Raw genomic sequence first — 288358 nt, 5'->3', positions numbered from 1 at the left:
TTATCTAAGAGGAAAGAGAAGATGATTAAGAGAAGGGGGGGCCTTGGACAGAGAAATGAGATACATCAACATTTTTGGTTAGCAAGTCACAGAAACCAAGTCAAACCGCTGAAGCATATAAGGAAAAAAAGGAATTTATCAGAAGGATTTGGGGGTATTTCAAGTGACCAGAGGCAAGAACTAGAAAGGATCTTTCATGGACTCTAGATATCCTTCTCTTCTTTTTCTGGCTCCTTCTTTGCCAGGCCCATTTACTTTATTCTTCTCATCGTGAAAAGACCTTTGTATGCTTCTCTCTGTGCATGGCCACCACATAGCTTTTACATTTTCGTGTCTATTCAAGAGAACGTGCTGGTCTTATTGGGAGATTCTCATAGCAATTCTGAATTTACCAGAGAAGATCTGATTGGGTCACATGGGCACCATAGTCAAATAAGCTGTGCCCAGGACGGTCATGGGATTGAAGCATGGCTGCTGGGAGCTTAATCCTGTGGATGAAGATGGGCTTCTCAGAGAAAGGGGGTTCCTGTCAGTTGGGCATTTACTGCCATCATCACCTGGGCCATACAGTCTTGCTTATCTCAACTTTGCACACTCGTCACATGCAGTTCTGATAGCTTCCTCCATAGTTTGTGCTGATTCATGCCGCCATGGCTTTCCTTAAATGGTTGCTTCTGACAGAAAATCCAGGCCCATCACTCTTTGCCCATCTGTCTCAATCTGCTTAGGCTATCATAACAAAATACCATAGACTGGATGGCTTAAACTATAGACATTTATTTTTCACAGTTCTTGAAGCTGGAAAGTTCAAGATCAGAGTGCCAGTGTGGTTGATTTCTGGTGAAGACTCTCTTTCTGGTTTGCAGGCAGACACCTTCTCATTGTGTCCTCACATGATAGGGAGAGAAAGAGAGAGAGCAAGTTCTCTGGTAGCTCTTCTTGTAAAGACACTGATCCCATTGTGAAGGGTTTACCCTCATGACCTCATCTAATCCTTATTACCTCCTGAAGACCCCACCTTCAAATACCATCACATTGACGGTCAGGGCTTCAACATATGATTTGGCGGGGGAGACACAATTCAGTCCATAGTACTGCCTAACTCCTTCCCACCCTTCAGAGTTCAGATCCCCTGCTGCTTCCTCCAGGAAGACTTATTAGATTCTCAGGGCTCAGGTATTGTCCTTTCAGATTCAAAGCACCTGGGACACACATGGATCGAAGCACTTACCATATTATGTTCAAACTCATTGCTTACATCCTGCGTCCCCTCCAGGGCAGGGACTGTGTTAGGTTCATTACTGTATGCCCAGATTCTAGCACACCGGAGGCTTTGAAAATGCTGTTAGAGCTCAAGAAACAGCTAGTTGAGGAGACAACACCAATGAATAAATTATGATACAGTCTGATCAGGAAGCAGGTTCAAGGTGCAGAGAGAAGAGACTATTAATTCACCACTTGGGGTGGGGGATGATTTCTCAGGGGCTGTGATTCTGAGCTGGGATCTGGAGGGTGTTTAGGAACTGGTCCATCAGACTTTGGTGTGTGTGGGGCTGGGGGGGGGGATGGGATAGCCCCTCTAATACTTTTCGTGGTATTGGGAACATAAAGAAAGATCTGTCACAATCCCTGCCTTTGGGAAGTGCATTTTAATTAGGTAGAGGGGAGTGAACTGAATCAGAAAGCAGGGCCGCCAGAGCTAAGTATGGAATTATTTGCTATTTGCTGATAAGAAAACCGGCCAGTAATGCCACAGTGGTTTGCCCCAGAGAAACAAATGTATCTGCAAAATGATTGGTAAGAGGGCTCACCCAGCCTCTTCCCCCTTCCTGCATGAGAAGGCCTAGGAAAGCCTGACCAGGGAAAGGCCTGGACCAGCCAGAGGAGGGTTAAAAAGAGTAGACTCTATGGGCAGGAAATGCTCATTCATATGCTTTTTTGACCATTGGGAGCCATTCGGTAGTAGAACTTTATTCATAAAACACCAGTGGTAATAACATCTCCACCAACCATCACTGTAACTGGGCTTGTTATTTGCACCTGGTAAAGCACACCACACACACTCTGTCACTCAGTCCTCAGGACAGCTGTCAAGGCAGGCAGCTGTTGGTGGGTACCTAGAGAAAATTCTCATTTTCCATCTGGGGAAAATGGGGCTCAGCTAAGGTGAAGGGACTTGGAATTCTCTTTCCCCAACATTCCTGGCTGATCCTGCTCACCTTTCAGCTTCTGCTTAAATGCGATTCCTCAGGGGGGCCTATTCTCACCACTTAGTTTCAAGCCTGAGCTTTCTCAGGGCAGCCTGTGCTTTGCATCGGTTTTCTCTCGCTGTATAACAAATTGCTACAAACTTGCTTAAACCAGCACACGTTTATTACCGCATAGTTTCTGTGAGTCAGAACCGGTTGCCCAAAAGAGCCTGGTACTTAGGTGCCCAGGAAGCACGTATTGATTGAATGAATGCCTTGTTCAGGATCCACTGCTAGTTATCAGGTCAGTCCGTCAGCAAAGCCTCTGATCTTTTCAGTGCAGTCACTCCATCCTATGAGCATAGAAAAAAGATGAAATATTACGTGGAAGGAACCATTGTGCTGCCTGATGAAAGGCACTGGAGACTGTTCTTCTCAAGATTGTCAAGTTAAATTGTTAATTGCTTGGCAGAATGTTGCTTCTGGAGCATGGAGAATTGACTTTGATGGCCACTAATTGATGTAATGAATTTTCTTCAACTTTATTTCTATTTGTCATCATTATAATGGAAAGAGCTCAAATATTTGAAAAAAATTGAAAAAAATTGAGAGAAAATTCTATTGTTTTCATCCTTGCATGAACTTTTAGCCTTAGAAGACGTGAAAGCCAGGCAGGATTTAATAAATAAAATACCTATCATGGTACAGTGGAAAATGTCAGATGGAGTAGGTTTGAACTCTAGTTCCAACTGTAGCTCTGTGACCTTAGGGACATCTCTTATCCTCTCTGGACCTCAATGTTCTCACCTTATAATGCTTCCTACAAGGCAGGGTTGTGGTGGTTTTTAAGAGATAATGTGTTTGAAGCTGCTGATGTTTTCTAGGCTCTCAAAATATGGTAGCTACTTTCTTTTCTCACCATAGACTATAGAAGAGTAAATTAACTAAAATAATGAGAAAATGAAATGTGGAGAGAAGGCAGGGACTATAGCTACCACTTCCCAGTCCTGGGTTAAGGAGAAATATGCCCTAGAGCTCTGGCTTAGGGGTGGGGAGGAAGGGGCAACCTAAGGAATACTACCCTCCGAACATGGAAGGGGGGGTTGCCTTTGGGTCGCTGCTGAGACCAGAGCAGTCCTCAGCTTAGCCAAATTCTTGTTCTGTTATTCACTGGGGCATTCCAGAAGCAAGTGGGGAGAGTGGTCTTCAGCAGAAACCACCAGATCACAGTCAACTGAAGATGATGCTGCATTTTTACTACTCATTCTCTATCAAGCAGCTTGGAGCAGAGTGCCTACATGGCAGGATAAAGTTTGAAACATGAGCTTGTGTTTTGTTCTCCTTGTTTTCTCTCTCTGTTTCAAGAAGGGGATTGAGACTCCAGCTTCCTTTGCTTCCAGGGAAATGTGCTTCAAAGTTGACTGAAGACAGCATGCTATTTTGGCTTTGGTTTTCGGTGGTCTCATCGGGAATTAGAGAGGTGAGTGCCTTTGGGAGCAGGGAGGCCAAATCTCTAAGAGGAGAGGAGAAGTGGACCCAGGACTAGACAGGGACAGGGGATTGGTGGTTTTGTAAGTAGTTAGGACCCGTGTCCTGTGCCTTCACAGTACCTGGGACAGGAGGGGGCAGGACCCCAGAGGAGGGAGGCCATGAGGGGCACAAAGTTTAGGTTTCCAGTTTCAGAGCTTCCAGGCCCAGCCAAGGCTCTCACATCCAAGCCCGGCATGTGAGGCAGATGCTCTTCGTGCTTTGCCTACATCTCCAGACCCCATTGCTTCCCTGTGTTCCTTCAGGCTTCTGTCTGCCAGTATGTACATCTTTTTGGCATAGGTATTTCTCCTGCTCATGGAGGTCTGCTCTGCTCTCCATCAAAGTCAGCCAAAGGTGCCAGAGAATTAACACCTCTGGGAGCAGCCCTCTTCCAATGACTCTAGGGAGCCAGAGTATAAATGCCCCAGCTCCCTCACCTCTTAGTTAGGACACCCTGAGGGGGGTATTTTGCAATGTTTCTCATAATTTTCCTATGGGATTAAGCTCCAGTTGCCCAATAATTTAATTGCCGTCTTTCCCTCCCTGCCTGCCTTCCTTCCTTCCTTCCATACTAGTGGTACCTGTACCTCTTAAATAAAGTACCTTCCCTCAAGTCCTTATCTCTGGGTCTGCTTCTGGAGAACCCAAAATAAAGCATCTGGGAAACAATGGAAGGCCCCTTTCCCTCATAGCACTACCACAAGGACATTGAACACGTCAGCAGTGTGTAGACCAAAGACTGGAGGAGTCTTCCTGAATTTTCTGTTGTGAGATAGATCTCTGCACCTTCCCATAGAGTATAGTGGAGGGGGTAAGGACTCCACCTAAGTGACCATCAGGAAAAATGGTGAAAGACCAAAATGGGCAAAGATGACTCAGTGTTCTGTCTGAATACATCCTTCCTGCTTATCTCCGTCTTTCATTGACTTTGAGTTATTTTATAACTCTGTAAGTTGTAGAAACCTGATGCTAGTGAAAGGATTATTGTTTACAGAAATGCAAGTCAGTTATGCCTGGTGGGATGCAACTGATTATTGCTATATGGACAGATTCATTTTGTATCCATTTGTAAATTCACTTTGGCATTCCTTACCTGTCTAAATAGGTGTCGTCCTTTGATCTCCTCTTTAAACTGGTTCTAACGCCTTATTGGTTCATTATTTAATAAGTTATAATGAAAATTTTAACATGTATTCATTTTATATTTGTATGAAAATCATGATTATACCTGAAAAATTTTTTTCTTTAAAATGATATTAAATTTTCTCCAGCCTAGTGTGTTGGGGGTGGAGTTAGATTTAAGAAGGCCTCTGGGGGGATGCATAGGAGCTTGGTAACACTGATCGTTGCCTTCAGGAAAGGAAACTGGGTGACTGGAGACTGAGGTAGAAGGGGAAAGTTTTGTTCCCTTCGAATTTCGAACCGTTATCTATTCAAATGAATTTAAATTATCAAGGAACTGCTAAATAAATTAAATTAAAATTTAATTTAAAATAAATTTAAAGCTTAAAAGAAAACCCCACCAAGACTTAAAAAAAATTAGTATTTCTAGTGGCCTCTCTGGGTCATGCCTTTGGAATGGAGAGAGGCTGGACAAGTTTTTACTTATTTTGGCTTTTAGGATTTCTTTTGTGGGAAACTTTTAGATGTACTACAAGTATTGAGAGATAGAGAGATTAATACACATATTTTGGACAAGGATAATCTTTGTAGCTGTTCACAAGCGTAGCAGGTAGGAATTCTCCACCAAATCAGGTGTGCCAAACTGTTATTTTAGTTTTTCTTAATCATTTTCCCCATGTTATAGCTTAAAAAGCTTATTTTTCTAAGAGGTAACACATCCAAATAGTGCAAAATTCAAAAGGCATACAAGTTGTAAAGTGAAAAGGAAAGCATTTAAGTAGATGATAGTTTTTTATTTCAAAAGTTATGCAATGTTGTTTGATACATGGTGTAACTGTGCTTGTTTTAGAATAACTGTAATGTCTATTTCCTCCTCAGAAGTTGATGTCCTCGGGTGGGGTCGATTGTGTCTTGTCTTCTCACACCACCTGGCACAGACCTCACCATTCAGGAAGCCACCTTCTTCATTGAGTGTCTAGTATTTTACCTTTGGTGGAAACTAAGTGATTTAGTGAAAGTCATGCAGGCTTTGTTAGCTAATTGGAAAGGAAAACAAAGTTGTTTTAATTTTATTGAAGTTTAAACAATTAACAATAATTTTTTTTTTTTTTGGTCAAGGTTTAATAGTTGAATAACTTATTCAGTGAATGGTTTACTTCCACATTCTGACAATAAAAACAAATTCAATTCCAATTTCAACTCATTACTTGTTGAATGCTTTAAAAATGTAATGTGCTTAGATAAATGCTTAACAGCTATATAATGGGGTGTTGTTTTGGTTTTGTTTTCTTATGAGTAGGGATTCCAATTTTCCTTTTGACTAACTGGGTAAAATAAAGTAATAACATTGATTTTTATTATAGGATGTTAAGTACCTGATGAAAAGGCATGATACTTAAACTAAAATGGTGTATATAGGCTGGATTTTCCCCAATTCTTACTGATGTGTAAAGGCAATTAAAGTGCTTACCAGATTCTGGAACTTGAGTTTTAACCTAGAATACTCATAATTCACCTTCATTTCTATTTTTTTAAATCCAAATAGCCTTACCTTAAATTGCTTAGTTCCTTTTCATTGCATCTTATAGTTCTTTCCTCTAGATAATGACATCACTTTTAAGTTTTTTTGAAAAATAATTTATTCTTTGAAACAGCTAAAGTTGTACCTTGAGTTAGAGCTGCACATATTCACATGTATTTATTTAGTTTAAAATTTTGTGTAAGTACTCATAGATTCAGAAATTCTAACAAACCTAAGCATCTAAGTCTGTTTGTTTGTCTGTAAAATTGGGGTTTAAGTCGCTGCCTCAGAGATTTGTTGAAAGGATAAAATGACATATCTATGTAACATTCTTAGAATATTGCCTGGCACAAAATAATTGCTATATGTATGTGATGATGATAATGATGATGATTATAAGGGGCAGTAGTATAATATTGATTGTACTGGTAAAGGATCAGGATGATGGAAGACTTCTAGAAGGTGATATTTTAATACTGGAGAAAGGAGAGGGAAGGGATAAGTGAAGTGGAGGAAAGGCACAGGAGGGTAAAAACAGCAAAAGGTGTCAACAGTATATGTGGGGCAATGATGGGGCAGAGGGAGATAAGATTAAAAATGAGTTCAGCTAATGCATTTGAAACTTATCTTAAAAATCAAGGGACTCTCAATGCTAAATGAGATAATCAGATACTTGTTAGCATTTATCCTAAAGAAATGATAAAACAGGTGCCTGAAGATGTATGTGCAAGAATGTTCATATGTGTTGCCCGTAATCACAAACAGTTGGAAACCACCTAAATGTTCAGTAATAGAGAATTAATTAAATAGTTTAAGCCAAATTCATGACGATGTTTACATGCTTTCATGTACTAACATGAAAAGCTGTGCATGATATTTTGAGTTAAAAGCAAACAGGTCTTAAAATAGTCATATTCTGGTATTGTTTTGTAAAGATATATGTGTATATATGTGTTGGTATGATGGGAGAAGTCTGGAAAGAATACACCAACGTGTTAATAGCAGTTATCTCTTGACTGTGGAATTCTGGATGATTTAAAACTTTAACAATTTTTATTTTTCTTATCTATTTTTTCCAGTCATTTTATAATGAATATGAATTAGTGACTTGATTGAAATGACAGAAAGGAAAGGAGAGTGCTTATATTCTGTCATACTAATGTTATTCATAAGTGAAGGGGAAAAATTCTTTTGTACCAGAGAGAACAATTTCATGAGCAGTGCTAAGAAAACAGATTGGAGTGAGTGGGAGGTGAGGAAATGGGGAGTCAGCACAACCTCCTAGAATTGAAGGGATGAAAAGAAATGCTGCAGCCCCTCCAAGGAGCCATGGGTCGAGGGAGGACTTTGAGAAGGTGGGGGAGGAGAGGTCTGACAAGCTTACATCCTCCTGCGCTTATTCCTCCCAGAACCCTATTTGCCTTCTCCTCTTCTTGTCAAATCTCCCTCTTGAGACAGGTTCTCAGCTGGCCTGCTGCTAGCATAGTGTTGACCTTCTCACGTACATTGTCCAATTTTGATCAAAGTGTGAGAATGTATTTTTGCTACAACTGCATTTACCATGGCAAGGCCCATAGGGTGGGAGTGGGGTGTTGTGTGACAGTCTAATCTGAACAAATCCATGTTACTTGTGATTTTCTTATACTTAAGTAACAACATCACACACACTAGTCTTCAATCGTGAGATGCAGGTATGGGTTGCATTTGTGTCATTTATTAGCTCTGTTATAATTTTGGGCAAATCCTGGAACCAATAAGAACTTCTGTTTCACTAATGGCGAAATGAGAGTGTGTAAGTAAAAATGCCTATTTTGTAGTTTGAGGTTTAAAAGCCCTATAATGTATGTGAAAGTGTTTAGGAAACCCCAACTCTAACGACTGTTTATGGAGCACCTTATATGTGTTAGGTAATGTTAGCTAACGTGCTGCCTGCTAAAATTGAAGTGACTGACAGATGCGATGATCATATGGAGACTTCTGGGTGCCTGGCACTGCTGATATCCAGTATCTCTCCCACCATGTTATACAATAAGATCATATGGCTTGGGTCTATTTGTGTGCTTTGCAGTTTAAGCCATTGACTCAAACTTTTTTTTTTTTTCTCTCTCTTTACATTTGAAGTTAAGTCATGGAATCATTGAGGTCATAGTTTATAGATTGTTCAGTCATTGAATCCCAGGAACTGAGGCAGTGAGGGTTTGGGGATGAATTTCACAGTGATTTTTCAGAAATAGTGAGGATTTTTATCACTGGCATGTGGATTTTTATGGCCTAGACTTTTTCATGTCTGCCTCTGAGAGGGGATGGTAGAGAAAGATGTCCTGTGAATTGGTGGTGATCATTGAAGGGTTAATACTCATCCAGTGCTTCATTTGCCGGAAAATGCTATTTAGTTATAACACATGGTTCCAGTTTTCACCACCGTCCTCAGGAAGTGGTCATCCTTTCTGTTCGGGGTGACAGAAAGCAGAATGGGAACCTTGACTTGGTGATTTGGGCCGGGCATATGTTGAAGTGTTCTAAAAGCAAACTTCTAGGCTCCTGTTAGAAAGTGAACAGAAGGCTCATTCCACAGTGTACCAGTATCTTTGGATGACAGTTTTGGCTTTTTTAGTGCTTTCACATAATAATAACTACCACTTACGTAAGCACTAACTAACTATATGGCAAGCACCATTCTGAATGCTTTACATCTATTAACCAATTGAATTGTCACAACCACCTTCTGGCATAGGATCTTTGCTTTTTCCTGTTTCAAGTAAGGAATCTGCGGTATGGACAAGTTAAATTACTTGCCCACAGTCATGTAGCTTGTAGGTAGCAGAGGTGGAGTTCGAACCCAGTCAGTCTGGATCGTAAATCCGAGCTTTTAACCTCAATGCCAAGCTGCCTCCTAAATTCAATCTTCCTGGTGGCCCTTGAAATAGTCAAGATAGATATTATTACTGTCTTATTTTTGGATAAGAAACTCAAGTTTCAGGGAACCTAAGTGACTGAATTCAATGAAAGTCAGTGGCCTAGAGCCTGCCAAACCTAGTACAAATCTCTCTTTTCTGCATTAGACCTTGATTAATTCTTTTGATTGTCAGGAGACAGAGGCAATTCAGAGGGCTTTATGCAGACAATGTCAGGCTATAATATCCAGTTATTACCGCCTGCTGGGGGGGGGGTTGTGATCTTCCCATGTCAAGTGTTTCTGAGCCCCAGTGTTGCTCAGCGGCGTGAGGAGGGATTGGGGAGAAGAACATCAGTGGAATCTTGCCTGAAGTCTACAGCCAAAGCCTTGGAGGAACTGGTTCTACAAGGGTAGGGGACATACAGCTGCCTTTAAAATTTTCCCTAGGATCATAAATTGTGAGCCCATGTTGCCATCTGATTGGAACTTACATTTTGCCTTTCGGAGGACATATGTAAGCAAGCCAAATTTCTAAACCAAAGGGCTTTTGAGGCAGGAGATTTGCAGATGGTATTTATTTTCCTCTCTCATTGCAGATATGTAGCCTATCTTTCAGGAGGGGACACCAAGACTTTGGAATTCCCTGCTTTCAAGATCAGTGGTCCCTATCTAGCAAGTGCATACGTGCCTAGGAGAAAGGAAAACGCAACAGTCTCAAAACGTATTGTGGGCCTTTGGAGAGTTTCCCACAACAGTCACAAAACTAGTAAATGATGGGGTCAGGACAGGAGCACAAGCCTTTGAATCTCTTATCTGTTACTGTTTCCGTGACCTCACATGACTCTTTTGAACACTTTGAAGATAGTTTTAGTGTAATTGTTCAAAGTTCTTCTGCTGCAATAGAGTCACCTCAACTATTTCTCCAGCCTGTAGCTTTTCAGTGTTTGGTTTGCCACTGTCAACTCCTTTTATCTCAAGTTTCATCTATAAAATAAAACCCATTTCACGGGATTGCTGTGAAGACTAATGAATTACTATATATGAAACATGTAGTAAGTGCTCAGTAAATACCAGACTTTGCTATTGTTAGAATGGGGAAGAAGACTGGCATGTTTGACTATCTACTGCTACATGGTTTGGGCTCGGCAGCCAAAATTTGTTATATCATTTGACTACCCAGGGCAGTCTTTTGAGGTTGGCACAATTGCTGTTACTTCCTTAGAGTTGAGGAATCAAGTTTAGAGACAGGATGGGTACTTATTACCCATAGTCTGCTGTGTCTGCAAGGGCTGTGTTTCCACTCCTCTCTACCTTCCCTCCATGAAGGTGGTTGTGAGAAGAGGTTGGTAGGAATCCAGATTATGATCCAATTACCCAAACCTTACATTTAAAAAAATATTTGAAGAGTTCGAAGATACCAATTCTGAAGACATGGCAGATGGTATATACATTGATAGATTATCCAATAAGAAAGATATTGTGGAATTTGGAAATGCTTTTTGAAGACCAATTTAAGACTGAAGGTGTTTTGAATTATACTGTGTTGAGGTTCAACAACTGAGAAAAGATTTATTAAAAGGTGTGATGGGTGTAAAGATGGTGTCAAACAATGTACTAGGTGATGCGATAGTCTGAGGTGAGGTAGCTGTAAAATGTCCTCACTCAGGCTTCACTGGAGATTTTCATTTCTGCACCATCTCTCATTTCAGGGCTGTGAGCATTCTTGGCTGTGAAAGCCCTGTTCTTTTTTGTGGGTCTGCTGTAACATGGGGATGCGTACTTGGCTTTGAGAACCGCTCTGAGGAGCGCCCCATGGAAAGTAGTGAATCCACAGAGAAGAAAAAGACTAGAGTTTGTTTCCGATGCCCATGAGTCTGTTTCTGTTTCATATATAGATTCATTTGTATTATTTTTTAGATATTACCAAAGAGGAAAGGGAAGGGGCAAGGGATAAATTAGGAGTATGGGACTAACAGATACACACTACTATACATGAAATAGATAAGCAGCACAGATTTACTGTATAGCACAGGGAACTATATTCAATATCTTGTAATAACCTATAATGGAAAAGAATCTGAAAAAATATACGTATAACTGAATCACTTTACTGTGAAACTAACACAATATTGTAAATCAACTATACTTTAAAAAAAAAGGCTAGAAGCCGTCAGCTCAGGGGATGCTTAACCAACCACCGGGGATGGATTGGGCTGAAGCCAGCAGGTTCCAGCAAGTCTGAGAACAACACTATGACTGGTGCTCCCAGGGGCCTTTCCTCAGCTCCCAGTGTCGATACCCCCTGCATCCAGAGAGCTTGTCCCCACTGCTGTCTGCTGGGATGGTTCTTGACCCAACATAGCAGCAAACTCTGCTGCCAGAGCCCATTTCTCTTACTTATAAACTCAAACCCTCAGGTTCCCTAAGTGTAAGCTCTTCTAGGCCCAGTTCATTTCTTATTACCTCATTTTTCCAAGCGCCCTAGTGAGTAAAAGAATATAGTTCTGTACAAAATAGATGGTATCTTTCCACTCATTTCCTTGTTTCTTCACTGCTTCTTTCTAGGAAAATGTGTTTGAATCCCTTTTGTGTGCCTGATGCTAGGCCCTAGGAGCTCTCCAATTCCTCCTGGGAAGCTGACTGCAGCCCCAAACACAGTAATTGTAGGAATGAAGACAATTGATGACAGAATATTATTGGAAAGGAGGGGGATCAAGTCGGCAGGGGAGGGCACGGAGGAGCCAGTGGCAGGTCAAGGGGTTATCTGACCAGGGATCTCAGAGACTTACTGAGCGAGAGGGAGCAGGATACGGACTCGGAAGGCTTACAGGTGCAGCAGCTTCTCCCAGAGTCAGCTCATTTGGGGTCCATTTGTCCTGGGACAAGTTTGCCTAAAATTCAATGGAAAAAATTTTACCCTCTCACATTCACATTTTTCTTTAACTGAATCATTCGAGAAAAAGTTACAGATGCTGTGTCACAGCCTAATATTCCAGCAGGAGTCTCTCAGAACAAGGACATTCTACACCAACTACAAGACTGTTAGCACACCTTTTTTTTTTTTTTTTAATGCTTTTGCTTACTTTTAAGGAACTTGTTATGCTTTTTAGTCTTTTCAGGATTTTAAAACCAATAAAAATAAAACAAATGAAAGTAAATAAATAGTTTAAATAATAACCAAATTTGCAAGGATGGAGACTGCAGCTTTCAAACGTAAACGAAATAGAGTGCTATATGCATGACAAACAACAAAACAATCTCTTAGTGTAGGAGATGCTGTAAACTGTGAGAGAAATGATCCGGAAATTCAAGTGACAGTTGTTGTGGTCTGAGCTCAGGTGCACCTGCTGCCAGAGTAAAGGCGAGGCTGTGGTGACTGAGGGTGAGCAGGACCCTTGGACGCCTTGCCAAGCAGTTCAGATTTTATCCCGAAGGCAGTGGTGAGAAGCAAGTTTTGAAGAGGTCATGACCTGTTTAAATGTGGATTTTGGAAAGACGCTCTAGCATCTTGGGGGGATGGATTGAGAGGCTGTGGGAAGGGAGTGGGCAGGAGGCATTGGCAATAGCAGGAGGGAGGATAACAGGGCCCTGAACCAGGGTGGGAGGACCCGCCAGGAAAGATGTTACTACTGTGTATCAGAGGAAACCAACCAACTGCTGCCGGCCCTCTGACCTTCGGGAAAATTACTGAATTGTGTCAAAATTACAAAAATAAACCCTGGAGTTCTCAACAGTGCCTTTCCTGCATCATGGAAAGAACTGCTAATCTTGCTTCTGGGTGTGGATCTTATTTTCATATAGGCATATTCCTAGTGATAAAAAGCTCCTGCGGCGTTCCAGGAACATGGACATGTCGCTTGGTTTGCCTTCCCTGCATTCTTGAAATCTATTTTTTGGGGGAGAGTGGGAGTGCTGGCTGAGTTAAAGAGTAGGAATATTATCTATGGCATGCAATTAGCAAATAAATTATGGTGGGATTAGATATTGACTTTTTAAACCATGTATCACAAAAGATACCATTTGTGGAGGCCAGCATATCTTCATACTTATTCAGATAACTCCCAACTCTCAGTTTAAGTAAATAAGAAAATGTCTTGAGGACCAATGGCATTCTTAAGGATACCTTGTATGATTTTGAGATTTCGAACCTGAAAATGTGTTGTAGGTAGACAAGAAATGATCCTCCTTCTTTAATTAATGCTGCTCTAAATTAGCAATTACCATCATTATCAGTGTATTGGTAGCTCATGGAAAGTGTGGAAAACATGTTTGCTCATTACATGCTCTTAGATTCTGTTTTCTGGAGTCCATGCTGCATGGAATATATACCTGGGAGAGTGGGAAGTTCAGGACTGGGATGGGGTGATCTTGGAACTTACCCTGGGAGAGCATGTGGCCGAGAGGAGGAACCTGCAGTGCTTGGTGTTGGAAGGAGAGCCAGTGGTGGAAGACGGGCTGGGGGGAGAGCTGTCATAGGTGCAGGGACTACACAAGGTCACAGTACCTGACCTGACTCCACCGTGGGGAGTGGACTGTAACCTAGTGGTGGGGGGGTGCAGTGGGAGAAACAGAGCCGTCAAGTCAAGAAAATGAACCTGCTTGTTTCTAGTAAGATGCTTACTTTACCATCATGGATGATTCACCCAGCAGAGAGAGTGAAGCAGGTTAGGCATTTATGGGGATTTCCCAAATCGAACAATAGTATAAGCAGGCAATTTTTTTTTTTTTTTGCTTAGCGTATAGGCATCATATATGCATTCATATCCTATGTCACCTTTATCCCTTGTATTTGTTTTCTAGAGCTGCTGTAATTAATTGCCACACATGTGGTAGCTTAACACAGCAAAAATTTATTCTCTCGCTATTCTGGAGGCCAGAATTCTGAAAATAGGGTGTTGGCAGGGCCTGCTCCCTCTGCAGGCTCTGAGGGAGAATCCTTCCTTGTCTTTTCCCACCCTTCGGTAGTTCCCAGCCATCTTCAGCGTTCCTTGGCTTGTAGACACGTCACTTCAATTTCTGCTCCCTCATTACATGGCCTTCTCTCTGTGCATCTCTGTGTGGACTCTCCTCTTCTCATGAGGACACCAGTCATTTAATTTAGGGCCCACTCAAATCCAGGATGATCTCCTTTAGAGAGCCTTAATTACATCTGCAAAGACCCCATTTCCAAATAAGGCCACTCACAGATACAGGGGTTAGGACTTGGACATATCTTTTGAAGGCCACTATTCGACCCAGTATGCTCCTGTTACCAAGAGTAAGCATACGATGCTTTTCATCTATTCAACACGTGTGCTAGACTCTGGGCAAGGAGAAAAGAAGATGCATAAGACACAGGATGTGCCCACAAGCTACTCAGTCTCATGAGCAGGAGGCAGGCAGAGACATGGGCAGGCCCTTCTAATCCAGTGTGGGGAGGCCTGGGGAGGGTGTGGACAAGTCATTAAGGATCCCAAGGGACAAGGCACCTAACGCAGCCTGGGGTGGGGCGGGCATGGACTTGGAAGTGTTCCAGGTGGAAGCTAAGGCAGAAAAGAGATGAACAAGGTGAAGGAGGTGGGGGAAGGCTTTCCAGCAGAAGGTATAGCACATGCAGAGGGGCAGACGGAGGTGAGAGACAGGGTGTGATGCAATCCAGGAGCTGCGGGTCTGATTGGAAAGCAGGGTGTGAGACGGGAGCAGTGAGGGAGGGGCAGCGAGCGAGTCAGGTCAGGAAGAGCCTGGCGTGTCACGAGCAGGGGTTGGGACCCACTTTAGACTTCTGACTTCTGGAACTGTAAGATAATAAATTTGTATTGTTTTAAGCCTTTAAAAAAAAAAAAAAAAGCAAATGGGAAACCAGTGAAGTGCTTTAGAAACTAAAAGTGTTCTAGAAATGTGAATAACAGTTCTAAGGTTTTTTTGGTGTATGCTGGACGTTTGTAGTTAATGTAAGAAATTACATTGGCTGGAAATACGGTTTTGGCACTAGAAAGAAAATATGAGTGTTTTGGTGTTGCTAAGTGACTTTTTCTAATCAGTCTGATATTAAATTTGAGAGGAAAAAATATTTAAGAGGAATGACTGTAAATGATTCCCTTCCCCTTGCCTCCTAGTAGGAGAGAAAATTCAAGAAGGCAGATGGGCAGGTGGGCAGCTGTGGCTCTGTCCAGACAGGGGCACTGGGGCAGGGGCTGGTGAGGTGGGTTAGGCCTCAGGGGATTTCTAAGTCAAGGCAAGGGGCCAGGGTGGGACCCCAGCCCTGAGGAGCAGTGGCCCCTGACAGGGCATCTGGGCTGGTTATGGAGAGAGATCCAAGCTCAAGCCTCTTCTCTGGGCTGGTGGATGTGGCAGGCTGGGCTTCCATTGTTTATGGTCATGACTGTCCACCAACTCAGCCAGACTCAGACAGTAGGAGTCAACCTTTCCTGGAGGCTTCTTCCATCTCTCTCACACCCCACCCCCTGTTGCTTGCTAAGTTTTGTTAATTTTACCTCTGTTCACTGTGTCCATTCCCTGCGGCCACTTGTGTGGCCAGGCACCACCCCCTTTCCCATGGGTGTGGTTGTCTTTTCCTAATCGGTCCTCACGTTGCCAGTCTCTCTTGGCTCCAGTTCACCCTCCATGTAGCAGTCAAAATAGTCTTTCTAGAACATGAATCTAATCCTGTGTCTCCTGTTTATTCTCCACCCCGTGGCCTCTGCCCTCTCTCTGCTCCCAGCTCCCACAGCAATTCCCAGGGCAGCTTGGATCCACACACCCTTGACCTCATCCTGTTCCCAGAGAGAGGCCTGCCCCTTTCAGCATCTGTGCCTGCTGCGCATTCTCTGGCCTCTGCCAAGACTCCATTCATCTTCAGGGACAGCCCAGTTGTCCCTCCTGCAGGAATCTGCACTCTATCCATGCCGTTGTACTCATCTATACCTGGGATGTATAGTCATCACATCTGCGATGTGCTATTGTAATCATCTATCTGGGTTCATCTCTCCCACTGGACGGTGGGCTACCAGAGGGGCAAGAATCCCTTTCTTGCACCTCATCATCTTCAGCCACCAGCCAAGTGCCTGACCAAGGATGATGGCTCAGTGAGCAAATGAGGTGTAAAGGATGAATATTTACTTTCTAAACAGGGGCCTTTGCAGTCCCAACTTTAAAATATGACTATGTGAGAATGTCAAGGTCTAAAGCACATTAGGAGAGATCTCAATGTTGATTCTTCTGTTGCTAGTGTACAGAGCTATGCTGTCCATTTCAGCAGCCACTGGCCACATGTGGCTATTGAGACCTTAAAATGTGGCCAATCTGAAATACAGCTAGTGCTCTAAGTGTAAAATATACCCTAAATTTTTTGAAGATTTAGTACAAAAGAGAGAATATAAAATATCTCACTAATAATTTTACATTGAGCTCACATTCAAATGATAATATTTTGGTATATTGGGTTATACAAAATATATTATTAAAATGAATTTTACTTGTTTCTTTGTACTTTTAAAATTTAAAATTACATATGTGGCTTGCATTATATTCCTGTTGAACGTCAGTGGTATAGAGCCCACCCTGGTAAGAGTAAATATTTAAATTGTTACAGTAACATATTTTTTAACTGGTTATAAACACTTTTGTTCATTGTAAAGCATTTTGAAAGTATAATGATTGAAAATAGAAACCTTCAGCAGTGTCACCTCTCTGAGATGAGCAGATACACGTTTGGGGGATATTTTCTTTTATTATCCTTCATTTATAAAACAAAAGTGAAACCATACTACATATCCTCTTGAACACTAAGCTTTTTTTCCACTTACAATTACATTGTAAATATTTTATCATGTTATTAAATATTGTTAGAAAAAATAATTTTGATGGGCGCAGAGTATTCTGATAGTGATTCAGGGAGCACACATCTTTCCTCTTCCCTGTTTCCAACCAGTGGAATATACACCTAGGGATCCATAGCCAATGATGAATGGTGGACTGTTTTATTAAGTGATGTTCAGGCAGGCTCCCAAGAATCCATCTTTCGTTACCCGGTGAAAGATGGATTGGAGACCATAATTTAGGCTTGAATCTGAATCTGAGACCTGCATGGTGTGTGTGTGTGTGTGTGTGTGTGTGTGTGTGTGTGTGTGTGTGTGTGTGTGTGTGTGTGTGTGTGTGTGTGTGTGTGAGAGAGAGAGAGAGAGAGAGAGAGAGAGAGAGGGAAATGCCTTCCCCAAAGTTCCCCACAGAAGGGAGGATGAAGTGTCTTTTCCTATGGGCTGAATGCAGGTACAGGGGCATAAACATTATTCTACTCCTGACATATTCCAGTAGTATTAGTTCAAGCCGAGCTGTTGCAAACTGTCCTGTCAGTTTGGCTGTTTGTAATTGTCATGTTGCTTTGGTGGATATTGGTTGCCTCCAAGGATCGTAGGTAGCTGAGAGCCATGGTCGCTTCCCCCGTGACCTTGTTACCAGGTGATGTTACCATGAAGTTACAATGAATTCTGCTGCGGTGCAAACATCTATTAGCAAGCAGGGCCCACAGCAGTCATAGCTAGGATCTTGTCATCTTGGTGAAGTTCTAGTTCTCTACCCTTTGATACGCTTAAACGCACCTCGCAAGAAAGGTTTACTGCAGGCAGATGTAGCGATAGTCCGTCTAGAGGTAAGATTAGCCAGCTTTCCAGCTGGATCAGGGAACAGAGTTCTCTATCAAGTATAACTTAGTATTAAAATGAGACCAAGCCAGGGTTTCCCACTGAAGCGGACTGTTGGGCTCCTTAGATTTTTATACTTCGCTTATGCTGTAGTGGAGATACCTGTGTGGTATTTCGAACCAATCTGCGTGTTTGAACACTATTCATTTCAACAATATTTGAAATTATTTCAAATATTCCTTATGCTGAATGAATGAACCCTATATTTTAGATTGGGAATTTGATATTTGAAGTGATTGTCATGGAGCTCCTGGAGTTGGGACTTCTAATTAGGATCTTTCAAATGTTAATTAATACTCCTGGGGTCTATATTTCTGATAAGGGTTCTTCAAATGTTAACTAACCTACCCTATGGGGTAGATTAAAACTAATTTAGACACATGCACGTGCTCGCGCCCTTGTGCGCGTGCACACACACTACACTTCCTACACTGATGTACTTTAAAATAAATTATAGACATTATAACATGAAAAGTCTGAAAATTTTGGAGAACTGCACAATCCTGAACTCACTTTTCAAAGCCTTTAAAATTGAAAAATTGGTCTAGAACCATTGTAAGAACGGGTTTATTAATGAGCTTCTTGGTTCACGCTATGGCTTTGTTGTCAAAATAAAGTAAGCCAAGCTGAAATAGTTTGATGCATAATCCATTTTCTAGCTTTTCTTTCCCCAGCTCATTTTAGTAGTTCGTTTTTTTTTTTTTAAGTGTCAGATACTTGTGGGGCAGGGGTTAAACTATTCAAAAATTTATATTAAAAACACAAAATAAAAATTCCCACGAACACAAAATGAATCAATTAATGGTAGGAATATGAAAAATAAAGTCCACAGTTTCTCTTCCCCAGTGAATTTACTTTGCTGTTTATAGCTGCTGCTGTCCAGACTCTGTCTTTTTGAGGGCTTGCAAGGAAAGCTCACTGCTGTATGCTTCTGCCAACGCAGCTTGATCTGGGATTCCTGGGGTTAGAGTGGGCATACTCTTTTATGAACTGAGTAATTAGGCCATCTGGGTATAGTCTCAGAAAGGTGCTGGGACTGGAGAATTAACCTCAATACGTATTTCACATGTCTGTCATGGGAGTTAAGAGATAAAGTTTATGAAAGTGCTTTGTAAATTGCAAAGAGGTATTTATTTACCGTTATGATGATGACCAATGGCTCATAAACCCTTTCTCTCCACAGTCTGGCTGCTTATGTGCATTTTATTAACAGGGAATATGTATCTATAGACCCTCACATTTTTGAGGTTTGGTTTGAGTCCATCAATAAACACATATTGAACACCTTAGTAGCCCTGGGCTCAGTGAGAGCACCAGCTATGGCTTCTGCCTTTGAGGCCCATTAATACACTTGGAGAAACAAAGCCTACACTGAACATTCAGGGAACAAGGCAGCATCTGCTTAAGTGTCAATTTGCTATTTGGTTTAAATAATTAGAGAAAGGAAATGCTGGAGGCCAGATTAGTGGGCAACAGAGTCCAAGGGGTTCATTTTCATTTAAAACATTTTAAGGAAAGCTGGAAGATGCTTTATTCCACTCCACCTTCCTGCTTCTTGGGAGTTGGAAGTGGACATTTGGGATGTATTTGGAGCTAGATCCACTTTCATTTTCTAGAGTTTTCTCTAAAAATTTTACGTGGGCCCAAGAGCAATGGGGTGTGTGCTGTTTCCTTGATTTATGTCTGCTCTCTCCCTTCCCCCAACACCCCCCTTAGGTCCCGTGATATCCTGTTCAAAGAGTGATTCCTCAGGACAGAACCCTTTGCCTTAATCTGTTACAATCAGCTTCAAATATTTTCCGCTCTGTTGTTTGGTGCTTAGTGAGTCTTCCGGTGATTTAATGACAGCTTTCTGCCCTGTTGAAATCCCTTATGTCTAGAGAGAAGTGTTATGGAAGTTACAGAAAAGTAGGAGATTTTTCTGAATGCATGCTCAAGTGACCCCATAGGTGACCCAGGAAGGGAGGATGGGTGTGAGTGAGTGAGTGTGTGTGTGTGTGTGTGCGCGCACAGTGTTGTGTTGGGAAAGCAGAGGTGAGTCTGAGGTTTTCTCTCCTTTATAGTTTAGATTCTCACTGCACCCTGCCTCAAGTTTCCTAAATCTATTGTACATTCAACTGACTCTAAGGTATTCACTGATGAAACTTTATAAAGATAAAACCTTTATGACTACTAGTGATTTTAAGGCTTTTATTATTCTTCTGGTAAAAAACTGTAACTCACACAAGAAGTAAGCAACAGGTCACCTACGGCCCATTTACAGGAGTCTCTTTCGGGCGGGGATATATGAGTCTCAAAAATCCCTTTACAAGCCTCTTCGGGTGTCTCTTTCCTAACCCACGTCACTTGACGGGAGAAGGAGGGGGGATTATGAGGAAGTGGGAGTCAGCTGGCCCTGCCCAGTGTGGGCATGTCTGCCTTTCCAAGTCTCCCACAGCTTTCTTCTCGAGAATTCTTGGCCTCTTCTAACATTTACCACCAGTGCACGAGCCCTGGAGAAGCTGGACTTTTCCAGATACCTCATCATCGGAGTGCATCTGGACATTCCCTTTTGTCTTTGCCATCACACATCTGAACAATCATCTCAGCAGCCGCCTAGAACCTCCTAGTGTGGCATGATCACAGCTGATATTCTTCTTATTTGTATGATTATTTATTATCTGTCACCCCCACCAGAATGCCAGTTCCTTGAGGTAGGGACCTGCTAGAACAGGGCTTGGACACTCAATAAATTTTAGTCGAATGAATTCCAAATTTATAAAAACCCTGCCTTTCAACCAGGAGGAAGGAAAAGAGCATTCTAAGATGCTCAGTATGTAGGTCTCACTGGGCTGCTCTATTGAGTGGTAAAGAATTGAGAAGGGGCACATGAATCTTGACAAATAGGACTCCGAGGGGTCTCTTGAAGGGTCACATCATTGGCTGGGTCATGGATGTGATCTCTCAGCTAGACAAGCAGAAAGGACGGCAGAAGTGAGGCGGGTGGAGAAGGCACCAAGATGGAGGAGCAAGGTGAGGGCAGAACAAACGGAAGGACGACATGGCCTGAGAAAATGCGTCAGCTTTGGGTGCTACAGGGTCAATATCTTTCAAAAAGACTATTTTATTTTCAGATTGTAAATTAATGCAACCTCATAGTAAAACTAAATAAAAATAATAAGTAGGAAAGAAATCAATGTTAATCTTACCATTTGGTCAATCTTACCATTTGGTCATGAACATTTTGGCAGGTTTCTTCTTGTTTTTTTCTACACTCATACTTCTCTTATTTGGGTTTAAAATAATTGACATGACATGTACCAGTTTTGCACCCTGCCTTTTTTCACTTAATGCCATTTAAAATGCTTTTTTCTCCATTTGGTGTCATTAAAAATATCTTGAAAACGTCATTTTTGATGGTTACATAATCTTTCATTTTCTGGTTACATCATAAGCTCTATTGTATAATTTGCTTCCATTTTTTAAGTAATTAGAGTAAATTAGTGATGGTGATCTTCGTGTATAAATTACTGTCTGCACTGTTTATTTCATTAAGGTACATTGCTAGAAGTGGAATTACTGAACCAAAGGATAGAACATCTTTCACAGACCTTGAAGCATATTGTCACATTACTTTTCAGGACTGTAACAATTTACATGGAGTGTTTCTATCTTAAGACCCTTCCTGGAACAGAGCAGGAATTGCTAGGTCTGGAGAGAACCACTTCTGGCAAAATTTGGATGAGAATTTCATGCTTTGTAAATCAGACTGATTTTAGGTTTCTCTCACCCTCTGTGTTCATTCACCTTCTATTCTCCTGCAGTAATTGTAGGAACAACGCTGGGAAAATTCCAGACTGTCTCCATGGTGCTCAGGGCCGACGGCAAAGGCACTTCTGTGCATGCTTGGGACAGAGCTGCCAAGAGGAGGGGGTGTCATGCCAGGGCTCCGGCCCTCTGATGGCAGGAGGAGACCACATGAGACCCTCAAGGGAGAGATGACACAGCGGGGAAGAGTGGAGATTTGAACTGGACCGAAACCTTAGAGGTTCCAGGTTTTGTTTTAGGGAATGTTGGATATCCTGGTGTTCGTTAAAACAGCACACATGTTGTCTTCGATGGACTTTATCATAAACAGACACTAATCATTTTTTTCTGTTTTATATATATGGTAGGGGTCCACTTTGTTTGGAAGGGGGCTCCTCTGAGGAGCCTTTCTAACATTAGCATTTTCTGGTTCTATAGGCAGGCTTTATTATCCCATCTGATGGATGGATAAATCAAGGCATTCATAGGAAGGTCATGCAGAAAGTTGGCTTTGCACTGTAGTAGTGACTGACCTTGGGCAAGTTAATTTCCCTGAGCTTCCATTAGCTCATTTCTAAGGGGGGAATGATAGTGCTCATTCAGCTGTACTGTTAATAAGGATGGGAACCAAACGCCAACTTTTTCTTTACTTGAGGCTCAGGCTTTGGGAATAAGCATCTAATCCACATTTGCCAAATTCTGACTTCTTCCTTCTCTCCCAGGCTGGCACCACACTTGCCATGATTAATTTAAGGTGCCCTGGTCAGTTTAGACATAGAAAAGGAAAAAAGAAATGTGTGCATTTGGTGTGTACCTAATGGAACTTCGGATCTGTTAGAACACGCACCCTCACTATGGCAATTCTTTTGTAATAGGAATATTTCTTTTGTGGCCTGGGGGAAAAAAACTTTTTTCACTTCCATTAAGGAACTAAAATCCGGTCCCATAGAATCTCTTCCAACCTTTCCTTATACTGCTTCCCAACTTGACCTTAGCATGCTGTGTGACTTTTGGAGCCCCTCTTTACCTCCCTGGACCTCTCCTTCCTATAAAAAGAGGTGGTTGGGTCAGATGACATTAATGGATCTTCCAGCTCCGCAGTTTTTAAATTCTATGAGGATCTGGGAGTAAAAAAACCCTATGTTTCTTTTCCGCAGAAAAAAATTACCATCATTTGAAGTTGGCCACTTGGGGTCGCTAGCGATCTGAGACTGGTTGGTGAAGGACTAAAACATGTGGCACTTCAGCTAACAGATTTGGGGTGGTTTATGAAATTTTCTTTTTGTCTCTTCCTTTAGGTCCAAGATTCATCCGAAGGCGTGATCACATCATTAATGTTGAGTGGGCCATAAGCCCGTGCCAGAGACAGTGTTCTAAGCCGGGCCAGGGCATCCCAATGCCCACACCAAAAGAAAGGAGAAAGAAAAGAAACAATAATCCTGGGATTCAATTGGCCTTCCTTTTCACTCCAACTGAAGTTGCTACGTATTGTGGCCTTGCAATCCCTTGACTTGAAAAGTAGGTTTGGCAAAGTGAAACTGAAGGGCATAAAACTTGCCTTAGATGGTGGAATAAACCTTTGTCTCAGAGAATCGGGATTTATCAAAGGTGGCCGCATGGAAAATTTCCCATTGAAATGCTGATGAGCGTCTGTCTTGTCAGTTTTCCTGGTGGGCTTTGCCGATGTTTGAGGTGTAAGAGGGGCAGGCTTGGAGGTCCCTGTAGAAATCGGGGGGGATTACTGAACAAGAAATAAACAAAAATCTAAAAAGCACAGTATCTACCCCCACTGGGGATAGGGTCCCAGCAGCGTGCTCAGCACAGGCCAGATCCCTCTGTGGAAAGTTGGCTGAACCTTGCCCTTTGGGCACAAAGAAAAGCATCTCTCCTGCTAGGACTGCTGGATAGACACCCTTTTCCTACAGGATCCTGTGGCTTGGGGTTCCAGTGGAGTGCAGGGGAAGTATCCTAATGGAGACAGATTTCAAACTCCTGCTGTCTCTTTTCAGATCATAAATTACTGTTAATTCTGTTTATACCCCTTTTCCTGTCTTAATAGTTACAGAAACAGTCACTGACAACAAAATGAAGGCCCCAAGGGGTGTATGGCAACCCTGCTCCACCAGTGGGGAAGTAGCCAAGTGTTTCCTCATCCTGCACGTCCCTGCAACAAAAGTTCAATATTTATAGACCACGGGTGCCCTTCTTTGCCTCCTACAATATCCTTTTGTAGTTTTGCTGTTAGGGAGCAGTGCAAAAGCTTCGATTTCTATTCAACTGGAAAGGGAAAGCTTTGCTTGTTTTTACGCTTTCTTTCCCTCCTCCAAATCCTGGAGGCTACAGAAGCCAACTCCGTGGGTTGTGAGGCCTGGGGAAGAAGCTGTTGAGAAGTGGACCCCAGGATCTGCATGGTTTCTCCTTGTTCAAGCAACATCTTTCTTTGTAGAGTAAAACCACCTGTGGTGTTTGCCTAAGCCATCCTCGCCTGAGGCGTATGCCCAAGCTGGAAGTTGATCGGGCCTGCGTTTAAATTCTAGGTCAATCCACTTATTTAGCTGTTGACTTAATCTGTTAGAGTCTCAGTGTCCTCATCTGTAAAATGGGGATAATAATAATACTTTCCTAAGAGGGTGATTGGGAAGATTAAATAATGTATAAAAAGTGGCCGAGGACTCATGAGACTTTGATAAATGCCAGTTGTTGTTTTTTTTTTTAATATAAATTTATTTATTTATTTTTGGCTGCGTTGGGTCTTCGTTGCTGTGCGCGGGCTTTCTCCAGTTGCGGGGAGCGGAGGCTACTCTTTGTTGTGGTGCGTGGGCTTCTCATTGCAGTGGCTTCTTTTGTTGTGGAGCACGGGCTCTAAGTGCACGGGCTTCAGTAGTTGTGGCACGTGGGCTCAGTAGTTGTGGCGCACGGGCTTAGTTGCTCCGCGGCATGTGGGATCTTCCCGGACCAGGGCTCAAACCCATGTCGCCTGCATTGGCAGGCAGATTCTTAACCACTGCGCCACCAGGCAAGTCTCTATGCCAGTTCTTTTTTTTAATTTTTTTATTGAAATACAGTTGATTTACAATGTTGTGTTAGTTTCAGATGCACTGCAATGTGGTTCATTTATACATATATATATATATTCTTTTTTAGAATTTTTTCTAAAAGGAGTGGTTCTTTTTCCACTATAGGTTATTACAAGATATTGAGTATAGCTCCTGTGCTATAAAGTAGGTCCTTGTTGTTTATCTATTTTATATATAGTAGTGTGGATCTGTTAATCCCAAACTCCTAATTTATCCCTCCCCCTCCTTTCCCCTTTGGTAACCATAAATTTCTTTTCTATGTCTGTGAGTCTATTTTTGTTTTGTAAATAAGTTCATTTGTATTATTTTTTTAGATTCTGCATATAAGCAATATCATATGATGTTTGTCTTTCTCTGTCTGATTTACTTAACTTAGTATGATAATCTCTAGGTCCATCCATGTTGCTACAAATGGTATTATTTAATTCTTTTTTATGGCTGAGTAATATTCCATTGTATATATGTACCACATCTTCCTTATTCATTCCTCTGTCAATGGACACTTAGGTTGCTTCCGTGTCTTGGCTCTTGTAAATAGTAAATAGTGCTGCTATGTACACTAGGGTATAAATGCCAGTTCTTTTTTCTTTTTTGACCCGTGCTGTCCAAGATGGTAGCCATTAACCACATGTGGCTTTTGAGCACTTGAAATATGGCTACTTGAAACTGAGATGCGTTGGAAGTGTAACATACACATTGGATTTCAAAGACTTTATACAGAAAAAAAGAATTTAAAATATTTCACCAATAATGTTTTATACTGATTACATGTTGATATAATAATAATTACATATAATGGGTTAAATAAATATATTTTTAAAGTTAATTTCCTCTGCTTCTTTTTACTTTTTAAAAATATGGCTATGAGAAAATTTTAAATTATGCACATGGCTTGTGTTTGGGGCCCACATTATATTTCCATCAGACAGCCCTGCTCTAGTCCCTCCTTCATCCATCCCTCTATTCAAATTCATTCCTTCCTTTAAAGCCTAGCTCAAGCTTTCCTGTCCTCATGAGGCAGTAAGGCCAATCTCTTCCTTCTCTGAAATCTCCTGGAGGTTTTGTCAGTGGAGAAAGTCACAATGTGGATGCTTGTAAGCTGAATTCAAGCAGGAAAAGCATGTAAAGTGTTTAGCCCAGTGCTTGGCAAATTATAAACACATAGCTATTGTAATCCTATATTTCTTGTTATTATCAGTGACATCTGGCTACCTAGTTCAGCGCTGGTTATATGCTGTCTCAGATCCTTCTTCAATTTCTTCTTGTGTGTTTAGTCTTGTTGAATATAATATCTCACAGGACAGAGACCACATCATCTATTTCTCCTGGGTGTGTTCTTAACCCATAGGGCAGTGCTAGGTCCAGTGAATTCCCCCCTATGGTCACTCGTGGACAAAGGCAGAGCCTGTTGACCAACTGACTTGGCCTCTTAGAGCCATGGCCATTCTTCCCTTCACTCCACAGATATTTGTTCTTCCTAGGATGCTTTCTCCACCTCCCTTTCTTCACTGAGCTAACTCTTTTGCATCCTGAAAAATGTTAATAGTGGTCAATACGCATAGCACTCACTAAGTGCTCACCCTCCTCTAAATAGTTTACAGCTACCCTGTAAGGTGAGTATTATCATTACTCTCATTTTACATTTGAGGAAACTGAGGCACTGAGAGGTTAAGTGACTCATCCATGTCACACAGCTAGTAAATGGTGGAGGTGGTATTCAAACCCAGGTAGTTTGGTCCCAGAGCCCTTGGGGCTCAGAGTCTCCAGGCTCAATGTCACCTTCACCAGGAGCCCTTCTGGAACACTTCTCCCCAATCTTCCACGTACTTATTCTTTTGCCCTCACCATCACACGTTTGTCATAGCACTTACACCCATGATTGGAATCCCTGGCTTACAAGTCAGTTCCCCTCCTTGGCTTGACATCTCCCCAAGGACCTCAGCACCTGATGCCTCGCGAGCCCTTGGTGAGTGCCCCATGGGAGAGAGAGCATGGCTTCAGGCTGCTGGTGACAAGTTCTGCAAGGATTCAAAGAGGTGGGCCTAACAGAAGATCTTCCTCTTCCATGTCATCATCCTGTTATTTTTTTTCATTCCACTTACAGCGATCTTTAACCATCTTGAGTGTTTTTGTTTACTTGATTAAAAAATATCTTTCCTTCTCCCAAAAATGAAGATGGGCAACTAATCAATTTTGTTCACTGTTCTACTCCAGTGCCTGGAACAGAATGTATATTCAGTAAATATTTGTTGAGTGTATAAATGCATGAATGAATTCATTGAGTGTCTACTCTATGCACCAGGCACTGGGTAAATGTCATGGTTCTTGCCTTCACAGGGTTTATAAGTTTATGGTGTGACGGTGGTGGTGGGGAAGATGGGACCAGAAGCAATAACAGCATAGAGTTAGAGAAAGGACAGGAAAGGACTTGTTTTCAGCATGGGGGGGGGAGTTCAGAAAGAGTTTTTGCGGGAAGTGACAACTGAGAAGAGACCCAAAACATAAATGGGAGATAGGCAAGCTGAGGAAGAAGGAAAAAGATGAATGATGGAGGAGATGGGAGGTGATCCCAGGTAAGGTGAAGGAGATGTGGGAAAGGTATGGCAGTTTGGTTATTGACAATGCCATTGGGTGCAAAGAGTAGAAGCCGTGAGAAATGAATCAGGACACTTCATTGTCCAAGCCCTGGCAGTATTATGCCTTCTCTTCATAGATTCCCTTCTCTACCTCCAGCCACCTTTGTCATCCTTTTCAACTTTGTTTCTTTCTGGTTCGACTAGGTTCAGTAGAATGGTTTCATCAGGCAGAGTTTGCATCTCTCCACTTTTCAGGAAGCTGAAACACTCCTAGCTACCAATTTTATCATAATTCCTTACAGTTTTCTCATGATCTATCCTTTTCTATCTATTTGTGCATGAGTTATCACTTGATCCTACAATAACTAGCTGAGTTATTCTCAGCCTAGACCTAACACTTGTCTATTATCAGTCCCTTACCCTCATCCTACCACGATTCTCATAATTTTATTACTCTTCTTTGCTTGTTCCTACACAGATGCTTGATGTATATCATTTAAGAACCTCCCAAGCCAAAAGTACACTATCTGATGAATACTTAGAAGGTAGTAGGATATAATATTTATACTCAGATCTGTTCTGGGAGGTCAAGGGTATGTGTTGTTAGATTTTTATATTTTGGTATTTCCTTTGTTGTTGAGACAGTCTATTATGTCTTTGGAAAGCTTGTACTATGTAGAAATTTCTTCTCATAATGAGTTTTGATGTGTCTACCTGTGGAGTACATCCCTTGTTCCTGGTTCTACAGTTGGTCCAGTGGGGACAGAATAACAAAGTAACTACGTGCATCTGTGGCATAGTTTTTTCAAGAAGCTACAACTTTCCCTACATTATTAAAACAATATCATAATAGTGTTGATAGTTATAAGAAATAAGTGGTGGTGGCTGTCTTTTTTTTGCAGGGAGAAGGCGTACAAGCGTGGGTGGTATTATGCCCTGGGCATATCCAGTGTGGTCCAGGCTTCTCTCTGGATGATGACCCTGACCAGGAACTTGCTTCTCACCTGTGAGCCATTATTGACAGTCAACAGTGAGGCCAACAGCACATCCACCACTATCCAGGGGTTATTCTTTGGTAAAAACACAGTGGAGAGGCAGAGGAATTGGAACCACTGCCACCAAGAGAATTGGGGGAGAGGGAGAGTATAGCCAAGTCATATGATTCCCTCCCACCCCCATCTCCAAATGCCACAATTCGGGATCTCTTGGAAGGACAACAGGCAAGCTGAGGTGTGACCATCAGATATAGAAAAGGTCTCCTGGAGGGGAAACTGGGGGGAGCTCAGGGGCCTAAGAGACAGGGTCACACTGCTACTCAGACTCCTCAGTGTATGAATTGGGTGCAGTATGAAAATTTTACTGAGATCTGAATCCAGCACCCCTGTACCCTGGCCATTTTAGAACACAAAATGAGGAAGTGAGTTGAGAAAGAGAACGGAATTTCCTTCCCTTTCCCAGCAGAACAGAGATCTCAAAGCACCTAAATTGAAACAAATGAGTTCATTACTTTTCCTTTAAACTCTGTTTACACTTGCTGCATTCAGAATTTAAGCAATGCGGTCTCCTAAAACCCCTTTGTTATGAAAGAAATCTGAATTCAAGATGACAACTGATTTGTGGGGCTTTAGCTAGGGGAAGCTAATCTGGGCAAACAAACCCAGATGCTGTCATTCTATTTGTTAAAAAATTATATTCTGATTCCTGCTTCTATTAGGCTGTTGGGCAAAACAATAGCATATTAAGAACGTCACCTTTGACAGTTTAGCACTCCTTTATTTTTTTCTTTTAACAAAAATAGGAAATTTCCATTTTCATATAGTAATATCAAGATACTCTGCTACATTGAATCAACTGGTAGGTTTTGAAAATAAGCATAACAAACCATATAAAAAAGAAGAAAATCTACTTTTAGGGTTTTAGATTCATGCCGTTTAATTGTTCGTCTACTTCCGTGATAAGGTGAGACCGGTCCTGTGTCACCGGAGGGACTGTATCCTGCTGTTTTTTTCCCATCCTCATTTACAATGATTATGTTATCAGGCTAGCCAGGCAAAAGGGTGGAGCAACTATAATTTCAAAGCAGGATTAGGTTGAAATAACGAGGTCACCAAGTTGTGGTTACCAAGGCAACATCACATCTAAGAATATGGGATGCTTCTAGGAGATGAGGCAAAGCCCGGAGCCTTTTTTCCCTCTTTGCACAAAAATCACTCACTTCCTAGATAAAAACTGCTTATTAATTGCTTTTAAACACATCTATTCTTTATTTTTAGGAAACAGTTTTTAAAATAAAACCTTGATTTAACATTTTTATTATTATTATTATTTTTTAACCAGTAATAAATATCAGAATCATCGATTGGATCATTGTTTTCTTCTCCCTTTTGGGATTTCATGTTTACTTTCTTTTCTTCCAGTTTTTTCCTTTCTTTCTTCCCTTCCTTCCTCCCTCCCTCCCTTCCTTCCTTTCTCTTTTAATATTGAAGGGAAAAGACATGGAACAAAAAGAGAAAATTGAAAGTTGGGTGCTCTGGTCAGATTTTGAGATTATAAAATTGTGATAGGTGATAAACACTATAACCTACACCAGGAATACTAATCTCACCTCCCTCCACCTCCCCCCGCCCACCGAAAATTACTGAGCTCAAGACGGAATAACCTTGGTCTTCACTGTCTTTTCTTAAAATTTCAATCCATCTTTAAAATTGTGGACTATGGAGGCAAAGCAGCCAAGGGGGAGAAGATCCAGCTGGCTGTGTTTTTGATCAATATCAGCTATGGGTCCAAATGATTCCCACCAATTAACCTCTTTTTCCTTTGAATTCATTTCTGTTGTCTGAGTTTCCAGATAATGGCTTCAACTTTCTTCATCTTATTAAAAAGAAAAAAAAAAAAAGCAGGCTTATTTTAATATGAGCTTGTGTTTGTGAAGCACAGATTTTACTTAGGTCTTTTTTTTAAAAAAAAGAACATTTCTGACCCAGTGTTGAATCAGTGGACACAGCGATTGGAACCGTCAGATTCCCTTACATTACAACATGACTGCCCTTTAGGACATGTTAGCTGCTCACCTTTTGCCCTGGCTTTGCATAAGGAGTAGGAAGTATGCTCGCAAACAGAACTCTATTAGTGTGGCGATGTTTCCACCTCCTGGTAATCCATATCAGAGGATTCCCGTTGCCTTCATCAAGTTTCCGATTTGAGCCTGCAGTGATGGAAATCGTGCTGGTTCCAGAGCCTGCCTGATCCCCATTTGAAGTGTTGCTGTGTGACCCTGGACAGGTGAAGTCACCTCTCTGACTTTCTTCCTGGGTGAGGACTGAACAAGATGTCACGGAAACAGCTGTTAGCTCAATGTCTGACACCTGTAGGACCTCAAAATAAACCTCAACATAAATAATAAAGATGTCTATGAAGTTAATCTCTTTCCTTCCCATCTTTCTCCCTCCTTATCTTTACCCTTAGTATCATCAGAAGTTTTCCTAAGATATAAATCAGATTATATCATGTCCCTGCTGTACTCAGTTGAATAGTGTCCTCCCCAAGTTCATGTCTGTGGAATCTTTGACTATGACCTTATTTGGAAATAGAGTCTTTGCTAATGTAATCAAATTAAGATTAAAGTCATCCAGGATCAGGGTGAGCCCTAAATCGAATATGACCAGAGTCCATATATGAAGAGGGACATTTGGGCACAGAGACACAGATGCACAGAGAGGAGAAAGCCACGTGGCAACAGAAGTAGAGATTGGGGTAACGTGTCTACAAGCCAAGGAACACCAAAGATTGCTGGCAACCACCGGAAGTTAGGAAGAGGTTGGGAAGGCACCTCACCTAGAGCATCCAGAGGGAGCATGGTCCCGTGGACACCTGGGTTTCAGACTTTTAGTCTCCAGAACTGTGAGAAAATAAATTTCTGGTTTTTTTTAAGCCACCCAGTTTGTGATCATTTGTTCCAGCAGCTCTAGGAAACTAATACAGATGCTTACAGCCCTGCTGTGGTTCTCCTTGTCATTAGAGTGAGGTCTAGAATTCCTAACCTTGTTCAGGTACACTAGATCTGCCCCTGGATGGTCTCTCCAGCCTCATCACTCCCCATTCTTTCCTCTGAACTTAATGTCTTTCATTCTCTCCAAGCAGAGCTCTCTCTTAGCCGGAGCCATCTCTTAAAGACTGTTTGCCCATCTCTTCTTGGAACAAGCCTTACAAGCCCGGTCACCTGGTTAACTCCTACATATCTTACAGGTGTCAGCTTAAGCCTCCCTTCCTTAGAGGTCTTCCTTGACATGGAGACAGGTGTAAGCCCCTCCACATGTTCCCTCAGTGCTGGTCAACATACATCCAGTTACTTACTTCAAAGGTTGTCTTCCCAGCTAGACCAGGAGCTCGAGGAGGTCAGGACCTGCTTTTGTTCTTGCTTACAGCTGTGTTCCTAAGTCCCAGCACAGGGCCTGGCATAGTGCAGGCCCACAGTATGAACTGAGTGATTCAATAAATGAATGACTGAATAAATGACTGTTTGGCATGAGGTTAAAACTCTAGTAAGATTTGGTGAGATGTTGGCATGTTGCTGATGGGGTCAGAGATAAAATAGTAGCTAATTGAAACTTGAATTGATTACCATGAATTGAAATTGATAGGGATTTTGATTGTTTTCATGACGTATAGACCCAAAGTTTCTCCTTCCTCCCATTTTATTGTCTCCTTTTAACTAAAAATTAATATATGTTCATGGTAAAAAATGAAAACATTTCAGTGAAAAGTAAGTTTTCTTTCCATCTCAAATCCAAGTCTTCTACTGCCTTCCCTAGAAGAAACAATTATCATGAGTTAATAATAATAAATATTAGATAAAAATAATAAATTATTTCGAGTGAAATATTTTAAGCATGTAAAATATATATTATACACAATGTTCTGCAGTTTGCTTTAGTCACTTAAATTATATCTTAGAGTTCATTTAGTGTTGGCATGTGTAATTATATCTCATTCTTTTCTTATTGGCTGCAATTTATTTAATTTATTTAACTAGCCCACAAATGTTGGAGATTTACATGGCTTCCTGCCTTTTGATATTACAAACAATCCTTCTTGTACATGGATCTTTGTGAGAGTACAACTGTAGAATAAGTTTCTGAAGGTGATATTGTTATGCCCCGGAAAACATTATATGGTCAGAGTAACCCAACCACAAATGTATTGGGCCAAGTGATCAACAGCAGAATGAGAATAAGTTTGATTTTAAAAAAACTTTCAAGTATTGATAGAGTGTGAATAGAGGGCGAAATGGCTATTCTGTGGATTATTAAAGGTTAAAGTTTTTTTTTTGTCTTAGAGCTACTCATTTTTTTTTTTTCTAACTTGGGTCAACAGATTCCAAATAAAATGGCACCTTGACAAATTCTGAAATTATTATTCTATTTTTTTTGCTTTTGTCAACCATATGGTTAATTATGATATTGGCTAGATTTTTAATGAAATACATTAAAGAGAAGGATCAAATTAGGTAAAAAAAGGAAGTACTGGCCAAAAATAATTTTACATTTTTAAAAACTAAACACAAGCAAAATCTTACTTGAATTTCAGAGAGATTTAGGTAATCATTGTGAACTTATTATGCTAGTCTGGAGTATGTGTGTTGAGATGCTTTAAAAAACAAAACTTTTACAGAATTAGAAAATTCACAGAACCAAGAGTCTTGTAACATATACAACATGATTTCGAAGACTTGAGATACTTATAAGTCAGGAGAAGAGGGACTTATGATCTAAAAAATCAAGACATATTGCAGCCTTATTAGAAATAGGGGAATAAAAAGTCCAAATAAAAAATGGCAAGTTTTAAGCACTAGGAGTGCTAGGAATTTAATTCAATAGTCATTTATTAAGGACTTACTGTGTGTGTAGTTTTAAAGAGTATTAGAGGGATGACTTTTAACCAAAAGAACTGGAATTTGTAGTCCAAGACAACCATTTCTGAGGACAACACTGCTTTATTCTGTAGAATTTCTCACTGAAAAAAAAAGTGGGAATATGAATTGCTAGAAATCATTTTACTATAAACGTGTGTTTAACCTTTCATCCAGTAATTCTGGTTTTTGAAATTTATCCTAAAAGGAGACAATCCTAGATGTGAGAAATGTTGAGAAAGAGAGATAGGAAGATAGATAGATAGATAGGTAGATAGATAGATAGATAGCTGATAGATAGAGATTGCTCTCCAAAGGTATGTTTTCAGGTTGTTTTTGCAACCAGATGTGAGCTAGCTTCTCCTTCCCCTGCCCCTTGGAGATCAGGATAAAAGTGGGAGATGTTCTGACTGTCTGCCTCCTGATTCCTTCTTTTCACGCAGCTTCTCTTTTCACATGTCAATCCAGACATGAAAACCAGCTCCTACATCAGTTGTGGAGGAAAAAACCACCAAAAATATTACCTAAGAGCCAAGATTCATGGGGACGGCTGCACTACAAACCATGTTCTGTTCTCCAGGGTTTGTTGGGTCACCCTGTGATCAGGGCCCCTCTCGTGGCCACCCAGCACCCGCCATCACATCCTGCCCGCCTCTCTCTCTCTTCGCTCCTCCATTCTTTCCCTTCCACTTGCTCTGTTTCTGTCAGAACAATGAGAAATTCCATCTCCTGTTTCAGTGAGGGCAGTTAATTTCTATTCTTTGAAGTTTTGGGGGCCAGTAGCCATACAACCCTTAGAATATCACTGTACCTCCAAACTCTTACTAAGAGTTTTCCCCTAATAAAGTTTCTCTCCTAAAAGAAATTTTAGCATCAGATGTTTAAATAATATTTTGTTTTTACATCCCTCTATTTTTACCATAGCAGTAAACATTTGAAAACAATCTAAATGGCCAGAAATAGGAGAATGGTTGGATAATTTATAATCATACCTATATTGACTATTATACAGTCCTAAAAATTTTGTTTACAAAGATATTTGTTTGTTCATCCATTTATTCATTCAGCAAGTGTTTACTGAGGGTCTATTATGACTTGAGAGCTGCGTTAGGCATTGGAAATAGAGTAGCGTGAACAGAAGAGACAAAAATCTCTGTTACAGTCTAACAGGAGGATAGATATAAAACAGTTTTATATTAACTAATGAAGTACAGTTGTGACACGTGCTATAAACCAGCAGTACCAAGTGCTGGGAAATTGCAGAAGGGGGCTCCAGAACTGATCTGGAGGAAGTAAACTTTGGAGGTCGTATCTGAAGTCCTGTTATCTAGCCAACTGAAGAGTGAGTGGTGGTGGGAGAATTCCAGGCAGAGGGCACAGCATGTGTAAAGGCCCTGGGGTGGAAAGAAACAGGCTGAGTTTGAAGAACAGAAAAAGAGTCAATTGGGCTGGAGTATAGAGAGCAAAGCAGGGATGATGTGAAATGTATCTGGAGAGGATGCTGGGGTGAGAACATGTAGAACCTTTGGGGCTGCATTAATAAATTTCGACTTTTGTCCTAAAAATAAGAGGAAAACTTTGAATGTTTTAAACAGCAGGGTGACATGAGATTTGGGTTTTAGAAGATCAGTCTGGCTGCAGTGTAGAATGGACTGCTAGAGATCAAGAGTAGATATAATGGAACCCATTAAGAAGCTAGTGAAGGTGTTCTGGCAGGAGATGATGGTGTTTTGCCAATTAGTCAAGCCAGACACCTAGGACTCATCTTTGTCACACACACTCCTTCTCCAGCATCCAATCTATCACCAACTCTTATCAATTCCAATTCCTAAATGTATGTCAAACTCATCTAATTTCCTCCTTCTCCATTGTTCACATGAAAACTTTAGTGGTACTTATACTGCTAGTAGCTAACACAAATGGAGTTTCTAGTATGAATCTGACTGTATTCTAAGTACTTGTTTAAGCAACAACAAAACAACAATAGCACAACTAATATTTGGGTAGGCATTAGAGATACTCAACTGAGATTCACTTCCCCTTTCCTCTGGGCACATGGTAGGATTGTACTTCTTTGTCCTCATGTGGTTGGATGAGGCCATATGCCCACAATGGCCAATGACTTTTCAGTGTAAGTGTGGCATGTCACCTACATTATGGAATATTTACTTGCTGGTGCAAGACCTTCCAGCCTCTCTTTCCCTCTGACATGGCAACCAGCAATGTTCAAGATAATGTTGACAGTCAGCCTGGGTCCTTGAGTGGTGTGATGAACAGAAATCCCTTATAGATCCATTCAATGTGTAGCATGAAGAAGAAATAAATCCTAATTGTTTTAAATCACTGAAACACTGAGGTTGTTTGTTAACACAGCACATCCTAACTTATCCTGACACAAATATTTGTTGAACTCTTGCTGTATCCTAGGAACTTAGGAAGTGCTTTGCATTTGTCATCTTACTTAATTTTTATGGCAAATTTATGAGGTAGGTATGGTTATTGCCTTCATTTTAGATGAGGAAACTGAGACATAGAGCAAGTAACTTGCCCCAGATAACAAGTTAGTGAAAAAGCTGGGATTCGAGCCCAGGAATTCTGGCTCGACTAAGCTGCCACTTTCTAATGGACATTGTGCAAGGCCTTTAGAGATAATAAAAGAAGAATGGAATACAGCTCTTGCCTTTGAAGATATCCTCAATTTATTTGGGAAGAGCAAGGCACATATTTGTGAAAACTTAACTGACAAAATTAGGCACAAGTTTCATATAAATACCAAAGGAAATGTATTGTCAACATGCACTTTGGCAGCAGTGTTCAGAGGAGGGAGAGATAACTGTGAGATTTAGGGACAGAAGAAAACTTCCTGCAGATGGGAACTGATCTGTGATATGAAGGAAAATGGAAGTTTGGAAAGGAATTGAATAGGCAAAATTTTTAGTTGAGATTCTCTAGAAATATAAGTTCCAAGAGGATATAGACTATAGTTTTTACTCTCTCTGAATACTTGTCAAAATTTCTAAACATTTGAGGAACTAAATAAGTCATAAGAACCCATTACAAATGAAATTTCCTAACCAGATCAATATTCCCCATTCTTCACTGGACATCAGTGCTTGACTTCCCCTTGGCATCTCAAACCCAATCTGTCCAAACCTGATCCTTCTTGATTAATGATGTCAATTTCCACCTAACCATTCAAGATAAAAATCTTATCATCCATTTCTCCTCTCCTCCTTTATTCTCCCTATTTAATTGGCCAATGTTTTCTATAATTCTAAATCAGAAATGTCTATCTGATTGACTCCTCTTTATTCCTGTTGCTAATACTTCAAATTAGGCCAGCATCTTCTCCAACTTAGACAATTACAAAAGCTTCCATAAATGTTTTTCTCCCCTTTCTCTCATCCTCCACACAGCCCCCAGCGATCCAATCTACTTTATTGCTCCCCTGACTTAAAATTTCCATTGGCTTTCCACTTCATCTCTAGGAAAATGCCATCCTCCTTAACATGGTAAATAAGATCCTGAGAACCTGTCCTTCTCTACCTTTCTGGCTTCATCTTGTGTTTGCACTCCCATACTGCTTACTATTCAGAGACCTGGGCTGCACTCTGCCCTCGGATACCTTGATGCCTTTGCGATGCTGTTTCCTTATGACAGAATATCCTTCCTTTGCTTCTCCAGCTGACCAATTCTTTCTGTCATTTATAACCCAAGCCAATGACACTTTTCCAGGGAGGCTTCCATAACTTCTTTGTAGGGGTTGTGGATCCCTTTTTCATGTCATGTAGCACTTTTCATTTATCTGAGTGTAACACCGATATATCTAATTATTTGTTTCCAGATCTTCCTTCCTTATTAAGCTGCATGATGTCTTCTTATTCTTTTAGGGAGGCGCTTACCCCTGTGCCTTTATGTAGGTCCTAAATACAAGTCCTTATGTTGCTACTGTGAGGGATGAAGCTATTGTCTTGATTTGATCTTATTGGTGAGAAGAAAGGAAGATGCCTACTCTGTGGATTTCTCTTTAAGTCTTCCTAGTCACTGGGAAGATTTCATGGCCATGGACAAAGGGAATCAGTACTTGAATGCTTTTCTCTGCTCTCAGCAGCAGAATCAGACCTTGTGTCCTTCACCAACAAGCATGAGACCAAGAAAGTCTTGGCCAGAGTGTTCCAGCTAGGAACACCCCCAGAATTACAGAGGTTCCCAGATTGAAGTTTCAGGGGGGCAGTCAGAAATCCTTGGTGTGTACTTTCCTTCCACTTGTTGAAGCCTTCTTTGGTACAAGAAGTGAGGTGTTCACAAGGAGAAAATAGTGGGTTCTAGGCTCCTCCCCTTGCTTTTTAGTTTCCTCTTTTTAAAAAAAAAAAGAAGTATAGTTGACGTACAGTGTTGTGTTAGTTTTAGGTGTACAGCAAAGCGATTCGGATATATATATGTGTATATATATATATACATATATATATGTTTTCAGATTTTTTTCTTCTTAGTTTCCTCTTAAATGAAGGTATCCTGCAGTCAGCTGATCATCCACCCCTTAGTAAAAAGGCCCATTTTACATGTATATAACGTATCTTGAATGTTTGCTGTGTGTTGACTATGCATGGCTTGGATAATTTAGACATGGAACAATATCTCAATTGAAAAATAAACACACACACACACACACACACACACAGGCCAAAGGATCATTTCACCTGGATGTGCCTAGAATTTCCTGGGTTGTCAGGTGAGCAAAGTTCATCACCTAGACTAATGGCTAAACTTCAGTGTTGGTTCATTATCATTTTCCGTTCAAATTAGTTTATGCATGAATATAATATAGAAGATCCAACTTGAATTTGTATCCAAATTCTACTGCCCAAATCAGCAGTGTAAACATGGCCCAAGGTTCCAGCCTCCCTCCCCAGTTGGGAATTCTTGGGAAATGTTGCCTTTGCTTCTCTAGGCATCACCATCCCTTGCTTCTCTGATAAAATTGATTTTCCTCAGGATGAACCTCTCCCCTGTACTTACTCAGAGTCTTGTGGATGGAAAAACACATTATACATTCCATGTGGAAAATAGCTCCCTGGGTATGATTATTTTTAACCATGTGGAGTTTCATGAAATATACAACCGTTTTGAACAGAATTTTGAGATAGAGCAGGTGTTGTACTTTGTGACTGAGCCTCCAAAAGCGTTCAGTCTGGTGGTTATCTGTCCTAAAGGCAACCAAGTTCTCTTTCCTCATTCCTCTTCTGCCACCTTCTCCTCCTCACCCCAGATTTTCAAGGGTTTGGTCCCAGCTCAGATGTGCAAGCTAGGGGAATCTAGTGGAAGAAATAAACTGAGGGGCCATTGGTGCAAGTAAGTTCAGCAAAATGTCAGAAAGATATACAGCATCAATAGCTTTTAAAAATATACCAGTAATAAGCTATGTAAATAAATATTTTTTATAGCTGTCTATAATAGGAAAACAGTCTTATTTAGTAAGAAGATATTTTTATTAGTTTGACTCCACCTAATATATATATTTAAAAAACAGCAGTGTATCTGAGAAAAATTTAATAATTTGGCATTAATGACTAGTCACTGGGTATTTTAAATAACTCCATAGAGAAGTGTAGACCCTTTCTTTATGAACTTTTGTCACATGACATTATGATGTTACTGCAGAATAGATTAAAAACAGCACCTAATTTCTGTTCAGCCACAATTAGAGGTGAGGTTACAGCCCGGTTCATTAATCTTTCAGATAAGAAATAAACTTGTTTTCCCTAAACTGTTACAAGATTGATACCCTTACTCCTGTTGCGTTTTGTTTATTTGGCAGGTAAACTGTCTGGGCTTGTGGGCACTGTACTTGATTTGTCACCTCAGGATAAGATAATTTGGGATCTTTCACATTTCCAAATTATGTCACGCTGAAGCAGTTGAACCAGCTGACAAATGAGATGTGCCTGCAGTGCAGCTCCAGAGGGGGAACGCTGCGAGAGGGTGGCCGTGTGAGTGGTGTGTTGGTTTATTAACAGACCCGTTTGATTCTGGAGGTTAATGCTTTTGCGCATGAGAATATTACGCAGCACACAGTCTGCATCCCGGAAACAGACGCAGAGCTGCCGGGAGGTGGGTCGGGCCGCCAGCAGCTTGGTCTCTGAAGTTCTGCTGTGGTGAGGTGGCTTCATGGGAAGTGGCATAGTCATGTTTCCCGCAAGTTCATGCTCCTGGCTTTCTAGAACTGGACTCTTTTTAGCCGTTGTGGTTTGTCTGTCTGTTTTCATTTCCCTGTTGCCTACGGAAGACTTTTTTTTTTAATTTGGGAACCCTGCCAGCCTATGCAAACTGTTGCACGGTCCCTAGTCCAGCACTGAATCATGTCGTTGTTTCAGTTATTCACAATTATATATCAGATAATAGTAGTAAAAATAACTAACATTCATTGAAGTGATTGCCTTACACCAGGCACTGCTCCAAAGGTTTTCATGGATAAACTGATTTCATCCTCACATCAAGATGAGGTGAGTACTATTACTTTCATCATATTGTAGACAAGGAAACAAGCACAGAGTAATTTGTCCAAGGTCATTACTTAAGGGGAGAATCTCAACAAATGCCCTTTCAACCCAAATAAAAGCAGCTGCAGAGCCGCATGCGGTGTGGCTGTCACTCTGAGTTATGGTGACATGTGGCTCACTTAGGTAGGGATGACCTCATTCGGGGGCCATTCAGATTTCTTCATTTGTCCCACTGGGCCCTAGAGTCTGGCATTTAATATGAACACCTGTTGAGATAGCCTCCTTTGACAACACACAAAAATGGTTCCTTGACCCCTAGCAGAAAGGTGTCTACCCTGAATCAAGGCTTTTATACCAGAGGCTGAGAATTCTTGGTCTTTTTCTCTGCAATTACTCCATGAATCCTTGCTCACTGGATTTCTGTAAGGCTGGGTTCCCCTGATAGCTACTACACAGGTTTGTGTAACAAGACCGTAATGGCATCCTTTCCTTTCCTCCTTCTCTTCCTCCCTGCCTCCTCTGCCTTCTTTTCCTCCTCCTTCTCCATTATGCTTTCTGTTAAAGGGCCATTGAACTTGGAACACTGTCTCATGGATTCTGCTGTTCACTTGGTCTGTGCTTTTTCCTGTAAAGATGGGAGTCCAGCAATGCTCTTCTGGAAAAAAGATGGCAGCCAACTTGACTACAGTCTGAGAAAGATTCCTGCATGCCCCGAAGTCATTGAAAAAAAAACAAACAAACCCTGTTTTTTACAAATCAGCTTTATTGAGGTATAATTTTTATACAGTGAAATTCACTAATTTTGAGTACAATTTGATTTCTTTTGAAAAATGTATATAACTGCATGCATTCTTCTGTTTGCTCATCAGTATAGTTTTGTCTTTTCTAGAATGTGACTTAAATAGAATCAAACAGTATATAAAAAAAAGAAACATCTCCCTGATTCTATTTGTCTCCCTCCCTCCTACATTTGGCCATTATCCGTTTCCTGTCTGCGCTGGGTGGGTGACACCATAGTAGAGCACAACTGCTGCCATCTCTCAATTCTAAGATGCACGTGTCTCCCGCACATTTCAACAGCTCTGAAGTTGGGGTGTGTCTTACAATCAATGGTGCACAAGGTTTAAATGGCAACATCTTTTCTTTCTTAGAGATACATAAAATAATAGTGAATCACAATAATTTATGATAACTTCAGTTCAATGAAATGACCTATTACGTATTTGAGGACTAGGGGAAAAGTTTCTTTTCACACTTATATTTGTCGAAATCCTGCTGGAAGCCAGACCTTTGCCAAATGTTGGGGAGGCAAACATGAACAAGGCATGATCCCTACTCTGAAGGAGTCCAGAGCCGCTAATTTGACAGGAACAATAACAGGTTTAAGAAGTCAGGACTGGGATGCAGTAGTGCATGCAAAAGGGTTTTATAAAGTTTAAAACAATCGATCAGTATTAAGGTATTATTATTATTTCCTGAGTTTTATAATATTAAAAATGCCTGCAGAATTACAGTCAGGACTGTCACCCTTCAAGGCTGTCAGTGTGCTTCCTTGATGGAACATTTTTCTGACAGAAATCTGACAGGAGTTGACATGTCCTCGGAGCTTTTACTCTTGGAGTTTCTCTCAGCCTACGGAGGAATCCTTTATCTTAATTAGGTTTAAAGATATCTTCTTTTGACCCTAATCAACCTCTAGTGTAGAGCTGTGAATTTCTTAGACTTTTTTTTTTTTTTTTGGTCATCTTTTGGTTGGCTTTTCTTAGTAAATTCTTTCAGTAAACTGCCGCCTTTAGAAAATGAACAAGTGGTGAGGCATAGGAGAGAGAGAAACAAAATTCTATGGAATGTGCTCTGGGTAGCCATTCTCCTCAGCGCCTTGAGTCCTTGCTACTCTGAGCGAGGTCCACAGACCAGAAGCACCAGCAGCATCTGCAAACTTTTCAGAAATGCTGCATCCCAGGCCCCACCCCTGACCTGCTGAACTAGAATCTGCATTTTAACAAGAATTTCAAGGGATTTTCTAGCACCTGTGCTATTATTTACCGATAGTTGTTCTTTAAGAGTAGCCCCCTCTAAGTACCAATATTGGTGAAATTATGGCTTAGATGTGTTTGTTATATCTGAAAATTTGTCTGCTTGAGTAAATCATCATTTATATCTGGACCAGTAGCACACTTTAGAAATCTTGCCTTGATGCCATATTGTCCATTTAAAAACAAACTTTATATCTGGAAATAGATTTAAACTGATAGAAAATTTGCAAGAATAGTACATGAACTTCTATATACCCTCCACTACATATTATAACATTTATCAGTCTCATGAAATCAGAAATTTTAGTATTAGTACAGTATTACTGTTTAATCTACAGTCATTCAGATTCTACCCCAATTCAAATTGTCCTCAAAATATTCTTCAGATAGCATTTTGAAGATTCTGATCAAGATCTAAACCAGTTATCACATATTATATTTGCTTTTCGTGTCCCTTTAGTCTCCTTTCCTCTGCCTTTCTGAGCATTGACATTTTTGGAGAGGGCAGGCCTCTTGTTTCATAGAAGACCCTCAATTTTAATTTGTCCAATGTTTCCTCACAATTAGATTTACCATATGCGTGCTTGGTTGGAATACCACAAAAATGATGCTGGGTCCTTCTCAGTTTTCAAATACTGTCCCGTACCCACTAAGAGGAATGAAGGCTCCTCAGGGAAATGTCTGATTCCAGGGTTGGGCAGGGAAGTACAGAGAAGCCTGGAATATTTTGTTGCCCATAAAGACATGCTTAAAAGTCTCCAGGAGCCAGTTTGAAGGGGCTACCTCTGCTCAAATACGGGACAAGATGAGCATTAAAATTAAATCATAGTAATGGATCAGTCACCCACTGAATAAAGTAAGTATCCATACTCAATCAATGGGAGAGTTCTTCCCTATAGTAAAATCCCAACTAATAAATGTAGAAAAGAACGAGGAAGAAATAATATATCCTAACTGATATAGAGAAAAAAATAGTAAATGCCAACTAGTAAATATAGGAGTTAGAAAAATCACCATTTTGCAACCATGATAGTAATAATTGGTTCAGGTAAGGCTCATCCATGGATGCTAAAACTAGGCAGTAAAACTTGAAGGAGACACAGGATATTTACATAACTTCGTAGTAGCTCACCACATTGTCTATTGTAACCAAATATATTTTTATTAGAAATAATTTAACACTGAAATGGGCTAGCTGAAAATGAAGATTTTGGGTCTGCCATGCCAGGCTCATCGAATCAGAATGTCTGGAATGGATCCCAAGAATCAACCTTTTTTTTTTTTTTTTTTAGAGCTCTATTTTTTTTTTTTTAAACATCTTTGTTGGAGTATAATTGCTTTACAATGGTGTGTTAGTTTCTGCTTTATAACAAACCTTTTAATAAGCATATTACAGCGTCGTAACCACTGACTTACTGCTTCCAATCTTTGGGTTGACGAGAACTCCACCCTTGTTCTCATACTCTGTCCTGGGTGGGCCGGGAGGGGGCTGATGGTATCAGAATCACCAATTTCATTTCCTTTTGATTCTGATTTTGATTGGATTATTTCAGACCGGGATGCAATGCTCTATTAATTGGGGCCCTTGTGCTTGCTGCAAAGCATCTTCCTTTTTTTTTTTTTTTTGCCAATCCAGCAACAAAAAATTCAGGTTACTAAACAAACAGTGTTCTACTTGTTATCCATGTGGTTTTAATTAAGTTTTAACTAATTCCCTTTATCTTGTCATAGTTATTATGACCCTCCAAGTCATGTCACATTAATATGTGAAAACAGCTCCCTGGCATGTCGGCCAAGGAACAAAGCCGTTTTGACCTGTCTTGCTAAATTAAAGTGGGGAGATTGATCAACTTGAGTTTTGCTATCTTCTTTGATAATTGACACTAAAGGTGAGCAAAGGAATAAAGGAAACAATGCATTTCAGCCTATCACCCCTGCAGCAAATCCAATGTATAAAACTATTGTAGACTTTTACCATTTACATACATCACCAGAGAGATGAAAAATGAGGTGGCACATTTCAGGGAAGCTATTGAATTGATCTATTCCAACTCAAACTTTTAGGAGGATTTACGTCTCTGTCATGACCCTGTTTTCCCTAATAGGAAGTTGGCACATCTGACAATGGATTTCCCCCCGCCAGTTCATGAATTTGTTTAAAAGAAAGGTTTTGTAAACAAAAGGAAACATATTTATCCAATTGCTATTTATTGACAAGAATGAAATGGAAATTCACGTGGGAAAATCTGGGAATAGAATCACTGTAGGTGGGAACTACATTTTGGGTAAAGCAAGACAAGGTAGCTTGGAAAAGACAGTGCATGGTCCCGCTGCTGCAAACAATTGCTGACAGCTCTGGGTGTGTTTAATGCAAGCACTTTCCAAGCCTCTTGCTGTGCAAACTCTCAAGTTACCTTACAGGACAGGACCACTAAGCCTTATTAAATCCTTCTGCTGATAGAGATTTTGGCGCTTACTCACCAAGTGGCTTGTGTGTGCAGTTTAAGAGATCCTGAATTTAAAAAATACTCATTGATTAATCTTTATATCTAGCTATCATTAACTGAGCACCTGTGATAGGCCATGCACCATGCTGAGTCCTATACTAGACACTAACTTAATCCAAATAGTAAGCCCGGAAGGTAAGTATCACTGTCCCTCTACGTGACGAAGGTACCGAGCTCATAGCGGTTAAATAACTTACTCAACTTATCGGAGGTAGAGTAAGGATTTGAACCCAGGTCTCTGATTTCCAAACCCATGGTGTCTGGTCCATTCTAGTGCTCTTACAAGACCCTTGCAAGAGTGATTGATGAATCTTGGTCATGCTGTCAACCCATCTGTTCTGGCTTTCCAGCCATTTGCCCTCTCATTCTGTGAGCAGGACTTTATTCTGTGGTCCCTGCACCAGGTCAGCCACAATTCCTCCCTGTTTTGGTCCCATGCCTCATTTATTTTCTTTATCATAACAAACATCACACCTAATTAGTGCTACACATTAAATGTTTCTATTCACACTAGATTGTAAGCTCCATGAGGACAGGAGCTGTGCCTCTATTGGTCACAACTATATTTAGTTTATCTCACGGCACATAGTAGGTGCCCAGCAAACACTGAAGAAGCAAGTGAATGAGTGTTGTACTAAAATCATCACTGAGTTCCTGTCCTAGAGGAGAGTCTTTTCTTCTGACTTGAGATGGCTCCCTTGTACCCATTATACCTTTTCTTTCTCTCCTACCTTTTTGTCCTATCAGAACATGTAGCAAGTAGAAGAGCCAAGGCTCAGATACGAGCCTTCCTTATTTTGGTGTTCCCATCCTTTCCTTCACCCTACACTGTGTTTACAAGTGTAAAGGAAGCGTCTGGCTGTGGCTCCTATCAAACCATCAGATGGTTTTCCTTTTGTTTCTTATTTTCTACCCCTAACACTAATATTTAACTGGCTGCAGCACCATAGCTGGAAAGCACCACCCTTGAATGTCCTGCTTACTCAGCTGAAAGCAGCAGCTGTTCCAATAAGCAATTTGATGTTCAACACCTGAGATTGGCTCCCTCCTTCCAGCAAGACTGCAAGCTCAACAGAATGTAGGAAAGCATGAAAAAGTTTCCTAGCCCGTTTCTCTTAATGCAGCAAGGAGAGCAGCACAGTTTCAAGAAGGATATTTGCCTCTGGGCAAGAAGACCCGGCTCCCACATGTACAGTTTCACCTGAACTTCTTTTGATGGGGTCCTGGGAATTAAGAATGATTTGTTTATCAAAGGCTATGAAAAAAAGACTGTCTAAGAGATGGTTTTGTTATGATTCCTATTGTCTGTCCCAAGTGGTGTACTGGTAAATGTGGTTTTCCCTCCAACAAAGCCCTGGTTTGTTGTGTTTGCCAATTTCTGTGGTGTAAATACTCCCATGGTGGCTAATTTCAAGCTAACAACATGATGTCATTGAATGTATAACAGAGAGGTGACACACATGACTGGCCCTGCTAAACCATGACAAGCTGACCTAGCACACCACAGGCTGTCTTGATCCCATTAGCCCCTACATGGACACAGAGTGGTGGTTTACGTCCTGACCCAGTTCTGAAGTTTCCCAAGGGCCAGGCTAGTGCCTGTGGCAGACAAACAAGGCCCATGAGCTAGAGAGGATGTAGGCAAACATCCCATCTGGTGGATCAGGGTGGGCAGTGCATTGGGAGTCAAGGTAGGGGTCTCAAACCCAAAAGTTTAGCACCAGAGGCAGATGGATCTAGAGTGGAAACAATGGTGACACCATTGACCATCTAGTTGACTTGAACATGTTACTGAAAATCTCCATGCTTCAGTTTCTTTAGCTCTAAAGTAAGGATATATAATAATAGTTCTTACCTTAAAGAGTTTTAGTGATGATGGATTATTATGATATATGTAAAGTACTTAGCATGGTGCCTGGCACAGAACAGGTGCTCAATGTATAGAAGTCATTAAAATTAGGCTGGAGGGCGTAAGAATGGCAGGGGCTTCCTAAGAAATGATCTCAAACACCAGGTGTTTGCAGCTCATCTTCAAGGACTGGTGGTAGGTCTGTGTGGGTCAGCTGTCCAAAACATGTCAAGCCAGAGGTGGATTGTTCAGTGTAACTGTTGGTGAGAAAAAGCATCAAAATATTTTTTTTTTTGATAATTGGCTACATTTTTTTGTTCAAAAAAAAATCTCATTCTTCCTTTTGTGGCAGATTGTGCAAAAAATCTTTAAAATGGATTTGAAGTGGTTCATGAAAAACAAAAGAGTGCATTCTCATGTTGAAATCATGTTTAAAGAGAGGTTAGAAACTGTGTATATAGAAAAAGAGATGAGGTGAGAAAATTACTGCAGTAGAACCTAAAATCTAGTTTGGAGCTTCCTGGTGGTTGAGAGAGACAGTATCTATGTACAGGCATGTAATGCATTACATAGCTCTCATTACGCACAGCAGTGCTTCATGCAAGAGAGTCTTTTCTTTTTCTTTGTTTGTTTGCTTTTTGTTTTTGTGGTCTTTAAATTTCAGTAGATTGCTTTAGTCATTGGGAGCCTGAAGTACCAGGGCCACCAGTCTTTCTGATTTTCAGAGTCTGTAAACTTGAGAAAAGCAACGACTGAGAATTTATTGTGCCTTTTCTACAAAGTACAATGTGTCCTTCTAATAGGCCTCAGCTGTTACTCCTGCCCCCAATCTATTCTTCAAACAATGTAAAGAGTGATCTTAAATCTATAAGTTGGACTATGTCATTTGCAGCTTAAACCCTGAATGCCCTGGGAATTGAACCAAACTCTTTACTGTAGACCATGTCACCTCTTACAATCTGACTCCAACATCATGCCTGTGCTCCGTCCTGCTCCTGACCTCATAGTTCCACAGCTTCCTCTTTTCTGCCTCAGGGCCTTTGCACATAACCTTCCCTCAGCATGGAAGGAAGGGAAATGATCTTTCTTCTCTTTACAGAGATGACTCCTTCTCCCCATCTCTGTTGCCTCTTCAGCCTTCCCTGATGGCAGTTTCTAAAGCAGATTTCATCCCTGTTTGTCTCCCTCTCAGCTTCTTTTTTGCTTCTCTAGCTGACTTTGGAACAAGCTATATTTGGTAAGATAAGATCAGAAAATAACTTTATTTTTCACCTACCACAGCTTCAAACCTGCTTGGCAAGGTTTTGCCAAGGATGATATTGCAAGCAGATTCCGTGGCTTTTATGATAATTTTTGAGTCTTAAAATCATCTTGTTTTTAGATATGAAATAGTCCAGTCTAATTTAATGTCAAAACCTTAGTTCCTCGTCCAATTTAAGGAGTTTTCTGTTCTCCTGGGCTCAAAGTTAACTTAAGGTCCTATTGACCAGAAGCAGGAAGGAGCACTGTGGTCTGATCTTCCACTTTTCACCTTCTTCCTCTAGACCCCACTGGACCTCTACGGCATGTTCAGAGTCAGGCTGAAGAGAAGGGATGAGGAAGGAATGAGAGGCATAAGAAGACCTTCTTGGGCAGCTGGTGCTGTTAGCAGTTCTCTCTTGACTGTCCAATGTCCTCTGTCAGCGTAGATAAACAATTGCTCATTTTTCCTCCAGACCAGACCTCCCGCTGAAGGCTTCCCTCCTGCCATCCTCTGCCCCAGGTGCGCTTCTGAGAAGCCTGGTCCCACAGTTCCTTCTCTGATGCTTTACCACACGTCACCTCTGTCTGCTAGCGTGGTCTCACTCCACTGGGCAGTCCTTTCAAGATGACAAATGCCAGGCGGCTCTGTGCAGTGTACACTCTGCCCACTGGGAGCATCAGGCATCTTGCCCTGTGACACTCCAGAAGGACAGGCCCCTCCCTGTGCTCCAACATCAACAGCAGCTCCAGCCAGCCTCTCACCTTTGGACTCTTTCTCTGGTCTCTGCACCAGGGTACTGGAAAGCTCCACCAGGAAGTCTGTTGTCACGCTCTGCTCTGGTGCTATGGCAGCACTGGGGACAAGAGGGCCCTTCGCCACCCACCTGTGACTCCACTCCGACTCTCCAGGCCGGGGACACAGGTGGGCTGTGGGTCACAGGTCCACAGACTGCTTTGCCTGCCTCTTAGGACATGGTGACTGGGTGTTCTACCCCCCGTACCTTTTGTTAGAGTTTGCAGGGGAGTGGAGTGGGTTTTCTTTATCACCTATTGTTCTCAGCTTTGGGCTTTTGCCCAAATTCTAAGACAACACCAGAAATTCCATTTGATATTTTATTTCATTCTGTGTAATTACTTTATTTATTTCAGGGGCTTAGCAGAGCTGGGGAGAGTGCTGAGCTGCCAGGTATAGGAGCTGCCGATGAAAGCCTCAAGGAGCCAACACGAAAGTAACAGGGGAGCCTGCCATGATGGCATAAGGGAGAGGCTGAACCAGAGAAAGAAATGATCCTCTCCCCCTCCCGCCACCATGGAGTGGTGTCCTCATGGAGGGGTGGATAGATCAGCACAGACTTGAGGGTTGTCTGGTAGTTGAGGGAACTTTGAATGAAAGGCTCCAGCAGTTTTATGGACCTGGGGTGGAGAGGGAGGGGAGAGGAGGATGGCTGAAGGTGGAAAAATAATGGGTACTCAGAGTGGAAAAACCTGCCTTCAGGGTTTCCTTTTTCCTCCATTAAGGGGGTTTTGGCAGAGGTGCCTGAAGATCTCTGCCCAAGGCCTCGGATAAAGAGACTTAGGAATAAAGATGCTGGCTAGGAATGCACACATGGGAAGAACGTGACCAGTCGGTGGAGGGGTTCAGTCCTTGACCACAACTCCTCCAGAGCCTGCAATGCCCTGGCTGCACCGAGCCTGGGGTGCTGGGACTGGGCAGCTGGACACAGAAAGAAGAACTTCTTGTGGCCTTTGAGGAGCCACATCTGTCAATGATGAAGCCAAGTCATAATGCCTACAGGGCAGCCCAGGCTTAGCCTCCAAGAGTCATTTATTCTTTTTAGAGAAAAGCAAGATTACCATGATCGAGGACCCAAGAGAGACTTCAAAGGTGGGCGTGGCTTGAGTTTGTGGGTCTGTTCTGGTTGGCATCTGGAGAGGTGGAAATCAGCAAATGGCATTTGGATCATAAACTTGACGTCGAGCTCACCCACACTTACCAGAGCGTCTGCCTTGATACCTCCCCCTTTCCCAGTGGGAACACTCAGAGCCGCAAAGATGTGCTGGTGCCTGTTCATGGCTCCCCACCGGCACCAAACTGGGAGGAAAAGGGGAGGGTGGGATTTGGAGACCCAAGTCCTGAATCTCGTTAGTCCCCTTCTTTTTCTGGCGTGGACATTTTACTCCCTTGGACTGTAGATCATTGCTTATATCTTTTTCCTGCAAATCATTTTTTACTCTCTTTCATCCTCTGTCACTGCTTCATGCTTCTACTGGATTTGAAGCTTCCGTTCATTGAATAGGGATGCGCGTATATTCAGGTTTGTACAAATGCACAAAGAAAGGAGATTTACAAATGTACGACAGTCATCACTGTATCCTAGAAACCCTGATCCACACAATCTGTGAAACTTAACCCTCCCGTACATGACTCTGAGGGGTGGTGGTGGGGTTTGTGTTCCTTGTTTCTTAAGCCTTTAGTCATCTGAGCAAAACCGCAGACTCATGGACTCCCAGAGACTGAGAAGACCTTGTATGTATATATGTATGCAAGCACGTATGTATTTATTTTATTGACATATAGTTGATTTACAATGTTGTGCGAATTTCTGGTGTGTAGCAAAGTGATTCAGTTTCTACACAGTGTTTGTATCTGCCAATCCCAAACTCCTAATTTATCCCTCCGCCACCCCGTTCCTCTCTCCTTTGGTAACCACAAGTTTGTCCTCCATAAGAGAAGGCCTTTTAAATTCCACCATATATTAAAGGAAAAATTTATCTCTTGGGTAGATGAGTCTAGAGTTTAGGGAAATTCCTTGATAGGCCTTTTCATTGAAAAAGGCAAGCCTCTCTTCCTGCTTTCCCACCCCATCTTGTAGGCGTACTTTGTATGGGTAAAGATGAGGACAATGGAAACCGGAATATACTTGTGCAGTAAAAAAAGGCAGACTTTTGAATATCCAGCTGCAGTCAAGACAAGAATTTATCAGGGGCCCTGGCGTGTGGTGGAGGGCCGGAGAAGGAAGCTGAGTGACTCTGCAGGACGCTGAGGCAAAGCGGGGAGCCACGAAGCCAGAAGTCATTCTTTGTGGCAGGGAATGGAAAATATCTTTCTAGGGGGTTGATATCTGATTTTTAATTTGAAGTTGCTTTCTATTCTATGCTCTAAATCCCCTCTGCTACCCCTACTTCAGTAAAACCTGCCTCACACGATTGTCTTGTTTTAGTGACATTCTGGGGAGTAAACACAGAGTGGAGTTCTGGAAGCCAGAGGGTCCACATGGCACAGGTGAGGATGCAAGCAAGAGGGCGAACTGGCACAAAGGCAGATTTGAAGGAAGAAGGAAACTGCAGAACCATTTCATTTATAAGAGAAAGGTGGCCCTTGAAGGGGAGTTGGAAGAATGTGATTCTGAGTTCACCTTATCTATGAATTCCATCTTTGAAAAACTCATACATCTGTGAAATGCTTTCTTGATTGTCATTCAAATCATCGATGCAGAGCAGTAACAGGTCTGGAAGAGGCTGCTGGTCCACAGGGCTGTAACACCAGAGGCTGCCTTTAGAGATCCACAGCTCGGTGCCAATCAGGATTCTTGTGTCTCAGCAATCAACTAGTTACAAACTGTCCGAGCTGTACATTCATCAGGGCCTTGCCTCTCCAATTTCCCCAGAAGGACACTTTGATGTGTTTTGTCAGATGGATCTGGAAACCAGATATCCCACGTCTGATGGCTTTCCTTTACTTTCTCAACTAGGAACATCATTTGAAATGGGAATAGATCAATCAGATGTGACTGATTTTTCATAAACATGCTGCTTCCCTTTGGCTGTATTTGGTGTGCTAAATTTTCACCAACCTGTTTTCTAATAGACTTCTCCTCGTCTGTCAGGGCTGGAAACGACTTTGGTGATGGATCATCTAATCCCACAGCCTCATTTCTCAGAAGACCCTGAGCCTCAGCTTGGCCAAGGTCACTGGCTGGTAAAAAGCAGGGGATTGAATTTAGCTTGTAATAAACATCTCCTTCCCCGGTTTTCTACTACATGCTTGTTGGTGGGGGTTGGAGGGAATGTGTATGTACTTTGTAGCTCAAATGAAGTCTTTTTTATTTTAGCTTTTAAAATGTGCTTATACTCATACCAACTAGAGGGTAGAATTCTCTAAGAACTGGTACACTTTAATTATCTGGACCAGAGGCCAGGGATGCTGCTAAACATCCTACAGCGCACACGACTCTGCCCTACCACAAAGGATTATTTGATCCCAAACTCCTCTAAGAACAGGTCTATTATCATTTGTAATGTAGTTCCTCTTTGTATCCTGCACCAAAGGCCTCTGCAGAAAACATTCAGTCTTGTGTACCTACAGTGAACTAAAATTATTTAAGATGTTACTCCCAGGTGACTATAACTCTTGAGTTCTGCAATGCTGAACTAGGTCATTTCAAGATCAATGTTTTTGCTGAGAACTAGAAAAGTGAACAAATAACTATAAGAAGGTACTGTAGGGGCTCCCAAGGCAGGGAGAATCTGTGGGTCCCAATCCTTTGAGAGGAGAGGCCCAGGAGAGGTGAGCTCTCTATCAGGAGAGGCTTTCTCCTCAACCCAATGTGGCAACAAAGAGGCTGAGAAGTGAGTGGGGCTTTGACAGTCTCAGGGGCTGGAGACTTTTGGGGATCCTGTAGGGCTACAACCTAGGACAGTAGTTCTCAGTGTGGGTGCTTTTGCCCCTTCAAGGGGCCTTGGACAATGTCTGGAGACATTTTTGGTTGTCACAACTGGGTAGGCAACTAGTAGACTGGTACCCTCTAGTGGGTAGGGGCCAGGGATGCTGCTTAACATCCTACAACGCACAGATAGCTCCCCCATGACAAAGAATAATCTGATCTAAAATGTCAGTGCTGAGGTTAAGACACCCCAGTAAGAAATTTTTACCAGGAGTGAAGGAGAACCAGAAATAAACCAGCTCTCACAAAGACTGAAGCCCAGCTTCAAATCGCCCAAATCTCTGAAAATCTCTGGTTGGATTTTCAGCCTAAGTTCCTGGCAGAAGCAAATCTGAACCCTTCCTGGAGCAGGATAACATAACCCAGAACCTCAAATATATACCAAACACCACACATAATGTGGGAGGGGGGAAATGTATTGAAGTCAAGGATTCTAAATTTCTTGCATTGTCCACTGGTAAAATGCTCATTTATGTTAGACTTTAATCAAATAAGGATGCATGTGGTAATCTTTAGAGTAACCACTGAAAGAATGATGCTACATATAAAATATATATAATAAATTATATATGTAAATTACATGCGTTTAGAATATATATTATATACTGTACATATATAAATATATATATTTAACAGAGGAGGAAATTAAACACTTAATATATCCAAAAGGAAGCAGGAGTTCAAAAGAAATGGAAAAAATAACAGTATGGTACAATTAATCCCAACTATATATAGGTAATACATTAAATGAAATTTACTATTCCCATTAGAAGGCAAAGATGATCAAACTGAGTAAAAGAAACAAAAGACTGATTCTTTTCAAACTTCCTGATTCTGAATAGGAAAACTGTCACAGAAGAATACTATTTATAGTGGCTAACATTACAATGAGTAATTTCTCTTTAAGCCCTTTATATCTGTTTTGTCATTTAACCCTTGAGGTTGATCCTATTATTTTCATCTTCTTGTAGATGAGGAAACTGTGGCACACTTGCTTAAGGTCACATGGCTAGTACATGACAGGGTGAGGCCCTCTGACCCCAGGACTCATGTTCTTATCAAACTGCAAAAGCAACTGAGATATTAGGACCATTCTGTGTTTTGTAGCATTTCTAGGAGAGTCTCAACTGATGGTATTTTTTCCTCCAAAGAATTAAACGATATTTTTTCAGAACATGTTCCCTTATTATTTTGTTCAGATAATATATAATACCTTTCACTGTCCCTATACTTAAAAAAACAACAACAACAATAGGATTTATTTCACTCAGAAGTCTACAGACCACCTGGGTAGTCCTGCTGCTTTGGGATGAGCTTAGCTGATCTTGGCTGGACTCACGGGTGGATCCTCAGTCATCAGGAAGGTCAGCTGGCAGCTCCAGTCTAGTGTGGCCTCAGGTAGTATATCTCTTGTCTGATTCTTCGATTAAGCAGACTAGCCCAGCCTCATTCTCCTGGAGCAGGCTGGGATCCAAGAAAGCAAGTGGACGCACCCAAGGCCTCTTGGGGTCCACGTTCAGAATGGGCACATCCTCACTTCTGCTGCATTTTGTTGGCCAAAGCAAGTCACAAGGCCAGCCCAGTTTCAAGGGTGTGGAAATAGACTCTACCTTTTTATAAGAGATGCTAAAATTTCACATTGTCAGGAGACTGTTGATGAAGGGGTCAAAAATCAATGTCTTTAGAGCAATCAACCTATCACACCAAAATCTTGGCAAAAGAGAATTGATTCTGTAAGTCAGAAGAACTTGATTAAAGGCAATGTGCTATCCTGGGAGAACGACAGTGCTTGGTAAGTGGTACCAAAGCAGCTGGCAGATTTTTCCTTTTTAGCTACATTTTCACTCAGGATTCTTTGGTTGCAGGCAGCAGAAATGAACTCTTCTTACCTTAAGCAAAAAGGAAATTTGCTGAAAGGGCATGGAAGAGTTCAAGTAGGCTCAGGAGCCAAGGCATTTATGGAGGAGGTTGCGGGTATAGAGGTGGCAAGAACAATGTAACAGTCTTATTTGGAAATTGCACTGGAATGTAAGAGCTCCCTTCCTTCCTTCCTTCCTTCCTTCTTTCCTCTCTCTTTTCTGTCACTTTATTCCAGGCTCAAATTTCAGCAAAGGTGCATCCAAGTGGCCTAACTTGCTCAGATTCCCTCCCCAGTGGTTGGGGGAGCATAGGACATTCTAAGTGGAATTTTCACCAGGTATATTCAATGAAAAGTAATACCTCAAATATAATATAGGCACAATTATCAAAGGAAGGTGAAACAGATGCTGGGCAGCCAAGCATAACCCATATATATATATATAATCCAATATGTTCTTTGAAAAAATTTCCAAGTAGCTCTACTATGATTACTGATTTTTTAGGAAAGAAATTTAACAATGGAAGAGTGTATATATAGGGATGAAAAGACTGGGAAGATTTATAAGATATAAATAATTTTCTTTGGGTTGTGGGACAATGGTTGGTTCCATTTTTCTTCTGTTGTTTTTTCCTATAGTGTGCATTTATGATTTTTTTAACTAAAAAATAAGCTTTGTATTTTAAGATGAATGAAATGAGGGAGAAGTGTCCCTTTTGATGGTCTGAGGACATATTCACTAGTTACTCTATATTAATATCAGACCCATATGTTCCTCTTGAAATGCAACAAGGGTCTTATATATTAAACTCTAAACAGAAACAAAAAGGACAACAAAAAGAATCCCACCCAATTTGGAAAGGACTTGCACTTGTGGGTTGGGTGCAGAAGGAAGTAATTTCCCTCCATTTTCTGCCTGAGCCATCCTTTTGCACTTTGATATTTCTTTCACTAATAAGGTGTTTCATTATTTCTCCCACATAAAGAGCCCATGCTGTTATGAGATGCTGTTGAAGACTCTGGTTTGCCCAGATGCATGTCAATGAAAACAGCCTTTCTGTGAAGAGAATGAGACTTCTGAGGATGAATGGACCTGTGGGAAAAGGAGATCCTTTTGCAGAGTTTGGAAAAAGAAAAAATAAAGCCATTTGCCCTGCAGGGATGACAGAACACATTCTTTCCTAATCAGTGGGTCACCACCTCTGTGCTATGTTGGGGGAGGCATCATCTAATTCCAAGCCTAAGGCTGGGTCATCAGATACACTGTCTTCTCTGGACCCTTCTCTGAGCTTCCTGTACCAGTTTTCATCAACAGATTTCTCTGCTCCCTTGGACCAGCTGAAAAGAAGTTATGAGCTCTCTCCATCATTTGCCAAACTCCTAGGCCCTTCCTCCTTTGAAATTTTCTTATTTGGGGTCTTTTTTTCCTTTCCATGTTTCTTCTCCTTTCTCCACAACCTTTTTACCTCTGGAGAGTTCTGTCTGTGCCTCTGGGCCTCCCTCTTTCTATTTAGTTTTCAGAACCCATTCTGGGATTCTATTTTAGTCCATCCATCTCTCCAACTGACCATGGTTGAAACCAGGGAGCATAATCAGTCCCAGCTGCTGGAGGCGTCGGCTTTGGTTCTGCCCCACATCATCACCTCATTTGTGGGCTGATATTTTCTGTTTCCCATAATGCTCCAGGAGAACTGCCTGTTCAGAGCTCAGATTGTGCTTTTTCTCCTCCTGCCAAGGAGCCATGCTTTCAAAACCCAGATTAGAAAAGATGGGACCTTAAAAAAAAATGAATTTGTACTATCTCAGCATTTCCATTTCCAATAGTAGAGTTCTCATGCTTTGATAATTCCAGAGTGAGAACACAAATTGTTAAGTGGATTGTGAGGGAGGGTTCTAGTTGGAGATAAAGCTTCTCTCCTTCGAGGTCTCTTGCTGCTCCCTGCACCCCCCTCCTAGATCTTCTCACTCTGTACTGATATGGTCTGTTTACATGACCCTGTTTCACCCTCCAGTCAGAGGGCTTGAAGCACAGGGACTCTGGCTCCCAGGCTGCCAGCCCCATAGGTGATCAACATGTATATGGATTAAAGATCTTCTTCTCCTCCTGATGATTTGTCTTCAAGCTGAGCCACACACTGAATATGTCTTGAGATCCTGGGTGGTTTCAACGGATTCCAGCTGAGAAGAGCCTTGCTGAGGGGGAGGCAAGCAGAGAAGGAAGATGTAGGATGGAAGGGGGAGGGCAGCAGAGCGTGGCCCCAGAAGTCAGGACTGGAGTGAATGCTGCTGAAATGGAACCAGAGGGAAGGATCCCTTTGGTCCTCCCATCTCAGAGGACCTGACTGTTTCCTTCAAATCTCCCCATTTTCAGGGAGAATAAAATTGATAATGAAGATGATAATAGTGGTGAATAACTGATACTGATACTACCTTGCAGGAACTGTTCTAAATGCTTTACCTTTACTAACTCATTTTGTCCTCACAATAATCCTAAGATGTGTCCTATTCTTGCCACCCTCGTTTAAGATGAGGAAATGGAGGCTGAGAAACTTGCCCAAGGTCACATTGCTAGTAAGTGGTGGACCAGAAATCGTGAGTCCAGGTAGGTGGCTCCAGGGCTTGGTCTCGAAACCACCACACTCTCTGATGATTGTGGTGATCATCAGAGAAAAGGTTGATCTCCAGGACAGGCTTGTCTCCTGAGGGTCTACTGACTGCAGCCTCTCTGGGATGACTACATGCTAGGACACTGAGGTCCTATATTTGCGCTCCTCTGAGGTCATCTAGAACTGCTCAGGGATGAAAGAGAATAAGGACCTGGGAAGATGGGGGAAGGAAGGAAGGAATGGGGAGCCCCTTAGGCAAACCTTCTTCTCCTCCTCCCCTACCTCCAGCAAATGGTAGCTCCTTGCAACCAACCTAGGAACCAAGGAGCCTGTGAATTTCTTTGTGCTTCCTCTGCCCTCCCTGTATCACCAGGACTTGCTCCTCTGGCCTCCTAATGCTACTCACACCCTCCCCTGACACCACCACCCACCTTTGGGTCCACCCATCACTCTCTAGGGCCCCTGCAGCAGCATCCTGATGGATGTCCCTGCCAACTAGACCAGTGTCTAACCCAATGCTCCCCACACTTGTTAAAGCAGAGACTGCTGGGCCCCTGCCCCGATTCTGGTTCACTGGGCCTGAGAATTTGCATTCCCAACAGGTTCTCAGGTGACTATGGTACTGCTGGTTGGGGGCTGACTGCTCTTGGAGAACCACCATGCTAACCTGTTCTCTACACAGCCTCCAGAGAAATCAGCTCAAACCAGGGGATGCCCATGCTTTGAACCTGCCATGTTTCCCCATTGCCTCCAGGTGAAGGTCCAAACTGCCTAGTGCAGGCAACAGACTACTTACCTCTGCAGCCTCACCCTGCCTGGTGGGTTATTAGACTGCTTCAGTGAAAAGCTGCTCCTGACACTGCGCCCACACCCCCAAGACTGTGCTGTTCCCCAGTGCCCCCAACCCCATTTCCCACAGCACTGGGAACACAATACATGACAGCTACTGTTCTTGTAGGGTCAGAGCTGATGTCTGCAGAGACGCTATTGCTGGCAGTGTCTGAATCTTCCTTTAGGTTCCAGCCCTGACTGTCCCCTCGCATGGCCTAGCTGCTGCTACTACTCCCACAGGCAGAGTTTGCTCCTTGGTTTCCCCCTCCCCCTTGCCCAGGCTGGGCTAGCCCCCTCTTTCTCCCTGGCCCTTTGCTCTTTGGATCTGACTTTACAAGTGCACATGGGGCCATCTGAGATGGATGAAATGCCAGCTTTGCGGTGGGCAGCTTCTTTCCTGGGACTCCTGCTAATGATACTATTGATCCAGCAAGCAATCTTGTCTGGATAGGATCTGTGTCTCTGCAGCATGTGTCCCAGCCCCTTCCAGGGGGAACTCCCTGCTAATTTCCCAAGAGATTATTATCATCACTCTCTCATGTGCTCTTTTGCTGCCAAACCAGTGGAAAAAGGAAATGCTGAACTGGGAGAAGACTCACGGTGCTTTTGAAGAAACTGCAGTTAATGTGTTGTTTCCTGATTTGCTCTTATCTTAGGATCCAGGTAAATATTCTACACTTTGGAATGGATCTAAAATTCCCAAAGACGCCTGGATGACTTCACTGATTAAATTCTTCCCCCCTCCCTCCAAGCCATTGGGCAAGTCCTAGCATTTCCCCAGAGACTCCTGTTCCCTCTTCCATGGAATAAGAACTTTGGAGTAATGAACACTAAGGACTTGTCCTTAAAAGTCCTGACTCCTGTCACTGTGGGAATTTTGCCTGTTCCTAATTAACCCTGACCTTGTTCTCCCCGTAACCTCAGGCTAAGCCTGTGCCTTGAGCTCAAAAACTCCATGATGCATTAGAGCTGGGTAAGAGGGTGAGGCGTTCTCTCTTAGGAAAATCCATTTGGATTCAGCAAATATTTGTTGAGCCCCCTACTATATGCCCACTTCCTGTGCTAGATTCACCTACAGATACACAGGTTCTTCCTCAAATCCTGCCTTGCACCAAGATGGACATGTAAATAAGTAAATTAAAAAAAAAAAATGAGATGAGAAGATTCCATTTGTCTTCATGACCCTCCCTAACCTGTTGCTTTCTTTGTTATATTTTAATGGAATTTGCATTTTTGATTTAGTTTTCTTGGGTCTTCTTTGGTTTTCTCTGACCATACAATTTAAGCATTTACTTTTAGATTGAAGACATTTCACTAGATGATCTCTTATTTGAATATCTTAATACGACTCAGGGAAGAGGCCCAAATAACAGAGAATCTAGAATCCACCCACAGAGGCTCAACTCAGTCTGTTGTGAAGGCAGCTGCGTGTATGAATTTCTGCTGCAGGAGTAGAGCTCTCCAGGGATGCGGACGAGACCCCACACTCTGGTGGCTCATTGTTAGGCAGAGGGACAATGCTCAATAAAGTCCTCTTCACTTTGGGGGTCTTTCTTCTCCACTCAGAGCATCTCCTGGAGAATATAACAGCGAAGCAATCAGCTGCAAATGTAAATGAAACAAAAAAAACCCCAAAACAAAAAGCCAGACAGAATACTCTCCCTAAACCTTCCATCACCTGCCCTGTTCCCCAGCCACTTCTCAGAATCTAAGGGCCTGATTTCCTTCCTTCTTCCCTATTCTATACAGCAGCCTGGCTGGTCCCTCCCACCATGGGTTTGGTGAGGGCAGCTGCCCTGTGCTATCTGCCCTGACTCTATGTTCCAGACATCTGCTTGATGTCTCCACTTTTTAAATCATAGACACTTAGGGTTTGAGGAAAGTCCATAAACTTGGAATTATTGTTTGCAACTTTTGGATTCCAATGGGAGTCGACTACAGGAATTCAGGAGTGAGTTATTCAGTAGAATTTAACTTTAATAAAGGATAGGTCTTTGGGCTATTTATTCCTTGCCAATTAAATATTTCCCCAATTCAACAGTGGAGGCTATTTTCCAAAACTTTCTCTATTACCACTCTCAATGCCCTCTTGCTAGGGTAAAGGGAAAAAGGAGCTTACAATGAACATGGTGTTTTGTACGTACCAGTGCCCAGAGCACAGTAGGCACTTAATACATGTGAGTTCTCCTAGATACCGTCTTAAAGTATGGTCTTTCTATAGAGTTTCTGAAGCAGAGGTTCTAACCTTAGTCCATGAGCGTGGATGGAAGAGAACTGTCTGATTGTGCCATTATTTCCACTATTTCTAACTGAAATTTAGGATTTTTTCAATAGCAAATGTGAGTAAGAAACCACAGTAGTATTAGTGGTACCTGTGACTTTGTCATTAGAAGTACTTTCATATTCTGTTACAATTGTGGCAGATATCCTGAAATAGTATTTATGCTTATTTACTACTTCAATTAGGCCCAACATTTATTATTTAAGGCTTCCATAAAGAAGCATGTACATTACTTGATGTTAAATTTGTGGTTTTTAATGTTTTGGTAACTGCATTTTAATATAATTGGTTTCTTTTGTAAGCTTATGCATTTTACTTTATGTATTTAAGAACTTTATTTTGAGAAGTGCTCCTTAGGAGTCACCAGACAGCCTTAATCTTGGCACAAAGATTAAGGATTTCTTTTCTGAAGACATTCTTCTGCTCTTTATATGGCTTATATGTTTCTTGTTCTGTCCCTTCCTCTTTAATGTTGTGTAGGATACTTAAATACCTCCTTTTCTTTCTCTCTCCGTCTCCTTCCACCCTCATTCTCTGGGTAAAAATAAAACACGCACATAAAAAGTTTCAGGGAATAGAGAAAAATGCCAATTATTTAAGCTGTCAACATCTTGGTGAAATCTGAGAAATATTTACTTTTATGTGTACATTTTTTGTTTCTTAACATATTTGTAATCAAATGATAAATTCCAATTTTGCAATGCGTTTCACTTTTTTTAAACTAGTGAAGTATTGTGTACCATCTTAGCTGAGACACCCTCTCCCCTTATTATGGTAGATGATTATATTTTTGCTTATTTGTTCTGAATTACAGCTGACTCTTCTTTGCCTTTTGGAATTAGTTAAGGACACTGTCCTTGGAACATATCAATATTTGGCCTCCTTTAGGTTCGTCTATTCTTGGTTTATATGTAGTTTGGTTTCTTGCATATTTAACATCACTTTCAATAATGCTTTTATCAGTCTAATAGGATAAACTCTGCCGAGAATTGTTATGGGAAATTTGAATCCATAACAGCTTAATTGGAGGGGTCATTAGTTTTTTGGATACATTGTTTGATCCCCTCTCTCAGATAACCAGGCTCCAGGACTCTGATATTATGGGAATTTAGGTCAGTCATTGGCGTGAGGGGTGGATATAAGGCATCTCTCTCCTGAAACTGTCCTGCATGGAGCTTAGAGATAGAGGTGGAAGGCAGCATTTCAGGGAGATGACAAATCAAAACCAGACAAGCCACTGGCATGAACAAGTGGCTTCATTCAATCCCCAAGAAGCTAGACCAAGAGGGAAAAGGGGTGGAAAAATCATATACTTTTGAATCCAAAGATTTCACTTAAATCCATTCACTCATTTAGTGACCCTGAGAGGGCCAAATTATATGGAGCTCAGTTTTCTCATCCATAAAAATACAGTCATGTGAGCACCCATCTTTCAGAGTTGGTTATGTGGATCAAATGGGATCATATACATACAAGCATTGTGTTGATGTTATTTTATTAAAACTAGTCACTGATTGGTTGGTATACAGGTAAATGTGATGGATTTTTGGATAAGATGTTATAGACTAATCAAATAACCCCCTCTTCTGTGAAGACTTCTAAACCTCCCCAGGGGATTGGTTGCTCTTTGTCTTCTATGTCCTCAGAGTACTTTTTTCATGTCACTGTAGTAGCACTTGCCATGCTGTGCTGTCATTTCTGGTCTGTGTATCTCTCTCCCTCTGTGAGACTCTGAGATAGGTGTGTGTCTCATTCACTTCTCTAACTCTAGCACCCAGCACAGTACCTGGCACATAATAGGTCCTCAATAAGTGGAGGAGTAATGAGGCAAAGTAAAGATGCAGCCGTTTACAACCTGGCAGAGGAGAGAAATGGTACCCAGATACTACTCCAGGCAGGTTGAAGATACTTGGAAAGCCTGATGGCATGGGAGGGCTAAGCAAGGAGAGACTGACTAGAGCTGTAGGGAGAGTTCAGGGAAGACTTCCTGGAGGAAACAGAATTTGAGCTGAACCTTGAATGTTATTTGCATATCAACTGTGCTATAACATATATAGATACAAGCTTTGCATATATTTTCACAGAAGCCTCAAAATGTATCTCAATCCAATGTGCATGATATTCAATGTGCGTGACTGTGCCTGGTTAAATGAGTCCCAGAGGAGCACTGTTAGGATTGCTATATGGTATTAACAGACAAAGCACATTCTGGAAGCTCTTTGTTTCACAAATCCGATCACTGAAAACCCAGCTCTATACATTTGACATGGGAAAAAACCACCCAAACTCTATTAATTAGGGTAAAGGCTAACCTGCTGTCACAAAGATAGCCCCAAATGCAATGACATAAGGGAGATAAGTTTAGTGTACTCTCATTGAACCTTCCCGAGGTGAGCAATCAAGGCTGGGCTGCTCCTCTGTTTCATGTGGCCATTCGTGGACCCAGGTTCCTTTCTTTCATGATAGTGCTCTGCTTTCCTTAGGGCTTCATCCTCATCTGCATGGTCCCTCTATGATGCAGCTCATGGGACGGGAAATAGAGGATCTGCAGGGCAAGATGGCTCAGAGACAGTGCAGAAGTTCCACGTGTTATTGCCATTGACATCCCATTGGTCTAAACTTAATCATACACTTAGTAGACATAGCTAGCTCTACGGGAGCCTGGGAAGTGTAGTCATACACTGGCAATACCCTGGCTTATATTCTTTTCCTACAGAAGAAGGAGGAAATGGATTCTGGTGGATAGCCGTCAGTGTCTACTGAGGGATGACTGTACACAAAACGATCAGCTATTTACAAGCATATCCAGGGAATTCTGGCAAACAATGAATCAGTCTTTTACTGCAGGCTAAAGAAATACATATGGTCCAAATTGTCCAGAATCCACAGGGTGGTAGAAGTTCTGATGGCTTCACTAGTCCAATTAGATGTGGCAAATTTTAGTCTTGGTCTCTCAGGACCCACCCATCTGGAGCTTCTTCCTTTTTCTCCCCTCTTCTCCCACACACCCCCTGGCCATTTTCATCCTGTTGCTTCTTTCTTTAAGTTTCCTTCTCCCAGTGTCTTGCCTTAAATTTGTGTTGTTAGGCATTCCCTGCTCCATCTGGTCTCACTACTGGGAACAGTGAGAAGAGGGGAGAAAAAGGAAGAAGCTCCAGATGGGTGGGCCACAGCCAGGGTGAGGGACTTCACATCCTGCCATGAGAGGTAGGGAGAGGGAAGAAGTCCTCACCAAGGCCTGGCTTCAGGCAGAGGGCCTCTGAAACATTTCACCTCTTGCACTGTGAGGGTCAATTCCTGCTGTGCAGTACACTTAAAGACTTTGTGAGTCTTTCTTCTCTCTGAGTTATAAGGCACAGTCCTCTCTTGCAGACTTAGTCACTGGGGGTAGAAGAGAAAAGGTGATGGAAAAAGGGGAGAAATGTCCACTCCACCACAATGGAAAGAATTGATTAATGAACAAATGAGGGAGTGGATGAATAAATGGAATTTTTGCTTTGCCTCTTGTTCCCCATTGTGCAGGGAGATAGCGGGACGCAAGTCAGATGTGGTCCCTTCTCCCGTGGGGCTTCCAGCCTGGTGCTAAAGAGAGCCCCTCATCAATCATTCCGAATGGACTGAATTTACAAGGGTAGAAGTACAAGGGGCTTTGACACCTGTAAGGAGTGACCTAGGTTGGCATGTGACGTGAGAATAGGCTCATCTTTTAAAGTAAAGGTTCAGCCTATGATTTCACTGACATGACAGAATTAACTGGATGAGGAATGAGTGGGTGGGTGGCGTGGAGGATGCACAGGGGAGAAGACCATTCTAGGACCAGAGAAAAGAATCTCGAGAATCTTGCGGCCAGAGTGTGGCCCCCTAATGGGACCAAGAGATGGTCACTGTGGCTGGAGAGCAGGAAATGATGGGGTGAGGGCAGAATGGTGCCCTGGCCATGTAATTCTCTCCGAGGAGTTTGAACTGATTCTGAGGGCGAGAGGAAACGATTGAAGAATTTTAAGTAGTCAAGTGACATGAATAGATTTGCACTTTAAAAGAAATCCATCTGGAATCAGTGTGGAGAATAAATTGGTAGATGGAAGGGAAAAGGACAAAGCAGAGGCCATTGCTGTGAACTCAGAGCAAGAGTGGTGCGGGTGGAGAGAATGGAGAGAGGTCCTAGGGTCCCCAGATTCCATCCAGAGGATGCCTCGGAGGCTAAGGAGATGAAAGAGGGGTTTTCCCAGCAGACCTATTTATGGGGAAGTGGGTTCTGAAGACCCCAAGCTCTAGCTTGCACTCTCCCTCTCAACCAGCATCTTGTGAGAACAGGTCTTCTTGTGACAACTGCAATAGGTTGTTACAGATGAAGAAACTGACTCTGTGAGGGGTTAAATAATTAGCTCAACGTCACATAGTTGGAGATGGCTGATCGGAACTCAAACCAAGACAGGAGGGCACAAAAAGCCCACGTCCTTCTCCATCACAGCAAGGTCTGGGGAGAAGCCCTGGGTCTATGCTGCCTCTGAGTCTGCCATGGACGCATCCTTCCTTGCACCGTGAAGACCGACTCCTGACGTGTTATGCTTAAGGAGTTTGTGGTTCCTTCTTTGAGTTACAAGCACAGTTCTTCTCTTACAGATTTAGTTTCTGGAGGTAGCAGAGGAAGAGTGATGGAAAAGGGAAAATAGTGATGGAAAAGGGAAAATGTGCCCACCCCACCAAAATGGAAACTGTGCCCATCCTGGGGTTTGGATAGGGGACAGGACCCAGCAAAGAAAAATTAGGAATTGGGGGAATGTAACAAGAGAGATGAGAGGGGGATAAATCTCACCCTGAGTTTAGAGTACCATGACCCTTCCTTTTCCCCACTGCCCCCCATGATCCGACCACATGGAAGAATAGAAAGAGCAGGATTTTGTTTATTTATTTATTTATTTATTTATTTATTTATTTTTCATCAGTGTATACATGTCAATTCCAATCGCCCAATTCATCACACCATCACCACCACCACCCCCCCTCCGCTTTCCCCCCTTGGTGTCCATACATCTGTTCTCTATATCTGTGTTTCAGTTTCTGCCCTGCAAACCAGTTCATCTGTACCATTTTTCTAGGTTCCACATATATGCATTAATATACGATATTTGTTTTTCTCTGACTTACTTCACTCTGTATGATAGTCTCTAGATCCATCCACATCTCAACAAATGACCCAATTTCGTTCCTTTTTATGGCTGAGTAATATTCCATTGTATATATGTACCACATCTTCTTTACGCATTTGTCTGTCGATGGGCATTTAGCTTGCTTAGAAAGAGCAGGATTTTGAATCCCAGTGGTCTAGGATGTGTATCTAGTCTCTACCTATTAGTGGCTCTGAGGTTTTCAGCCTTTTATATAAACTTTCAGAACCTCAATGTCTTTATCTGTGAAATGGGGATAATAGTACCCATATTAAGAGTTTTGAGGTAGATTGACAAAGAACATGTATGGAAAGAGCTGGTCAAGACAACTGGTACATGGTCAATACTGAGGGCAATGGGTTTCCTCATTTCCAAGGTGACCATTTAATTTATCATCCAATGGGGACACTTGTGAGAGTGAAAGGAGATGCTGTAATAATTACATTAGGAAAACAGGTGAAAACTGGAACTGTTCACACACACTCTCACCAGAAGCCACTCCAGTCGCTGCTACACCAATTCTGCCTGGGCCCAGATTTCTGCTCTGGGGCTGTCAGAACTCTTCATTCCTTCAGGTTGTTCATTCATTCATTCATTCAGCAAAATAATGCCAGGTCTGGTGCTAAGTGCAATGGAGGCAACAGCTAACAAGACCCAGTTCATGGTACTTCTCCTGGAGGAGCTCAAAGTTTGATGGAAGAGCCAGGCAGTGACATCACACTGTGATCACTGCAATCTTAGGGGTGATGGCAGTATGTCTGGAGGTGGGACATAGATACTTGGAATTCAGTGTTGGAAGAGACCCTTGAGGTTGCATTCCCTTCATTTTATAAGCAAGGATACTGAGCCCCAGAGAGGCAAACCTACTTGATCAAAGTCACCCAGCGAATTAGGGTTCACGTGGGAGACTAGAGCCCCAAATTTTATCCTGATGCAGGACACCCAGGATACTGATGACACAACAGCTTTGGCCAACCATACATCCTTCCTGGGCTCTGTCCAGCATCTCCCCATCTCGTCCTCCATTGGGAGCTCTGGACCATCCCTTCTCCTTTACATTCCTCTCCTCTTCACGTTCCTCTCTTCCATGCATTTGGTTGGATACCATGGGGGATGCAGACATGAGTCAAAGAGCTCCTAGCCCTTAAGGAAGATGGATAAATAAATAACAAATGAAAAAAAAAGCAGAAAGAAGAAGTTGTTCACTAGCAGTAAAAGCAATGTGCATTGGTAGTTTAAGGTGATTAATTCTGGTGGAGGGATTGGAGATGACTACTTTTGGAAGGTGACATTGAAACTGAGCCAAGACACTTACTAGAAACTTTTTCCATAGGTGGAGAAATGGAAAGGCAGGTCAAGACCAGCATGGATGAAAGCACAGAGAATGAAAACACATTTCCTATTTATGTGGTTATTGGTGTGTGTTGGGGGGCAGGCAGGCAGATACATGAGGTTTGAGGAACAATGAGGTAAATAGGTTGTAGAGGGTCTGAGATGCCTTTTGGAAGGGGTATTTCTTTAATACCAATAAGCAACACCAAAACAACTGCAATGCTACTAATACTAATACGAATATCAATACAAATACTATTACTTCAGTGCCCTCTACTAGCCATGTTGGCCATTATAGTTGTTTAGATTTAGAACTCGTGATAATTATTTGAGTTGGATGTTATAGTTTCATTTTGAAGATGAGGAACTCTAGGCTCACAGGGGTTACCTGTTCATCTAAGTTCACAGGGGTGGTAAATGACAGGCAGATGAGCTATTCAATTCCAGACCTCTTTGCAGTAGGCAGAGGCCTCAGAGAAATGTGGAGTGAGGTATGGGAATGGCCTCTGTCACCAAAGTGACCTGGGTTAGAATCTTGCAGATACTACCTCCCAACAACGTGATCTTGAATGTGTCACCTCACCTCTCTAAGCTTCAGTTCTCTCATGTCTTAGACAGGCGTACTCATTGTGTATATTCCAGGAGTGGTATTAAAAGGATTTAACAACTGGTTGGCATGGTACTGACCAGTCAAGATGGATGCCATCTCTAAACAATCAGGATGGCCATTCTGAGGATCACCTCTGCCCACTTCATTAGGTTGCTGTGGAAACCAAGTGAGATTGTGCTTGTAAAGCATTTAGAACTGTGCTTAGCATATTGGAAGCACTCAGTAAATCTTGGCAAATCAGAGAGTTTAGGGTAGAAGAAGAATAGAGTTTAAAAAGGAGACATCAGATGGAAGAGACGATGTAGGGTAGATTCTAAAGGGCCTGGCATTTGAGATACAGCTCCATATAAGGACAAGAAGTTAGGATTTAGGGTCCAACAGATCCAGGCTTAAATTTCTGCTTCCTGCTTGGCAACTAATCTGTGAAGTGACCTTAGACATATTACTTAACCTCTTTGAGCTGGAGTCCTCAAATGTGAACAAGATTAAAAACAAAAAAACACAATACCTTGCTGTAGAGTGATTGTAAAGACCATGAATTATGGACTGAATGTTTGTGTCCCCTCAAAGTTCATATGTTAAGATCCTAACCCCTAATGTAATAGTATTAGGAGATGGGGGTCTTTGGGTGGTAATTAGATCATGAGTATGGCCTCCCCAAGAATGGGATTATAAGAGACAGGAGATCTCTTTCTCTCTCTCTATTTCTCTCTCCCCCTCTCTTTTGTTCTCTCTGCTCTCCACCATGTGAAGATCTATCAAGAAGATGACATTTGCAAACCAGGAAGAGGGCACTCATCAGATATTAGGTTGGCCAGCACCTTGATCTTGGAGTCCCCAACCTCCAGGACTGTGAGAAATAAATGTTTGTTGTTTAAGCCACCCAGTCTGTGGTAATTTCTTATAGCAGCCTGAGCTAAAATACCATGTTAGGGCTTCCCTGGTGGCGCAGTGGTTGAGAATCTGCCTGCCAATGCAGGGAACACGGGTTCGAGCCCTGGTCTGGGAAGATCTCACATGCCGCGGAGCAACTGGGCCCGTGAGCTACAACTACTGAGCCTGCGCGTCTGGAGCCTGTGCTCCGCAACAAGAGAGGCCGCGACAGTGAGAGGCCCGCGCACCGTGATGAAGAGTGGCCCCCGCTTGCCGCAACTAAAGAAAGCCCTCGCACAGAAACGAAGACCCAACACAGCCAAAAAATAATAATAATAAATTAAAAAAAAAAAAAGTTATAAAAAAAATACCATGTTAACGCCTAGGAAGGGTCAGCCTTCATGGGTTCACACATATTCATAGAAAATGACTTCTCTCACTATGCAGTGGCTTACTACTTATTTACAAGGGGGTTTGATTTGATTGGGATCTTCGTTTTCTCTTCCCCACTGTGTCTGGGAAGATATTTCTTCCCAGATGGAAGCTTGAAATGATGCTTGAAAATATCTTGATCTATCACAGTAAAGTAGATCATTGTGATATTAAATATATTTTTCCTTAGTTTATTGTGCCCAAGATGGTGGGTGTTAAGTTGGTATTTTCTGTGTATTATTATAAATTGAAACATGTGACAAGCTTAGACCCAGGGAATGCATTTTGTGGCTGCTAATTTGTTTGTTACCTAAAATGGTGCAGAAAAGAACAAAGGTCAATTGGTGGCATTAAGCTTGTGCTTCTTCTTTTTTCCACTGCTGCTGGTTGCCTAGCAAGTTGTGGGTGGGATGCATGTATGCTGAGCTCCCAGGATGGTTAAAACTAGAAGAGACAGATTCTAGTGCGGGAGGTGAGGGGATGTAGGCAGCTGATCTTGGCTGAGTGGGAGCTTTGAAATGAGAGGGATTTCAGGTTGAATCCAGGCTCTGAAAAGTGTGTGTCCTTGGGCAGGTGGCTTTATGTATCTGAGCAACTGATCTTAAACATGGCATGAGGTGAGTGGTGGAGGGGAGGAAACAATGGGGCAGTATTGGAGGAAACACGCTGCCTCAAAGGACCAAAGTCATGTCTACATTTTAACATCATGTTTCAGCATCCCACAGAAAAAGAGTCCTTTGTGCCTTCCAAGATGTTTGAACTGGCTTAATCAGCTAGGATTTGAAACTGAGTTTTTCAGGCTCCAAAGCTGAAGTTCTAGGTTTTATTTTCTGAACTAATTTATGCCTTATCATTTTGGCATGTTTATTCATGAGTTTCTTTACTGGGGATGCCTTCATCTTTGCATGTCTAAATCTTACCAGTCTTTCAAAACCAGCTCAAATGCTACCTTGTCCAAAAAGCCTCATCTTTTTTCTCTCTTTAAGCACTTGTTTGTTTTTATTTTTTGCTAGATTACACAAATTAGCTCTCCTGCTAAACTATAAACTCCTATGTAAGCTCACCTCTGTGTTTCCATAGCACTTACGGTGGTATAATGCTCATGATAGGTGTTTTATGCTTGTTTGTTGGATTGCTGAATGTTTGCAAAGAGAAAGGCTATTTGTTGAAAGGATTCAGGAAGCAAAGAAATGCCACACAGTGGATAGGAAGACAGTGAAGACCTGAAAAGTAGGTTTAAGATGCTGCCCCTCAAAGCATTTGATTATTAAGTCTTCTTAGATTACTCATTCTTGCGATGTTTGAAGGGCGAGATCATGCTTCTACATGGTGATTGTATTTGCTTTAATATTTTTTTTCACTGCCAAGGCCAAGTGGATCTCCATTATATTTATTTCCTAATAACAAGGCCCTCCTTTGTTATTGGTTTCTTACTGTGGTGATCAGAAACTCTTTATACTTTGAATAATTTGAAATGAAGCAGGCAGGAAAGGAGAGCAGGACCTGCCTAAGAAATATTTGACATGATTCTCTTAAGCTTTTTTTTTCTTTTCGGTTTGTTATAGTACGAGTAAAATGATTAGAATTCTTTGTGAAAGCAAAGGCCAGAATTAAGAATAAAAGAAAGCAGATTTGGACTGAAACTAAACGTAGATGAGATGAATATTGAAAGTGAAAGTAAAACCCAAAGAGAGGCTATGTTCTGCGGTGTGTATATTTATATTAAGAATAATAGATTCAAGATGCATTACTTGCGGGCAGTCATTAACTCGTGATTTTATTTAATAAAAGCAGTTTTGTTTTTGCAGATATTCTCCTGTTTTTTGTACATACTCATTCCTAAAAACATGTATGTGCTAACCTCAGATGTGTCAAAGATACAGACATTCAGGTTAGGGTAGGAGCTCCATTCCAGAGAGCCTCAAACACTATAAAATCCCTAATTACATCTTCACTTTTAGTCACAATCTTCAATAATATGTTATTAATGATATTTTGCACGTTAATCTTTCATTTCTTTTCCTTCACAGTTAATCGCATGTCTGGTTGACCCAAGCTAAGTTCATTAAGCATTGAATTGAAGCGAAGCTTTGTTGCTTTGGGTGTGCTTGAAGAGTTCCATCTTAATTTTGAATGAAACATATATGAGGCTTATGTTTCCTATTGCTTGTGTCAAGACTTTTATTTTTCCAATTTATCCTGACTTTTATTTAAAAGATAGGGACAAAATATAATAAAACTGGGTTTTTGAAACAAACAAGCAATGGAACTCTTTTTAAATAGAATCTTCCCCAGATCCTAGTCTGTAAAGCATATAGAAATGAAACAACCTTGATTAGAATTGGGAGAGGGACACAGGGATCTCAGAGGCACCTCTATGGGCTCCCCAGAACCCTGTTTGGTGATCTCTGCAACATTATGTTCATATTTATGCATTAAAACCTATTGTACGCCCAAGACGGTGACATTGTCAGAAAGGAACTTGGCAAGTACTACTATTAAATAGTTCAAAGTGTTCATTTGTCAGATCATAGAGGAAAGTCTTTCTTGGGTATATCTAAGGCAGTTCATGTGTGTCAATATGAAAATGCAGGTCTTCTGAAAGTAGAAGTTTTGGAAGTGGATGACTGCAGCATTTCACTGGTCTGGAACCACTTGTTCAGGTGCAGTGCTGGGACAGCTCTGTCCTCTTCCTTTCTCTGACAGGTGTTCCACCAGCCCCATGCCCTGATTTCCCATCCTTCCACTCACCTGTTCTTGGCTCTGAGATAGCATTCCTCTGCCCTGTTCTGTCTGGCACCTAAGCAACTTCGTAGGTATGGAATGAAGAGACAGATTTTTTGAAGGATTTCAAGTCCTTAAGGCCTGTGTAGTATGTGACCATTTAGACCTTCAACACCAACCTTGCACCAATTGTTATGTTGGAATTGCTGTGATGTCAGGTATTTCCCCAAGTCTTTGCTCATTTGGAAAATTAGTTCTCTGCTCACATCCATTCATATTTTATTCAGCACACATTTACTGAATTCCTGACACAGGTAAAGCACTGTGCTAAATGTTGTGGGCCCTCCTCCTCCTCTTTCAAATGCCTGCACAAACAATACCTCCTCTGTGAACTTTTTCTACCTTCATCGTGTAAAATTAGGGCTTCTGGCTCTGAGCTGGTACTTTGTACATAACTATATGTGGGTATTAATTACAAACTACAATCTAGCTGCTCACAGGACTATCTCTCCTGGTTGTATATGACCTACTCGAGGACAGGTGCTTGCCTTAATCATTTTTGTCTCACTTAGCACAGTGTGATTTGGACATATCAGGTCATCTACATATGGAAAGAAGGGAACCTGTTTGTGGTGGACACACCCGAAGGTGGCCTCCGATGTCTATCCCCTCCCTTAGAGTGGAGGCAGAATCTGCGACTTGCTTCTAGACAACAGAAAATGGTAAAAGTGATGTGATAGCTATTTCTGCCATTGCCTTGTATTATATAAGACTCTAAGTAGATGGGAGTGAGAGATACTTCTGCTAGCTTTGAATAAGTAATTTGCAATTCGTAGGAGGACCTATGGATGGGTCCATGTGGCAAGGAACTGAGGGTGCCCTTTTGGAGCTAAGAGTGGCCGCTGGCTAATAGCAAGTAAGAAATCATGGGCCCAAGTCTCAAACCTGAAATGAAATGAAATCTGACAATAACCCAAGTGGAAGTAGATTCTTCCCCAGTCAAGCCTCCAGATAAGAATGTAGCTCAACAGATGTCTTGATTGGAGATTTATGAGACCCTGAGTGGAGGACAAAGATAGACTATGCCCGGACTCCTGGTGGAAACTGTGAGATAATGAAGGGACATTTTTTTAAGCTGCTAAGTTTGTGTCATCTGTTAGGCAGGAATAGAAAACATATACCCTGGGAGAGGATATTCAGCAGGACATTTTCCTGTGGCTGCAGAATAGGCAACCAGAGTCCAGAATAGGGGGCAAAGAGGCAGTGTTTTCCTCCATCTAAAGAGAGCTGCCAACATTCCCCAAATTTGAGCAAGAGAGACCCTCACCATAACCACTCCTTGGTTCTTCACCCAATCTATATAGGAGAAAACTTGGAGGAAAAAGGAAGAGAGTCTTTGTGGTCATTGTGCTGATGGAAGTGTTCAGGTAGGAATTGACTGCCTCATCCCTCTCCACTCCAAGTCAAGTGATAAGAGCTACCAGAGCATCCCTTGTAACGTAGGGATCAGCTACAGGAAGCTGTGATGTTCATCTTAGTCCTTAGTCACACCTGTACTTAGGTAGTGGATCTGCCTCTTGAATAGAAGAAAAAGGAATGAAAGTGAGTTGGCAAAACTTAGGAAATGCTGGCACTTGGGCAATCAGCTCTGTCATCACTTGGTATGCCCAGAATTGTGAGTGTTCTGGAGGCTAAGAGGATGCTGAAGAACATATTGGAATTGATCAACTCAGGCTGTTCACTAGGTAGGGAGACTGCAACACCACTGGGAGCTGAGTGGGAGACTGAAGAGGCCAATCCAGATTTCCCAAGGAAGGGATCTGTACTTTTGGGAGCCTTCACAGGTCCCTGGAGGAAGCCACACAGGAGAGTCAGCATGTAGATACTCACTATATAAAGGGCATCTGTGGTCCAAAACAGTGAATGTAAAGAGAGGATTCAAACACATCTTATTGAATAAGGAGATCTTTAACCCTTTCCCATGCCTCCTATCTCTTCTCTATTCCCAACTATTGAGGAACTAAGAAGCTGTCTTGAGGGAGAAGATGGGAGGAAGTGAAAAATTAGACCAAACAAACACCTTTCCACTCAAATCCTCTCAAACCACGCGTCCAGCCCATGAGATAGGGGGGGTTAACTTAGTATCAGAGATGAAATTGAAGTTTTAAAATAGAAGGATTTTAAATACTGAAGGTAACCATGAAGTTATGTATTCTGCCCAATTGTCATCAAGGGATGGGAGAGATGGAATTAAAAGAGTATGCCTGAAAGCAGGGCTTGGGAAAGAGAATGATTGTCTCATGTATATGACCCCAATGAGTTAAGACTCCTTAATACACTTAGGTTTGCCTTCAGTGAATTCACAGGTGACTAGGGGAGATATAATAAAGTCAGAAATAACTTAACACATACTAGAGAGGATGAGATGAATGTACCACATCAAGCGTTCTGGGAATTTAGAGGATAGATGGACTTTTATCACTGGGAGACAAAGGAAGGCATCACATGTTGTCCATAAATATTCTTTGATGTCATCTCAACAATGATGATATGTGTTTGAAAGCAAAAACTTCTCCATGGCTAACATCCCAGAATTATGAAAGATGTTGGACTATCTTTGTTTCATTTATTTTCTATATTGATGGATTTTTACAAGATTGGACTCTACACAATTGGCTGAGTATCAAGCTGAAAATCCTGAGTTATGCTCTAGCTTTTCTTCCACTGTTAAGAAATGGCCATTTAAAGTAACAGCTTAGACTGTCTTTTCTCTCTCCTTGTCCTCTCCCTTATCGAGGATGGAAAAAGCAGAAATGTAGTATGTTCTGGCTCTTACAGTAATTCAAGATAATAATGAACTTGATCCTTTTCTATAGCTGTGTTTTAATGCTGGGTCCTGGAAAACAAGAAAATATGAGTCAAAGTAAGATAGAAAATTGAGTTGACAAGGATATTAGAATTTATTTAACATAACCTAACTAAGGCAGTGAAAGCGAAAATTGAGAGGAGGGGATGGATTTTTGATTTCTTCAGGACTTGACTATTGGATGTGGGGGTCAGTAAAGGAGAAGGGGGAATGGGGTAGATACTGAAATTCTATCTTGGGCATCTGGGTATAATCATGGAATCAGGAAATACTGGAGAAGGAGCAAAATTTAGGAAGAAAGTGTTGCATCCTGTTTTAAACTCCCTGTCAAGGTTTGCTAAAATCATGAAAGACTTGTTCTATGAGCTCAGTGGCTGTCTCCCAAGGTTATGGTCACTGAAGTGGGGATGGTTTAGTCTTGGTGGATTTTTCTGTTTATCAAGCTGAATATCAAACTACCACAAAGTGTGCAAAGGCAAAATGGGCATGGGTGTGGGCACATTCATTCAAAAATATTCACTGTGTGCCTACTCTGTATCAGGCACTGTTCTGGTATGGAGGAATAGCCTGGTGAAGCAATGCACAAGGTCCTTGCCCTCGTGGAGCTTACATTTGCATGGAGACATCAGACAATAAACAAATAAATGAACAAGAGAAATATGAGGCTAAGCTCCATTCTAGGCAGAGATGAAAAGGTCCACTGTGCTAGAGAGTGACCAGGGGCTAGTTTGAGTTAGACATTGTGGTGATTGTTTCTGCTCATGTTTTAATAGCCATTCCTTTCCCAGTCCTGGCCTCCCTCCGTGTACTTGCTGACACAATTTCAATTTTCCTGGGGTGCTTACCCTCTGGTCATCTTAGGGAATGTGACCCTTTTCCAGACCCCTCCTTAATATCAGTCATGGTTGTTTCTTCCTTCTTACCAGTGATTAGTTTCAGTAAAGCAGGTCCTGGCCAATGGGATCTATGAGTTACCAGTTGGGGAACTTCTTTCTGGTAAAGGTTTTTCTACTAAAAAAAGCTGCTTGGAAGGAAATGCCTGTCTTCTTTACAAGACACCATTGTGTCCTCCTGTGATGTCTGGAGCAGTTGCAATCCCCCTGTGACCCTGAAGGGAGCATTGCTGACCTGCTGAAGATGACAGAGTAAAAAGTTGGAAAGGACCTGGGTCTTTGCTGAAGTCCTAATGCTGTTGAATTATCCAATGTCAGAATTATCCTTCCTCTATGCTATGTGTTGTGTGAGTTACCAAAGCTTTGTTTTAGCTATTTCTAGTTGGGTCTTCTTTGTTACTTGTTGCTGAAGCCATCTTAACTGGTATGTGTGGGTCGGGGGAGGACATGTCGACATGGTGACTTTCAAGCTGACAGATGAATGTCATGAAGGAGCCAAGTTATGTAAAGAGCTGGGGGAAGAGGGCATTCCAGGCAGTGGGATCAGCAAATAGAGATGCCCAGTGGGGGAGCAAGTGTGACGTGTTTGAGGAAAAAACAGTGGACCACTAAGGTGGTGTGGTGAGTGATGGGAACATAAATGGAGAGGAGGTCAGAGAGGTAAGACATTACAACCTACATAAGGAGCTGGGATTCTTTTTTATTGTAGAAAAATAGAGGAGTTTGGATTTTAATCTAAATACGGTGGAAATCATTGGAGAAGTAGGTCCATCTCTTTCATTTTTTTCATCCCCTAAACCCAACACATAGTTGAACTAAATTGTAGCTTACAGGTTTTCAGTTTGATCAAAATAATTCCAATATTAGAAAGATCATTTGAAAGTGAGTATTTTTCTCTAATGCTCCAGTGTAAAGAGGTAAACTTCTCCTTGACAACAGGCAAAGGGGTTTCTCGCAATTCTTTTTATCAGACACAACTTCAGAAACTAAGTTTACAGGTAAAGAAAGTCAGAAACACATGCAAAACTGCAGAGATGACGACTCTTAATTAGCTGCATCAAATGACTCTTGGCGTTCCTAATTTTCACCTTTTTGTAACAATTCAATTCATTCCAAGGTTTTACCAGAGTAGACAGGCATGAAATGAATTCTCCACGGTAAGTTACCAATGGCAAAGAAATTGCAAGCTTTGAAATGGCTGGAAGAAATCACGTGATCTCCGGCTCTTGCTTTTCCCTAAACTGTGAATTCTGTCAACATTAATTCTGTGAAATATGTAGGCTGCATTATTTGGGAGAAATGAAAAATTTTATTTTCTCTAAGCCTTATCTGTATTCCATCTTTTCCCTGAGCCCTGCTCTCATGAGGAGGATATTCTCTGGTGGGCGTGTAGTATAGTGGATGAGAACTGGAAATCAGGATACCTGGGTGCTAGTGGGTCTGGATGTGTGAAAAAGATAATAATATAGGGGGTTTTAGTAGACTGTATGTTCTCTGTGGCTCAGTAGTGCGGTGGGGCTTTCCCCTCTCTCATACTCTAGTATGCCCCGTATACTGGCCACTTGCTACTATTTGTACTCTCCTGAAGAGTCCACACAATTTCCTCCCATTGGGTCTTTTAAAAACACCATGCCCTCTTCCTGGAATGTCCTTTCTCCACTTCTCTGTTCTTTAAAACCCAAAGCTTTCTCTGTTAAGCTTTCTGTGTTGGGTATAAACTTTGTGTGCCTTCTCAAATTCCCTTGACCATTCCCCTTTTTTTCATGCTGCTGCACACCACCTTCTGGATAATGCCATCCCCCGCTTTGCCGATATCCTTATGAACTCTGTGAGGTGACTGGAATCCGGAACGAAGCCCTGAATCTGCATTTCCTTCATGCCTCACAGGCTGAGCCCCTCAGGCTTTTGAGACTGAGACTTAAAAGTCCTGCTTTGGGATCTGGGATCTGGGTCCTTGATTGGATGCTGAGGGGCTGGAAGATGTAAAGTGTGGAGGACTCAACTTGCTGTGGGTGGCCTTGTACCAATGGAAGTCAGCAGATGAGAGCAGGGAGCCAGGCTGATAAATTCCAACTCTTTTTGCCCTTTCTTGGGTTGCTCAGAAATGTAGTTTCTCTTTGCAAACTTTCCAGAGAAATCTTTCCAGAGGCTGAGTAAACATGCCTCGAATCACTGGCTAAGTCTCTTTGTTGCATACTGTGAAGCGGTAGCTGCTGCGTTGCATTGTATTGTTTAGTATCTTTCCTTACTACATTTCCCCCTTTCTCCCTACCCTTATGCCCCCGGGCTTGCACATCTTAAATAATAATTCTTGTTTTGTGACCTTCCTGACTGCTTCCCACTGGGCTTTGTTCATACCTCCTCTGTGGGACAGCAGAAGCTCTCTTAACCCATCTCCTCTTACTGACTCCTGGATTGTCCAATGCTTCCCATTCCTTCTGTAAACCACTATGAATGCTCATCACCAGTAGACTCCTTGCTGTAGTCTCATGTGTACTTATGTGTCCACCTGAATTGTATACTTATCCAGAGTGACTTATGTTTCCTCCAATTTTGTGTACACAATGTTCCCTTATTACTATAACCATATAATGTAATTAAACATTACCTAAGCCAATACATTATGGATGTGAAAATAATACAGTTGTTTCTATGAAAATCTAGTTGAATAATTTAGATTTAAGGAAATGTTGCTTTAAAAGGAACTAGAGTCAAATTAGATATGGTAAGATAATTGTAAAACTTTGGGGAAAAATTGTAACATCTAGAAGGGTTCTGTAATCATATGGCTTTCCAAGGGCATTCAAGTTCTTGTTCTACTACTTTAAATAAACCAAAGTTATCAGAGTTGATATATTATTGGTGTGGTTTATGCAAGAAAGACTACACAGAATGCCAATGGTGGACCAACAGTTACAGAAAAGGTCTTGGCTCTACACCAGAAGATTGGCAGCAATGAAACCTTTACAGCAACTAATGGATGATTTAAGCGTAGGAAAAAAGCATGGTATCCAGGCAGTAGGCCCTGGAGGGCACAAATTACCTACGGATCAATCTGCTGCTTAAAAATTTACAGAGGAGTTAAAATCACTTATCAATAGGAAAAATTTTATTAGAGAATAACTCTCCAATAAGGTTGATATAGTTCTAAATTTTAAGATGTTTTCCAGAAAACGGTGGTGCAAAAGGTAAAGCAAGTACTACAAATATACACCAAATTCAAACAAGGATTCTCGGCAGCTGCCAATAGCAATGCAGATGGAATTCCAAATTCTGACTTTTTATTATTGGCAAAAGAAAAAGTCTCCGAGATTTAAGAGATATAAATTGTTTGTTTTTACAAGATAAGTACTCTTCACAAAAATCAGCATAGACAGACTCTGAATTATTCTATAAATTGATTTTTTCCTGTGAATGTACACATTCTGTGAAGAAACACTTGAAGAAAATAGACACATAAAAAGCCTATGCTTTCTTTATTAATGTTTTTTAAATTATGGGTTTTGACTCTTGGTGGGTCATGAAATAAATGTACTGAATTGGGGAAAAGGATTTTAAAAAATAAAATGAAATAGAAAAAAATAGAATAGAAAATATCAGTGTGAATTATATGTTATAAAGGTATTTCATGAAAATTTGTCTTATTATATGCGTGTGGTATGTGTATATGTGATATAAAATTTCTAACTGTGATGTAAAATTTCTCTTACCTTGTATTTCTGGCCAAAACTTTGAAGGCCTTTGGTCTAACATATGCTTCTTCATGTTTTAGTTATGAATAATGTAAAGAAAGTGATTTAAATAAATGTCAGGTTTTTATAACATAATGTAACTTCTTTGCTCCAAGTTATGGATCATGGGGTTATAAAATGTTTCAAAGATAATTTTGGAGTTTAATTTCAGAAATAGAAGACATGAATATATATATATATATATATATACACACACATGTGTATATATATGAGGCAAACAATCATTGACATTAAAGGAGAGTTTCCTTTCAGTTTAGTGGGGAGTGAAATTCCCAGTTCGATATTTACTAAATCTCAGAGAAGAGAAAAATGTTGCCTGAGGTTGACAACATTGGAAAAATTCTGAACTACAAGAGAATAATTAAGAACATGGTTTAGTAACTGACCCCAGACAAATTGGAGGTGCCAATGATTTACAGAAAGATGATATATAACAATGAACTAATGATTCTTATTTGTTGAAATATATACTTAGCGTCAGGGATGAAATCCTTCAGGCCATGACAGAAATAAACAACTCAAAAAATGAAGAAGACAGGGAAAAGGAAGTATAATATCAGGTCCAGAGCCCAAATCTTCTCATCATGCAGAAGCTAAAGTTGCCCCAGGTGGAATTTTATTCTATTGAATTGGTAGTCAACTGTGTTATGACACATGAAAAATGCACATGCTTCAAAAATATGTTTCAAGAACTATGTTTCTTTTTCTAAACAACTTCCAAATATCAAATAAATGAATATTTATATATTTTAAATTAAAGCAAAATATTTAAACTTTACATGTATCATTTTCATGATTCTCTGCTTTAACTGACTTTCTATTTATAAAATCAATACTGGTCTTGATGGTTTGCATAAGACTGTTGTTATTGCCTTCTATTGCCAGCGTTTTTCTTTCTGTCTTTCATGCCAGGGTCTGGTGTTAGTCAAGTATACAGTTTCTGGATTCAGACCTCTTGGGTTGGACTGCAGCTCTTCTATCACCCACTAATGAGACCCTGGATTTACAATTCAGTCTCTCCGGGCCTGAGTTCTCCCACTGGAAGGATGGAGCTGGGATATCACTTGATTTCATTAGATTAAAACTTGGATAACATATGTAAAGCCCTAAGCATAGGGTCAGATACACAGTAAATACTCAACAATGATAGTTTTCCCCACTCTGATGTCTTAAATTTACCATAAATATAATTTGCATTGTCTTTTCTCATTTCAAAACATTTTTCAGCATATATTTCAGATTGCCTGGCATGGCAACCATTTTCGTTGCTCCCCAAATCTTCAGGAGTTTTCTCAGAATAGTAACAGTTAAAATGATAACATTAGCTTATATATTGATGGCATTTTATGATGTTTAAATTTGATGTGAGTGGCCTAATAGGGCTCATTTACCAGGTTTCATAGTTCAGGATTACAATACTCAGAAACATTAATTTACCCACTCTAGGTCACCCAGCTCATGGATGGGAAGAGAAGACTGACCTATGCTCTCCTGACACCGAGCCCAGTTCTTTCCAACCCTGTTGTCACATGCATAGTCCTCTGTGTGAGCCAACGTGGATCATACCGCATGGCCAAGCAGCCTTCCCTGAGAACTCGGAAACTGGTTCAACTTGGAGGAATCTCATTAGCACTTTTCAAAGCTTTACCCTGACTGCATTTTAAGTTGTATAATTTTTCTGGATCTGTATCTCGAATGGATGCTGGGTATTGGCAAGTACTGTATCTCATTTGGGTGGAATTTTCCCCATAACATGATTCAAACTGTATTAAAAGACTAGAGAAAAAGGAAAAACAAAAACCCTTCAAATAAAAGGCATCCAGAGAGTCTCCTGCTATTTGACTTATAAAAATAATGGCAATGATTCACGAAGTTCATTATCTAATTCCTTCAAGACCCAAGGATTCATGCCATCTGGATCTCTTGATTGGTCTCTGTTCGGTTTCTCCATGAAGACTCTTGCCTCTTTTTTTGTCACAGCTGAAATAAATTATTGGGCTTCTCTTACTGTTCATATACATGACAATTCCAGACTTTAAAAAAATATACATAAAAAAAGGATTTCAGTAGCTTGGAAATTTGCAGTGGTTGTAATGTTTGGTACTTTTTGTCTTGATTGTATTTTTAAATTACATCTACACTGTTGGCCGGGGTCAAATCATTCTGCATTTTTGCTGTGTTATTTGCTTTCCCCAGACTTCCTAGATTTAGAAAGCTTAGTTTTATTCCTTTCTCCATTTTATTAGGCTCACAGTCACCCTTAAAAAATCAAAATCTCATCCAGAAACAACTGGCTGGCTTCTTCCTAGAATTTATGGTTTTAGGGAGAGCAGCAAACTGATTTAATAAAATAGAAGTTCCTCTTTGAAATTTGTTTTTTTGTCCATTTCTGTTCCCATCTTCCATATATGTATATATATTTAATTTGGAAAATTAAAAAAAATTTTATTTTTCCTCAAACTATAGCATGAACCCAGGTAGACCTGGGTTTGAACCCTCAGGTCCTTTTTCATCTTGTGCATTTTTAGGGTCCTAGAAGGACAGATACTTCTAGGAAGAAGTTTTCCATGTCCTTCCCATTGTTTAGGGTAGCCTGCATTCCTTCCTCATGTTCTAGAATAATCCCTCACATATGGCTATTCTGGGGAGTGGTGAGGGAAAGTCAGGATCAAGATAAACCTGAGGAGGAAGGAGTGGGAGGATTTGGAAAAGATTACTTCTCTCAACAGCACATAATCATGTTATACAAAAAAGCTAACGAGCAGGATTTGCAGATGCATGAAGCCGAGAAGCAGAGAAAGACACAGAGGTAGAGAATGGACTTGAGGACACGGGGAGGGGGAAGGGTAAGCTGGGACGAAGTGAAGGAATAGCATTGACATATACACACTACCAAATGTAAAATAGCTAGCTAGTGGGAAGCATCTGCATAGCACAGGGAGATCAGCTCGGTGCTTTGTGACCACCTAGAGGGGTGGGATAGGGAGGGAGGGAGGGAGGCGCAAGAGGGAGGGGATATGGAGATATATGTATACATATAACTGATTCACTTTGTTACACAGCAGAAACTAACACAACATTGCAAAGCAATTATACTCCAATAAAGATGTTTAAAAAAAAAAAGCTACCGCTTTTATTTTCTAAAAAAAAAACACCCCATATCTTAGAGACTTAGGAAGTTTAGAGACCCTAAACCATGCCGGATTCACTTATCTTCAGCTATAGCTTATGAATTAACACCTGTCCTGCAAACACACAAAGCAGTCTTTTCTGGAAGATGAGCTCTTTAGGATTTTTCCTTCTACGGTAGACATGGAGTGCTCTTTTTTTACATACAGTGCCTTTGAACATCCTTCATCTACTTGGACAATTCCACTCTGTAAAGTCCATTCCTCCTAAGATAGACACCAGAAGTCTTTTGCCCAGTCTTCCTTACAGCTTTGGTACATTCACGTGAGAAGAGTTTATCTAGAGACAGCTTAGCAGTTAGAAGCTAGTGACACTAAAAATGTGGGGTCCGCAAGAATCCATGCTGTAAGGACGGCACAGACATCCCAGGATCCAGGAGCTGAAGGGGCAGAGGTCCTGGTGGTGTCAGGGGCTGGGAGTCAGCGTTGTAAACTCCAGTGCTTTCTCTGCGGCTTTACAACTGCTGCGAGCTTACAGGCGATTTGGGATTGTTCATGGGGGTGTCATCCTTACACTCGGTTCCCACATCCATATAAATGGAGCCGCTACCACCGACCTCATGGCATCACTGCAAGGATGAAATGGTAATGGACATGCAAACACCTAGCACTTGGTCTCACCAATGACTATGAATGTCAGTTTCTTTCCTTCCTTTCCCTACAGTTTCTGTTTCATTTCTCCCTCCAGGGTCGTGAGTTAATTGTCTCACAAATCCAAGGGAGCTGAGTTGACTGATCATGATTCTAGGGTGTTAAGTCCCCAGGTCCACAGCAACGCCAAAGAGGGGCAGTACAGTGAGCCTAAGGGATGAGGGGAAAGGGCAGGGAAAGGGACTTCTAGGCAGAGGAAGCTACAAGAGCAGAGGATTGGGCTCCAAACCATTTGGCTGCGAGAAACAGGAATAATCAGTTTGCCTGGAGAATGCAGGGTGAGCTTGCATTTCTGCAGTCTGTTTTGATGTCGCATAAACATAATTATTGACATGGAAAGTTGTTTACACTATACTATTAAGTGATAAAAGCAGATTACAGAGTAGTAAATGCAATGTGAAGCCATTTTTGTATGGTATATATGTGTATATGAATGTATGTATATATGTAATATATAGACACACATAAAAATCTAGAAGAGGATACATCAGTTTTTCTTTTTTTTAACATCTTTATTGGAGTATAATTGCTTTACAATGGTGTGTTAGTTTCTGCTGTATAACAAAGTGAATCAGCTATACATATACATATATCCCCATATCTCCACCCTCTTGCGTCTCCCACCCACCCTCCCTATCCCACCACTCTAAGTGGTCACAAAGCACCGAGCTGATCTCCCTGTGCTATGCAGATGCTTCCCACTAGCTATCTATTTACATTTGGTAGTGTATATATGTCCATGCCACTCTCACTTCATCCCAGTTTACCCTTCCCACTCTCCTTGTCCTCAAGTCCATTCTCTATGTTGTGTCTTTATTCCTGTCCTGCCCCTAGGTTCTTCAGAACAATTTTTTTTTTTTTTAGATTCCATATATATGTGTTAGCATACGGTATTTGTTTTTCTCTTTCTGACTTACTTCACTCTGTAGGACAGACTCTAGGTCCATCCACCTCACTACAGAAAACTCAATTTCATTTCTTTTTATGGCTGAGTAATATTCCATTTTATGTGTATGCCACATCTTCTTTATCCATTCATCTGTTGATGGACACTTAAGTTGCTTCCATGTCCTAGCTATTGTAAATAGAGCTGCAATGAACACTGTGGTACATGACTCTTTTTGAATTATGGTTTTCTCAGGGTGTATGCCCAGTAGTGGGATTGCTGGGTCGTCGTATAGTAGTTCTATTTTTAGTTTTTTAAGGAACCTCCATACTGTCCTCCATAGTGGCTGTATCAGTTTACATTCCCACCAACAGTGCAAGTGGGTTCCCTTTTCTCCACACCCTCTCCATTATTTATTGTTTGTAGATTTTCTGATGATGGCCATTCTGACTGGTGTGAGGTGATACCTCATTGTAGTTTTGATTTGCATTTCTCTAATGATTAGTGATGTTGAGCATCCTTTCATGTGTTTGTTGGCAATCTGTATATCTTCTTTGGAGAAATGTCTATTTAGCTCTTCTGCCCATTTATGGATTGGGTTGTTTGTTTTTTTGATATTGAGCTGCATGAGCTGCTTGTAATATTTTGTCAGTTGCTTCATCTGCAAATATTTTTTTCCCATTCTGAGAGCTGTCTTTTCATCTTGTTTATGTTTTGCTTTGCTATGCAAAAGCTTTTAAGTTTCATTATGTGCCCTTCATTTATTTTTGTTTTTATCTCCATTTCTCTAGGAGGTGGGTCAAAAAGGATCTTGCTGTGATTTATGTCATAGAGTGTTCTGCCTATGTTTTCCTCTAAGAGTTTGATAGTGTCTGGCCTTACACTTAGGTCTTTAATCCATTTTGAGTTTATTTTTGTGTATGGTGGTAGGGAGTGTTCTGATTTCAGTCTTTTACATGTAGCTGTCCAGTTTTCCCAGCACCACTTATTGAAGAGGCTGTCTTTTCTCCATTGTATATTCTTGCCTCCTTTATCAAAAATAAGGTGACCATATGTGTGTGAGTTTATCTCTGGGCTTTCTATCCTGTTCCATTGATCTATATTTCTGTTTTGGTGCCAGCACCATACTGTCTTGATTACTGTAGCTTTGTATTATAGTCTGAAGTCCGGGAGCCTGATTCCTCCAGCTCCATTTTTCTTTCTCAAGATTGCTTTGGTTATTAGGGGTCTTTTGTGTTTCCATACAAACTGTGAAATTTTTTGTTCTAGTTCTGTGAAAAATGCCATTGGTAGTTTGATAGGGATTGCATTGAATCTGTAGATTGCTTTGGGTAGTAGAGTCATTTTCACAATATTGATTCTTCCAATCCAAGAACATGGTATATCTTGCTATCTGTTTGTATCATCTTTAATTTCTTTCATCAGTGTCTTATAGTTTTCTGCATACAGGTCTTTTGTCTCCTTAGGTAGGTTTATTCCTAGGGATTTTATTCTTTTTGTTGCAATGGTAAATGGGAGTGTTTCCTTAATTCTCTTTCAGATTTTTTAGTGTATAGGAATTAGTGTACACTAATGTACACTAATTAATGTACACTAATTTCATTAGTGTATAGGAATTCAAGAGATTTCTGTGCATTAATTTTGTATCCTGCTACTTTACCAAATTCATTGATTAGCTCTAGTAGTTTTCTGGTAGCATTGTTAGGATCTCTATATATAGTATCATGTCATCTGCAAACAGTGACAGCTTTACTTCTTCTTTTCTGATTTGGATTATTTTATTTCTTTTTCTTCTCTGATTGCTGTGGCTAAAACTTCCAAAACTATGTTGAATAATAGTCGTGAGAGTGGACAGCCTTGTCTTGCTCCTGTTCTCAGAGGAAATGGTTTCAGTTTTTCAACATTGAGAATGATGTTGGCTGTGGGTTTGTCATATATGGCCTTTATTATGTTGAGGTAAGTTCCCTCTATGCCTACTCTCTGGAGGGTTTTTATCATAAATTGGTGTTAAATTTTGTCAAAAGCTTTTTCTCCATCTACTGAGATGATCATATGGTTTTTCTCCTTCAATTTGTTAATATGGCATATCACATTGATTGATTTGCATGAATTGAAGAATCCTTGCATTCCTGGGATAAACCCCACTTGATCATGGTGTATGATCCTTTTAATGTGCTGTTGCATTCTGTTTGCTAGTATTTTGTGGATGATTTTTGCATCTATGCTCATCAGTGATATTGGCCTGTAGTTTTCTTTCTTTGTGACATCTTTGTCTGCTTTTTGTATCAGGGTGATGATGGTCTCGTAGAATGAGTTTGGGAGTGTTCCTCCCTCTGCTATATTTTGGATGAGTTTGAGAAGGATAGGTGTTAGCTCTTCTCTAAATGTTTGATAGAATTTGCCTGTGAAGCCATCTGGTCCTGGGCTTTTGTTTGTTGGAAGATTTTTAATGAGAGTCTCAATTTCAGTTCTTGTGATTGGTCTGTTTATATTTTCTATTTCTTCCTGGTTCAGTCTCGGAAGGTTGTGCTTTTCTAAGAATTTGTCCATTTCTTCCAGGTTGTCCATTTTATTGGCATAGAGTTGCTTGTAGTAATCTCTCATGATCCTTTGTATTTCTGCAGTGTCAGTTGTTACTTCTCCTTTTTCATTTCTAATTCTATCGATTTGAGTCTTCCCTCTTTCTTTCTTGATGAGTCTGGCTAATGGTTTATCAATTTTGTTTATCTTCTCAAAGAACCAGCTTTTAGTTTTATTGATCTTTGCTATTGTTTCCTTCATTTCTTTTTCATTTATTTCTGATCTGATCTTTATGATTTCTTTCCTTCTGCTAACTTTGGGGTTTTTCTGTTCTTCATTCTCTAAGTGCTTTAGGTGTAAGGTTAGGTTGTTCATTTGAGATGTTTCTTGAGGTAAGATTGTATTGCTATAATCTTCCCTCTTAGAACTGCTTTTGCTGCATCCCAAGGGTTTTGGGTTGTCGTGTTTTCATTGACATTTGTTTCTAAGTATTTTTTGATTTCCTCTTTGATTTCTTCAGTGATCCCTTGTTTATTTAGTAGCATATTGTTTAGCCTCCATTTGTTTGTATTTTTTACAGTTTTTTTCCTGTAATTGATATCTAGTCTCATAGCATTGAGGTTGGAAAAGATACTTGATATGATTTCAATTTTCTCAAATTTACCAAGGCTTGATTTGTGACCCAAGATATGATCTGTCCTGGAGAATGTTCCATGAGCAGTTGAGAAGGAAGTGTATTCTGTTGTTTTTGGATAGAATGTCCTATAAATATCAATTAAGTCCATCTTGTTTAGTGTGTCATTTAAAGCTTGTGTTTCCTTATTTATTTTCATTTTGGTTGATCTGTCCATTGGTGAAAGTGGGGTGTTAAAGTCCCCTACTACGATTGTGTTACTGTCGATTTCCCCTTTTATGGCTGTTAGCATTTGCCTTATGTACTGAGGTGCTCCTATGTTGGATGCATAAATATTTACAATTGTTATATCTTCTTCTTGGATTGATCCCTTCATCATTATGTAGTGTCCTTTGTCTCTTGTAAAAGTCTTTGTTTTAAAGTCTATTTTGTCTGATATGAGAATTGCTACTCCAGCTTTCTTTTGATTTCCACTGACATGGAATATTTTTCTCCATCCCTTCACTTTCAGCCTGTATGTGTCCCTAGGTCTGAAATGGGTCTCTTGTAGACAGCATATATATGGGTCTTGTTTTTGTATCCATTCAGCCAGTCTATGTCTTTTGGTTGGGGTATTTAATCCATTTACATTTAAGGGAATTATCGATATGTATGTTCCTATTACTATTTTCTTAATTGTTTTGGGTTTGTTATTGTAGTTCTTTTCCTTGTCTTGTGTTTCCTGCCTAGAGAAGTTCCTTTAGCATTTGTTGTAAAGCTGGCTTGGTGGTGCTGAATTCTCTTACCTTTTGCTTGTCTGTAAAGGTTTTAATTTCTCTGACGAATCTGAATGAGATCCTTGCTGGGTAGAATAATCTTGGTTGTAGGTTTTTCCCTTTCATCACTTTAAATATGTTCTGCCACCCCTTTTTGGCTTGCAGAGTTTCTGCTGAAAGATCAGCTGTTAACCTTATGGGGATTCCCTTGTATGTTATTTGTTGTTTTTCCTCTGTTGATTTTAATAGTTTTTCTTTGTATTTAATTTTTGATAGTTTGATTAATATGTGTCTTGGCATATTTCTCCTTGGATTTATGCTGTATGGGACTCTCTGTGCTTCCTGGCCTTGATTAACTATTTCCTTTCCCATATTAGTGAAGTTTTCAACTATAATCTCTTCAAATATTTTCTCAGTCCCTTTCTTTTTCTCTTCTTCTTCTGGGACCTGTATTATTCAAATGTTGGTGCGTTTAATGTTGTCCCAGAGGTCTCTGAGACTGTCCTCAATTCTTTTCATTCCCTTTTCTTTATTCTGCTCTGCGGTAGTTATTTCCACTATTTTATCTTACAGGTCACTTATCTGTTTTTCTGCCTCAGTTATTCTGCTATTGATTCCTTCTAGAGAATTTTTAATGTCATTTATTATGTTGTTCATCATTGTTTGTTTGCTCTTTAGTTCTTCTAGGTCTTTGTTAAACGTTTCTTGTATTTTCTCCATTCTCTTTCCAAGATTTTGGATCATCGTTACTATCATGACTCTGAATTCTTTTTCAGGTAGACTGCCTATTTCCTCTTCATTTGTTTGGTCTGGTGAGTTTTTTCCTTGCTCTTTCATCTGCAGCATATTTCTCTGTCTTCCGATTTTGCTTAACTTACTGTCTTTGGGGTCTCCTTTTCACAGGCTGCAGGTTCGTTGTTCCCGTTGTTTTTGGTGTCTGCCCCCAGTAGCGAAAGTTGGTTCAGTGTGTTGTGTAGGCTTCCTGGTGGAGGGGACTGGTGCCTGTGTTCTGGTGGATGAGGCTATATCTTGTCTTTCTGGTGGGCACAACTGCGTCTGGTGGTGTGTTTTGGGGTGCCTGTAACTTTATTATGATTTTAGGCAGCCTCTCTGCTAATGGGTGGGGTTGTGTTCCTGTCTTGCTAGTTGTTTGGCATAGGGTGTCCAGCACTGTAACTTGCTGGTCGTTGAGTGGAGCTGGGTCTTAGCGTTGAGATGGAGATCTGTGGGAGAGCTTTCGCCGTTTGATATTACGTGGAGTCAGGAGGCCTCTGCTGGACCAATGTCCTGAACTCGGCTCTCCAACCTCAGAGGCAGAGGCCTGACTCCCGGCTGGAGCACCAAGACCCTCTCAGCCACATGGCTCAGAAGAAAAAGGAGAAAAAAAGAAAGAAAGAAAGAAAAATAAAATAAAATAAAGTTATTAAAATAAAAGTTTAAAAAATGATTTAAAATAATAAAAATTAAAAAGTAGTTTAAAAAAAAGAAAAAGAAAGAAAGGAAGAAAGAAAGGAAGAAAGAAAGAAAGAAAGAAAGAAAGAAGCGAGCAACCAAACCAAGAAACAAATCCACCAGTGATAACAAGTGCTGAAAAGTATACAGAAAAAAAAAAAAAACCAGACAGAAAGAACCCTAGGACAAATGGTAAAAGCAAAGCTATACAGACAAAATCACACAAAGAAGCATACAAATACTCACAGAAAGAGAAAAAGGAAAAAAAAAAAATCTATATATAAAAAGAAAGGACCAGAGCAACCAAATCAATGATAATAAACTCTAAATACTAAACTAAGATAAACATAAAACCAGAAACAAATTAGATGCAGAAAGCAAACCCCAAGTCTACAGTTGCTCCCAAAGTCCACCGTGTCAATTTTGGGATGATTCGTTGTCTATTCAGGTATTCCACAGATGCAGGGTATACCAAGCTCATCGTGGAAATTTAATCCACTGCTCCTGAGGCTGCTGGGAGAGATTTCCCTTTCTCTTCTTTGTTCTCACAGCTCTTGGGTTCAGCTTTGGATTTCGCCTCGCCTCTGCGTGTAGGTCACCTGAGGGTGTCTATTACCCGCCCAGACAGGATGGTGTTAAAGGAGCAGCTGATTAGGTGGCTCTGGCTCACTCAGGCCATGGGGAGGGAGGGGTATGGAATGTGGGGGGAGCCTGCAGCGGCAGAGGCAAGTGTGATATTGTAACAGCCTGAGGTGCGCCGTGTGTTCTCTCGGGGAACTTGTCCCTGGATCACGGGACCCTGGCAGTGGTGGGCTGCACAGGTTCCAGGGAGGGGAGGTGTGGATAGTGACTTGTGTTTGCACACAGGCTTCTTGGTAGCTGCAGCAGCAGCCTTATTGTCTCATGCCTGTCTCTGGTGTCTGCTCTGATAGCTGCGCTCGTTCCTGTCTCTGAAGCTCTTTTAGGCGGTGCTCTGAATCCCTTCTCATGGTGCACCCCAAAACAATGGTCTCTTGCCTCTTAGGCAGGCCCAGACTGTTTCCCAGACTCCCTCCTGGCTAGCCATGGCGCACTAACCCCCTTCAGGCTGTGTTCACACAACCAACCCCAGTCCTCTCCCTGGGATCCAACCGAAGCCCGAACCTCAGCTCCCAGCCCCCGCCCGTCCCGGCGGGTGAGCAGACAAACCTCTCAGGCTGGTGAGTGCTGGTCAGCACCGATCCTCTGTGCGGGAATCTCTCCACTTTGCCCTCTGCACCCCTGTTGCTGCGCTCTCCTCCATGGCTCTGTAGCTTCCCCCCCCCCACTGGCCACCCACCCCCCACCAGTGAAGGGGCTTGCTAGTGTGTGGAAACCTTTCCTCCTTCACAGCTCCCTCCCAGAGGTGCAGGTCCTGTCCCTATTCTTTTGTCACTGTTTTTTTTTTTTTTTCTTTTGCCCTACCCAGGTACGTGGAGAGTTTCTTGCCTTGTGGGAAGTCTGAGGTCTTCTGCCAGCGTTCAGTAGGTGTTCTGCAGGAGTTGTTCCACATGTAGACGTATTTCTGATGTATTTGTGGGGAGGAAGATGATCTCCACGTCTTACTCCTCCGCCATCTTGCAGGTCTCCTGATACATCAGTTTTAACAATACCTAATTCTAGGTTGTGAGACAATGGGTAATGTATTTAAAAAAAATCTTTTTAATTACCTGTATTTGATTTTTTCTAAATGAACATGTATTATTTTTGTAATAAAAATAAAAATTAAAAAAGAGAAAAAACATTGTGTCACTAACACACAGTCTTCTAACACATGACAATTTATTTCACTAATTAATCTAGGTGGTTTCCAGTTTTTCCCCATTATAAAAATGCTGCATTTAATCAGGTAGAGTTTTATTTGTTTTTTTCTTAGAAAGGCATCTTTGATTATTTGAGTGACTCAGTGTGGTCGTTTTTAATTTTGTGTTTGTCTTTCCTTTTCAATATATTTTTAAGGAAGGAATGTTCACTTTCCCTCTTTTCTACCTCTTTATAAAAAGTCCTTGTATTTCCAGAATAGATTGAGCTCTAAGGCAAATTGGAATTCTGATTTTCTGGACATTCATGAAATGAGATAATCATGCCAAATTGCAAATGGATTGCAGGTGGTGTTGCAAGCTCTCTCCATCCTAAAGAGGACAGTTCACACAGAAACTAAAGGTGAACTACCCACACTGAAAATGCTCTTTAAAATATCAGACATTTTACATTTTCTCACTTGATCATCAAAACAAAACCAAACTAAAGCAGAAAGAACATTTCTTTACTGCACATTCATTGTGCCAACACATTCCTTTATATTAAAAATGAAAAGACCTTAAAATACCCTAACAGATAGCAAAGCCTTAGAGAGCAAGTTTACATGCAGGGCTGGAGATATTCATTAAAATTGTAATTAGACTCACGATTAAATTCATTCACAGTAGAAACTTTGATTGTAAGTGTTGCTACAGGAAGAAACCTCCAGTCTGAAAATTAGTTCAGCAGTCTGAGCGATTTTAATTATGCGGAGTTGATTATCGCTAGAGAAGGAAACCTTTATTGCAGCAACAGAATGAAAATCTTTTTTGCCCCTTTTTTGGTTTCCTGAGCTAATATGAGGTGCATATTTTGATAACCAAATGTTTCTCTAGGCAAAGAAAATGTGAGAAAATGTGCACAGCAGGAGAGCAGAAGTTATTAAATGGCCACCCGAAAGATAAGATACACAATGCCCAGCTCAGCATCTTTCTTTCATTTCAGTTGATCCCTTTATTTGGTTAAAGGCAAAGGGAGTGAAATGGCATTTATTTAACATCTACTATGTGCAATCGCTTGTGATAAGCAGTTTCTTTTTCCCAGGTCCCCCTTTGTATCGCTATTTCCATTTTATAGATGAAGAAACTGGTAATCAGGGAAGTTAAATAACTCTCATAAAAAGGGGGCTAAATGCTCGGTGTGACCCCAAAGCCTGCCTCTTTTCACTCTTATCATTAGGAAGAAGAAATCCAACAGGGACTTTCAAAGTTGCTCTTATTCATTCAAGTGTATGCTCTCACACTGTGTGTTTCCTTTTGTGCTGTCACACACTCTCTTGGCGAAGGCTTGCACCCTACCCAAACTTGTCTCAAACCAGCCAGTCTAAGTGCAGCTGAGGGCAAAGCCTCTACAGATCTGGCTCCATTTCCACCTATGGTCAAAAGCTCAGAGGCTGCAGAGCTGTTGGGTGCTGCGTGTAGTGGAAAGGGGCTGGATGTGTAGTCAAGAAGCCTGATTTCTGCACCCAGATCACAGACCTATGAGCTGTGGGATTTGGGGAAAATCGTTTTGCCTCTCTGGAATTACATTTCTCCTGTCAGATGAGCAGGAGGTGGGCTTGATAATGGGGGAGGTTCTCACAGCAGTAATGTTCCAGGATGCCCTGAGGCTCTCATTGGGTTTTCAAAGCAACCAAGGAAGGGCAGTCTCCCTGGAACCCTTGGGCTTCCTCTTCTCCAGAGCCCAAAGCCATGCTGAGCATACATATTTTTAAAAATAATTAGAACAAATGTCAAACAGTAGAGAGAAGAATATAAAGAACTCTCATATACCCATCATGTAGATCAACGATTGTTTACATTTTCCACATTGATTGTATGTCTATCTTTGTCCTGAAATTTAAAGCAAATTACAGACACGATGTCATATCAGCCATGAAAACTTCAGCATACATATCTAAAAAGTAAAGGCCCTTTTCCTATATAAAATCACATAATTTTCACAGCTAATCCCAATAATAGTCTCTTCAAATAGTCAAATAACCAGTTCATGTTCAAATTTCTCCAACTGCCCCCCTAATATTACAGTTGGGTTGTCTAAAGCAGGATCTGATCACTGTTCAAACATCGCATGTGGTTATGTCTCTTAAATCTTTTTAAATCTCATACAGTCTCGCTCTATTTTTTTTAAATGGCATTGACTTGTTGAAGATTTCAGAGAAACCGGGGCTAATTGTTCTGTCAAAAGTCTCTCTTTCTGAATTTTCTGATTGCTTCTTCATTGTGTTAGTTTTCTTGTTCCTAAGTCCGACATAAACTGAAAATTAGATCTACACATTTGAATAGATCCAAGGCAAAAGTTTTCTCAACAACACTTCATGGATGATACTGTGTCCTTTATATTTAATCACTTTGGGAAGCAATTAGGTAGTGGCACTTGATCCCACCCCTGTGAAGTGACAGTTCCCTTTGTGACCAGCATGTAGGCTGTGGGTGATATTTTGCCATCAGGTCAACATCCAGTTCACCATCAACCTTTCACTTAAGGGTCTTAGTATCATTGATAATCCCTGCCTAAATCAATTATTTCATTAGTAGCTGAAAAATGAATTTGTAATTTGATATTTCCTTCTCTATTTACTAGCTGACATTCTTGTATAGAGAAGAACTTACTGAGGGCTCATCTTGACAAAGGCAGGGTCTACGTCCCCAAGGTTGGACTCCTTGACTTCTTGCATTTAATCTCGTACCAGGTTTTTCCTTAATTGGCTTTAATTTGGATTTGAGAAGAGTGTTTTTCTCAGCATTGCTGGATTCAGGATTCCCTTTTCAATAAGCCATGGCTTCCGAGGAAAACAAAGGCAAGCCTCACTCATAAAATTGGAAAGATTTCCTTTTTGTCTTAAAAGCCAAAGAATCTCACTAGGAAACAAGCAGCGCAATGCCTCTAGGATATCTTGAAAGTATACATTTTTCAACAAGGCTTACGCAGAAGATAAAGAATTATCTTCTCCCAGAACAACTTCCTTTTCCCAGATTAAACATTTAACTTCTGACATATCAATTGCAGGCATGTTAGCCACATTCCTAGTAGACATAGGCTAGGTCAGCTTGTTGCTGCTGCCTTTGCTGTTACCTGGGAGATGTCTTCTTGTTTTCTCCTTGTGGGTTATAGGCATCTTGCTACACTCTTCTCAAAAGGTCCAAAAGATGTGAACATTTACAGATGACTACAGTTTGAGTCTCTGGTCAATGATGATGTGAATTCCAACAGTTTAGAGCTTCCATGTAACCACTAGGGGAGAAAGTGAAGAGCCCTGTAAAATAGTGCATAGGCACGATATCTCCATGGGATGGCTCCTCTTAATTGATGATATGTAAGCAAGAAATCATTAAGAACATTTATCCTCTAAAATAGAGATAGATACCATATAATCCAGCAATCCCACTCCTGGGTATATATCCGGAGAAAATCATAATTCAAAAAGATACATGTACCCTAATGTCCATTGCAGCACTATTTAGAATAGCCAAGACATGGAAGCAACCTAAATGTGCACTGACAGATGAATGGATAAGAAGCTGTGGTATATATATATAAGTGGAATATTATTCATCCATTAAAAAGAATGGAATATTATTCAGCCATAAAAAGAATGAAATAATGCCGTTTGCAGCAACATGGATGGACCTAGAGATTATCATACCAAGTGAAGTAAGCCAGATGAAGAAAGATGAATATCATATAATATTGCTTATATGTGGAATCTAAGAAAATGATACAAATGAACTTATATACAAAACAGAAATAGACCCACAGACATAGAAAACAAAATTATGGTTACCAAAGGGGAAAGGGGGGGAGGGATAAATTAGGAGTTTGGGATTAATATATACACACTACTATTTATAAAATAGACAACCAACAAGGACCCACTGTATAGCACAGAGAACTATACTAAATATTTTGTAATAACCTATAAAGGAAAAGAGTATATATGTATCTGAATCACTTTGCTATACACCTGAAACTAACACAACATTGTAAATCAACTGTACTTCAATAATAATAATAAAAAAGAACACGTCCTGAAGTATCTGGACTTCAGGCCTCCAAATCTTAAATGGAGAACCTAGATTAAACCCTGAGATGTACCCTGACCATCAGAAATAAAATAAGAAGGCTTGTACTTTGATAAAACTAAAGGTTCTTTGCAGGGGTACCACATGGGTTGTGCTTAATGAGTTCTCTGAGATGGTGTAAATGGGAGTTAGGTAGACCTGGGGCTCCAATTTCAACCACAACCTTTACCAGCCGGGTCAATTTATTAACCTTTCTGAAGCTCAGGTGTCTTATTCGTATATAGCTGGAGTCCCATGTGAGCACAAGTTGACATTCATAGATGTCTTTGTGATCTGATGAATCCGTGGACCTATCCTGCTAGGAATCACTTGGCATGAGGGATTTTGGTCCAAGGAGAATGAGAGCAGAGGTTTTTGCAGGTGCCTGAGTGTGGGGAGGGAAAGGTGAGGATTATATGGAGCCTGTGTTGGATGATGGCTTTTAAGCATCAGGTCTCAGTCTCAAGGCTGTGTCTAAACTGGAGGTAATGGTGACCAGAATTTGAGGGGATGTTTTCATATAGCCCTGAAGATTAACCTTTGGGGCACAGGATTCAAAATGAGACGCATAGTGGGTGGACATTCCCCATACTCCTGTGTGGAGCTTAGCATGGCTGTGGTATAGTGAGTACAGCAGCAAACAAGGCCTACTTTGGCCATTTAAGAGCTGATAATTTTTGGAGTTTCATAGGGTGAGATGCTTGGCAGAAACACCAGTTTTCTCCCAAGAGCAGCCAGTAGAGGGGGCCTGAGGTGAGGTGCTGACTTCAAATGTTTTCATGGGCAACAGGCCTCCTGGAGTGCCCAGAGCTTGAGAAGGATGCTGTGAGCTTAGAAGAAACACTCCAGCATCATAGAGATCCAGTAGAAAGGGCACAGAAGGGCATGCATGGTTTACATTATAAGTATTAATATTGGTTTGAGCCTATTTGCATTTACAGACTTGTGTGATGCTCTTGCTAGGGATAGATTTACAGGAGTTTGGCCAAATGCAAAGAATTGCCTTGGGATTAAATAAAGCAAGGAAAGAGTCTAACCCAATACTTTGCACAAAGCAGCAGTTTAACAATCATTAGCTCCCTCGTGTTTTATTTTTATCCCCATCTCCATGGAGATATATGAGGTCTTCTTTTGAGGTCCTCTTTTGAGGTCTAATGCTTTGGTTAAGCGTTACCATTATTATGTTCATATTTATTTATTTTGCTGAGTTTTCTATACAAGAACACATTTTCTTATTGACCTTTTGAGCCCTTTCCATTCTTAGAAACAATGGCAATAACAACTAAATACGGGTGACCTTCCATTAAAATCCGACAACGGTAAATGGAACTACGTAAAAAAATTTGTCCAGATTAAAGCAATAAATGTACTCCCATATTCTTGTTAATGAACAGATACCCAACCTTCATGACTTTCTCTTCCAGTCGTGCAAGAGGCAAAGGTAATTTAGAAACACTCACGCTGTCTTTGTCACGCTGTTGACAAAAGGCTCAGAGAAAAAACATAATACACCTTCATTGAAAATAAACATGAAAAAGCCCTAAGACATGCAAAGCAAGGTCTATAATTTGGTGCAAATTTTTTAGCCTGAATATATCATGCCTGTTAATTTTCTTAGTGCCAAAGAAAGGTTAGGCTGTTCCTGGAATAGGATGACTCTTTCTACCTGTTTCCCAAAGAGCCTTGATGATGTTAGGAAGTAGTGCTCTCTGATAAGGTCAGGCAGAAATTGTCCAGTGATTACTAATGATGGGAAAGGATAATTTCTTTTGGATCTGAATCCAGGTCCGGTCACTTGGCTTGAAGAATCCAACTGAGTCCACTGAAAGCACGCTGCAAGTACATTTTCTGAATTATAGTAAGAACTCTCTCATTCAGACTCTCTCTTGTGCTTTCTTTCCCTCTCAGGTGAACTCCTGCTTCCTTTAAATGCAAATTCCATCCTCTCCCACCATCTCCATGGAGCTGACCATCCATCTTCCATGATGCTTCTGCACTCTGTAAGTACCTCTGTTAGGGCACCTGTCATGCATATTATAGATTTTTGTTTTCATGTCTGTGTCCCTCACTGGAGACTTACCTCCCTGAGAGGAGGGCTTCATTTTACTATTATTTTATTCCCAAAACTGAACTCTGTTTTTACCTGCAGAGTAATGTGTGTTAAATATTTGCTGAAGTGACTCATAGAATCTCAGGTTTGGAAGGAAACTTTTTCATCATTCTAGGAAACATAAAATAGTGGAGTAGATAACATCTGAGCCCCACCTCCCCTCATTTAGTAGAGAGGGCTGCAAGGCTGGTTCAGGATCGCAAAGTGAGCTAACGGCAAGCAGAGGCCAGAATAACTGTTGAATGTTATCAGTTGCTTTGAGAAAAGAATGGGTTGTATCTTCCAGTTAGTTGGCCAGGTTTCTTCATTGTAAAACTTTCTTGTGAAGTTCCAAAACTGAGTTATGATATGCAGCATGTCCCAAACATATTTCCCCATGGAACCCCTTCCTCATATCATCTCATTGAACTGGTGTTCCCCAAAACACACTTTGGAAAGCATAGTTGTGGTAGGCAGAATAATGACCCCCTCTCAAATGTTCAAGTTATAGCCCCCAGAACCTGTAAATATGTTATGTTACAGGACAAAGGGGGAATTAACATGTTGGATGGAATTAAATTCGATAATCAGCTGACATTAAAATACGAAGATTATCCTGGATTATGTGGGTGGGCCCAATGTAATCAGGTCCTTGAAAGTGGAAGAAGGAGGCAGAAGAGGAGTTAGAGTGATGCAATGTGGGAAGAACTCAACCCACTACTGTGGGCTTTGAAGGAGGAAGGGGCCACAAAGCAAGGAATGCAGGTGGACTTTAGGAACTGGAAGTGGCATGGAAATGGATTATTTCCCAGAGTCTTGAGAAAGGAAATGTAGCCATGCGCATGTCCTGATTATAGCCCAGTGATAACTGTGTCAGACTTCTGACCTCCAGAACTGTAATATAATAAATTTATGTTGTTTTAAGCTACTAAGTTTGTGGTAATTTGTTATACTAGCAAAAGACAATTAATAAAAAGTTCTAGTGTCACAAGTTTCATGTTTACTGTGCTCCCCCATAAGCCTGGGAATTATCAATAATCATGATTATATTATTTGTATTCATGTCTCTATGGTGAGGTGGAATGTTTCCCCTAAATGGTTGCAAACTGACCCCTGAAAACCATATTTTCTTCTATTTTTATAACTTTTGCTGAATTCCATTCTTTAGAAGCAAGTCACTAGATCCAGCCCACACTCTAACTGGGGAGATTCCACAAGGACATGGGTACCAGGAGACAGGGATCATTGGGAGACATTATGGAAGCTGCTTACCATAGACAGAAAGGAATTCATGAACTTTTTTCTAATTTTTATATTTCTTCTTTTACCAATGTTTTTGAAAGCCTCTTGAAATTCTACCAAAGGTAAGGTGACCATATAATTTATCATCCAAGCCAGAACTCTTTTGAGATAATGAAATGGGGGGTGCTATAAATAAGTACAAGGGGGCAACAAGTGTAAAACAGACTGCCCCTGGAAACCCAGATGAATGGTCACCCCAGTCAAAGGTCATATTTCTGGATGTCTTTCTCAGCCACTAGCCCAATGCCAACATATAACAAATATTTAATATATACCTACACATGGAACAGCAAAATGATTCTAAGATACACAGAGGTACTTGGGCCTCTAAATGTTTGGTTCTCAAGCATTTTTCATCCATCATAGTCTAACTAGGGAGGCTAAGAAACCCAACTACCACATTTAATCCTACTTTTCAATAAAAAGGTAAATCTATGACAACACAGAGATTTCACTCTAGGAATAAATTCCAACAGAAGAGTGTGTTGAATTACATAGCCATTGGCTTTGGCATTTGATCTCATAAACACAAGGCCATGTGGTGTCTGATGAAGAGCTAGCTGGGTTTCTGGCATGGGAGAAATCCTGGGCTCTAATCCTAATTCTGAAATTTAGTAGGCATGTAACTTTGGGCAAATAACCTGACCCTTCTAAACCTTAGCTTGCTTGTTTAGAAATGGCATTTAATTGAATGTAACAGTATTCACAAAACAGTACATTTATTCAACACATCAACAAATATGTGAGCATTTACTATGTGCCAACACATAGCTCCTGGAAGCTAGAGTCCTGGAATATTCTTTTTTTTAAATTCCAGTTTTATTGAGATACAATTGACATACAGCACTGTATAAGTTTAAGGTATACAGCATAATGACTTGACTTGCATATATGGTGAAATGATTACCATAATGTTCGGTTAACATCCACCACCTCATATAGAAACCAAAAAAAAAAAAAAAAAGAAAATATATAAAACTTTTTTTCCTTGTGATGAGAACTTTTAGGATTTCTTCTCTAATAACCTTCAAATATACCATATAGCAGTGTTAACTATAGTCATCATGTTGTACATTACATCCCTAGTACTTATTATAACTGGAAGTTTGTACCTTTTGACCACCTTTATCTGGTTCCCCACCCCCAACATGTCCTAGAATATTTTTGATAGAATGTGTATTGCTACACAATGTGGGGTTTACAAAAGAGTCCTTAACATACGATATTATAATTCTTAAACTTATAGTAATTTACATTTTAACAGTTAATGATAGCAGCAGCTGAAAATCTTAACCAATTTGAAACAATACTGATACTTCATGGATGAAGACAATTGGTCCTTACAAGTTACAGGAATTTCAATTATTTACTTAAGTTCTTCCTTTGATATATATGTTCTTTCTCTGAAAGGACTTATAAATTTTGTATCCAGATGGCATGATAGAATAATAAATTCAAGTTTTCAGTAAATTAAAAATGTTACCATCTCTAGTTTATAAAAAAAAGATTTTTGTAACCCTTAAATAACTCTATTTACAAATAATTAGTTCCTCATCATATGTGAAAATAGAATTTTATGCAATTTTGCATCTTATAGAAGAATTAAATTTGAATTTCAGATAAACAATGAATAATTTTTTAGTATAAGTATGTCCCATACAAGATTTGGGATGTACTTATGCTAAAAATTATTCAGTCAGTATTTATCTGAAATTTAATTTTACCTGGGTGAACTACTTTTTAATTTTTAGTTTTAATTTTAGTAAAAGATGCGTAGCATAAAGTTTACCATCTTTACCATTTTTAAGTGTAGAGTTCAGTAATGTTAAGTATATTCACATTGTTATGCAACCAATCTGCAAACTTTTTCATACCACAAAACCGAAAGTCTATACTCATTAAACAGAAAACTTCCATTCCCTCCTCCTCCTAGCCTCTGGCAACCACCAGTCTTTCTGTTTCTATGAATTTGTCTACACTAGATTATCTCATATAAGTGGAATCATAAAGTTATATTTGTTATTTTGTGACTGTTTCATTTCACTCTATGTTGTAACATGTGTCATAATTTCCTTCCTTTTTAAGGCTGAAAAACACTTCATTGTATGTATACAGCACATTTTGTTTATCCAGTTATCCACTGATAGACACTTGAGTTGCTTCCACTTCTTAGCTATTGTAAATAGCTGCTATGAACATGGGTGTGCAAATATCATTTCAAGATCCTGCTTTCAATACTTTGGCATATATTTTTACACCCAGAAGTGGGATCGCTGGATCATATAGTGATTCTATTTTTATTTTTTTGAGGAACCTCTATATCGTTTTCCATAGTGGCTTTATGATTTTACATGCTTACCAACAATCCACAAGGGTTCCTATTTCTCTACATCCTCACCAACACCTTTTTTTCTGGTAGTCATCCTAATAAGTGTGAGGTGATATAGTAGTTTTGATTTGCATTTCCCTAATGATTAGTGATGTTGAGCATCTTTTCATATGCTTTTTGGCCATTTGTATATCCTCTTTGGAGAAATGTCTAAAGTCCTTTGCCCTTTCATGAATTGGGTCATTTGCATTTTTTTGTTGTTTTTTTAGGAGTTCTTTATATATTCTGGGTATTAACTCCAGATAAGATGTGACTTATAAATGTTTTCTCTGATTCTGTAGATTGCTTTTTCACCCTGTTGATTGCATCCTTTGATTCACAGAAGTTTTGAGTTTTGATGTAGTCCGGTTGATCTATTTTTACTTTTATTGCCTGTGCTTTTGGTGTCATTTCCAAGAAATCCTTGGTAAGTCTAATGTCATGAAGGCTTTCCCCTATGTTTTCTTCTAAGAGTTTTGTTATTTAGCTCATACATTTAGGTCCTTGATCCACTTTGAGTTAATTTTTTGTACATGGCATAAGGTAAGAGTCCAACTTAACTCTTTTGCATGTGGATATCCAGTTTTCTCAACACCACTTGTTGAAAAGACTGTCCTTTTCCCATTGAGTGGTCTCGGCATCCTTGCTAAAGATTATTTGATTATATACATGAAGATTTATTTCTTGGCTCTCTATTCTATCCCATTGGTCTATATATCTGTCTTTATGCCAGTACCACACTGTTTTGATTACTGTAGCTTTGTAATAAGATTTGAAGTTAGGAAGTGTGAGACCTCTAACTTTGTTCTTCTCTTACAAGATTGTTTGGCTAGTCTCTTGAGACTCAATGTAAATTTTAGCATAAAAATTTTTTTATTTTAGATGAAATTTTTCTATTTCTGCAAAAAATACCACTGGGAAGTGATAGGCATTGCATTAAATATGTAGATAGCTTTGTGTAGTAGAGACATTTAACAATATTAAATCTTCCAGTTCAGGAATGTGGATGTCTTTCTATTTATTTGTGTCTTTTAAAATTCTTTCAGCAATGTTCCAAAGTTTTTAGTGAACAAGTCTTTCACCTTGGTTAATTTTATTCCCAGGAATTTTATTCTTTTTGCTGCTATTGTAAATGAAATTGTTTTCTTAATTTCATTTCCAAATTGTTCATTGTCAGTGGATAGAAACATAACTAATTTTTTTTGTTGTTGATTTTGTATCCAGCAGTGTTTTTGTGGAATCTTTAGGGTTTTCTACACGTAAGATTATGCCATCTACAGAGATTGTTTTACTTCTTCCTTTTTAATTTGGATGCTTTTTACTACCTTTTCTTGCCTAACGGCTCTGGCTATGACTTCCAATAGTATGTTGAATAGAAGGGGTAAAAGGGGCTTCCATGTTTTGTTCCTGATCTTAGAGAAAAAGTTTTTATTTTGCGTATGATGTTAGCTGTGGATTTTTCGTATATGATCTTTATAATGTTAGGGTAGTTTCCTTCTATTACTAGTTTGTTGAGTGTTTTTTTTTTTTTAATCATGGAAAGGTGTTGAATTTTGTAAAATGCTTTTTCTGTATCAATTGATATGATCACTTGTCCCCCCCCCTTTATTCTGTTAATGTGGTATATTACACTGATTAATTTTTATACATTGAACCATCTTTACATTCCAATAATAAATCCCATTTAATAATGGTGTAAAATCCTTGTAATGTGCTATTGAATATGATTTACCAGTATTTTGTTGAGTAATTTGGCATTAACATTCATCAGGGATATTGGTCTATAGTTGTTTTTTTTTTTTTCTCTTGTAGTATTTTAGACTTTAGTATCAGGGTAATGCTGGCCTCAAAGAGTGAGTTTGGAAGCATTTGCTCCCCTTCAATTTTTTGGAAGAGTTTGAGGAGGATGTTAAATCTTCTTTAAATTTGTGGTAGAATTCACTGGTGAAACCATATGGTCCTAGGCTTTCTTTGGAGTATTTGATTACTAGCTTAATCTCCTTACTGTATACATCTGTTCAGATTTTGCATTTCTTCATGATTCAGTCTAGTAGGTTGTGTGTTTTTAGGACTTTGTTTCATTAGTTATCGCAATTATTGGTGTATAATTGTTCATGGCATTCTCTTATAATCCTTTTTATTTTAGTAAAATTGGTTGAGACGTCCCCTCTTTCATTTCTGATTTGAGCCTTTTCTCTTTTTGTATTAGTTAATCTAGCTAAAGCTTTGTCACTTTTGTTAATCTTCTGAAAGAACCAACTACTGTTTTTGTTGATTTTCTTTATTGTTTTTCTATTTTCTATTCCATTGATTTCTGCTCTAATCTTTATTATTTCCTTCCTTCTGCTAGCTTTGGGTTTAGTTATTTCTTTGTTTTCTAGTTTTGAGATCTTTATTTTAATGTACACATTTACAGCTATAAATTTTTGCTCTTAGCACTGCTTTGGGTGACGTGAATTTTTATTTGCTAAATGTGGCAAGCGTACCTATAAACGTTTGTGACTTTTGACTTATATCTTCTCTTGTGCCTTCTCACTTTCTTACTCTGGTGAAACCAGCTGCCATGCTGTGAGCTGCTCTTTAAAGGTCCAAAAAACAGAGGTCTTAGCCCAACACTTAATGAGGAACTGACTCTTGTCAAAAACTGCTTGAATGAACTTTAAAGTGGATCAACTTCTGGTTGAGTTTTAAGATGAATGCAGGCCTGGTCCACATCTTGGTTGAAGTTCTATGAGAAATCAGAGCCAAAGGACGCTGCTGAGCCATGGCTGGATTCCTGACTCACAGAAACTGAGATAATACGTGTTTGTTGCTTTAAGCCACTAAATTTTGGGGTAATTTGTTATGAGTCAATAGGTAACTAACTGACACTGTGTCTTAACATTTTCTTTGTGTGTACTAGTACACTCTACATGGCTTTTACTTCTATACATATTTTTCACAATCTTGAGAAATGTCCCTTGAGCATATATTTGATATGTGGGTTACTTAGGGACATGAATTAGAGAATCTGGCATAAAATTAGGTTATTTAAATGACAGTATAGATGCAATAAAGAATGCCTTGTGATTAGGCATTTTATTGGTAATAAAACAAATACATTTATAAGAATTTTGTTGGAACTGCTGGAGAACTTACTTCTGAGAGATTCAGCAGCAGAAAATAAAAATGAATCATACAATATTTATGGTGTTTAAAATGTGCTCTTTTCAACTTAGTGAACATAATAAAGAACAATGTAACATCATTCTTAAATCCTTGTATATATTGATTACACTAATTATAATGTAATAATCAATCAAAGACTCCACAGTCATTCAAGATGAGGTCCACACATAGAGAACAGACTTGTGGTTGCCAAGGGGGAGAGGTTGGGGGAAGGATGGAGTGGGAAGTTGGGGTTAGCAGATGTGAGCTATTATATATAGAATGGATAAACAACAAGATCCTACTGTATAGCACAGGGAACTATATTCAATATCCTATGATAAACAATAATGGAAAAGAATATAAAAAAGTAATGTATATATGTATAACTGAATCACTTTGCTATATAGCAGAAATTAACACAACATTGTAAATCAACTATGCTTCAATTTAAATAAATAAATAAATAAATAAATAGAAAGATGAGGTCCACAAATATATCTACAGACACAGAGATTTGTTCACAGTAAAGTGCTAGGTGAAAAAGGCAGGTTGATTGCAAAGTTTTGCTCTCATAAACACTACTGTGATGAACATCTTTGTAGCAAAATTTTTGCACACATCCATGATTTTATTAGTCTTGGTTTTCCAGAGAAACAGAACCAACATGAGAGATACTTATTGTAAGGAATTTGCTCACATGATTACAGAGGCTGAGAAGTCCATGGTCTGCCGGTGGCAAGCTGAAGACCCAGGAGAGTGAATGACATCATCCAGCATGAGTCCAAAGGCCTCAGAACCAGGAGAGCCAAGAGTGCCTCAGTCCAAGTCTGAGTCCAAAGGCAGAAGACTGATGTCCCAGCTCAGACAGTCAGGTACAGAGAAAGAATTCTTTCTTACTCAGCCTTTTATTCTATTCAGGCTTTCAATGGATCAGATAAAGTTTACCCACATTGGGGAGGGCAATCTGCTTTACTTAGTCTACGAATTCAAATGTTAATCTCATCCAGAAACACACTCACAGACACACCCAGAAATAATGTTTAACCAAATATCTGCGCACCCTGGGGTTCAGTCAGGTCGACACAAAAAAAGAGCCATCAGGTGGTTATTTACTTAGAATGAATTCCTGGAAGTAAAATTGCAGGGTCCAGTGTATGCCACTTTTCAAGGGTTATGTCTTGGTTTAATCCATTTCTGACCATTCCAGGTGACCACGATAATGAATTTTATCCTTGTCCCCAGTGTCTGCTTGAACCTTTGCAAATCACTAATGCAGGCCTCATAGGAGGGTTTCATCAAACCTCTTGCCTCCAGCCTCTCTACCCTCTTTTCTAATGGAGTGGTTGGCTGGCTGAGTCTGCATCATTCTGCTTCTCTGCTAAATCTACTGCTAGGCAGTACTTTTTTTTTTTTTTTAGCATTATGTTGCTGACAGGTTCTGCATCAAATATATGTTTACCAGAGAGTATTCTTTGGTTAAAATACACCAGTTTTTCCCTGAGTGTGTGTTAAACAGAACACAACTGTTTATATTCAGAGGGAAACTAACCTGACTTTATCTGTAACTTAATTACCATGAAGTCCCATGTGTGGTCTGCAGAGCTGCATAAATTAATAATGCTGTAATTGCAGAGTTCACATACCAGGGATCGTTACCGCCCTTCTCTAGAGAGCCAGGCTAGCAAACAGGCTTTGCATTAACATATATTCTCTAAGTGGACTTTTTTTTTTCTCCCTGAGGCATTTCCCACCTCCTCCCCCCCAGCCACCTTTTTTATGTCCCTTTTACTCTCCGTGGAAGCAGTCTGTGGCATTCTTATAACTACTGTTTCTCCTCTGGGTGCCTGTTGAAATGTCCCCCTAATATTTCTCCATTATAATGTGAGCCGTCAGGAGCACAATGTCTTGTTGGTCTGCCTTTGCAGGACGAAATGCAGAGCTATTCCATTACTCTGGCATCCATCAGGACAATAAGCCACAAATCTTTTTCAGTGCAGCTCCAGACGGGGCCGCCTTTGTGCTGGAAGGCAGGGAGAGGCAGAAATGTTTCCCTAGTGTGGAGAGAAATCACATGCGGATCCTCGAGTTTCTTCTGCATGTGCTCTTTGAAATGAGTCATTGCCTCACTTTTAACGAGAGGCCGTGATTGGAAAGAAGGGAAGTTTTCTTTGGTGAAATGATTTAGTCGGAGAGATTGCCCAAGTCCATTAGGGAAAAGATTCCAATATGTGCTTAATTTTCTTTGGAGGATTTGCTAATGATTGGTGGGAGCCCCAGTTCTTATTTATTACTTACTTTTCTTAATAATGAAAAAGAGACCATATGTTGGGTGTGCTGCTTGCTGATAACTCACTTGCAGTAATGACTGGCACGTATGTACATTTTGTACGCTGTGCTATTACGGGGGAAATCCTAAACTCTATTAAGAAATTTGCAGCCTTTGAAGCTGGTACCACTTGGCCTTCAAGGTTTATGCTAATATCAGCTAAACATGTGAGGTGTTAAGTGTTTTATTATATTTTAGAAGAATTTTGAACATTTCTTACCTCACTAGAAACATCAAAATAAATTCCAGATGGATTAAAGAGTTAAACATTTAAAAACCTTAACTATTAGAAAATCTGGAAGAAAATAGACGTGAATATTTATCAAACCTCCTGAGGGGGAGAATTTTCTAAGCTTAGAATTGATGGAATAAATCACTAAGTGTATGATTGATAGATCTGACTTCATAAAAATTTAAAACTTTTATACATCCAAAAAAAATCACCAAGATTAAAAAGCAATCAACAAAACTGAGATAATGTTGCAGGAAGTTTAACAAAGGGTAACTTTTTAATAAATATAAATTTGGGAATACAAATACCAGGGCCCCAGCAGATACGTGGAAAAGGACATAAATAGGTAAAAGACAAATGTGAAATATGTTGATAAATAACTGTGGAAATTTAAAAAAAATTTTCCTAAGTAACCAAATAAATATAGATGAAACAAGAGTGAGGGGTTATTTTCCCCTTCCAAACTTTCCCTATCTAATTGTCTGATATTTAAAATGAAATAATAATATCTGGTGTTGATGAGGGTGTAGTGAAATGATCACTCTCATTCATTGATTAGGACAAAGTTAACAGATAAGATAACATCCATGTTAAAAAATTTCCTTTAAAATAAAAATGAATTGAAAACAATTTTATATCACGGAACTTTAGAATGGTTTAAAAAATGTTCTTAAGTAAATTTTTTTTCTTTTAATTTTTTTCTAGTTTCTCTAAATTCTCTATAATAATCATGTATTACTTTTAACTTGAGGTAACTCCAAGTCTCACCAACTTCAGCTGTGTGGTGCCATGGAGTCCTCAGCCACCTTTATTTCTTTTTTCTTTTTTTCTTTTTTTTTTGCTAATGCCAGTTCTCATGCAGATACAGTTTTCTCTTTCTTGGAATCCAAGCCCTGAAGCTTCTACACATAGTCTTATAACCCCCTTTCCTGCCATTAGTATGTGAGTCTTTTCTGACAAATTTAAGTCCTTTTTTTGGCCTATGGCTCTACTTTCTCCTTCAAATTTGAGTGTTTTCCCCATAAATCTACCTTTAACCCCAGCTTCGTTTTTATTAACTTTTGCACCTTTACGCCAAATGCTTATTTTCTCTGAACCTCAGTTTCCCCATCTACTAACTGTGCACAATACCATATCTACCGTACAGGGTAATCGTGAGAATTTACCTAAATGAGAAAACATAAGTAAACGTCCTTTGCAAGCCTTGTGCTGTATGCCAATTTCACTGCTGTTCTGAATGCTATCGTTTACCCCATCTATATTTGAATCTCAGAATCGTGGCCCCAGAGGTAGCTGAGTATTTTCTATACGGGGTCCTGATGAACTGTTTCATTTGCACACCCAGCACCACTGGTAGAAGGACAACTTGGCTTTTGTCTTCATTTGGGAGAGCCCGGAGAAGAGAAGGATGTTTCACCTCTGCAGTTTTGGGGAGAGCGTGGTAGAATGTTCCATGCCCTGGAGTCGCTCCTGTTGGTGCAGATGGAAGAAGATGGTGCAGGACTGGAGCACATTTAGAGGGGAGTGATGATTCTTGTGCCTTAGGGCAGGAGGTTGGAGAGTTTTGCCTTTGCTTCTTCGTCTCTTTATTTGTCCTGGATCAGAATGACCTTGCTGCAGAGGGTCAGTTCATCTTCTCATGGAGTGATAGATTGGTGGATTGCTCTTGACTGAGTGCCCGCCATAATTCACTGGGCATCTCTAGTGCCAGGTGCTGAGATCAGAGACCAGGAAGGCAGGACTGCCCTTCAGGAACCTACAGACCAAGGGAGGAACATTGACCTGTATTAACAGATGGTTACCATCAACGTGGCTCCTGCTGCACATGTGGTCAAGCGCACAGAAGAGCTGGCTGCCAAGTCTGCCCAGGATGCAGGAGAGGGCAGAGACAAGGACAGGCTAGGGATGGCTTTGCAGAGGAAAAAGCCTTCAGAATGAGCTTTGAAAGGTACAGAGTATTTTTCTAGATAAAGAGGTGAGTTAGACAGATATTCCATTCAGTGGGGAAAGTTCATGCAGAGCCATAGTAGGGTGCAAAACTGTAGCATAAGGTGATGGTGAGGACTCAATGTGTCTGGAGTACAGCATGGTGGGACAGATGGGTGTAAGGTGGCAGAGGGTGAGGTTGGCAAGGGCTCACCACTGGGGACAATGTTTGTCTTGAAAAGAAACTATAAATCCACAATCTGTTATCCAAAATCCTTGGGGTCAGATGTGCTTTTGGAGTTAGAATTTTTCAGAATTTAGAATGTAATATGGTAATTATATGTATATATCATACCTATCCCCAGTGGGACCTGGGGCAGCACCCTGTAATAATCCTATTAGTTATTCTGACACTGAATAGTCACACCCAAGAAAGAAAGAAAATAAAGAGCCTTACCTTAGTTTAGATCAAGTTTTGCTACCAAATATGTATGAATAAACTTTGAATTTCAGAGATTATTGAATTTTGAAATCAAGGGTAAGGAGCGTAGTAGGTTTTTCTTTTTTAAAAAAACTGAGGGCAATAGGTGGTCATTAAAAGACTCTGCACAGGGAAGTGTTATAATCTTAATTGGGTGATAGAAAAATGTATGTGCAGCCTTTGTAGAGGGTGAATTGGAGGAGAAGGCCAAGGGAATCTGTGATTTTCCCCTGCTCTCTTCTCCTGACCCTGTTGCTTTCTTCGAACCTTGCTTCGACACTTCCTTTGATCACTTCCTGGTGCTCTCCCTCCAGATCCGTGTCTCACACTCTGTATGTCGACTCCTCACATGCTGGTCCTCCTTCCTGGGGAGAGTGAGTTTCCATTCATCTTAAACCCCATCTGCCCCAGGTCTTCCCCTGCTTGTATTGGAAGCCCTGTCCTTTCTTCCTCAGAGTCCACTTGTCTTTCATTTGCCAATCATCTTCCCTTAGCATTCAGAACTTTGGCATTCCCTAAGAGATCCAAGAGGGCACTTGTAGCTGAGGAAATAGGGGCCCAGAGAGGGATGGGACAGAGCAAAATGGCATTCAAGATGGTTCTAGAGCCCAACTGCTATGGACTGAATGTTTGTGTCCCTTCAAAATCCATATGTTGAAGCCTAGTCTCCAATGTGATGGTATTTGGAGGTGGGGCCTTTGGATGGTAATTAGGTCATGGGGGTGGAACTCTCATGAATGGGGTTAGTGTCCTTATAAGAAGAGATGTGAGAGAGATGATTACTCTCTCTGCCTTGTGAGGAAGACAGCCATCTACAAACCAGGAAGAGGGATCTCATGAGAACCAACCATGCTGGCACCCTGATCTCAGACTTCCAGCTTCCACCACCATGAGAAATAATGTCTGCTGTTTAAGCCACCCGGTCTATGGTATTTGTTATAGCAGCCTGAACTCACTAACACACCAGGTCTCCTTGACCCTGTTCCAGAGTCCTTTCCTCTTCACTGTGCTGTTGGTGAGTTGTAGCATTCTAAGACTTTAGTGTGTACCTGAGCTGTCTTTTATTTTTGAGGGACAATTTGAAGGCAGTGTTTTCTTTTCTTTTTTTTTTTTAAAATAAATTTATTTATTTATTTATTTTTGGCTGTGTTGGGTCTTTGTTTCTGTGCGAGGGCTTTCTCTAGTTGCGGCGAGCGGGGGCCACTCTTCATCGCGGTGCGCGGGCCTCTCACTGTCGCGGCGTCTCTTGTTGCGGAGCACAGGCTCCAGACGCGCAGGCTCAGTAGTCGTGGCTCACGGGCCTAGCTGCTCTGCGGCATGTGGGATCTTCCCAGACCAGGGCTCGAACCCGTGTCCCCTGCATTGGCAGGCAGATTCTTAACCACTGCGCCACCAGGGAAGCCCATAGTGATTTCTTTTTTATTTTATTCTTCATGATGCTTGACAAGATACCAAAGAAATGGTGGTTTAGATTCTAAGTTAATCTTTTATACTTGATCTTTCTAGCATTTATGAGCTGGAGTCACTATTTCATTCTTAACCAATGATGTTTTTGATATACAACAGTATAGTTATTGTTTCTGAATGATTATTTTACAATTTTTAGTTGCATTTTACTAGCTAAAGAGAAGACAGTTTGGCATGATAGGAACTGACTACAGAAGAAGTGCTATAGAGCTCTTCATTATTTCTCAAACTATGATGCTGAATCTTCCTTTCCTTTAATGATGAAAAGGAGAGGGTAGGAAGGAAGCTTGTGTAATACTTCTAAAATAACACGTCACTTAAAGACTATTATGTAAATAAAATATTGCCTTTTGGCACGTAATTTAATAAATATTCAGTTACTAGATAGAAATGTTAAAAAGAGAAGAGGAAAGAGAAAAATATTAATCTATAAGCAGATTTCAAACACCCTAAGCAATGTATTTTTTTCAGCTATTTTATTTTCCTTTCCCCCTTGAATTTTCACTAGCCATTGGAAAAGGAATTACTCCCACAATACTTTGCGATAGGCATATATGAACTATCCTTAAACATATTTCAGGTCATCTATAAATAGCTCACCAGAACAGCACTGTGCTCTTGTTGGGAGTCAGAAAAGCAAGGCAAAAGCCTGAGATCAGCAAAGCCTGTCAAAATATTTCAGGAGAAGAAGTTTCACCCATTTAGGCCTGGTGATCTCATTTTGGGTCTGACGGTTGGGGGTTTTCTGGTCTGTTTGTTGGAGCTTTGTTGGGTGCCTGACGCATGATCACAGATAGTTCCTCTGTGGAAAAGGAAGAGCTGGATCTTAGTTCTGCCACTTGCTAGCCTTGTGACCTTGGGCATGTAACTCTTCTAGCCACAGTTTCATCATATGGCAAACTGATACACCTGCCTCAAAAGAATGTTGCAGAGTCTAAACAAGATAATATGGAAATATATAGTGTTGCACTCAACACAGAGAAGATGCTCAACAGATTTTGGTCTAATAAGGTCTCGTGACATAGTGAGAAAAGTATGGTTTTTGGACTCATGGGCCCTGGGTGCAAAGCCTGCTCCCCCATTTACCCAAGGGGTAAATTAGAGTTAAGTTCCTTAACTTTTCCAAGACTCAGTTTCTTCGTCTACAAAATCATGATAACAAGTTGATGAGATAATGATGCTAAGGGTTCAACATTATTATTAAACAAGATTTATTAAGTTCCTATTGTCAACTAGCACTGTTCTGAGTGCTGGGGATAGAATAGTACATGAGACTTATTTCTTGCCCTTATGCGCTCAGATCCTAATCCTGGAGATGGATAATTGAACAAACAGTTATATTAGAGTGTGATAAGCACCATATTGGATCATGACAAGGCTCAAGTGTGAACAACCATTAGGAAACCCAATCCAGAGTTGGGGAGTTACAGAGAGATTTTTAAAAGAAGTGATTGCTCAGATGGAACCTCAAAAGATGCATGAGTTGGCTGGTTGAAGTGTGACTGGAAAGAGTTTGTTATGCAAAAGCATTATCTACAATGCTTTATATTTCTCGCTTAATCCTCGCAATGATCCTAAGAAGACGGTTTTATTATTACCCCCAATTTTATAGATGAGGAAACTAACGATTAGAGAGCCATGTCCAGATTGACTCTAGAAGGTCCCTTTTGAAGTTTTTGTACAGCTCATGACAACTCTCTTTGTTTTTTGAACGCCTTCCCTTCCCTCCCCCATGCACACGGTGGGGTCGCTAGCAGTGGGTTTCTGCCTCATATAGCCATTCCTATCTATGGTTGATTAGATCAAGGATGAACATCTGACCAAGGCTTGACTACATACATTATCTTACCATTCTATGATGCAAATGCTATTTATGCTGAAATTGTTTAAGTAAGGAAACACAGAGTTTAACTTTAAATATAACCTCAAAAAAATAATACACTCAAAATACCATGCACAGTGCCTGGAACATAATAGATAAGAATGAATGTTAGGTTTTTTTTCCCCTTATATCCTTTGTTCAATAGAGTCACAAACAACATGCTGAATTCAACCTAACACCAGCATGGTCAACATATGAGGATCATGTTTTTCCTCACTTATGTTCCCAATTCAGATGTTAACTCTACATTCCAAATTATCTCCAAAAGGCGATTTCTCCTTTATTCAATGCCTATTCACTAAAAACTATTTCATTAACTGACAGCTTCTAGAATTTTCCATCGATGGCAATAGAAGCTCCAGGTGATCATATCTTTTCCATTTCCTTGTGAAGCTAGGAAAGGGTGAGAAAGAAATTTATTTTACCAAGAATATAACAATGCTCTCAGCAATGCAAATTGAAGAAAACTAAATTATACCTGAACTAAATTAATCTGTATGAATTAGACTGACATTTAAATTGTTTTCTTTATATGAATTTTATTATAGTCACCCCAAACATCCTGCTGTATGGGGTGTTAAGTGGTCCATGAATAAAGCCAAAATGCCAAAGTTAATAGCACAGATGTGCACAGAGCAGAATTTGAGCTTTAACTCCATTATGATTTTCCTTTTTGCAGATTGAATATTGTCACACATATCTTAAGTTTGGGCAAAGGATTTGAGAAGGATGAACCTTCAGACATAGAGCAAGTCATGGATTAGGTACCAAGGTAAGATTAGAACAGATGGGGGCAAGTTATCAGCTTCCAGATGGCATAGAAACCACCTTTCCTTCATAGCTCACTCAACCCCAATGCTCTGAGCATGCTCTGTCGCAGCTTGTTATTGGTAAAGCTGCATGTTAACTTCAAACTCCCAGATACAGCCATGCAGCTGGCTCTGCAGTCTCTACTCTAGATTCCTTAATAGTCCTAAGACATCTGGGTTAGTCCATGTTAGAATGACCACAGCCCAGCCGAAATGAAGCAAGATAATCGTTCACTCTCTTAAGTGGACTTGATACAGCAAAACTTCTACAAATCCGTGAATGGGCCTCCAACCACTGGAGAGCTGTGTGCAAAGCCCATAAGACCATCCCTCCCAGGCCCACATCCTTGCACTCCCCCCAGAATAATAATGCAATAGCCTCTTCCCCTACTGGGGGACATGCATAAGGTTCATATCATTTTATGAAAGCTGTCTACAGCACCCACAATATCCAAATTAGTAGAACAGCAAATATCCCTTCTTCTCCTATCTTGAATTATCCCAGAACCTTGAGGTTTACTCTGTGGAGAAAATGTGGCAACCTATAAACCCATTCCCAGCCCCTGTTTTCTTCTATCATTACTTTTGTAGCTATCACATGGCTTTCAGTTTGAAAACAGAAGATCATCGTGTGTCCTCCAGGCATCACACCTTTCTTTCTGAATGCCCTGTGCTGCTCTGGGCATCAGGCCATTCCATCTGGTGATAGGACATATGGAAGGGGAAAGGAAAACTCTTCCCTGAGTGTTATCTCTGGGTTCCTGCATTCCAAGTAATTTAACAGGATACTGGACAAAGCCCTTTCTAGTATTTGGGGAAGGACCTTTCTGCCTCCTCAGAGTTACATCAGCCAAGGACTCTCTGAGTCAACACTGGCCTAGACTCTGACATTATAACCCTTGGTCCTCTCACATGAGGGCACCACCTTGTCCCCAGGATGCTGTGTAATAATCAGGTTCTAGAGCCCATGACCTCAGGGACCCTGAAACTATTCCCCTTCTACCTTCACATTTCTACCCTGGAAGCAATGCCTTAGAAGTCCTTTGTCCTCTCTGTTCCAAGTCCCCATCCATTTCCTGCCACAGAATGAATAATACTGCTTTTAAGAGTTAAGCACTGTTCAATCACATACCAATAGCAATGAAAAGAATGATCCCAAACATAGTGGTCCATGCATAAGGAATGTATGAGGTAGCTTTTCTTAATGTAATTTTATAGTAGAGGACACGGAGACCAAGAAAGGTTGACTTGCTCAAGGACACACAGCTGAACCAGAGATAGACCCTGGGTCTGTCTGATTCCCAAACAATGACCCTGTAGGTATGAGCATTATTTTGGGCATCATCATCCGCTGGAACAAGGACAAGAAGGAATGAATCTGAGTGCACAGACTGTGATACCAGAGACCACATCAAGGCTAACCCAGAAGGCCCCAGGAAAAACCCATCCAGAGCAATTGATGGAAATGCATCCTCTCAGAATGTCTCTTTAGGTCCTGACATTTACTTCCTCCTTCCCTTCCCCTCCTGTCACTCATAAAGCCAAGATTTCATGTCCCGGTGATGTGCTAGGTGGTATCGTCATTCTTCTAGGTGTCACCATTGATTGGACCGTGAGGGCCAGAATGAGAACTTCCTGAGAGTCCAGGGCTTAGTAGGCACTGGCCCAGTATAGTCTCTTAGCTGATGTTCATTGTATGGATGTTCACTACATATGCTCATCGCAGCACCTACCATTCACCACCTTCAAAAGGCCTCAGTCCCACACCCAAGTGACCCCTAGATATTTCCTTGAATAAGGAGTTGTTTCTTATGGGATTTGTAGTAAATATTTGATTTGAGGGCCGCCAATTTGTAGGCTGGCCATTAGGTCACAATAAAGATGAGCCTGAAAAGTAAGGGTGATAGTAATTAACAAGACCAGCTAGACTTTCTCCCTTTGAAACCTCACTCGGAATATACAGAAAATAAACCAGTTTGTCAGATATGAGGAACAAGAAGACATAAATAGAAGGAGAGGACCAATGGCAAAGTAAGTCCCAGGATTGGTGATGCTTTGAATTTTAGGCAACAAACTGGCTTCCTTTGTGACCCAGTCTCTTGTGTTGGCTATGCATCCTGACAATAAATGCTTAGTATCTGAGATAGCTTAACAGAGTCTCTGTTTCTAGCAAAATGAAAAGAAGTAAGGACCTGGCCCTGCTTTGGGAGTGCTGACTTCTCACTGACAGACAACCCACCCCTCCTGCCCATGCCTGGCCTGGCTCTGTGCTTGGTTCTGGATCCAGTTGGAATCTTTTCTTTCCGGATCCCCCAGTGTTGTTCTTGGCCTCTTTCTATGTGATAGGTAGCTCTGTGGGCTTCCTCAACACTGGGGCCTGCCAGGTCCTAACATAGGGACCCCAAGCTCCAAGAGTGGGTGCTGCATCGTTGGATAGTGGGGAATAGTAAGAGGCGCCTCCTACTGCCATCACCATCTGTCTTATGGTTTTGTCTTCACACTGCTTCTTCTGACAGCCTGAGCTTGCTGCTTCCTCCTGTGGTGGCAGCTCTGGACAAGAAGGGACCTGTGTCTCTCGGGTCTGGCTCCCTCTTGTTTGTTTAGTGCTTCTCTGGGTCTCAGCTGGCTTCAGGTTTCTTGTGGCATCCTTTGGTTTTTCCAAGATCTCCCCAGGGGGAACCAGCCACATACGCAAAAGGAAAATGGAGTGAGCAGTGAGATTGACTTCCAAAACAGCATGTTGAAGGAGGTTTGCAAATCTAGTGCATTTTAGAAGATTACTTTCCCAGAGAATGCTTTAACTCTCTGGTTAACTTAAAAACAAAACAGGGGATAAAGACTATTTTCTAGAGCAGTCTGTTCTTCATGGATGAAGAAACTGAGGATCAGAAAGGCCAAGCCCTTTGCCTAAAGTCACATAGGAGGGTAGTTTCAAATCCACTAAAGAACTCTGAAATCCTGACCCCTGTGACATTTCTTCTCAACCAAAGACCCTCCATGAATGTTTTACTGAAGGTATAAGCTATGAAATTCGTAGTTCTGTAAGTGAGGTTTCTAGGGAAGGAGTGAGGGGATGAATTGTGAGTTTGTACAAATTGTGGGTCACATGTGTTATAGCTATACTATACAGGGTGATCATTTAATCATTCCATGAGATGTTTATTATTGTATCCACTTAATAAACAGTAAAACTGAGGCTCAAGGGGGTTAAATAATAATGAAAGTGATGACAGTCATCACTTATTAAGCTCTTGTTACACCCCGTTCCTAGTTATTTGCACGTTTCAACTCAATCCTTCGCCCACTAACTCTATCAGGTAAATACTATTACTAAGTTAATTCCCTGAGGGCACACAGGCGTGGTTTGAAACAGGTTCTACCACCCCTGCCTTGGAGCTGAAGCAGATGTTCTTAGGAAAAATCAAATTTCTATGTAAAAATGTGTGGAAGTTTTACTGAACCAGCATCAAGCATGCAAACAAGTTTATTGCATTTGTATCCCAGATAAATAAACAAGACTCCCTGAGAGGTGGATGAACAAGGTTTATTTCATGTTTGTCTCCCTAGACCACTTAGCATGGTAGGGCTTAGCAAGTGTTATTGAATGGATAAGTGAATGAATAAGTATATTTTCATTACTCTGCCATTAACTGTGTTTGTGACCTTGAGCAATGACTCGATCTCCCTGAGCCTTTACTTCCCACCTGTAAAATACAGAGGAAAAAAGGAAGGAGGCATGAAGTCCTAACCGCTCAGATTAACTTCTGTACTGATTTGGTGGGGCGGGCAGGGGTTAAACCACTGTCCTGGGGCTTCCAGAGGGCTGGAAGAACAATGCAAGGCCTGAACTACTCCTTCAGCATAATTTTCCCTTTCACACAAGGTCTAGTCAGGAATCACCTCTTAGGAGGAAAGCTAGTCTTAACAAGATGGCAGCCATGATCTTTACTCCCTGGTATTAAAGTTGTGAATATATTATAATCACATACCAAAGGGGACTTTGAAGTTGGAATTAAAGTTGCTAATCAACTGACCTTAAAATTGAGAGATTGTTCTGGATTATTTCGATGGGCCAAATATAATTACATGGGCCTTTACAATCAGAGGAGGAAGGCTAAAGAGTCAGTGAGAGAGATATGGCAAAAGAAGAGGAGGCAGAAGAGATAGAAAAGATGCAACATCATAAGGACTAGACCCACTGTTGCTGGTTTAAAGATGAAAGAAGTGGCCATGAACCAAGGAATGTAGGTAGCCTCTAGAAGTTGAGAGCAGTCCCCAGATAACAGCCAGCAAGGAAATGAGAACCTTGGTTCTACTACTGCATGGAACTAAATTCTGCCAATAACCTGAGTGTCACCAAACGTGGACAACTCAAGGACAGATCATTTGAAATTAGGCAGTTAGAGAAACAAAAAGAAAAAAGGATGAAAAAACCTGTGTGAATTATGGGACACCACTAAGTAAACAAACATTTGCAACATGGGAGACCCAGAAGGAGAAGAAAAAGAAAAGGAGAAGAAAACTTATTTAAAGAAATAATAGCTGACAACATCCCAAATCTTGGGAGACATACAGACATCCAGGTACAGGAAATTCAAAGGATTCAAGCAACATCAACCCAAAGAAGATTATTCCAAGACACATTATAATCAAAATGTTAAAAGAAAGCATCAAGAAAAAGATGCTTAAAGAAAAACCCCCTTAGGGTTATCAGTAGATTTCTCTGGAGAAATCTTAGAGACCAGGAGGGAGCGGGGTGATATACTCAAAGTGCTGGAAAAAAAAAAAAAGCAAAAAACCCCTGCAAACCAAGAATACTATGCCCAGAAAAACTGTTCTTCAGAAATGAAGGAGAATAAAGATATTTCCAGACAAACAAAAGTTAAGAAAGTTCATCACTATTAGACCCGCCTTACAAGAAATGCTATAGGGAGTTCTTCAAGTTGAAATGAATGGAAGCTAAAGAACAACATGAAAACATATAAAAGTATGAAACTCACTGGGCAAAGGTAAATATATAGTCAAATTCAGAACTTTTAACTAGACTAACCAAGAAAAAAAGAGGACTCAAAATTATAAATTAAAAAGGAAACTTTACGACTGATATCACAGAAATACAAACAATCATTAGATGCTACTATGAACAATTATATGTCAATAAATTGGACAACCTATAAGAAATGGATAAATTCCTAGAAACATACCACTTAAAGACTGAATCATGAAGAAATAGAAAACCTGATCAGACCAATAATGACTAAGGAGATTAGAGCAGTAATCAAAACCCTCCCAACAAAGAAAAGCCCAGGTCCTGATGGTTTCACTGATGAACTCCACCAAGCACTGAAAGAAGAACTAATGCCAATCCTTCTCAAACTTTTCCAAAAAAATTGAAGAGGAGGTTACATTTCCAAACTCTTTTTACAAGGCCAGTCTACCCTGATACCAAAGTCATATAAGGATACTACAAGAAGAGAAAGCTACAGGCCAATATTCCTGATGAATATAGATGCAAAAATTTCAACACAATACTAGCAAACTGAATTCAATAGCACATTAAAAGGACAATACACCATGATCAGTGCAATTTATCCTTTGCATCCTATGCAAATATGGTTACACACATGCAAATCAATAGGTGTCATACACCACATTGATAGTCTTCTGAGACTTAACTTTTTTTAACTCAATCTTCTATTTCCAGGAAAACACATTGTTGTATGCAGCTGCATTTCATCCCTGTTCCCTGCTATCTAATATTCAATTGAGTATCATAGTCGTTTATCCATTACCTTGCTGATGAAATTATCCCAGTCTTTTTCATTTTGAACAGTGCTGCCATGAGTTGAGCCTGTAGATCCATGGAATTCATGATTATCTTTTAAAGAAATTAAGCTTTATTGAGGGAATAGCAAACCAATATAAGTAAAGGTGTTGCTAAGATACTATATGTTTTCTGATGTGCAAGAAAGGAAGTACATTAAATGATTAAGTTGTAAATAATATTTTATAATGTAAACATCAAATATTGATTTAACCCAAATTGTGATATAACACACAAAATTGTGATAGGATGGGGATGAAACATGCATGTTGGTGTGTGTGTGTTGTTGTTGTTGTTTACAAGGGTAAAATACTCTTCTTCCAAAATAGGAAATTGTGGAAGAAACTGATTGTTGCCCATCAATATATGTTATTTTCTTACATAGAAAGAGGATTTTAGCCAACAGTGTGGTTACCTAGAAGAAAGACCAGGGTTTCCAGCCTTCCTTGTGGAAGCCATGACACCAAGTTCTGGACAATGGATATAAATGAAATTGATATGTACATTTTCTGGGTTGTGCCTTTAAGGGGTAGAAACATATGCTTCCCATTCCCTTCTACCCTGTCCCACTGGATGAAATACGGTCATGGTGACAAGCTGTCTTGGATCAGGTGAATAAAAGTCTTTCTAACTTGATGCTCTGCATTTATAAGAAAAAAAATAAGCTTCTATTTTAATGCACTGCCATTTTAGTCTCTGTCACAGCATCCAAACCTATATCTTAACTCAGAACCAAAAGATAATGTCTGAAGTTGAACAATCAAGAATGAGTGCTATAACGATGTTATTTAGAAATATCAAATCAAATATCAGAAGAAATCGCTAAAAGACTTAAAAGATGTTGTCACTGGGAATCTTGAATTTATAGAGGATGGTGGAGTAGGAGACCACTATTTGTCCTTTTAAATTGTGTACATCATTAATCCTGTTAAAATTACACTAAAGTAAGTCTTTCTCACACACATGCACACACAAGTTTATAATTTGTGATTGCTGTCACCTTGAGTAAAATATGTTTTCATGCAGGAGGTTGTGATTTAAGGTATTAGAGAAAACACTTAGATACTGAGTCTTATTTGAAACCACACAACCGCTGACAAAAGTTTGATCAAGGACATCACTCGCATGTTTGTAATCCCACAGCATAAATATGTTATAAGACTGGAGGATGGTTTCAAAACAGCCAAACTATTACATGACAGTCAAGGAATTTAAAAGGAAAAAAAAAGAGTTTCGATGAGACCATGGGCCACCATTTCAGGGGTAAATGAAGCAATTACTGCCAAGCACATTGTAAAGCTATAAACCTACCTTCCTGAATCATGATTGTGATTTAAGAAAAATATATGTGATCCACTTGTGACGTGGAATGAAAAGTGCTGCACTAGCCTCAGCAATGGTGTAAGAGATGAGAATGCTAACAAAACAGTTCACTAATGTACTGTTTGGAACTCCCAGGGCTAGTGACAGAGTCTCCTTGTGTCTTGCTTTTATTGAACAACATGGGTCCACAGTTTTTTATGAGCTTATAGATGAACAGGACATTTAGGAGTTCAAAAATTATCAAGGTAATGTGGACAAATGAATTGGTATTTGTGTCAGAGAAGCTGGGAATCTCTCTATATTAGATTTGGAAGGGCCCCTATGGGTCATTTTCCTGCAACTGTATCACTTTGGGGAGAAAAGTGAGACCCTGTGAAGGTTGCTAATGGCCCAGAGTCACCATGTGACTTAAAGACATCTCAGATGAAGGGAGTGAAACATATGAAGGGAGAAGCCACAGAGAGAGGAGAACAAAGTAAAGAAAGAGGAGAAGACCATGCTTGTCTCCCTCCTTTGCTGTAGATCCTTGGTCCATGGGTCAGGACCCATCTTAGGAAGGGTTGGTGAGAGGGGATGGGCTGAGGGGAGGGGAATAAGACTGAAACTGGGTGAGAGATTGAAGCTGCGATTTTAAAAAGACTGAACTTGAAAGTGAGGCCCAGAGAACTCAAGGTGGTCTTTCTTGTAACTGAAAGTGGTCCATAAGACACGTGATGTGCTTGAAGTGCCATCTGAGAAAGAGCAAAGGTGGGACGTTTAACCAGGAATCGTTGATTTCAGTGATGATGCAGAAATAAAACCATCACCTAATTGTACCTCAGTGAGTGAAGCCAGTTCAACAATTATATCTGTCTACACCCTATCTCACCCCCTGCCTCTTGGAGACTGGGTGGTTGATCCTGGCTTTCAGGGAGATGAGAAGGACTAGAGGAGGGGAGAGTAGTAGAGAGAGCTGAGTTCAGTTTGCTGATGTTGAGTTGGAGGGACTCATGGAATATCCACACATAACTGATGAGTAGGAAGTACATTCTGATTTTTTTTAAGTCAGAAGCTTAGGAGAAAGATCTGGAATAAAGATAGAATTTGAGATATTAGATTTCAGATGGTAATTGAAATAAGAGAAGGTGATAACGTTTTCCAAGGAGAAGCAAGAAGAGAAGAGAAGAGGCCAAAGGTACAGCCCTCAGGGACACAAACATTTGGAGGATGAGTTGAGAAAGAGGAGCCCACAAATGAAAATGGGAAGGCATGGCCAGAGATAGAAGGAAAACTGGAAAGACAAATGTCATGGAAGCTGAGGAGAGTATTTTAAGAAGAAGAGATTGTCAATAGTGTCAAAAGGAGCAAAGAAATCAAAACTAGATTTCTTTGGTTAGAATTGTCTACTGGATTTAGTAAAATGAATGTCATTTGTGACCTTGGTAAGAGAATTTTAGGGAAGTAGTGAGGGTGGAAACATAATATTGAAGATACGTATTCTTTTTTAAGATGAGAGACTTGAGCATGGTTAAAGCTACTGGGAAGGGACTATAGACAGGAAGAGGTTGTATAGAAAGTAAGGGGGGGTGGTAGCTGATGGTGTGAAATCCTTGGAAAGGTAGAATGAGATGGTATTAGGAGTTCAGGGGAGGCATTGATCTTAAACAGTGGGAAGAATATCTCTTTTTAAAACAGGAAATGGGGAAAGAGTGGGTGTGATCATGATACATAATAATAATTTAGGGGCTACTAGAAAAGTTGATGCACTTGGGCTTCATTAACAGAGGTATAGCATTAATATCAAAAGAGGTGACAACCCTTCTGAATTGTGATCTGGTCAGATGTTCAAGGTCAATGCTATAGGCAGTCCTGGGTGGCACATCTTAAGTGAGAGATTGACTACCTGGAGAGCATGCTTAGAGGAGTTAAAGCCTGATGATGGTGTCTGAAGATGACTGAAGAATAGGGAAATCTTAGGCTGGAGAAATACAGATTGGACAGAGAAGTAACCACAGTCTCTAAATATCTGGAAGAGCAAAGCAGAATAGGGTTATTCTGTTTTGGTATTAGAGGGCAGACACAGGCAACTAGAGGAAGTTATGGGAAACAAATATGTTTTGGTAATATAATATGACTTGAATTTGAATGTGTACTGACTTTTGTTAAGAAATATTAGGAAAAGTGGTTCATGGGGAAAGATCTGCCTAGCCAAGGTTTTCCAGAGAGTTTAGGGCTACATAAATGTTTCATTCAAAAAGTATTGAGTTTTTATCATGTGCCAGATACTATGCTGGGCTCTGGCCACACAATCTGAATCAGGCAATTAGCCTGTAATCAAGAGTGGGAAACAGACATATAAAAAGATACTTACAATACAACCAGCTGCACTTGGCATAGAACTCACCATTCTAGAAGATAGTCATAGCTATTAATACAATATTAATATGTTCTATTTATTTATTCATATATTTCATTGCAAACAAAATTAAGAATCTCATTCTTCTAAGATAGAACGTTTTATGAGACCAGTGATAGAACTCTTTAAAGAAAAACTGGCTGTCCATACCTAATACCAGGTTTTAAAAGGTAGAAGCAGAATTACATCAAAAGTTTCTGTTTTGCTGTAACAGAGCAGGACCCTATGGGGCCTTCCTAGGAGAGACCTGCCCCCACCATATCCTCTACTTTCCTCTCATCTGTAGAAAAACCAGTCAAAGAATACAGTAAGTCCCCTATATACAAACTCTCAAGTTGCAAACTTTCAAAGATGTGAACGTGCGTTCACATGTCCAGTCACATAAGTTAGTCCACATGACTGGTGTACATTGTCACATGCGTGCACTCTCTACAAGTGTTTGTGATTTTGTGTACTTTACTGTACAGTACTGTATAGAGTACAGTAGTACAGTATCTTTATTTCAAGCTACATCTGCAAGAAGACATCTTCATTGAACTCCTTGCTGCGCAACACCAGGGGCTGACTAATGAAGACGTGATGGAATTGGAGGCCCAAAGAAAGGACGAAGAGAGACTAGAGGAAGAAGAAGTAACTGAAGAACCGAAGAGATTCACAGGGCAGGAAATGGCAAGGAGATTTTCTTTATTTGAGGAGGCGTTGTTAGTTTTTGAGGCACAGGACCTGAAAATAGAACGGTACACGAAGGTTGCAGCAGCCGTTCAGAATACAATCCAGTGCTAGCATGTCATCTATGATGAGAAAAAAAGAGCTACTACACAGACATCTCTGAATCATTTTTTCAAGCGGGTAGATAGACGTGAAACCAGCAAGGAACCAGAACCTGTGCCGTGAACATCAGGCATGAGTGAAATTGCCGCTTGCCCTCCATCTCCTATTGCTGACGATCCTTCAGCTCTACCATCTCCCACCTCCTCTCCCTCCTCCAGTCAGTAACTCTTCTTGCCTGTTCACTTGGTGCCAGCCCCTGTATGCCAGCTGTTGGACTGTACTACTGTACTTTTCTAGGTACTGTACTGTGAGATTAAAAATGTTTTCTTTATTTTTTGTTTGTTTTTTATGTATTATTTGTGTGAAAAGTATTATAAACCTATTACAGTACAGTACTATATAGCTGATTGTGTTGGTTGGGTGCCTAGGCTAACTTTGTTGGACTTAAGAACAAATTGGACTTATGAACGTGCTCTCGGAACAGAACTCATTTGTATGTAGGGGACTTACTGTAAATTTAATCAGAGAAATGAAAAAATACAGAAACAAAGGAAAGTAGTCAAGCAAGACAATAATAGTTTAGCCATTAAGCAAAATCAAGGACCTCCTCATGGGCTGTAGGTAATATTTTCCGGCATATCCTTGGAGCTGTTTTGTAGATACTGAAACCCTCATCAGGTGGAAGAAGTTAACTACATGATGACCAGACTGTAGCCATGACATTAAATGCCACAATTCTGAGGACTGGCTTCAAGGAAATGGGAACAAACCGACCCTGGCATTGAAGATTAACTGTACTTAAAACGATCAAGATGACACTGATCAGACCACCACATGACCAATTAATTTCAAGATGATTGTCAGATCTAACTGTGCTATTCTGCATGTAGCCCCCTCCACCCACCTGTGCACCCCTGAAATTCCCCTTTAAAAGCTCTTGCCCCCTGACTGGTAATGGGGAGTTGGTTCTTTGGGACTTGAGTCTACCTTCTCCCAATGATTGCCAGCTTCCTCAATAAAGCTATTTTTCCTTTTACCCAACACCTTTCTCTCAGTATTGGATTCTTGAGTTCCATAATACTGCTCCTCTGAGAGTGTCGGAAAGAGCACAGGTGCACTGTATTCAAAATAATCCATGAAGTTAAAAAAGAAGAGTAATTGATGCACAAAGGTTGTCTAAACATTCCCTAACTACCTGTCACCTATTTGTGTCAATATTTGTAAGTTAGCAGACACGGTTTTCATATGATGCCTGCATGTTCATCAGTTAAATGATTGGGAGAAACTGAGCCCAACTGACTCTGGGAAACCCATTTAAGCGTTTTATATAATGTATCAGAGTTTAGTGCAGGGATAATGATGGACTCCTGGGAACAGGAAAACAGAAAGTAGAGATTCCTAATCCAGGATGTAGGGTGTGGGATGTGAAGGGAAGGGTAGAAGTCACAGGAGGTAACAGTGGCATAGGATGGAACCAGTCAGAGAGGTGGGAAGGAGAGTCAGCCAAGGCAGACCCCAAAATAAAGTCGCACATGGGTGAACTGCCATGGGGTGTGTGCGTGTGGGTGTGTGCATGCATACTCTCACACTGTGAGCAGTTCAGTGCTATAGAGCAAAGAAATGAAATGGGGTGCCAGGGGTGGGATAGAGAAAAAGGCCTTTAGGGCATGGTTGAAAAAGCTGAGAGCAGTGTGGAGATGTCAGAGTGGGCCTGGAACACAGGGACCCCTGCCCAGAGCATGCAGCTGGCCTCCAGAAAGAGGTGACATGACTCTGCACCATTGCAGTGGGCCCAAGGTGGGGGAGGAGATATCTTTGAAGCATCCCTAAACTTTGTTTTAAAGATGATGTGAGATTTTGTCAACTGCAGTAGAGGAAAGAGCCTTGATCAGAAATTTGGGAAATAAATAAGAGTATCATTCTTCCTCTGCCCTATTGGCCATGTGTGTACCATTGGCAACCTGGCGGGCCTTAGTTTTCACGTCTGCAAAATGGGCAGCAGAAGGAGATGATGGCAAAATTTCCTCCAAGCATGACAGTTCATGATTCTCTTGTTTTCAGCCCAGGATGAGCAGAGAATAACAATATTGTCATTCATACATTCAAGACATATTTGGGACTGACGAGGTGGCAGACAGTGTGCAGTAACAAACATTTTCCTTCCCTCAGAGGGAGGATTAAGTCCTGGTCCCCAGAACAAGCTTATTCTCCTCCCTGCTGGAGAGGAGATTTTCACCTTCATTCTTATTCTCCTAGGAACCAAGTCCATTAAGCATGATTAAAAACAGGTCTTATCTGGAGTTGAACCTGGTGCTCTGAGACGAAAATCCTGGGTACTGTGAACTAAATTTTCGGTAAGGATAAAAGAAGCCACAGAATGCTGGCCTTGCTCTAGCTACTTTGTCTGTGCTCGAAGTGTGGTATTAACAATCATTGTTTATCTTCATTGTGGTAATTTGTCCTTTTATGAAAAAATTCTGGGAAGTGTGCTTTTACCACTCTTAGAAAGCTGGTAGTTTTGACAAATTCACAAAATATGTTTCTAATTTCATTCTGCTCCTATCGCATCCCAGTAACTCTCACATTATTTCTGGAAGATTAACAGACACACAGTTGTAGTGACATAATTAGTATTCAGAGGAGATAATAATGTCAAGAGATTTTGTTGCCCTTAGAACCTAAATGAAAATATAAGGATAGCAAAAGTTGGATTTGTGATAATTTCTTGGCATCGATTGGGTGCCTGTTATAAAAATTTTAATGTCACAAATGAGATTTTTTAATGAAAACACGTTTTGATTTCTTTACTTCCTATCTGTAAGGAAAAAGCATTGCTCTTTCTGCAGAATTTCCTGTCTGCTGTGCAATGGTTAATCCTGAGAACTGTTTCAGGCAATAAAACACTGACTGGAATCTTTCCGACAATACTTTCCTTCTTGATCTTTTTTTATGACTAATTGAAATGAAAGCCTGGGGAAGCTTAATGTTAAGGAAACACTCTGTGCTCTGTGATGTGATTCTGTGAAAGGGGTGTCTGTGTGGTGGGGAGCTCTCAGCTCTGGAATTTTAAGTTGGAGAACTAACTGAAGAATCAATATTTCAATTAGATGCTGTGTTGGGTTGGGGATTACTGTTACTGTAGCTGGAAGATTGCTGGGTGTTTTCTTGGGAGGGGGCATTACTGTGAGCTGTTTTTTATTTTCTTTTTAATCAGAGCTCCCAGAATCTGTCTGCTTTGTCTGCATTTGAACCATTGAAGTGACCAACTAGAAAAGAACAAAAAATGTAAATGATTAGTACTTCCCTAAAGACTGCTAACAGCATGGTCTTTAGTAGCCATTGGAGAGAAAGCTACCATTATCTCTTATTTTGTAGATTCCTAGTAACAGTGACCCTTTGAGTTTGCAGAACGAGTTTTCAAATTGTGCTTCAGTGATCACCTGGAGCCTTGGTCAGTGAGGTGATGGGGGCACATTGTGGGTCAGACCCTTGTACCCTACATTGGATTCAGTCAACCAGGGTAGTTCCCGTTTGATCAGTTCTATATATTGAGTTTCACATGAAATTTGATTTGAAAAATGATTTTATTAACCATGAGTGAAAACGACTGATGCTAGGGTCAACTTCCCTGGCCTTCCTCACAGACAGTTATCCAGTTTCTACTGAACCATTTCCAAGGTAGAACACTCATGATTTGATCATTTTATGTGAAATCACCACCGGTCTCACCATCACCAAAATGGTTTCTAAGGGTTTGAAATATTTGGGCCAAGATATTTACATCTAGCTTTGAAAATCTTTCCTCATCAGAACCACATTTTGTCACCAAATGCTATTCACAGTATGACCAAGAATAGTTATTTTTATAATCCTGGGAATAAATGGAATGTCTTTCCCTCTTCCTTCTGATTTTTCCGAAAGAGGCTCAGTAACTCCATAAAATGATAATTCCCCTAGTCCCTTTGATCTGTGTTTCTCTCAATGCTTGCAGGCTTTTAATCTAACATGTGTATCACATAATATAGAACATGATCTGGAAGAGATGTCCAGAAATATTTATTCTTATCCAACAATCTTATATTCCCAAACCATACTCTACTAGTACTGGTATTGTACTAGTATAGTGAAAGCAAAGGGTTTTGGCTAAGTTATAGAATATCATCTTCTTTTGTTTGTTTAATTAAAAAAATTTTTTTGAACTTTATTTTATTTTATTTTTTATACAGCAGGTTCTTATCAGTTATCTATTTTATACATATTGGTGTATATATGTCAATCCCAATCTCCCAATTCATCCCACCACCACCACCCACCCCTACTTCCCCACTTGGTGTCCATACGTTTTTTTCTACATCTGTGTGTCTATTTCCGCCTTGCAAACCAGTTCACCTGTACCATTTTTCTAGATTCCACATATATTCGTTAATATATGATATTTGTTTTCTCTTTCTGACTTACTTCACTCAGTATGACAGTCTCTAGGTCCATCCACGTCTCTACAAATGACCCAATTTTGTTTCTTTTTATGGCTGAGTAATATTCCATTGTATATATGTGCCACATCTTCTTTATCCGTTCATCTGTCGATGGACACTTAGGTTGCTTCCATGTCCTGGCTATTGTAAATAGAGCTGCAATGAACATTGTGGTACATGACTCTTTTTGAATTATGGTTTTCTCAGGGTATATGCCCAGTAGTGGGATTGCTAGGTCATATGGTAGTTCTGTTTTTAGTTTTTTAAGGAACCTCCATACTGTTCTCCATAGTGGCTGTATCAGTTTACATTCCCACCAACAGTGCAAGAGGGTTCCCTTTTCTCCACACCCTCTCCAGCTCTTGTTGTTTGTAGATTTTCTGATGATGCCCACTCTAACCAGTGTGAGGTGATGCCCCATTGTAGTTTTGATTTGCATTTCTCTAATAATTGGTGATGTCGAGCAGCTTTTCATGTGCCTCTTGGCCATCTATATGTCTTCTTTGGAGAAATGTCTATTTAAGTCTTCTGCCCATCTTTTGATTGGGTTGTTTGTTTTTTTAATATTAAGCTGCATGAGCTGTTTATATATTTTGGAGATGAATCTTTTGTCTGTTGATTCACTTGCAAATATTTTCTCCCATTCTGAGGGTTGTCTTTTCATCTTGTTTATAGTTTCCTTTGCTGTGCCAAAGCTTTTAAGTTTCATTAGGCCCCATTTGTTTATTCTTGTTTTTATTTCCATTTCTCTAAGAGGTGGGTCAAAAAGGATCTTGATGTGATTTATGTCAAAGAGTGTTCTTCCTATGTTTTCCTCTAAGAGTTTTACAATGTCCGGTCTTACATTTAGGTCTTTAATCCATTTTGAGTTTATTTTTGTGTATGGTGTTAGGGAGTGTTCTAATTTCATTCTTTTACATGTAGCTGTCCAGTTTTCCCAGCACCAGTTATTGAAGAGACTGTCTTTTCTCCACTGTAAATTCTTGCCTCCTTTGTCATAGATTAGTTGACCATAGGTGTGTGAGTTTATCTCTGGGCTTTCTATCCTGTTCCATTGATCTATATTTCTGTTTTTGTGCCAGCACCATATTGTCTTGATTACTGTAGCTTGGTAGTATAGCCTGAAGTCAGTGAGTCTGATTCCTCCAGCTCCGTTTTTTTCCCTCAAGATTGCTTTAGCTATTCAGGGTCTTTTATGTCTCCATAAAAATTTTAAGATTTTTTTGTTCTAGTTCTGTTAAAAATGCCATTGGTAATTCGACAGGGATTGCACTGAATCTGTAGATTGTTTTGGGTAGTATAGTCATTTTCAAAATATTAATTCTTCCAATCCAAGAACATGGTATATCTCTCCATCTGTTTGTGTCATCTTTGATTTCTTTCATCAGTGTCTTATAGTTTTCTGAGTACAGGTCTTTTACCTCCTTAGGTAGGTTTATTCCTAGGTAATTTATTCTTTTTGTTGCAGTAGTGAATGGGATTGTTTCCTTAATTTCTCTTTCTGATCTTTCATTGTTAGTGTATAGGAATGCAAGAGATTTCTGTGCATTAATTTTGTATCCTGCAAATTTATCAAATTCATTGATTAGCTCCAGTAGTTTTCTGGTGGCATCTTTAAGATTATCTATGTATAGTACCATGTCATCTGCAAACAGTGACAGTTTTACTTCTTCGTTTCCAATTTGTATTACTTTTATTTCTTTTTCTTCTGTGATTGCTGTGGCTAGAACTTCCAAAACTATGTTGAATAATAGTGGCGAGAGTGGACATCCTTGTCTTGTTCCTGATCTTAGAGGAAATGGTTTCAGTTTTTCACCACTGAGAATGATGCTTGCTATGGGTTTGTCATATATGGCCTTTATTATGTTGAGGTAGGTTTTTCTATGCCCACTTTCTGGAGAGTTTTTATCATAAATCAGTGTTGAATTTTATCAAAAGCTTTTTCTGCATCTATTGAGATGATCATATGGTTTTTATTCTTCAGTTTGTTAATATGGTGTATCACATTGATTGATTTGCGTATATTGAAGAAACCTTGCATCCCTGGGATAAATCCCACTTGATCATGGTGTATGATCCTTTTAACGTGTTGTTGGATTCTGTTTGCTAGTATTTTGTTGAGGATTTTTGCATCCATATTCATCAATAATATTGGTCTGTAATTTTCTTTTTTTGTAGTATCTCTGTCTGGTTTGGCATCAGGGTGATGGTGGCCTTGTAGAATGAGTTTGGGAGTGTTCCTTCCTCTGCAATTTTTTGGAAGAGTTTGAGAAGGATAGGTTTTAGCTCTTCTTTAAATGTTTGATAGAATTCATCTGTGAAGCCATCTGGTCCTGGACTTTTGTTTCTTGGAAGATCTTTAATCACACTTTCAATTTCATTACTTGTGATTGGTCTGTTCATATTTTCTATTTCTTCCTGGTTCACTCTGGGAAAGTTATATCTTTCTAAGAATTTGTCCATTTCTTCCAGGTTGTCCATTTTATTGGCATAGGGTTGCTTGTAGTAGTCTCTTGTGATGCTTTCTATTTTTGTGGTGTCTGTTGTAACTTCTCCTTTTTCATTTCTAATTTTATTGATTTGAGCCCTCTCCCTCTTTTTCTTGATGAGTCTGGCTAAAAGTTTATCAATTTTGTTTATCTTCTCAAAGAACCAGCTTTTTAGTTACATTGATCTTTGCAATTGTTTTCCTTTGTTTCTATTTCATTTATTTCTGTTCTGATCTTTATGATTTCTTTCCTTCTACCAACTTTCGGTTCTGTTTTTGCTTCTTTCTGTATTTCCTTTAGGCGTAAGGTTAGATTGTTTATTTGAGATGTTTCTTGTTTCTTGAAGTAGGATTGTATTGCTATACATTTCACTATTAGAACTGTTTTTGCTGCATCCCATAGGTTTTGGATCATCGTGTTTTCATTGTCATTTGTCTCTAGGTATTTTTTGATTTCCTCTTTGATTTCTTCAGTGATCTCTTGGTTATTTAGTAGTGTATTGTTTAGCCTCCATGTGTTTGTATTTTTTACAGATTTTTTCCTATAATTGATATCTAGTCTCATAGCGTTGTGGTTGGAAAAGATGCTTGATATGGTTTCAACTTTCTTAAATTTACCAAAGCTTGATTTGTGACCCAAGATGTGGTCTATCCTGGAGAATATTCCTTGTGCACTTGAGAAGAAAGTGTAGTCTACTGTTTTCAGATGGAATGGCCTATAAATATCAATTAAATCTATCTGGTCTATTGTGTCATTTAAAGCTTGTTTTTCCTTATTAATTTTCTGGCTGGATGATCTGTCCATTGGTGTAAGTGAGGTGTTAAAGTCCCACACTCTTATTGTGTTACTGTCAATTTCCTCTCTTATAGCTCTTAGCATTTGCCTTATGTATTGAGGTGCTCCTATGTTGGGTGCATACTTATTTATAATTGTTATATCTTCTTCTTGGATTGATCCTTTGATCATTATGTAGTGTCCTTCCTTGTCTTTTGTAACCTTCTTTATTTTAAAGTCTATTTTATCTGATGTGAGTATTGCTACTCCAGCTTTCTTTTGATTTCCATTTGCATGGAATATCTTTTTCCATCCCCTCACTTTCAATCTGTACGTGTCCTTAGGTCTGAAGGGGGTCTCTTGCAGATGGCATATATATGGGTCTTGTTTTTGTATGTATTCAGCAAGCCTGTGTCTTTTGGTTGGTGCATTTAATACATTCACATTTAAGTTAATTATTGATATGTATGTTCCTATTACCATTTTTTTTTCATTCTTTTTTCTTTATTCTGTTCCGCTGCAGTGAATTCCATCATTCTGTCTTCCAGGTCATTTATCCATTTTCTGCCTCAGTTATTCTGCTATTGATTCCTTCTAGTGTGTTTTTCATTTCAGTTATTGTATTGTTCATCTCTGTTTGCTTGTTGTTTAATTCTTCTAGGTCTTTGTTAAACATTTCTTGCATCTTCTCGATCTTTGCCTCCATTCTTTTCTGAGGTCCTGGATCATCTTCACTATCATTATTCTGAATTCTTTTTCTGGAAGGTTACCTATCTCCACTTCATTTAGTTGTTTTTTGGGGTTTTATGTTGTTCCTTCATCTGGTACAAAGTCCTCTGCCTTTTCATTTTGTCTATCTTTCTGTGAATGTGGTTTTCCTTCCACAGGCTGCAGAATTGTAATTCTTCTTGATTCTGCTGTCTGTCCTCTGGTGGATGAGGCTCTCTAAGAGGTTTGTGCAAGCTTCCTGATGGGAGGGACTGGTGGTGGGTAGAGCTGGGTGTTGCTCTGTTCTCAGAGCTCAGTAAAACTTTAATCCCCTTGTCTGCTGATGGGTGGGGCTGGGTTCCCTCCCTGTTGGTTGTTTGGCCTGAGGGGACCCAGCACTGGAGCCTACCTGGCTCTTTGGTGGGGCTAATGGCAGACTCCAAGAGGGCTCACACCAAGGAGTACTTCCCAGAACTTCTGCTGCCAGTGTCCTTGTCCCCACAGTGAGCCACAGCTACCCCCCACCTCTGCAGGAGACCCTTCAACACTAGCAGGTAGGTCTGGTTCAGTCTCCTATGGGGTCCCTGCTCCTTCCTCTGGGTCCTGATGCACACACAACTTTGTGTGTGCCCTCCAAGAGTGGAGTCTCTGTTTCCCTCAGTCCTGTTGAAGTCCTGCAATCAAATCCTGCCAGCCTTCAAAGTCTGATTCTCTGGGAATTCCTCCTCCCGTTGTTGGACCCCCCAGTTTGGGAAGCTTGACGTGGGGCTCAGAACCTTCACTCCAGTGGTTGGACTTCTGTGGTATAATTGTTCTCCAGTTTGTGATTCACCCAGCCAGCAGTTATGGGATTTGATTTTATTGTGATTGTGCCCCTCCTACCATCTCATTGCGGTTTCTCCTTTGTCTTTGGATGTGGGGTATCTTTTTTGGTGAGTTCCAGTGTCTTCCTGTCGATGCTTGTTTAGAGTCGGTTGTGATTCCGGTGCTCTCACTAGAATATCATGTTTTTATGCATCTGTTTTTTGTTTTTTTTTCTACCAGCCGAGAGCAGGGATTACATTTTATTCAACTATCTATCCCCAGTCCCTGCACTGACTAGTGCACAACAGATACTTAACAAACAAAGTTTGTTAATCTGGAATCAGAACACCTGTGTTTGAGTCTATTCCAAGTCCTTTACTGTCTGTTTGACCTTCAACAAAACATTTCACTCCTCTGAGCTTCTACTTCCTGAAATGTAATTTAAAGGAATGAGAATATTATTTCAGGCTGTTGAAAGAGTTGAATGAAAGACCATAAAAACACATCAAAAGCTTGAGGGAAGAAATAAACAGATTATTCAAAGGATTTAGAATCTAAGCATTTTTCAAGGTATTTAAAGCTTTGTCTTAATATCAAATTAAATTATGAGACAGCCACATACTTGTAACGTATTATTTGGTCTCTCATAGAATGTCTTTCATTGAATAATTTTTAACTAGAATTTTCAATTATTTCATTGTACATTGCAATACACTATAAGAAACAGTTATGAGGATCTTACAATTGTATTTCCTGCAGGAATGTTGACAAGGAAGATATTTTACTACAATGCTCAATGATGTAACTGACTAGGTTTCCATTTTTCCTTTGGCTGCTGGGAAGCTTGGAGCAAAATTTGAGGCTCAATTAGAGGAAATTCCATAACCATCAGTAACAATAAGGGGAACTGATCTGGTCATTTTTTGGTTTGTTTGTTTGTATTACACTGTCTTGATTTATGTTTTAACCTATACTTTTATTTATCCAAGAGATGATTCACATTCATGGGAGATATTTTAATATTGTTTTATTGAATGTGTTTTTCAGATTACTTATGGAATAATTAACTAGATAGATAAATAAAATAGCTGGATATAAAATAACATTTTGTGAAATTTAAACTTCTCTAAGTTGATTGAAATGGCTAGAACCTGGCTCAGCTTCTGAAAAATTCAGAACAAACTTGATATGGAACCTACCAGACAATTTATTGTTAGAATCTAAGAGAATTTCCAGCTAGTTCTAAGATTATTGAGTTGAATTAAGCAAAACAATAAGAGATATACCCATGATTCATTACATGAAACCAGGGGGCCCTGCCTGTCTGATAAATTATGTGTATCACATTCTTAGAGATTGGCTCCCCAAAATAAGGTACTGAACGGGTGAGAAGTGGCTGGAAGAACATGTATTCCATTGGCTCAGAGTCTCAGAGGTTCAAGTGTCAATAACTTCCTTGTAGTGAACTTTGGGAGAGGAAGGGGACATGATATTCAATATAAAACCTTTCTTTCTCTTTAGGGATATCACCCATTATATGTGCAGATTTGGTGGGATGCACACCCCACTTAATACTGTGTGAAAGATGAAATCTGGAAGATTCTCATGACAACCCCTAATAGCCTAGGGCATGAGTACATTACTTAAGTTGATCCAATATAAGTGCAGCCTGAGACTTTGATTTTATGATATTGAGAAAAGAAACTCAGAGCTTCTTTTGATAATGAAGTGTATAGAACTTTCAGAGCCACAAATAAAATCCAGCTGAAGATAAAAGTGGTTACAGAGAGGCAGGAGGTGCTGAGAGAAAGGCAGAAAATGGATCTAGAGCCCTGATCCTACTATACCTGAAACCTGAGCCATCTTTGAAATTTCCAATTATTGTTTAAATTAATTTAAGTTAGGCTCTATGTTACTTGCAATCAAAGCACCCTAACTGATATAACCCTCACCCCTCAACCTCTATAACTCTCACCTTCTAAGTACAATAGATTTATGTACCTGTGTATATGAAGTTCTAGCAGATTCTGGAAATGGTTTAGAGGCTTTATTATATCAACTGTGCTCTATTGGGAAAATCATGAACAGCAATTCTAGAAAATCAATTATAATTTAAGTGAGAAAGAAGTATAATCGAAAACAACATAGGGCCTATGAAAATTATTTTGTAAGCTAAACAATATATCAAAACTCAGAAGAAGCACTGTTGTTGAAAAATGACTTACCACTGGATCCAAAAGAACATTTTAGGAATTTTCTTGGAAACCTCAATGATGTCAGGAGAACATGGACTCTATGGGAGAACAGAAACTAATATGGAAGCTAATAGGATGAGAAATGTCACAGTATAAATTCAAAAGTTGAAAAGATAAGATGTAAATGCAACAATAAAAAATGAGGAGGGAGCTGGGCAAGGAAAGGATCATTAAACGGAAGCAAATATTGCAATCAGAAAATTAAATTCTGTATTTGAGGATGTAAAGAGTAGATTGACCTTAGAAAATCAAGTTAGTTATGTGGAAATTAAACTTTGGTTGCACTGAGAGAGAGAGAGAGAGGGAGAGAGAGAGAGAAGAGAGAGAGAATATATAAATGGAGGAAAATAATCACCTCTATTTGGTTAGGTGATTTTATTTTTTCTTTTGTTAGTTTTTAAAAATATTTCTTCTATAATGAATATGTATTAATTTAGAAAGAAAAAAGTTTGTTCTCAAAATTGTGGGGCTTTTTTGCTCTTGTTTTTGTATTTTAAACTTTGGCCATGCCTCGCAGCTTTCAGGATCAGTTCCCCGACCAAGGATTGAACCCAGATCATGGTGAATCCTAACCACTAGAACACCAGGAAACTCCCCCAAAATTGTGCTTTTAATGTATATATCACTCCTGAGTACCTACCCAATCCAAAATTTCCCAGCATAGAAAACAAACGCATGCACACACACACAAAACCAAACAAAGCAACCAGGATAATCTTAACCTGCACAGGAAAGAACAATCAAAAGACCCTTAAACCATGGTAATATAGAAGTTGAAATTATCTAACAAAACTTTAATGGAACTATTGTAAAAATGCCTCAAGAATAATTGCAAGCACTGCTAAAATGAAAAGAAACATAGACAATCTCAGCAAAAAATGTAAGGTAAGAAGAAGAAATAAGTGAAAATTTTATAAATAAGAAATACAAAAATTAAAATAAAAAATTAACTGGATGGGCTCAATAGCAGAATAAATATGATAGAGGAAAAAGTCAATGAACTTAAAGATAGATCAATAGAACGTATCCAATCTGAAAAGTGTAGGTGGACAGTACCAAAAGGTCTAGCATTCGTGTCTTGAGGGTTTGAGGAGAGAAGAAAAAGTGCAATGCTGATAAAATAATTGAAGAGAAGTGATTGAAACTTCCTAAAGTTGACCAAAAAAACACATCTATCAATTTAAAAAGTGTGGCAAGTCCCAAACAGGATAAATCCAAAGAAATCTATGCCAAAACACATCATAATAAAATTGATGAAAAATAAAAACAGAAAAAAAAATTGAAAGTAACGGAAGAAAATTGATGTGTTACTCACCTCAATGTTCATAGCAGCATTATGTATAACTGCTAAGATATGGAAGCAACCTAAGTGTCCATCAACAGATGAATAGATAAGAAGGTATGATATATATATATATATATATATATATATATATATATATATATATATATATATGTGATGAAAAATAAAAACAGAAAAAAATTTGAAAGTAACTGAAGAAAATTGATGTGTTACTCACCCCAATGTTCATAACAGCATTATGTACAACTGCTAAGATATGGAAGCAACCTAAGTGTCCATCAACAGATGAATGGATAAGAAGGTATGATATATATATATATATATATATATATATAATACTACTCAGCCATAAAAAAAAGAACAAATATTTGCCATCTGCAGCAACATGGATGGATTTGGAGGGCATTATGCTAAGTGAAATAAGTCAGACAGAGAAAGACAAATACTGTATGATATCACTTATATGTGAAATCTAAAAAATACAACAAACTAGTGAATATAACAAAAAAGAAGCAGACACAGATGTAGAGAACAAACTAGTGATTACCAGTGGTGGTGAGGGAGGGGCAAAATACGGGTAGGAGAGTGGGAGGTACAAACTATTGGGTGTAAGATAAGCTCAAGGGAATATAGCCAATATTTTGTTATAACTGTAAATGGAGTGTGACTTTTAAAAATTGTATAAAAATTAAAAAATTGAAAATTAAAAACAAAAAAAAAAGAAAATTGATGCATTACTTAGAAGGGAACAATGGTTCAAATGGCAGCAGATATCTCATTGGAAACTGAAGTGTCCAGAAGGAAGTGGCACATTTTAAACTGCTGAAGAAAAAAAGAAATTCTATATCTAGTGAAAATATTGTTCAGTAATTAAGATGAAGTAAAGACACGCTTAGATGAAGGATATCTAAGAGAACTGCTCCCAGAAGACCTGCTGTACACTAAGTCCCCTACATGTGAGTGAGTTCCATTCCAAGAGAGCATTCGTTAAGTCCAATTTGTTGGTAAGTCCAACAAAGTTAGCCTAGACACCAACTAATGCAATGGGCTATATAGTACTGTACTGTAATAGATTTATAATACTTTTCACACAAATAATACATAAAAAACAAACACAAAAAATAAACATTTTTAATCTCACAGTACAGTACCTTGAAAAGTACAGTAGTACAGTACAACAGTTGGCATACAGGGGCTGGCATCGAGTGAATAGGCAAGAAGAGTTACTGACTGGAGGAGGGAGAGGAGGTGGGAAATGGTAGAGCTGAAGGATCGTCAGCAATAGGAGATGGAGGGCAAGCCGCAATTTCACTCATGCCTGACATTGATGGCACAGGTTCTGGTTCCTTGCTGGATTCAATTCTGTCTACCCACTAAAAAAACGATCCAGTGTCTGGGTAGTAGCTCTTTTTTTCTCATCATAGATGGCATGGTAGCACTGGATTGCATTCTGAACAGCTGCTGCAACCTTTGTGTACTGTTCTATGTTCTGGTCTGGTCCTGTGCCTCAAAAATAAAGATACTGTACTACTGTACTCTATACAGTATGGTACAGTAAAGTACACAAAAGCACAACCACTTGTAGAGGATGCATGCACGTGACAATGTACACCAGACACGTGAATTAACTTACGTGATTGGACATGTGAATGCACGTTCGCATCTTTGAAAGTTCACAACTTGAAGGTTCATATGTAAGGAATTTACTGTAAAAGAATTGCTAAAAGGAATTTCTTCAGTCAAAGGAAATGATAGTCTGATTCTCGTTTTGTGATGTGAGTCAGCTGTTGATGGTCAATGTCAAGATCCATTACAATCCATTAGGATTGTAAAATGGTGATGCTCCAACTCAATCATTCTTTCTTCATTTACTAGCTGAAATATTTCTATAACTAGAAGCTTCCCCACATCAACCTTTGGGTTACCCTGAAGTGTAGATAATACTAAAAAGACAAAATAAATGTTTAAACTTTCTTTTTTACTATTAATTTTTACAGTAAATTGTCTGTGCCCTAGCTACTTCCAATGATTAACCAAAGTGTTTTTGGTTTATTTATTTTTGTTTATTTTTAAGCATCATTGTGAACTGATAGATTTTAATATATGGATTGTTTCAATCCATTGCATTTAGTACTCTTATTCACGTTCAAATTATTCTATATTTGGACAGTAGGAGCCTTTCAATATGACCTTTGTAGTCTTTAATGTCCTATTTACTTTCTCATTTGACAAAATGTTTCAGGCTTATCTTTTACATTTCTGTCCCAGACTAGGAGTGAGCTATTTCTCCAGCCATCCTTGGTTCTTGGTAGTGGGAATTGGTACTGAGACGCCACAATATGCACTGTTATTATTCCTCTCTATTTTTAAAAGTTCTCTTGTCTGATATTTGCAACTTTCTTCTTCACTTAGTCATTTATCTGTTACATTGCTTGTGATGTTTTTTATTCCATACATATTTTTGCTTTCATGTACACCTCTCATTTTAAAGACACTGACTAAATTAGATCAATGATTTTAAAATACTGTGAGAAAGTATTTATAACTGAGAATTCCATACTTACCATTCAATTTTTAGGATAAAGATATTTTCTAAAATAAAAATTCCTAGTAAGTTTGTCACATGTGCATCTTTTTTGAGGAAATACAACACAACAAATAAAAAAAAAAGTATGATGGGAAACACCATTAACAGTCATTCACCCTCTTTCTTGCTAATAGAATTTGGGGTTAGCAGATGTAAGCTTTTATATATATAATGGATAAACAACAAGGTCCTACTGTATAGCACAGAGTACTATATTTACTATCCTATGATAAACCATAATGGAAAAGAACATTAAAAAAAGAATGCATATATATGTATAACTGAGTCACTTTGCTGTATAGCAGTAATTAACACAAAATTGTAAATCAACTATTCTGAAATTTAAAAAATTAAAAGAAAAAAAAGAATTTGGACTTTTATCCAAGTACCAGACAGGCATATGTACAGAGTAGGTGAGCCTCTCTCCAGCCACAAGAGATGAATCATGGTTACGTTAAGCCAACCATAATGGTCTCATTCTCCTTGCAAGTGATGGGAGAGGGAAATCATGCTAGGGTGCTTCTGGAAAAGGTTTTCCTTGAGCCCCATGTGAGGAGGCATCTTTTCTGTCCCAAATGCTGTTTATCTGAAAGTGACACTAGGAAATGCTATCACCATTTTAAAACCATAAAGGGACTCATTGGTATGCTGACCCTGGCAGAGCAGAAAGATGAAGGACATCTGGCACCTTGATAACATGGCAGAGCTGCTAAATTAACCAAACTTAGAAGGGCCAATGTCCAGGCTTCTAGTTATGAGATACAAAATGCCCCCATTCTGCAAACCACTGCCGGGGTGGGGGAGTGGGTAGGGGTCTGCTTCTCGTGACTGCAAGCATCTCAATTGGCATATAAATTCCATAGAAGGTAAGTTGAATACAAGACATACTGATGAGCAAAGGAACCAGCTGAGCTCATAATTATGCCTAAATGATTGTTGTTAATGAGACTGAAATTAAATGGAAAGGATTCCCAGAACATAAGAAGCATAGTATTTAAAAAAAAAAAAAAAAAAGAACAAATCTGAAAAAAGTAAAATTCCAGGTGTTTTTAACAAAACTTGTGGGAAATGGTGGTACAGAGGAGAAATAAATCTACGCTAAAGATGGTGCCCTATGGGTAGGTTACAGGAGAGCTCTTGCTCAGCAGTTTTCAGCCCTGGATGTACATTAACATCTCATGGAACATTTAGAGCTGACATGCCAGCCCCACTCTAGATGAAGGAAATCTCTGTCTGTGATGCCTGGTTATCATGTACTTTTAAATATACATTACATTACATGCTTTTAAGAACAAGATTAACGAATTTATATCAGGCCAATGCTAATAAAAGAAAGGCAGAGTAACAATATTAATACCACTCAAAATAGATTCAAGACCAACAGTGTTAAATGAGACACAGAGGGATCCTTTATTTTGATGTAACAGGTAAGAACTTCTACAATATTTGGAGTACGGGCATTTTTATTAATCCAAATTACTTTAACACTCGCTTTAGTCCCATTTACCTGATTGAAAAGAAGACCAGTGGGCTCCCTTGGGGAGTTGGGTGCCCTCATTACCCTTCCCTCCTGAGAATGTTGGGAGACTGAACAACCTACAGAAGATATCCATCCCACTTTGACTCCAAAGCAAGGAGAGCCTGCTGTCTATACCTCTTCTCTGCAGTTATGTCTCCTTGCTGTACAATAAGCACAGGACCTACCTGTCCTACCAGCACTTCTGGATCACACTGGAGTAAAGTTGCTTTCATGTAGGTTGCTGCTATATCTCACTGGCCCAGGTACCAGCACAAGCCACGAAGCCATGTGGTCTTTTCAGAGAAAGCATCTCTAGTTACTCGATGCTACATTTTATCCTTTCAGAAACACACCTGTCTCTTCTGAGGTTCTATTGTCCAAAATCCATCCATCTGCCTGATGTGAAACTCAAGCAGCAATACTCTTTATAGCTTAGCATTCATCATGGCAGTAACATATTTTGCTGTATAAACAACCACCCCAAATCAAATTGGCTTAAAACAGCAGTAGTTATTACCCCTGAATCAATGAGCTGGATGGTTCTGTTGAAGCAGGCCAGGATAGGCTGATCTTGGCAGGGCTCACTCCTGTAACCGTGGTCATCTGAAGGTCAGCTAAGGTCTGGCTGCTCTGGGATGGTCTCTGCTGGAATGGCTTGGCTGTCCTCTTTAAGGACCCTCATCCTCCAGCAGGCTGTTTGAGCTTTTCATGTCATGGTGACAGGGTTCCAGGAGCAAGAGGGGAAATGTGCAAGGGTTTTTGAGACTTAGGCTTGGAATTGACATAAAATCACCATGAGACATTCTATGGGTAAAAGCAAGTCATGAGGTCAGCCCAGGTTCAAAGATTGAGGAAATAGACCCCTCCTCTTGGTAGGAAATTCTACACAGTCTTGTTGCAAAGGTGCATGGATGCAGATTGGGGTGGTCAGTTTCCATCTTTGAAGCATCAAGACTTAAGCATCCCTTTCTGGGACCAGGGTTACCACATTTAGTTGCACCAGCTGCATATTACACAATTCCAGGGTGCAGGAGTCACATTGTAAATTTATTCCACGAGGAACAAATCCCATCATGCTTTCTTAAGAAGCCCTTCAGACACCCAATGAGAGCCATCCCTTCACCACATACACACCACACACACACACACACACGCACACACACACACACACACTGTTCCCGAGGGCAGATAAGTTTAGTATAAAATAGGGTCCTGAAACATGAAAAGTCTGCTATTCTAAAATTCAGCTATCAATCCTAACACACTACAAGTTTAAATATACTGATTCTATTTAACTTCAGCTATTTTACCTGGTGGTATTAAATTTGCTTAGACAACAGAAAACTTACCCTGTTGATCCTTTAAAATAAATATTTATGTTTCATTTTCAGAAAGAAATTTTTTTAAATGTCTATTGGTTTATATTATCTACAGAGAAATGTATTCTGCAAGTAGTTTAAGATGAACATTTCCAACAAATAATTCCCAGGCTTAAATATACATTTCTGGTGAGGCCGTGAGATCATTCATGTAAATGAAGAGACTTGCCTTACTTTCTTATTTCAGTGAGAAAGGGGACTTTCGTTCGGGCAGAGTTTTCATTTTGAAAAGATTATTCCATTAAGGTTGTTGCATTGCTGGGAGAGTAAATGAGTATCTATTTCTGTACATTAAGACCCAAATTCCATGTAAGCTGCCTCCTTGAAAATAACGATGCTATTAATAGGTTCTTCCAGTGTTCTGTTCAGCATGGAAAGTGGGAATGAGGCTGCGTCTAATTTACTGGGGAATGGAACACCCTTATACAACTATTATTTCTGGAGGTAACCTTTAGCTTTCTGAATGATCTATTTGTGTAATACGATGGATGTTACAGGTTTGAGTTACCAGAGGTTAGAAATCACTCATTTCTGTAATATCTCTGGCAGGCTGATTGCAAATGCATTTTTTTCTTTTGGTTCTTTATTGAACTGAGCTTGAGGGTTTGTTAATAATCTCAATTTTTTAAACTACATTTACGTTGACCAAATCTCACTGAATATATTTATAGCAAAAACCTGTTAATGTGGCCATGTTCATTAGGAATCTATTATTATTTAGACAAAGCCTGGGTTGAAGTTCATCCTTTAGTGATCTCTGAAAGATGGGATTAATAAATCATAAAATGGTTGGAACCCAACTTCTAGGAGAATGAATACCTCCTAAAGAACTTAATCTGCTCTAAGTCCTTAGAAATATCTATTGGCCTCCAAACAACATAATCAAAGGTCATCTCCCCTGAAGTTGGTGTTTGAGTGTGCTAATTATGAAGCATTCTTGCTTTTTTAATGAGGAAAGCCTTGGAAGAAATAAGCCTACCATTTGATAAAAATAATTTGGATCACTGCTAAACAATAGTTTATGCATGAGGGTCAATTCAGGAAAAAATAAAATGTTTGCAAGCTATGTTTAATTATTTTCTTTTTATTCAAAACAGGATGAGGTCAATGATTGCTTTTCAGTCACCAAATTATTAATATTAGGGGATTGTGAGAAGTAGCAGTAGGATATGGGTTTCTATCTCCTTTATATTTTGAGACTTTTTAGAGTTTAATGAGATATATGCATTTGTAGTACTTCATTCTGTGCTTAAGTAACATCCTGAGTTAGATGTTTACTTAACAGATGGGACAGAGAAGCTCTCATTTGTCAAGTCACACAGAGAGATGACCACAGTGCTAGGGTGAAAATGGCCCATTTTATCCAGAGCTACCTGTGCTACAAGCTGGGGTGGACCAAGCACTCTTCTAGACAAAAGGATGGTTTAGACACGTGTGATGCAATCCCCAACCTCCCGTTCCTCAACCTGACCAAGCCTTCTCTAGTCCCAGCTCTACTTATAAATTCTATGTGAAACTGACAATGTCCTTTACATTTCTGAGCTTCAGTTTTCTCATTCATAAAGGAGAGGCTTAGATTCGATCAGCATTTCCCAAACATCATCCTTCCATGTACTACCTGCAGAATTTTGGGTATGGTCATCACCCATCAGTATCCTTGGCTTGATAGATCACTATAATTCATTGGAGGTTGCCTTCCTAAATTTATTATTTAAAGGGAAATTTTTGGGAATTCCCTGCTGGTCCAGTGGTTAGGACCCCGTGCTTTAACTGCGGAGGGCGTGGGTTTGATCCCTGGTTAGGGAAATAAAATCCCGCAAGCAGCGCAGTGCGGTCAAAAAAGGGGAAACATTCTATTGCTACCTTAAAAGGAAAACCAGCATTACTTGCCATAGAGGAAACAAACAAACAAAGAAAAAATACCATGAAACAAAACAATGACAATCAACCCTCATAAATGCTATTGCATGCTCTGCCACTGAAGACTACTCTCTGTTATTGGTAAGTGTTAGAGAGTTGGAAAAGACAGCACCTCAGGGAGGCTTTCTCCTTGATGTGACCAAGTAATGAAAGGGAATTGAAAAAGGAATACCTTTTCCCCTTTGTGACCCAAAGTCACTTAATTCTGTGTCCCTGCAGCACCCAAACTTCTTCTTTACCAGCAGTGGCCTGAGTCCTGTACTTTGAGAAACACTGGCAGGGAGATGGGTCTCTCAAAGTGTTAAGAATCTGTCATTTACAGTATGGTACTGGCACCAAAATGGAAATATAGATCAATGGAACAGGATAGAAAGCCCAGAGATAAACCCACACACATATGGTCACCTTATTTTTGATAAAGGAGGCAAGAATATACAATGGAGAAAAGACAGCCTCTTCAGTAAGTGGTGCTGGGAAAACTTGACAGCTACATGTAAAAGAATGAAATTAAAACATTCCTTAACACCATACACAACAATAAACTCAAAATGGATTAGAGACCTAAATGTAAGGCCAGACATTATAAAACTCTTAAAGGAGAACATAGGCAGAACACTCTATGACATAAATCACAGCAAGATCCTTTTCGACCCACATCCTAGAGAAATGGAAATAAAAACAAAAATAAACAAATGGGACCTAATGAAACTTAAAAGCTTTTGCACAGCAAAGGAAACCATAAACAAGATGAAAAGACAACCCTCAGAATGGGAGAAAATATTTGCAAACGATTCACCTGACAAAGGATTAATCTCCAAAATTTACAAGCAGCTCATGCAGCTCAATATCAAAAAAACAAACAACCCAATCCAAAAATGGGCAGAAGACCTAAATAGACATTTCTCCAAAGAAGATACACAGATTGCCAACAAACACATGAAAGGATGCTCAACATCACTAATCATTAGAGAAATGCAAATCAAAACTACAATGAGGTATCACCTCACAGCAGTCAGAATGGCCATCATCAAAAAATCTACAAACAATAAATGCTGGAGAGGGTGTGGAGAAAAGGGAACCCTCCTACACTGTTGGTGGGAATGTAAACTGATACAGCCACTACGGAGAACAGTATGGAGGTTCCTTAAAAAACTAAAAATAGAACTACCATATGATCCAGCAATCCACTCCTGGGCATATACCCTGAGAAAACCATAATTCAAAAAAGAGTCATGGGCCCCGCCCCGCCCCGGCCGCGCAGCCTCGCAGGGGAAACTGGCCCCCGGGACAGAGTCAGGTGAGTTTAGGACGATGTCTGGAATATATTTGGTAGCCAATACGTATTGTGAGTGAATGAAGGAAAGAAGACCTTATTGCAACGATACTTGGAGGGATAATGGGAGTGGTCTGCCCTACTTTTACCGCTGTGTGGATGAAAGGCTCTTGGTGCTCCAGCCAGGCATCAGGGCTGTGCCTCTGAGGTGGGAGAGCCAACTTCAGGGCACTGGTCTGCAAGAGACCTCCCAGCTCCACGTAATACCAAACGGCGAAAATCTCTCAGAGATCTCCATCTCAACATCAAGACCCAGCTTCACTCAACGACCAGCAAGCTACAGTGCTGGACACCCTATGCCAAACAACTAGCAAGACAGGAACACAGCCCCATCCATTAACAGAGAGGCTGCCTAAAATCATAATAAGGCCACAGACACCCCAAAATACACCACCAGACGTGGACGTGCCCACCAGAAAGACAAGATCCAGCCTCATCCACCAGAACACAGGCACTAGTTCCCTCCACCAGGAAGCCTACACAACCCACTGAACCAACCTTAGCCACTGGGGACAGATACCAAAAACAACGGGAACTACGAACCTGCAGCCTGTGAAAAGGAGACCCCAAACACAGTAAGAAGAGGAAAATGAGATGACAGAAAAACACACAGCAGATGAAGGAGCAGGGTCAAAATACACCAGACCTAACAAATGAAGAGGAAATAGGTAGTTTACCTGAAAAAGAATTCAGAATAATGATAGTAAGGATGATCCAAAATCTTGGAAATAGAATAGACAAAATGCAAGAAACATTTAACAAGGACGTAGAAGAACTAAAGAGGAACCAAGCAGCGATGAAAAACACAATAAATGAAATTAAAAATACTATAGATGGGATCAATAGCAGAATAACTGAGGCAGAAGAACGGATAAGTGACCTGGAAGATAAAATAGTGGAAATAACTACTGCAGAGCAGAATAAAGAAAAAAGAATGAAAAGAACTGAGGACAGTCTCAGAGACCTCTGGGACAACATTAAATGCACCAACATTCGAATTATAGGGGTCCCAGAAGAAGAAGAGAAAAAGAAAGGGACTGAGAAAATATTTGAAGAGATTATAGTTGAAAACTTCCCTAATATGGGAAAGGAAATAGTTAATCAAGTCCTGGAAGCACAGAGAGTCCCATACAGGATAAATCCAAGGAGAAACACGCCAAGACACATATTAATGAAACTGTCAAAAATTAAATATAAAGAAAACATATTAAAAGCAGCAAGGGAAAAACAACAAATAACACACAAGGGCATCCCCATAAGGTTAACAGCTGATCTTTCAGCAGAAACTCTGCAAGCCAGAAGGGAGGGGCAGGATATACTTAAAGTGATGAAGGAGAAAAACCTACAACCAAGATTACTCTACCCAGCAAGGATCTCATTCAGATTTGATGGAGAAATTAAAACCTTTACAGACAAGCAAAAGCTGAGAGAGTTCAGCACCACCAAACCAGCTTTACAACAAATGCTAAAGGAACTTCTCTAGGCAAGAAACACAAGAGAAGGAAAACACCTACAACAACAAACCCAAAACATTTAAGAAAATGGGAATAGGAACATACATATCGATAATTACCTTAAATGTAAATGGATTAAATGCTCCCACCAAAAGACACAGATTGGCTGAATGGATACAAAAACAAGACCCATATATATGCTGTCTACAAAAGACCCACTTCAGACCTAGAGACACATACAGACTGAAAGTGAGGGGATGGAAAAAGATATTCCATGCAAATGGAAATCAAAAGAAAGCTGGAGTAGCAATTCTCATATCAGACAAAATAGACTTTAAAATAAAGACTATTACAAGAGACAAAGAAGGACACTATATAATGATCAAGGGATCGATCCAAGAGGAAGATATAACAATTGTAAATATTTATGCACCCAACATAGGAGCACCTCAATACATAAGGCAAATACTAACAGCCATAAAAGGGGAAATCGACAGCAACACAATCATAGTAGGGGACTTTAACACCCCACTTTCACCAATGGACAGATCATCCAAAATGAAAATAAATAAGGAAACACAAGCTTTAAATGATACATTAAACAAGATGGACTTAATTGATATTTATAGGACATTCCACCCCAAAACAACAGAATACACATTTTTCTCAAGTGCTCATGGAACATTCTCCAGGATAGATCATATCTTGGGCCACAAATCAAGCCTTGGTAAATTTAAGAAAATTGAAATCGTATCAAGTATCTTTTCCCACTACAACGTTATGAGACTAGGTATCAATTACAGGAAAAGATCTGTAAAAAATACAAACACATGGAGGCTACACAATACACTACTTAATAACGAAGTGATCACTGAAGAAATCAAAGGGGAAATCAAAAAATACCTAGAAACAAATGACAATGGAGACACGACGACCCAAAACCTATGGGACGCAGCAAAAGCAGTGCTAAGAGGGAAGTTTAGAGCGATACAAGCCTACCTCAAGAAACAGGAAACATCTCGAATAAACAACCTAACCTTGCACCTGAAGCAATTAGAGAAAGAAGAACAAAAAAACCCCAAAGCTAGCAGAAGGAAAGAAATCATAAAGATCAGATCAGAAATAAATGAAAAAGAAATGAAGGAAACAATAGCAAAAATCAATGAAACTAAAAGCTGGTTCTTTGAGAAGATAAACAAAATTGATAAACCATTAGCCAGACTCATCAAGAGAAAAATGGAGAAGACTCAAATCAATAGAATTAGAAATGAAAAAGGAGAAGTAACCACTGACACTGCAGAAATACCAACGATCATGAGAGATTACTACAAGCAACTCTATGCCAATAAAATGGACAACCTGGAAGAAATGGACAGATTCTTAGAAATGCACAACCTGCCGAGACTGAACCAGGAAGAAATAGAAAATATGAACAGACCAATCACAAGCACTGAAATTGAAACTGTGATTAAAAATCTTCCAACACACAAAAGCCCAGGACCAGATGGCTTCACAGGCGAATTCTATCAAACATTTAGAGAAGAGCTAACACCTATCCTTCTCAAACTCTTCCAAAATATTGCAGAGGGAGGAACACTCCCAAACTCATTCTACAAGGCCACCATCACCCTGATACCAAAACCAGACAAAGATGTCACAAAGAAAGAAAACTACAGGACAATATCACTGATGAACATAGATGCAAAAATCCTCAACAAAATACTAGCAAACAGAATCCAACAGCACATTAAAAGGATCATACACCATGATCAAGTGGGGTTTATCCCAGGAATGCAAGGATTCTTCAATATACGCAAATCAATCAACGTGATACACCATATTAACAAATTGAAGGAGAAAAACCATATGATCATCTCGATAGATGCAGAGAAAGCTTTCGACAAAATTCAACACCCATTTATGATAAAAGCCCTGCAGAAAGTAGGCATAGAGGGAACTTTCCTCAACATAATAAAGGCCATATATGACAAACCCACAGCCAACATTGTCCTCAATGGTGAAAAACTGAAACCATTTCCACTAAGATCAGGAACAAGACAAGGTTGCCCACTCTCACCACTATTATTCAACATAGTTTTGGAAGTGTTAGCCACAGCAATCAGAGAAGAAAAAGAAATAAAAGGAATCCAAATCGGAAAAGAAGAAGTAAAGCTGTCACTGTTTGCAGATGACATGATACTATACATAGAGAATCCTAAAGATGCTACCAGAAAACTACTAGAGCTAATCAATGAATTTGGTAAAGTAGCAGGATACAAAATTAATGCACAGAAATCTCTTGCATTTCTATACACTAATGACGAAAAATCTGAAAGTGAAATTAAGAAAACACTCCTGTTTACCATTGCAACAAAAAGAATAAAATATCTAGGAATAAACCTACCTAAGGAGACAAAAGACCTGTATGCAGAAAATTATAAGACACTGATGAAAGAAATTAAAGATGATACAAATAGATGGAGAGATATACCATGTTCTTGGATTGGAAGAATCAACATTGTGAAAATGACTCTACTACACAAAGCAATCTACAGATTCAATGCAATCCCTATCAAACTACCACTGGCATTTTTCACAGAACTAGAACAAAAAATTTCACAATTTGTATGGAAACACAAAAGACCCTGAATAGCCAAAACAATCTTGAGAACGAAAAATGGAGCTGGAGGAATCAGGCTCCCTGACTTCAGACTATATTACAAAGCTACAGTAATCAAGGCAGTTTGGTACTGGCACAAAAACAGAAAAAAGAGTCATGTTCCACAGTGTTCATTGCAGTTCTATTTACAATAGCCAGGAAATGGAAGCAACCTAAGTGTCCATCAACAGATTAATGGATAAAGAAGATGTGGCACATATATACAATGGAATATTACTCAGCCATAAAAAGAAATGAAACTGAGTTATTTGTAGTGAGGTGGATGGACCTAGAGTCTGTCATACAGAGTGAAGTAAGTCAGAAAGGGAAAAACAAATACCGTATGCTAACACATATATATGGAATCCAAAAAAAAAAAAAAAAAAGTTGTTCTGAAAAACCTAGGGACAGGACAGGAATAAAGATGAAGACGTAGAGAATGGACTTGAGGACACGGGGAGGGGGAAGGGTAAGCTGGGACGAAGTGAGAGACTGGCATGGACATATATACACTACCAAATGTAAAATAGATAGCTAGTGAGAAGCAACCACATAGCACAGGGAGATCAGCTTGGTGCTTGGTGACCACCTAGAGGGATGGGATAGGGAGGGTGGGAGGGAGATGCAAGAGGGAGGGGATATGGTGATATATGTATATGTATAGCTGATTCATTTTGTTATACAGCAGAAACTAACACACCATTGTAAAGCAATTATACTCCAATAAAGATGTCAAAAGAATAAACGGTCTGTTATTTATCTGATTTTAAAGATCTGAATGGTAAGAATCCAGCAGGGCCCCATGGCAATCCATGCCTGTCCTTTACAACTGTCAGGTGCTGGAATTCTTTTTCTACTTCAACCCAATCTGCTGTTCTGGATGCTCAGGTTATATTAGCCAAGTTTCAGTGGAAACAGAGAACTGCTGTCCACTATTTTCTCCCAAATCCCTGTCTTATGCTGAAAAATTGTTAGGGAGATACTTTTGGACTTTACTTCTCTAAGTCAAAGTATGTCATGTCCTTAACTTTCTCCACTTCCATCCCATTTGTTTGTGGCTCTCTGATTTCTAATAAGTTCTACATGCATCTTTTGGCTTCTTGAATTTTTCCTAGTCTCAGGTCATTGTGTGAGAACTCTTCTGGAGGTCTGATATCTAACCCCTGCCATACTTTGAAGCACATTCCCTAGAGAAGCACTAAAATGTGTATAAGACAACAGCTTCTGTCCTGGGACCAAGATTTGCTTGGCTGTCTCCTGTTCCCAGTTCCCTCCTCTAAATCTCTAGAACACAGATGCCAAATAGGCTGCCTAATGTTGGAGTTGGTACCGTTCATATCCAGCCCAATGCAGTTCTAAACATGATCCCTGGGCCAGCAGCATCAGTTCACCTGCGAACTGGTGAAAAAATGCATTTTCAGATCCCATTGACACCCACTGAATCAGAAACTCTTGCAATGGGGTCCCAGAATCTGTTTTAACAAGCTCTCCAGTTGAGGCTTAGGCCCAACAAAGTTTGAGATTTAACTGGGCCCCACATAATCCTTTAAACATTTTAGCATAAGGCTCTGACTTTTAAAACCTAGATGATTTACATAATAATACAACTTTCCAGCTTCCCTTAAAAAGTTATATTGTTTGGAAATACTGGGCTTCACCTCCCTCCTAGAATCCACCCTGCCAATGCTTCCATTGGTCCTGTGCTGTGATAGTCTCCACGTGGAGGTCCAGTATCAGCTGCCATTCTTCATCATGCATGCATTATTGTTATTCCTGGAGTGGAGGTAAGGTGGATGTAAAATACTTCTTGCACATATGTTGCTATCAAAAGTAGTCAAACCAAAGTTAGACCCAGAGTGCCACGTGAGTCAGTAGAAATAAAAAAAGATTTCTCAGTGGCAGTGGTCAGTTTTGCTTTAATCATCATGTTGCTTTCCTAGCCCTATAAACACGTGAATATTGGATTCCTTCTCTAGATGTTAGATTTTTAAAAAAATTTATTTTATTGAAGTAGAGTTGATTTACAATGTTATGTTAATTTCTGCTGTGTAGCAAAGTGGTTCCGTTATATGTATATATACATACTTTTTCATTTTCTTTTCCACTATGGTTTATCACAGGATATAGAATATAGTTCCCTGTGCTATACAGTAGGACCTTGTTGTTTATCCATCCTATATATAATAGTTTGCATCTTCTAACCCCAAACTCCCAATCCCTCCCTCCCCCACTACCCTCCCCCATGGCAACCACAGGTCTGCTCTCTAGGTGCTAGATTTTTTAAAATATTTATTTATTTATTTTGGCCATGCCTCGCCGCTTGTGGGATCTTAGTTCCCTGACCAGGGATTGAACCTGGGCCCACAGCAGTGAAAGCACCGTCTTAACCACTGGACGGCCAAGAAATTCCGGGTGCTAGATTTTCAAGACTTGTTTGCCTTTTCCACCTTTGACCCTCCATTATTGCCTTCCTGACCTCTGAATCCTGCTCAAACCCTCATATCTATCCAAATCCTTGGTCCTGGCATCATTCAACTCACCCTGTCCCTTTGCTAACCAACAGCAGTGTGACATCAATGCCACAAAACACTCTCCAATTTATTAACAACCAGTCTGCTCTTAGTTTAAAATGTTCATTTGTTCAGAATGTGCTGTTCCATGTAGTATAAAAGAAATGCCTGAGTTTTGGAGACAGGAGAGCTGAATTGATTTCAGGCTCTGAACTTACTGGGTTGTTATATGAATTAAGTGAGAAATACATGGAAAGTCCCTGGCACATAGTAAACATCAAGTAAATGGTATTTATGAATAAGAGTTTAGTCCTTGTTTATTTGGTAATAATAATAATTTGGTAATAACTATGTATTTAGCACTTACATTAGGCAGTGCTAACTAGACATTGTAGCACAAAGATGAAGTGAGGGAGCCAGGCATGTAAATGCTTGTAATAAAGGGGTTTGTGCAAAGTACTCTGGGATTATGGTGAGGAGGAGCTTTTGAAAGATTTGGGGCAGGTTTCATGTAGGAAGTGGTAGACTAGCTCCATAGTCAAGGCTGAATATTAAGCAGAGAAGAGAATGAAGGGCTGAGAACGGCCACCCTGTGTATAAATACTCAGTGATAAGAAAGGACATGGTGTGTTCTATGAATGTTCTAAAAATAATGATTACTTCCATGTTCCTGGAGTATAGAGTATGCGGAGAGAAAGAGAATATGAGATCAGAAAGGTAGATTAGAGGGAACGGTGAAGGCACTTTTCCAAACTAGAAGAGCTTAGATTTTATCTTGGAGTTGGATGTGTGTTTCAGAAAGGCCACTAGCACCTGAATCACCTGGAAAAGCTTCAATTAAATTAGGCTCCACGGATTACATGAGGAAGACAGAGACAAGAAAAGAATTTAGGGACATTTCCATCCAAAATGGCAACGTTTTTCAAAGGGCTCATGTGTCAGATTTGTTGGAAACTTAAAGAATTTATTGCTCCTGCATTCCAGTGACTTAAAGTTTTGCTGCATCAGACTTTCAGCCAAGTCCATACGAAGTTTGTGATTGAAACTAAAAATTATCAAAGTGGTGAGAGTCGTTGCCTTGGCAACACTGACAAAGGTCCAGTGAAGGACTGTGGGTAATAGGCTAGGCTGTAGGTAAATTACTATTTGGTCTACTTTGGGACAGTAAGTTAACACCACAGAAAAGCCTAGCTTGGCATTTCCTGACTTGGAAGTGCTTTAATTCTCTCCTTTTGGCAAAGTATCCCCATGGGCTTTGCTCTCGGTTGGCCATTTGAGAGGCTAATGTGTGATTCGATGGACTTTGACAGGCCTACCTGGCCAAAAAAACCAGGCCCAACATTCCCACTCGGAGAGTTTTTTCTGTTGGTTAACACATCATTTCCAGAAAGCTCTGTCAAAATGTAGATGCATTACTGAAGAAATACGACATGTGAGACAAAGAGCAGAGAAAAATGCAGGTAGTGTAAAAGAGAGAAACTAGATCGGTGTGCAGACCCTCTGGATACCAAACCTACACTAACCCCAACACAGCCCTCTGACCTTGGCCAAGTCAATTATTATTACTATTATTATTATTATTAGAATCTCGGTTTCATCATATACATGGATATAATAATATTTCTTCTCCTCCACTGGGCAGTTTTAAGGGTCAAATGATGTAGTAAAGGTGCTTTGTACTATAAAGTGTTATACAAAAGATAAGAGGCTATTACTGTATTTTCAATGTTTCTAGGACTGAGATCCAGGGCTTTAATCTTTTGATTGGAGTGAGAAGGGAGGGTACAATGACTACAGCATGGGAAACAGACTGCGACAGAGGTGAGAGGAGGGACGGGGGTTCCCATGAAGTCACAGCATGACTCCCAAGTCCATGATACCCCAACCCATCTCTCTGTATCTCAGCCCTCCGCCCGGCAAACCGTGCTGTTTTATGTTCATGTTCTAAAAAGACTATTATCTCTGCCTGGATTTCCCTGCTTCATCTCATCCACTTGAATCACTCCCTCTATTCTTTTAAGATCCACCTGCACAGGTTAGAAGCTCCAATCCCAGAAATACAAAATACATTTATGCTATTTGTTCCACCATATGGCAATTATCTGTACGTATTTGACTTTTTCACTTAGATGGTCTTATAGACAGCATTGTGTCCTCCCCAAAATTCATATGTTGAAGGCTTAATCCCTAGTATGACTATATTTGAAGAGAGCACCTTTAAGGAAGTAATTAAGGTTAAATGAGGTCATAAGGGCGGGGCCTTAGTCCAACAGGATTGATGTCCTTATAAGAAGAGGAAGAGACACCATGAGCATGCATACACTCAAGGAAAGGCCATGTGAAGACACAGCCAGAAGGTTGCTTTCTACAACCTAAGGAGAGAAGCCTCATCAGATACCAACCATGCTGACACCTCGGTCTTGGACTTCCAGCTTCCAGAGCTGTGAGAAAAATTTCTGTTGTTTAAGCCACCCTGTCATGGTATTTTGTTATGGCAGCCCTAGCAAGCTAATGCAGATGGTAAAAATCTTAAGGGTGAAGACTTTATTTAATTCATTTTTGTACAACCAGGGACTGGGAGATAATAGATGCTGAGTAAATGATTCTTGAATGAATGAAAAGGTTAATTAATGTAGCACATCTGGGCCCAACTGAGAGATCAGATGAGGCCAGGAGCTAAAACTAGCCGTTTACTCTGGAGCAAATGACAATGACCATGGAGACATACAGAATAAACAATAGAAGGAACTTAAACATGGGTCATAAAGAAAGCCAGGGCCAGCAAATGTAGAGCCAGGGGCACTCACAGCAGGCCACAGGCAGATGTTCAGGCTGGCCCTAGGATAGAGGTCAGGAAAGTCCAGTATCTGAGGAGTTTGGGGTGTGGGTAATAGTTACTTAAAACTCTCTGAGAGCTCCATCATCTACTGTGTAAAGCCCAAGCTTTTAACTTGGTTAATGAGGCACTCAATGATACAGCTACAACCTATTGTCTCTGCCCACAGTAGCCCTGTGGATAGCTCAGTAGGTGTTCACTTAATGTTTGCCTCTCAAAAGCAAAGACTATGTCTTCTTTACTTTTGTTTTCATACAGTACCCAAAAGAAAGCCTGCTATATTGTAGGTGCTCAATAAATGTTTAATGAATGCAATAGAATCTAAGTAGGTAGACTGCCAGGTCCTGTGACACTTGCCTATGAAGAGTGTTACTCAGATTAAGAGAGGGACTCAGAATAGGACTCCTTCATATGGTCGTGTATAGTTTTATATGACTGCTGTAACTATGGGAAATTTGATGGCTTAAAACAATAGAAATTTATTTTCTTAAATTAATCTTCTTTTTCCTCTTCCAGTTTCTGGTGGCTCCAGGTGTCCTTTGGCTTGTAGCTGCCAAACTCCCATCTCTGCCTGTGACTTCACATGGTCTTCTGCTCTGTGTGTTCTCTTCTGCTGTGTCTTCTCTCTCTTTCCTCTTGTAAGAACACTTGTCTTTGGATTCAGGGCCCACCCTAATCCAGGATGATCTCTTGTCAAATCCTTAGCTTAATTACCTCTGCAAAGACTCTCTTTCAAATAAGGTCACATTCACAGGGTCAGTGTGAATATATCTTTTGGGAGACCATGCTTCAACTTACACAGGTCTGGAAATATATTTCATGGTATATATATATATCTGTGTCCATATCTATATCTATATCTACATGTACCAGGGGAGATGATGATATAAATCTCAGTGCAAGGCCTGGAGAAGATGAAATGAAATGTCCCAGCTCATGCAGTGAGGCAAGGGAAAAAAAGGAGGGAATTCTTCCTTCTTCTCCTTTCTGTTCTATTCATGCCCTCCATTAATTGGATGATACCCACATACATTGGGGAGGGTAATTTACTGAGTCATTGATTCAAGTGCCAGTCTCATCTGGAGACACCCTCATTGACACACCCAGAAACAATGTTCAATCTGGGCATTCCTTGGCCAGTCAAGTTGACATATCACAGATGGTCAGAATGAATTTGGTACAACATTTTGGGCTCCATGTATCAAAAGTAAAAAAAAAAATGTACATACCCTTTGATCCAACAATTCCTCAAGTAAGGCAAAGATTTAGCCACAAGCATGTGCATTGCAATTGGAAGACAACTGGAAATAAACAGTACTTCCAATAATAGGTGATTATTTGGATATATGGTGACTATCCATATGACAGAAAGCCACATTCCAATGAAAAAGCAATGGTGTTTTTGAAATGTACTCCTTGACCTGGAGTGATGATCATGTATTTCTGGATGAAAAAAGCAGATTAAAAAGTGTGTGTGCACTATCATCCAATTTTAAAGTATTTATATTTTGCTAGAAGACAGGGATGCATGTACTTATAGGTGAACAATAATTATCTCCACTTGGGGCAATTATTAGTAAGTTCTTTTTGCTAATTTCTATCTTTGTGCTTTTTATCATGAACATATATTTTTTATATGATGAAAGAAAGTTATCTTAAAATATGAAAAATGTGGTCTCCTAGAGTTAACTTTTTTTAGATTATGTGTATTATCTGCTACTACTATATTTATCTAGGCATATTGATCTGTGATTTAATTTGCATGATAATGTTAAAAAATAGCATTTTCTCATACATCAGTAAGAAACAAGAACAGACAGGAGGTTTGTTCAAACATTTATAAAGCACTGGCACCTAGGCTGGCTTGAGGATTCTAAGATGCATCTCACTGTTCAGAATATTTTGGCTGACGAACCTTCTGGGCTGTCCACACGCTGTGGAATTAAAAGCTGGAAATGTAACCACTTCTCACTTTTGATCTCTTACTTAAAATGATTAGACGCTAGATTAAGCGAGAGAGGGTTTGTGAAATCACTTTGCAAACTGGGTGCAGCTATACAAACAAGGGGCTTATTATCAACAATGTGCCTGGAGGCATGTTGGAGATCCTGTGGTTCTGGGGACTCAAACTCCCTTCCTTGGAGCCCTGATTGTTTGGGGAGTGAGGAGGTAGCCTGAACGGGGGCCCACCCATTCAACCTGAGAGACTCCTCTGTGTCAATGGTATATAGTGAGGATTTTGCTGCTCAAGGAGAAACTGAAAACCTCTGATTGAGTTCAATCTCCTCATTTTAGAGAAGCACAAACCTAGGCTCAGGAAGGGGAAGTGACTTTCCCCAGGTCACTTAATGACATAGCTGAAACTAAAAGAGAGTCGTTTGGTTTCTAATACTGTGTCCTGTTGTCTCTGGACTCTACCGTATCCTCATGATAAAGCAGAAACCTGAAACCTCTCATAAAACAATGGCTGTCTCTGATCTGGAAAAAGATACCCAGTAATAATGGCAATGATGCTCACCGTCATTTTCCCTCTTCTCCCCAAGAATAGCAAATATGGAGGTTTTTCAACAGTGATCCCAAACTCTAGTCCTCTACTGAGACTTCAGACCTGTACAGCACGTGCCCTGAGGCACATGGCAATGGCCACCTGGAGAGATGCAATTGTCGTAAAGTTCGTGGGTCTCTCGCAGGGACCAGCTTCCCCCATCATTCCAGGTATAACCCTGGAGGGCCTGCTTCTATTTTATTAAAGAAGGTGCACTTTCTCAACAGTTGGTTATACTGCAGGGTGCTGTGAAGGAGCGAAGGTCATTCCTGATAGCCCTTGTTCCTCAATCTTACACTCTACGTGATGTGTGAAGACCATGTGAAGAGAGGTTCAAGCAAAGCTCTGTGAAAGGAAGAAGAAAGAGTAGTTAATTCTTTTACCACTAACAAGTGCGTGCTGAGCTCTACTTGTGCAGGACACTGAGCTAAGTGCTTCACACAGGAAGTACCCAACAAAGAATTGTTCATTCATGATCTAATTCCTCACTATGATTGCTCAGAAGACTAGAGCACTTTATAATTACATGTGGGCCTATAAATATATTTATGTTTTTCTGCATGCCTGTGGTGGTCTTTATAAATTAGAACTTACATGGCCAGATATATTTCATAAAGGCTCATGGAAGGTGAAATGGTAGACGTAATTTTGTACATGACTAGATGTCTCTGGGAATGTTGTAATTTGTGTTTCCAGTAAAATATGAAGTCTCTTGGAATCATGAAAATTTAGAGTCGCAGAAGCTTAGAAATCATGCAAGACAACCCATTCATTTCACAGATGAGGAAATTGAGAATGAGAGAGTATTTTTTCTTCAAAACTTTCCCAAGTTATCTGCTGTTAACTAGAGGAAACACAGATCTCCCTCAGTCGTTTTGACCAGCCCTCTTTCTCATCCTCTCCAACTCCATGAAAAGCCCTAGAGTAATATTATTATATTATATTAGTAGTAATTAGTAATATTATTATGGATATGTCACGTTCAAAGGCATTCTAATGAGCCCTAGTTCCACATTGGGCTGGTCTTTATTTTGATTGCTCTTCCTACCTGGAACCAAGAGAATAAGAAAGGACTGGGTCTATTCCTTCCTAGGGGAAGGCCTGGCCATCTCTCTTGACTTGTCTCTCCTCCTCTACCCACCTTTCTGGCTTTTTAGCTGATCCCTTCTGTATGAGTTTGCTAGGGCTGCCATAACAAAGTACACAAACTGGGTGGTTAAACCAAAAGAAATTTATTATCTCAAACACTTCTGTAGGCTAGAAGTCCAAAATCAAAATGTCAGAAGCGTTGGTGCCTTCTGAGAAGAAGGAAGGATCTGTTCCAGCCCTCTCTCTTTGGCTTGTAGGTGGTCGTTTCCTTCCTGTGTCTCTTCACATTGCCTTCCCACTATATTGTCTCTGTATCCAAAATTTCCCTTTTTATAAGGACTCCAGCCATATTGGATTAGGTGCTCACCATGCTCCAGTATGACCTTGCCTTAACTAATTGTATCTGCAATGACCCTATTTCCAAGTAAGGAACTGGGAGTTAGGACTTCAACATGTACATTTTGGTGGGGGGACACAATTCAGTTCACAACATCCTCCAGGCATCTGGGGCGGCAATATGGTAGAGCCTCGTCTTGCATGGGAAGAGATGCTCTCATTTCCCATTCCTAAACCATAGGAATACAAAAGGAAATCAGAGAGAGATTTAGGGAAAGAAGGCCTCTTTTCTCTGTCTTGTCTAGGCTGAAGTTTTCTTGAGTCTGCACACTCTGTTCCAGCTTCCAGAGCTAGCTGTCCTACTTAAGGCTTTGACATCAACGTCTCTGCTATAAATATGGATCCCTCTAGAATCTCAGAAGATGATAAGGAGAGTTGAGGGCAGGATTTCTATATCATTCACTTTTCCAAGATTTTCACAAGTCTTGATAACTGGCAAGATCAACTATCCAGCCATCCACATGATAAAACTTAGAGATAATTATTCACTCTCTCATTCATCCAAAGAATATTGACGTGCAGAGCCAATGAGATTCTTTGCAGATCCAGTTACAGATTAAGTCCATTTGATTCTCTTCCCTTAAAATCTCTTTGCTCCATTCCCATCTCTTTTCCGTCACTGTACTTACCCTAGTTTTGACGTTCATTAATGATTTTCGTTATCCGCTTTGTCAGTCTTCCCCATTCTACTCCATCATGCAGACTGCCAAGAATAATCTTTCTACACTTGATTCCTTTCAGTAACGCCCCATGTACACGGTAACTCTGATAGAATGGAGAACACACTCCTTAGTGGAGTATCTACAACTCTTTGGGATCTGACCTGTGCCCACCTCTGCAGCTGAACTCTTTATTATTCTGTCCGAGTAGCCTATGTCTCAACTCCACTCATCAACCTGAAGTTCCCAACCAGCCTCTGGTGAGGCTTTCCATTTACACCTATTTGCATTTCAAGGTTCACCTCTAGTGTTACTTTCTTCCTGAAGCCTTTCTTGACCTCCTCTCCTCAAGTAGATTTGATCTTTTTTTTCCTTTGCAGAGAATCACCAGCACTTGTAAAATTATTTACTACTCTTATTGTCAGTCTCCTCACTGAATCTAGGCTCTTTTGGGGCAGGGACCTTAACTTTGTATTTCTCCCGCTCAGCACAGACTTCGAACGCAGTAGATATTCAGTAAATATGAGCTAAATTCATTGAAGTGGATTGAGTTGACCAGTATCATACAATCCACAAATTAAGACTCATCAGAAATACTCCTCTCCCCTCCTTCTCCACCCCTCCCCACACTCAGTTCATTCTCCTCATAGCCCCCAGAGGTAGCTTTCAAATACACAAAACTTGATTATCAGACATCTACTCCCTTCCCCTATTGCCATGGTTTTCAATGTATTTAAAATGAAACCTAAACTCCTTATAAGTTAGAGTTATTCGTATCTAAGTTTCTGCCCGTCAAGTAGCTGTGCATCCATGGCCAGACATATTCATAAAGGTACTGGAGAGATTCCAGCTGATAATTTGTATGTAACCAGATTCTTCTCCTTAGCTTTGTCTACAGAGCCCTATGTGAGTTGGTCCCTGTCACTTCTTCCACTTCATCTGATCTCCCCAGATCCCCAGCACATTCCAACCACCCTGGTCTTCTTCTATCACTCACTCCAAGCTCAATACCATTTCATGGCCTTTTGAATTTGGTGTTTCCTCCATTGAGAATGGCCCTTCTCCAGATCTCAGCATGAGAGACCCTACTAATTCAGGTCTAATCACAAATGTCACTTCTCGGAGAAGAATGTCCCAACAAATTCACCCCCACTCCCATCACATTGCATTGTTGTATTTTTTGATACCACTTATCACTATTTACAAACAACTTGTTTATTGATTTGTTCCCTTTCACCTTGTCTTGTTTCTGTGCACAAGGATGTAATAATGATAGCTATTACCTATGTAGTTCATGTTACATGCTCTGCATGATGCTAAGTGCTTTCGTGTACATTTACATGAAATCTTTACAAGAGCCAATGAAGAAAGAATTATTTTAGCCCCGTTTTAAAGTTGAAGAGACTGAGGCACAGAGAGTTTAAGGAACGTGCCTGATGTCTCACAGCTTGTGAGTGAATATGTGAAGATTTGAACCCGGGTAGTCAGCTCCAAAGTCAGTTCCCTTAGTCCCTGTGCTATGCTGCCCTATGTGTAGATGTGGATCTCATAGATTTTATTCATTGCTATATCTTTCATGCTGAAAATATTGTTTATCTCACTATGCCCTTGAAAATGAATGAATGATGGCTACAGCATTAAGTGTGCTGCCTCTCCTTGCCTCACTAGATAGTGGTACTACTTTTCACTGGAATGAATCATAGAGGCAAAGTCAAACGGTTTTTGGGGTAAGTAAATGATCTTCATGCTAATTCTTTTGGCTACACTTTTCTAGACACAAGTCTAAGATCCCCCTAACCCAAAACAACAGCAACAACAAAAACCTTTGTTTAAGCTAGAGCATTGGTGGAAAGGTTCACTGTATTCCCGGGAAGACATGAAACTTCACTTGCTATGGTCCATAAAGTATCCAGAATAATTCTATGCATAGTCATTAAAGAACTCTATAAAAGGCACTGAATATTGAGACCACTCAAGCAATCTGATTGCTTAATTAAATCTCTAGAAATGTTCAATATGTGTCAATTGAAACTGTATCACCCATAAAAAAGAGCTACGTGCCTTTTTTTTTTCTTTTCATTTTTAGTTTATAATAGCAATAACGACCTTGGCTCCAGGCATTTCCTGGAAATTAATGACTGGCTAGGCCTAATGGCTCTCAGCTGCCCCTCCAGTGGACCATCAACTCCTCCCAGCTTGTCATTCATCCCCTGAAAAGTGCCCCAAGTCTCAATCTCCGGTTTGCTAGGGAATGTCAGGATTAGTCAAAGCTGGTGAGGACTGGTTTGTGACTAGTGATTTGTGGATTCTTGAACACTTTATGACATCTCTAAGGAAGACAGGTTCGTAAGTAACCTCCGAGGTGAACTTTGATACACTCAGTGCATACCTAGGATGCTTTCTGCCATTCCACATTTCAGTGCGGCGTGGTTAAAGGGGCTTACAATCAATTTCTTTGCTGTTCCAGTTTCGTTCTCTTGTCTTCTGTTCTGTGACTTTCTTAAATCTGCATATGGACATAAAATGCATCAGAGTCATAGAAAGAGCTTCTTCTGAAATCAAAGATGGTGATGGTTACATCTAAGGAAATAAATCTGAATAGCGTACAATGCAAGCATGTTTTAATTTCCTCTACCCCATCTTGGTCAGGCTGCCACTACTCTGGAAGAACCTACAACTGGTTGCAATTCTAATTCTGCTTTCTTTGCTTCCTGATTGCCAAGGGAGACTTAAACAAATCACTCTCTCTACAGTTCCAGAATGTCGGTGTGACAAATCCTTAGCTACTGCTTCCCATCTGTCCACGGATATGTCACAGCTCTGTAAGCCTGTGTTATTAGTGTGTCCTCGAACCATTCTGTCCATTATAATAATATTAGCGCTAAACATTTGAATAGCACCTTAGAATTTACGGAGTGCTTTCTAGGGGCACATCATTAATCTTGTTTTACAGAAGAGGAAGCTGGGTTCGAAAGATAAAGTGACTTGTCCAAGATCATATATCCTATAAGTAGGGGAGGTATTCCAGATTTTCTGACTCCGAATTCAGAGCCTTTCTCAGTTCTTTCAATTTCCCATCTTCCAAAGAGAGCTCATCATCCACTTTTTTTATCCTTTAAATCATTTCTTTCTCGATATGTCCAAGCAACTGAAGGGGCCTTAAACAATAACAATTGCTACTATTCATTGAGTGTTAACTATGGACATATATTTCACATACAACATTTCATTTTATCTTCCCAACTCATTGGAGCAGGGACCATTACCAGACTGCAGAGGAGGTGAATATAGTTCAAAGAGGTCAAGTGTCCTATTGGAGTTCATGCTCTGGTAGATCTGACTCCAAAACCTGTGCACGTCTGGCTGAGCTGCCATGCCACTCAAAAGGACTTGTTCTGCATGGGACTTTTATGGTTTGGCAATTTTATCCTGCTGTATAATATCGTATATGGCTGTTCAGTGAGCCAAGAATGAAATCTCTGAGAGTTCCAGACATATAATGCTGCTTACCACAGCAAGATGAAACTATCTCCAGGTGGATGGCAGCCAGAATAGAGATCTCTTTCATGGTGGTATGGGGTGGACCTTGGTATTGCCTTGAATAGGACAGAAACTCAATTTGACAAATACCGTCACAGTTTTTATTTTTCCCAACTGTGACTCCAAGTGATGTATATAAGAAACAGGTGGCTGGTTGTTATATCCCTGGACATACGTCTGTAAATTTTGTGATTGCTATGCTTAAATCTTAGGGGCATATTTTGTAGCTTCACAGGGCTATAAGGTACCAGAAGAATCATTTACTCTAACTCTTACATTTTTGATAATAAGGAAACTAAAACCCAGGAAGCCTAGATGAGTTGCTCAAAGTCTTTAAGCAAGTATTGGCTTTGTTACGTTTTCCTTGGTAAGTGGTTGGAGGGATGTATTTCTGCTGTGTGCCAGGCACTGTAGTAGAGACTGGGAACACAGTCAAGACGAAGACAACAAGTTCTGCCCTCAGAGAGCACAGGGTCTAGCAGGCAGAGGCTAGGATCGTTGCTCTGACATCATTCTATAATCAACTAAACATATTACTCAATTGGGAGCTATGCCCTATCTCCCCACTCCCCCCTCTGTCACCCCCAATCCTTGCCTGGTCACATGCCACCATGTTCTTGCAATACAGCACAGGGAATGTCAGCTCCACACTCACTATTCCTAGCCAGGATTTTCTCCTTTTAGCCTAATCAACTGGAGTGGGATAAGAGCCAGACCTTGAAGGTGTCCTTCACATAATTCTAGGCTAAAATCAGGTCTGGGCATACCTGGCACTTTCTTGTTGCTTTCTTTTCCCTCAGAGCTTAATTCTAGTGCTAATCTTCTGCAGAGGGTTAAGAAAGGAAAGGGATCACTACTTCCTTTGAAAGGCTCCACTTCCCCTCCTCCCTCCTCTGCCTGTCTCATCTCTTTCAAGTGAATTTCATTCTATGGTGGTGCCACTGGGCCATTTTGTTCTTCTGGTGTCCTCGACAGAGATGAGAGCTCCCCCTTAAGGTTAAAGGGAGGAAGGCAGGATGTGGTCAAAAGTACACACCAGCAGGGATTGAAGAAAATCTCCAGAAATAAGATTGCTCCGTCAGTTTTTTCAGGTCGTTCACTTATATGGTGTTATTACATAGCCTCAGGAAAACACAAAAACAAAACCAAACAAAAACAAAATAAAAAAAATAGCACCTTGGAACTCCAGAGTCCATGGAAATTTATTTTCTTAGGAAAGCTTGCTCCTCTGGTTCCCCACTCTGGAGAACTTGATTTGCCATCAATATTTTAAATGAAAATAAAGTAGTTCTTTAAAAAATGAAGATCACTTAAAACATAGTGCTACTTGAATGTCCAGAAGCCATTATGCTTAATAGCGTTTTTTAAACTATTAAAGTTGAGTGGTTACTTTTTATTTTGCATTTAGTCACTCATGGGAGATATTTATTTAGTCTTATATGCTACAAATAGTGATGCTGTTAGTAGAGAAGATTCTCATTTTGAATAATGGTCTCATTTATATAATATCTCTTAGTATAATATATTCATAACTTACAGAGGAAAGAAAATGCACAAACTGTTAAGAGAGTGAAAATACTGTGAAACTTATGCCCTTAAAGCTATAGAATTGTGAAATCAAGAAATGTGATAATTATTTTGAGTTGGTCAAATGGTATAGATTAGATAGATAGATAGATATAGTTACATATACGTATTTTTAAAAATCTACCTTTGGGGAAGGGGCAACATCAAAAACAAAAAGATCTTCAAATTTTGTTGTCAATAAGTTTAGGATGCAATCAATACCACCTAGTCTACTTCCATGAAATTATCCAAAAGAACAAGAAATGAAAAGAAAAATATGGAGTATAAATGAGATACCTCTTTAACCCTAAATCTCATTTTAAGAAACAATTTTAAATTGCCATCTTGGCTCATATGGACAGACTGGTAGTCATTTTTTAAAAGAAAGATAGTGATTCTGTACAAAACTTGCAACTTTTTCTTCTCTTTTAATTTCAGTATCCTGTCAGATGCTGAACTTCATAATAATATGAGAAGTGAACCAGAGAAAACTGCAGATTCTGGACAAAAATGGCATTATCTTTTGGATCAACCTTTTTCTTCAAGGACAAATCAGAAATGTGGAATGAATTGAGAACACAGCAGAGGGCATAGGTGTGTGCTATAAGGAGCTAACTGTTATGTAGTTCTTATGTAGATGGCATCTGATCCATGAGCATTTGATTACAAACAAGTTGTTATTCTGGATTCCCTGTTCTGGTTCTCATGTGAGTGATAACCTTTATGAAAATAGCAACCACGTACTGAGTGCCTACTGGATGTCAGGCATTATGTTCCATACTTAACAATCTTATCAGGTAAGATAAGAGATCTTAATTGTGACAGAAGGTGAAGAAAGTCGTGATTAGATCCAGGGTCAAACAGTACCACCAGGAGTCAATTTTTCTCTATTTCTCGGTTCTGCTTCTTTTGAAGTTTTTAGACATAACCAGGTAGTTAGAGCAGGGTTGTTCAATCTCAGCACTACTGACTTTTTGGGACAGAAATTTCTTTGTTGTGAGGGGCAGTGCTGTGCATTGTAAGATGTTTAGCAGCATCCCTGGTCTCTACTTACTAGATGAGGATAGCAGCTCCCTTCCCCCCAGAGTTGTGACAACCAAAAACATTTCCAGACATGGCCAAGTGTCCTGTGGGCGATGCAGGGTGAGCTATATCCCCTCCCTTCCCGCCAATGAGAACCACTGGGATATATGAAGATAACTGAGTATCTCCAAGAGTCAAGCTCAGCAAAGAAAAGTAAGTATTTCTGGCTCAGCATTCCCAGGGAAAATTATTCTGAGATCTTATTGGACCTGCTTGGGTAGGTGGCTCACCCTTGAAACAGTCACCCTGAAGTCATCCCTGAAGCCAACTCTGATTGGCAGGGTTAGGTCAAGTGCTCCAGGGATGGGGATTGAGCCCCACTCACACCATCTGGATGAGAGTTGGGCAAGAGAATTCTCCAATGAAAACCAAGGATAGAGCTTGAAGAGGAGGTGTGAAAACTGGACGAGGCAAAGAGCAAACATGTGCTTTAGAAAAGGTACCTCATTTATTTTCCCAACTGCCCTTTGAGGCACAGAGAGAATAAGTAAATTGCCCAAGGTCACACAGCTAATGAGTGGTCAAATATGCAATCATTTTATTCTCTGATACAAAATAAGTAGGTAATGAATAACATTTTTTAAAATGCCTGTTCTTCTGCAATGGCAGAATTGCCAGGAGTTAACATATTCTTAGGACCCAGGTGGATTTGTTGTACCTTCCTAATCTCAGTAATTTGTCAACCCTTTAGGGGAGTAGGGTGGAGATATCTACTTTCACTAGTCTAATTTAAAAATTAAAATATATTTCTCCCCAATTATAGTATCATAAGTGGTCAAATGGTATATTTAAAATAATGCTACTTTAGTATTAACACCTTGTTTTGGTTCATTGTGAGTGAAATCTGATTATTTGCTAACTTAGGAAACCAGCCACAATGATGAAACAGTTTCAGTTGGAAAATGTTCTGAATGCAAACTGATCAGCTTCTCAAATGAACTGTAGTGCAGTCCATTTCTAAGCTAGGGGCTGCCTGTATTATGAAACTGACACTGTACTATGAGCTTATTCATTTCTTCCAGGAGACTTGAAATATTTGTTCAAAGTTTCAACCTGCTGGTGGAATTTCTAATAATAATCAAATCTACACAAGTTCCTATGTTACAAACCAGAAAATGACCCAAATCTAAGAATATATGAATCAGTGGAAACTTGCACACTGAAGCTAGAGGGATTTCCCTGTCACAAGCCATCTATATTCCCATTTTTAGTCAAAGGTCTTTGTTAATCATATCTGGACATGTTATAAGTCACTGTATCTCAAGAGGTTTCAACTCGATATTGAGCTCACATTTGATTTACTTACATTAGGCAGAAAGGAAACATGATTGTTTTTACTCTTGAAATGCATTTACTTCCTTTTAAAGCTACCCAAATCTGTGAAAACAGAGATCTCTGTTCTCTCCAGGGACAGCATTTCGATGTGTCTTTGGAAATGTGGTACTTGCTGCAAAATTTTCTTCCCTGCCTCTCGCGTATATCTTCAACAATTTAACAAATTCCCTTTAAATAGGCTGCCATTTCCACTGCTGCCATCTACTTCTCAACTTTGAAGCTACTCTTTTGTATACTATGATGTTAATTATTGGGGGGAATCCCATTACTTAAATTTAGTCAAAGTTTTACTTGCTCAAGGGGCCTCTGGTGAGTTACTCTCTTTAAGATATAATGTGGGAATATCTATTTTAAACCAGGTTAAGAACATTACTGCAGTCATTTTTACTTTCACAAACAAGAACCTTCAGAAACACATTTCTATCAAGAGTGTTCAAGAATTGCAGAAAACAGCTGCACAGAATCTTGAGAGAAACAGCTTTTGCTTTCTATAATTTTTGCACTGTTTAAGGAGTGCACTGAAGGAATTTGAGATCAAGATGATTGACATTACTAAGCTTTTTTTTATGCAGCACACATGGTCTTTTTTAAAAAGAGTACTCTGCGCGCAAAACATAATTGCTCTCTGCTTCTGCAAAGGTTTCCCTTCAATAGAATTGCGTTTTCCTGGTATAACTGATTAAAATAAATTAAATGAGCCACTCACTTATTCTTCCAGTTTGCAAACTTTGAAATTTTTCACAGGGTTTTATACAGGCATGCATTGTGCAACTCTACATACTATTTAGTAAAGTGTATTATAAGTGCACTTTTCAAAACCTAGATAACAATGCTCTCAATAAAGAGAAAAGATGACAAAATGTCTAGCCCAGGGACCATCGGGCCACTGCTCTTTGGCCATCAAACAGGTGATTTTCAAGTCAGCCAGTTCTTTTCAGCTCTGTCTAGACCTTCTCTAAGGTGGGAGCTGCCTTGGGTGAAATGTTATATATATTCCTTCCAACTTTCCGTACCATCATCTGGTAAATGATGAGGGGAAGCAAAGTTCTTGGGCGAGGCTACTTTCCAAGTCTTCCATGATCATTAGCTTTACTCTTTCAAAAAAAAAGATTATTATATATACATATGCATACACATGTATACATATATGTGTATAGATACTACGTTGTATTACAATATTAATTCTATTTTATTATGTATATGTGTGTGTATATTACCAAGATTAGCTTGCTTCAAGACTTTTTATAAAGAAACCACAACCAAGCTTTCTCATGATTTATGCCATTTATGAATGCATGTATTATTTTGGTGGTAAATCGATGTCACTTGCACTACAGAAAATACATCTGAGTTTAGAAAAATGTGAAATAATAGCTATTTGGCTGCACATAACTTATTGAATATCTGGCAGTTGTTTAAAGAACAAAGTTTTGCATTGATCTATCGAACGACTACAGAGTGACTGTAAACCAAAATAGGAAGGAGAGAAAACTGGATATAGAGTAGCAGAAGAAGTATTGGAAATAATCTTCTCATTTTCAGTTTTCTTTCTGAATTAGACCGTATCTCATTGAGTCTGTGGTCACCAGGTGTTATAAACCTTAAATATGTGGTTTAGTATTTTTTTTTTTATCTGAGAAATGTGGTGAGAGTTAAGGAGAACAGGCAAGTCAAGACTTTAAACATTCCAATCAGGTTTGCTTCAGGTCTTGCTGCTGAAAGAATGTCTTATGGGTAAATTTCCACTCTCTCAGCAGGGAGTGTTTTGCATGAACTGACTCCCAGGAGAATATGTTATTCCATAGAACAAAACCCAGGCAGTGACTCATATTAAACTGATCAGGACGGGGGAGGGGAAGCATTGACCTGGAGGGAGGGGAAGGGTAGGGACACAATTTACTTTCTAAAAACTGACTACGGCTCTCTGGGAAATGAAAAACCTCTGAAGTCTCTGTGTTTCCCTGTGATGCTTTTATATAAAAAGTATTTGCAATGTGTCTTAAAGATTTTCTAGGATGAAATGAAGATTCTCAGTCAAGGGAAGAAAAACCAAGAATCTCTTGTAAAAAAAGTAACGAAACTGTCTTTCTCACCTACGACTGTTAGTTATAATATCAACTATGATTGATAGGCTGGACATGGCTAACTTAATCATGCTATTTACTGCTCACCACCAGAAACAAGACTTACAAAGATACCGATTTTAAAGGGGAGCTATTTCTTGCTTGGATTTGCATGATTTCAATATGACACAGCCTAAAAATGGATTCTTCTCACATATGCTGCAACAACTTGAATCTCAAACGCCTTTCTTTTCCACCAAGGTTAGAGATGCACAGACCATCACTGCCCTGATGTTTCCTATTGTTGGGAGGCTGCTTCTTGATGAAATGATACAGTTCTGCAATTCGATCCTTTTAATTATCTTTTTCATTATTACAACATGCATCAGGGTCCTAAACTTCCGAGGCTGTATTGATAAGGGCGTATTCCACTTGCACTGTCTCATTTTCTGGCTGTTTTTGTAATGGTTTCTAACTAATAAAATGTTATCTTATTCATTTGTTTATGTGTAATAAATCAGAAGCCTTTCCTCTTCTTCTGCTATGCAGCTATGGGTGTGCGTGAGTGGAGGAGATTGTCTCCATGTGTTAAACCGATGACGTCTTTTGCATACAAATAGAAATTAGTACAAGAGCATTTCATTAAGTAAAGTATCGCTGTTTCTGCATGACCTAGGGAAAATTAATATTCTAAATACAAAATCACGTGACTTGGGGTATTTTCCTCTTTCCAGCCGCCAAAGCTGTGAAAAGATGTCTGGAATAAAGCCTAGATTTCTTCTCTGTTCCTATGAGCCATATTACTTCCTTGATGAAGGAAATAGATATGATGGAAAAAATAATGTGTGCAGTTTTTAGGCAGCTTTAAAGCCTGGCTGTTACATTCATTCAACATATATTTATTAAACCCTTGGAATGTGTCAGACACTGTGATAGGTGCCAAGGTGAACAAGAGATACGGTCCCTGCCCCAACAGAGCTTATATTTTTATGGGGCAAGAGATCCTACATGAATGATTACATCAATGGGTATGTAATTTCAACTGTGATAAGGGTTGGGAAGGAAAAGCTTGAAAGTTGAGAGAGTATCACATTAAGATTCATTCATTCTTTATTTTCTTTATTTTTAAAAATAATTTTAAAAATTTAATTGAAGTATAATTGATTTATAATCTTTATTTTCTTTAGAATCATGCTGCCTGCTTCCCAGATAGTAGTTCTGGCCTCCCAGAACTGCAGGACAGGGATGGAGGCGGACCTGTGCATACAGTCTCACAGCGCCCCATGATGGAGATATTGGGGAACTGCAGCTCTGCCAGCACGTTGGCTTGGGGAGTGCGGTGCCGAGAAAAGGGTTCCTACCAGAGTCGCGCTTCTTACTGAGTGTTGATAAGCTTTCCAGGCGCAGGACGGGTTTGTATCCTAACTGTGCTTCCTCACCTGCATGGGATCCTTGGCAAAGTACCTCTCTAAGCCAGAGCATTCACAGTGGAGATAATGATAGCACTTTTCTGTTGTGGGCTTAACAGAGCGCTTGGCTCCCTGTAAGTGCTTAACGAATATTGGTTATTTTTATCCATTTATTAAATATTTACTGAGAGCTCAGGGCCAAGCACCGTGAGGCACTGAGGAGATAAGTTGAGCAAGAAAGACACAGTCCTTGCCCTCAAGGAATTTTCAAGGTGTGACTTATCTTGTATTTTTCTCTTGCAAGTATTTCATTATTCTCCATATTGTAGTTAGAGGTGGACGTGGGCTTTGCTACATTAAATGTGCCCCATGATGCCTATGATAATGGTTTATATGTAGTAAGAACTTACTGAATGAATGTCTGCTGAAAGGAAGCATCAAAACAAACATTCATCACATACCTGTTAAGGGCAAGCCCTGATCCAGGCCACATTGCAATGTTCATGGAGACACAGCTTTGCGTAGTGGTTAGGGGCATAGTGTTGGCTTCAGAAAGGACTTCCTTTGAATTACGGCTCTGGTGTTGACAAGCTGTGTGGCCCTGGGCAAACGACTCTTTCCATGCCCCTTACATGAGGATGCTGATGTCTGTCTCATTAGGGGTGTTATAAGGGATTAAACGAGATAAAGGGGATTATATATGGTACCCAGTGCATGGCCTGGAAGAAAGTAGTTGCTCAATCAATTATAGTTATTGGTTATTGGGGTATTTCACTGACATGACATTCACTTTGTATTCATTTTGGGCACTTGATTTTAACAGATGTCATGGGCTTTAGTCATTTAGCTTGCCCAGCTTCTGAACACTTTCTTGTTTGAGCAGAAGCCCAAGGAGGGGCAGGTATTTTCTGTCTCCACAGGCTAATCGGTAAAGACTTGACCAAAATGTAAGTGTAACTAATCAGAAGATTCTGCCTGGACTTTTATTTAGGAGGAAATAAGAAAAGACACAGGAACAGTCAGACGTTATTCATGGCAGTTATGCTAGACTCAAGAGTTTATTGGTGCAAAAGTGAATGCCCAGGGCAGCTGAGTCCAGCAGTGTTGAGGGGGTGGGAAGGGCATGTGGCCTGTAGTGATGGGACAGGATCCTGCCTCTTAGTCCCCTGAAGCATTTCCTGCACCTATTTTTCTAACCTTAGATCCATTCCTTGAATATCCCAAAACCCTTCTATAAATTCCTTTCCTATTTACATCAACCAGAGTTGATTTCTGTTGTTTGCAACCAATGACCCTGGTAGAACAACAAACATTAGGATTTCTAAACAAGAAATGTATGTTTTATACTTTTATGGCATTGGTGGAATACCTCATGAGCTACTAAATGTTATTTGTGTTATTAAAATGTACACTTGAAAAAAAACCAATATGAAATCCTCTCTCTTACTCTTCCTAAACCATTAAAAGCCAGCCATGGGCTTCCCTGGTGGCGCAGTGGTTGAGAATCTGCCTGCTAATGCAGGGGGCACGGGTTCGAGCCCTGGTCTGGGAGGATCCCACATGCCGCGGAGCAACTAGGCCCGTGAGCCACAACTACGGAGCCTGCGCGTCTGGAGCCTGTGCTCCGCAACAAGAGAGGCCGCGATAGTGAGAGGCCCGTGCACCGCGATGAAGAGTGGCCCCCGCTTGCCGCAATTAGAGGAAGCCCTCGCACAGAAACGAATACCAAAACACAGCCATAAATAAATTTAAAAAAAAAAAAAAAGAAAAATCTACCTACTTGAAGAATGTGTTTTAAAAAAAAAAAAAAAAAAAAAAAAAAGCCAGCCATGAGGCTACCATAAAAAAACAAATTTATTTTATATTCCTTGAGCTTGGCTAAAATCCAGACATGATACTACTCAGATACTATTATTTTCAATGTGTCATCTTATTTCATGGCAATCTTTAATGTATGTGTAACTCAAGAAAATGTTGACTACAAGCCAATCCATCAGGCCAATACTTTAAATTTAAAATCCGTCCCAATTTTTTACTTTAGTTTGCTTGTGGAATACAGTCTTGGTAATAGGTATTGTCTTAGTCTTAGAAAAGGGGATCTTTTTATCAGCAATATTTAGATGATTTGTAGTTAAAACATTATTTTCCATCTGGAAGGTAGTCTCAATAGAGGACAGTATAAGGATAAACTCAGAGTCTGGAGGCTTCCTGGTTTTTATGCTACTGCTTTCAGGGAAGATTGGAAGCTTTCTTTGTTCATGATGTCTTAGCGTGCTAGACAATGTACACAGCAAGATAGAAACAGCGATGGATTTACGGACAGAAATAAATTTCAGGAATGTTAGAGATTCCTTAGTCTAGAGAAGTCAAAGAGCCTTTCCCATGCATGCCAACTTTAATTAATGGGTGGGGTTGCATGGACTGCTGTCGAGAATACTTAAGAAATTTCATCCAAGTTCAGTGGGAAAGAATGCTATGATCAATGAGTAACGTCTGTCATAGGAGCTGAAGTGTAGCGTGGTGGCCCATGTGCCACTTGTTTGTACTCCCATCTAGCGCAATCCCTCATCTCACTGGGGAAGGACAGAAGCCCAGGAAGGGGAGGGGGCTCTCCATAGCTTGTTAGCTTGGGGTGTTCCTTTTCTCGAATAAATGCTTCACTTGCTCAATGATTCTTTATAGAACGTTATTTCAAGTTCCCTGACCTCACCTTCCTCTGTATACACTCTGGTTTGCTGTCAGAGGACAGCAGTGTATCCTGAAAGATGTCAGCTGTGGAGCCAAGACACACCTGGGTTTGAATCCCAGCTTGTCTACTTAATATCCTCTGAAACTTAAGTTCCCCATCTTAAAACAAGATCAACAATTATTCCACTCCTTTTGAGTTGTAACGATTCATCCACTTGTTTCACAAATATTTCTTGTGAACTTACCATGTGTAAGGCACTGGGGATAGAACAGTGAACAAAACAGGCAAAAACTTTTGCCCACATGGAACCTTCTAATGGATTGAATGAGATTTTATGTTTGTGTGTGCGCACACGCACGTGTATGTGTATCTCCATTAACAAGTGTCTGATATGTAGTAATACCCAATAATCACTAGTTTCCTTCCACTTCTTGCTGGCTCTCAACTATACACTGCCCCAGTGTGGTCTGAAGAGGACAAAGCAGCTGAACCTGATACCGTCTTCATTAGGGACATAACCTAAATTTGGTTAAGAGCAGGCTAAGTTCACAAGGGCTTTGGAGGCGCAGTTCTTTTGCTCTGGGGGTCCTTTCTGGCTTGAGTGGGGTGTCACTAGCATCCAGAGGTGGCCACAGACCATTGCTGCCCTCTCTACAAATGGTGAGTCCAGCCAGGGTCCTCTCTTGCAATGCATTGGACATGGACATTGATTTCTTTGTCTCTCTCTCTCCTAATACCCTCCCTTCTTGCCTCCTTCCCACATACACAGAGCAAGGGAGGAATGAAACTCATGAAGGATAAAGCTTGTCAGCTCTCAGAAAACAGCGTGCTCTCTCTCTCTATTTCTCTTTTACTTATTTGTAGGAAGGACTCTACAATCCAGCTGCCCACATCTCCTGCTTGAGCTTTAAGAGGATTCTACTGGGAATAGAGGTCAGGGCAGCACCTCCCCCCCTCACCTGCCCATCTTGCAGCTGTGATTTGCATATTTCCTTCCAATTCCAATTCTGCAAACTTGTGAAAATCAAAGGTAGCTATTCATCAAGAAAAGACTAGGTAGGTAGCAACAGAGTCAGTTCTTGTTGCAAAAAAAGAAACCTAAATACAATCAATTAAACTGTCAAAAGATTTCAGTGGATGATTCCTAGAATCTGGAGAAATATATACTTATAGAAACAGTTCAGGTAATGTGATCCAGAATTGGATGTGTCTCCTTCCCTCCTATATTTGATTATTTTCCCCAGGTGGCCCATACTCTTACAATGTAATGAAGAGCTAGATGCCAAAGGAAATTTTTGGTTCAGTCTCTTTCCTGCTGGTTTTGGGTGTGCCATGGAAAACAGTGCCTGTGGAAAATTCTGTTGTGTTCCATTTCCTATGGTTGACAATCTAAGAGAAGCCAATTGGAAATTAGATTTCAGTTCAGAGACTGTACAGATTTTTTTTTCTCCAGTGCAAAGATAATGATGCTCTTGATGTGAGGGAAGTTTCCTGAACAAAGAATTTGGGGGCAGGCATGATGTCTGGGAGCTGCTTCCACATCTGGTTTTCTCTTCTCCGTTGTGTAAGCAAAGAAAGCAGTAGGGCAGATACCTTTAACATACACAATGTCTTGCATATGTGGAATATTTTATAAGCTTCCAATATGTTTCACTGCCATCAACTTATTTTGAATTCTATAGTGGCCTTTTGACACAAGCAGGCAGATACTATTTTCTCGACTTAGGATTTGAGAAAATTGAGAGACAGCAGAGCAAAGTACCCTGTTCATGCACATGGAGTAAGATGGGACAGGACCAGGACCAGAACTCATATCTCTTGCACCTAGATCAGGTCTCATGTGGCCTTTTCCTGCTGCCGTGGGCTGCACGTGTCCAGGGGCCTAAGAGCCCCAAACTTCTTGATAGTTGATTGAGCTGCTGGTCTCAGCCTTGGGAAGTTTGCCATCCAGTCAAAAGGCTCAAAATCTGCAAGAGTTGCCAGTGCCTAAACCTGGACCAAACATGAACTCCTCTCTCTCTGTCCACCTAAGCCCCTCAGACAAAAGAGGCAATTTGAGCTTTAAGCTATACACTTATCACGGGTCATAAGACCTGGTCTTCCATTCACTGTTCTCATGCAAGTTGACTTGTTGAAGTTCCAGTTTTATCAGGTATAAAGTAGGGATGAGAATTGTTTGCCTCATGGGGTTGTCATGATAACTAAGGGAGAAAATTAATGTGAAAGTGTTTTGCAAAGGATAAAGTACTCCATGAATGTAATTTATTCATGTATTACGTAGCCGTTACTGTGAGCCAAGCCCTGTTTCAAAATCTTTACAAATATTAACTCACGTAATCTTCACACTAACCCTATGAGGTAAGTTTTATTATAATAATAATCCTCCTTTTACAGATGTGGAAACTGCTTGTCCATGGCACACAGCTGGAAAAGGTAGAGCTGGGATATGAACCAGGCAATTGGCAACAGATCAGAGTCTCCATCTTTGGTCATGACCCCATGCTGCCTGTGATTATTAATATTATGATTAGAGATGCAGCTAGATTGGTGTTAGCTATAAAATGCACAGACAGATATCACTTTTTCTCTTTTAAAAGCCTGTGAAATTAAATTAAATTAAGCAAAGAATGAATCAAGGAATCCTGAAAGCAGAAATTAATAAATTAGAAAAGAAAAAAATGCAGAAATGATAGATACTTCAAGAACTGGTTCTTTGAAAAGACCCATAAAAGAAGGAAACTTCTTGAAGCCTGATGAAGAAAAAGAATAAGTAAAAGCACAACCACAAACACTAAGAATGATCAAAGATATGATCACAGATAGCAAGGAGGCAGCGAATGTATGAGTATATTATCTGCGATTCTATAGCAAGACGTGACAACAATGTTCCTAGATCAACCTCCTAAGTTAATTTTGGCAATTTAGATTTTCTTAGGAAATTGATCTAGGAATATTTTTTTCCACATTTTCTTGGAATGGAACATCCAGCATAATCCTTAATGATAAGACTTAAAGGGATTTTCATGAACATGAATATTTCCACTGTCATCATTATATTTCAACTTTGATTTGGCAATAAGATAAGGAAAAGAAATGAAGCAGAATTTTCGGAAGAGAAAAAACTGTGATGACATTCTTAACAACGTAAGAATCTCAGCCTAAGAACTAAATTAATAGGAATTCAGCAAGGTGGTATGTTATAAAATATCCACATTTTAGGTTTCTTGTATATTAGCAACAATTAATTTCAAATGACATGGAAAAAACAGCCTATTAATGATATCAACCCAAATTAAAGAATTGCTATGAGTGAGTAAGAAGTATACAAGGTATATGTACTAAACTTCAAAACCAACCTATTAAAAATGTTAACACTTTCCCCCCCTGTGGCGGCCATGGAGGGTCGCTACTCAGCTCTTCTCAGCCCTTAGAACTTGATGCCTGCAGCTGCCCCACCTCTGGCCGGAATACCATCCACCCCGCAGAGGCCACGCCCCGGATGCTCCCAGCCAATGAGCGAGGCTGATGGGGTGCCAGAAAATAAAGGCTTTTTCTGTCAGATGCGGCCGTCTTCTAAAGCGCAATGGTGTCAGCTCCCTGTCAGCTCGGTTGAGACTTTCTAAAAGCCGCAGTCAGAGGCTCTTTTTACCCATTTCCTCCTCCCTCTCTATTCCTCTATTCTCTCTCTATTCCTCCTTCTCTCTCTCTCTTTTTTTTAATGGACGTCAGACTTTCATTGGTGTCTGAAGGTGCTTCTGCCTTTTCCTTCCTTGCTCCCTTATCCTTCACAGGCTCACCTCCTCTGCCCAAATCTCTTACCCTGATGCTCCGCTTCAAAGAAAAGATAAATGAAAACCATCGACAACGATATTTCATATTCCTCTTCCCAGCTTTATTATTTCTCTTTAATTCTTACTACTATTTAATAAACTCTATTGTACTTGTGTATCTTGTTCAATGTTTTTCTCTTCTCTTATTAGACTATAAGCTCCAGGAGGGCAAGGAATTCTGTTTGTTCTTTATTGTATCATCAATATCTAGAATGATTCCTGGTTCATAGAAAATACTCAATAAATATTTTTTGAGTGAATTAATGAGAGCAAGGACATTAAATAAGACTTGAATAATGTTACTGGGAAAGATGAAAATCCTAATGGAATATTTTAAAAATTCAACTTGAAAAATAAATACTTAAAAATAAGCAAGAAAATGTCTCAAAAGAATAGCAATATAAGATATGAGATATTGAAGAGTATAAAGATACAGTAATAAAAGCAGCCTGGTACCAATTTTGACAATGACAGATTGGTCAGTAGGGCAGAATAGAAGTCCAGTCTCAAGAATTCTTCAGAACTTGGTATATGGATAAACATGGCATTTAAAACTTGTATGGAAAGGAAGGATTTTTTCAATAAGCAATGTTAGAAAAACCAGCCATCTGGGGAAAAAATAGATCTGAACTTTATTCCATATTCAACTTATATACCATATGTATCAAAGATTTAAATATAAAAACAAAATCACAAAGTACTAGGAAAAAATATGTGACTATTTATATTTGGGGGAAAAGGGAGGTTTTCATAACATGCTACTAGAGGCAAAAACCTTAGAGAAAAAACAGTAATAAATCTGATAACCTGAAAAACAAGACAATCAACACATTTGTATATTAAAAAACATAAGTAACAGTGGAACGTTTTGAACCAAATTAATGGTTGGAAAAAGTGTGCATAGTGCATGTGACAAAGGTTTATTTTTAATGAATGTATCGTTTCACTAATATCAATAATTATGTATTAACAAGTGCAAAGATAATAAGAAAGCAGTAAGAAAATGAAAAAAATTTGCAAAAGAGGAAATACAAATAACCTATACAATTATGAAAATGTATGTAATTCATAGAATTGCAATTAAAAACCGTGGGGCACCATTTTCACCTTTAAAAGATAGATAGATAGAATATTTATGTCAAATAGAGAAATAATCTATTCTTTATGCCATTGATGATTCTGCCAACAATCTTTATTTTTTGTAGGATGTTTTGGCACTATATTTTTTAAAACTTATGGTTATATATATATATATATATATATATATATATATATATATATATATATTTTGAACTCTGGCTTTCCCTTCTATGATTGCACCTTAAGGAAATAACCATAAATATAAGCAAAATAAACCTAAAAATGTGTTCCTTACAAAATTGATTATAATTTGGAAGTAATTTAAGTATTCAACAATAAGAGCCTGCCTGAATAAATTATGATGAAATGCAATTCAGCCTTTTAATGCTTTTTTAGAATAATGTTTAATGTCAGAACAATGCTAAAGATCGTTTTGGTGGAGCTAACTCAATTATGCTGCAGTAACAGCCCCCAACTTTTTAATATCTTACAACAAAGACCATAACAAGCAGGTAACTCTCAAGGGCAGCTCTCCTCCATGTGTTAACTTAGCATTTCAGGATATTTATATCATATGGCACCGCCATGTCACAGCAGGGAAAGGGCAGATCAGCTAGTCACTACTGGAGATTAAATGCTTCCACCTCAAAGTGTCATATGTCACTTCAGCTCCAATTTTATTTGCCAAAGTCAATGGCTGCATCTAATCTCAAAGGACAGAGAAGTAAGTCACCTAGTGGGCCTGAAAGTAGAGGGTAACTGGATATTGATGAATACTAGCATTGCTTACTACCAAGATACATTGTTAAAAGTCTAAAATGACAATACAGTTTGTAAAAACTCTGTGTTTGTGTGTGTGTGTGTGTGTGTGGATAGATAAGATAGATAGATAGACAAATAAGACAGATGCAAATATGCATCTATAGAGTCAACAAAGAATCTCTCAGGGTGGCAGGACTATGGATGATTTAAATTTTCTCCCTTTTCTTTATCTGTATTTTCTAAATTTTCTACAATGAGCAAATGTTACTGTAAGAAATCAAGTTCTGACATTAAAAACAAACAGCAACAAAGAAATTTGTTGGATATATTTTCTTTTCCTTGGTAAATGTATACAATGTGTCTATAAACTGAAGCCCAGATTTTATAGGTCTTTTGAGAGATTAAATTTCTTATATTTTACCTTCTGCCACTTTTGCTTATCCCTCTCTTTCTGTACTACTTTTCTCAGGTTCTTAAACAGAAGAAATTGTTAAACTTTGGTTGGAGATGATTGTCTTTAATTTCCATCCCATTCCAATAAGATGGTGCTCCACTGGTGTGACTGAATTATGATGACAGTGGCATCACTCCTCTTAAGGAGACACAAGAAAAGAACAGATGGAGTTAAGGGTATTCTGGCGGCACGTGCATAATTGCCACTAAAAACATTTAAGATAATTACCTTTTCTCTTTTATTCTCAGCCACAAGTGTTATTAAAGGGCGAAAAAAAAGAAAAAAAAAAGAAAGAAAAGGAGAAACTTTGTGCATTTTGATGATCATAGCTCCTGACCCCATTTTGCTTAGCAAAGAATTTTCAAGTTTGAAATGTAACCCTGGTTCCTACTTCATTCTTGCCCTTTAGAATTCAAGTGTCTGCGTTGGTGAAAGTGAAAGCCCTGCTTGACTTAGATGTCCTATGACTCCAGCTGAGCAGGACCCCTTCAGAGGCTGCTGGCCATTTCTCTGAGCTTCCAGAACTGTTCTGCTTGCTGTAAGGGTGGTGCCTATTGTTAAATATTAAGATTTAAAAAAAAAAAAAAAAAAAAAAAAAAAAAAGATTAATGAGTTGAATCTGCCCTTGATGACAGGGTCTCTGGCAGGCATCCAGACCAGCCTACACACAGGACTGCTTATGTGTATAAAGCTGACTCTTCACAGAGGTATATTTGGACTTTCACACGTTCTGATGCGATCCTCACTCTCTTTCAGATTTGGGGATCCAGAAGGAGGGCTTTATGGTATAGAAGCTTACATCTCAGTCGCTCCTGGAGACTAATCTGTCTTGCTAATCTGTCTACTGTGAATCCTGACTTTATGAACTTTTTTCTGAATCTTTAAAATAAACAGACCCTATTTAATTTACCCAAGCAATGCCTGTGCTGTCAGTCCTTCAGTCTGAGCCAACTATTTACATTTATCAATATGGAGGTCACGAAGGAACAGAAATCAACTTGAACTCAGGTATGCATAAAAAGATTTCCTTTAAGGATACACACAGAGACGCCCCAAATTTGTGTTCCAATTCTGGGAGAGAATCAGAATTGTGTTTCTTGGGTCAGAGGACTTAGGACTCAGTGTCTAATAAGCCAAAGCCTTGGGATAGTGTAATGAGTACAATTGTATCAGCTGATACTGCCAGTGGGTATGAGGCACTTTTCAGATTGTGGATTTCTAGTAAATTACTATACAGTGGGGCATGTTATTGAGAACGCTCTAGAGGGTCCTATGGCAGGGATACCAGTGTCCATCAATGTCCAATTCTTTTCCCACTCCCAGTGTGTGGAGTACTGCATTCCTCAGCTCCCTTGCAGTTAAGTGAGGCCATGTGATATGTTCTCTGTGGATGGAAGTGGAAAGTGTCACTTCTGGGTGGAGGCAATAAAAGGACCATATGTCATTATCCAGTCTTGCTCTTCCCTGCTGAATTAACCAAGGAAGATGCAGAGAATGGTGGCATTTCCAACAGCCTGGAATTTGAGGTCAACCATGGAGAATGGTTGACCTAGAGACATACCTGGGTGAGCTGAACTTTTTATCAGTGAGAAATGCAGCTTTGTGGTCTCAAATTTTGGGGTTGTTACCACAGCAAAACCTGTCTATCCTGACTAGTGACTCTGTATGCTCCTTCTAATGCACCTCCAGGCTGGACCCAAGTCTGGCTTTGTGTCCTCTCTGCTTTGGCTCTGAGCTTAGGCTGTTGCTGAATGCTGACTACTGTTCTAGTTGTCCAACCAAGACTGGGTCTCCCAAATCACTCTTAGCCACCAAAAGACTACATCCATTTCTAAGACCCTTCAACCAAAGAACTGCTTCAAGCAAGCAGCCACGTGCCACTCTTCAGATGTGTCCTTTCTCCCTTCTGTCTTTATTCTGTAAAACGTATGAGAATGGGTTTCGAGATACATGCACCCCAATGTTCATTGCAGCACTATTTACAATAGTGAAGACATAGAAACAGCCCAAGTGCCCATTGACAGATGAATGGATAAAGAAGATATATATACAATGGTATGTTACTCAGCCATCAAAAACAATGAAATAATGCCATTTGCTGCAACATGGATGGACACAGAGATTATCATATTAAGTGAAGTAAGTCAGACAGAGGAAGACAAATGATATCACTTATATGTGGAATCTAAAAAATGATACAAATAAACTTATTTACAAAACAGAAACAGACTCACAGACATAGAAACAAACCTGTGGTTCCCAAAGTGGAAAGGGGGGAGGGATAAATTAGGAGTTTGGGATGAGTAGATACAAACTACTATATAAAAAATAGATAGACAAGGACCTACTGTATAACACAGGGAACCATATTCAATATCTTGTAATAATCTATAATGGAAAAGAGAAAAAAAAGAGAATGGGTTTCAATTCAGATGAACTTGGGTGCAAATCAAGTCTCAACAATTTCTAGCCAGGAAAATGGAAGAAGAAATTTGCTTCATCTCTATAAAAGCTTTGTTTCCTTATTTATAAAATATAGATGGCAATAGCATTTTCTCATAGGACTGTTGAGAAGGTAAAATGAGATGTGAGTGAAATACCTGGGAGGAAGCACTGTCATAAAGCACATGCTCCATTGACCTGGTTTTTACTGATCTTCCCAACTCTTTCCCAGTTCAGGGTCAGTTTCCTAATCCCTAAGTACTTTCCTTATGAGTCACATTTCAGCCTGGAATATGTGGGGATCTGACATTGTTCCCCAAAGTCTTCATCTAATAGCTTTTTCTTGGGGTTTGAAGGCTAGGGATTTTACCTTCTTCAATGGAGGCTCATCAAAGGAACAAGTGCCAGGGACTGAATTTCCTGTTTCAGCATATGTGTCCCCAAGCAATCTCTGTTGGCTAAATAGCTGGGAAGGAAAGAATAGGCAGTATGCCCCCCCTCCTGCCCCCTACTTTGCTTATTGGTTTGGTTGATGTGGCTGGGTTATGCTTTGAAGGACGAATCCTCTTTATTCTTTGTTCCTCATCCTTCTGTAGTTTCATCTGTCCTGAGCTCCAGCCATCCTGAACATTTTCAGTTCCTCCAGAGTCACGCTTTGCCCACCTCCTATCATTCAATCATATTCTTTCCTTGACCTGGAAAATCCCACCTTCCCCTGCAACCGTCACTTGGTCAACTCTTATTCAGATTTAAATTTTCACTTAGACATCATGTTTTAGGGACGTCTTCCTTGACTTTGCAGGTCTGGAAAGGTGGTTCCTACTCCCCCCAACCCCGGCACTCCCATATGTATTTTAATTGATTAATTATTTGCCTCACACTAGAGTTTAAGCCACCAGAGAGATTCTGTCCCCAGGATCTTACATAGGACCTGGAACATAGTCGGAGACCAATAAATATTTCTTGACAGATTGAATGAATGTCCTGTACTCTGGATTTTTGCATTGATCTTGAATTTTCATATCCGCTCTTATATCTCTTTATCTAAAAATATTTTTTCCAAGATCCCTTAAGTTCTGCATAACTATCACTCTTGCCCTCAATATCCCCTGTCCACCCTTCCCTCCCTCAATGTCCATATGTCAGTTGGCTCCAGTTCATTCCAGAATAAAACAGTAAGGGCCATTATAGTGTATAGTTAACTCTGGTTATCCAAAAAGTAATCTGGGCCACAGCAGCACTGACATAACTTGGGAGCTTATTAGAAATGAGGTATAAAGACCCCACCTCGGACCTACTGAATTGGCTCTGCCACTTAAGAGAATCCACACGTGTTTGATTTTCATAGGTTTGAGAAGCATTGATACTTGAGTTGTCACTTTACTTTCTAAACATCAATTTCCTTTATTCAAAATGAAAAAAAAAAAAAACTTACATCACTGATTTAAGGTGAGGATCAAATAAGGTAACTTATATAATACAACACTTAGCACAGTAACGGTGGTTATTATTAAAATACCCTTCCTATTGCAGGGTCCTCAGTCAGGGATTCATGGTGTACTTTTGCATGTGAACTACAATTCCCATTTTGTCCTGGATAATCCTTGTCAGACTCCATTTCCATTTTTGAAATCCTGGAGAACCCATTGTTCTTTTAACACAGCATATAATCCTCTGAATATTTCTCAAGGTGTAAATGATTCCATTTCAGGTGTTCTCATATATATATAGAAATACCAAAAACAGGTGTTGCCCCATCAACATAGAGCTGCCCACGGAGATGGGAGTGCTGTGAGCAAACAGTGGGAAGACGATAGGGTTTGTAAAGAGTAAAGTCCTGGGTGGGTGTGAGGTAGCAGCATGGAATCTTTTGAAGGTCAGACACCATGCTTTCTCAGGCTGGGCCTTGAATAATAAGTTAATACCCTTGTCATCTCTGCCAGGGAGGACGTCTGAGAGAGGCAGTGCTCCTTGATGGTGGCCTAGAGCATTCTTCTCCACTTCCTCTCCTGCCCTCTCACAGAGCAGGAAAATCTTGTTCTATCTTATTAGATTTCAGAGACGTGGACATGGTACAACATTCCTGATTCAAAACTGTCAGCTAAAAAGAAAGAACTGAGTTCTTGGGTTAGTAATTTGAAAAGATATTGAGTGAAAAGAGAAGAAAATATTTACAACGCCTTGGGAAAGATTCTCCAACCAGAACGGCTTCTGAGTTCTCACCCATTATCCTTATTAAAAAAGAAATTGATTATGCCTCTTAATATTCTCCTTGACAAGGTCATTGACATGACTGGTTTGAATGGAACTGGCTCAGGGTTTTTCTCAGAGTCCAGCAAAGAGAAAGAGGTGGAGGGGGATGGTTATTCATTTGGATAAAAAATCATTTAAAACCTTGATATATAAATGGGCAAAGGAAACAGATGAAAAATTCACATCAGAGGAAATTTAAATAATAAACATGCTAGAGCGTGTTCATCTTGTCTTGTGTAGCTCCCCCAGCAGACAGTATGGAACGGTTAAACTGCCAACCCCTACAGTTGGGTTGCAGGTGGATAGGATATTTAATAAAGTTTCTGGGGAAGTGCCCCTGAGATCCACATTTCTACCCGGCTCAGGTTCATCTATGACTTTCGTACCTTTCTCCTTTGGAGCTGGGATTACCCTCTTCTGCCAGTTCCCACCGTTTGGAACCAGTTTGTCACTTGGAACTCTCCTTCCATTGCAAATAAACTCTACAGTAATAAGAGTTCTCACCTAGGGGCCACATGTCATACACCATACATCGTATTCTAAGCATTCCTGTGTTAATTTAATCACCACCACCACCTATACTATAGGTCTCCTCCTCCTCTTCCTCTATATCCTCTTCCTCCTCCTCATCTTCTTCTTCTATAGATAAGTAAACTGAGGCATACAGAACAAGCAGTTTGCCCAAGGTTATAGAGCTGGGAAATGCTTGAGCTGGGATGCAAAATCAGGCAGGCTGGCTTTGCACCCCACATTATACCTCTGTATATTTAACCTTGTACCTTTTCATTGAAGCCTTCCTTCCTTCTTACCTTAGCTCATCTTTTCCCACTTGCCACAGTACACCTATTTTTTGAGGCATTGCTAGGTATCCCCCCAAAGCCATGAATTGGTGGTCAAATAAATAGGAAAACAGGATAAAACACGTTTCTACTCTAGAGGATTTCCTGAATATTCTAGTTTGAGTGTGATTCTCCTAGAGGAAGATCAATCAGGCATTATATCTAAGATTTATCTGATCATGAACACTTTTATTTATTTTATTTTGTTGTGCATCCTTAACACCCGGGGGAGCTACTACGGTACAGGACAGAACTGAGGACCCCACTTTACCGAAATAGCAGCTGGACCTGAGAGGACACGTACTTCCTCTTTGGCTGGAGGCTGAGTTTTCTCCCACACGTCATGCCTCGCAGGGACACAGGCTTGGGGGAAGTTCTCCTCGCTGCTTCCAGACCATTACTCTTTGATCTGCATGGAAATAAAAGCCCTCTTCCTTTGAAGCTAATGACATCCATCCATGTCACTCTTTACCACCTCTCATTGCCTTTATTTGCTTAACTCCTGACCTCCTCCCTTCTTTACGGAGACTTTGGCAATTACTTAGCTACTTTCCTCTCCACCCCAATTCCTTCAATTGTCATGGGCAACATCTATGTAGATGAACCACCCAGCAGCCGGACCTCCAAGCCCCTTTTTCTCTGTGACTCCCCGTGACCCTTGCTTTATTGGCAGGAATCCTAGACCGATAAGAATGTAAGCTTCTGTATCCCACAATGACCTAAATTCCCTTCTTTCCAGCTTACTTGCTTTTTTACAATGCTTCTGATTCTGCACACCATGATACTCCCAAACCTCCCTTTGTCAGGTGGCCCATCACCCCCCTTTCCAATGCTTCTCTTTCTTTCCCACCCAGTCTAAGTCCCATGATTCACAACTGCAACTCCACTGCTGGTATCTTCAAGTTTCTTACCCTCTTATCCTTTTGCTAGACCTTTGGAGTTCTGCTTGGTTATCCTTTCAAGCCTGTTGTCAAAGGTCTTTTTCTCATTCCAGTAAATTCTACTGCTTGGAAGGGCAAAGGAAGATGATATTTATTACTCTCTCTGTCCAAACTGGGATACTCTTCTCCTCCTCTTCCAGTCTATACAAGTCATAGTGATTTACACTCATCTTTTCCTCCTCTTCTTCCTCCACTATTTCCTTCCAAGTTTATCAGAAATCAATCTCCAATATTTGTTGTACCTTCTGATGCCATCAGTTTTTGGAGTGAATGTTTATAATACATTTCTTTCTGTAATCAGAATATCACAGGTTAGTATTTTCAGGCTTTCTGTCTTCTTCAGTAGGCTTCATATTTTCAACCTCACTTTTCATTACAGTTGCCAGTGGGTTGAGCCTGTCCCTTCCACAAACATCCGTATTGCAGAACAATTTCTGTTCCTCTTAACACCTTGTGTTGCAAGCCAATTTAGGCCAAATTAGATTTCTCCTGATTTAATTAAAATTCCTGCTGTTCAGGAGACATTTTGTGATGTGCAGCCAGCATACCCAGCAGAAATCCACGTGTGGGGAGAGGGTGGGGTGCTTTTATGGCTTACACCTTCTGGGTGCTTCGACTTAGCAAAAATCACATAGGATCCTCCCAGGCTTGGTATCTGAACACAGCACTACTTGGATAGTTCTTTATTTCAAGATTTTACAAAGATGATAAAAGGATTAGCTGAGCAGGACTAATCCTTCATTATGGAAACGGAACCAAACAGATGATTAGACAGAAACACTTACAACAGCCATGAGTACAAGGATATTCTAACATCAATATGCAGGTCCTCCTTTGTAAGGCTCTACAAGAAATCCTGATCCAGTTGGACCAAGGAAGTATATCTTATACAGGCCTCACTTAGATTCCTTTCTCTGCTTTTCCCTCTCCTCTGGTTGATCCCATGACGTGTGCCTTATACCAGCTTGTCGCCCTGATTTTATTCTCAGCTGTTACTTCTGTGATTAATCACTGTTCACTTTAAGCAAAGTCTTTATCAATTTATTCTTATTTCAGTTTTGTTTGCCTTTGACATGCTCTCTAGAATTTTGGGTGCCTGCTCTTTTGCTAACTCCGAGGAAGTCTTTTGGTTGCTTGCTTGGTGTTGTAGCCCTCTCTTAAAACCTGAGTCCTGGGTCTTCCCCAAGCTCACTGTCATGTGGGGCTGCAGTGGATGGGCATTTATTCTCATTGGTTGGGTAGGACAGCTGTTGGAGATGTGAGCTTAGTATGGACCCCTGTATTGTTCAGAGCCGGGAAAGACACCTGCTGAGCATAGTACTGTTGTGAACACCGTCAGAGCCCTACCCTTGTCCCTCTCCCTCTGCTTGCCGGTCAGTATGTGCGTCTCTGTACCTGGGAACTCTGCTTTTCTTACCCCAGCTGCAACAGTCAGAGTGGGAGGCAAGCATGAAATGTTCAGAAATTAACAAACCCTGAGTTATCTTCAATCAATGACTCTTGGGTGTGGCAGTACAAATACCCCAGCTCCCTCTCTTCTTGAGCTAGATACTTGTGAGGAGCATGTTTTGCATCATTTCCCAGAGTTTCCCTTGGGATGAAGCTCCAGTCACCCACCAGGGTAGCTGGCTTAATTGTACACTCTTTGCTGAACAGCTTCTCTTCCTTGTATTATTTCCCCTGGCCCCCTACTGGGATTCCCAAAACATTCCAAATAAACTATCTCACTCAAATCTTTGTCTCAGGGCCTTTTTCTGAAATATCCAAAATTGAAACAAGCATTCCACATCACTTGAGCAGCAGTAACTCAGGGGCATTCCTTTTAACCACTTAACATACTCTACTGTGAGCTATACTGGCTAAGAACTTTGATTTTCACTTTTTTCCCCAACTTTTTTTATTGTGATAAAACAGACATAACATAAAATGTACTATCCTAACCATTTTATGTATACAGTTCAGTGGTATTAAATACATTCATATTATTGTGCAACCATTCCCACATCCATCTCCAGAATTCTTTTCCTCTTATAAAACTGAAACTCTGTATCCATTAAACAATAACACCCCATGACCACACTCCCAATCCCTGGCAACCAATATTCTACTTTTATTTAATCTCCCCTTTCCCTCATGTCCCAACCTCTGGTAACCAACATTCTACTTCCTGTTACTATGAGTTCAGCTTTTATTTTTTGTTTTTTTATTCCACATATAAGTAAGATCATAGACATCAGAGATTCAAGTTCTTTGTAAAGTAGCCAAAGAGCAATTCTACCTAAGGATGGATTCTATTTCTCTAGGGATCTCAGGGTCTGCTCACCTCTCTTAAGTGGGTTTCTCAGGCCATGAAATACACAACAAATCCTGGAATAACAAACAGTGGGTTTAATTCTTAGGAGAAAAAGAAGGCCAAGAAGATTATATGCAATGATACTGAGATTATTAGAGGAGAGTAGCAGTGTGAACTTTTTGAAATGTGGTTGATTAATGCATTATAGATTTAAAACAATTTATTGAATTATGTTCTGAGCAGCCTAAAAGTAAATGTATTCAGTATAATGAGAGCAGCTTAGTGGTCCAGAAGAAGGCATTCAAATGCTTCCTGTTAATGGAGAAAGTCTTCAAATATAATCTATTCATGCATTCATTCATTTATCTATTCTACCAAAAATATTATCAGGCACCTACCTCGAAGAACATTAAGAACTGGAAATATAGAGATGAAATTCCAGATTCCCTCCCCTCAAGAAGCTCAATATCAAATGTGATACACATAAGTAAGCAATTACAGTTGAGAATAGAAAGATGTAGGAGGGAAGTAGACACGGAAGAGGGATCCCTACTCAGATTGAATATTTATGTAGGGTTTCCTACCCAGCTCAGTCTTGAAGGACAAATGTGAGATAACAGGGGGAAGAGAAGGCAAAGACACTCCAGGAAGAGGTATCATTAGGACAAAGATCCTTCATGGTGTCTTGTTGTAGAGCCTTCAAGAGCTTCTTTAAGGCTGGATCCTGTGGTATAAAGATGGTGCCACATGAAAGGTAAGGCTGGAGAATTGGCCAAATGGGTTTGGATGAGATAACAACCTGTTTGTACTTAAATGGTAATTCATTGGGAAATCTATGAAAAGTTTTAAGCATGGGAATAATGTAAATAAAGTTTTTTAACAATCTTTAAAAAAATTTTTTAATTCAATTATAGTTGATTTACAATATCATATGTTTCAAGTGTACAGCACAGTGATTCAGTTATACATACATATACATATGTGTGTGTGTGTGTGTATATATATATATATATATATATATATATTCTTTTTCAAATCCTTTTCCCTTATAGGTTATTACATAATACTGAGTATAAATAAAGTTTTATGAAGCTATCTTAAGCTGTAGTGTGACAGTTTACACGTTTTAAGTTTGTTTGTAAGGATGAATACAGTGACAAAGGAATAAAGTCTTCTTTCTCTATGGAGAAGAGCTCAGATTTTCCACAAGATATAAAGCCTATTGCTCCAGAAAAAAGCAAAGCCTCATCTCCAACCACCTCTCTCTTTCTCCTTCCAATCTAGCTCCTTTGACCTTGGTTTTTCTCAAGAGAATTGTACTTGTTATTCCTTCTTGCTGGAATATTCTTCCTTCAGATCCTGGCAGGGCAAACCCTCCCCATTTATGCAGATCTTCCCCAGAGAGGCCTTCCCTTAATCAGCACCCTCCTCCCCTCCTCCCCGGCTCTCCATCCCCTTTGTCCTACTTCCTTTCCTCCACTGCACTTATCGCCACCTGATGTTATTCATCTGTGCATTTACCTGTTGGTTTTCCATCTCCCCCACTAGGATGTAAGGTCCAAGCAGGTAGCGTTTTTCATTACTTTATCTTCAGAACCTCTAACAGTGCCTGACACTGTTCAATATCAGTTGAACAAATAAGTGAATAATACTCAAGCCCAGAGACACATAACTGACTAAATGGGTCTGAAAATTCTGGCAGAACATGTCATAATTTCAGGACTGTTCTCAGGATTAAACTGGCTTGATACTGTTATGTTCACAAAAAATCACTAGCAATTTCCATAATAAAGCCATTTTTCACAACACATGCCCTTTGCTTGGTCTTGTGGGCTGGTTACAATAGGCATATTTAAAGAAATAAATAAAAACCTCACCAACCACATGGGACATGGAATCCATTCCTAAGGGGATTCCGTGAGTTCTGACCCCTGTTTCACTAAATACACACTTCAGTGGAGGAAGGAAAGTGCTCATAAATAACAAATGAGTGGGTGTGTGTCCACTGGCTGCCATCCTCTGTAATTCAAGGGCAAAGCTTCTCTGAGGTTCGGGTCCTTCTACTCCATGTACCTAGAGACGGTACTCACAATCATTTTTGTTTCTGGAGACTAGAGTTATGTACAGCTTGTCTCTTTTGTATGGTTCACTTGTAGCCGGAGAACTGGTTCATCTCTTGAGTGCTGAGGCCAACAGTGGGTTTTGGGAGACAGCTTTCCACAGAGCTCTTACATTTTTACACATCTTGCAAACAGAGGTATTGGCAATCTTTTGGTTTGAGCTATCTCTCTGAGAAAATTTGTATAGCAAATGACCCTGGAAGAAAAAGTTAACATTGTCCTTTGGAGCAAAGTTGGGCAGGTTTGTTTGCACTCCATTACAGGAACGATGGGGTTTCCTAATCTTGTGGTTCTTCTTCTATAATGTAGCCCACTGTGAGTTCACGTGTTACCTGGCCCCTTTCCATATCTCACCAGGATAATTGGGGCTTGGGAAACTGGTACCATAAAATGCTGCTACTTCAGCCATTGCTCTTGCTGTCTCTGTCTCTGACCCAGAAATCTCATGTCTTTTGCCAGCATCCATAAAACTGTGGTAGGTTAGCTGGTTTACTTGCAAAGAATATAAAATTTCACACCTTTACAATCTTGACAGTTGACATTTGGTACATTCTTGTTGATTAAGCAGGACCCCTATGATAATATATAAAAAGCTGGTAACCAGGATGAGGAAGTACAAGAAAAACCACATCTCGTGAAGAGCAGTTGAATGGACCCAAAGCCCAGAAAACAAAAGGCTGAGAAAGGAGATGACAGTCGTCTTCTATTCTGTGAAGACTAATAGAGAAGAAAGAAGTCTCTTTGCCTGGCTGCTACAAAAGACTCAGTTCAAACCAATATGAGGAAGATATATTGAAGCAAATTTCAGCCAGTGAGTAAGGAGATATAGCTCTTACTTGGGAGGAGCCACAAGTAATGCAAATGAATTTTATAATAAAGATCTAAATGATTTGGCTCAGACTCTAATTACGCATGCTCAATAATGGAATGGCTTTCCTTAATGGGTTCTGTGCTCATGGATGTGGAAGGTATTTAAACACATCTCTGTGATTGTGGGTAAAGAACCCACTCTTCCACTAAATGAGAGATTGCTTCAGATGATATCTTAGGTTTCTTGAACAAGCTCAGATTCTAGAAAGTGTGGGTTATTTTCCCACTGATGAATGCCTTCTAAACCACAGACCCAGGGAAGTTAGAAGGCAATTTTCTGTGTAGCCATGCCTGGAGCTTTAGGCCATTATATACACTTCTTTCCATACTATTTGCTGACATCTCACAAAAGCAGAACTCCAGTCTAGAACTGTAAACAGAGATGGGAAACCTGGATCGGTAGCCAAGTCATACTGTCTGCTTCACCGTGTGCCCATTCATCTACTGCACAATTACTTAGCATTTATTTTGTCTCGGACCCTGCGCTGGGTGTGGAGAAAGCAAAACACAGCTCCTTGTCCTTGAAGACTCTACATCTACTTGGGGACACAGATAAGTAAATCAACAGCTAGAGCATATTTTCCTAAGTGCTAAGACAGATGTAAACCCAGAGTCCTGTAGGAGCAGAGAGAGGGAGCATATGAAACAGACTTAGGGATAAAAAGAGGGTTCTGGATAGTTTCCCAGAAGAGATGTGTGAGCTGAATCCTGAAGGACAAAGAGGAATTGAGCAATTCCAGAAGTGAGGTTGAGGTGTAACCTTCAGAAGGAAAAGCCTGTTGTAAGGCACAGGACAAGATGTGAAACAGCCTGATGTGTCCAGGAAACTACAGTAGTATGGTCTATCCAAAGCCAAGGGTGCACGTGGACGAGTGAACTGGCTGGAGAGTAAGGCAAGAGCCAGATCACAAAAAGCCTCGTGGGACAGAAATGAGTACACATAGACAGTCATAGCTAGGCTGTTCTTTCACAAAAATGACTCTGGCTGCAATGAGCAGGCTGAACTGGAGGAGGGAAAGACTTAGGGGCAGGAAATCCATGAGTGGTGGTTGTAGGAATCCCGGAAAGAGATGTTGAAAGTTGAATAACTGTGATGAGGGTACACTCTCAATTGTGGGCAGAAAAGTCACCTGGATTTGCCTTAGAAATTCTTTATGTGTCAAGAGTATTCCAACTTCTGAATCATGGACTCTGCAGCCTGCCCAGGCCAGGACTCCATGACAAAATGAGCGAGGTTGGTCCATCGGTGGCATCAGGTAAACTGTGCTGGGAGGGCAGGAGCCATCCCCTCCCATCCTCATTAGTGTGGGCTTTTCCAGTTCCTCTGAAAGGCATTATGGGTGCTGGATGCATCCTTCAGTGTCTATGCAGAACATTTCCAGACCTAGCGAAAGGGAAAGGGGCTTGGTTGCTAGGAAACCGATGGCTGCTATTAACCACACCTACAGAGCAGCTCCAGATGAAGTCCTTTCTCTTTAGAAAGGAATTTCTAATTCCTCCCTTCAATTGCCACTGCCTGCATATTTAATTTCCTTTTGGGGTTCAACAGCCATCTGGCCCATTAACAAAGGGTTTCTAACTGATTATGCAAAGTGTTCAGAGCTAAAACTTGGCCACATGTGAGTCTTTCTTTTCTTTACCCCTTCTTTGAAATCAGAAAAAAATTAAGCAGGTTTTTTTTTTTCTTTCTTTCTTTGGGGCTAAGAAGAAATGACACTGTGACAGTACCTTTTAAAGTTTTCACCTGCATTTCTTTTCCTCAGTGATTTTTACTAAATACCCACAACTCCAGGCAAAGAATTGGGCTAGGCATGGGGGTGGATAAGAGGGAGAGGTGGACATTTCCCCCCTAATAAGTCATGATCAGGTTGGAGAGAGAAGATGCCAGGCAAGAAATGTGGGCAGTAGGGTCAGGTAGTGCTGGCTCTTGTGCTGTGACTGAGCACCTAGCATCACTGCACAGTGCCTGGTCCTTGGTGGGTGCTACATACAGATTTGCAGCAGAAAATAAATCTCAAATCAGAACTCACAATGTCCACTCTCCCTTTGCACATACCGTGGGTTCTTAACAAAATGAACAAATAGTCAAAATAATTCAACCACAGCCCAATGACACGAGTCCAGGAAAGAAACAGGAGCTCAGGAAGGGAGCCACATGGCGGGAGCACAATGCTGAGGCTCCTAACGGAGCTCTCACCCCAAGAGCTGTAACCAGGGAGTCGACTAAATCTCCAGAATGGTTCCGGGCTGAATGGTATCCCCTCCTTCTCTAATTCATATGCAAAGCTCTAACCCCCAGTACCTCAGAATGGGGCCTTTATTTGGAGGTAAGATCTCTAAAGAAGTGATTAAGTTGAAATTAAGCTATTAGGGTGAGGTCATAATTCAATTTCATTGGTGTGTCTTTATAAGAGGAGGAAGAGACCCCAGGAATGCCTGTGTACAGAGGAAAAAACACATGAGGACACAGCGAGAAAACAGCCTTCTGCAAACCAAGGAGAGAGTCTTCACAAGACACCAACCCTGCTGGCATCTTGATCTTGGACTTCTAGCCTCCAGAGGGGTGAGAAAGTAAACATCTGTTGATTAAGCCACCTAGACTGTGGTATTTTATTATGGCAGCCCTAGCAAACTAATATAAGAATTCTTACACAGACCATCCAAATCTAGGGAGAAGCAAACTGAATCTTATCCTTTCCCTCTTCTAATTGGGAATTAATGGGAAAACTGTGTAAGGTGGGAATGGTGAAACATGGGAAATAAAGGAGTCAGAGGGTAATGTGCTTTGATGAAATACAGCTCCAGGGCTGACTCAGAGGAATGAAGCAAAAGGTATGTCCCTTCCTCCCCGGAAAAGCTCACTTTCCTCTGCCCTCCAAGTAAGTAAACACTGGAAGAAGACATCTAGCACAATCTCAGAAGTGAGAGCAGCTGCTGGGAGTTCTAACAATGCTGTGATTAACAGAAGTTTGCACACTGGTCAGCTGACCTCCCTCCCTCTGTATCCTTGCCCCTTCTCCCTGCCCATCACCATCCAAGACCTCAGGCTCCTGAAAAGATACACCAAAAGGAACACTCAAAAACTACTCTCAAAGGATGGCTTTGAGGAAAAAATTAAAAGTCACTGTTAAAATATCAGAGCAAAGAGAAGTTCTGTCCAGAGCTAGGCAGTAAGAGCAAGTTTAAAAAAAGAGTATGGCAGCTACATGAACCGCAGAAAAAACTAGAGAAAGAAAAAGGCATGCAAAGTATAAACAGAGAACCCAGCCTAGAAGAAAACATAACCCCAAGAACAGAAAGCAATTCCCCACCATTGTTTCTAGTTATTGAGCAGCCTAATGAGAGTGTGAATTCAATACAAACAAGTGTTCATAGATGAGATAATAAAGCAATAGAACATGATGAAAAGGGGCATTGTGGCCTTAAGGAAGAAAAATGGTCGAATAAAATACTTTCATTACAGACTCAAAAATACAATTAAAAAAATAAGGACGGGAACAGACATCACTGAAAATTCAATTACTGAAAATATGAAAATGTTAAAGCTAGCACAAAGAAGGCAGATTAAAAAGAGCAAAAAAGTAATCAGATAGTTGCTGATAGATGGGGAGGGCCGAAAAAGATAAATCTAATGTTCATTCATATTCATTTAACAAATATGGATCCCATCCATATGGACAGTCTCTGTCTTCAATGCATTTAGAGACAATAAAGAAATAAACAATTCAACATGTCAGATGGTGATAGGTGCTAAAGAAAAACAGAAAGCAAGGTACAAGGGATGGTGAGTATGGTGGTGGAGGCGTTGCTATTTTATACAGATAATGAGAGAAGGCCTCTGGGGTAAGGTAACCCTGGAGGTGAGACCTGACTGAAGGCGGGGAGCCAGCCCAGCATTCCTGGGCCAGGGAACACAAGTGTAAAGACCACAGGGTGATTGAGAAAGTGGCTGATATATTTTGGAAGCAGAAATAGGCTGGTATACTGCAATGGACCCAACAATGGGGAGGATGCTAGGAGATGAGGTCAGAGAAGGGGTAGGAGCCAGGTATATGTATCACCTTGTAGGCCATCCTGGGTATTTGTGTACAGATTCTATAGATTGATTTGAGTGGAGGAAAGCAGTACCACTCTGACTGATGTTTTGCGAATAGACTGCTGTGGCGCAGGAGACCAGCTCAGTGGCTATTGCAGGACCTGCAGCAAGAGGTGATGGTGGGTTAGATCAGGGTAAAAGGGAAGCTTGGTAAGAAGTGGTCAGATTCCAGATATATTGAAAGAGGAGATAATAGGATTTGCAGAAGGATCAGATATGGGGAATGGAAGCAAGAGAGGAACCAAGGATAACTCCAAGGCTTTTGACCTGAACATCTGGGAGGATAAAGTTCCCATTTATGAGACTGGGGAGACTGTGGTAGGAGCAGGTTTGCAGTGGGAACTAGACTTTGGTTTCGGATGTGTTAAGTTTGTCTCTTAATTCAAGTGGAGACATGAGGAGGTGTTTGGATATCTAATTCTGGAATTCCAAGGAGAGGTCTGGCTTAAAGATATAAACGTGTGAGTCATCTGTACATCGTCCTTGAGGACACACTAAATAGAATGGAAAAATTATTCACAGATATAATGAAAAAAGAATCCATGACTCTGCAGATTAAGAGAACTTGCTCTGCTTCAAGGAAATTTGATGCAGGGCATCTAAGCAGAAAGAGCGTGCAATGCGGAGAGATACCCTGGTTCAGTTGCTGAAGTTCAAGGATAAAGAGTGAGTTTTTAGGCATCCAGGAAGAATAAGGAATTCACAGAGGAAGGAAACAGAGGCTAACCACAGCATTCATTGTTCAATTGTCAAAGGTAATAGACCAATGTCTACATTTTCTGAAGGAAAGTGTGATTCAAGAATACCAGGCATAACAAAGATGTTGTTCAAGAACAGGGCAACAGGCACATATTCTTAAATAACTCACATAACTCAGGAAATATTGCACCCTTGAGCTCTTACTGCAAAGAAAATTACTTAAAAATGAAATCAAGTCACTTAAGAGATGAATCAAAGTATAGAACTCAGGAATGGAAGATGTGGTATCAGTGAGCATTGAGTCAATTTATATAGAGACCTGATACTAAATAATGATGGGAATTATTCTTACAAAGCAGAACGCAAATACTACAGACCTTGACAGTTTAAAAATGATGCTCTAACAATCAGGAGGTGGAGGGAGAGAGCGTGTGTGGCTTCATGACTTATGGGAGTCAATCAGTGCTGCCAAAAATTAAAACTTGTAGTTTCAGGCTTCCCTGGTGGTGCAGCGGTTAAGAATCCGCCTGCCAATGCAGGGGACACGGGTTCGAGCGCTGGTCCGGGAAGATCCCACATGCCACAGAGCAACTAAGCCCATGCTCCACAACTACTGAGCCTGTGCTCTAGAGCCCATAAGCCATAACTATTGAGCCTGCGCGCCACAACTACTGAAGCCCACGCGCTTAGAGACTGTGCTCCACGACAAGAGAAGCCACCGCAATGAGAAGCCTGCACACTGCAATGAAGAGCAGTCTCCGCTCCCCGCAACCAGAGAAAAGCCCACGCGCAGCAACGAAGATCCAACACAGCCAAAAATAATAAATAAATAAATAATAATAATAAAAAAATTTAAAAAATAAAAAATATACAAACCTGTGTCGAGACTCTTTACCCTTAAAAAAAAAAAAAAACAACTTGTAGTTTAAAATCACCCAGTGCCTCTAATTCTGATCTTTGTAATTTTATTTCTTAACACCAGAGTATTTTAAAATATCTATCATGGTAAAAATTCATTTCAAGATTAGCAATTCCTTCCGTTTTGTTTTAATTTCTTTGTTTTGGTAAATTTGAAAAACATTAAGCATTTTTAATGAAAAATAGTGCTTTATAGCATGATTCTATTTTTAGAAAAACATTTATCAAGCTATCATCTACCTATATTTATATATAGAAAAACAAGTAGAACAATATTCACCTAAAATATTGACAGTTAGTATTGAGTGGGATAATTTGAGGTGATATTTTAGTTTGGGTTTTTTTTTGCTTTTCTATATTGCTTGAATTCACAATGAGCACATATTATTTTTCAAAAATAATACTATATTTCTTAAAAAAAAAAGTAACCATGAGAGATGGCTTGCAAGCAGCTGCCAGAACAAGCGAGAAAGATTACTGTGGAATTTTTCTGTAAGGAAGGCTTCTTGGAGGAGGGGCTTGAAACAGAGCATTTACCAATGGGAAAGATCCGGTTTGCCTAAGGAAAAGAAAATGTTTGAAGCTGTGGAATCATATAGAAAGGCTTGGACACAGGTATTTTTTATTCAGGGAATAATAAAAGCTTTCTTAAGACAACCCTCAGAATGGGAGAAAATATTTGCAAATGAATCAACAAACAAAGGATTAATCTCCAAAATATATAAATAGCTCATGCAGCTCAATATTAAAAAACAAACAAACCAATTAAAAAATGGGCAGAAGTCCTAAATAGACATTTCTCCAAAGAAGACATACAGAGGGACAAGAGGCACATGAAAAGCTGCTGGTGGTGGGATGAATTGGGAGATTGGGATTGACGTACATATACACTAATATGTATAAAATGGATAACTAATAAGAACCTGCTGTATAAAAAAATAAATAAAATTCAAAAAATAAAATAAAATAAAAGCTTTCTTATATTCATTGCCTGCTATGTGTTAGAATACAAATATCTGTCTCCTGCAAGGTGAAGATTATTATCCCCATGTGTGGAAAAAGGTTAACTCAGCAGACTCAGGGTGTTCAAATCCTGCACATTCCAAAGAAAGGACTGGCCCTCGACTTGCTTCTGGGAGATAATCTCGAAATCCTTGGAATATCCTACCTAGTAAGAGTGTCTTTGTGTACCTGGACCATGGCCCATACCAGATAGTTTAGATAGCTTATTTTAACAGCATGATTTATGGTGAACCCCAGTTTTTGCTCTGCAGGGCCTATTCTGTATGAGTACAACCTCTGGGGGACCTGATGACCTAGTAAAGTTCAGTCACGTGGGTGCACCATGATGAACAGTAGCCTTCATGATGGAACCCCGATAAAAACCCTGGACACCAAGGCTCAGGTGAGCTTCTCTGGTTGGCAATAGTTTGTACGTGTTGTCACACATCATTGCTGGGAGATTTAAGGGCTGTTTGTAACTCCACTGGGGGAGGGCAATTGGGACCTGGCAATGTCTCTCCTGGACTCTGTCCTAAGTACCTTTTTCCTTTGGAGATTTTAATCTGTATCTTTTCACTCTAATAAACCATAACCACAAGTACAGCAGCTTTTCTGAGTTCTGTGAGTCCTTCTAGTGAATCATCAAACCTGAGGGTGGTCTTGGGAACCTCCAACAGGACCCCACTTTACAGATGAGGAACTGAAGCTCAAGAGGATTTATGTGACTTGCTCGCGCTCATACAGCCAGTAAACAAAAGAGTCAGTATTTAAACCCAGGACTTCTTGGCTATAAAGCCTTACTTTTCTCCCTACAACAGAGGCTTTCAAACTATTTTTCTTTTCAGCACTTTTTAATACTTTGGGATATATATATATACATGAAAATTTAACAGAACTCCTGATATGCAAATTAATTACTAAAAATATGGTACCTTCATTGAAACGTGGGTGGAAGGTTTTGAATTGTATTGTCTGGTCCCACGCACCAACCCCCTGGCAGCCACTGAGGCATTATGATGCTAAGCTAGACCTCTGAGGATGAGGTTGTAAACATACCCAAGCACATTTGCTCCTTTAAGACTGATTGCCCACGTTAGCCTTCTCTATCCACCTGACCCCTCTATGGTCATCTCAGACTTTACGTGATCCTGAAAGTTGTTCCTTATCCCTCAAGTCAGAGCTCAGTGGCCCTTGTTTAGGATGACTAACTGTTCTGGTTTGCCTGAAGCTGTCCTGGTTTTAGCACTGCAAGTCCCAATCAGGTTGGTTGGTTACCCATCTTCAGTTTTCTGTTTCAGTGCCGCTCAAACTTGAATGTGGACTCAAGTCATCTGAGATCTTGTTAAAATGCAGACTCTGGTTCAGTAGGTCTGGTGGGGCCTGAGATTCTGCATTTCTAACAAGCTCTCAGGTGATGCTACTACTGCTGGTCCCTCCGGAGCCAGGACCACACTTTGGTGAGGGATGGGAGAGCATGCTTTGTTTTCTCTATCTCAGTAATTACTGAAATGGATTGTAATTTCCTGTTGGTTGGTTTCCTCCACTAACCCGTGAATTCTCCAATGATAGGAACCATGTCCTAAGCCCCCGTATTCCCGATCCTAGCAGGGTACCCAGCACAGAGTCTGTGTGCAAAAGATTCCTTTTGAATGCATAAAGAGTAGAATCCCTTGAGAGGGTCCCAGGATTCATGCCTGAGGGCCAGCATGAATCCAGTTAGCTAAAGACTCTTGTGTGGGCCCATGAAGTAACCTGACAGCCCCTGGAGATGCAGATTCTTAAGTCTAGCCTGATGTCTGCCCTGTCTCCTCGTACGGAGTTACACCCTGAAAGAGATCGTAGGTGAGCGTGACCAGAGTCTAGAAAATAGGAGGAGTACACAGGTGTGAGATGGGATGAGTTAACTTCATTCAAATGCTCCACAAAAGTGGATGCTAGGAAATGCCCTCTGGTTGTGTCATTAGATACACTGTTTTCTCAAGATCACCCTCACACTCTGAGATGCTGCTTTGTGGAAGGTAAATGGAGCCTGTGCTATTTTAACTGTGGTTCCATGAGATGGCCTACTGAGAGAGGAGGAAAAGGCTCTGAGAATTTGAGCAACTTGCCTAAGATCACACAGCGAACAAGCTGCTCCCAGCTGGATACACTTTACTGACTCCTCATCTGGAGCTCTTTCAACTGTAACACACCAAATTCCAGAGTTAAAAGGCATCATGTGCCACCCAGGGAGATGCACAATTGTGTCCCCATGGCAGCATATTCAGGGTATCCGGGAAATGGCATTGTTCCACTCACAAACAGAACTATCAAAAGTTTAAAAACTTCAACTACACAGATTCCTGAAAGAAATGGCCATTTGGCCAATGACCTCTGAATTGAGCTGATGGAATCTGCAGGAGGCATTGCCTGGAGCCGGCAGGACTGCAGCCTCGCATAATTCCTCATCTGTTCAAGGGATAAAGGAAAAAGCAAAGTCACCCCTTATCTGGGAATCCCCCTTATTTGGAGGATTTTGACTAGGCCTTGATGTTAATTAAATTGTTTCTAAAGCCTAATGTATTACATGTAATGTTTTTTTTTTAATGACCACCAGATGGTTTCTCAATGCTAATGAGGGGTGTATAATGACTCCCAGATTCCTAGTGGAAGCTGTAGAAGTCAACATGCTGTCAACCAAATGGATGCTCTGGACAGGCTTAGCTCTCTCCGGGGCCACCACCAATCCAGGACTTGGGCAGCAATGGGGCAGGGGATTTGCTACACTGGTGGTGTCACATCAGGCTCATGAGTAAGGGGGTACCCAGATGACACTGATCTCAGCATTAGCACATAGTAGGTACTAGACGGAGCATGGTCACTGAATTCATAAATGCATGTCATAGTTGGAATGAACCTCAGAGTACAGATTTGCCCACCTTTAATAAGTATGAGAATCCCCTTTTATTTTTTTTTAAAAAACTCTTTCTTTTCTTAAAACTTTATTATTAAAATCATATCTCTGCAGAAAAATTAGAAGGTATTAGAAGATAAGCAAGAAGAAAAGGAGGAAGAAAGAAGGAAATGAAAGAAACAGAGAGAAACAAGAAAAACAGAACAGAAAAAAGAAAGAAAAAGGAAAAAAATAGATTGATTTGCCTAAATCTGGTTTGGCTAAAACACGTTTGTCCACGATTCATTTGCCAATTCACGGTTGTCTAAAATTCAATACCTTTTGCGTATTTTCAGATCTTACTCTTTGTCCCTCCATCTTTTTGTTATTTAAGTATTTTTAACAAAAAGTCACTTCTAACTTCAGAGCAATTTTGATTTATTTTAGTGTATCTAATTAGGGTTTATCAAAATTGCAATGCTTTTTAGCCAACTACTTGTAGGTATTTAGAGGACTGGTCTTTAGGAAAATTGGTTTTAGGTAAAGTGGCTGTTACCAAGCTCATTACCTGTGAGTGACCAATCTCCGTATTTGGTCTCTGTCCAATCTTTTTGACAAAAGTTTACTCATTATTGTGGAGTATAACACATACACGTATATTCCATTAGATATATTAAATGTATCTTACATGCATGTTTTATACAGCTATATTTAAACAAAAATGAGATTTTAATTTAAAACCTACTCAATTAATGAAAACTGTATGTCACTAGAAATTCTACTATAATACCACTTTAAATACCTGAGTACTATTTGAGTCCATTTTAGGTTACTATTGGACATTGCGGTTTTTTCCAATGTTCTGCTATTACAAACAATACACTCTATTGCTTGCTTTCCTTTTAGCCCTTAAAGATATAGTATCTTAAGCATCTTTTTATGACATTATGTATAGATGATTCTTTTGGACAGTTACATAGTAGTCTATAGGAAGATGCTGCATAATCTTTTAAAACTATTCCTTATTACTTGGGGCTAAACTTGTGTGTATATGCATAATATTTCCTCAGATTAAATTCCTAGAAGTGGTATAAATGTTTTTTAAAGTTTTTGATACACATAGCCCCAGATTTCCCTTCAGAAAGGTGGTGTCAATTTATATTTCCACCAGTGGGATATGATAATGGTAATTTCCCTACAACTGTTCATAACTCTGGGTCGTTCTTTCTTTAATTCCAATTATAATACATGTTCATATTAAAAACAAACACAACAAAGTAAAGCAACCCAATAGCAGAAATTTAGAGAGAGCCAAAAAGACAAAGGCCCCTTCCTTCACTGTACCTCTTCCACTAACTCCTTAAAATTTCATGGCTTGCTTCCAAAACATGTGCTTATGCATTTACACTGCATGCTCTTGGTCATAAGTAGAATCAGACCATCTGTTCATTCTGTTGCTTGCTTTCCTTTTTCACCTAACATATCTCAAACATCTTTCTGTGATAGTCCATAGAGATGATTCCTGTGAACAATCACGTCACAATATTTTATAGCTATTTTTAATTAATGGACTTTTAGCTTCCCCACATTCACTATTTCTAATGTTAAGAAAACTGACCTATTTGATTAATGAGAAAATTTATGTTTCTTTTGTCTTAATACACATTTCCCTGATGTCAATTTTGATTTGTCATCTACTTAGCGACCATTTGTATTTCTCTTGCAATGGGTCACATGCTGAGGCAGACATTTCTAATAATGTGTTAAACTACAATTTCTGGATCTTTTGCTTCTAAGTGGGGCTGAGTGGCTGTTTCTGCCAATAGAATGTGAGTGGAGAAAATGTGTATCATTCCCAGGATGAGGTGGTTAGGAGTGGGGCTGCCCGGGAATATGGTGGAGCCACAGGTTGGAAGGGGCCTGGGTCCCTGAAGACCATGTGGAGCAGAGCCAATATGGACTCACATTGGCCTGGGATAGACAAAGGAACTCAGTGCTAAGCCACTGAGATAGGGCTCATTTACCACAGGTACTAGCATTACTTACCCTGAAAAACATATGTGTGGGCTCCTTTTTGTCTTCAGAAATAATCCCAGGCCCTCAAATAACAGTGGTTTTATTTTTAGTGTTTAGGAATAAACATGTTTAAATTCAATTACCTCGGGACATTTTTACTGCTCTCCCTGCTGGGAACATTTCTCCCACGCAGCTGGCTGGCTCCTTCTCATCTCTCGGCCTCAGCTTAATCATCACCACCTCAGAGCGGCCTTCCCTGACTACCAATCTAAGACAATAGCCTCCCTGCACCTTAGTCTCTCTCATAGGGAGATGGCTATTTTCATAGCACTTTCAGCAATTTTTCTTTCTACCTTTACCTATGTGTTTATATCTGTCTCATGTTCTCCATGGTAAGTCCACAGAGGAAGTGTGGTGACCGGGCACAGAGCGCTTAGCAGAGGGTATGAGCTATAGTGGGCATTCAGTAAATGTTTGTTGAGGAATGAGTGATTCACCACATTCTCTACATACATTTAAATATAGCACTACGTGTAGGCATAAGTCCCCAGGCAAGGCTTGGTATATGGATGGATTTATTGATTTCTTATAGTAATTCTGTGGCTTCTAGGAGTTTGGGGTCCATGCTTCAAGTCCTTGGTATGAACAGACAAATTCATTTAGCAAATAACAAAATTGAGACCCAGAGAGAAGTGACTTGTCCAAGGTCACCAAGAGAGTGATTGCTTAGCTGGGACTAGAATCGGATTCTTCTAATACCTACAGCTGTACAGTGCTGTGGCTAAAACTGGCTGTGTAGACACCTGAGTTCAAACCCCCAGCTCTGTCACTTACTTGTCATGTGACCCTTGGTAACTTGTCTAAGTCTTTTCCCTTTGTAAAAGGGGAACAATAATACCCCAGTGTCATTAGGAGTTTAAATATAGGTCATATATGTAAGGTTATCACGATGAAAGTGTTCCTCTCTGAATAGGTGCTCGATAAACAATTATGATGACCATAATAATTTGTATTTAGGGGACTTTACATCATCTGCTTATTTCCTCATTCATTTATTGACGCACTTTTGTTTTATTGTCAGATCCTTACTGGGTATTGGGACACCAAAGACGTGTAAGACATTATCACTGCCTTTGAGAGTGTCAAGGTCTGGTGGCCTAAGAAAGATGCATGAGTAGATGGTTTGATGAAGCAGGATCAATGCTGTACACAGGTATGTTCAAAGGTAGTGCCAGGCTCTGTTAAGGTGGGACTGTAGGGCAGAGAGAACTTTCCTTGGTTTTCCTTTCTAGACAGTGGATTTTTATGTCTCTACAATGCATACTTTTCTAGGTGAGTAATGTAAGGAACAGGAGCCCATAAACGTCCAGAGATGTGACAGTGTGATGTTTGGAGGCAACATGAAAGTTTGAAGTCTCTGGATATCTCTTTACAAACACACATGAATATGCACTCTATTTATATTGCTGCTGCAGTAAGGCGTTCTCCAACTTGAGCATGCATCAGAATCACCTGGAAGTCTTGTTGAAACACAGACTGCTGGACCCCACTCCAAGAATTTCTGACTCAGTAGGTTGGAGGTGCAGTTCAAGAATTTGCATTTGTAATAATTCCCAGGAGATGCTGATGTTGTTGCTTGTCAGGAAAGCACACTTTGAGAACCGCTGGTTTGCTACAGTGACTCTCATCCTGTCTGTTCACTGAAATGACCTGGGAAACAAACAAACAAACAAATAGCAATGCCAGAACCCTGCCTCCCAAATATTTTGTTTCAGTAGATCTAGGATGGAGCTCAGATGTGGGTATTTTTTAAAAGTTTCTAGGTGATCCCAATACACACCAGGACTGAGTATTATTGTTCTACCAGCTCATGGCATGGCTTCTTTCAGGGAACACAAGCAAGGCAAGATTGGAACCATCGCATAATATCTGTTCAACTCCTACCAGTTGATTAGTTCATCCAAACTTCCATCCTTTTTCATGCTTCTGGCCAATACGTGCAAAGGGTAATGCATTTTCATAAAGTCAAGCTCTGTTACCTCAGGCAAATCATATCTCTATGTCACATCTCATGAGATGTAAACGTTAGGTGCATTTGAATGTATCTGATAGGGCGGGGACGTCACACTGCAGTGAGGTATCAGGGTCCTAGAATCTTAAACTCTTCTTACAAAGATCAGGATTGGTTCTACAAACTGGGTTGTGGTGAAAAGTGAGGTGCAGGAAACTAGGCACTGCCTGATTCTCTTCTCTTCTTTCTCCTAAACTATAAAACATGGCAATGTCAAAGTTTCCAGTTGTGAAATTCCTGGATTCTATGTCTAGTTTCTAATCATGAACATAGCTACTGGTCTTTGAGCTCTCACCACATGCTGACCCTGTACTGGGGCTTGTGCATGCATTCCTTCACCGAACCTCACAACTTTAAATAAGATATTCTCACTCTTTTCTCACAGATGAAAAACTGAGACTCAGAGAAATTAAGTATTTTCTACAGTAGTTGTTACCGAGCTGAAATTCCATCATGTTGCCAGTCAGTGCTTCTATCTTGACTTTGGCCCAACATCCCTTAGACACCCCCATACTCCATCACGGTTAGCATAGTTGGAAATTTCCAGGATGCATTAGAGGTTCACTGAGGTTCAGGGCCATGAATTCAATGTGAGACTTATTGGCATGGTTGTATTTTTCTCTTAGCAAGTTCGGCTCTCTGGGTGAAAGCTTAGGGTAGGCAGAGCATTAGATACAACCAGCACTGAGGTTTTGCCTGGCTTAAGACAATGAAAGGAGAGTAGGTAAGGGAGTTGAGGGGATATACAAGGAGGAGAATCTAATTAAGGACTTTGGTATCTAGCCTGGAGAGCCAATGTGTGAGAGTGAAGGAGAATAAAAAAGAGATAGTGTCAATGAATTGGAGGTTTCCATAGGGTTGAAGAGTTTTTGGAGTTAGAGTACTAGAGAGGATGAACTGGAAAGTTAGAAAGAGGTGGCTGGAGAATGGGATAGAACATAGTGATTGTTGAGAGGGTGCAATTACTGGTAAGTACAGGGTCTAGGAGGGCAGAACCAATTGTGTGAGACACTAGGGTGGGCAATTGATCATCCAAGGAGAGTAAGTCAAAGAATTCAGAGGCCAGCCAATTGAAAGACTTATTTAGAATTGTGGCTCACAAACTTTCGCATGCATCACTATCACCTGGAAACCTCCCCCATTCCCTGCATGTCCCCCACATCTGTTTCAGTCTAAGAATCTGCACTCCAAACATTTTCCAGTGAGATCTTCATGTTGCTGTTCTGGGACCACACTGGAGAATTACTGATCTACAAGGATAATGATATCATGAAGAATCATGTCAGGAGTAGAATCTTAACTATCAGGGAATCAGTTAAAGGGCATTTGCCAGAATACATTTTTATTACCAATTAGAGAGAAATATGGTCTAGGACCAATGAGTCTCACACTTCATCGTGCATCACAATTATCTGGGGAGCTTATGAAAAATACAAAGCCCTGGAGAATCCCAGAGATTCGTAATCCATAAATTTGGTGTGAGATTCAGAAACATGTACTTTAACAAATGCCAGTAGTGTTTCCGAATCAAGTGGTCAAAGGACCATGATTCAGAAACGCTGGTACGAAGTGAAGTATGCAGTTCAGCTGTTTCCCTTGGGCCTGTTTATCAACTCCTCTGAGCTGTAGATTTCTTGTCTGTAAAATGGGAATGACTTTTTTGCCTGCAAGTTTGTTGTATGGGTTAAATGGAATATGTGTGAAAATATTTTGTAAACATTAACTCTCTATCAATTTTTTAATTCTTTATTAATATAAATAATATTTTGTTGGAAGAATGTCTCTACCTGGTGTGTCAGTTTTAAAGGAGGAGGGGTGAAAAGAAAAAATGATTAGTATTTGTTGATTTCCTACTATGTGCAGGAACTGTAGTAGGCATTTTACTTCCATTTTGTAGTTTTATTCTTACAGCAAACAATTTAAAAGTAAGAAATCTCCTGGAATTTATGATGGGAGTAATGAATCAGACTGTTCTTCCTTTCGATTTATTTATTTATTTGTTTATTTATTTATTTATTTATTTTTGGCTGCATTGGGTCTTCGTTGCTGCGCGCGGGCTTTTCTCTAGTTGCGGCAAGTGGGGAATACTCTTCATTGCGGTGCGTGGGCTTCTCGTTGCGGTGGCTTCTCTTGTTGCAGAGCATGGGCTCTAGGCACATGGGCTTCAGTAGTTGTGGCACACAGGCTCAGTAGTTGTAGCTTGTGGGCTTTAGAGCACAGGCTCAGTAGTTGTGGCACACGGGCTTAGTTGCTCCGCAACATGCAGAATCTTCCCAGACCAGGGCTTGAGCCTGTGTCTCCTGCATTCGCAGGCAGATTCTTAACCACTGCACCACCAGGGAAGCCCTTCTTTCGAATTTTTAACCAATTGAGAATAAACACAGAAATCACGTAAGAATCAAATGCCTTAATAATGGTAAAAATTAGACTAGAAATAGAGATGAACTTCCTACCTCCTACTGCTATTTCTCTCTCTATGTCTCTCTCTTTCACACACACACACACACACACACAGCCCTTGTGCCAGTTATTATGCTGTGGTCTCTTGGCTCTAAATCCACCCTTTTATACCCAGCTCTTTGGTGCTGGGCCTGGGGCTTAGAATTTCTGCTTTGTCAGCTGCTCCCTGATAGGATCTGCACTAGAGAGAGAGTAGGAGGCAAGAAGGAAAAGGAGGCACCTATCTATTGGTTTCCTGTCTTCTTCCTATGCCTGTGAGTATCCCTCAGCCCCACTTCTTTATCCCAGCATGGTGGGGCCTTCCCACAGCATCAGCTGAATCTAGTTTGCAGCTTTTTTACACTTGCAGAACCAGCCTTATCATACTCCTCTTCCCCACCCGCATCCCTCACACTCCGCTCCCCAACACCAGTAGCCTAGCAGACCCTCTCCCCACAAGTCTGGGTCCTGGCTCCGCAGGCCCTCCTCCAAGCATCTAAGTTTTAATAATTCCAATCTCTTCTTCCTGTTCCCCCAGCCCTGTGGGTGGTAGCTGCTTCTGGCAGTTACTGTCTCTGTGATACTCTTGAGTTCTCTTTTATCCTTTCAGTTTCCTAGGTAACAACTTTATACCTAGTTAACAATTCTTTGTATTAAATTCTCTCTTTTCAAATAACTGGTGTGATTTCTGTCCCCTGAATGCACTTGGACCCACAAACACACACACACACACACTCACACACACACACCAGACAGAGCAGATAAACACGTGCAGGCCTCCTCCATCCATTCCCCCAATTCCAGGGTCAAAGCCTCCCCCAGTTTACCACATGGAGGTACATGTGTGTATGGGTAAGTTTATACCTTATTCCAAACAGGAAGTGGTAGCCACAGAGGAACAGAACTACACATGCCCAGTTCCCTGGTGAAGACACCACTGATGGATTAAGTCACCCTTTCACTGGTGGATTTTATCAAACATTGAAGTCTTCACTCAATACCATCCTTACCCCAGCCTTTCACTCCCTTCTTCTCTGTGAAAATGAATGCAGTGGCATAAAAATAATCCTCCTTAGCAAAGATTTACTCAGATTATGTCACTACCTGAAACATATAGGTAAATGACCAGCTCAGGCGCTGGTCTGTCTGATGTGAAGTCCTATTTTTCCCATTACACTATGTGGCCTTTCTCACCAGCCTAAGTCCCATGAATGGGGCCAGGGATCAGATGTCAGCCCACATCTCCAAGGTATCATTTCATCTTCTAGGAAGAAGAGACTGTTCTGTGACCTGGAAAAGAACTTGTTTGCCTTGTCCATCATCTATCCCAGACAGAAGTCCCTTCTTTTCCAGTGTTCCCTTTTTCAGCAATAGCCAAGCTTTTTAAAACAGAGCTACTTCTGATTAGTCAGTGGTGAGGGGAGGGGGAAGATTATACTGGTCATTGAGGTTTTCTTCTTTTCCTCTCTCCTCCTTCTCCCCCAGCCCCGCCCAACTCTCTCCTACACAAACTTGGTTATTTGCCCCTATGTGACAACAGGGCTCAATATGTGCCTCCAGGGCTGACCTACATTATTTCCATCTCTGTAGCTTTTTTGCCATATTCTCTCAGCCAGTCCAATGCAACTTGGCATCTCGTAGAATCTGTTGTTCACGTGTCTTTTTGCCTCTCACAAGAATGAATTTCTTTGGGGGCAGGGACCGCATTTTATTCATCTGTGTATCTCTCTGGCTCAGAAGTTCTTAACCAGGGTTGAAATTCATGGGTCTGGGAATGTGAATAGAAACAGAATACAACTTTATTTTCACTAACCTCTGACAGATATTTAACATGTCCTTCAATCGTGCATGTAGACAAGAGCCACAATAGAATCATAGTACCTGTGACTTTGCCACTGATAGAAATCCCAGAGTGTGTTTTTATATCACATTACAGGTTATTGCAGACATCTCAAAATACCTTGGGCTCATCACTGCTCTGAAACTATGGTAGCTATTAGATTGCTACTTATGCTGCTAGGTTGTGTTATGATGTTTAAATAAACATATATCATGTGTCACAATTTTAAAAAATATTTTCAAAACTGTATTTCAATATAATTGGTCTATTTTGTAATCCTATATTTTTATTTTATGCATTTAAATATATTATTCTAAGCAAGGAATCCATAGACTTCACCAAACTGACAAAAGAATTTCTGTCTTAGTGTCTAACTCAGTGCCTTGTTCATAGTTTGGTGAATGAAATATATGGTGAATGAAAGAATTAGATTAAGTAATTTTTCTTTCAAGAAAGACTATTTGATCTAAATTAATATATTATGTTAACATAACAGAATAATTTGGCAAATATATCCTTTTAAATTCATAGTGCTTGCTGTATATCAAAACAAATTCTAAAGGAAATAAAGAGTTAAATATATATTAAAAGTAAACTAATTTGATTCATTTATTTGTCGATTCATTTCTTGGATGTCTGCTACATGCCAGACACAGTTCTAAGCAATAGGATACAGGAATAAATAGAAACAAATTCTTAGTCATGGTTGGTACTGGAACAGTTGGACATCCATACAATGGACCCCCCAATCCATATCTTGTACCACATATAATAATTAACCCCAAATGTATGATGCTTATAAAATTAGACCCTAAATCTACAAACTTTTAAAAGAAACCATGGCAGAAAATCTTTGTAACTTTAAATTATTAGACACAACACCAAAATAATCCTTTAAAACATTGATAACTTGGACTTCATCAAAAATTTCTGTTTTTTGACAGACACCATTAAGAGAATAAAATATATCACAGACAGGGAGAAAATATTTGCCAATCATATATCTGATAAAAGACTTGTGTCCAGAATACATAAAGAACTCTCAAAACTCTTAAAAATAAGGAAATAAACATCCCAATAAAAAATTGGTGGGGACTTCCCTGGTGGCGCAGTGGTTGAGAATCTGCCTGCCAATGCAGGGGACACGGGTTCGAGCCCTGGTCTGGGAAGATCCCACATGCCGCGGAGCAACTAGGCCCGTGAGCCACAATTACTGAGCCTGCGCGTCTGGAGCCTGTGCTCTGCAACAAGAGAGGCCGCGATAATGAGAGGCCCACGCACCGCGATGAAGAGTGGCCCCCACTTGCCTCAACAAGAGAAAGCCCTCGCACAGAAACGAAGACCCAACACAGCCATAAATAAATAAATAAATAAATAAAAATTAAAAAAAAAATTGGCAAATAATTTAAACAAACATCTCCCCAAAGAACATACATGGATGGCAAATATGTTCATAAAGAGATGCTCAGCACAATTTGTCATTAGAGAAATGGAAATTAGAACTACAACAAGACACCACCACTTGCCTATTGAAATGACAAACAAAACAAAACAAAAGCTGACAATTGACAATGGATAATACCAAATGCTGAGAAGGATGTGGAGCAACTGGAACTCTCGTACATGCTGTTGAGAATGTAAAATAGTCCAGTAATTCTGGGAAACAATTGGGCACTTTCTTATATAATTAAGCATACTTTTTTTTTTTTTTTTTAAACTTTGGGTTTATTTATTTATTTATTTATGGCTGTGTTGGGTCTTCGTTTCTGTGCGAGGGCTTTCTCTAGTTGCGGCAAGTGGGGGCCACTCTTCATCGCGGTGCACGGGCCTCTCATTATCGCGGCCTCTCTTGTTGCGGAGCACAGGCTCCAGACGCGCAGGCTCAGTAATTGTGGCTCATGGGCCTAGTTGCTCCGCGGCATGTGGGATCTTCCCAGACCAGGGCTCGAACCCGTGTCCCCTGCGTTGGCAGGCAGATTCTCAACCACTGCGCCACCAGGGAAGCCCTAAGCATACATTTAATATGATTTAGCAATCCCACTCCTAGGCATTTACCTAAAAGAAGTGAAAGTTTATGCTTACCAGTCAATGTGTGTGCAAATATTCATAACAGCTTTGTCTTTCATTTGTAGCCCCAAATGAAAAACAACACAAATGCTCTTAAACTGATGAATGAATAAACTATGGTAAATCTGCGCAAAGTCATAATTATTAGCATTAAAAAGGACTAAATTACTTACACATGCAACAAGATGGATGAATCTCCAATATATTATGTTAATGAAACAATCCATAAAGGCTACAGGCTATATGATTCCATTTTTATGACAATTCTGGGAAAGGTAAAACTAGAGAAACAAAAAACAGATCAGTGGTTGCCAGGGACTGGGGTGGGGAGAGGGGCTGGCTACAAAAGGGTACAGGGAATTTTTTAGAGGGGTGATAGGACGGTTTTATATCTTGATAGTGGTAATGGGTACATGACTATATATTTGTCAAAAATTATAGAAGTCTACACTTAAAAAAGGAAAATTTTGGGAATTCCCTGGCAGCCCAGTGGTTAGGACTCTACCCTTTCCCAGCTGAGGGGCTTGGGTTCAATCCCTGGTCAGGGAACTAAGATCCCATGAGCTGTGTGGTGTGGCCAAACAACAAAACAAAACTATACTACCCAAAGCAATCTACAGATTCAATGCAATCCCTATCAAATTACCAATGGCATTTTTCACAGAATTAGAACAAAAAATTCACAATTTGTATGGAAACACAAAAGACCCCGAGTAGCCAAAGCAATCTTGAGAAGGAAAAACGGAGATGGAGGAATCAGGCTCCCAGACTTCAGACTATACTACAAAGCTACAGTAATCAAGACAGTATAGTACTGGCACAAAAACAGAAATATAGATAAATGGAACAGGATAGAAAGCCCAGAGATAAACCCATGCACATATGGTCACCTTATCTTTGATAAAGAAGGCAAGAATATACAATGGAGAAAAGACAGCCTCTTCAATAAGTGGTGCTGGGAAAACTAGACAGCTACATGTAAAAGAATGAAATTAGAACACTCCCTAACACCATACACAAAAATAAACTCAAAATGGATTAAAGACCTAAATGTAAGATCAGACACTATAAAACTCTTAGAGGGAAACAGAGGCAGAACACTCTATGACATGAATCACAGCAAGATCCTTTTTGACCCACCGCCTAGAGAAATGGAAACAAAAACAAAAATAAACAAATGGGACCTAATGAAACTTAAAAGCTTTTGCACAGCAAAGGAAACCATAAACAAGATGAAAAGACAACCCTCAGAATGGGAGAAAATATTTGCAAATGAAGCAACTGACAAAGGAGTAATCTCCAAAATTTACAAACACCTCATGCAGCTCAATAACAAAAAAACAAACAACCCAATCCAAAAATGGTCAGAAGACCTAAATAGACATTTCTCCAAAGAAGACATACAGATTGCCAACAAACACATGAAAGAATGCTCAACATCACTAATCATTAGAGAAATGCAAATCAAAACTACAATGAGGTGTCACCTCACACCAGTCAGAATGGCCATCATCAAAAAATCTACAAACAATAAATGCTGGAGAGGGTGTGGAGAAAAGGGAACCCTCTTGCACTGTTGGTGGGAATGTAAATTGATCCAGCCACTATGGAGAACAGTATGGAGGTTCCTTAAAAATCTAAAAACAGAACTACCATATGACCTAGCAATCCCCCTACTGGGCATATACCCTGAGAAAACCATAATTCAAAAAGAGTCATGTACCACAATGTTCATTGCAGTTCTATTTACAATAGCCAGGACATGGAAGCAACCTAAGTGCTCACTGACAGATGAATGGATAAAGAAGATGTGGCACGTGTATACGATGGAATATTACTCAGCCATAAAAAGAAACGAAACTGAGTTATTTGTAGTGAGGTGGATGGATCTAGAGTCTGTCATACAGAGTGAAGTAAGTCAGAAAGAGAAAAACAAATACCATATGCTAACACATATATGTGGAATCTAAAAAAAAAAAAAAAAAGGTTATGAAGAACCTAGGGGCAGGACAGGAATAAAGATGCAGACGTAGAGAATGGACTTGAGGACACTGGGAGGGGGAAGGGTAAGCTGGGACCAAGTGAGAGAGTTGCATGGACTTATATACACTACCAAATGTAAAATAGATAGCTAGTGGGAAGCAGCCACATAGCACAGGGAGATCAGCTCAGTGCTTTGTGACCACCTAGAGGGGTGGGATAGGGAGGGTGGGAGAGAGACGCAAGAAGAAGGAGATATGGGGATATATGTATATGTATAGCTGATTCACTTTGTTACAAAGCAGAAACTAACACAACATTGTAAAGCAATTATACTCCAATAAAGATGTTAAAAATAATTGAAAAAATAAAATGAAATTTAAACAAACAAACAAGCAAACACCCTAGGAATTAAAAAAGGTAAATTTTATTGTATGTAAATTATACTTTAATAAAAAGTGAAAAAATTAGGCAAAAACTAAACAAACTCCCAGCTTTTGTGGGGAAACCAGATTAACAAATATACAAGTCAATACCAAGGCGGAAAGGGGTGAGGTTGGAGGAATTTGGAGATTGGGATTGACACATATACACTATTGATACTATGTATAAAATAGACAAGTGATGGGAAAATACTGTATAGCACAGGGAACTCTTCTTAATGCACTGTGGTGACCTAAATGTGAGGGAAATCCAAAAGGGAGGGGATAAATATATATGTATGGCTGATTTGCTTTGCTGTGCAGTAGAAACTAACACAGCATTGTAAAGCAACTATATTCCAATAAAAATTAATTTTAAAAAATTAAAAATAAATTAAAAATATATAAATAAAAAAATATACAAGTCGATAGAAGTCAGTTGATGCTGAGGACAACGAAGAAGAACAGAGGAGCAAGAGGGGATCAGGAATGAGCACAGGTGTGTTTAAGTTCATAGAGGCTGGTCAGGGGCATCCTCTCTGATGATGTGAGTTTAGGATGGGGACTAGAATAGAGTTCATCACATTTCTAAAACTGCAGAAAGAGGAAAGTAAATGTTTATTAAATCTCTGCGGCACGATGATTTTCTAAACTCTGATGGCAGAAAAAGATGAAAAAGATAAACAGATATTCCTTTGTGGTGTTCAAAAATTCTGGAAAACCAACTCCTTAAAATGTTGTAGAAGATTACATCTGAAACAGTTGGCACAGAGGCATAGGCATGAGTGAGTGACGTAGAACCTGGCCTGAGAGGGGGTCTTAGGCAGAACGTGAGGAAGAGGGAAGAGGGGGCCTGTAGGGAAAGAAAAGCACCAAAATGGGATCTTTGGGAGGTCCCCTCCTGCACCCTCATTCCGAGCCCTGACCCCACCCCCCAGCCCCAGGCCCCTCCCTCAGAGCCTCCACACCCTCCTCTTCTCTCTGATTGGAGTTCGGAGGTTAAATGAGTAATTTCTCTTTGCAGGTGCTGTGATCAGGTGCTCTTGTTCTATATATAAAACTCCGGGGCTCCTATGCAGATATCCAGAAAGCTCAATTAATCCCAAACATCCCTTCCCACAGAGATATCCCAAAATAAAATCTTCAGCACATGTAAAGTGGCTTAACTGTTTCCTCGATTGAATGACTGAATTTAAGTTTATGAAGAGTTTTTATGAGGAGGACGCTGAGCTTTATTCCCTGGGTTCGTGGGCGGCTAAGAAGACAGGAGCTCAAATTAAAGCTGGGGAGTTTGTGGCTGGACAAAAAGAAGAACTTCTTAACTCACTGAGAGATGAAATGGAAGAATGGGCTGTACGGAGCAGTTAGGGAAGTTCTATCCCTACAGATGCTCATGGAGAAAAAGAGACGTGTCAGTTGTCTCATTAACCTTTGTCGATAGAGCAGAAAATATATCCTGTTATATTCATCTTTAAGTCTATATATCTAACATAGTGCCTGAAACATTGTAGACAAGCCTGCCTGAAAAATAGATAAAGAAGTGAATAAGTGAATGAACTAGTGAAACAATGTCAGTGATGTGGCTGATACAAACAATAATGAGATGTGATGATTCCCTAGAGCGTCTGCATCCGTGCTCTAAGGCCACAATGATGCTGCATAACAAACAATTCCAAAACCTTAGGGGGCATAGAGCAGTAGACATTTAATTCTGCTTATGAATTAATGGGTTAGCTGAGTGGCGTGGCTGATTCTGCCTTGGCTCTTTGCTGGGACTACCTTTGCTCCATGAAGTCTCTCATCTGTCATCCACCATGCTTGTTCTTATGGCAGACTCAAGGGTCCAAGGGAGCAGAAGTGAGTAAGAACCCCATTTCTTCTGCCACATTCTACTGACCAAAGCAAGTACAAGAGTAGTCCAGATTCAGGGTGTTTGGAAATAGACTCTACCTCTTGATGGGATTGGCTACTAAGTCATATTGCAAAGCTTAGATGGGGGCGGGAGGCTTAAAAAATTGGGGACCTTTTTGCAATCATACTACAGCACCTCCTTTCTAGTCTTTCACTACAAAAGAAAAAAGGACAAACAGAGTTTAAAATGGGAACATAACAGACTAGCTACATTGACTTAAAAATTCATGTAAGAGGTAGTATAGACTGTACCTTAAAAGATAAATATGTTTGGCAAAGTAGGGATGAGTCAGACACATTCCCAATAAAGGAATAAGCAAGAACGTAGGCACAAAGGTAGGAAAGAACCTGATGTACTTGGGGGTGTAGAGAAATAGGGTCCAGGGAAGCAGCATATAGGGCATAAGTGGTGGGAAGAGGAGTTGGTTAGTGTAAGGTTTTACTATGAAAATATCTGGTTTATTTACATTTACGTGCTATGACCCATCTTTCCTACTGGAGTGTAAGCTCCGTGAAAGCAGAAACCTTGACTTCCCCAGCACATAGAGCTCTGTCCAGCACATAGTAGGGCTTAAAAATTTGCCTGTATTGAATGGATGAAGAACAGCGTCATGTGGGGAGTTGGACTTTAAGCCAGGAGTATTGGAAGGGGGCTTAATTGTTGATAAGCAGGTGAAGATTGTGATAAGATTTGTGTTTCAGGAGGCTAGCTCTGATGCAGGAAGAAATGATGAAGAAGGATGGAGAACAGAGTCATGGTGATGGTGCTGGAGGCCAGGGCAGCAGGAAGCTGGCTAAGAGTTTCATGAAAGAAAAGACTACAGATCCTTGCTTTCTGGAGTGACCCTGACAGCTGAAGGGACAGCATAGGGCCCTTCAAATTGCTGGGGCATTTGCAGAATTGCTGATCTGCTCAAGATTTTATGAGAAATTCAGTGGGAACTGTTGATTGAGGGTTTCCCTTTGTTGAATACTTACCATTCAACACTTTGTTTTCATCTGGTATGATCTAGAAACTGCTGCAATACACAATTTTTATTCATCAATCTGCAAAGACTTTTATGTGTGTATTTTCTCAGTGTTAATGGTGAACCTTATAAGCTGAGTGCATGGGCATGAGAGCATTGAAATCAGAAGGTTTGCATTCAAGTTCTGGCTTTTCTACACATCAGCTGTGTGACTCTGAGTAATGTACTTTACCTCCAGCTTCATTTTTCTTGTTTATGAAACAGGGTTAATTGATCACATCCTGTCTACTTCAGAGGCTCGTTACAATAATCACATGAGATAATGTAGGGAAAAGACCTAGTATTTATTAAATACCAGAATCTCTGCTAAGCACATGACATGCATATTCTAATTTAATCCTTATAACAGTCTATGAGGCACTAGAGTACTCTTATTTTACTCCCATCCCCAATCTACAGATTTCATAACTGAGGCTAAGAGATCAATGAAATTTAGTTCTATTTCATACATTGTAATGTGCTATTTTAATATGTCAGTATGACTACTACCTTTGCTTTAGGGAGAAAATATAAAGAATTTTCAATATGCAGGCCCCACTTCTGAGATCTGACTGACTGTGCAAATAACTGAACAAAATAAAACAGAAAATAAGCAACAACAAACAGGCAAAGCGAGAATTCTGGGCAGGGTAAGGCCATTATCAGGTCTTGGAGCAAAACAAAGAGTGTAACGGGGGAGGGGTTCAGGAAAGACATCTATTAACAACTGCTGTGATGGAGACGCTTATATGCAGAGAGATAGGTTACGTCCCTAGATTGTTTATCCATCACCTGCAACCTTGGGATGTTCAGGCTGGGCTGGAATCTGATCTGTAGCTTCTCTCTATCCCTCCTTGAAATTGGCTGCCAGGAGAGCCTGAAGGCCCCTGGAGCAGGAAGGGGAAAAGTCCTGCTCTGCATGTTCTCCCGATAATGAGGACCACTCCCACAAGGGTCTTGGGGCTGCTTCCTGCCCCAGAGAGAATGGCTGAGGACTCATACTGTCTTCCTTGGTGTATTAGTCAGAGTTCTCTAAGAAACAGAGCCAATAACATGTGTGTATATATGCAGAGAGAGAGAAAGAAAGAGAGAGAGAGAAAGAAAGAGAGAGAGAGAGAGACTGATTTTAAGGAATTGGCTCATGTGATTATGGAGGCTAGCAAGTCCAAAATCTGCAGGGTGAGCCAACAGGCTGGAGACGCAGGGAGATTCCAGTGCAGCAGTTCAAGTCTCAAGGCCTATGCTGGTGGAATTTCCTCTGTTTCGAGGGAGGTGAGTCTTTCTTTCTATTTAGACCTTCAACTGACTGGATGAGGCCCACCCACATTGTGGAGGACAATCTGCTTTACCCAGAGCCCCCTGATTTAAATATCATTCTCATCCAAAACACCCTCACAGAAACATCCAGAATAATATTTGACCAAATATCTGAACACCAAGGGCCAGTCAAGTTGATGTGTAAAATTAACCATCATGCCCGGTTTCCAACCCAGAATTGGCCATTGCTGCAGCTCAGTTGCTGAAAGACGATTAAATGCTAGGCTTGGTGCTGGGTTGGAGCAGGGCCTACAGCAATCAGCTCATCGATGGAAAAGTCAACAAAAGTCAATTGGCCCTTCCTGGCTTTCTAAAGGGTTCTCACCCTGAAGTCTGGTGTGGGCCATGCAGAGTGCTGGCCCAGGTGATCACAAGTCTTCACAGCAACTGGCTCTCTGACTTGGGTCTCCCTGCTCAAGCCCATTCATTCCTCCTTCATACCTCGCTGGAAACTTTGTGCTAAAATGCAAGTGTGCCGCGGTACACACCATGTTACAACCCTTTAAGAGGACCCTGGTACACTCTACAAAGTCTGCTGTAGTCCTGTGTCCCTCTCCGGCCTCCTCGCTGGCCTCATACCCCACCTGGCACCATAGGAAATCCTGATGCATGACAGCTCCTAGCCTTTGCTCATGCTCTTTCCTCTGCCTGCATTGGCTTCTGTCACTCGGCAGGAACCTCCCCTATTTCAGGGCTCACCCTAAGTGTTCCTTCTTCTACAATCTTTTCAGACTTCCTCAGTCACCCTCCTCTGAACATGCAATGGACTAGCCTCCCCTTTATAGAATCCATGACACTTTATAGTATTTACTCATTTGTTTATGTGTCTGTCTCACCTGCTGACTGAGAATGACGCTTGGCGCATAAGTGGTGCTCAGTGTTTGTTTACTAAATGCATGAATGGACAAGAATGAATGGTGTCCAGGGTTATTCCACTTAGGGTGATAGAGCTGAGACCTGAACCTACATTTCTCTGACTACAGAGCCTTAAATGACAAAATGACGATCTGCAGATGGTGCCAGGCTGGCTATATCTGAATCTCCAGGACATGCATTTGGTAAAAATACAGATTCCCAGGAGCCTCCCAGATCCCATAAATCAAATCTGAGCTAAAAGGGAAAGTAAGGGTGTTAGATGCCTGGTTTAAAAAAAAATCCCACTTGGAGTTGTATCTCTAGGAATCTGTCCTCCGGAAACAAAATCACAGATGCACATGGATGTGGCCCATAGACACTCTTGCAACTTAATTTAAGATTAAAAAAAATAGAAACAACCTACATTTTCATCAAAAGGTGGAATGGTGGCCAAATGAATTATGTTATATATATATATACTCTGGAATACTAAAGAACCATTACGAGAGAATGAGAAAAATGAACCAACTTAAAAGGATCTCTGAGACACATTTTTAACTGAAAAAGGCAGGTCAGGGAGAACATATGTGCTATGATCTTATTTATTTTAAAACAAAAAAAAAATCTGACGTACAGGTAGCTATTTACTTTTGTAAGTGCGTAAATGCATTGATAAAAGTATGGGAAAATATACACCATCCTGTTAACAGTGGTTTCCTCTGTAATTTGAGAATGAAAAGATTTAAAAATAAAAGCTTCCCAGGCATGAGGGAATATTTTGGGGTGGCAGAAATGTCACAATTGGATTGTGGTGACAGTTGCACAACTGTATAAATTTACTAAAAATTATTCAATTGTGCTCTTAAAAGGAGTGAATTTTATGATATGTAAATTATACCACAATAAAAGCTGCTTTAAAACAAGCTTCCCAGGTGATTTTGATGTGCACCTTATTTGGGGAACCCCAGCTGTAAAATGCTTTTCCTACTCCTTTCCTTTTTTTCTGAATCCCATCTTCCTTTCTTAAATGAATATGTATTTATCCTTCCTTAGGAAAGGTGATAATAAAATCAAGAACACATAGTAAAAATCGAAATGTCATAAACACCTCTACAGAGTTTCTACTACTTTGCATATTTAAGGATTAATGAAATGAAAACACTTCGGAATTAGAATCCCTGAGAGAATTCTAACTCTTCTCAAATTAAAATTCAACAAAAGCATGACCTTGGGCCTTACCTTTTGAATCTATGGCTAACCATCATCCTTGAAAAAATCTTGCCTACAGGGATGCATTTTGAAACATGGGACTTAATAATACCTACTTCACAGGGCTGTGTAAGGTAAAATGAAATAATGTTTGCATTAGATGGGAATCTACTGTACTCTGTATACCTGCCCTGTCCTGGTTCCCACTCCAGAAAGCTGATTCTGGGATCGTCCCCTCCAGACCTCAGTATATTGATCAGGGTGGGCCCTTGGCCCATTGGCAGCTGATTTATAGGTTGCCAAGAGGCTGGGGAAGCAAGAGATTTAACTACCAAGACCCACGGTGACCCAGTGAACTAGTAAGCTCTTCTTTCCAGGGGCCTCTTCTTTCTAGGTATCTAACTACAGAGAGAATCAATTCATTGCCCTAACAGTGCAGCACAAGACCCGGGTGGGGGGTGGGGGGAAGGGTAGACTAGCTATTCAGTCATGACTGTCACCAGATAGCCCAGGGGGGTGTTTCCCATTGTTGAACAATGTTCCAGTCTTCATGTGGCCTGGCTGAGCACCTAGTTCCTGTTCTTCGTTTCCTGTGCATTTTATGGGATGCTCCTCTTTCTGGAAATTCAACGAGACTCTGCACTTTGCAGGCAAAGCAGCCTCATTCAGCCAGCCCAAGAAGTGGCCCGAGAGCATCCAAGAAGGGTGCTCACTAATGCTGGAGCTCTCTCACTCATGTCACCCTTTTCATGTGTACCAGGCTCTGTTTGAAACATGCTGCACACATCAACTTCTTGACTCCTCCCTGCCCATCTGACGTGGGTACTACTTTTATCATCATCCCCATTTTAGACATGAGGCAACTGAGACATAGTAAGGTGAGTCACACAGTTAGGAGCTGGGGCTGGGGTTAGAACGCCTCGCTTAACCACTGTGCCATTTAGCTTTCAGTCAACACTGGTTCCATTTTCCCTCCTAGTTTTTCTTTATAACATGACCCTTAAGAGTCTTCTGTTTGCTTATGAGGTCAAACTAGGTCACTGCTTCATCATTCTATTTACCTTCAAGCCCAGTGATTCAAGAACCTTCACCATAGCAGACTCTGCCTTTTTCCCTGCTCTCCCTTTCCCCCTGATATTTGCATAACAGAGCTTCTTACATTTCTTGTGCTTTAACTCAAGGGAGATAAATGTGCTCAGCAGTAGAAAGAGGCATCAAATAGAAAGGAAAGTAGTAGAAGGAGGATAACTTCAGTATCTGACCTATTTTCTTTTTGGTGTTGGAAACAGGTATGCCTTTAGAAGTACAAAGTATAACCTGAGGGACCATGGAAACTTTAATCATTCTGGTACAATTTTTCTTGCAATAAAAAATGTTTTCTTTATCTTGAACGGGAACTAGTTTTTCTTTTAAGATGTAAATATCCATGAAGAAGAAATGCACGTGACAGAGTGTGAAAGAGTTTATTTCTGGTACAGAGAAAGACTCAGAGTTGTAGGGTCTTGGTATCTGGTCTCTGTTCTGCCATTTGCTGGCTGAGTGGCTTTGGGTTTGTCACCGGGATTCCCTGAGCTTCAGATCCCTCATTTGTAAGATGCCTCCCATGTGGGACAGAGAGTGATACACCACAGGTATGAAGTTCCACCCACACAGACTGGACATGCCAGTGTGACACTAGATGTTATCTTTTATTGCAAACAGGAGTAATAGTATGTTTCTGGGCTTTATTCTTGCACTTAGGTGTAACCTCACCTTCAGAAGCCATGAAATTCTTCTTTGGTGGAAAATCTCACGTTCTTTGGAGAATTTTTATGAGGATTAAATGACAATGATGTAAAATGACTTTGGCAGACTAAGTTGCTGGTAAATGTAAAGGATTATGAGTTCTGTATTAATCCTTCATTCCAAAGACAGTTTTGAGCAGAAAACATACCAAAGTCAGAGAGGGCATCATGTCTGCTATGGTTGTTACCATATCATGGGGGTCAGATGTGACAGTGGTAAGAAATGCTAAAGATTCACAAGAGGAGGTAAGGGTAGCAAAGGTAGATGAGGGGAGTCGGAGATACAGGCAGATAGTGGAGGGTAAACAAAGGTGGTCAAGAGTAGATAAGGGTAGTTGAAAGTAGACACGGATAGACAAGGGTAATTTGGGGTAGACAAGGGTAGTCAAGGGTAATTGAGGGTAGAGGAGCATTGAGTGAGGGAGCATTTGAAATTAGGCAGGGGAGCATCAGCTGGAGAGGGGAGGAAATAGAAGCATTGTGTTTCAGGACTACATCGAGGTCATGGTAAATGACCTCAGTGAGGTGACGATGGAGCTCACTGTTGTTGAGGAGGTCAAGGAACTAGGTGGCTAGGAAGGGACCAGTGCTGTAGATGGAAAGATTATGTCTCCCTAGATTCATGTGTTGAAACCTAATCCTCAATGGGATAGTATTTGGAGGTGGGTCCTTTGGGAGGTGATTAGATCCTGAGGGTGGAGCCCTCATGATTGGGGTTAGTGTCCTTATAAAAGAGACCCCAGAGAGCTCCCTCCTCCCTTCCACCATGTGAGGACACAGCGAAAAGATAGCCACCTATGAACCAGGAAGTGGGCTCTCACCAGACACCAGATCTGCAGGCATCTTGATCTTGGATTTCCCAGCCTCCAGAACTGTGACAGATAAATGTTGTTGAAGCCACCCAACCCAGTCTATGATATTCTGCGATGGCAGCCTGAACAGACTAACCCCCGAGGGGCCTGCACCTGAGAGTAAGGGAGGCCGCAAAAGCCAGAATCTGTTCCTAAGCAATGTTGTATCACGTTGTTATGCTACAAGCACCAAAAAAGCAGCTGGTTTTTCTTTTTTTCCGTTAATTTAAATATTTCATACTATTATTGATTGACCTACCTCCTGTCTGGGCTCTAAGAGGGAGGAAGTTATGATTTGTCTGTGAATGGCTATCTGAGCTTCTGGAATGATGAACTGATAGCTCTCTGCAGATGAGAAGACAGACTGTGGTTGCTTCTGAAGGGGTATCTACAACAAATGACATCTCCCTGATCCTGACAAGTCTGGGGCAGCACAAAACCATATCTGAGAGAAGAAGGCTGGGAGAGAGGGGTTCCTCTCTCTGAAGGTGCCCCAGTGCTCTGTCATACCTAGAATAACAAATTTGCCATAAAAGTTTAGAACAGATCATCTTAGAAAGGGTAATTTCCTGACATGCTTGCTCTGGGTTTCATGCTAAGATTAAGTCTCAAAAGTGCTTTTTAAAAAAGCATAGATCTGATTAGAGCACTCTCTGCTCTGAAACCTTCCGTGGCATCCCACTGTCTATAAATAAAGTTCAAATTCCCTAAAATAGTATGACCCCACCCCAGACTACCTCTTTGGGTTTCTCTGCCATTCTTCATATCTCAGGCTCCTAATCTGATTCCTGGCTCAATCACCATTTCCCAAACAGTCCGTGTGATTTCCCATCCCATGCATTTGCCTCCCTCCTGAATGACCATCTTCCCAGCCCTGGTGGATTTCACAGCTGTCCTTTGATATATCCTTTACAGGACGATGGACTCCATTCCCAGGGGTTGCCAGTCTGTAGTGATCTGATGCTTTTTATCTGTCTGGGCTCACAGAGTTTTGCTGATGAGTCTTTATAAAGGCAGGTGTGAATTTGAGTTTTATATTAATTTACAACTTATACATTCTAAAAAAAAAATTCTGAGGTGAAAACTGTAGATTTTTGTCTATCAAAACTCACATGTACACACAACCCCATCTCCCTGCTGCAAGAGCAGATTGCCCTTGTTGGGTTCCTGTGGTGGTTATAATCTTAATGAGTATTCCAAGCATCATTATTTTATTGCCCAGCTCTTGTTTTTCACAGATATTTCTGACTATTTCCTTCGAGCCAGCTTGCTTGCTGACTTACTAGGCAGCATGTTCAAGATTGAAGGACTCCTCCTTTTCCCATATGTATCACCTTTCCTGGATTTTAGTTTCAGAGGAGGAGCCATAAATCTGTCCTTCAATTTGAAAAGGTGCACTAGGAATTCGGCAGCCCTGCAAGGGAGCCTAGAGAAAAGTGTTTCCAAGGCAGGAACAATGAGGTTCACAGCCACAAAAGCAAGCGGGATCCACGGTGTTGCTGCTTTGCATGCTGAATTCTTGCAGTGCTTATAGCCCCAGTAGTTCCATTAAGGAGGCAGAAGGGAGAAGCATCCTCACTGCATGCAGAAATAACAAACGGCCATATATTTCTTATTGCAGGATAGAAGGGCAGGCAGGATCTGCAAACGACCTGATTTCTGCTGGCTAAGCAATGGAGAGAAAGGCAACGGCTGCCTCTCCCTGCTCTGCTGAGCTGGGACTCCTTTGTGACCTCAACTTCCAGCCTGGATACTTCTCTGGATTTCCAGGGACTATCTCCCCAACTTTTTATCTAGATTCCCCTTCAGCTTGTATTTTTTTGGTAATGCTTTGTGATCCCTACCCAGGGGTTGTGGATTGATACACAATAGTATTGCAATTGAACTGAAATCTTTGTTCAGAGATATATCACGTTTCCATGCCAACGAACGCCAAGAGGCAACCAGTATTTCTCCCTCCCTCCCTCTCTCCCTCCCTCAATCCTTCCTTCCTTCCTTCTTTCCTTCCTTCCTTCCTTCTCTCTCTTCCTCCTTTCCTTTCTTCTTTCTTTCACCTTCTTTCCTTTTTTCTTTCCTTCCAAATCTTTCATACTCAGTTTTGTAAATGGAGGTAAAATGCAGTTGCCAGAGGGATGCACACAAAAGAAAAGAGGAAAGGCTGTAGGGAAAGTTTTTTTACAGATCATTATTCAATCTGCATGCTGAACTTCCAGTGTTGGGTTTTTTTTTTTTTTTTTTCATATATACTTACAAAACTAATCTCCAGGGTGTTAATTTTGTCCAGATACTGGGCATAGAGAGACAAGGATGTTGGGGAACGTTCAGCTGATGTTGTAAATTTTCTCTTTGGGATGGCAGATGGCATCCCGCATAGAGAGCAAGAGAGAAGGTGGCAGTGGTGTGGCTTTGGCAGAGGCAAGAAGTAACACTACACTTGCTCCCATCTGCATGTATTCTAATCGTTTTAAGGACACTGATCATTTTCTTAAATCTTTATATCTCTTCTCCTGCTGGACCTTGCCCAACACACTTCCATTCCTATAGCAAACCCTCAATAAGTCTTTGCAGAATTGAATCAAGACACCCCTTTACCCTTCCCTCCCATGCTTGCCTCCTTCCCACTGCTGCTCCCCATCCCATCCCAGTTGCACTTGTTCTTACTGAGCTGGGCTTTTTAGAACATCAAGGGCAGAGGGACTGTGTAATGAATTTTAGTCATAGGTGACAGAAACCCAACTCAAATTGCCCTGAGGAAGAAAAGATGGGAGTAGGGGTGGTATTTTCTCGCTAAACTGCCAAGTCCAGGAGAGAAAATATCCAAAGAACCAAACAATGACATCAAGATATAGACACTTTGTCTCCTGAATCTCCATGTCTCTCTGGATAGGCTTCATTCTCCCTCCCCATATGACCCTCCAGCCCTTCAAGTTTACATCTAAATAGTAGAAAAAGTGCTTCTCTATCGAATAGTTCCAGCAAAATGTGCTGGGACTGAATCTGCTTGACTGGGCTTGTGCTATTTGCTAAATTATGTAGTAGTCACTCTGGCCATAGGGTTGAGATACTCTAATTGTCCACACCTGAGACTTGTATCTTGCTGGAGGGCAAGGGATGGGGTTAGACTCATCCACATTCAAAGATTAAAGTGGGAGAAGGGTGGTTTTTTGGGTGCTGATAGGAGAGGAAATGAAGATGAATAGCAAGCAGGAAAAATTGAAGTGGTACCTACCATGTTACCTTTTCTCCCCTCCCCACCATAACCAGTGTTTGTTGGAGCTGTTGAATCTTGAGTTACTCAGGCCATCAAAAAAAGAGGGGATTAAAAGAACCATCAATCCTCCTTGCAGGAATTGGCTCCTCTTTTATATTTGATGGCAACTAATGAACTTCAAAATGGCATTTCTTTACATGTGGCCAGTCATAAGTGGCTGGCAGTTAAGCCCAAATGCCGTAATGACTAACTCAGAAAGTCCATTTTCAAATTCTCCAGTACATCCATTCCCAAAGATATTTATGAGCACTTAGAACTGCTGCTTCCGGGCACTGGGAGAAAACATCACCACCACGCGACATTATGATTTTAATACCAATAAATGGGAAAGGAAGCATAAATAATAATAATCTGGGAAAAAGCCTTCCTCTCCTCATTTCCTGCCTGCTTTCCAAGCTGTGTGCTATTTTGACAGGAGGTGGGGGAAACATATTCAAATATGTCCCTCGTCTCTGTCAACACCATCACTGCTGTAGTTTCACCCACACGATCTTCTTCTTGAACCACTCTTTTGTCTCCCAACTCAGAGTCCCACCTCTCCTCTCCCCTTGTCTTAGCTCATCCTTTGCTCTGCTGCTTGCGTGATCTTCTGGAAAGCACAGCACAATCCACAAACAATGCCCCGCAAATACTCTCCTGTCACACTTACGGCTCCCATGCCTAACGCTCTATAACAGTATTCCTCACAACTCCCAACATTTGACTCCCAGCTTTATGATTTTTTGCTGTATTTTTGTATCATCTTCACAATGCTTTTCTTAATATTTTCTATAAATTCACTTACTATTTTTTATTTAAACTCACTCTTGTCCTGAGCAATTATCTTCATTAAATTTCCATTTCCATGAGCTAGGTTTTGTTTGTTTGTTTGGCTTGTTTTCATTAAACATGAAGGAAAATTAGAATAAGTAAATAATGATTTTTAAAATTTTTCTACAATGTCCTCGCGTGCCAACAAGGGTATACGTGCTCTCCTTTGGGAACACTGGCCCTCAGGATTAAATCCAAACTTAACATGGCATCAGGTTCTTCTTAAGCTGGTCCCTTTCTGGCCCTGTCCCCCTCTTCTTGGTTCTGCAGATTCCCTGAACTCTTCACATTTACACATGTGCCTTGGTATATCCTGTTCCTCTGCCTGGAATAACATCCTTCCTCTTCCTTCTTTACTGGACAAACCATCCTTACACTATAAGATGCACCCCCTTGGTGAAACTCTGCAGGTTATTATTCCTTTGAACAGTTGATCTAACTGTGAGCTGGACTTACTATACTGTGTCTGTGGATAACGTGGCCCACTTCCTGCCTCACTCCAGCCATGAGCTCCCTCCAGGTACGGGACATTCTGACTCCTATCTATATCCCAGTGCCCAGCACAAGGACCCCCTCAGAGAAGATCTGCTGAACATTACTTGTTACAATCACATTCAGTCACACCTGTTCCTTACCTCCTTTGCCAGTAGCAATGGAGATCATTTTACTCTCAAGAACTGCAGTAGAAGGTATTTGCAGAAGGTCCATAGCTCATTTTGTGGGTACTATGTCTGTCCATAGAATCACCAGCTATGTGAATTCTAGAAAGCAGTGTTTCTTGCTTTTTTTCTGGTCAGTTATAATAGAGAGTTACAACAGAAAATGTTCATCCATGCAGTACTTTATCTGGGAGAAACACAAGGTTATTATCTACAATTTCCTAAGTACTCATTGTAACTCTATCCCATTCTCTCTCACCAAGACAGCAAATTCCAAGTATCAGTGAGACTGATGTTACCCAAGAAATAAAGCTGAATCCACTCTAATTCATTATTTAAAAAGAGAATCATTTGCAAATGCTAAAAATTAGGTTTTAGTAAAAAAAAAAAAAATCACACGTGAAACATCTCAGAGTCAGTTTTCTCCTGCTAAAATAAAAACTCTAAGAAAGCAGGCGTTATATCTGTTTTTCTCTCTCTTTTTTTCTTTTTTAAATTTCACAAGTGAGTACTCAGTACCTGGGCACAGTGCCTTAAACATAGTAGATGCACAATACATATTTTAAAGAAATTGTTGCACCTATGTATTCCTGATTGTGTGAGTGGAATAGTCTACTGTGTGTGGGGCTGGGTGGATGGGGGGGGGGTGGTGGCAGTGGATATTACAGGGAAGAAGACACGGGCACAAAACTTAATCTATAATCTGAATAAGTCACTTACACTTACGCATGACTGCATTTCAAATGTGTCTCGATGCTAAGTTCAACTCTTTGACCCTATGAATTTTCACAGCCAATAATTAGTAACACAGTAACTTTTCTTTGTTGAGGCTGTAGATGTGATAATGCTATATATGATGTTAGATCCCACTAGAATATATGATCCCTTCAATAGGGGTCCACACAGCTATTATCGTTGAGTAGGACAAATTATGGCTATATTTTATGGGCTTCTTTTTGACTTGTCTACACTTCTATAATGAGCACAAGTTGCTTTAAGAATCTTTTCTTTTTAAGGTAGAAAGTTTCCCCTTCCTCCCCTTACAGAAAAGAAGGCTATTCATTCTTGAAACTGTGGAGCCCATCGTTCTAAACACACCTCCTTCTTTGTCTGTCTATCCTCTCCCTTCTCTGATCCCTTGTCAGCTCCTCCTTCCGCCCAAGAATCCTGGTGCTTCAATTATCTCCTCATTTCTCTCAGCCCCAAACTCCTCTTTTTCTCCCCCAACGTCCCACACCACATAGCTGATGGCGACAATACACGAGAAGGGGGCTTTGCGATGTCATCATGAGCAGAAAATGCAGGTTAGAGTTTGTGATCCCTTTGCCATGAGAGCATGTGCTTTTAACTGAGAGACGTCTATGCTGAGAGAGTGGGGAAGGCCTGCTTGGACCTCCTTGCCTCTCTTTTGGCTGCCATTTTGCTTCCCCTTAAATTATTTATTGATACTATGGGTTGTCCCAAGCCTCTGGCAAGTACCGATATGCTTGGGCATTAGCCATGTTGAATGATGGAAAGAGAGCAGAGCAGAAACATTAAAGACTCCTGCTCTGTGAAGTCCAAAGGAGTCCTAGAAGTGAGCGTATGCCCGGCCCCATCACGACCCCAGAGCTGCAACTCACTCCAGAGGGCCTGTCACCTCTAATGTCTCCATCTTGCCCTGAGTAGAAGTTAGGTCTTTAATGGCTTCTGAGCCAAAGATTGAGAGTTCTTCCCAGAGAAAATGCCTCCTAAAGTCAAAACCCATGACACACCATAAAGAGTATTAAATGCCATGAGAAAACAAACCAAGCAAGGTAAAGGACTTTGGGCTTGAATGTTCAGGGCCTTGCGTGGCTAATCCAGACCTGTGTTCAGGCTGACCTCTTGGACTGTACACACTGTGGCTTCCACGTCTAACCCTCTATAACAGTACTCCTCACACCTCCATCATTTGCCTCCTAACTTTATTATTTTTTGCTGTATTTTTGTATCATCTTCACAATGTTTTTCTTAATATTTTCTTTAAATTCACTTACTTTTTAAAATTTAAACTTACCCTTGTCCTGAGCAATAATCTTCATTAAATTTCCATCTCCATGTGCTAGGGGTTTTTGTTTGTTTTCATTAAACGTGAAGGAAAATTGGAATAAGTAAATAATGATTTTTAAAATGTTTCTAAAATGATCTGGTGTGCCAGCAAAGGTATACGTGCTCTCCTTTGAGAACACTGGCCCTCAGAATTAAAACCAAAAACTGTCCAGAAATAATCCTGCAAAGGTCTTTCTGAGTCTTCAAATTATAATATACCATGGACTTTAATACCTAACCCAAGCCTCCATCAGCCAAGCTTCTATAAGGCTATTATTATTAAATTGTCATTAAAATCAGAAGTTCTCTTGTAAAGAGCAGATCAAACTTGCAAGGAAATATAAACAAAAAAAATTAGAATATCAAAACTTAATCATAATAATGCCAGGATCATTCCATCCTTGTCACTGATTTATGCTTCCTACAAACACAGATTGGTAAATTGAAAGTTTTTATTTGGCATTTATTGTACCTTTTGGTGGGTTTGTAAATCTGGCTCTTGATTTTTTGACATTACGGCTGCCTTGTAGGACTTGTAAATCAGTTTTCTGATGATGCAAATCAATTTTGTCTTAGAGATGAAGCTCAGTGTCTAAATGAAGTGGAGAAGTAAAGGGATACAAATATTTTAAGCTTTAGATGGAAGAGTGTCATGAACAGGCCCAATGAAAGCTTTACCTGCATGGGAGAATGAAGGTTTTTGCAGATTTCTCTTTTGGTGATTACAGATTTTAGATTATGGGTCACAAACTGACCTCCAAGGGCCAAACTATAGTCCATAAATACATTTTGTATAGCTTGTGAAATGTGTTTGAAAATTTTGGATTACTGTGATCAGTGGGAGAATTCAAGTAGAAATTGAAGTAAAAGTGCTGTCTCCTGAAAAACAATCAGAAGTTCCAGCTGCTTGACCTGTGAGTCTTCATGGGAATAGCCTGCTGCTGTGGTGGACCCCTGGCTCCCTATACCTGGGGCATGAGCACCCCAGCCTGCCACAGTTTCTACCTGGCCTGCTCTACTCACTTATATCACCTGCCTGTCCCTTGTGAACATTTGATCTTGTGACCCCAATTTAGACATTGTAGAGCATTCCAGAGTCTAAGGTTGGGGAAAAATCATACCAAAAAGTTACCTGTTGCTTATCTGAAATTCAAATTTAACTTGGTGTCTTATACTATATCTGATAATCATACTGTGGTAGGCAGAATTCTAAGATGGTCCCCCAAATTTTCACACCCCTGGTGTAGATGCTCTCCCCTTGAGTGTGGGCAAGGCTAAATATGATGGATTCCATCCCCACAATTAGGTTACATGACCTAAAAGTGAAGGGATTTTGCAAATGTATTTAAAATCCCAAATGAGTTGTCTTCGAGTTAATCAAAAATAAGATTGTTCTGGGCAGGTATGACTTAAGGACAGAGTCCTTAAAAGACACTGTCCCTTGTTGAAAAGAAAGTTGGAGTGTGAGTGATTCTTTGGCTGGTCTTGAAGATGTAGGCTGCCATGTTGTGGGGAGGTCTGTGATGGGCCCAAGTGACAGTGACCTGACAGCAGGCCCCAGCTGACAGCTGGGAAGAAACAGTGATTCATTTATGCAGCCACAAGGAAAGGAACTCTGCCACGACGAGTGAGTTTGGAAGAGGGCCTGAGCCTCAGATAAAAATGCAGCCTGACAAACACCTTGATTCCAGCCTTACAAGACCCTAAGCAGAGAACCCAGTTGACCCATGCCCAGAAGGCTGACCCATTGAAACTGTGATATAACAGATTTGTGGTGTGTTAACCCACTGCATTTGTTGTAATGTATTACCCAGCAATAAAAACGAACACACTCTCAAAGTCTCAATTTCTTTGTCTTGATTTGGGAATATTTCAAACACTTTTTGGTAATTACAGAGTGAAATGACAACGTGAAACGACAAGTTCTTTTCCTTCTTAACTAAGTGGTGCTCAAGGTTACTTTTATCCTCAGAGCGCTGATGTGCTGACTACCAGTGAAACTCATGCCTTTGTCCATGTGAAGGAAAATTAATGTAAACATACGTGTGACGATATTGAGGGTGGGATCGAGCTGAACTTCATCATATCCTTCAGGACTCCTCTTGCCTCCTCTCCTCATCATGGATTCTTCCCCAGTCTCATGGACTTGTAACTTCTTTTGTTACAGCCAATACTTATTTCTTCATCTTTTCAAACTTAAATTTCTAATAGCAAGAATCTAATGAGACTGATAGCTCCCTGTTTCTGAAGAGTTTTTGTGTCAGCCCACACTATAATGTCTGAGAAGCAGAGACAGAGAGTAGAAATTCTGGTCATCTATTGCAGTGTAACAAATCTGCAATTTGTTCAGGGCTCTGTGGGTTCAGCTTATCTCTGCTTCATGTGGCATCAGCTGAGGTCTCTCAGATGGTCTGGAAGATCCACTTCCAAGATGGCTCACCCACATACCTGGAGGGCTGATGCTGGCTGTTGGCCGGGCACTCAGTGGAGGCTGCTAGCTAAGACATGGGTTTCTCTCTACATGGGCATCTCCACATGGCTACCTGGGCTTCTCCACAGCATGATGACTTGTATTACAAAAGACAGAAAGTAGAGGTTGCCCATCTTGTAAGGCCTAGGTCTGGAAACCGTATAGCACCACTTCTACTGTATTCTTTCGGATCACAGAGTCAAAGAGAGGAGATGTAGACCTTTCCCCTTTGTGGGTGAGTGATATAGCATTTGCAACCATATTTTTCTACCAAAATATCTGAGTCATCAACACTGTTTGACTGTGTTTGGGTCAGGTGACCATTTCTGGTCAAATCATTATGGCTGAGGAGTTGTGTTGTACTGAACATGGTCCCCTGTATGAAGGAAAAGACCAAAATGCTTAAAAAACATTTGCATCTCTTAACAAAAAAACATGGATGAGGCAATATTCCTTAGAAGGGTTCAGAGAGTATGGCAGGCAGGGCCTCCTATAGGCTGTGCAGGGTCCCAGGAAAATGTTTATAGTGGGGCCTTTGTCTATATAAACAATTTGTTTAAAAATATAATTTAAAAAAAACTGTATTTGTAGAAGTATGATGATTTATTGATACAGATTTAGGAGAGTGGATAGGGAAGATGTCCTTACATATTCTTTGTCGTCCGATCAGTATGTGAGAATCACAAAAACCAGTCACAGCATTCTGGGGACCAATCACGTACAATTCTATGAAAGAAATATTAAGTCAGCAAGCAAGAGCAATCTGCTTGTTACGCACGCTCTTAGAACCAGGGACCAGTTACAGGACCCAGGACAAACTTATACAAGTTCTAGCCCTCCTCGGAGCAGCTGGTCAACCATACATGTGAAGCAGAGGATCAGAGCATGCCCTGGAAGGGATAAACGGGGTCAGGAACTGGAGGGGGACTTAGAAAATTGCAAGGTAGCCCTCCAAAGTACACAGCTCCTGAGGCAAGAGACTTGGGGCAAAAAACCTTCTAATGGGGTTTAAGTGTAGTAATTGTGACAGCCAATATAAATGAAGTGTGTGGAACATTTTTTAAAAAGTAGTAAGTAAATAACACAATAAAATAGATTTGCCAATGATCAGGCTTATTGTGTACGGTGACAGGTAGATGTTGCTTTCATGTGTCTAATATTCCATACTCCCCTCTTCAAACAGATACAAACTCTCCTAAGCAGATTCCATCCCATGTTTCAGAAAGGACTTCACTGACCTGGGCCCTGGGCCACAGTAGTGGACACATGACCCAAGTTTGCCTGCTTCCTATATCACCTGGCCACAGTAATTCATTTAGAGATGGGCATTTAGTCAGACAATATTCTTTGCGATTTTATGCATGGCTACTCAAAGAAAGAGAAGGTGTGTTCCTTCTGGGCTCACAAGAAGTGAAGATGCAGTAATTTAAAGCTGTCTACAGCCACCTTTCTGTGCCCAGTGAAGGAAACCACCTACAATAGAGGAGGAAAAGACCAATATGCCAAAGAAAACAGAAACCAGCAGCAAAGGGGAATAAATGGAAAAATGACACCATCTGAGTTCCTGGCTTCACCTTTGCCTAAAACTCTTTAACTCAGGGTGACTTGGGCTGCTTTTGGACTTTTCAGTTATGTGCACCAATAGATTATCTTTTGTGCTTAAGCTATTCTGAAATGGGTTCTGCCTTTAACAATCAAGAGCCCTTGGATACATTTATCTATAAAAGGAAAAGAAGAGTAAATTCTTTCTCCTACACACATACCAACATCATTCCAGCAAACTTTAATACGATTAAATTCAACAAAATGGTGCCAAGTTCTATTCTGTTCCAATCACTGTGTTCAACATTTTAGATGATACAAATTTTAGTAAATAACTGTGTTAGGTCAGGTTTCCTAGGATCAGAGCTTGAGAGGAGAATTCCTGGGCAAGTGATTTACTGAGGGTGTGCTCTCAGGAGGCCCCAGTAAGGGAGTAAAGAAAGAAGGATCGAGAAGGAGAAGATACCAAGCAAGGTCAAATCTAGCCTTAATCTTATCCTGGGGGGGAAGCTCAAGAGTGTAATTTGCACCACAGAATTTGTCCAGCTCTAAGGCAAGGGGCTTTTGTAGCCCCTGCATCACACAGTCTTTGGCTACTGGCTGTTCTGAGGGAGATATAAACCCCAAGGCAGTTACAATTGCTCAAGGGCAACCCTCCAGAGAAGACTGCAGGTGTGAGCTGGGCGCAGCAGTTCTGTCAGCAGCTGGGGGATGGGCACACCCAGCCTATAAAAGGGATCCCACAGGATCTGGTGAGGCACCAACAACATCGCTACAAGAATGGTCCTTGCCTTCTAGGTACTTACAATTTGGAAAATATTTGTAAATTTAATAGAGATAACTCAGACAAATTTTAAAAAAAGAGTGCTTAATAGAAACATTTTATGGGAATGCAGAGGAAGGGAAGAAATGGGGAAGGAGGAACTAAAATTTTGAGTAAAACTGTGTATAAGACACTGAGGCATATGTATCAATCAAATGTCATGTTTATTTAATTCCTTTGTTCTTTTTAGGATATCCTTGCAACTTTTATTTCTATTACATTTACATGTCTGTTCTAAGAAAGTTAGACTTTGATTGGAAAAGTTTTGGTGAACATGTTGAATTGGGCCTTCAAGGATAAGGAAGACTTTGATAGAGAAAGAAGGGATGGAAGTTGATCAGTTCATTTGTATCATTTTTTTGCTGTACACCTGAAACTAACACAACATTGTAAATCAACCATACTTCAATAAAAAAACACATTATTTTATAAAAAGAAAGAAGTTGACAGTTAATGGAAGAAACTACTTGGGGGAAATTCCTGTCATCTGGGTACAGGCAGAAATGAGGCAGAAAAATCCAGGGCAAGAAGCATGGGGTAACTGGATTGTATATTTAGTAAGCGATCTTGAAATGTCACCTGGGAAACAAAGTTAAATTTTCTTTCTTTACAAAAAAATATAATAATTTCTCTTTTGACATGTGTTCTCAGTGTGCATAAAAGTGGATTGACTATAATCCATGGTTTCTGCCACACTATCATCCTTGGTCCATGCATAGACCATGTTTTTTAAATTATTTTTTTACTCTTGTATGTTATTCCTTCAGTTCCCTTTTCCTCACCCTGGTTTGCACCTCCCAAGTATAGTATAATATTAGGTTACCCAAATAATATATAGATATAGTTCATTAATTTTCACTGCTGTATGAAAATGTGTTTTGTGACTATACTACAGTTTATATTTTTTTGGCAATGAATGTGTGAAACATTTCCAATTTTTTACTATTTTGAATAGTATCACTAAAAACATTCATGCACACATCTCCTGGTACACACGTAAAAGAGTTTCTCTTGGGTATATGCCAAGAAGGGAAACTGCTGATTGGTGGAGTAAGCAAATGTTTATCTATAAAAGAAAATGCCAAATTATGTTTTAAAATTGCTATACCAGTTTTTATTCTTAACAGTTATGTGCAAGAATTCCCTTTGATCCACATCTCCAAGATATGGCATTGTTCAAACTTTTAAATTTTTATTACGAATTTGTCCAAAAAATTGATTGTCAATTAATTTGGTGTAAAATGATATTTTTATCTTGATTTGCATTTTCGCAATTACTATGAAGTTTGAACATCTTTTTGTAGTATTTTTAGCCACTTATATTTCTGCTCCTGTGTCATCCCTATTCATACTCTTTAAATTCATTTTTCATTTGGACATTTTGTCTTTTTATTATGCCTCTATGAGCTCTTGAAATATTCTTTATTCTAGTCATTTGTCAATTAATTCTACTGCAAATGTATTCTGTCAGTTGATAATTTGTCATTTTCCATATTTTCCATTCTTTAAGGTGTCTTTGATAGACGACTAAAAACATTTTAAGTTTCTTACTAAATTTTCTACAATAAATATACATTTGTTTTAATGAACTTATCTACAAAACAGAAGTAGAGTCACAGATGTAGAAAATAAACTTATGGTTACCAGGGGGCAAGGTGGGGAAGGATAAATTGGAATATTGGGATTGACATATACACACTACTATGTACAAAATAGATAACTAATAAAGACCTACTGTATAGAACAGGGAACTCTACTCAATACTATGTAATGGCCTATATGGGAAAAGAATCTAAAAAAGAGTGGATATATGTATATGTAGAACAGATTCACTTTGCTGTACACCATAAACTAATACAACATTGTAAATCAACTATACCCCAATAAATATTAAATATATATATATATATACATTTGTTTTAAAACTGAAAAAAAATTTTTTTTAAGTCCTGGGTGAAGTATTTAATATAGATTTCATTAAAAAAACCCATGTGCATATGTGTGTGTTTATTTGGAGAAACATATACAAAAACTTTACTATCTATTTTATAAACTAAGATTATAGATATTAAATATCTTCATGTTTTTATATTTTTAATATTATGCAATGGATACTTTTTGAAAATCAATAAAGAGGTTGCTGAAATTTCAGAAAAGTTTAAAATCTAACAAAGAAAGGAAAAAGAATGCTTCTTATACCACAAATAAGGTGATTTCAACACATGCACAAAGGCAAATAAATTACATCTAAAGTTTTATGTAGTGAGGGCATGGCCATTAATTTCAAATCTAAAGCATGTAAATTGCCTTAATTTCTTAAAATATATAGCTCCAGAAAAACTTTAAAAATAAGATAATTATTATCATTAATTAGAGTTACCATTACTGAGTCAAAAAAGCAAAAGTTCAATACCTGGACTTTGTGATGGAAACCAACACGAAATAAATCTCCCACTTCCTGGGCCCCACTGCAACAAGGCTGAGTAGAACTTTATCTAGGGCCAGACACACAGCTTATTATAGGCCACAGCTAGGAAGTTCATCACTAAATTTATATTAAAGAAGTAAATGGCTCTACTTTAGTAAAGCATGCAGTTACATGTGGGTCTTTTGATTGCAGGATAAGTGGAGTCAGGGAAAAGGCAATGCCACCAGATTAAATCTGGGGTGTCTGGTTTCACGGAGCAAGTTTAGAATGGGGTGAAGGAGGTAATGCAAACTGTATGAGTAAAGACTTATGGTTGGATGGGTCAGAGGGGCTCTGTAGGGGAGTGGTGAATTATAAACTTTAAGACAGAAAGTAAAGGCCTTGAGAGATAGGAAGAGGAGCCTTATTGAAATAGATTTGTGTTAGATGTTTTTATTAGGAAATTTGAGCTAAAAAATGGACAATTAAAAAAAACTGCTACTTAATATGCAACTTTGTTAACTCAAATCCGTTGATATTATTGGAAAGGGGAACTTTGCATTTGGATCCAGATTACAGAATTTCAGTAGGGAAGAAACCAAAGTGCATCAGGTTTCAACTTGTCTCGAGATCGAGTGACCAATTTATAGTGGCTTTAATTTCTGAGACTGTTGGAATTCCGTTGCCCCAACACATTTTCTCTATGTAAGAGTAAAAAAATTTTCAGTATCAAAACATAAGGATGATATCTTCAAGGTAATAAAATAAGACCCATTAGTTTTATCCCTAACTCAGATACAAAAAATGTCAGAAAAACATTTTCAAACGTGTAGTTCCTATGATCCTTTCTTGAAAAAACTCCTGGAGTAATATTTTTAGCCAACAAAGAAATGTTAGGCCATAGCAAAGGAATCCATAAAAAGAAACATAGTATTACACTCAGAAGTAGAATAGAGACTAAATAAATGTGAGTATAGAGTATAAATACTGTTAATATTAACAATGTAGAAACTATGCAAATTACAATGGGAGAGAAGGGTGAGAAAAAATGAAAGAAATGTGAGTATGCTTATACCCTTGTTCTTTATAACTGGGAGTTAAAATATGTCATTTAAAGATGATAATTCATTAAAAAAATTGTATAATCAACTAAAATTGGAGGATGCGGCAAGGGAAAAGATGGTCATGTATCAATTTTGTCACTCTTATCATGGAAGCTCAATTGATGCTGTTTAAGGAATAAGAAGGCTTAAATATATTATGTTGTTATGATTATAAAGAAATTGTGTAGCAGAAATATGTAAACCTTTCAAATGATCAAAGGAATAGAACACACAATATAGTGAAAGATTTTTAAAAAGTAAAGAAAATCTATGCAAACAGAAAGCATGCCATAATACCAAGATTAAGACTAAACACATCTGACATGTCAGTAACTGCAAATGGGCCAAGCATCATAATTAAAAAAAAAAAAATGCATAAAAATTTAAAGGTTGCTTTCCACTTACAGTTATTACAAAATACTGGCTATACTCCCTGTGTTGAACAATACATCCTTGAGCCTATCTTACTCCCAGTAGTTTATACCTCCCACTCTCCCACCCCTATATTGCCAAATGCCATAATTTAAAAAACACAACTGAATTACAAAACAAACCCAATTATATGCTGATAAAATAAACACATTTAAAACAAAGAATGGGTGAAAATAAAAGAATTAGAAAAGGCATACCAGATGAAAAAATTAAATAAAAATAAGAGCAGAAAGTAATTAATTTTAAAAAATTGGTGAACTAATAAAGAAAAGCTGAGTTTTTTATCACTTTTTTTTTTATTGAAGTAGAGTTGATTTACAATGTTGTGTCAATCTCTGCTATATAGCAAAGTGACTCAATTATACACATATAGACATTCTTTTTTAATATTCTTTTCCATTATAGTTTATCACAAGATATTGAGTATAGTTCCCTGTGCTATACAGAAGGACCTTGCTGTTTATCCATTCTAAATGCAATAGTTTGCATCTACCAACCCCAAATTCCCAGTCCATCCCTCTCCCTCTCCATCCCTGTCCCTCTCCTCTTCCCTTTGGCAACTATAAGTCTGTTCTCTACGTCTATGAGACTGTTTCTGTTTTGTAGATAGGTTCATTTGTGTCATATTTTAGATTCAACATATAAGTGATATCATATGGTACTTGTCTTTCTCTTTCTGACTTACTTCACTTAGTATGATAATCTCTAGTTGTATCCATGTTGCTGCAAATGGCATTATTTCATTCTTTTTTATGGCTGAGTAGTATTCCATTGTATATATGTACCACATCTTCTTTATCCATTCATCAATTGATGGACATTTAGCTCGGTTCCATGTCTTGGTTATTGTGAACAGTGCTGCTATGAACATAGGGGTGCATGTATCTTTTTGAATTATAGTTTTCTCTGGGTGTATTCTCAGAAGTGGGATTGCTGGATCATATGGTAATTCTATTTTTAGTTTTCTGAGGAACCTTTACACTGTTTTCCATAGTGGCTGTACCAACTTACATTCCCACCAATAGTGTAGGAGGGTTCCCTAAGAAAAGCTGAGTTTTTAAGAGAAGAGAACAATAAACAGAGAAACCCATTGGATAACTTAATCAGGAAAAAGAAAGGACACCAAATTAAATCATAAGAGGTAAATTATTACAGACAAAAAATTATGAAATACTTTGCTCAACAATGTGTATATAAATTGGAAAATGCAAATAGAATGAATGTAGAGAATGATTATCTAGAAAAACACAGATCACTAAAACTGACCACAGAAGAAATAGAAAATCTAAAAAGCCCAAATACCATTAGATGCAGATGTGTGTATTTGTACACACAAACACACACCCATAAGAGCAGAAGTGGATTCTGGTCTTTTGGGTCTCAATGCTTAAGTAATTTTGTCACCCTCTTTATAAAAAAGACACATGTTTCTGAAACAAAAAAATAACAAAGTGAATGTTTATTTGAAATGAAAAAAGAAAAAAGGAAAAATTACAAACACTAAACCCAAATACAAATATTACAAGACTCAGGTAAATAATATAATATTTTAATTGATTTATTTATAATACATTTTCTTCTATAGTTCTTGGCTACATACCTTGTGATCTCATCATATACAGATGATTTTGGAGCATCATTCTCTACAGAAAGGCAAGAAACCAATTTGTTATTTCCTCTAGCAATATTTATCAAAATTTGTTTTTTTATTATTGTCTCTTTTAGTGTCTTTCAGCTTCACAGCTCTACTGATAATATAAAAACATTTTAGGATTGTCAGCAAATTTGGGAAAAACCACTATTAAGTTTCTTTCGTGTATACAAGATATGGATTTTCAGGTATTTTCTAGTTTTCCTGTGCAGTGTTTAATCTTAGACACTGTTTGAATTGATGTTACTAATAATGTAGAGCAATTCAAATGCATTTTAAAATTGCTGTTATGTTCCACTGAGCTGAATAATTGTGTAATAATTGTGTAATCATTACACAATTATGTCAATGCTACATGCATTTATAATTATGTGTGGTTTTGTCACTGGAATGCTTGTTTATTCAAGTTCTTTCAGTTTTTGATGGTAATTTGACATGCCATTTGTCTGCAACCTCCCAGCCTTGCTAAGGTGCAATTCAGTTTCTAGGGATACAGAAAACAAAACCAAAAAACACATGACTTCACACACAGATATACTTGCTATTTTCAGTACTGCTTCTGACATGTGCCCTACACATGAGAATCCTGGGATGTTCTATTTTGCACACTGTGATTTTTAAAAAAACTGTGGTACTTTTGTAAATGTTTATGTTGCATTATTGAGTATTTTCCTTCCAGGAGAAATCTTCCCTTTTGACTAGGTATTGATTGAAAACAAATCCTTTGCTTTCAGAGGTAAATATTTGGCAACTGGAAGACTTTTCCACTGATTAGCTTCTGGCTTCATACAGTTCAAACTTTATTTCTCCTCCATACCAGATACTTTCAGAACTGGGTACCATAGGACAAGTTCATATCTCAGTGTAATCTCTGCTGCACTTTCATGTCATGATGCCAGGCAAGTAAATATAGTGGGAAGTGGGAGTACTTTGGAAACCATTCCTATATAACATATCAGCTAACAATACACAAACATGACTGAAGACTGTAGTGTGTGTGTGTGTGTGTGTGTGTGTGTGTGTGTGTGTGTGTGTGTGTGTGGTATTCTATTAAAACTAAACTAGATATATTCTGAACTCGACTTTCCTGTTGCAGGCTAGATCTTCCAGAAGCAGATACTGGGAGGCAGTTTAGGGTGCAAGATATTCATTAGGGATCAACATCTGGGGTGAGAAAGAGAGGAAGCAGGATGGCACAGAGCCTGTGCTGCAGAAAGCCCTAAAGTCAGAGTGCTGTGCATTGGGCTGAAATGCCTGAGCCTTTCTATCCCTCCTCACTCAGTCATTGGAAGAGAGGGCTGTCCTGGGAGGGGTGTGACCTTGGGCAAGGAGACTCTTTACATCTCAAATAGACCCCGAAGAAGAAGACGGCCAGAGACTGTCTCCTGACTATGCTCCTTTCACTTGGGATGTGAGTCCTTTCTTGAAGGATGGATTTGAGTGGTGCATCTCCAAGGCTACTGTGTTCCCTTTGGCCAGATCCCCAAAAAAGTCTGCAGCCAATCCAACATCACGTGCCAAAACCAGAAGAGTGACATAGAAATTAGCATGGAAAGAGACAATGGCCTTAGTCAATTGTGATTTAAAACATTTTAAGTTGCAGATTTCACAAAAACATATGACCATGTGGACTAATTTCTAGGGCCTTCTAGGACCTTGTTAGGGTCCCATACATGAGGGCTTAATGAGGCTTAATGAGGCTTAAGTGTCATTAGTGTACATTAAACCTGTGAGAATAGTCAAAGTGTTACATCTCCCCCAAAACAACCACCTCAGATGATTTCATAGAGTAATTCCACCAAATCTGTAGGGAAGAGGTTAATCCAGTCCAACTTAAATTGTTCCAGAACACAGAAGTATAAAACAGTTTTTGAAATTCTTTTCTTATGAGATTAGCATAATATTGAAACCTAAACCTTACAGAAAAAGAAAAAAGAAGTAAATTGCAGACCAACTAATTTACATATACTGATAACTCCAATGGATTGAATTGTATCTCCCCAAAATTCATATGTTGAAGCCTTAGCTCTCAATGTATTTATAGGTGGGGCTCTTGGGAGGTGGTTAAGTTTAGATGAGGTCATGGGGGTAGGGCCTTTGTGATGGGATTAGCACCCAGTAAGAAGAGAAACAAGAGAACATTCTCTTTCTCTCTCTCTCCACCATGTGATGACATAGCAAGAAGGCAGCTGCCTACAAGTCAGGAAGAGGACTGTCTCCAGGAACTGAATTAGCCAGCATGCTGATCTTGTTGGACTTCACAGCCTCCAGATATGTGAGAAATAAATGTCTGTTGTTTAAGCCACCCAGTCTTTGGTGTTTTGTTATAGCTGCCCAAGCTGACTGAGACAATAATGAACAGAATCCAGAAGCACCTTAAAAGAATAACGCACTAAGTGGAGCTTAATTCCAGATTGTTGAAAGTTTAGGAAATCCATCCACGCAATTCATCATAGAAAGAGGTCAAAAGAGAAAAATTATGATTATCTCTAAAGATGCTAAAAAGATACTGAAGTTAGTAGCTCGTCTTAACAAAAACCTGAGTAAATAGAAAAAGTGAATATTTTTAACACAATATACAGCTTTATGAATATATATTTTAAATATACTTTACCTTCAAAAATCAGCATCATGTTTAATGAAGAAACAATAGAGAAATTCTCATTAAATTCAATTCCAACAGAATTTTTGGTGGAATCTAGATAAATTGAGTATAAAATCAATATAGAAATTAAACAAGCTAGTAGGTTCAAGAAAATGCTGAAAAAGAAGGGTAACAAGGATGATCTAGGTTTTCAATATTATACATCTACAGTAATTAAAATAATGTAGTATTGCTACATTAACAGACAAAAACTAGTGACATATATCAGGAATCTCAGAATCTAAACTGGAATACATATGAAAATTTAAAATATAAAAAAAAAGTTAAAAAAGATATTCAAAAACAGAGTTGGGAAAAATTGAGTAGCCATCTGAAAAAAATATACAGCTGGCTACTGACCACACCTCATACATAAAAATGAGCTCTATATTTTTAGAAGATTCAATACAAATTTAATCTAGAAAATACTAGAAGAAAATATGAAAATTCTTTCAAAATAATCTTGGATAGAGGAAGTAATTTTTTATCACAACACAAAACCAACATGAAAATCTCATAAGTTTAACCACATAAATGTAAAAGTAGAACCGTGCAAATAAAAAATAAAGTCAAAAACAAAATACAAAGTAGGAGAAAATATTTGCAACACATATTGTAAATATACAGATCCTCTCTTTTATAAAGAGCCTCTACAAATCAATAAGAAAAGGACAAAAATCTAAAAGAAAAAATAGGCAGAAGATTTCAATAGACAGTTCACAAAATCAGAAACACAAATGGTTCTTATACATGTAAAGAAATGCTCTGCCTAGTAATAAAAGAAATGCAAATTAAATCTGGGAGGTACCATTTTCTTCTTATCACATTGATAAAGTTAGGAACATTTAATTACATTCTGTGCCAGCAGGGAGTGTGGAGAAATAGGAACTCTGACACACTGGGAATGTTATCACGCATTCTCCTTGAAGGACGATTTGGCAACATTCATTCATTTTATAAATGTCCATCTCCTTTACTCCAGGATTTTCACTTCTAGATATTTATCCTTTTAATGAAAATCAGGTTGAATCAAATGACACTGTTGTTTAGGTAAACCAAAAATCGTTCACTGTCTACAGTTTTATATGGTCCAACTCAATATTTGAAAATAATCAAAATAATGAAAGTACAAAGAAAACATACAACAGAAACAGCCTACCTGTCTATCAACAGGGGACTAGTTAAATCAGTTATGGTACATCCTTTCAAGGGAAGACTAAGCAAATATTTTTTTTTTAAATAAATTTATTTATTTATTTATTTATTTATTTTTGGCTGTGTTGGGTCTTCGTTGCTGTGCACGGGCTTCCTCTAGTTGCGGTGAGCGGGGGCTACTCTTCGTTGCAGTATGTGGGCTTCTCATTGCAGTGGCTTCTCTTGTTGCGGAGCACAGGCTCTAGGCACAAGGGCTTCAGTAGTTGTGGTACACAGGCTCAGTAGTTGTGGCTTATGGGCTTAGTTGCTCTGCGGCATGTGGGATCTTCCCGGACCAGGGCTTGAACCCATGTTTCCTGCACTGGCAGGCGGATTCTTAACCACTGCGTCACCAGGGAAGTCCCAAGCAAATATTTTTTAAATGAAGTATTTTCATTTATACTGATATGGACTAATTCCGTGTTATATTGTTCAGTTAGCAAAATACAATGCATAGTAGGCCAACATTTGAGTAAAAGTATAAAAAAAAAAATTCATGTATATTTTCCTGTATATGTAAAAAGTGTCCCTGGTATGATACATAAAAAAATTATTATATTGTTCACTTTGGGGGAGGAAAACTACATAAGTAGGGGCAGAGATTCAGGAGTATTGTGTTACTTTTGCAAACAAAAAATTGCAAAAATGAAACACCTTAAGATATGAACTTTGGTGACATGTAAATTTATTTATTTTTATTAAATAGATAATTATTGAGTAGTTACACTCTATGCTAGACATAGTTTAAGTTGTCAGGTGGTAGCCATGAACAGAATAGACAAATTCTCTGCTCTTCTGGTGATTATATTTTGATAGGGGGAGAAAAACAATAAATGAATAAGCATATACACTTTACAAACATCTAAAGAGGTGACAAGTACCATTAAGTAAAATAGAGCAAAGTGGGGAATTAGGAAGTGTGCCAGGGTGGTCAGAGAAAGTCTGTCTAGTAACGTGACATGTGAGCAAAAGTCTCTAGGAAGTAAGGAAGCCAGGGAAATTTGTTGGGGTAGATATTTCCAGACAGAAGAGAGAGTGATGTAAGAGCCCCATGGCATGAGGTGCCTGGTATATTTGAAGAATAGTGAGGAGACCAGTGAGGCTGGAATGGGGGACCTGGGAAGGAACCAGAGAAGCTGAGGGCAGATTATTGGTAGGGGCACATTTTGTCAGCCTTTAGGCCTGAGGAAGGACATTGAATTTAACATTCATTTACAGTGCAGTTTCAGCCCTTGAAAAGGAAGAGAATTTGAAGGACAGCAAGATGCAGAGATGAACCCAGATAGGAAGAGGAAGGGGAGCCACTGGGACAGAAGATAGAGCAGAACGGAGGGTGGGCTGAGGGCAATGAGCCTTGCTGTGTATTTCAAAGAATGACTGAAGCACCTGAAGATGGTTAGTCAGGCAGAAAGATCCTTAAGCCAGGACTCAACTCAAATGTTATAGAGTGGGTTAGGTGATCAAATGAGGAATTACATCCACTTTGTGTATTCATGGAAATCAGCCACCACATAAACACTAGATTTCATGTCATGTTTTCTAGAAGTTAAATTTTCACCCAACAAAGAGATCCTTGATGTTCACTTCCTCTGGATAATTGCTGTGACTCTTTACAGAACTTGAGTATCTTAGCTACACAAATATTGTAACCCCTTTTTTGGATCCTCAGTGTTTTATTGGATAGAGATTGTGATCTTCTCAAATATGTTATCAGCACCCTTACAAGTTGCCTTTTTGAAGTTTGCTAACTTAAAGCTCCAAGTCTCTGCCTTGTTGACAATTGAAATGTCTTATCGTCCCCATCTTGTGACTTGAGGCTCCTCCTCCCCTATAGAAAACAGGCAAATATGAGAAAGATCTTGAATTAAACTCAGGTTTAAAAGAAAACTTCTAGAATTTTGTGTTAAGGAATTGTACTGTGGTGAGTGCAGTCACTGGGACTGCTGGCTCCTTCCTCCTGTGATGTAGTTTTTATAAACAGCAAGACTTCTTATTTTAAATGGTTCATAAGAGGATAGATTGACTCAGCATGAGATTAAACTTTCTAACAGAACTGTTCAACAATGAGACTCAGTGTTTTAAAAAGTAGAGAACATTCAAAAGGGATCTGAGTGACCACGTTCCATAGAGGCTGAAGAAGGAATTCATGAGTAGGTAGAACTGTGGATTAGATATCTTTAGGTTTTTTCCAACTCTGAGATGCTATGAATGTGTCATTCTGAAATTCTACCTTTGTTTTTGCAGTCTATATTTAGTATTTTGTCAGACCCATCTGGATTCTACTCATGGGGCCAGAACCAACTAAGCATTTCACTCCTCATTGAAGTGTCTGCACAATTAGAGACAGATGATCTCTTCAGGCCCTCACAAGCTAACATAGCTAGAATAAGAATCTGGATCACAGACAAAGGAGAATGGAAAGGGTGCCCTAGGCTGAATTTGCCAGAAATAAACCCTGAGATAATGAAGAATTTCTAGAAGATACTGGTAAGGCAGTAAGGAAGCAGGACTAGAAATGGCATGAAATCAAGCAAGGATACTGTTTCAGGGAAAGTCCCAGCCTCAGTCCAATTCCACAGGGGACCTCTGGAGTACAAATTACCTTTCAGAGTTTACCCCAACTCAAGGCACAGGAGCTGGACTTTCATATTCCCACACCAGCCAGTCATTGGCTAAGAGCCACACAGGAGGATATAAACTCTTAGGCTTCTGAGCTTGTGGAGAAAGAGGCTTCAGTAACTCAAGGGAGGACCTCCAAAGAGAGTCACAGATGTGGACCTTCAGAAGTAAAATCACCCAAAATCCTGGGGAAGGACACAAAGCAAAGTTAAAATGATCCAAGTGGATCTGGGCAGAAAGCAAACAGCGCCTCCTACAAAAGGTCACAGCAAAGAATACCGAATCCAATTTCAAAGCCAAATCCTAAGACCATAAAAGTGGTTAGAAACAAATGTATCAGAAGTGATTTCATATGTTGGGTGCAAAATAGGTGGAAGTGGTTCAGGACTGTAGAAGTTAATTTTGTGATGGTGATGGAGGTTTAAATTTATGTACTGTATCAGTCAGGATTCTCCAGAGCAGGAGATACATATATATATTATAATATATAACAATATACATATGTAACATGTATTACCTACATAGTATGTACATATATTACATATATATCTATGTATTACATATATATGTGTATATATATTAAGAGATTTATTTTAAGACATTGGCTTCCATGATTATTGGGGCTGGAAAGTCCAAAATTTATAGAGCAGGCTGGCTGGTTGGAAACACATGCAGGAACTGATTTTAACCTTGAGGCAGAATTTCTTCTTCTCTGAAAAACTTTAGTTTTTGCTCTTAAGGCCTTCAATCAACTGGCTCAAGCCTACCCACATTAGCAAGGGTATCTCCTTTATTTAAGGTCTCCTGATTATAGATGCTAACCACATCTGCAAAGTACCTTCATGGCAAACCTAGATTAATATTTGGTTAAATCACTGGGTACACTAGCCCGGCCACATTGACACAGAAAACTGACCATCATAGGGAGTATTCTGCCCATCACCAAGGGTCTTCCTAAAAGTTAAAGAGATTTTGTGAATTTTAGCAATGCACACTAGAAATTTTAGGTAGTGAGTGTTTTAGCCAACTTTTTTGGTTACTTACTACTCATATTCTTGTGCAGACTCAGGATCCAAGCTTAGTCATCTGCTAATCCACACTTGGGTTAAGAATCTCACCATAGGGCTTGGTCTCAAGCACGGCATTTAATAAGCCAACACCTGATGCTATGTTTATGTTAAGGAATCAAGAAAAAATTCATTATTGAAAGCCTAGTTTATAGTTTGTTTTTTGTGGGGTTTTTTTTGAATGAATAATCATCTATTGGCTAAAGGAAGACTTTTTATTTATCTGGGAATTTTTGTAGTGTGAAAACATTGACTGAGTGAGCCTGCTGCAAAACAAGTCCTGTATATCAAGGGAACTCATGAGCATTGTCATTCTTTTCCTTACCGTTTGGCAGGTATGACTATAATAACACATAGGAGTCCTTCATTTTCAACAAATGATGGTTATATTTGACAAAAGAAACTTAACCCTGACTTTATTAAGTTGATGGTTCTCCATTTTTCCCACCCAACATACCTGAAGGGTACAACTTTCTCTCATTAGCAGGAGAGGCTATTTACAGAGTTCATAACCATCACCCACAGCATCTCAGTGTAGAGGGAGGAGGGAAGTTACATACCATAGTTCCGCTCTATTTCCCCAGTGTGTCCTCGCATTGAGAATTACTCCTCCAAATAAATTTTTGCTTAGCAAGTTGTCCTACATACATTAGATATTCAATATATATGTCTTGTGTTAAAGAAACAATTATTCCGACACTTCTTAAAATGGTAATGCAGACTGTATTCAATACTATCGTGATAGGTGTAGGGACTACTTTACTAGGGGTTTGCAGTAGGAGTGAGATATCAAGTTCAAATCCAAAAATAATAAAGAAAAATGGGTATTTATAGCCAAGGAGCAGGGTAAGGGTAGGTGGATGAAAAATTGCTAAAAGGAAACATCAGGGATAGGGAGATTCTTGCTAAACCAACTCAAAATAATTCTTGCTGAAAGCAGGCTAGGGTTATCAGACATCACCTAAGGGATGGTGAGAGACGTGGAAATTTAACCAGATATTGCAAGTGATCAGATACTGAGGATGGGGGATTCTCTCTAAACTGATTAGCAGCATTCTTGCTAAAACTGGACTCTACAAGGTCAGAGACAGAAGCCCAAGTTCAGGCCTAGTTGAGCAGAGAGTTCAGAGAAGCTTGACTAAAGGTTGGCTAAAGAGGAAATATTTGCCACTTGAGTGGAACTGAATGTGCTAGAACTTCTATTTAAGATTGAATAGGCAGGCTGGATAAGGTTTAAGATTTTTTCTCTTAACCCTCTTACCATGAGCCCTGTGACATGAACTACAATAATCCTCTCATTAATGAATTTGTTCTTAAAAATCTAGAGTGAAGCAGTGGCTTCTTTAAGGCTCTGTATAATTTCCCTACAGCCACAATAATGTTGCATGATGAACAACCAAAAATCCTCTGTGACAAACAACAATAATTGTATATTTGTCTTGTGAGTCTTCAGGGTTCAGCTGATTTGGGTTGGGAGCAGCTGATCTTGGCTGTGTTTGCTTATGTATCCACAGACTGCTGCAGGTCAGCAAGATGGCTCTGCTGATCTAGGCTGGGCTTACTTCAAGTCTGGGGGTTGGCTGGCTGTTGGCTGATCTTGGGTGGCCTCATCTGGGATGATGATGAAAACTCAGCTCTACTTTTTGTGTCTCCTCCTCTAGCGAGCTATCCCAGGCATGTTCTCATTGCAGTAGAGGAGTGCAAGGACAAGCAGAAATGGCCAAAGCCTCCTAAGACCCAAGCTCAGAACTGGAGTGTGGCCACTTCTGCTGCTTTTTATCAGTCATAGCAAGTCACAAGGCCAACCCATATTCAATGTGAGGAAATAGACTTCACCTCTTTAGTGAGAAGAACTGCAAAGTCACATGCACTGGGTACACTGAGGAATGAGATAAGGGGCCATTAATACGATCAATCTATACAGGCTCCAAATTACTATCATGAAGTCAAATCCTAGCAGGTCTGTTTCCTAGTCCACCCACATCAGCCGGCTGTCATCTGTAGTAGTAAACTGAGACTAAAGTAGCAGGAACTATTTTCCTTTCTTGCTAATTGAGAGTTCTGATAATTCAAGGGGTTCTGTGTTAGCCAGAGTTGGTCCAAATTCAGCTGACCCTCTGGGGCATTGGGCACAAGGCTGAAATACCCCAACTCCTCTCTTCTCCTCCTCTATATCCTTCAAGTCTAGGTCATAGGTTCTCCTGCTTTAGTGTACTACTTTACTCCTTATGTCCTATTAACAACATACTTTAATTAGTAAGAGAATCGCCAGGTTTTGCAATTGCCTGTCACTTCATAAGTGCTCAATATATGGTAGTTACTATCATTATAGTGCAGATATTCAGAATAAGGTGCTATATTTTGGAACAGATCCAAAATTCCTCAGTTAGTAAAGCACAAAAAGGGCCTTATTATAAGCCCACCTGACCCATGAAGAGTGGTCTCCCAGGACAAGAATGTAAGATGCCAGGAGAAGAACTCCCACTGCAAAAGTTGCCTACTAGGGACATCACCCAGGTTTTAGTTGTGAGAGCTACACTCAGACATTTGTGACTGTTCACTTTATTCAACTTTCATACCTCCACAAACTTCATTCAATGTCATTTTCCTATGGGACTCCTTTAAAAGTGGGAAGAGAGTGCATTAAACAAGCAAGAACTCCTAATTTTTTCCAGCCATTAGGCGTTAATTTATCAGTGCTCTTGTACGTAATTAATGGTCTCACACAGATTGTGACAGCTGGTTTGTTACAGCCAAAACCAGCCTTAGTAAGTTAAGATTTGGAGGTTTGCCACAAGAGGCTAGTTAAACCTGTCACTAACTCCTCATTTAATATTTTAATAGGCTTTTCTGGCACGAAAGCCATTTGCCCAGACTTGCTTTCCTCTCAATGAAAAAAGGCGTAAGTTCAGCTTCATCACTCTACATATCCTCATCTTGTCTCAAATGCTCAGGGAACGGGGGTTTGAAAGGTCACATTAACACAGAAAAGAAGTTTATGTAAAAGCTCAAAAATATGATGAAAGTGCAGAGACAACGATTAGTACTGGCAGCTTGTAAAACAAAACCATGTTGTTAACGTGTCCAAATATCAGCAAGTCATTTTCCCAAAACATATCAAAGTATCAAGGATTAGAAATAACAGGTAAGGGTACAGTTGTTTGTATGGATGACAGTATTAATCTGGTCTCCTCTGAGAAGAGAATGCCAATGTATTGAGCCCCTACTTTATGTTGTATCCATATCAATGATGTCATTTGTTCCTGGCAAAAATTTATTTACTCTTCAAAGTTGTAATTACTGGCTCCATATAAGAAGGAGAAACTGAGGCTCAAGAGAGGAGGTGATGGACTGGTCACATGACTGCTCAAGGCAGAGCCAGAATTTGAACTCAAGTGCCTAATTCCAAGGCCGCTGGGGCAGGTCTTCTCCACTCTAAAGATGGGTGGTGATTCAGTCTACATAAGGAACTTTGAATCCAAGACATTCTTTATGTTTACACTGATGGCTACAATTCTGGTTCCAGCACCAATTCCAATGCGTAGGTTTCTTCCCCAAACCAAACAATTCTCAGACACCAGCTGGCTGTCCCACAATTCAATTCAATTCTGACACTATTTGCCTGGGGATAGCATCAGATTTAACAGGTTAAGGGCTCAGTCCCATAAGACTGCACCCACTACAGATGCCGATCACAAGTCCAAGTTGTTACTTGTACTTCTGACCAACTGGATACAAATTAGAGATTCCTATGACCCCCCCCCCTTCTTGGGTTTGATTAATTTGCTAGAGCAGCTCACAGAACTCAGGAAACCAGTTATATGAGTCCACAGCTGGATGAAAAGATTCCTAGGGTGAGGACTCAAAGATCTCAAATGCAGAAGTTTTGTCTCCATGGAATTTGGGGCCCAGCATGGCAGCACGTGGATGTGTTCTGGTTCACCAACCTGGAGGTCTCTGAACCATGTCCTTTTGGGGTTTTATGGAAGCTTCATTACATAGGCATGATTGATTAAGTCATTGGCCATTGGTGATGGAACTCAACTTTCAGCCCCACCGTCCTCCCTGGGGGTCTAGGGTAAGGATTGAAAGTTCCAACCCTCTATTCACAAAATTGGTACCCCTGGCAACCAGCCCCCATTGTTACCTAGGGGCTTTCTAAAAGTCACCTCATTAACATAACAAAAGATAATTTTTATTGCTTTCCTCACTTGGGAAATTCCAAGGGTTTTTAGAGATCTGTGCCAGGAATGGGATGAAGATCAAATATATATTCCTTATAGGTCACAATATCACAATGGCAAATGTTACTTAAAGTACATACAACTGTGAGTGTTATTCCTTTCTAGGCTAGTCCTGGGTGGGAAGGGTCACCAGTGAATTCTCTCTAGTGTCACCTGTCCTGCTACCTGAGGGAAAGATCTTTTTGGATATGGAAACAAGCTAGGCAGAGATAATTCCTCTAATTCCTCCCAAGTACCTTATTAAGTACTTAATATTTGCCAACAACTACAATAGGCACTCTTTATAGGGGATCCTACTTTCATCTTTACAACACTTGCTGGTAATTATTGGCACCCTCAACATTACATATTTTGAAATTAAGACTCAGAGATGTGAAATAACTTGCTCAAGGACACATAGCTAATAAGTGGTTATTCTAGCATTGAACTCAATTCTATTCAACCCCCAAGCCCATGTTGTTCTGATTTTACTATTTTTTCCACTGATTTCTTAGGCAACCAAGATGAATAGCTTGATCTTGCCTATTTGTCTGAGAAAAAGACACCTAGAACCAACACCAGAGAGTGAGTCTCTTGTATCAGGGATAAATTTCCTGACATTTGGGATTAGCTAGAAAGAGTTCAGATCTCCTAGATGGGGCTGCAGGAGTCTGGTTTGAGCCTGGGGTAGGATGAAGAAGTAGCTTTATGAAGATGGCCCTGGGAAGCCTCAGGTTCTATGAAGAATTACTGTCTGGATCTTAGCTTTCTGGGGACAGGAGTCCTGACTGGCTAAACTTCAAGTTTTCAAACTCAGGAAAAGGGAGAGAAAGTAAGGCTATAGTTGGTGAATTCACATGTGTAGCACCCTACTCCCCTACCTCCCAAATGATCTCAGGTTATCGATATTTGATGGAAAGTTCCATTCTTTTATCCATATCTAACCTCCTTGAGCCAGGGGACTACTTCAAATGTATATCACTCATTATTAAGCAGATCCTGCAGCAAAGGCATGTTGGAACCTCCTGTTATGACATAAATGCTTCGAGAGGTTAGCAGGGACCATGTGATCGTAGGTAAGTTTGTGATTTGGGATGATTAGCCCATTCAGAGCAGAAGGTCAACCAGGGGCCAGGGGACTAGATTCCCAACCTTGGAACTTTGGAGTGGAGGGTCCTGATTGACAAGAAAGGGTTAGACAGGCTGTGGAGATCTTAGTGTCAACTGAGCAGCATCCAGGTCAGGGCTTTTGTCTCAATGGGATTTTTAATTTGGGTCAGCTTCCGGTCTTTGTGCAAAATAGGAAAAAGGCAACTTTCCTGGGTGGATGAACAGCAAAACGCTTCTTTTTCTAGGTGGATGTCAGCCTGGGCCAGGTTGCACAGTGTGGTGGGGGATTTTGGTCCTGTTACATTTCTTAACACAAGCATACTTGGGGGGTGCAGAAACTGCATCATTGTTCATGTCAACCCAGCCTGGATAGGGATAGGAAAAAGAAGTAGAATCCTTTTATATTATGGAGACTCTAATAATAATAATAATAATAATGGTGACACAGTTTTAATGAGGATCAAAAGAGATTGATATAATATAATATGATTAATATTAATATGATATATACTGCCGGGTACATACTAATATAATATAATATAATATGACTTATAGTGCCTAGCACATTATAAGTACTAAATCAGAGTTTGTTAGCTAAATAAATCCCAAACTGGGTCAGTTTGGAAGCTTCCTTCTTCACAGTACTTATAGGGCCACTAAAGACAGTTTTCCATTTTTAAGTCTGTTACTACTCAGAGTTCACTCTTGAGAGTACAAAGATTTTCCATGAAACTTAAAAGTTCATCCACTGCAGTTAACTTTTCTTTATTATTTATTTTTCCATTATCTAATTGCTTTTTTCCTACTAGTCTTACAATTTTATACATCCATAACCATTTAGACTCAGAAGCCCATATACAACACTCATCTAGTAAGAGTTTCTCTTCAGGCTTCTCACTGAAGATAAGAAAAGAATATCTTATGGTGTGATGTTGCTAGAAAAGTGTTTGCCTTTTCAAATGCCTAATATCTAGATACCTAAGTACTGTTTATCATCACAGGCTGTTAGCAAAGATCTTCCTTTTCATTGTGTCATCAGCCTCCTAAGTGGTCCTGGCTCCACTTCAAGCCAGTAATCTGCATGTGCTTTGCACTTTCTACCTCTGCATCTAGGGAGCCTTATCAGATCTTCTCCCTACACTACATCTTCCTTAGTTCTCACTTAAGCCATTGCAAGTCTCCTAAAAGATTTTTTGCCACCAAATTATATTTATCTAATCCATTTTCCCAATTGCCAGAAGAAAATTTCTTAAATTAAAATCTTATAAAATTATTCAATGTCTCCCCATTGCCTTAGGGGGAATAAAACACTCTTTACTTAATGAGGTACTTGAAGATCTCTCCATGGTCTGGCCCCGGTTTAACTTCACGACCTCATCACCAGTTGCTTCTCCTTGGAGAGTCTACACTAAGCCTGATGAATATATACAGTTTTCTATACTGTTTCAGACCTCCATGTCTTTGCTGATTCAAAAAAATATTATCTATCCTTCTCTTGCCCAAATGATGATCTACTCATCCTTCAAGGTGAGGTGCAAGTGTTTCTCTCCTAGTGATGATTTATTTAGTTCTTCCACTGCATTTAGTTTCTACCTCTCTCTCTCTGTTAAAGATTATACTCATCCCCTGGGTTGCAATTATGCATTTACATGTTTTTCTGTTCTGTTATAGTAAGAGTTTGTGGAGAGCAAATGGGTGCAGAATATTTTCCATTTATCTCTCCAGATCTAATTTCCATACTTTTCCATCCTGATCTCTGTCAGGACTGTGTATGGACTACATCTACAAGATCTCTTGTCCTAGGCATCCAGGAAGTTTCAGCCAATGGGAGACAATGATGGAAAATATGAGGGAGGATGGAGCCTGAGATTGGGGTTATCTCCCCTACCAGGTTGTACATTGGCTGTATTTGCATTCCCCTACCAGAGACCACAGCTCCTGTCTAGTAGCTATATCTCCTGTCTCTGGGATTCCCTAATCCCTGGCTCCCCTTGTCCACTGAGGCCTGGGGGAGGTAACAGTTCTCCACTGCTGCTAGTACCAGGGTACTGCACCATCCCATGCCATTGTTTATACTTTTTAAAATGGTTCCTTTATCAAAGTCTCCTTAATTAACAAGTATGTGTAGTCCCTGATAGATACATGGACTATGCCTTTTCATCTCCAGAGTGTAGCACAAATCCTGCACACCTGACAGCTGCCCTATATGGTGGTTAAGAGCTCAGACTCTGAGGCCAAACAGAACTGGTGCTAATCCCAGCTCCACTATTACCCAGAAGTAGGCCAATTACTCTAAGCCTTTGTTTCCTCATTAAATGATGGGGATAATAATACTACATACAGATTTATAAGGATTAAATGAGATGATGAATACAAAATGCACATCACAGGGCTGTGTGTAGCTAAGAATTTGGCCTAGCCCAAAGTGAGGTCTGGTCTTTGTCCCTGGCTCTTGAGAGGTAACCTCTAAACCCTTGGGATTTCCTGAGTGATGGGAGTGAGAGTTTATTATGCTAGTGAGGTGAACAATGGTGGGCTCCTCAAGCCATATGATATCAGCCCAACCTCCATGGGGGGTGGGGGTAGCTAAGAAGTGAGTTCAACTGTATGAGTACTCAGTCAATCAGTCATGCCTAAGAAATGCAGCCCCAATAAAATCTCTGGACACTAAAGCTTGGGTTAGCTTCCCAGGTTGACCATGAGTGTGCATCGGCACACAGCAGCGCTGGAGGGTGATGCATCCTGAGGAAAAAAGGAGGCCTCTTCCTTTGAACCTTCCCAGACTTTATGAATCTCTTCCTTTCCCAGTAATAAACTGTAACTGTGAGTATAATAGTTTTGAGGGAGTTCTGAATCCTAGCAAATTACAAGCATAACACATTTTATTGCTCTTCACTTTATTGTGCGTCACAGATATTGTGTTTTTACAAACTGTCGGTTTGTGGCAACCCTGCCTCGAACAAGTCTATAGGTGCCATTTTCCCAACAACATTTGCTTACTTCGTGTCTCTGTGTCACATTTTGATAATTCTCACGATATTTCAAACTTTTCATTATTATTATATTTGTTATGGTGATCTGTGATCAGTGATCTTTCATGTTATATTATTGCAAAAAGATTATGACTTGCTGAAGGCTCAGATGTCTAACATTATTTAGCAATAAAGTATTTTTAAATTAAGGTATGTATATCTTTAGTCACAATAAGAAGCTATTACACACTTAATAGACTACAGTATAGTGTAAACATAACTTTTATATGCACTGGGAAACCAAAAAAATTGTGTGTGGCTCATTCTACTGTGATATTTGCTTTATTGTGGTGATCTGGGACTGAACCCATAATATCTCCGAGGTATGCCTATATCAAACCTAAGGGTAGTTTTGGGAAACCCTCAGACTTGCAGTTGGCATTAGAAGTCTTGGGCAGGCTTGGCAGTCTGAAGGACTGTACTTTCCCTCAACTCTCACAGTTTGGCTAACTCTGGCTAACTTGGTATGTGGTGATCGCCCAATAAATTTTCCTACTAAATGTTGGTTTAAGGAGTGAATGAAAGAATGATAATGGATCATCAGCACATATATCACTTTTCACAGCCTGGGGGACCTTGATTATGTCTGTGGCTTCCTTATACTATAAATCTGCTTTCAGTCTTTACTAAATTTATCAACGTTTTCTTTTGAGACAGATTATCATATTTGATTTGTACCAAAGTGGTACTATGTTGGTTATGAGCTTAGAAACTTGAGACAGATTAAAAAGGTTAAAACTTCCAAACTGCCAGGTCAGAGAGATTTTTGATTCCAGAAAGTTTATTTTAAACTTTGTTTTAATAGAAATCAATTGAATCCCCCATGCCAATGAATGGTTCTTGAGACAGATTGGCTCTCCTATGTCAGAAAGATTTTGGCAGGCTACTTGACCCTTACTATGTGGGATCCTTACTATGTGGGTTCTTGACCCTTACTATGTGTGCGGTCATACCTCAGCCACACCTCCTCAGCAGCAATTCCTGTCCTGAGACCACAGAGGGTGACCACCTGTCACAGGTGGCCTGGGACTGAGGGGGTTCCCAGGATATGGGACATTGTATTTTAAAACCATGACTGAAGGTTTTCCTGGGATGCAGGACTTTTGATGCCCAAATCAGGAACGTTCCAAGCAAACTATGAGGAATTCATTCACATAAGACCATGCGATTCTAGCCCCGTGGCCTCAGTGTTTTGGAGTAGGCAGTGATCTCAAGTGTAGCCAATCTCTAGGCTAGAGAGTGGCTTATGAGGTGGTTTGGTGTGAAAGCTGGGTCCAGCAGAGACTACAATGGCTAATGAGGCCAATCACATTTCTCTCTGAGGGAGTTAAACTTGAGACAGAGAGAGTTGGCCAATTTGTAGCCAGCTGACATTAAAAGCCATACAGAGAGAAGAGACCAAGAAGGTAAACCAAGTCATAACAATGCATGAGATCTAAGGGGTGATCAGTGAACTCCTCTGCTGATGGGGGATGTTGGAGGCAAAGTATCTTTGGATTTGGAGAGGACATTCATCTTCTAAATTCTATTTCTGTGGCCATGAAGCCTGCTGTCTTCTTATGGTACCTGGTTAAACAGTCAAGATTCCTGCTTTTTTTTTTTTTAACATGCTTTCCTTTCTCAAGTTAAGCTGAGCCAAACCTTGCCCTTCTAAACTAAAAGGCTAAGTGGAACATCTACACTGGACATTATGCTAAGTTAAGGGGAGGAAATGATTAGGAGAGATGATGGAAAAAGTGGACTTAAAGGTGACACCATGTGTAAGTCAAATCATTATGCTGATACTTATACAGTGCTGTATGTAACTATATCTCAGTAAAAAAGAAGGGAGAGAGGGGCTTCCCTGGTGGTGCAGTGATTAAGAATCCACCTGCCAATGCAGGGGACATGGGTTCCAGCCCTGGTCTGGGAAGATCCCACATGCCACAGAGCAACTAAGCCCGTGCGCCACAACTACTGAGACTGCGCTCTAGAGCCTGAGAACCACAACTACTGAGCCTACGTGCTACAACTACTGAAGCCCGCGGGCCTAGAGCCCATGCCCTGCCACAACAGAAGCCACTGCAATGAGAAGCATGTACACCGCAATGAATAGTAGCCCCTGCTCGCCGCAACTAGAGAAAGCCCGTGCACAGCAACGAAGACCCAACGCAGCCAAAAATAAGTAAATAAAGTAAAAATAAATTAATTAAAAAAAAAAAAAGGAGGGAGAGAGAAAAAAGAAAAAAAAAGAGTTGACACCAAGTGTGGCATTGTGTTTTTGAGCGATTTTCTTTGGCTCAACTGCTTGTAGAACCAAGAACAAGGGGATTAATATTTATTTAGGGCCTACTATGTGCTGGACACTTTACATAGTTTATTGCATTTAATTTATTGTTCTTTTTTCATTTTAATTTTTTCTTTGAGTTTTATTGAGATATAAGTGATGTACAGCCCTGTGTAAGCTTCAGGTGTACAGCATAATGATTTGTCTTACATACACCGTGAAATGATTGTCACAAGTTCAGTGAACACACATCATCTCATATAAAAACAAAATTAAAGAAATAAAAAAAATTTTCTGTGATGAGAACTCAGAATTTACTCCTTTAACAACTTTCATATATAACATATGAGTGTTCATTATATTTATTTTTGTACATTACCATCCCTAGTACTTATTTATCTTATAGCTGGAAATTCGTACCTTTTGACTACTTTCATCTAATTCCCCCTCCTCCCACCCGCCACATCTGGTAACCACAAATCTAAGAAATCAGTCTTTTTAACAACATTGCCAGGTAAGTTTATCGTCTCATACATATGGGGAAACTTCATAGAGGGTAAGTAACTTGACACTGGCTCTGCATGGATGGGGTTTCAACTCCAGTTTGTCTGATTGCAAAGGCATTAGACCAGACTGCCTCTCATGGCATATGAGAATTAAATGAAGTGACTCTGGGGAATCAGAGGAGTCTAGAGCAATGACTGAGAACTTTGGACATGTTTAGTAGACAGAGGTTTCCATGGTCCTTCTTCCAACTCCAGAGGCATTTTGCCTCCTGCCTTCTCTGCCTCTCTCCATATATTACTGACCCTGGTCCCACTTGCCGTGTGATCACTTTCTTTATATTTTTCAGAATACATTTAAAAATAGGGTGATCATTGATCTTTTCACAATAGTCAAGGAAATATGAAATTCCTAGACAAGGAAATGACTTGCCCAAAGTCACACAGTGAGAATCTGCTGGATTCATGACAAGAATACCAGGGAATGGAGGGGCAGGGAGAAGAGAGATACCCAGAGAGGAAAGGGCCTAACAGGCATGTAGACTTAGGAAAAGGGACACCTAAGCCGCTTGCCCATCAGCTGGCTATGTGACCCATGGGCTGGTCATGGTCCCTCTCTCGGCCTCCGTGGCCCCATTCACCCACACGGAACTTGTTTCAGTTAGCAAGCACTTCATGCTGTCCTCACCGTGGCCTTCACACTCACTGTGAACTGAAGCTATATCTCTCCTTTCTTCCCTCTGCTCCTCCACACCCTCCTGTATCTGGCTTGATCCAATGCATGATTCAGGTATAACTCAGAAGTCACCTCCACTGGCAAGCATTCTCTGGTCCCCAAGCCTGGATAAAATTTCCCTCTTAGGTGTTTCTCTAGCACCCTGCTGCCCCCTGCCCCATCCAGTTTATGGCAATGTCCTATTCATTCATCTGTTTCTCCTATTAGACAGTGAATAGGGACTATATTTGTCCTACATACATACCATTATGGCTTCAGTGTGTCTGGCACATAGTATAATTCAATAAATAAATGTTCAATAAATTACTTAACAAAAAGGCAGGAACCATAAGTAGTAGCCAATACCAAGAAGCTCAGGAGCCAACCAAACAAAGAAATGATAACAGCGGGCGTTGTTGATTAAGTGGCCAGTGGACACTGGCATTCCTTTACATCATCTATTTTGTTTAATTCTCACGATGGTTCTGGGAGGTGAGCATTATCATCCCCATTTGAAAGGCTGAAGGTCAGAGAAGTTACATTACTTGCCCAAATCATGCAGCATGAGGGCTGGGGTTCAAAGACTTGTTTCTTTGATTGAAAACTCATGCTTGGAATCTAGAAATATGATAGGGAACCAGAGTAGCAGAGAAGTAAGAGCACCCAAAACCCTCCGTGGGAGCAGAGCAGCACATTGGTCGCACAGGGCTGGATCGAAGGCCACCTGATTTAAAGGTCCACACTGGGGCAGCTGCTTGGGACAGGGCTGGCTTTCTGTGAGGGCTCCTTCAGCCCACCATGGAAAGCAGATCCCTAAAGCTTGATTACGTTTGTCAGCATTTCTCATTCTGCCCACACAACATTTCTTTAGAGTTTGGAGTGAAACCAGCACTGCTTTCCACAATCAAGTTTCTCCCGTTACCCAGGAAATAGCCAACCCGGCTGGGCTTGTTTCCTCTGCTGTATTTCAGAGCTTTTGGGCTCCCCCTCCGCGGGCCTCTTTCCCTTCCCTCCGTAAGGTTGGATTCCCTGATGGTAATCATAATTATAAGCATATGCTGTTGCTCTCAGCTACCATTGGACATGCAAGCTTTCGTTTTAAAAGGCAAAAAATAGAAAGTCATTTTAGGAATACATTTTCCATCAAGGGGCAGTTTCTGTGGACAGAAAAGTGATTGTCAAATGCGTTCTTGGAGCAGATTTGCACACTAAGCACGAGCTGGAACCAGGTAGCCATGTCAGGCCATTACTGCGTCAGCAGAACAATGTTTTATAGCTTCATGTGCTGGTCACAGGATTTGAATCTCAGGGACTTGTTGGCTTACAAAATGCTAATGGGGAATTGAAAACTCCAACAAGCATCCCAACAATCTTTGCAAATCAGGCCCGGAATTATTGAAAAAGTCAGGCATTTTTGTAAACAATGTTGATTTGTTTAACTCATTGTAGCCCCCCCCCCCTTTTACAGATTCTTGTCTCCTGCAGTCGAGAAGCATACGTTCCGAGGAAAGCTGTCCAAGTCTCGGTTTGGTTGACTCCCGGCATCTGTGTAGGGATGGAGCTGAAGGAAGTGGGTGGAAGATGGGATGGTATCTGGGTCTGTTTAGTGTGTGGGTTGGATTTTGGTCAGCCTCACATCCCTTCTAAGGTCCCCACCACATCACAGAGGAAAAGTAGAGACTACATAACCCCAAATCCCCTTCCCTCAATTTGCCAGTGAGAAGCACTCACTAAATTTGGAAGGTTGGAGAGCAGAAGCCATGATTCCCTGGGGGTAGCTGTAGTAGATGTGCGCTCAGAGGTGAAATTCCCAGAGGCTTCCTACAGATTCTGGAGAATCACCTGCTTCAGTGCTTCGGGTCAAAGACTTCAGCACTGGCTTTTGTGACTTCCAGTGGTGGCTGCTCTGTCCTTTACTTCCCAGCTCTTCCAATGGTTCTATAACCTCCTAATTCCAATTCCTGGAATCTATAGAGTAGCTTCTGGTTTCCTGAGTGAAGCTTGGTTTATACAGTACGTTTTTCAGAAAAACATAACACTCCATGAAACAGCAACTTTTTAGTGATTTCTTTTGTTTCTGACAGAATCATAGCTTGAAGAAGCTGGAAGAGACCTTTGAGATCATGTGGGCTGAGTTTTTCAAAATTTGATTTTGTTGACAAATAAAATTTTTAAAGTTTGTGAAATTGACATGGAACTTGCAATTTTCATTTTGCTATGAATACGTTGATGTTTTTCAAGTTAGTGACCACAATCGTTCTTAAAAGAAGGGGTATTAATCATCCCTCTCTGACAAAGCAGACTATAACATCAGTAAAAGGGACAAAATGTCAAAGTGAATACATGTAGTTTTATGAAAAGTTTGCTACAACTTTTTTTTTTCACTCTCTTGCAGGCAAATCTAAGCCAATGTTTTCATTTTAGAGATAAGAAAACCGAAGCCCAGATAAGTTAAGTGCCTATTTATCACAGAGCTTATTCAAAGCATAGCTAAGACCAGGACCCATATCTCCTCATCTTGGGTCTAGAGTTTCTCAACCTCAGTGCTATTGACATTTTGGGCTGAATAGTTATTTGCCATGTGTGGGGTAGGGTAGGGGGCCATCCTATGTATTGCAGGCTGCTCAGAAGCATCCTTGGCCTCAACCCACTAGATGCCATAGCATCTTCCAGTGGTGAAAACCAACATCTTCAGACATTGCCAAATGTCCCTTGGTGGAGAACTGCTGCTCTGGTCTAAGAGACCTTCTAAGCTACTGTGGATTTATTTTTGCTTTGATCACCAATGACCAACTGGTAAAAAGAAGTCATTTAAAAAAATATCAATTATTTTTTAACTGCAGATAAACAAGGAGAAGGTTTTGGGGGGCATATGATGGGGGAAGAAGCCTGTAGAATATCTGGCATTATGGGGGATCCCTGTGCCAGACCAATGGATGGATTAATTTGCTTTGTAATAATAACTCCTCTTTATTGAATATGCTGAGCTTTGCACTTTGCAGGTATGATCTCAGTTTTTCCTACTCAACAAGTCTGCAAGGTGGGTATTTTTAACCTCCATTTTGTGGAGGTTAGAAACTGAGGCTCAGAGAGATCAAAGCCACCTACCTGGGAATTTGCAAGTAAACCAGGTCCATCCAGCCCTTTCCACTCAGTTGCCTCACCTGGTGAGCCAAGTATCCGAGCTTCAGCAGCAGAGGAGGTGCCTGCCACCCCAGGTAGCTCAGTGTAGGTTAGGTATGCAGGCTGCTGCTTAGGCATGAGATTCCAGGAAGGCTGAAGGGGGTGGGGACCCACTGGTGCCACAGTTTTTAAACGCCCAAAGAGGCTACTGGAGTTCAAATGCCTTTCCAGTCCTTTCTTCACCTGGGCAATCTTCCTCTGGTACCTTAGAAACTCTCATAAAGTTCTACCGTCCCATTTTATTCACCTCATGCCTTCTACTTGGATGCCCACCTTTTCATCCATCCCATCGAGTACATGGATCCTGTTCTTCAGGATCTAATTCATGTCCCACCTCTTCTATGAAATCCTCCTGGGCCAGACCAGCCTTTCAGAAAAATCCTTTAAGACCACACTGATCCTATGGCCCTAAGTATATATTCCACTTATTGTTGCTGAGCTTTTGATGGAAATACACCTTTATTATACTTTCCCAACCAGACACACACTCCTAGAGATAAGTCCTTAGGATGTTCAGTTCCCATCCTGATTCTCTCACTTACTAGCATGTGATCTTGACTGTGTCATTAAACTTCCAGATGACCAGTTTCCTCGCATGAAATACGAGGATAATGGTATTTCTCCTGTCTGTCGCTGTAAGAATGAAATCAGAGGGCAGGTCAAAGTCCTTTATAAATTGCAAGGCTCATCACAAATATTTCTTTTGTAATGATTATTACAATTTTTTAAAAAATTCACACTCCTGGTATGTAATATATTGTCAATAAATATTTGCAGATTTATTAACTGGAACAATCTCATGGGTGCATGTGCTGTACAAAGCAGGATTAGATCAGGACTTTTGAGGTCGGGCAGTGCCTTTAGGCTCCCTGCACCGGAGTGATGCTGGCTGCTAAGGAGTAGCATGTAGGAGAGAGCACAGGCTGCTTGTGGAAGGCAGGATTCTAAGCTGAACACTCAAGAAGTCATGTCTTGTGTAATCCCTTCTCTTTGAGCATGACTGGAATCTGTGACTTGCTTAAGGCCAGTAGAATAGGGCAAAGGTTAAGAGATTTCACTCCCCGGTATCACATTATATGACCCCATCTTAGCAGACTGGAGGAAGGGACTCTTGCTGGCTTTGAAGAAGCAAACTGCCATCATGTAACGGGGCCTGTGGGAGGGTCACGAGGCAGGGGTCTGTAGAAGCCTTGCTGTGTTTGCAAGTCACTCTGTGTTTGCAAGTCATCTTCTTGGACTCATTTGGAAGGACCCAAGCTCAGCATCTTTCGCTGCTTGGGTACAGGAAGTACCCCATCCCCACTCACTACCCAATACAGCTGTTGGAAGGATCAAATGTTGGAAACTTGGTGTCTCCCCGCATTCTTTTCCCCAGCATTTTTTCCCACCCACATCTGAGACAGTGGGTCCCTACAATCCCATTCTCTTATTCTTTCTCTTTGCCAGTCACTTCCTGTCTGCAGAGTGTAAGGGGTCTCACTTCCGCAGCTGTAGAGAAAATGGCTCCGTGGTAGCATTGAACAGATGAAGAACTGAAGCTCAGAGTGGGGAAGAGACTTACTGAGCGTCAGACAAAGGTCATTGTCAGACTCCTTGTCCATCCTTCTCCCTCTGAGCCCCCGGCCTCGTGGCCAATCCACACAGCGTGCTGGGGACTGGTTGATGGCAGGCACCCAGCTAGGCTCATTTGGTTTGTTTGGTGTCTGCATGTATAAAATCATGCTATAAATATCGTTATCCCCTCCCCCAAATTAGGGTTGGTGATAGGTCTTGAGTCAGTGTTGAGAGGGGGCTGAGAGAATACAAAATGATGCTCAGAGACAGAGTTGTTGGTTCCAGTACTGAAAAGCAGATGATGAAAAATAGCTCCAAATCTGTTTAAAATATGTGTCTGGTCAAAGTGCTTCCTGAAGTCTCAGCTCACAGCTGTGGATAGAAGACGGACGGAAGCAAGAGGAGGGTCCACAAATCCCGAGAGGATCAGAGTCCCATTTTTCTGGGGTTGTGGTGGGAGGTTGCGGGAGTCAGCAAGAGCCCTTTCATTTTGCTTCGCTTGGGGCTGCTAGACAGCAGCTGGGAACAGGCAGACAGGAAACGAATTTGGGAGGAGCAGCATTCTTGCAAAAAAAAAGCCGAGTACTCCTGAGAACTCTGGGAATGCCTAGGAAACATGGGAAGGCCTCTCATGAAGGATGCTGCTGACAGCAGCGCGTGGCCTCGAGTTTCAACATCACCAGTCGGACGTGTGAACAGATTATAGCCCTGTCAGCATATGGTTCCTATTCTCCCCTCCTGACAGGCCCATCCAGCCAAGGTTATAGGTTTGAAATTGAGTGAAGACATTTGAAAGCAGCAGATTCACGCAGAAGATCTTAAGAAAGTAGGACTTTATTTCAGAGAGTGATGAGATGTCAAAACTGGGAGGGACTCCAGACATCATGGAGTTCAGGGTCTGCTAACAGGTTGAATCTTGAGTGGTGGCCCTGATGATTTCTAAGAGCAACGTCTTGAAGGTGGGCTTGGGCTTAGTGGGAAATTGTGCTGTGATGGATTAGCAATGTCTGTCCAAGGGGCAGGAGTAGGAAACAACAGCACAGAAGATGTAGACCATTTGTCCTCTCTAATGATTCAACCAACACATTTTACAAGTGAATGAACTGAGACCTAAGAAGAGAAGTGACATTTCCAAGGGACAGACTGGAGAACAGGTCTTATATTTTGATTAGTTTGCTACTCTCATCCTGAGCTCATTCATTCATTTATTCATTTAACAAATATTTATTAAACATTTACTTTTGTGACAGGTATTCTTACATTTCGGCACTTAGCCTTTAATGCAAATGTGGGTTTAGTTCCTCATCTTTTGCAAAGCATCAGTGTCCATGGTTAAGTCCTGAGACAAATCAGTTTTAATATCCTGGACTTTGGCATATGCTTGCCATGTAGTAAGAACTGTCTTAAATGTTTTACGAGTCTGAAACAACACAACATACTGGTCAACATCATGGACTCTGGAGCCAAACTTCCTGGTTCCTAATCTTGTCTTTGACTTACTTAGATACAAGCAAATTATTATCCATTTTTTCATCTCTAAAATGAGGAAAACAATAATGGTATTTAGCTCATATAATATTGTTGCAAGAATTAAATGAGTTAATCCATGCAAAGCACTTAAAACAGTGTCTGGCATATAATAAGTGCTTTGTAAATATCATTTAGTATCATTTTAAAATGTAATCTTCACCACAACCCTATAAGGGAAATATTAATGTTCCCACTTTATGGAACACATTGTCTGGGTGTGGATCAGGCCTCTGCCACTGATTGGCTATGTGATCTTGGGCCTCAGTTTCTCAACCATAACACGGATTAGTAACAAAACATACATTGTTGTTATAATAATTAAGTAAAATACTGTACCGAAGTGCTTAGAACAGAGTAATTGTCAATGAGCATTATCTATCACCATCACCAACACCATCATCGTCACCATCACCATCACCATGATGATCATCATCACCATCACTATCACCATCACGTATAAGGGCTAAGAATGATATAGAGTAGCTTAAAATCTGAAAATTTAAAGATATTTGCTTGAATCTGTACAGATGATGGATACTTCTCTTTCGTACCCATACATCCAGCCATTTATTCAGCCTCAGCTGATATGTCTCAAACCACTTTATTTTCAACATTATCATGACCTGATTTCTATCCTCTCCCCTTCCTTCCCGTTCCTCCCTTAGGAAGCCTTATCTCAGGGAACAGTGCCGCCTCAAGGAGTGCCACGTCATTATGCTTATAAGGCACTCTGACATCTCACCCTGGAGATCTGATTCCTCCTTCAGGTTTATTCCCTCTTTCTTGAATCCCTTCCCCTCACTTCACTGCATTGCTTCCTCTCAAGCCCAAGTCAGCTGTCACCTCTCGCTGGACAATTGCAGTAGATTTCCAAAGAGGCTCCACTTATCTACTTTGATTCTTCTCCAACACTCTCTCCACACTTCAGCCAAAAACATTTCTGTAAGATGCAGATTTGATCATTTCACACCCTTCTTTGATGCTCACCCCTTCCTTAACACATACTTAAAGCCTAACCACTGAAGCCATTCCAGGGTTGTTATGGGAAAAGGCACATTCCTTAACAAGGCCTACAGTAGGGAAGGTTCCATAGTTTCAGGCTCCCATCTCCTCCAGTCTTACCCTGAGGCTTACTGGCCTTTCTTTCCAGTCTTGTCATGTTCTTTCTCATTCCTGGGTCTTGCATATGCTGCCTTCTGCCAAGAATAGCCCTGTCCCTACCCACCTTACTGAATTAACTCTTATTCATTCTTCAGCTTTCAATAGAGCAGATGTGAATCTCACTTGCCTACAACACTTGGGTATAAGAGATGGCACATTATTTACTTTAAAAAATAAGATTTTGAATCCCAGTTCACTAGGGAGACAAGAATTTCCATTTCAGTTCTTTTTAAAAATTTTGGTGAATAGGGGCTAGGCAGTGTCCAGGGTCTCAGGTCTTCAGAACATCGAGGTCACTGCTGTAATACTCACTGTCCAATCTTAGAAGGTTCACTCCTCTATGCTATGCTTTGCGTGAGGATCAGTGCTGAGGCCAGGAGGCTTCAGGCCTGGTGCCAGCCCCCGGGGAACACCACCCAGCTCTTTATCCATGGCCATCAAGTCCTGGCACCTCCTTAGTACTGCAAAGGGGGAGTGCTGCTACCACTTACTGGCAGCAGCCACCCACACCCCATCTTTTTCCTGATACTGGAGCATCTCTCCCTCTCCCAGGTGAGTTATTTCTGTTTCTACCTCTCCAAGCCCTTCCTTTGGGTCCCAGCTCTTCTAGGACGACTCTTACATGGATCTTTGGAAGCACAGTGAAGATCTGGGGATGCGGTAGGGAAAGGAGATGCTGACACTCATTTTTCTTAGTAACTCCCACCACAACATCACTTAAAAAAAAAAATTCTTTACCATTTTTGTGCCAAAGATCCCTTTAGCAGTTTGATAAAATCTGTGTATCCCCTTCACAGGACAATGCTTTAACATCTGTAAAATACACAGGAGTGCAATTCTGTTGAAATAAGTTATCAAAATATTTTTTTAAATTGTTGTGTTACAATATATATGTATACATCTTTATTAATTCATTACGTATCATGAACTTGTGGCAGGTATAATAACTATAATAATTTCAAAGTAGTGATGAGTGTAAAGACTATTTCAAGGTCTCTGCAACTACTGTAATGCTACTATATTTGACGGCCACAGTTATAAATTGAAGGAAATGTCAAATTTCAGTTAGAGGGTAGTGAAAATAAAGGTGTAACTTTTTCTTGTCTGAGTTTGAGGCCGTCTCTGAATTAAGCCCACATGGAGGAGCCCTTCCTCTTAACAGTCGTCTCCATCCTCCAGCTCATCTGTCACTGAGCACTCTATGCTTTTCTTCATTCACCTTTTCAGAGTTTGCAGTTATAACTTGATATGTATGACTATTTGATTATACAGTAGACTATAAACTCACTGAGAGCAGAGAATATTTCTTTAATTTACAATTATATTCCTGTATTAAGCACAGTTCCTCCTACTTAATAAATGGGTGTTTAATAAATGCTTGATGAACAAATGAAAAATGAATGTTGAATCAATTCAACATTACATGACTTGGAGAATAAATTGTGGCATTTTACTGATCAAAACTCTGTGGTTCTTCCCAGATGTCTGGCGGCTCCTTTAGGAAGAAATCTGGATGTCTGGGCTGGTCGGGGAGGGGGAGGGATTTGGGGAGAACTGTGGAACTAGAGCCAGGGAGAATATAAAATGGTGTTGGAGGCTGTGGAAATGAAGAAGATCCAGTCATAGAAGCTTATCCAAACGGGTTGGATGAGTTCTTGGAATGAGCTTTTGACTTCAAGTAACAGGATACTGAGCAAAATATGGCTAAAAGAGCAAGAGCCTGCCTGTGTCCAGAGCTAGGGAGTTCTAAGGGTAGTTTAGCAGCTCAGCAATGTCAGCAGAGTCCAGGCTCTTTTCATCTTTCCAGTTGGCCAACCCCAGTGGGTCAGCAATGCCTCCTCTATGAAGACATGCAAGGTGGCTGCGGTGACTTCACACACCAAAATCTCCAACAACAGGAAGAAGGAGAAAGTTCTCTTTATGTTGCCCTGGGGAATTGGGTCACATAGTAATTTTGAAACCAGTCTTTTGGGAGAGAGATTACACTGATTATTTTAGACCAATCATAAGTCATTCCTTGGAACTGATTGCCAACTGATTCCTTCCTTCAGAGCAAGGAAGAATGAGATAGTGGCTGCAAGGAGATAGATAATCAACTGTGTTGACTGAGGTATAGAGCTAGCGTGCCAGGGATGGGGGAGTGGGACACGAGGAGCCAGAACTAAATGGACACCCTTTGCTAATGAAGCAGCTCACTCTTTAACTGCTTCTAACAGGACATTTGTCCTGAAGGGGAAAATCCGTTGTTGGAAACAACATAGAGCAAATCATAGAGCAAAAACCCAGTGTTCTTATAAACATTGCTTTTAAAATCTGAAGAGCTGTAAGGACTCCTAATTTTTAAAATAATGTGGTTTTTTTTCCCCTGAAGTCTTTTATATGCATAAGTACCTGTGTTTTCATCTAAATCTTCTAGAAATATATACAATGGTTAACAATGGTTGACTCTGAGAAGAACTGGGAGACTGGAGGTAAGATAGAGGCTCATTACGCATGCATGACCTTCTGTATCATTTCAGTTTTTAGCATATGCATGTCATATTTTTTCAATTAAAAAGAGGTTTATTTTTAAAACATTCAAGTGGTTATCTCCCATTATAAAATTTCCACTAGCAAGACATACTCAATGTAGAAAATTTAGATGATATTTCATTTAATTTAATTAGCACCTACTATGTGCCAGATAATTGGTGCTTATTTATTATTTTATTTAATCCTCTCAGCAACCCTGCTTATAATCCTGTAAGTGTTATTTATATTTTACAGATCATAAAATTGAAGCCTGGTGAGATTAACGATCTTGCTCCAAATCACACATATAAGTAGTAGAACTGGGATTAAAATCCAGATCTGTTTAACTCTAAAGTATGGGTTTTCTCTAAAGTATGGTTTTTCAACAATACTAAGGTGCCTCTCAGTAGGTGGCAGTGGAAAGAAAAGCAGGGGAGAGAGACTGTCAATTCTCATTCTTTGCTGTAGTTATGTTCTATGAAGTTACCATTAACACACAAATTGATGAATACCAAACCATTGCTCCTAGAGGAAACATAGAGTTAGTTTCCTGTGAGTCTCAGTCTGCATTGTTTTGTCAACTAATCAATATATAACTTTGTTTCATCTGCATTTTCATTTACAGACAACTTATTTAATGTATATTGTTGATTTTTTTAACACTGAACTCAGCCAACAGCAAATGAACAAAGTTAATTCCAACACACATATTTTCTCCATAAGGCACATCACAACCTTCCTGAACTTAGGAATACTACATAGCACTTCAACACTATGTTTCAGGGGTCATTTTAAACAACAAATCACCAAGAACAAGCACAAAAATTTGGAAAACATGGCACTAAACAGACCTTAAAGAGGACATTTGTTTACAATATGAAAGCTCAAACAGGAAGGCAGAGCATTGCCTCTTTGGAGCTGGAAACGTGCTCACTGGGTGACTCAAAATTTTCCACACTCTGCAAAAATCCATGAATCGCTGGGAAAGTGCCGCCAGTGTTGATTTTGAATTTACAGATAAATTTTAGAAAGTAGGCAAATTTGCAAATACATTTAGGTCAATTATCTTCCAGTATTTCTGAAGTCAAAAAGACAATTGAGATTCTTTCCTAACCACTTACATAAAATATAGTCTCTCCATTCATTGGAAGCCACTGGAATATGGCTTCTATCCATTTCTTAACGTGATTCAATTTTTATGCAGTACTTACCCCCTGGTCCATTATTTGTGCAATGGTCTGTCTCTTACCCTAGCATATAATCTCCATGAAGACAGTGACCTTATTTTGTTCAGTCTCCTATTCCCATGGCCTCTAAGAGTGCTTGTCCAAGAATAGACCCTCAGGAAGTATTTTGTTGAATGAGTGATAAACAAATGACTAATATGTGCTTGGCACTGAATGTAATGGAGTGCCATTGCCTTATTGCAAGCGCTCAAACATGTATGATGTCTCAAGGCAGTTCGGTGGCGCTGCCAGAATTCTTGGCTTATAACTATGTGTATGAAACATTCCCACCCACTGCTGTAAGGAAAATCCAGCACAGGCTGTGTTTCTGAAACTCTGGTGAAAATACGTAAAGGTTAAGCTCAGTGCTAAAACCACTGACATTTGAACAGCCTCAATGAGAAAGCAAAGTGGTTGTGAGAAACATTCATGTGAGGTTTTATGATGGAAGTGTGAGCGCCCACGGTAATGACTCTTAAAGAACCGTAGAGACTTGCCAGGGATTTGGATGAGGGGCAGTAGGGGAAACGCTGTTCATTAAAATACCAACACACATATGCTGGGTCCTTTTAACTGAAGGTCGGTGGAGCGTGGCAAATGGAGGGTCAGGTTTAATTATCAATGCACCATAAGCAATGTTGTTTGCTGGGTAAACTCTCTTTGCACTGATATACAGTTATAGCTGCTCGTCTTTGTTTCAAGAACAAAACCGTACCATTCTACAAGGAGGCTTCTCAGACTCCCAGGGTCGGAACCTTTCCTCCTTGCTGGTGTTAAAACACGTCTCCCACAGCTTGACGGTAGCTCATGCCATCCATTTGTGCAGGGGCTGCTTCCCCTCACCGCGTTTTAAGTTTCCACCTACTTCCCAGCAACACCTTCCTTCCTGGTATCCCCAAGATCGGTCTTGCCCCTTTCTAATCAATCTTCTAAGATCGAGTGATCTTTGCTGAAAAGCACATTTGACCATGCCATTTTAGTGTTTATACCCCATCTGGTGCTCCTGTTGTCCTTTGGGTAAAATCCCAACTGCCCAATCTTTGCTCCCCACGCCCAGGTTCACAGAGCAAACAACATTGGACATGAGATTATAGTATTGAAGTTGGTTGATGGGTAGATGGAGTTCATTACAGTATTCTTTCTACTTTTGTATATGTTCAAAATCTTCCAAAAGAAAAAGAAAAAAAAAATGCTTCCTGGAGGTAGTTGGGTCTTAGCTGAGACTTGTTTGATTTCCCCAGGCCAAAGAGGTTGGAGGAGGTGCTGTGTACTGAGGGAACAGCATTTATAAAGCCCTAAAGGTTACACTGAAACTTTATACGTGTTCATACACTTGATGGAGCCCTACTCTGTAAGGCATTTATGGCTCCCCTGTCAGACCTAGCTGTGCCCATGTGCATCATTCATGCTTTCTCAAATTCATCAACTTGATTATCTCCATTTATCTGATTCAGAGGGTATCAACGTTATATATCGATATGTATTACAAAGATTGAAAGTTCTACTGAGAGACACCAGCCTGCTGGGGGCCACAGAGGGTCAGGGTGGCTGGAGTTTGGTGTGGAAATTCCAGGAGCTGCATGTGGAGAGGGAATGGGCTGGGAGGTCTACTGTGAGCATTTGATGACTGGGTGAACGAGCGTAATGCATGAGACATGGAGAGACTTGAAATCAGAGTTCAATGAGGTAGAAGATGCCCAAACTGTTAGAGATGACTATTAGAGGTTATTTGGCAGGAGTGACGAGAACAGTAGTGTTCTGAAGGGCTCACATTTGTTGGGTGTCCTATGATGTGCTGGGCGCAATCCTGGGTCCTTGACTTGGGTCTGTTCTTTCAATTTGAAGCTTTAAGAAGGGTTCAGAGGGCACCTGTGTAGTAAATAATGCTTCATGGAGCACCCGGAAACTCAGATGGTCTTAAAGCACAAACTTGAATAAATGAATGAATAGGGAAAGGCTGTGGAAACATCTGGTCTTCGCTCTCTGATTTGTTTAACACTAATTTGACTTGCCTTAAACTGGGTTCCCTCAGTCCGTGTGAATTGTCAAGTTCTGGGGATTAGTCCTGTTGGTATAATAGTTTTGCTGATTTTTCAGTTGAAACATCCGAGGAAGAATTGTATTCCATGGCAAAGAATCCAGGGAAGATAAAATTTTCCAGAAGTTTAAAACTCAAGTGGCCCTGGAAACAGAACAGGTAAGATAGAACTCACAAACCTCCTTATTCTTTTTAGGTCAAGTTTTACGAATATGATCCCTGAAAACAAACTCTTTATAATAAAGCTGTTCTCTTCCGTAGGAGCCTCTAAAATCAGGCTTTTGTTATGTTGTCATAGGAGTACTTCACACAGATGGTCCATATAGAAAAGCGTTTTTTGCAGTGCTGATCTATTTAATAGTTATTTAAAAGCTAAAGTTACACTATTTATCATTTAGGATTTGTTTTCTAAAGAAAGTCATCGGAGATGGGAGATGAAAAAGATGTTGTCTGTGATACACTGAGTTTAGAAACCAATAGCAAGAAAGAAAGGAAGGAAGAAAGGGAGGGAGGGATGGAGGGAGGGAAGGAGAAGGAAGGGAGGAAGGAAGGAAGGAAGGGAGGAAGCGAGGAAGGAAAGGAGGAAGGGAGGAAGGAAGGGGAAAAGGAAAGACGAAAAGGAAGGAGAGAGGAAGGGAGGGAGGGAGGAAGAAGGGAAGAAAGGAAAAAAGATTATTTGCCTGTTTTCCAACAGGAAACTTTGGCTTGTGAGACCACATGACATGTTTACACAAAGATACTGGTTTTCTGAAAAGAAGATGAGCTTTGGCATTGGAACGACCCAGCTTTGAATCCTGGTTCCATGAGTTTTGTAATGAGCTTCTGATGTAATCCCATCTACAGTGTGTGAAAAAATTAGAGGGTAGCTGTGAAGATGAAATGAGATTATAGGCACATAGTAAGTATTCAGTAAATGTTTTCCTTCTCCATATTCTGTTCTTCCATCAACATGATTCCCCCTAACTTCCCTCACCGGAATATATAAATCACTAAAGAAAACTCAGGTGAATTCCCATCAAATAATCACTGAATCAAATAAATATCCCAGAGCTTATAGGAAGAACAGATCTAGGTCCTAAGCTCTAGAAGGTAGTTTAGCATTGCATATGATTTTAACAAAATATAGGAAAACCATTCAGTTGTTACCTGAAGCTTATTATAATTACCTGTGTTTGTAGTACTTATCTAAACACCGTGTTTCTCTGGGTATTTGTCTTAAAATTTTTAAACTGATATTCCTCATATCTGTACGAAGGTCAGCACTGACTGTGATTGCATTTTGGATATGGAACATGATAATGGGGACATTCTGTCCCAAGGACTGACACCTACCTCCCAGGACTCTGTTGCCCTCTGGCCTCTGTTGGCTTTGGCCAGTGGAGGTACTGGGTAGGGGTGGAAGGCAGCAGGAGACAGAGTAGGAGGCATGGCCTCCCATCTCCCTCCCTGCTGCAGTGCCCGAGTTCCAGCTATGGCGGGGTCCCTTTACAACATGTCCTGGTGGGTGACAATCTTCCCAGCCCAGGTCTCACTATTTTCTTCCCTGGGAGTGGTTCTGGCTTTGTCTGCTTCCTAGTGCTTGGACCCCTTGGCATCCCTTGCTGGTCCCTTGACCCTGCTCTCTGAGTGGACCTTTGCGTCTGCTCTTGCCAGGACCCTGACGGATGCACTGCATCCCCTGATGCTAAGGCCCCACACATCATGTTTCTAATTATCTCATGATGCTCTCTCCTCTCTCACCAGAATGTGCTTTGCTCCAGGCTTTGGAAACTACTGTGGCTATAAGGAGACCCTACACGGTCCCTTGCTCTCTCCAAGTGAAGCATCTTTCTCCCTGTACGTGACCCCTCCCAGGTCCCTGGTGATTTGTCTGGTCCTTCTTGTCTCAACTCTGCTGTTCCCTGGCATCCCAGGTGGCACCAAGTGCCCTCCCTCTCACTCCCACAGCATCTGGCACTCCCGCTTCCCACTGTAATTGTGGTGACCTCTGGGCAAGAACAAGAACTCATGTGTCTGCATCTCCAGTGCCGATCATGGAGACTGGTATATACCAGGGGCTTAATAAATGTTTGTTGAAACAAAATTAATTGTGCTGACCAGATTTTCACTTGATGGGTCCCTTCTAGGCACATCAGGAAAGACAGAAAGAGAAGCCGATAGAAACCTTTGATGAATAAACAAGCACATAATTTTCTGCTTCAAATCTTTGGGCAGAGTCATGCTTTCCAGCCATAAAGAGCAAGGAGTTAGAGGACAGTCTGTGCCCCAGTCTGAAAAGAGGCAGCTGTCAACTTCTGGCTGCCATTTGCAAACCTTAGCTCTGGTCTTTAAAGAAGCCATAATTAGAAAGAAAAATAAAATTGGTCCATTTTCTGTCTTCACCTCCTATTCTCCTACCTGCCTTTCAGTGAAAACAATCTACCCCAAGCAATATTTTTGCCAGGAAACCTAAAACCATCACTGATGCATTCAATTTAAAAATATTTCTAGCATGCTTATGGGGCATGCACTCTGGGAACTCCCAACACTGCAAAGTGATCATAGAAAGAGTGGTGACAATTTGGCAAAAACCAAAATGAAACAAGAACAAACAAATTTAAAATGAATTCTACCCAGATAGAACATTAGAATTCTTTGTTCTTATAATTTTTGCTGACCCAAAGAACAAAAAACAGCAAAAAAAGGCACTAACTGATGTACTTATATGAAATACAGATTTTTCCCAGCCATCCTTTATTTGCACTTAAATCTCATTCTCCTCTCTCTGTGTTATGACAATAGGAAAGGGGAGCCAGTTACCCTGATCCATATCTGGCCAGATGTGGCCCAGGCTGAATTCATTCAAGACGTTCTCTCTCTAAACCCTCCTTCTGTATAACAGGAAGCATTAGTTTGAACCATTTTCTCAGGGATATTGAGGCCATATGAGATTTTCAAGTCTTTCTCCTAAGGGCTTTTATACAGATGACATAAAGGATTATATTAAAAATACTTAAGCTATCTTCCATTTCTCCAAGAAGTAGAGGAAGCCCATTCCCCAGGCTGACAAATACCACCAAGACAACTTTCTCCATACTCAAATTTAAAGAATTCTATCCCAATGGATTAAAAATAACAACTTCAACGTCTCTAGCCTTCGCAGCTATTTCTTTCTTTGGTTTTAACCTGACCTTGCCCGTGAAGCTTTCTCTGAACTTGGAGCAATCTCCCCCTCCCCTGCATCCTTTAATACTTTCCCCAATAACATTGGTTTGATCATTAATCAACTATCGTCTTCTGGCAATAGTGTCAATCACTATTTAGATCTGGGCTATCATTTCTTTTTTCTTTTTCTTTTGGATCATTTCTTGGTTTTATATCTCTGAGCCTGCAGTTACCTCCACCTGAAACACTCTTCTCTGTTTCTAGCCCTGTGAACTTCAACTCAACCTCCAAAACCTACCCTAAATCTTACCTCTTCCATTGAGCCTTCACCATCTTCCTATCTATAAGGTTAGGCAGCTCCTTACTCTAGACTCTGGAACATTTTGTTTTCTTCTCTTCACCCTATGGACATATTTACCATAACCAAAATTATAAATCCTATGAGAACAGGGCAAAAAAAGTCTGGAAATGGATGAGGCCTTGTAACCCCAGCACTCATCAAATTGCACAGAAAGTACTTCACATCATCTCTGTGTGCCAGGCACTATATCACAGCTATTTGTACCTCTCTGGGCAGAAATGCCTTGAAAATAGGCATTATGTTTCACCTTTTTATTCCCAGAGCATATTACAGTAACAGGCAGAAAATAGATGTTTAATAAATGCTAAATAGATGAGTAAAAAAATGAATGAATGTGGTTCTGTCTCAGAGAGGATGGTGCTATATTCTTTTACAGTTCTCACATTTTAGTTAAACAGAAGTGGGAGATATTTATAGGTGTCAAAAGAAAGGAGAGTAATGAATGATAGATGTTAAAAAGAAAAAAACTAGATTTGTTGACAGAAAAGGGGGATTACAAAAAATAGTAGAAAGAGAGATGAGTTTACATGCAGGATTCTGAGACCCATTGGCTTGGATTATCAGCTTCTTTTAATTGTGTAACCTTAGGAAAGTCACTGAATGTCTCTGGCTATGTCTATAAAATGAGGAACGCCAAAATATTTTGGTTTCTTCCAACTCTCAAAGCAAAACAGACTTGTTTGTGGGTGGTTTAAAAGTGAGGAATAAAACAAAATATAATTGTAACTAGTACTATTGAACACTTCTTATGTGTCTATTGTTGTTCATTTAATTCTCACAAACATGTAGAAAGTTGGTAATATTATTATTCCCATTTTAAAGATGAGGAAACTGGGGTGCAGGACTTTCTCACTTAAGTACTATGGAAAGACCTTGAAGACAGGTGAATCCGGAGGCCTCCAAACTGGTATGGGGAGCCTTCAGAGACCACTGTGAGCAGTGGAGGTGGGCAGACAGGGCTTTTCCCATTCTCGCCCGCCTCGGGGCTACCAGAGCAGTTCCCTGTTATCCGTTTGCTTCCTTCCTCCCCTCATCCCTTAACACATACATGCTAACCAGACACTAAGTGCCAGGCACTCTTCTGGGTACAAAAATATATCAGTGAGCAACTCCCTGCCCTCAGGGGGCTGACATAATATTAGGGAAAGACAGTCAATACACAGATGAATAAATAAAATGAATTGTGTCAGCTGATAACAAGCACATTGAAGAAAAATGAAGCAGAAAGAAGGGATAGAAAGTCATGATGATAATGTTGTTACAGGAAGCCCCCGAGAAGACAGCGTGTCAGCTCAGGCTGCAGGAGCCAAGGGGAGCCATGGAGCTCTCTGGGGAAGAACATTCCAGGCAGAGGGAACAGGAGGGGAGTGAGCCAGGGAGTAGGAGGAACTGATACCCTGGAGACAACCCGTGGTGTGCCGGGGTGGTGCTCTGTCCCTAGGGTTTCATATACCGTTTCAATGACTATAAAAACATCTGAAGGACACAGATGTGCCAGACATCGTGATGGACTCTGCAGGGCACCCAGAGAATAAGGCCCCTGGCCCTGAGGTGTTCGGCTTCCTCCAAGAAACACGCAAGGGCAGTGCAACACAAGGAACATATCCAAACCGAGGTGGGAAGGGCATGGAGTAGGGGTTCAGAGCAGGAATTCCAGGCTGTGCAAGGTCAGGTGGAAAATGTAGGGGGAAAGTGCCTTTTTAGGGCGTTGAGACATTCCTCCCACACCCAACTATTTGCCCTGCTTAGGAGGCTTGGGAAGAAAATTTGAGAAATGAAGGTCAGCTGGGCTCTGAGAGCTTGGTACTTGCCAGGTGATCAGAAAGCTACCTGGTCTTGGGTTTTGACTTGGAATCAGAGGATGGGGCCTTAAGAACCAACCAGAAAGGGGCTTTTCCCCTCTGAGGCCGAGGAGCTGAGTGTACCCTCCAGTAGGTGTGAGACAGAGAGAGTGACCACACGCCCCAAGGATGTATCAGTGAAAGTCATGGTAGCTGCTATAACAAAATTCCTAATTTTTTTTTTTTTTACTTTTTATTTATTTATTTGTTTGTTTGTTTCTTTATTTATTTTTGGCTGCGCTGGGTCTTCATAGTTGTGCGCAGGCTTTCTCTAGCTGCGGCGAGCGGGGGCTACTCTCTGTTGTGGTGCACAGGCTTCTCATTGTGGTGGTTTCTCTTGTTGCGGAGCATGGGCTCTAGGCACGTGGGCTTCAGTAGTTGCGGCATGCAGGCTCAGTAGTTGTGGCATGCGGGCCCTAGAGTGCAGGGGCTTCAGTAGTTTTGGCACGTGGGCTCAGTATTTGTGGCGCACGGGCTCTAGAGCACACGGGTCTCAGTAGTTGTGGCATGCAGGTTCAGTAGTTGTGGCTCACAAGCTCTAGAGCGCAGGCTCAGTAGTTGTGGTGCACAGGCTTAGTTGCTCCGTGGCATGTGGGATCTTCCCGGACCAGGGATTGAACCCGTGTCCTCTGCATTAACAGGCGAATTCTTAACCACTGGACTACCAGGGAAGTCCTACAAAATTCCTAATGTTGATGGCTTTACCTACTGGAGGGGTATTTCTTGCACGCATGAATCCCCAAACAGATGTCCCTGATATGGGCAGCTCTCCTCCAGTGCGGAGTCTGGGACTTGCTTTGCTCCCATCTTGTGACAGTGAGGGTCACCGTCCCCATCTGCTTCTGTCAGAGGAAGAGGAAAGCCCAGGGCAGAAGGTGGTGGAGGTCTCTATGTGGAAGGCCTGACTCCACTTTTGCTCAGATTCCATTGAATCCTAACTGCAAGGGAGGCTGGGAAGGAGGTCACCTGTATGTCCAAAAAAGGAAAGAGTTTTGATGTAAAACTAGCCAAGCTCTGCTTCTCAGGGTGAACTAGGAAGTATTGATCATAGTGCCCGGCACAAAGTAAGCAAACAAGTAAATTTGCTCCTTACCCTCCTTCCCACTCCCTGTTCATTTAAATAAAATAAATGGGATCTTGTCTCCATAGCTAGTATCAGGAAAGCTTTGTTATCTGGCAAAGTGTTGTGTTGTAACTCACTTATTGCAAGAAACTGTAATCTGGAATGGAAAAGTCTTACAGGAAGAATATAGAAGCTGCTAGAGAATATCCTTAAGCAGCGCACACAAGGCCTGTGCACAGCCTTCCTCAGACCCCCACCTCACCTACCCTGTCCCACATCTCTACCCGTGCCTCTCCACACACACCTGCAACCTCTGCCACACCGGAAGTCTCCCTGTTCTCAAACGCACAATTGCCACCGTCCTCTACATTGCTTTGTTGCTTGCACTCTCTGAAATACCTTTGTCCCATCCATCTATGCACCAGTCTTTATGCCAGGTACTAGGGATATGGAAAAAGAGAGCAAGAAAGGGAGAAAGAGAGAGAGAAAGACCCAAGACCTAGTTCCTATCCATACACTGCACGTCCTGGCCGGGACTCATCTTATCTATAAGGTGCAGTTCTACTTCTTCCTACTACCTTTTCCCTCTTCTTTGCACACAAGTTCTAATAAAAGATTCTTTTCGTATACCCTGAAGACATAGCACACACATCTAGGCCAGTGGTTCTCAAACTTCTTAATCTCAGGACACTTCACATCCTTAAAAATTATTTATGAGAAGATCTTCATGACCTAGGGCTAGGCAAAGTGTTCTTAGACTTGACCCTAAAGGCACGATCTATTAAAAAAAAATCAACAAATTGAACTTCATCAGCATTTAAAATCTTCTCTCTGCAAAAGATCTTTATTAAGAGAGTGAAAAAAAAAAAAACACAGACTGGGAGAAAAATATTTGCAAATCATATATCTGACAAAGAACTTGAATCCAGAATATATAAAGAACTCCCTGAATATAACAGTAAGAAAACAAATAATCCAATGTGAACATGGGCAAAAGACTTGAACAAACACTTTACCAAAGAAGATATATGGATAAGTACATAGAAAGATGTTCAATATCATTAGCTCTTAAGGAAATTTGAACTAAAGAGAGATAGTACTACACACCTATTAGAATGGCCAAAATAAAGATACTGACAATAAAATGTACCGGTGAGGATGTGAAGCAACCAGATTTCTTATATATTACTGACGGGAATGAAAAATAATACAGCCACACTGGAAACATTGGTTGGTTACTTATACAGTTAAACATATTCCCCAAATGACCAAGCAAACACAGTCCTTAGTATTGAGTCTAGAGAAATAAAAACTCACGTACACACAAATACCTGTACACAGACTCTTTATTTATAGCTTTATTTGTAATAGTCAAACACTGAAAACTATGCAGATTTCCTTCAGTGAATGATTGAATAAACAAACTGTGATACAAGCATCCAATGGAATATTACTTAGCAACGAAAAGGAACAAACTATTGATACACACAGCTACTGGGCTGGATGTCAAAAGCGTTATACTAAAGCAAAAAAAGCCAGTCTCAAAGAGTTACATGCTGTATGATTCCACTTACATAATGTTCTCAAAATGACAAAATTATAGTGATAGAGAGCAGATCAGCAGCTGCCAGAAATTAGGGTTGGGAGGAGGGTATGACAATGAAGGAGGATCATAAGGAAGTTTCTCTGTGGTGATGGAGCAGTTCTGTATGCTGGTCAAGGTTACGGTCACATGAATCTGTATGTGTGATAATATTTCAGAGAACTTTGCACACATACACAAACACACAAGTTCATATAAAAGCTGGCAAAATACACATAAAGATCTGTAGTTAATAGTACTGAAGAAGTGTCACTTCTCCAGTTTTGACAATGTACTATAGTTATATACGATGTTGTCATTGGGGGAAGCTGGGCAAAGGATATAGAAGATCTCTCAGTATTATTTTTGCAGTTTCCTGACAATCTTATACCATATCAAAATTATTGAGGTCCCCTAAGAGCTTTTGTTTTTGTGTGCTATATCTACCAACATTTACTATATAAGCAGTTGATTCTGAGAATTCTTTACATATTTATTTATTTATTCACTTAAAAATCATAGTAAACCATTTATATGATGACAGACAAAAACATTTTTATGAACGATAGCTATATTTTGGAAAATAAAACGATCATGAGGAAAGTTGGTGTTATTTTACATTTCGAACATCTCTTTAATGCATGGTTTAATTGAAGACAGCTGGATTGTTCTATCTACTTCTGCGATCTGTTGTGACTTTACATGTCACATCATCTCTGGAAAACTCCACTGCACACTCATGAGAGAAGGAGGGTGAAAAAGGCAAATACCATGTTAGTTTCATTATAAAAAGTGTTTGGACCTCACAGACCCAATGAAACGGTCTTGGGAATACCCAGAGGTCCCTCACCATACACTGGGAATTGGTGATCTAGGTTAAGGCATGTCCCATGATATTTTAGCCATCTGTTTTTGTATCTTTGTCCCTTGTATGCCTGTGAGCTCCAGCAGGGCCAGAATTCTGTCTAATTCACTTCTCTTTCCCTAGAGGCTAACACTAAGTCAAGTTCTTAGTAAGAACTTAGTGCATATGGCAAAAAGAACAAAGAATGAGAGAAGGAAACCATTTGTTGTTCTGTTTTTTCTTCTGTCTTTCAAGGTCTGTAGGTGATTACAGTTTTTGAAATTTGAAGAGAAAATTTGAGTCTCTAGAGATGTGCTGTCTGTAGAAAGTCAGTTGGTCCAGGGAGCAGCAAACAGTGGTTGAGAGACCCAAAGAGACAAGCCAAGCCATTTGCATTCATACTGTTTTGTTTGACTCCCCGCTCCCCTTGTCTCCTGCCATTTCTGATTTTTATGTTCCTTGTCAGGACACAGGAGTACATGCAGGATATATAGCATATGTTGCAAGGTCCAGGAGGGCTTCTTTGTAGGACCAGGCACAGTCAGGATCAATTAAGTAACAAGGAAGGTAGAAAATATAGCTGCAGCTGGAACACATCAGTTGCTCAGACATGCGGGTTGCAACCCATAAAAGGTCAGCAGGCAACTGGCGTGAGCAGCTACGAGTGAAGCTTTTGGCTCCACAGAGCTAGAAGGAGCCAAGCGATCAGACATCCTCGCATCCTGTGGATGGTGACGACTTTGCAAATGATGGGTCAGATGGTGCCCCAGTTACATTTCTCATCCGGCTTCTTCTCAGTTGATTTCTCCCCTGCCCCCCAGCAGGGGAGTTATTTCACCCAAGTGAGAGGTTGGTTTCATGGGTTGGAGGCGGGCCTCAACTACTGAATTTCAATGAGTGAGAGAAGTTGGACTTGTATATGAATTAGGGGACTTTTTGGGAGGAGGAGCAGAACAGCAGCGAGACCTAAAGAAAAGCAAAACCTCATGCTTCATCTTACTGCACATGTATTGTAACTAGAGATCAAATTGCAGGTTAATTTCCAAAAATGGATAACTTCTTGGCAAATTGATTAGCTATCTGCTCTTCCTTAGTTCAGTAACAAGGGATCATTATTTCTTAGCCTGACTCAGTTCCCCACCCTATTTTTCTCAGAATAATTATTCCATATACATACATACATTTACATGGTTGTTGTTTTTAAGGGAAAAAGTCTAAACAGATGTGTAGGGATGTTTTATTGAGTATCCTGAAAAAATTAAGCTCACTCTTCCATTTTGATCAGATCAGAACACAATTAGGGAAGGAGACCCCAATTCAAATGAAGGATTTTAACTAAAAATAAAGATGCTAACATGATCCTAATGACCACATTTACGATAAGTTCATCCTTTTATTAAATAAATAATTATTGAACAACTTCACGGTGCTAGACTCAGAGACCACAGAAATGACTAAGGAGCCTATAGGTTAGATGGGGTTGTTTCAATGCTGCCTGCTTGGGAAATAAGATCATGCGCAGCAGGACCACAGGAGAAAGTTGTCACCTCTACCAGGTGACTTCGTGGAAGGTAGAGTCTTAGAGGAGGCCATTGGCTTACAATGCACTTCCACACATTTTTAGAATCTTAAATACCCTTGAGTTATTATTATGTACTTGATTAGATTCAGAGAGCTTATGCCTTATGTTCAAGTTCAGTAAGCTAGGGACTTCCCTGGTCGTGCAGTGGTAAAGAATCCACCTTCCAATGCAGAGGACATGGGTTCGATCCCTGGTCACAGAACTAAGATCCCACATGCCATGGGGCAACCAAGCCCGTGCACCACAACTACTGAGCCTGTGTACCTCAACTAGAGAGCCTTCATGCCTCAAAAACTACAGAGCCCACGCGCCACAACTAGAGAGAAGCCCACACGCTGCAACAAAGTGCCCGCAGTCTGCAAAAAAAGCTCAGTAAGCTAGTAAGAGGTAATGGTAGGGCTCAGATTCAGATATTTTTGATTGCAGAACTTTTCCTAAACTATTATTGGGATGAAAATTTAATGAGATCATATTTGTGAAAGCACTTTGGAAAGTTATATATAAGGATCAGATATTGTCATCATTAAAGCATGTTTTTGGTAAAATTATTGTAGTGAAGATTGAAAGAATATAATCCCTTGCCTTTTTTACACTTTCAAACAACTTCATGCTTAAGTGCATTCCTTCCAATCCAGTATTTACTGAATTGGTTCTTGGTGTGCCCTTCTTTGTACCTGGGAGGATTTAGAAAAAAAGGACCTAATAAATTATCCCAGTTCGTTTGTGCTTGAGAATGAATTTGAGATTAACATCCATGGTTAAAGAGGAGGACTTGGGGAAAAATATCTTATAAAGAAGCAAGTAGGCAAGGAAGGGGAACAGGTTTCTCAGAGAAGCTGGTTGGTTCCCTTTGGGACATGGGGAATTGGAGGTGTCCAGTGTCCATTGGAAGGAAACACTCAGGACATGGTTACTGAGAGGGCATTGGAGCTGGGGCAGAGAGGTCCACTGGAAGAAAGATGAGGTGGTGTCATCCCCAAAAGAAAGAACAATTCTCTGAATTTGACACAGCACTGGGTATGTGGAAATGTGGGTTCTAGTGACGGAGAAATGCAGAATGTGTTCCAGAAAACTATGTCTGAATTTGCTGGGCTATGATGTCTCTTCTCTGAATGTTTTTTGCTGCAGAAAAGGGTGAGTTGTAAGTGACGTGCCACTGAAGCTTTAGTCTATTCCATTGAAGCTTAAATGTTCACCAAAACAACTAAAGCCTGGAACCAAAGCAACAGCACCTCTGGATTTGAAATGAAGGGCAGGAATGCAAGTGAGAGAGACGGAAGGTAGAGAAGAAAGCTAAAGTTTTCCTGTTATGATCATGGACAGAGTGTCTGTTAACCGAGCAGGACCCTATGGGGCCTTCTCAGGATAGACCCCTCCCCCATATCCTCTGCTTTGGCTCCTCTCTCAAGTACCTAAATAATAGTATCTGGTGCGTATTTGCTGAGTTTTTCAGATGCTGAAAAGAAAACCACCAAGAAGTGGTTAAGAAATTAGCTACTTGATGATCATGAGATGTAGCCCCCAGATCTTCTGGCACCTAAGGATTGATCACCATCAACCAATCAGATAATTGTGCACAGGCTGATCACATACCCTAGGATGCCCGTCCCTCCCCTTGCCTTTAAAAATGCTTTGCTGAAACTCTTCGGGGATTTCGGGGTTTTAGAGCACAAGTCACCCATCCTCCTTGTATTGGTGCCTTTACAGTAAATGCCGCATTTTCCTTCACCACAACCCGGTGTCAATAGATTGGTTTTACTGCGCGCGGGCGAGTGGACCCAAGTCTGGTTTAGTAACATGTCCACATAGTGAAGGAGCAATCCTGCTCTTCACCCCAAAAAGCTTTGATGATTAAAGAAGTTGGAAACATTTCAACCTGGAATAAGGAGGTCTTTTCCATCATAGTTACTTTGGGGCAGAAATATGACCCTCTCTGGTGAAGATTCCTACAGTTTGTAGAAGACCACTTTGTGGATTAATATGTATGAAGCTTGGATAAGAGTTGTATACTTAGGTACCTGAAGCGGAAAAAAGAGTGGGAACAAGGCACCAGTAAGAAATCCTCTGTTCTCCCTCCACCACACACACACCTTTTAGAGCAGGTTGAAGAGATGAAAAGAGCCCCAATTAGTTTAGGAATGAAGAGATGGACTGGGAAGAGAACATGAGTCCGTGTTGAGTCATTTTATTTCTGATAAAATAAAGCTCACACGCACCAGGAATGAAGGGAGAGAAGAAAATCGAAGCCTGCTGAAGACAAAAAGTCTCTTTGGACAAGAGTAAGTTATCACATGGCCTGGGTATGACCTTGGGTAGTCAGCTACCCAAAGAGACCACTTGCTGATCTAGGAGGTCCCAAGCAGTGGGACCCAAAGAGTGGTCACACCATGTCACCTAGGAGTGCATTAAAACTAGCTTCCACCTCAGACCTGCAGAAATCCACTCTCCCCAAGGGGATCCAAGAAGCTATTTATTTTGACAAGATCTCCAAGAAGCTTCCATCTAACCAGAAATCTGTGATTACCCAGCAGCCCCCAGGAGCAAGGGACTGTCCTAACTCTTCTTTGAAAAATGCCAAAACTTGATTCTCCAAACACAGTTCATTCTCAAGAAATGTTTGAATGGATGCATTGATCAGATGAACTTGGGGTGGACATGTGGCAGGGGTCATTCTCAATGTGAGAGGCATGTCTGGGGGCTGCGCAGGTGTCAAGGTGACAGACCCATTCTAGAGCAGCAGAGATGGAGGAGCAATCTCCCTGGGAGGGGGAGGAAAAGAAGCTGCACACAAGACAAGCTTCCTCTGTTCTATGTTTTTACAAGGGCTGAGGAAGATGCTTTCTGGAGCTGACAAGTCAGGGCAACACAGGGCAGAGGCTGTGTGGTACCAGATGCAGCTGCAATGGACCCCAGGTGTGCTTGTCTGGCTGCCTTGGGTCCTGGTTCTGCTGCGTGGGGCTTGAGACATTGGGTCAATTCCATCACCCTCTGCCTCCCGGTACCCCCTCCCCCTGCCCCTGGGCCTCAGTTCCTTTCCTGCATGAGGTTGGACACAGGATTGGCCACAGCTCCTGGAGACCCTCCTGGTTGACTACACCAACACGAACACGTAACCACAAGTCCTGAAGTGTTCCCGTGACTCAGTGCAACAACCCTGGGAGGTTGATCATGTGGGAGGAGGAAGTGGAAGCTCTGTGATGTTGAATGAAAGAAAGTTGTACCCCACAAGTGTGAATTTTCAATTGGCTACCTCAGGGGTTCCTTGTATGGTGGCTGCTTTAGCCATGACAGGCTGGATGGGGAAAGAGAGAGAAACAGAGACGGAGGGCTTCTCCCTCTGAAGTCCTGCAGACGTGGTCCGGGTCTGTGCGACCCGGTTAATCATCTCTTGATGCTAAGTGAAGTCTCTTTGCTCCAGTCATTTTTAGAAAGACAGCAGAGCACGGTGGCTAAGAGCATTTAGGGTCAACTCCTGAACTTCACTGTACCTGAATGTCCTCTGCTATAAAATGGAGGAGACCCCAGCACTCACCTGATAGATAGGAGGTGAGGGGTAGCATTTAAAATATCAAAGGTGCTCAGAATGGTGCCTCACACAGAATAAGTGCTTAAAAACATTAGCTAACACTGTTATAAATGCTATTTTGTCCAAAAGATAGACAAAAAGTAGAATTAGGTATTTGGATCACATGAGGAGTTCTTGTGATGGTGCTGTAAGATCCTCTGGAATTTACTTTCTTTGTACACCCTTTCTCCTCCTGTATGGTCAGGTGCAAAGCAGAACCCCAAGTTTCCCCATCCAAGACAGAGGACCATCTGGAGATCATTCTCAGCTACTGCCTGCTCAGGCCCAGCCTTTCTGTTGGATAATTTTCAAACTGGAAAAGATCTTGACTTAGGCAATTCGACCCCCTCATTTGCAGGTGAGGATCCCACGGTACAGGTCAACCTGACTCCAAACCACAAGAGCTGGAATTACCAATCCTGAGCCCATGAGCTGTTGTTTGTGTCTCAGCCAACAGAACAAGCCACTAACGCTCTGGCTTGCTGGCTTCCTAGACTTCAGGCCATATTCACTTTGACACATTGTACAAATTAATTTTGTTTCTAAAATAGGAGTGGTAAATAAGAATGACTAGGGGTATTCGTGCTTTTTATGTGCTCGACATTTATGGAAGTGCTTACAGTCAAGAGTGGCAGGGTTTGGGGGGACTGTCATGAAGCAGGGGAGAGTGGATTTGCCATGGTAACCGAAGCCAGCGTGTGCCTTGCTTCCTTTTGTTTCTGAGTTACTGGAGCACTCCAGCCGGTGGCCTCTCAGAACTTGAAGGTGTGTCCTACCACTTGCAAATTTGGCTCTTTCCTCTCCTCCGCATCTTCCATCTTTGGTCTGTCAGGTCACTTTCCTTTTACCCCCATCCCTGCATGGAGGGCCCACAGACCCGAGGAGAACTCTCTCCTTTGCTGATGTGCTGGTGAGCTGCTGGGGCTCGTTCAGGGCTGGCATGTTAGTGTCCTGGGCTGCGTAACAAAGTACCATAAATGGAGTGGCCTAAGCAGCAGCAATTTATCCCCTCATGGTTCTGGAGATCAGAAGTCGAAATCAGGGTGTCGGTAGGACCACGCTCCCTCTGAGGGCTCTAGTGGAGGATTCTTCCTCACCTCTTCCAGCTTCTAATGGTTGCTGGCCGCCCTCACTCTTCCCTCACCTGTGGACCTTTCCTCCGATCTCTGCCTTCATCATCACATGACCTTCCCTGCGCATCTCTGTACACCTTTTCCTCTTCTTATAAAGACACCAGTCATATTGACTTTAGGGCCCACCCTAGTCCATCTTCACTGAATTAATTACACCTACAAAGGCTCTGTTTCCAAATAAGGTCACATTCTCAGGTTCTGGGGGGACATGATTCAACCCAGTACTGCTGGGGTTTCAACAATGCTGTGGAGTGGGTTCTACAGGCAGGCATCTAGCCCCCGCTGTCTTATACCTCTCAGATTTGTTCTTTTCCAGGATTAGTGGAGTTTAGCCTCAAAGTCTCCCCAGGCTCAGTTCTTATCCATCACCTCTAAGTTCAGGCTCTTTGTTTCTTAATGACGAAAATCTGTTAAGTTCACAAAGGACATGTAGAGCTGAGTAACTGAAATCATGTCTGCCCCTCCTTCCCATCAAATAAATCCATCTCCAACATATGGTCCTCCTCCGCCCTCCACCTTCACCACTCCCTGCATCATACAACCTTCTGCTCAAACAAGCAGCATCCCCCAAAATGTGTTTCCCACCCTCACCACTCAGGGCCTTTCCTCTGCTTTGAATGCCTCTTTTGCATTTCCGGCACCTCTGACATCAAGGTGGGGAGTAATGGAAACTCCCTGTCCTCCCTTCCTTCCATCCGCATGTTGCTCACACTTTGATGACAGCACTCAGCACGCTGTGCCCAAGTGATTCCTTCAGGATGCTGCTCCTTAATTAGCAGGGCTCTCCATGCATTGGTTCTCCCAGACCTGTCCTACAGACCTTCTCCCTGGAGACATCCCACCACCACGACAGGTTTTGTGACCCTCTTCTTCCCTCATCTTCCTTCTGCTTCAGTTGACTCTTGAAAGAAGATAGCCTGTAGGGTAAAGGGAGGTCCAAGCTCCTCCTGCCCCACCTGGCAAGAAAAAACAGTGAGTGTGGTGGATGAGTCAGGTTCTAGAATGTTAATCAAACCATATTACTGGGGGGTATAATGTTGTAAAAGAACATAGAGAAACCTGAAAAAGCAATGGTGCCTTTCTTTCTCTCTCTCTTTCTCTCCAATGTTTGAAATAAAATGGTGCCTGGAGCCTCCTTCCTCTAGTGAAAATGCACCATCCACATCTCACTGTGTCATTGCCACCTAAGAAAATTCATCAGCAACCAGAGGGAGGCCCCAGGGGCAGGAAGCCCTGTTTGCCTAGGCCAAGGAATCTTCCTGATTCTGTGCCATATAAGTCAGATCACCTGCGACAAAGGGTCCACGTGGGATTCATGCACTGTGGCAGAGGCTGCTGGTGGTCTCTCAGCATCTGTTCTCTCCTCTTCCTTAATAAGAGAGCTTCCAACTCTGAGCTGAGCTCGTTGTTACTCTGACTAAAGAGCTTATATCCAACCTCCCATGCAGCTGGGTGTGGTCATGTGAGTGAGTTCTGGCAATAGGATGTAAGCAGAAGTGATATGTACCAACTCTTGGAAGTGTCCGCAAAGGAAAGCAACATGTCTTCTTCTGCTCCTCCTCCTTACAGCTTCCTGGGCTTCAGACATGATGGCTGAGCTCAAGCAACCATTTTTAGACAATGAGGATGTAAACAGTGCTCAAGGTCATTGTGCAGCTGCCTTATCAGACTTGGCCTCCTTGCTTCTGGGATTCATGTATGTGAGAGGAAAAGCAAGTTCTCTTTTACTGAAAGTCTTTCTGGGGGGAGTTATCTGACTCTCACAGCTGAGCTGGGATGACCTAAGTCTCAGCTAGTAACAAGACTCCTTCCCTAAGACTGGTTCTCTCTGTGTGTCTCTCTTGGGGGCTCATGGTAGGTGATGGTGGAAGGACAGCATCCGAGGATTTGGAATTCCAGGTTCCTGCTGTAAAAGGAAAGTTTTTCACTTGCCTTTTAACAACCCCATGCTAGGCCCCAACTGGCTCTAACTCATTATTCCTCAACCTATTTCTCACTATTGACCCTTTAAGGACCTTTTAAAGATATTTGTTTCCTAATCAACTCCTCCCATGAAATTTTAATAGCACAGATATGCTGTATATTTGTTTATGTACTGTATATATAATTGTGTGTTATACATAAAAAGTGTA

The sequence above is a fragment of the Eubalaena glacialis genome, chromosome 5, assembly GCF_028564815.1.
Source record: "Eubalaena glacialis isolate mEubGla1 chromosome 5, mEubGla1.1.hap2.+ XY, whole genome shotgun sequence".
Classification (NCBI taxonomy): Eukaryota; Metazoa; Chordata; class Mammalia; order Artiodactyla; family Balaenidae; genus Eubalaena; species Eubalaena glacialis.
Note: the sequence above shows the minus strand (reverse complement) of the source record.